We start from the raw sequence: 271,172 nt of genomic DNA, 5'->3' as shown, positions 1-271,172 counted from the left end.
GGTACTGGTTCCTTGAAATGCAAACCTGTTTAAACTTTGTAATTTCAAAGATCTGGAGGGCAGATATCTTGCAGATCTGTGTAAATATTCTGTTTTCAATACTGTGGTCTTGGACAAACAGTATTTTTCTCAATATTTCCACTCTGGCTTGAACAAAAAGAGTCACTGTGCTTGCATATGAATATGATTCTGTTGGTTTGTTTTTGTTAATATGCTATGCTGATGTCATAACATAAAGCTTACATATTTACTTTCAGAGACTTTATTATATAAACTGTGACCCTCAGTAACTATGATTTATTGATAGTATGAAAATCTATGTTGAATTTATAACTGTAGTTAATGAATTAGGAATCATAAACTAACTATAATCAAGCATTTATTTCTTCACTACTGTTCATAAGTTTGAGGTCTATAAGACTTTTGTTTTCTGAAGAAAATAATAGTTTTATTTAGCAAGCATGCAAAAAATGTGTTTTTTTCATGCTTTACCATTGCATAAATAAATGACATTTTAAAATATTTTTTAAAAAAAAACGTTATTTTAAATTGTAATAATATTTCACTATATTACTGTTTTTGCCATATTTTTGATCAAAGAAATGCTTGGTGAGAGCACTTACAAAATCATTTAAAAAATCGTACCAGCTCTAAACTTTTAAACAGTCGTATATTTGTGTATATATACAGCGAATTGAACCTTAACCCTCAAACCGTATTCACTTTATAGCCCTTAATCCTGGACAAATGTGGGCACAGAGGACTCAGGTGTGATCCTATTTTTTATTTATTATAAATGTTATATCACTGTCTTCGATAAAGTTTTGTCTATCCATTTATGGTGCTTTTTTTTTTTTTGAATTTATTTACCTCAAAAAGTACCATATTTTCTATGTAAATTATGCTTATTTTTATGTTTTATTTTTTAAATTTTTTTAACTACATTAAAATATCATTTCAATAAGTTCTTAGAGCTAAAACCTAAAGATGAAGTGACTTTGCTGTCACCTGGTGTCTCATTTTGGTATTAAATTAACAAAAAACAATAATATCAATAGCCACTAGATGGCTATAGTACTTAATGGCTGCATATATAGGCTGAACTCTATGAACCACTTTATAAAATGAATTTGACCTCTTAAGTTTTTGACTATCACAAGTTAAAATTGTAATTTAAAATAATATATATACGTGTTAGGTGAGACTATACAAAGTTGCCAAAATATGCTTAGATAAATATGACCATGCTATAAGGAAAAGACAAAGTAGTAGATCATTTATCATTTATTTCAAACACAAAACATCAAATTTAAATAACTAATTGGTACCAAACAGGTAAGAACATACATAAACTAAATAAGTGACAAGAACAAACAATAATAGTTATACCATGGTCTGGGTGAATACTCGATTCTGATTGGCTGCAGGGTGTCCATTAGGTAACATATGCTACATAAACGTTTTGTTTGGAAGTAACAACAAACCTTGCAGTAGCAGTTTGATCTGACTCTGAAGGTGTCAGGTGCCAGGTGGTTGATTGGATCATACCAAAAAACATGGTCAGACATTGGCTCATTAAATTCAGTTTTTATTTGAAAAAATAAAAATAAAAATAGCCCAGCTCTGTCATAGGCTCATTGAATGCATTGTTTGTTTGTGTGTGTGTGTGTGTGTGTGTGTGTGAGAGAGAGAGAGAGAGAGAGAGAGAGAGAGAGGGTGATGAGGCAGGTGGATGATTGGATCATACCAAAAAACATGGTCAGACATTAGCCCAGCTCTGTCATAGGCTCATTGAATGCATTGTGTGTGTGTGAGTGTGTGTCTGTGTGTGTGTGTGTGTGTGTGTGTGTGTGTGTGTGTGTGTGTGTGTGTGTGTGTGTGTGTGTGTGTGTGTGTGTGTGTGTGTGTGTGTGTGTGTGTGTGTGTGTGTGTGTGTGTGTGTGTGTGTGAGTGTGTGTGTGAGAGAGAGAGAGAGAGAGAGAGAGAGAGAGAGAAAGGGGGATGAGGCAGGTGGATGATTGGATCATACCAGAAAAAAACATGGTCAGACATTAGCCCAGCTCTGTCATAGGCTCATTGAATGCATTGTTTGTGTGTGTGTGTGAATGAGTGTGAGTTTTTGCCATGATGAGAATGTTGTACAGGATCAGCCCTTCATTTGTGTGTATGTTAGATATGCATTGTATTGGATCTATTAATTTATTTTTACAAAAAAACAAGAAGAATGCTCTAAATGACAGTTTTTCCCATTCATTTCTACGGGTGCCCATTTTTGACCCAAATACAAGATTAAGGAGTTTTTTTTTTCACCCACTTAACATTGTAGAATTGAGTCAAAAAAATTTGTGTGTGTTCGAGAGGCAAACTTAGGAAAAGAAACCAAGTCTTGTACCGCTCAGATCAAGGGAAGTATTTCTTAAAAATAAATCAAAATTATTTTGCCCACATTTGTCCAGAATACGGTTTTAGGGTTAAGGTAAAGTGTCACTTGTTGATATGTCTGTACGGAGGATTTAGGCGGAGTCGATTCCATAAGCGGGTTTGACCCCCCATTATGGGACTCACAGCTGAAAGTGCTCTACCTAACTTATAATTGTAACAGTTTCCTACTTCAGTGTGTTACAAACATATTGGTGTCTTTGGAAAGAAGACCCTTTGGGCTTTACTTTTCATCAATCATATTTGATAATGCTCACAAATTGTAAAAGTTATAGACACTGAAGTTCCTTGAATTTTTTTTTACCACACATACTTTATTTTATTTTATATAAAAGTACATGAAATCAGTCCTGGAGCAATCTAGAAAAGTAATGGGTTTCTATTTCAAATCTGAATAAGATATCATGAAAAATGAGGCTCCTACAAATATTTTTATGAGAGCATGTCTAGACCCCCCCACCCCACCAAATATAAAAAAAAATGTTACCAACTGTATTGAAGGCTTCTACAAACCATTTAGTCATTAAACATACCACTGCATAGTTTTTTTCAATTATAAAACACTAGACATAAACTTAGACATCATATAAGTGATTTATTTGAGCATTAGAAAAATACAATACGAATAATTTGAGTAAGAAAAATAAGAATAAGAAAAAAAAAAGATTTAACCTTAATCCTGAGATTGCTAGAAATGCAGCATATACAATGAATTACGATGCAAATAAGTGCTGATGTGCTGATGGTCACTTATACAGATGGTAATAACACAAATGCGCCATAAAGTAAATAATCCACTCTCTCTATTCATATAGACACGTTCACTTTGATAGCCGTGATCATATAGTAATAGCGAGCTGATTTGCGGTGATTTGCACTAAAACAGATGGTAATCATGCAGGTACTGTACATTCACATTCAACATAAAACACACTCTCACATACAGTATATAAAAACTGTTGAAAAATAAAATAAAAAAAAAACAAAGAAAAAGGCAATCGCTATAAGTTCCACCTTCATCAGCTGACAGGTGCAGAGAGCACCAGAATTGAAATATACTATCTTTCGCCTATCTTTCTTTTTTTTTTTTTGGTGGATCGTCTCATTCTGTTTGTGACACTGTACGCTGCAAAACCATGTCGTTTTTTTTCACTACCAAGACGCAGTTTCCAAGACGGACACAAACAGTTCTGTCGCTGAAGAACGTCTCAGGCTACAAATGTAACCTTTGTTCCCTGACAACAGGGAACGAGACAATACGTCATCGACATTATGGGCGTGATGGGTGTCTGAAATAAAAATATCAACACACAGCAATCATGCTGACCGGCGACAGCTGTGAATCATCAGCTTGAATTATGAGCACGCGACCTGGATATATAAAAAGGGCGCCTTAAAACCATGACAATATCCTTTCGTCTGAAGGGACTGTTTGGCAAGCAGACCCCGAGGCATGGCTGGGAGATGTATTGTCTCGTTCCCTGTTCTCAGGGAACAAAGGTTACATTTGTAACCTGAGACGTTCCCTTTCGAAGGGAACTTCGACAATACGTCATCGACGTTATGGGGAACGAAATACCCACGCCGCCATGCTAAAGGGAGTGCATGCCAAATGGCAGTGACAACTGTCAGAACCAGCAATTCAATGAACGCTACAACCACACACCCTCAGGTTACACTGGGCTGTCAGTGACAGCACTCCCTACGGTCATAGCCCAAGCTATATGATACCACAGAAAACCTCCATAAACATAGTTTAGTGAAAGGTCTACCTGGGCTTGCTCAAGGGCCTAGGACCACAACTTCAGCTTCTTAGAAGGGGTCCCTTCTAGGGAATGTGGCTAGGGAACCCGAGGGAACCGCAGCCAGTCACTATTCAGGGGAACATGCCACCTGAAATGCCACCAGGCAGGCCTGACCTGGTGTCACTACATAAGACACTACAGTCTGGCCACTTCCTGTCTGTCCAAAGACAGAGCCTCTGGACACTTGCCTTTAGGAAGGCATGCAACCCGAGGAACTGCAGAGCAGGCAGTGAACCACTCGGCCCAGATCTCAGAGACAGGATATCCTGGAGAGTATGACTCAGCATAGTGCTTTACAACCCTTGCCAGCGAGGGGAGTTTCTCTACTCGATCCATGGATCTACCCAGTGTTTGTGTTTCAAAACACTGAGGAGGCCTGTGAGGGCCTAATGACTGATCTAACTGGGAGGCCTCATGAGAGGCCTACGACCGACTGACCAGACTCAGGAGACCACATACTCATATTGACCCTCAGTGAGGGGAGCATAAGATCTACCTGGTAGGCAACCAGGCTGTAGCAGGATAAAGAGGGAACCAGTAGCAGAGAATAAAAACTTGAGTCAAGTCAGGGCGCAAGCTCACCTTCGGTAGCTGCCTGATAAGGACTGCTGAACAGAAAGTAAGCGGCCACTAGCTTACAAAACCCAGCACCACTGTGAAACTACTCTCAGGGAGACCTGGAGAGGCCTACTACCTGACAATCACAGTATGTTGGAGCTCACCTTCAGAGAGGCCTGGTGAAGCCTACTACCTGATAACCACAATATGTGGGAGTTCACCTACAGAGAGGCCTAGAGAGGCCTACTACCTGTTGCCAGATAACCACCTTAAGTGGAAACTCAAAGTATGAAAACAATGACATGAAGGAGCTTACTTTCAGGGAGGCCTGGAGAGGCCTACTACCTGAAAACCATAGCTGATAGTGAGCCAGACTGGCAGTCCAGTTGACTGTCTTTGGGGCTTTCCCTTTAGGGAGGCCTTATGAGGCCTACTACCTGACAACCACAAAACATGGGAGCTCACTTACAGAGAGGCCTGGAGGGGCCTACTACCTAAAAAACCATGCTATTTAGTGGAAACGAACAGTATGTGGGAGCTAAACCTCCAGGGAGGCCTGGTGAGGCCTACTAGCTGACAACCACAGTATGTGGGAGCTCAACTTCAGGGAGGCCTAGTGAGGCCTACTACCTGATAAACACGGTGCATGGGAGTTCACTTACAGAGAGGCCTAGAGAGGCCTACTACCTGTTACCAGAAAACCACCCTAAGTGGAAACTCAAAGTATGAAAACCATGACATGAAGGAGCTTACTTTCAGGGAGGCCTGGAGAGGCCTACTACCTGAAAACCATAGCTGATAGTGAGCCAGACTGGCAGTCCAGTTGACTGTCTCTGGGGCTTTCCCTTCAGGGAGGCCTTATGAGGCCTACTGCCTGATAGGTCAAAAAAGATGGCCTAACCCTGCCAGACTGATCCTACCTCAGCTACCACCCTGCATTACTCTATCACCCCTGAATGCAGAGAAAGGGACGGGCCTTGGCCAACAACTCCCATTTAAGGGAGGAGGCTGAAATCTAGGGGAGGAGCCTAACACATAATGAATGCGGCAGCTATACTTAGCAAAACGCCTCCAATATCCCTAGCATAGCCTAGGCCAGCTACAGAGGCGGCCCGGGTGAGGGCCGACCTACAAGCATAGATCTACCTGAGGGCTCGGAGGAGCCACAGCCTACTTGATTGAGAGGCTGTGAAACACTCAACCTACTGAAACTTTACAGAGCTCAGGGGAGCGAGTACTCAGGATACCAATGTCACAAACCGATAGGCAGGACATCTATCTGAAGATCTATCTGAAGCGCCAGCGTCAGTCTAAACCTAAAGCAAAAAAGCTCTCCTTTTTTCTTTTTTTTTTTTTTTAGGAAGAACAACTACTCTACCCCTGGGTGGCTAATAGCCCTGAGGCTAAACAGAAATGAGCGGTGGCCCACCACGTATATAAAATGTTATGAAATTTTGGGGGAGCCTTCAGGGCCCTAAAGTACAATACTTTAATTTCTCTTCTAAGAATGACCCCCTAGGTCTATACAGGGAACAAGGTCTGTAGAGAAATACAAATCAGTGTTAGTTATACACACAGAACTTTTAAAAAACCAATAAGTTCACCTGCGGCGTGCGAAGTGAAGACTCGCCAGAGAGTTCTCAATGAACCTGGGGTCCACCACTTTTACATGCCTAAAAGAGGCGCTTGTGCTGAATGACCTCCCTTAAGTCCCTCTTCTTGCGGGAGGCTCGCCTCCTCTGCGTCCTACTCCTCCATGAAGGGAGCGCAAGAGAGGCGACACTAGACCTCTGGTCCTGTCTACGGTCCTCAGACCAAGACGGACCAGGTCCTCCCGCCTGCCTGGGCTGGGGCCTGGATCTCAGTGGTATACAGGTCTTAAATGCGGCTGAGCGTGCCTTCGCCTCCCTAAACTTTCCAACCACCGCCTCAACGGAGGTGCCAAAAAGTTTAGCAGGCGAAGCTGGTGAATCAAGGAGAAGGGATTTTTCTTTCTCCCCGATATCAGCCAAGTTGAGTCACAGATGCCTCTCCATGGCCACCATCGCCGCCATCGATCGGCCGATCGCGGCAGCAGTCTGTTTAGTGGCCCGGAGAGACAAATCTGTGGTCCGGCGCAACTCAGCGGCAGCCTCAGGGGACAGCCCCGCCCCCTGGTCGAGATCCTGCAGCAGGTCAGCTTGATAGGCTTGGAGCACTGCCTGACCTGCTGCCGTGTACGCTCTGCCATTCAAGCGAGCCGTGGCTTTAAGGGGCTTGGATGGCAGAGTCGGAGCTTTTAGTGTCGACACCCGCCCAGATACGAGATAGTTCGCAAACGTCTCATCAATGGGTGGCATCGACACATAACCATACTCCCCGATCCCCTCAACATCAGCGAACTTACCCCGCTGATGTCGATGAATACGGGCAGAGTACAGTTTCTTCCATGCCCTCTCGATCTCTGAATGGAGATCAGGAAGGAATGGAAGGCTCTGCTGAGCTGGTAGTCTATGTTCAGGGAGAAACCGATCGTCCAAACGACCGCGAACGATCTCTCCCTGAGCGCACCGCCATGGCAACTGAAGTTTGTCAGTGGCGCACTCCATAACTTCCACCAACTCTGCGTACACGGGGCATGGTTGACGAGGTTGAGGATCTAAATCATCCTCCTCAGCCATCTCTTGCCCAGCCCGAAGAGCACTCGCTGCAGTATCAGTAGGAGAATCGTCTCCGTCATCCACCTGCAGCTCACTCTCGTCAGCCGATGACGCGTCCGAGAGGTTAACGCCCCTCTCGAGACTGTCAGCGAGCTCCATCTGGGAGCCCCATGAAGCGCGTTGCCGCTCTGCCTCGGCACGAGCGGGACCCGATCCACGAGGACCAGATGCTGAACTCTCTTCCCTCGAGAAGAGAGCCCGACGAGAGCGGTGCGTTCTCATAGGAAAACGCTCACAATTTGCACAGGACGCTCCCTCAAGAGCATCCTGTGCGTGCTCTTCACCCAAACAGTACACACACATCTCGTGAGTGTCACCCGGCGACAAATATCTTGGGCACGGGTCAACACATTTCACAAAATTTTTAGGACTTGCCTTAGATGTGTGTTTCATTTTGGCTGTAAGCAGACGTTTAAAACAGACAAAACAGTCTCCGAAGTCGAAAAGGATATTGTCCTGGTTTCAAGGCACCCTTTTTATATATCCAGGTCGCACGCTCATCATTCAAGCTGATGATTCACGGCTGTCACCGGTCAGCATGATTGCTGTGAGTTGATATTTGATTTCAGACACCTGTCACGCCTGAGGCGTTCCCCATAACGTCGATGACGTATTGTCGAAGTTCCCTTCGAAAGGGAACTGAAATGTAAACAAAGGAATTATGATCCATATTACAATGTTATTGCTTCGTTGGACCAAACGTGCTCCATGAGATTTCGTTCAGTGGACCAGTGAACTGGCAATACTTCACAATGTGGCAGAACAAACACATGACTTAAATACAGGGTGACAGGAAATGACAAGACAGGAACTGGTGTGGCAGGAACAGGAAGTGACAGAGTTCAATATTCAGGTGAAGGCTCCCTCTGGTGTACTGGAGCCTGATCAAATGTATCAATGTCATTGTCATGGCAAATGAATACGATTCATTTGAGATGAGCCCATTTAATGTTTAAATAGTTTGTCTCTCTCACATGGATGTAAATTATCATGCTACCATGCTTACACTTTGTTCCTATGTCCCCATGGCCATGGGATGCTATGCTCATTGTGAATTCTGGTGAACACTAGTTGACCAGCATGGAGTTTAATCTGACAGCCCAAAGGAGAAGAGCTAGTACGTCATCAAACAGATGACAGCAATTGCCCTTCCATGACCTTTGCCAACATTGATTCCTGCGTAACTTTCTTTGGACAGGTTTTTATCGCTCTGGCTTTGAGGCATGTGCTATCTCTCTGCTCTCACACAAGCTGATCAATACAGAGATATATATTTTTGGTTCACTGAGGAAAAAGTCTTCTGGGTACAAAGAATATATCAGGGAAAGTACCATTTGAATAACAGCAATGCTTGGTTGCGGTTATAACTTTCCAAATCCATGATTACACTTAAACATAGTATCTTAATTCCTTTGGTTGGAAATAAACAGTTATTTCACTTCTTCATAGTTCACAGCATCACAGCATGAAACTTTTGTTTAGATGCCAAGAAAAACAACAGCATCTTTTAGTTGAAAAAAGGGTAAGAGAAAATTACAGAAGAGATTAAGTAAAAGTGTGAACGTGTAGGACACATCTGACATAAACTTTTCTTCAGCGTAGGTCAAGCAATTATCTTAAGGTTTATAGCAATGCATATTTTGAAAGTATTCCAAATGTAAATGACGGTTAAGTTGCAAAGTTAATTGTTCATTGGCCTTAATTCAGTTTGCATAATGAAATATTATTGGAGTTTTTTTTTTACCAACCTCAAAATTTTAACAGCAGTTTAATTTTTTTTCTTTCAAAAGTTTGCATTTTCATCCATTTTTCATTTTTTTTAAATGTAATTTATTCTTGTAATGACATAGCTGAATTTTCTTTAGTGTCACATGATCCTTCTGAAATATTATCGATGTTAAAAACACTGCTGTACTGCTGAATAGTTTTGTAGAATTGTATGATACTTTTGAAATAAAAATATAGATATAGATTACTGTAAATAATCATTTGAAATGAATGAAAACATTTTTTTAGTATTAATTAGTATTCCTTTCTTTACAAAAATAATAAAAAATATCTTACTGACCACAAACATTTAAATGATAGTGTATATCACTGTGCATGTGGACACTTTTGAGATTCCATTTCAGCAAGGTAGCAGGCTTTGGAACAGAGCCATTGTCTTCATCACTGGAGTATTGCATGTCACTTCATATGAACTGTGTCAGCAAAATGCAAAACATAAATAAAGTAGTGGCTCTCTGGCAACAGACTTGCTTATGTACATCATGATAGAGTTAAATTATGAATGTATCCTATTACTTATGTTGCTGTATGACATTTTACCAGCATGTTTGTGTTTATTCCATATGTTCCAAACCAAATGTTTCTTAAGCTCTGCCTTTATTAAATGATCCCATATTAACAGTTTTGTTTCTGATTATATCACAACTCAGTTTTTGTATTTCGGAATAATAATTAAAAGCCTTGATGTATTGCATGTTTTAGTCCTAATTATATACTATTAGCCTGTCATCTTTATGACACAACACTGTAAATGTGGAACATAATTATGCTGTACATACATGCTAGCTGATAAAATTTTAAAATGTTTATTGTAATCAGTAAAGGTCATTTTTAATTGGATGAACTGCCACGAGAGACAGCAATGTATTGCCATGTTTGACACAACATGCTCTAATTAATTAGAACTAATGGCAAATCTTCATAAGTTGCCTCTTATTAGCAAATGCCATTCTAATATTACTCACATTAGTAAATGTTTATGTGGATGAGTTATACTCAAACTCATCAGCAGAAGAATCTGGCGTTCCTCAGGAGCCTAACTGAAGTGCTTGTCTAATCACATGTTTTAGAATATCCAGAAGACGCCCATGTATGGAAGGGTATCTTCACAATGTTTGGAATTAACATGCTTCACATAGTGCAGAATTTCTGGACCACCCAACCATTTGTATTAGTATTAAGCTTACAGATCATAAAAAATATGTTTCCTTTCTTAAAATATTTTAACAGACTTTAACAGACTTGAATTTGGTGCTGAGTTATGTTTGCTCTGCAGGAAAATACATTTACACTACTGTTCAAAATATATTTTTTCTTTCATGTTCACATTTTTGAAAAAAGTTCCTTATGACTTAATATGGTCTGTATTTATTTGATTCAAATACAGTAAAAAAAAAAAAAAAACATATTATCGTGAAAAACTAAATCGTGAAATACCTGTTTTCTATTTTTAGATTATTTTCAAATGTTACAAGTTCAATCCAGTCTTCAGTCTCACATGATGCTACAGTAATATGCTGTCTAATATGCAAATGTGAGTGTTAATGTTAAAAATTGTCCTGATTAATGTTTTTGTGGAATTTTTAAGGATTCTTTGAATATACAATAAGGTTCCATTAGTTAAGAATATATGAACTAACATGAACGAACAATGAACAATACATTTATTACAGCATTTATCAATCTTTGTTGATGTTAGTTAATGAAAATATAGTCATTCATTGTTAGTTCTTGTTAATTCACAATGCATTAACTAATGTTAACAAGCAAACTTTTGATTTTAGTCATCCATTAGTACTGTAAATGCTGAAATTAACATGAACTAAGATTAATAAATGCTGTAGAAGTATTGTTCATGCTTAGTTCATGTTAACTAAAATAGTTAACTACTGTTAACTAATGAACCTTATTATAAAGTGTTAACATTTATTTGTATATTTATTTGTGTGTGTGTGTTTGTATGTGTATATGTATGTATATATATATATATATATATTGACATATATCAATATATATATATATTTATTAAAATATAAAATCATAAAAAAAAAAACTTTTGAATGGTAGTATATAAATACAGTATTGTATCTTGAAACACAATGTGACTTCCCTAGTGAAAAATAAATAAACTTAAATGTGTTTAAAATAAAAACATTTCATGCAAAGTAAAACACAAATATATTGCATATTTATGTACTTCATAAGAATACCCTGAAATTGTACTTTTTACTAGGGTTTATTTCTCGCAAGGCAACTTTGTCTCACAATTTTCCCCAAAACACAACATGGTGACCAGAATGGGCTTCTTTTTTTTTTTTTTTTTCAGCAGGGACTATGTGTGTTGTGAAACAGGCTTTAAACATGTCAAGGTTTCTGCTCATCCTTGGATTGACAGAATGGCTGTCAGAGGCTGCATGAGCAGTAATCAAACAAACTGCTGCTCTAGCTTTATAATTCACAGCTTTTTACCATATCTCAATGGCACACCGTCCTTCCCAATCCTTAAACTGTGTCTGTGCCCTTAGGTAAAGAAGATATCAGCTCTTCTCCTCTATAACATTCTCATAGCCTGCTGTCACAAACACATGCACATACACATGCAACCTTCTACACGAGTCTTCACCCTCCTCCGCTCTCAGAGAGAGGCACTTGTTTACTGTGAGTTGCCAACTTGTCCGTGAAAGACTCTTTGGGGAGTTTGCTGTAAATATGGTGACAGGCAGGAAGCACATCTGAGGAGGGGGTAAGAGGTTGCAGATGGTGGGCGTGGATGGAAAACAAAGTGAAACCTACCTGACATTTTTTAAGGAGTTCATTGAGGCTGCCATTGGAGTTGCTATTCATGAATTTGTTTATTTATGCTTAGGAAAGCTTCATTATTGCTCAAACTGAGGTTATCCTTTGAAGTTGGAGCCAATAGCCTTGCGGTTGCACTTCGGGTGAGTTCTGACTTGTGGTACTTTCCATCCTGCATCCTTCTTTCTGTCCCCCATTGCTTCTTGAATAAGAAAATATCAGTTTTGTATGAACAAGAAACACTCACATTTTCTTCAGAATATTATATCAAATTGAGTAAATACCTGTTCATCTCTTGTGGCCTTAGCATTGCGTCTCGTAAGGCATTGTGTGTTCAATGATTAAAGGCAATGACTCTTTCAATCTCAGTTGAATCAGTTTTACTAAGCACTGAAAACAAATCTCAGCAGGGCTAGTTGGCAGACACAGGTTTACGAAGAAATGTCTAAAATATGTTTGTGAAATATGCAGTCTCTCAATAGCAATATTTCACTGACAGTGGATGAGACAGCAGGAGATGTTAATGGAATTTTCAAAGAAGAATGCACTATATATAGGAAACAGAGAAAAGATAAACACGTCACTGGGCAGGGGGTAGGGCTGAGCTTTATAGCTAGAATCTTTCTTTCTTTCTTTCTTACACATACTTGTGTTTGCTATGAAACTGTTTGATGCAAGGTGTGAAATACAGTAAAAATATAGTTTTAAATATCAAAAGCATGATTTTCATTACATTAACATAAGGATTAATGAATAATTTAATTATATGCAGCAATAAATTACAATATTTGCAAAATTTTAATTCATATTTCTTAGTGGTGACACCAATGAATTGTTGATTCAGATGTGTTTTGAATGATCTCATTGAACTGGTTCTTGAAAATGACTCAAACTCCCCCATTTTGATTGTACTCCTATCTTGGAGGTGTCTTGCAAACAAAATCAGACACTTGGCCATGGGAAATATTGCTCTGTATCTTATTTTTTTTTTTTTGCCTCTCAAGTTCACTCATGCATATGAATCCACACCTACATGGCTCCACAAGTTCTGTATGTCAGTTTAGAATTCATCATGGAATTTACAGTAAGTTGAAGGTCCTCATTAATGTCAAAGCCATTCTAAATAGAGATGGCACAGATCTTTTGAATATATTTTTCTGTGTGTATTACTTAGTTTAGCAATTCTAAGCACGTAGTTTCCCTAACAGTAAATTAGTATACAAAGTTTTCCTTATATTTGTTTACTTGCAGTTTCAGCAAACTGTCTGCACTGACCTGTGTCTGATTACTGCACATTTCTACTCCACTAATTTGAAAAATAATGACATTTTACAGCACATTCTGGCTACAGCTGATGAAATTCTAGCTGTATTATGCTATGCAATATTTAATAATATGTAATATTTCCTAACAAAAACACTGTTTCTTGGTAATTGTAAATTTAACATCACATCATATTTGTTATAATTCTAATTATATGCATATAATTGAGACTAAATATGTGCCTGGAAGTGATGCATAATCAAGGTGATTCAATTTGCTTTCAAATTTGCATTTCATCATGGGAGTTTGTGACAGCACAACATCGTCACTTTTTTCCTCTAGCGCGGCAGCTTGCGTTTAACCGGCTGTTGACGGTCAATGTTGCTCATTATATCAGAGTAAGCAATAACTGTAATGGAGTGGTAAAAACAAACAATTGGCCCAAGCGAAATTTATGTTGGCAGCGAGCATAGCATCCAAATCCTGTGCAGCTATCATGTTAACTGCATCATGCCAGACACTGAAAGCTCTGACTGGGCTCAAATCGTACAGTTTCAATTTAAAACATCCCAAATGCAGCCACCAGCTTTATGGAACAATTCCCCCAACTGTTTTGATCAACCAACCGTCTCTCTTCACATAAAACATCAACAGTCGTCAGCAGGTTTGGTAGAGCTTAAATTTTATATGCATCAGTGGACTGGTAAAGGCAGAAATAGGAATCTTAATGACTAACATTATCAGTTATTAATTCTGCTAATTGAGCTAGATTGAGTCGAAGATATTTATAGCCTGGTGCCCAAGGCCTGACCACTGAAAGTTTATCTCTGCTTTAATGTTAATGCGCCATCCCTTGAGATCTCCTCAGCTCGGCTTAGATTCATCACTCTGCAGGAGCACCACAGACCTGGAGTTAGTCCATGGAAACACTGCGCTCCATCTACCATGCGCTGCATTGGTTTTGAAGTCATTGCAGCAAACAAGGTATTTACGTAATTGCCTCAAATTATAGGCAATTTACCTGCCACCAGCTTTCCCCTATAAATTTCTCTGACTCTGCCTAGACTAACACCAGACTTTATTAAAAGTTCTGACCCAGTCAGTAAAAGGAAAAAACGCACTGCAGTGTTTAATTAAGTTTGTCGTTAAACGTTGAGCTCTTAACATAAATCACAATCTTGTTTCATCAGGGCAAATTTCTTGCTTCCTTTTGCTTGCAGCTAATAAATTTTGAAGTCAATGTCATCCTTTTCTTTTGTTTAAGCTAGACATATTTCCCATTGTATGTTAATAAATGCCATGGAGTGGCTATAATTCTTGAACCACAAAACTATTCAAACTTTGCATTAGTTTCATCATAACATGTTGAACAGCTTTTGGCATTGCATCAGATGTCGTGAGCAGATAAAACGGCTCATTAATCAAGCAATATAATGAAGATGCAACAGATGAGGCAATATGGAGGCCATGCAAACTCCAGCGATTGCTCTCCAGCTGAGTCACATTACAAAAACCCGCACGGTCTTATTGCAACCTGTTATTAGTTTTGGATGGGATTTCCCTCTAGCCTCACATTGAAATGAAATGGAAAACTATCCAGATGTCTATCTGAAAGTGCTGAGACTTCTTCTTTGCGTGCTTAAAGGTGCAGTGGATACTTTTTCAAGCCTAATATGGACACCAACAACAAAAAAATAACCATTTGTAGGTTGATTTCACTGAAAGTTTACCTTTTTAATTTCTGTGAAAGTCACTGTGACTTCTGTATTGTTTTTTTAGACAAAAGTGTGAGTTTGGGGATGGAGTCTTGGACTATCAAACCCCTATTGTTTCTGTAGAACTCAAAAGAAAATATGTTGAAGATTGTTTCGGTCCATATGAAAGTTGTTTTGGACCCCACTGACTTTAATTGTATGGGCAAAAACAGCTGAAACATTCTACAATCTTTTGTGTGTGTGTGTGTGTGTGTGTGTGTGTGTGTGTGTGTGTGCGTGTGTGTGTGTGCTCTCCACAGATGCCTGAATCCAGAAATCTTAAAAAATATTGGCCACACTTACAATCCTCAACAGCAAACATAATAAACCTTTGCTAATCTGTTTTCATGCTCATCTAAATAGTTGTATTTTGTCAAACATGTCTTGGTTCACATATTCTTTTACTAAAACAAGGACGTCTGTGATGAATTAGTTCATAAGTAACACAGTAACATAAGCAAACATGTAGTAATTTATTCTGAAGCGGCTGTATTGAAGAAGCCACACTTCACTGCTCTGTACTTCCAGACTATGTAGGGGGTTCCCTGGTGTTCCTGGATATGCTTCACGTTGAGGATGGGATTACACTCAAGTCTGATATACGGGCCCACTGGGACCAGGAACTTGAGACATCTGTCGGCGGGAGTGGGGTGGTCGTGTGGAGTTGCCCCCCCCCCCCACTCCCTCATCAGGCACCCTGACAGCCCACTGACAGATAACAGCTGCTGGGAAAGCCTCCCACCGCTTCAAGCTACTGTTCCATGAGTCTGCAGCTTGTGTCATTTATTCAGCACCAAACTTCATCTTTATCAGAAAGCTCTGGAATCCTGATGCAAGTATAGTCTTGGTACGAAAGGACATTTGCTCATTTCTGTAGGATTGCATTCATTATGCTGATGACATATGGGTCACCAACAATAAGGTCGCAGACAGTTTTAAAATGCATTTTTATTATTTATTGTGCATTCATTTTATCACAGTCTTTTTTTGTTGCTGGAGGAGGATATTTAGAGGTTAGTTAATGATTTTACATTCTATTACCTTCTCTTTTTTGCCTCAAATTCAATTTGCTGTGTTCCAAGGCTGTTAATACAGAGTATCAGCACTGTAATGCTTCACTGTTTGTATGACTCCGCTTGTTTGTTTACAGCTTTCCAGATCAGAGTATTTGGTCGGTGCAGAGTACATGCGGTCACAGGAATGTGACTTTGCCTTAAATGAGGAGCGAGTTTTTTGGAAGTCGGAGTGTCTGTGTTTTTTCTCTCTACAGAGTTTCTCTTACCAGAGAGGATGGAGCAAGCATGGAGTGGGTAATGGAAAACCTGTGGATCTGGATTGGTTACAGAACATTTAAGGATAGAAATTAAATTGTTGTTGACAGATACAAATATACAAACTAGCTAGCCATTTGTCTTTTTTATGTAAGCCTACACTACTGTTGAAATGTCTGGGGTCAGTAAGATAATTATTTTAAAGAAATGTATCCTTTTATTCAGCAAGGATGCATTAAGTTTATCAAAAGTGAAAGTAAAGACATTTTTTTTAATTTCAAATAAATGCTGTTTGTCTGAACATTTTTTCGCATTTTAAGCAGCACAACTGTTTTCAACACTGATCACTGATAAGAAATATTTCTTGAGAACCAAATCAGCCTATTAGAATTATTTCTGAAGGATTATGTTACTGGAGTAATAATACTGTGAAAGTTCACTTTGCCATCACAGGAATTTATAATAGAAAACAGTTATAACAGTTTCACATAATATTTCACATTATTGCAGTTTTTGCTATTTTTTATCATTTCAACAGATGCTGCCTTGGGAGGCATTAGAGACTTCTTTCAAGGACACACACACATACACACAAACCTTGTCGACCCTTTTGAACAGCAGTGCAAGTTACATGATAACTATTTAGTCAATTTATTAAACTGTTGTGTAAATCTGTTGTACAGTATAAAATCCAAATCATACTTTCAACTGGACTGTTTTACTTATTAATAGTGCAGCTGTTATTCAGTTTCAGGCCCAATGCTTCAAGCCGAGTGCTGTAGGTAATCGCAGACGTACTGATATTAAAGCTGTCTTTCTTGTGTGATATTGCTTAAATATATCACTTGTCATTCTATTTTAGACCTATGGGTGTGGTGTCTTTGGAGATATTGGAGATACAGCAATGACCTGTAGCTACCAGCTGTCTTTTTGAGTTTTGTTAAGTGTGTAACTAAAATCAACTCTGAAATCAATAAACTGGAAGAAACCCTGCCAGAAACTTGAAACACTATAGAGCAGTATAATCTCACATGGGGACCGGTCAGATGTAAATTGCATTCTAGCAAAACATTAATTGTGTAGATTAAACATAATATTCCACAATTGTTGTTGTTCAAAGGGAAGCCATAAATTTCGGTAACAATTTAGAATAGGGACCAACTGTCACTATTAAAGTGGTCATATGACGTTGCTAAAAATTATTTTGTGTATACGGTGTAATGCAATGTGTTCATGTGGTTTAAAGTAAAAAAATAAATATATATATTTTTCAAACTTATTTTCCAAATACTGTACATTGTTGTTGCTCCTCTACGCCCAGCCTTTCTGAAATGTATTGATTTTTACAAAACTCATCAGTCTGAAAAGCAAGGTGTGCTCTGATTGGCCAGCTATACAGGGCGTTGTGATTAGATGGATGCCTCAAGCGTGTGACAGATATGTTATGCCACTTGCCATACTGTGATGCTGTGTCCTGATGCAATGAGACAAAATTTTTTAAACCCATTACAAACAAGGCATTTGTTGTATCCAGTGGGGACATAAATAAGGTTTTATTAACAAAGTTCGGGAGGAGCACGTTCAGATAATTAACACAGGTGGAGAACACTCAGCAATCGATGGTAAGAGGTGTATATACAGCAGTCTCACCTCAATTCATTTGTCAGTCTTGCAGCATCACCCCACTACCCCTTCTCCAAACTTAAAGTGTCCTAAAACATTTACATAGCGGGGAGTACTCTGGGTTCAGGCCGAACTCCGAGCTCGGAGCCCTCTCTCCGGACAGCACGCCAAATACACATTAAACTTTACCCCCTCAATTGTATGTAAGTGTGACCTCTTGAATTACAGATTATAATGATTTATACTGTCTTTTTATGTGTTGCATTGCATATAGTGCCTGTAAACATAAAACCATGCCTGCATTAGTGATTTGAGAAAGGGCACGCTACTCTAAATTTCTCAGAACATTTGAATAGTCAGTGGCAAATTCATTAAATATGAAAATGTACTTAAAGGCTGTGAGTCAGAAGAGCCAGACTGTCCTTGCAAAGTTGGAGCTGCCCCACTTTATAGAAACAACCTTTGTGCACTGACGCCATTGTAGGCTACTCTCCCAGGAAACAGTCCTCTGTAAAATGTGCTGCACAGACTCAAATATTTGGGTCGAACTGTTCTGGAACAGTGTTGTAAATACAATTTAACCACTAATTTCTAGTTGTGTCCTCTTTAGGAAGGCCAAACAAAGTAGTTTCGCTTTCACAAGAAACACAGCATCTCCACGACATGGTGGCGGCGGCAACAGTACTACAACAAGAATGAAATGCCTTTTTTCTTTGCATGAATATTTGGGCGGTGCTGTGCAAATCCTCCCACACAGTGATGGAGACGTGGGGGAATGTTTAAACAAGGAATTTTAGGAGGGCGTGGACGAGGCTTAACTTTTATAAAGAATATCTCTTTGGGTCTGAGACTTTAGTCTTTGCAACTTTACGGGTCTTATCTATGCACAGCTTGTAACACTCCAAAGAGTTGTAACACACTCAAATACTTGAAATCGCATCATATGACCCCTTTAACACCCCTTTGACCCCTTTGCTTATTAGCATACCTTAACATATAGGCTATTTATTAGTACTCATAAAGCACATATGCTGCATGACCATATTCTACAGCCCTAATCCTACCCAATACCTAAATTTAACAACTATTTTACTAACTATTAATAAGCAGCCAATTAGGAGTTTGTTGAGGCAAAAGTCATAGTTTATGGTTTGTTAATCAGACCTTGATTTTTAATCAAGTTTTCTGACACAAATGGTAAGCACACATCTCTTTTATGGGATTTGATAAAAGAAACTTATTAAAAATTACCTCAGAAAATCTAAATGAGCTATTCTAATACTGCTTCTAGCCAGAAAGGGTTGTACATGGTGAGGTACTATGCCATATTAATGGTGAAGTTCACATCCAGTTTCAGACATATTCTGGCAATATATTTCCCTGAGATGAAGGCCAAACTCCTATCTGTCAGGATCCTCAAGCTTTAATTTCCTGCTTAGCGAGAGTAATGCACCAGATCCTAGACTGAACCAGCACCCTAAAGTTAATTTATGGATTATGTAAAACATTCTCTCAGCTCCTCCTTAAATTCACTTTGAAAGTCTCTGATTTATTCTTGTCAGACCCACAGAATGGCACTCGTGCGCTATGGCCATTGTACCTCTCCATCCATCTCTGGAGGGAGTCTATTCATTACCTCTGATGATTTGATGCCTTCCTCAATAAAACCAGCATCTGGATTTCCACAGAGGAGTCGTGGGTTCAGTGAAGAGTGAGTTGTTCCATCACACCTATGTTGTAAAAAGTACTCTAATTTTACATAATTTAAAGTTTATGGTCATTATAAAAAAATGAGAATGTTTCCCATTTGAGTTCTTCATAACTCCAGTCCATACTATGAAATCAACTATGGTGCTCTGGCAGATTATAAAGACCTCCATTTCCTCGGAAAGACAGGGGTGCTTCCATCAGTGATCAGCCATTTAATAAACATGCCATTCACATTATTTCAGTTAGCTTAACAAGAGGCACGCTCGGTCTGTATCTTTTTTGTAAAGCCTGGCGGATGTCCACAGAAGCAGAGCTTTATAGGAAACCCAAACTTGTGAACCGGAGTATTATGCCACAAAGCCAAACACAGTTCACTACGCCGAGCGGAAAATTTCAATGCTCAGTTGTACCAGATTACAACGAAGCAGATGCTACCAGCCATTCACGAACGAGATAAATGTGTTCATAATTACTGAAGTGACATACAAATGCCATGATGCTCAAGTGTGAGGATTACAGGGCAGAATCCCCGGCTGAGCATGCTGGGATACAGAACATTAGTGACAGAAAGGAATCGATGGGAATGGGATAGACACTCTGCAGCCTGGGAATGCAGTCAGATGGCTCTGATTTCACAGCCCAGTGAACAGGTTCACAACAAACACACACACAAAGTCAGTGTAAGCAGGCTGAGAGAAGCTGCTGTCCCCCCATAATTCATTCTAATTACCACCCTGTCAGGGATGGTTACTTATCAGTACAGTGAAAGCTTATTATTGCCTTTCTCTTTTATCCATTTCCCACTGGCATACTGATAGTCTCTAGAACATTTCTGGGAGTTTAGAAGCCTCGCTGGCTAACACCCTCTGCTGATTTCTGTGTGACAGGTAATTAGTATATAAAGCGCTTTATTTGAGGGACTGGGTTGTGCTGCATTTTTCATTTTAAATGGGTGTTAATTGGGAAAATTGCCAATGGTCGATTTGAGGCCTGATTAACAGGCTCTTGGTCTAATAGAACGTTTAACAAAGCTTATAGCAAGTCAGGCCAAGTTGCACCAACTGTCACAGTGTGGTGTAGGAGAGATGCACAAATAAGAAGATGATAAAGGTAAACAGTCATTAATAATCCACATAAGGGTAATCCATATTGGAGAAGCAGCATACACAAACACGGGTAACTCAGACAAGACTGGCCAAAGAAACACTGAATGGGATAGTGAAGGGTTGGCAGGAAAGTCGGCAGGCAGACGGTACAGGTGGAGGTTTGGGTGGAGGATGGACTACCGGGAAGAGGACGACAAAGAGAGTCCAAAGTGGTAATGATGGAGGAAGTATCCAGGGAGAAGCCAGGAGGAGCCACGGTGGACCAGAGGAGGTAGGAGCCATTTTGGAGGCAGAAGGGACCAGAGCAAATCAGGTGGAGGTACTGTAGGAGCCAAGGAGAAGACAGGAGGTAGCAGGAGGAGCCAGGAGCCATGATGGTGGCTGTTGAGCTGACAGAAGGAGGAGCCATGGTGGAGGATGGGCTGACGACTCCAGGGGGGGGTGACCGATGGTGGCGGAGCAGTTGGTGGGGGAGCACGAAACGGAGACAGAGAGCCGATGAGCCAGGGTGACACCGAGGATCCAGAGGGCCAAGGCAGAGCAGATGGCCCAGGTGATAGAGGCAGAGGCAGGGATCCAGAAGGCCAAGGTAGAGCCCCCCATACCTCTCTCAGGAGGAGCCTGACAGAGCCGGAGGTATGGAGGGATGAGGCGCAGCTGGAGGAGTGGAGTTTTGAGGTGACGGATGGTCAACAACAGAGAACGGCAGAGCCGGAGGGACAAGGGAGTCTGGCAGAGCTGGTGGACTGATGGGACTCAGTTCGGGGACTGGGATGGAGACTGGCAGACCCACAGCGAGTCCAGCACACAGATGGTGGGCTGAGGGTGAGCAGAGGGGCTGACAGCAATTAGCGGCGGGAGAGTAGAAGCAGCAGGGGTGACAGGAAGAGGCAGAAATGGGAGGTCGGGCGGGAATTTCTGAGCCACAGTTAATTTAAGGTATGGTGTGTGCTGCCCACACACACCAGATAACTAAACACCCAGCACCAGGAGCGTGGTGGACAGTGGTCGCTGTCCCATTGGCAGACAGTTCAGGGCAGGCAGAGAGTTCACAAACACCCCCATAGCCAAAACAGGACTAACAGAGGGTTCAGGGCAGACTGATGTTTCAGGGAAGGCAGAGAGTTTAGATGAAGGTGGGAGAAGAGTGGGCATGTCTGCATATACATCAGTATTGAAATCTATCAAATCCCATTCAAAATTCCAACAGTCCCAGTTTCAGCTCACTTTCAGCCATAATACAGCCATGATACAGTGCTTCCCTCGGCACTCTCGCTGCGGGCTCTGGCTGTTTTGGTTATGTTCGGTGGGTGGTTGGTTCAGGCTTGTGCTCCACACTACGGGGGGATGATGGGCTGGGCTCTGGGTCTGTCTGAGAGATGTCGGAGCAGTGTGGCTGGACAAGGCTGCTGTCATCCTCTGCGTCGCCCACTGTGAACGTGGATCCGTTCGTCCACAGCACGAAGTTGATGTAGCTTTACAGGGACCAGCAGGGATCTCCACGGGGCATAATGAACTGAAGATCATTGACCAGTCCACACCGAAATCCCTCTGTTAAACAGATGTCTTCACAGGTGGCTTTATTGCAGATGTTAAGGAACTCCTCCACATAATGCTCCAGGTCTTTGCCATGCTGGAACACAAATATAGCCATTCAACAGCTGATTAACCCTCATTGGGGCAACATTAATAGAAGCAAAGTCCATACTTCTCATTCTTTTTGTTCCAGTCTTCTGTCACGGTGCGGTGTAGGAGAGACGCACGTATAAGAAGAAGATAAAGCATAGACAGTAAAAGAAATGGACACAGCGACCCCATTGGATTCAACGGAGAAAAAGGAAGTCAATTAGAAGCACGCACTTCCTGGGGGTCGGGCCTACTGCGCAGACTCAAACTGAGCCTGATGACGTAGATGTCACGTGAGCAACCTGTAAGTTTTCTAATAGCTGTGCCAAGAGAAATCTGAATCACCCACTGAATCTTGCAGAGAAGGCGAGCGTGAACAGGAGCAAATTTTGGTAAGTATTATGATTAATTATCTCCCTTGACTTTATGCCTCTACGTCCCCCCGATTGCCTCATAGACAGTAAAAGATTGCCTACGAGCTTCTCCTCCTGTCCATACGGTAATTTCTCTACTGTGCGAAAGAGAGTCGCTGGTTATGACGCAATCGTTAGCCTATTTTTTACAAAAACTGCTTCTACAGGACCATAACGTAAGATACAAGGTAATGGAGACTTTTATACATTTTCGTGTTTCTTTAGAAATAATTAATGGACAAATGGAGTCTTTAAACGCCTCAGATGTAAAGTTATTCGCTGTCAAAGTGACGCCAAAATTAATGGGAGTCAATGGAATGCTAACAGTAGGTGGGGGTCCGCTAGCCAATGGCGGTTCCCAGGGGTGCTTCAAAAAAATATTAAACCCTGCCCCCCTAAGATAAAGGGAAACAGTCTTTAATAATCCACATAAGGGTAATCCATATCAGAAAAGAAACATATACACTCACATGGGTAACTCAGATGAGACCAGACAAAGAAACACTAAACTGAACCAATGGAGATGTGACACCAACATAGACTGTATTATGTTTTTTTCAGTGCTTGTGTGATTTCAGTGGGTATATTGATAACAAATGATACAATCAACTGATTTAAACCTATAAGGGAAAATATGGATGTGTTTTATTTTGGGAACAGTTGCTTTCAGATGGATGTAGGGATAGAGGCTAACATTTTATTTTGCAGTGTCCTTGTTACATATTACCTGCACTACTTACAACAGAAACTATGCATAAATTATATGCAACTGAACTAATCTTAAACTCTAACTCTGTAGTAAGATAGACAGACACAGATAGATAGATAGACAGACACAGTTACAAGCTGATGAGTGCTTTAAGAATTTTTGAACATTTTTCTCCTTCAAAATTGGTTTATGCATAATTAACAAGAGGAGCATGTATTGTGGGTATACAGCACAGGTGTGTTTTAGTACAAATGGCTCAATCCATACTGAAAAAATAAAATAAAATAAATCCTCTCAACCATCTTAACCTGGAGAAATGCACAGCTTAATTGCACAAGACAGAACAGGGTTAAAATTTTATACCAGTACAGTGGATTTTAGTCATTTTGAAGAGGTGCATGAATGCATGGACCTTGAGAATTTCTTTTATGTTTTAGTTGCTGAAAGGATGTTAATGACTTGCAAGTATAATTATCTTGTCACATGCTATATCTTATCTTATCTTTTACAAAGATGTGAAAGTATGCTCACTTTTATTTGAGCAAAAACAAAATGAGATGAGCTCATGGTTGTATGGATTGTTATATACTGTCGTGTTATGCATATGGATTTATGAATATGCATATAAAAGAAATAATAATAATTAAGAGAGAGCTGTTTTCCTGCAAATGGTTTGCACACTGTAAGCCTTCTTAAAGAAATATTCCCCCCACCAAAAAAATTAAGAAATCTGAAAATTTACCCTCAGGCCATCAAAGATGCAGATGAGCTTGTTTTCCTCATTAAAACAGATTTGGAGAAATTACATCACATGCTCAACAATGGATCCTCTGCAGTGAATGGGTGCCGTCAGAATGAGAACCCAAACAAGAGCTGATAAAAATATAATCATAATCAATAAGCAATCCACATGATTCCAGTCTATAAAATAATGTCTTATGAGGTGAAAAGCTGTTTGGAAGAAACAAATTTATCATTAATGCTTCCATTGCTTAAATACAAGTCTTTATCCATAGTATTGCTTTCTCCAGTATAAAAAATTCTCATTTGTATCAGGAAAGAAATATGTACAGCAAGCAAGTCAATACAGTCCAAAACACACATATGCATATGTGTATATACAGTATGTGTGTATTTATTTAATTCAATTCTGAATGGCACAGAACACTATACTTAGACATATACCCTTCTTAATCCATGAAGCTATTTATGTTCTCACTGTCAAAAAAATAAAGCTGTGTTTGCTCAGTGCCATTTGGCACAGCTGAAGCGTTTTAACATTAAGCATTTATGATCATATAGGGACTTACAGCTCATGCCACAATGGTTTAGCGCATTATTACATGTGTAATTTTGCAGTTCAGAGTAATTAGACGAGCCAGAATATAATGCTTTACCCCCATCTGCTCAAAAGCATTAAAACTTCAATGCTTAACTCATTTGTCTAAGAGTTGGAACTGAGGTATGCATATGTTTTCAAGAGAACTAAAATCTGTTACCAGCAACTTTCTGAACAACATCACGGTAACGAGGATTTTCATTGTTTGAGAATAAATTAATTTGTTTTATTGAATGAGAATTAGAAGGCTTGCAATGGAAGGCATGTTTAGAAGACAGGATAAAAGGTTAAACTCTGATTGTACTCAAGTCTATTCAGCTGGTGGAACGACTGCACTTAAGTCTCAAAGCCTCGTTAGCTTTGAGAAATGAGCAGAGATTGTGAGAAACAAAAGTAGGGTCATCATTTATTACCAGCCTCTCAGTAGCTCTCATCCTGAAACATCCCTGCAGGCTGTGCCTTCAAACACCATGCACCTTGTTTATTGAAAAAGGGACAAGTTTGAAACAACAAACACAGGGGAACAAATAGGATCTCAGCGAAGCGCAGAGATTAATCTTTACATCTGTGTTAGAGAACAAAATAAATTGAGCAATGACTTGGTGGAGGGAACACAAGGAAGTGCATCTGTCAGTCATCAGTCCTTAGTACAGTCGAATCAGTTTAAGGGATAAAATGTGCTATTAAGAGTTATCGTGAATACCCAGACTGCTTCATTGCCTGTCTTTACACTCTCTATTAGCTATAAATAAACTTGGGATACATAGTTCATGGCCTCTCTTAGTGAATGTGCTTAATGAGATTTTCCTTGGGCAGTGGTTTGTGAAATGTCACACGATAAGGAATAAGACACAAATGTACAAGGTGAACATATGTTTTTGTTCCTTATTTCAGTATCAGAGTTTAAAACAAGTAATTGTTCTTTGATCTTTCTATCCCTCCATCCATCCATCTTTCTATATATCTATTCTTCTATTGATCTGTCTATCCATCCATCATCCCTCTTTTTATCTGTTAATCCATCCATCCTATCAATCGATGGATCAATCCATCCATCCTTGTCTCTTTCAATAAATCTGTCTATCGTTTTATAGCTATCCATCTGTCCATCCATATTTCTATCTATCTATCTATCTATCTATCTATCTATCTATCTATCTATCTATCTATCTATCTATCTATCTATCTATCCATCCATCCATCCATCCATCCATCCATCCATCCATCCATCCATCCATCCATCCATCCATCCATCTATCTATCTATCTATCTATCTATCTATCTATCTATCTATCTATCTATCTGTCCATCCATCCATGCCTCTTGTATCAGCCCATCCATACATCACATCAATCTATTGATCAACTGATCAATCCATCCATCCATCCATCCATCCATCCATCCATCTATCTATATATCTATCTAGCTACAATCATCCATACTTTTATATATCTGTCTGTTAATCTGCCCATCCATCCATCCACCCATGCCTCTTTTATCTATCCATTCATACACCATACATCAATGATGTTTACAACTGAAATAAATATTGAAGCTGAATTTATTTGCTCAAAAACAAATGTGGTTAATTCTTGGGAAGGCAAAAAAGTTAATTTTCAGCAAGCATTACCCCAGTCTCCAGTGTCACATGATCCATCAGAAATCCTTCTTATATGCTGATTTAGTACTCAAGAAATATTTCACATTATTATCAATGTCAAAAACAGTTAAAGCTTAATGTTCCGAATCCATAAATGTAAACGCTTAAAGGCTCATCCCATAGACCTGCAAGTTCTGAAAATTATGATTCCCTGTCATTTATGCATACAGATTAAATCAAACGGAAATATATGTATGTTTATTTTCTTAAAACTGCCCTTAATAAGACATTTTGAAGTTTAAAACGTAAACAAACATTTCCACTAGAGTGCTGTGAACCCATGCTGCCATTTTCTACATCACTCTCTGTGATGAAAGAGGCTAACTATGTCTGAATTTTTCTCTTTTCTCCAGCATTCAGAGGGGCAATTTAAAGACTCTATCCTTAAAAGGCTCATCCCATAGAGCATGTCGATCTGCCATAGCAGTGTGTGGAAGAATTTGCAATGCTTTCACCTCACCGGGCGGAATTCTGATTGAAAACGGAGATGGAGGAGCTTTCTCCTCTCTAACCTCTGACAGTTCGTGGAATGCAGTTTCACACTCAGCAACAAATTACTGAGATAAGTGTGAAGCAATGCTCTCCTCATGCAACTCCTGTCTTGTCTGTAGGGAGTTATTGTTATTGACCTTTTTCACGGGACAAAACCAGGACTTTGGCAAATCACAAGCCATCTACTGTATATTCCCTTTTACCTCCATCACCAAAAGAGGATCTGAAGACTAAGTACATTGTTGAGTCTCTACGTCTCATATTCTAAAATTAAAACAAAGTAGACAAAAACAAAGTAAACATTAATAAAATAAATGAACATGAAACATTAAAAATAAATGAATAAAATAGATGTCATATTCTTTTGTGGATTGGAAAATATTTTATTAATTGTTTAAATACATCTTTTTTCTTAACATTTTTCAGCCAGGAAGCTATTTTGGATACATATTTTGGAATTTAAATATTTTGTGTTCCACAAAAGTATGAAAGAAAATCATGGGTGTGTTGAATAAATATTAGCAGAATTCTCAGAACTATCCCTGTACATTTGGCTCTGTTTTGCATTTGATACAGTTAAGCGCCTGCTATTTAGCAACTGTTTTTTGTGACAATTTTTGTAAAAATCTTCTATGCATTATTCTGTAGCCTAGCCTATTTTATGCCACCAAAACAACAACAACAACAACAACAACAACAGCATTATTCCATTGAAAAATAAATAAATAAATGCAGTACCGTTAATTAAATCCATTTTAATAGAGCAAAACAGGTTGCATTATATTTGTTTGACTCTTTATTTCCCCTTGTATTTGCGTGAAGATGTGCATTAGGTGAAAGGACTGTGTGATCACTGCGATGCTGCACACATCCCCTCCACACATCCGCTCTAGACTCGTGTAATGAGCCTGGTGGGGGAACCAAAACCCGCCATTGAGTACCGGTAACCATTGTCGAGTTTACAAGAATTTCTAATCCGAATAACCCCGGCAGTCCATGACGACATTTTCCGAGCGCACCATCTGCTGTTTGTGATTTGAAGCGGCACCAGACTGAATAAAGGGCGCGCACTAGTTTATGCCCGCGTATCCAGAGCGCTCCATATAGGCTAGCTCTGGCGGATGAACTTATGTTGTGCGTGCCGCGGCTCTTGTCACTCATTCGCTGCTGCTCGGAGCGCATTCTGTGTCAACGGCTGAGGACCAATTCATGATATCACATCAACCTGAAACAGGGACAAAGCGTCGTAGTCATTTAGATAATAACTGAACCAACTCTCTCTACCTATTCTACACGGAGCGTACCTTGGGAAGCGATTGCAATGCTTCAGATAAAGGATCTCATTTGGACATTGCTTTTCTTTGGTTATGCAGGTAAGACTCACTTGTATCAGTTGCACTGTGTTAGACTGTATCCTTTCGCATCCTTGTTTGTCCTGTCGCGTTGTCTCCAAAGCACAGAAGCAGGATGAGGTAGTTTGAGCTGGTTCTTTCAATGATACAGCTTTGCAAACTGTCTCGGTTTATATCTAGGCGTCCGTTTCATTTAAACAAACTCTGTTATTTTCATCCCTGCCAAACTGGCACATGTTACCAAACTGGCACCGGTTAGGTAGGATATGAAGTGTCACATCCCTGTATAAAGACAGTCTGCACTTCTTGGAGTGATATTGGACATTTTAAGAGCGCGAAATTGCGTTGTTTATGGTTGTGTGGACATTACTGCGCATTGGCTCCTTTGAGATTTGTGTTGGGGGACAGGAAAAACAACCATCTGGTGTGTTGTGTAAACATATCGCCAACTAAGCCGTCACAATAAACAGACAAAATTTATTGTGTGGTGTCTTTAATGTGTGTGTTTTCTTCCGTTGTGTTGTTCATATTCGGGATGTAACGGTGGTGCTGGCGCAGCTGAGAAGCGCTCGTGTCGAGCGACTGGAACATCTCTGCATTACACTTGATTTAGTTTATCCGTGTGCTTGTTTGAGTAATAGTTCAAAGAGAAATAATAATTAAATATATTGTTTCGAAGCGTTCTGTGACTTACTTTCTTCAAGAAGATGCTTTCTCAGAGTGACAGACTCAGTCACCGTTTACTCTCATTGTATGGAAATCGATGCAATGGAAGTGAACGGTGACTAAGGCTGTCTCTAACCTTATGCCTGTGCTTTTGTATCCCACTAAAGAACTAAGTCAGACGGGTTTAGAAAAAAAAAAAAAAAACATAAGTGCGAGTAAATGCCTGAACCGTCCCTTTAAAGACTGAAGTTACTCTTCTCAAGCATTTATAATGAATATCCACGCTGTTTACAAGCAGACCAGGCAGCCAATTAGAAAAAAATGAAATTGTGATTTATGAGTGCTGTGCATAAATAAGAATGGTAAATGGAACTGTTCCAAGAATGTTTCAGGTGATTGTTCGGTAATGATTTAAAAGCATGGATGATCATTTCCAGCCAATCAGAGAGTAAGACTTGGGCGGGAATGAATTATATTCTGTCACCCCTCCCCCTCCCTCCTCCCCCACCTCTCTTTCTCATGGCAAAACAGAAGCTTATATTGCCAAAGCATTAACATTATACTTGTGCACATATACACAGCATCAAATATATCTAGAATAAAAAAAATAAATTAATAAAAATAAATGATTAATAATGCAAGTAGTCATTAACCTTATAATATTTACCCAGATGTTAATGGGTTTTTAATGAGATCAACATATATGCAGTGGTTTAAACAAATATGTTATAGAGATATGTTTGCATGTGTATGTGTGTGTGTTTATAAATGTATGCATATTATGGATATATACTGGACTCAGATTGTATATTATATTTACACATAAATGCATGGTGAAATGGAGTTGGTGTTGTACAGTGATAGCAGTTAGTGGTTATGATTTGTATGCATGATGCAGAGGAATGATGTATTTTCCTGTCTGTGCTCCTGTCCCACCAGTTGCCCTTTTGTCGTGGCAGGGGTTTCACAAACCTCGCTGCTGGTTTGAGCAGGTTTCAGAGTTTGTCCTGCTGTGTTTGGCAGGTTATAGAAGGTGTTCTTAATTTGCGCGAAATTAGGGCAGGATGTTAAAAAGTGCAGTTCTGTGAGTTTGTGCATGTGTCCAGTTTAAAGAGTGATGGAGTTTGTGAGTTCATGTCTAGTGTGTTTGCTTTTATATATGGTACAGTTATTGTTAGATGAACTCTTTGGAAAATTGTCCAACTTAAAGTAGTCATGACTTATGTATGACCTTATATACTGTAGATAGGAAAATATAACTGTTAATTATAAGGTGTAAGTAAGATGTGCTTATGTATAATGTCTAGCTGTCTAATGTGTTATATCTAGGGGTGGTTTCAGTGTCTCACCCAACTATAGTGCTGTGTATGTGTGTAAAAGAGAAAGTACATGAAGTACTGTACATCCAGAGATAAAAGGACAGAGAGTGAAGCCTTGAAATAATATTAACAGTTTTAAAGCATGTGGTGGTTTATACAATGCTTTTGAGGTTTAACGGTATAGAACACCTGCACCTGTTATTCTCTTTTTTGCTTCCATCACTGCCGCTCCTTATCTCTATACATCACTAAAGTGACTGGTTTAGTGTATAGGCACACACTGCTGTATGGTGCTGACATGTTGATGCTGCCAGAGAGCTGTTTGTGTGTGCTGAATACAGATTAAATACCCATATCCTCACATCACAAATAACTGCTTTTCTTCAGGCTGTGTTCAATGTATTAAAAGTACAAAGAGCCAAATAGGGAGTCTTAAACATCGGTCTCTGAAGAAATGTAAAAAGATATAAAAGAGGTTAAGGGGGCTTTAAATACTGTACGTGTCCCTGACCTCAAGAGGAGGGCAAAGTAGTAGATTAATTAACACTTGAAGGAAAATAAAGAAACAATTGCTAGATGGTGAACATCTGGAACTCCTCTGTCTGTGGCAAGTTCAAAGCTAGTATGAAAGTATTGGAAGAGACTAAAATGACTTGGATTTGCATCTTTTGGCTGAGTTACAGTAACCATGTGATAAAAGAAAAAAAAGAAAGAAAAAAAATCTATATAAAATTTGGTGCTTTTATGTGCAGACATTCGTTTATATTTAAGATGCAGCTTTCTGTTTTACCATTATTAGTGTTTTTTGTTTTTGTTTTTAAAGATAATGTAATAAAGTTCAGTTCTCCGTTTTTTCAGATTATTTATTTTATCTTTTTTTTACAGACAAACCATAGCATAATTAAATCAACTGATTTTAACTCAAGGACGATTCTTTATGGCTCAAATGAATGGCAGGCTCTCTACTCTTTTTTTTCTCAGAGAATGTATGCCTGCTGAATAATTATGTGTTATAATAGAATGAATTTATCACTTCTCTTAAAAGTCTCATTAAATTTGACCAGCTATTTTATCTCTACTGGTAAAGGGCCCACCTCTGAACCTCTCCTCCTACAGAGTCCTTCTGTATGGTCATTAAAGAGTGAATTTTATAATGGTATTGCTTTACTAAGACTGATGCCAATGAAAACATAAGCGTCAGATCAGAGCTGAAAGGAATTGTGATCTGGTAAAGAGATTTGCCCCCATGCTGTAGGATCGCTGGATGTTTCTTCAGATAAAAACATTTCAATGCTTTCATGCTGTACTGTTCACACTGTGATTCCTTCTTGTAAAAATGTATTAATTTTATTTTGCGCAAGCTGACTGAAATCCAATCGTCCCAAATGTTCTCCAGTTGTTTTCCATTTTGTGCTGTTTGATAAAGATGGGCCGTCTATGCATATTAATCACTCTCTGAAAGGGGGCTCAGACTGATTTGCATTGTGTAAGCTCCGAAGGCGTCCTGTAGAGTGTTGGAGGGAAAAAAAAGGAGGGAAATGGGTTTGGTTTTGTCATGCTGAAAAGCCACCCCGTGATCCCTGCAACCCATCTCTGAAAGGATTTCTTTTCTAAAGTCACAGGCCGAGAGGCAACTTCGAGAAGTGTAAACATTGTCTTACATCCCCACATTTAAACCAGAAACACAACTTTCTGCCTCTCTTCATCTTCCTCTTTGCAGGCTCCTGGAAAATGAAAGTGTGTCATTTCTGCACCACTAATGGCACCAAACAGAACTGTAAAAATAATGACAACCTTGCTTATCTACTATTGCTCAGATAAATACATGTCCCAAACTCATGCCACTGGTTGAGTCAAGTACATGCACTGTTATAATCAAGGTCTTTGCATTGTTGAGACATGATGCAATTTTCAATTTAACCTTTTGATTTAGCCTATTAAATGCAGTATTGAATGAATTGAATGCATGAGAAAATATGAGAGATTTCAATTCACATACTTCCAGGGGAGCCTGCGCTATCCGGAAAACTGCCTATGAGATGAATGGGAATGCTAATGCACAGCTTTCACCAAGTATTATAGACCTCCTCTGGCTCAAACAAACAGATTGCAGTTACCTTTGGTGTCTCCAGGAGAGCAGAAATTACACCCTTCACCTCTTAAGGTGCAGCTTGATTAAGTCCCTTAATCCCATTGAATGACTCATCTGTTATGTTGCAATGTGTAGCAATGGTTGTGACATCATCCAATAGTTACTGCATATAGACTAAAGGGATTGAATGTATCAATGTTGGTCCTCTGCATCATGCATTATTTCTGATGTTTGTAATATAATAATGCATTTCGCTGAACTTTAAATGTTTTTCTAGCTATTCTGTAGGCTTTTGTTATGGTAATTACATTCAGATGCTGAAGTCCAGAGACGTTCTTCTCCATGATTCAACTTTATTGTACCCCACTTCAAGGAATTTGGAGTAGATTTCTGGGTAAAACCACCAAAAACAAAGTCTGCGCATATTCTGAGTTCCTTACCAAACTGTGTTCAAACAAGAGCAGCCCAAAGCACTTTCATAAGGTTACTGTTTCCTTCCACTTGCGGCAAGCAGAATAATTATAGGACTATTTTCACAGCTTTATTCATTCAGAGTCAACCATTTTAGTGAATGTCATGATGAAATGAGATAAAAGTGTTGTGCTAATTTTGTCATGCCAAATGACTGCCAAAAGCAGAGTTTCAGAAGGGAATATGTGATGGCAACCTGTCTTAATCGGCTTGATTTGAGCAGTTAGCAGCTCAAAATATTAGCATAAATGGCATAATAGTTTGTACGTGATCATATTGCATTTATGCAGTTTCTGCCAATAGTTTTTGTGTAAAGATGATGCAGAAGCAAGCGAACACACTGGTACTACTGTGTTGTAGTGAGATGTAATACTGTATAGCTAGCATGTGTGGGCACAATGAAGAGCACCAGCATATTGAAATGCAAAATTTTGACATTAAATTGAACTGTGTTTTATGTTATATCACGTTTCTGTTCTCTATACACTACTGTTCAAAAGTTTGGGTCAGTAAGTTTGTCTTTTTTGAAAGACATTAATGCTTTCATTCAGCAAGGACACATTAAATTGATGACAGTTACAGTAAAGACAACTTGAAAGAATCATGAAAAATTATCATGAAACAATCTGTTGCCTCTGTATTCAGAAAAATAGAAAACAGCACAAATGTTTTTTTTTTTTTTTACATTAATAATAATAATAAGTAATGTTTCTGAATAGTTATAAATTCAGCTTTGCCATTACAGGAAAAAAAATTACATTTCAAAATATATTCAAATGGAACACACATTATAAATTGTAATAATATTTCACATTATTATATTTATTTATGTATTTGTAATAGATTTCCTATTAAAAAGCCTACTTTTTCTTAAAAAAATAAACTGCTGGATGCTACAACATGTAATAATTTCATTCTTAGAGAGCTGTAGGATTTTACGTTTGGGAACTACACCTGAATGTTCTTTTCCAGTTTGACTTGAAAATACTATGCCTCAAAGATGTCTCTAAATCGAAACATTTAACCAATGTTGATGATGAAATGCTTGCCTGTGGAAGACAAAGTTCTTTTAGTTGGAGCCTGTGAGTTCATGTTCAAAAAGAACATTCTGGAATCCCTGCAAGCACTGGCCTAAATCTGAAGAATAATAACCTGAGAAAAGACAAAAGGATGAGTACGGAGGGTTTGATGGCCAAAGTACAAGAGCAAATACAAAGGCAGTAGCTTTGAATTAGAAGCATGGCTTAAAGTCCAAAAAAAGTGGCATGATATGAATATTTTTAGCACATTTATGTCTTAATTTTCATTGGAGATCTAAAAATATCTTTCAGCAGTCTATCTCGCTGTGTGCTTCCTGTCTGGTTGAGTGCTTTTAGTTTGGACAAGACTGCTTGTACTGTATGTCTCCCACTGCTTATTAATTCTGATGTAATCAGATCAGACAAACCTGATTCTAATTTAAACTGCAGAGATTTCCCAGCTTTCAGGCGTGTTTTACTCACAGACGACCATTCATTGCAAATACTACACCATCATAGTATTGCTGCGATCACTCTCATTACTGACAGCTCTAAAGGACACATCTGCATCTTTTCTCTCACAGGCATCAACACCATAAAAAAATGATGCCATAACTGATGAGTCCACATGGAAAGGAGTATTCTGGTCTCCTGGGCATTTTGCAATGAAGTATCACATTTCAAGCACACGTATTTACTGCCAAGATCCTTTTTGTTGAGTTGTGGACAGTTTATTGGCAATCCGTTGCATTGTTGCCCATGCTAGTTTTCTCACTAGGGGACAAATCTATGTTCTTTCAGTTCTGTCAAAAACCTCTGTGTGTTTTGACTGAATTCTCATAGCTTTTAATGTTCATATCAGTGAATCTGTTCCCAGATAGCAAATGTAGTAGTACATGCCCTTGACATTTGATTTGCTACTTGTATGAAAGAGACTCGGGCCATTCAGAGTGGATCCAGTGTGCGCTAATTCATTTCCCGCCAACAGTTTCCCAGCACAAAGCCATATGGCTGTTGACATAATCAATTGCTCCCATAGTAGGCAATTCAGCTGAATATGGAGAGTCTGATGTTCCCACTGTGATTGCCTCCTCACCTTTGATTGCTTTTCCTTGCTTTCATGTTCTCAACATTCACCTTTCCTTTCGCCTGAATCACAGCCAGACCCAAGTGTTTCTGCCTTTACACAATTGTTGGGGAAACTGCTTTAAAACTATAGCTGGCCAAGCAAGCTACACATATTTAAAATATTTAACTACAGCCAAGCCACCCTTTTTAAAAAAGTTAACTACATTATATGTTTATAACATTATACGTTTTCTGCTAAATAGTCAAATTACTCTGCAGTTCATTTGTTAAAGCAAGTTTTGTCTTAATGGATCAATGAATCACAATGAATCACAATTAATGAATTGAATGAATTCCAAACATGGCATGGGTAGGCTAATAGAAGACTGTTAAGGATAAGCATGCTTATTTATTGACTGTACTATTTACTTGCTATAGAGCAGTGTGACACATTAGCAAGAACATATATCTTGTTACTGGGAAAACTACTTTTTTTAAGTATTTGAGCTATTGTTGCATCACTGAAAAATGTAGCTTCACTGCTTTTTTGGTAGTTATTCCCCATCGATGTAAAATTAATAGGTTACTGAAAGAGGCAAGTTCAATCTAACAGTAGTTGCTGATTTTGAAATATGGTCAGTAGGTTTGTTTCTTTTATTTACGAGACCACTGAGGTGATGGTCTTGATGCGTGCTGCCAAACATCCATAATATTTGCTGTATTAATCTTAGCCCTGGGCTAAAAGCAAGCAGGGTGTTTTATTAGCCCATCCCTTCATCTGTCTTCTTATTTTGATAGCATGCAGGACTGAGGCCTGCTGGGAGACTAACTCCTGTAAAAGTCGCTGTCTTTTCCATGGAGTTTAGAGGTTTTGGGTGATAAAAAACACAACAGCGCTCTGAGCAACAAAGGTTAAGGATTTAGACAAAAAAAAGTGTCTGCAGTGTCATTTTTCTCACTCCCTTTGATCATGGATGTATGAAATTACTTTCGCTGTGTATGGAAACATTACTGTGGATTATGTATTCTGAAAAGATGTTTTGGTAACCAGGGTTTTCATTCCTGCATGTATCCTGTGGGTTACAGTAGTTGAAGGGGCATCTGTTAGATCTTTGGTGCAAACCCCTGGGTTTGAACATCTGTGTAGGTTTTAAGAACAAATGAACAAGAAGCCAGAGATAACCAATATATGTGCTCAGTTCTGGCAGCAGTGCATACCCCTTCTGAGGTGCCGACTTTTCAAGGATCTTTTCTGTCACTGTATTTTATCTCTTTAAAGAGATAGAAGATGAACTTTCACTCTAAAAGGAAAATTCTGTCATCATTTACTTCCTCATTAAACAACTTCTTGTCTGAATGAATCAGTGAATCACAATGAATCGGAGTTCAAACATGGCATGAGTTATAGAGGACCTTTGAGAAAAGCATGTATGAATTTTTATCCGGCGGAACACAAAAGATAATATTCTGAAGACTGTGGGTAAATGGTCACCAAAAAAAAAAAAAAAAACAAGGACATAAAGGACGTTTTAGGAATTAGGAGGATTTGAACATTGTGTATTAACCTGTAAAAAAAATTGATGTGTTTTTGTTAGAAAAATATCTATATTTAAAACATTATAAACACTTTCTATCACTTCCGCTAACTGTCGTACACGGAAGCCATCCCGGCTGTTGATGTAGGACTTAGGTTTAGCATAACACCGCTGATTAGTAATGAATGCGGAAGCGTGGATGAGAGTGTCACGCTGTCTGGTCTCTGTTTCCCTGAGTCTCCACTAGTGGTCTCACTTCCCTATAGGCACCTCAACGAAGGCACTATAATTCCCACAAAGCCTTGTCCCTTCATCACAGTAATTGCACTCCTGTTAATTGCACTCAGGTGTCTTCACTTGTTAGTCATTACCCTCCCTATATTAACCAGTCCTTTTCTGTTTGTCTTCATGGAGTCCTTTCATTCCATCACCCAGTTTCCTCGCCTTCCGAGTTTCCTTGTCCTTGTCCTGTTCCTTTCCCTTTTGTTTGTTCGTTTGGATTGATTTCTGGTTTTGACCCCTGCTTGTTGGATTCTGATTTGGATTTCCCAATAAATACCACACTGCGTTTGGATCTCTCATCTCCTGTGTTTTCCTGGGTTCCGATCGTAACAGAGAGATACAATACAAGACGCCGGTCACGAATCAAAAGCCCAAAAGATGATTTGTAAAGAAAAATGACAGAGAATTTAGATATAAGCCAAAAAAAGACATCATCCACCCAAAACGGCTTGTTAGTATGACAGTTAACGGAAGTGAGAGAAAAGTGTTTATAACATTTTTAAATATGGATATTTTTCTTACAAAAGGGCATCCATTTGCTACAGGAGGCATTTATTCACCCTCTGGAGCCATATGAGGCATGTTTTTTTATGGATGGTTGCACTTTGTTTGAATACTTTTTGACTGATGAATAAAAAAAAAACACTGCCATTCTAACACTTGCAAGAGCAAGGATAATTTTTTATGTAACTCTGAATGGATACGTCTGAAAGAAGAAAGTTATATACACCTAGGATGCCTTGAGGGTGAGTAAAACATGGGCTAACTTATATTTTTGGGTGAACTGACACTTTAATCTTATTGACCAAAATCCTTAGTTGTGTAACTGTATATTAATCACTACTTTCTCATAGGATGAGATGCACAGTTGCACAGTAGTATCAGTTACATTACGTTTATTTTTTGTGTTGCGGTAGTTTCAGCATAGATAGGCGAATTAATGTTGTTAAGAGTGTAAATGTTGATTCATTGGAAAGATTAATCATTACAAAAATAAACATTTATATATGATTAATATAGAAACTACATATTAATCTTCATTTAATATAATTTATTTGTTTTGGATGGAAACTAGACATGTCCTCTAACCATTCGTGACTTTTAAAATTGCATTTTTCTGTTTGTTTTTCACATATCAGCCTGAAATGTCAGATGTCAGTAGGTCCTTGCTATTACTTTAGGACTAGCATGATATTTCAGAAATAGACCACTTTAAAAACTACTTTCCACCCACAAATGACGTGTGCTATCTTAGCTTAGACAGCACAGAAGGCAGGTGGTCTTCGGAAGTATTGAGCTGATTATTTTTAAACTTGGTCCAGGTGGGGAAAATCTTTGACGATTGAAAAGCATTTAGTGCAGCATCAATGGATGTGCAGCAGATTGCTGTTAGAGCTGAAGGAGGTGATTGTTGATCTTTGTAGCCAGGAGACCTCCTCATTTGTTTGTCTGTCTCTGGCCGGGACAGATGGTGTGGAGTGTTTGTGATGTGAAGCCGTGTCAGTAGAGTAACAACTGTGAGTTTAGTGTTATTCACCTCATCTCTGAAGCACGCTGTTGAGAGGAAAGCACAGAGCAACATTCGTTTGAACCCTCCTATGGTGCTTAAATGAGGCCGTCACACAGGTGCTCGAGTCTAAAATGTATCACCCATTCAAATTTCTGCACTTTCACACCTGGTGTATCAGCATACAGACAGAATTAGAAAAGAGTTGTTTATTTTAATTTTTTTTGGTGGAATACAAAGGAATTCAAAAGGAACAAAATAAGTGTTAATTAATGAATTAATTTGTTCATTTATGAGTATTATGATTTATGAATATTATGTCATTATTTACTGACCCAGTTTTGTTTATGTTTTTTGTTGATTTGTTTGGTGAAATACAAAAGAATTCAGAAGGAAAAACATAAGCATGCGTTCATTCGTTCGTTCGTTCGTTCATTCATTCATTCATTCATTCACAAAAGGAACAAAATGAGAGCAAATAAATAATGACAATTTTGTAAGTAAAATATGTATGTGTTAATGAATATTTTTATTTACCATTTTTTAAAGTGCCCCGATTATGCCATTTCTAAGGTTGCATATTGTTTTATGAGTCTCCTAAAACAGGTTTACATGCATGCAAGGTCAAAAAACATGTTAGTTTTCTCAGAAGAAAGATGAACAACTCGTGTGAAGCAGTACCAAGAATCAGTCTCTCTAAACCCCTCCTTTCTGTGAGGCCTCGCTGCTGTGATTGGTCAGATGGCGCAGTCCTTTGTGATTGGTCCAAAGCCGTAGATCGATCTCACTACGGCTCTGGATTGGTCTACCGCGTACAGCGCATGTTGGAAACGAAACGCCAATTGCCATGACAGAATGAGAGCCCTGGAAACTTGTCAAAACATAGAAAAGATGGTATGGATTGTAGCTTACCAACTCAAGCTGGAGTCTGATAATGATAATGATTGAAATGGATGATCGACAAGAGACTGATTGACAAGCATGAGTGCAGCAGGACATTTCTCAGTGGTAACTGTCAGTTGTTGACAAGTTTGTGGTAATTATGAGATGTGATCAAACTAATTTACTCTCACAGCGTAGGACACAGCGTCTTCTCAACATGATGTTATCTACACAGAAATTTTTACTGTGTTTGTGGGCAGACAAGTTGGCAACTTAAAATGTGGGTGGACATTATGCAAATGTGTTACTTCGTGATGTGAGCCATAACAGAATAAGATTCAAATTCCCGACGACTCGTTTAGGCAATTGAGAGCCGACTCTTTTTTTTTTTTTTTTTTTTTTTTACATAGAATTAACTTTATTTGTAGTGCACTGTCCGCTTAACAACTTTGCAGATAGTTTATGTTCACATACAGCTACATGATACACTTCATGAAAGGTAGTAGTCGAAAAGACATTAAAAAAATTATTTTACTTTTAGTAGTATTTGTTTCTAAGGAACAACATGGAAATGAGTAACTATGACAATTTTTGTCTGACAATTTTGACAATTACTGTAATATATATATATATATATATATATATATATTAGAGCTGAAACAACGAATCGATTTAATCGATTAAAATCGATTATTAAAATAGTTGTCAACTAATTTAGTCATCGATTCGTTGCTAAATAACTTTTATTTGCCGTAAGCGGCTCATTTCGTGCATATTTCAAATCTGCGGTGACCAAAGTGTGGCAGTAATGAGCCACCGGAGGTTTTACTCAGCCAGTACAACAGGAGAAGTAGCGAATAGCCAATAGCTGGCCTTGTTTTATGTCACGTGCTTCCCGAACAGCGTCTCTGCAGCCATAGACATCATATGATGTCTATGTCTGCAGCATTCAGCGTGATGTGGGAGTACTTTACATTGAGCCTTTAAAAAAAAAAGAGTAACCTGCACTACTGCACTGTTTAAGGGGACGTTCACATATCGCGTCTTTTGCGCGCTCAAGTTCGTTATTTCCAACACCGCACCGCATCGAGTTAAAAACATCTCAACTTTTCAGAATGCAGCAACCGCACCGCGGGTCATGTGACAAGAACTAACCAATCAGCTTCATCCTTTCCCGTAACAACGTTAAAAGCTCAGTCAAGATGAAAGGAACAGCTGATCATAGTTGTATATGGATTTCCATTTTGAAATAAATTTAGTAGCAGAGCTACTGCAAGCGATTTTTTGAGCTGCAAATCCATTTATCCTTTGCTGAAATTTCCGCGTCTTCAAGGAGAGAGCACGTCATGGTTGCTTAGCAAAGGCAGACGCCTCAGGGGCGCTTCTGCGCGAGCGCTTTGGAAAGAAGGAGAAAGCGGTGCGCCTAGCGTTTTCCACGCGTTTTTAGGCGCGATTTGTGAACGGCCCCTAAGACTTTCATTTGTGCAGATTCTCCAGTACAATGTTGTTTGCAAATGTTTAGTCATAAAAGCTGATAACATTGCTTTTTAACAGTTAACATTTAAAGCTTTACAAACATGTTCTGTGATCAGTTTGTCGTTTAACAGTTCAAAATTCAGTCGTGCAGCCTAATTATGACTGAATGAGAGAGGTAAATGTAGATATTTGAAATGCACTTTTTTTCTAAGTATTATTCACTGCTCTTTTTCACACAGCAGGTTTTTTGTGTGTGTCCTATTTTTTTTTTCTGGACAACCTTCTGATGGATTTTACTTTAAATTGTGAGTTCCATTCAGGTTTCATGCCATTGGCACTTTTTTTGAAGGATTGTTTACAATATCACAGCAAAAGCTATAAAGCTTTTTCCCAGTAAATAATAAAATACAATGTACTGCAATTTTATTCTGTTTTATCCTTATTCTTCGTGAAAATATGTTCGGAAAGATTCCTTAATAAGCTTTGTTCAGGATGTTAAACTACTTTAGGAGGTCTAAGGACTGCCATGGTGAAAACATTATTTGAAATCTTGTGAAATTTGCTAGAGTATGGGTCAGTGTTCTGATTGCAGAAGAGTTCGACAAAGGATTACTAACACAATAAAACAACTCCAGGTATATTTTTGATGAGGATATGACAGTGCAAAATGGTTAAAATCTCTTAAATCTATGCTGAATGATAAAGGCCATTTATTAATAATTTACTTGGGGGAAAAATGAAAAAAACTAAAATATAAGTACATAAACCGATTAATCGATTAATCGTAAAAATAATCGACAGATTAATCGATTATCAAAATAATCGTTAGTTGCAGCCCTAATATATATATATATATATATATATATTATTCTGTCATTATATGTTCATTTATAATCATTTATTTATTAAACTCGTTATATATTATTTGTTTGGTTTATTTAGTCTATTTTATATTTTATATATTTTCATTTTTGAGTAAGACCTTTTTATGATGCAAATATTTTCATCCACTTTAAGTTACTTTACTTGTTACAATATATTGGTATATAATCTCTGTTTTTAGCAATCTCCATATCTAGAGGCCATGCAACCTTCATTAACATCACTGAAAAATTCTAGCATCCTTAAGAAGTAAAGGAAGTGAGTTTCTCAAAGAGCTTCCGCTGGTTTGATCACACCAGCCATAACCGGTGAGAATCAAATGCATGTTGGGTGCAGCGGCAGATGCGGCATGGCCGGCTTCCCATGGGCAGGCAGTTTTGAAGGCCTCTAATTAGAAGAGCTGCTCTTATTGTTTATGGATCCTAATGAGCATCACAGCGAGCAGTCAGCGGAACAAAGAGAAGATGCATGGAAAACACAGACCTCACCATCAGAACAGAGCATGTCTATTCTTCCAGAGGACCGATTACACAGCTTCACCCTGGCTTTTGTGAGAATGAAGACTCCTCATGGCTCCCTAGATCTCTCCATCTCATTACTGTTATTGGGAAAGACAGTCTCCGGACAGTATTTTTGCCCAAGATATGGAAAAGCCTTAATTAGTTATCGTACTAACGTGCTTATGCACCTTGGTGATGTCCAACAGTGACTTGAAAAGCATGTCTGATATACACAAATACAGTCAGGAGGCAGACACAGATTCTGCAGTAATTAGTCTGTTTTAAACACAACAAACAAGCGCTCATTTTGAGTTGAAATAAATGTTTAATGTCTTGTTCTTCTCTGGAGACAGATTTGGGGAGGCGGTGAGATATTATGGAACAGGCAAAGACAGATTCAATCAGATAGAATGCAAGTCATTTGGAGAACTGACTTTCTGCCAGCGATGTTAGAGGTTTGGTTGAGTTTTGTTAGTGGAACTTTATTGAGAATGCATAAAACACTGACCAGGTTAGTCATGCATTGTGATTGATGCTATCAAATATTCTCCAGCCTCTGTGGAATCAATGAATTGGAGAGTAGGCAATATATTCACAATGATATTGGTGACAGTTTAATAACAAACAACATTGTGAATATTGTTAGGATTTTAATGCGCTTATATTAGTCTATAAAATTTCCTAAAGAGCCTTTCATTAGATTTGCTTCATCATCCATCCTCGTCTTGTAATAAAAATGGTGTTAGTGTTGATCATTTCAAATCAGTTCCAACTATCCATTTCTAAATCAATTCTCTTTCTGATTCAGTGATTCATTTGAGGAAAAAAGTTCAAATGTATGCTGAAGACATGTAATAAATGTGTATTATATAAAATATCACTAGCTGAAAACAAGCCTTAATTTATTTTTAACATTTTTTTGCTATATCACTTTTGTATGTATAATGGCCATTAGGTCATAATGATTATTGGTTAAAATCAGAATTTAAGCTACACCAAAACATACTGATTAATACAAATATATAGTGAATGCTGTCAAAAAGCTAAATAACTACTTTTTTAATAATTAAAATAATATAACAAATCTTATGAATAAAATATTAATATAGCACCCAGCCTTACTGGAGAGGCTGTTCTTGTATTAGGTTTCATTGTGATTCATGATATGATCATCATTATTCTATTATTCATGACAGCATTTCATCCATAAGCCCTTTATTGTGCCAAACGAAATTAAGCCACTAACCAAATTGTTGATTTGGCTGCCTGGCTGAAATGCATCAGGGAAATCTGTCTTGTTCACAGACCAGATGACCTCATGGTCAAACCAACCCATCCACTCTGTGACTGAACAGCGTCTGCATAGGTATTATGTTTCTGGGCAACAAAGTGACAGCTGTGCATTTCTTTGTAATGGGGGGTATGCAGATAAAAGGCAAGTGTCCAGGGGCGAGTGAAAGAGGGACTGAGGGACCGAAGAGGGCTCAGGGTATGGATGCAGCTGTGTTTGAACACTCACTTTACTGTTTCATCATTGAGAAGACTGCACCAGAAGAAAAGTTCCATTTCCTCTCTAGTGTTCTTGGGCTCCTTTGAAATGGATTGTGATGTTTTCTAGAAATGTAGATACTGGATTTTGAAGATACAGATCACTAAGATGGTAGAAAAGATTTTTGATTAATTCCAGTTATGCAACCAAAAATCTCGGAAAAACACGCTCAGGACAGTTATAGCAGTTTGGACTTGATTAGTTTGTTTGTTTTTACAGTATATTAACCATATGATTTATGTTTTATTTAATTTATTTGTTTACCAGATGAAGTTGGAGATAGGACAAGTTTACATGTTACCCCCATTATTTAATCAAGGGGTGTCTAGTCCTGTTCCTGGAAGGTCACCATCCTGTTGAGTTTAGCTCCAACCTTGATTACCTGGTTCATCAGCGAAATTTTTGGCCCACCAGATTGGGCACACATGCTAATGAAAATAACTGGAGCTCCAAAAAACGTGAGGTTAAAAATGAATTGCCATCCATTACAGATTTAGACAAAACAAACTCTCATCAGGAATCTATGGCTATGTTTCTATCCAAAGCTATATACTTTTATTCACAAAATTGGAATATCGCATAAAACATTTGTGAATAAATCACCGTTTCCACCTAATGGGTTGAAGAGAACAAAATCATCACATCCTTATTAACTTGCACTAGATGTCACAGAAACATTTGATTTGCTGCAGTAGGAGAAGGCACTCATTTTTATATTAAAAGAATTCTGAGCTTCAAAGCACAAACGAAACCTGGTCATGTTATCTTATTTTGAAAGCCTGCTGTTTGGGAACGCAGTACTTGGAGTTATGACGAAGCACTTTGACGAGAATTAGCTAAAGCATTTTAGAATGGCAAAACTAGCATTTCAGATGCTGTGCAATGAGATCAGCAGTTGCATTCTGTCCCGTCGCAAAGTCACATGGATTTTTTGATTCGCGTTAAAGAATTTATTTGGTAAAAATGTTTCCATTGTAGTTTATGTGCATGTTTTCTCACTGGATAAGAAAACCATCTTTATGCAGCTCTCCCATGATTGATCACTGGCTCTTTGTCAATGCCACAGCATATTGACATCTCACATTTCATATAAAAAGACAGCATTCCCATTTCAGAGTGATAATAGATAGCTAGGAGATTAAGAATGACTGTCGTGTCCACCTAAGCTTATTACCTTTGAAAACAAACAGCGTCGTTTGTCTGTAATCTGTCATTAGAGAAGTCCAGCTCTAATGGACTTGGAGAGGGTTGGTCTGCAGAGCACACAGGCCTCTCACCACAAATAACCTCATTAATCGTTGACCCTCGATTTATACCTTGGCTGGCAGGGGGCTTTAAAGCTTCTCTAGAAGACTCCACGGTTGTACTTTATTCAATGGTGTCATTAGGCGCATTTGTGCTCCTGGTTTCTAATCGGTATCCAGTGATGCTCATTATCTGTTTGTGTGGAGGTGTGGCTGTGTGTGGGAGTGTGGATGCTGCTGTGTAGGTGTGACTCTAGGTAACTATAGTAACCATGTGGGCATGCTGGCTCCATGGACTTATGACATCATTCTTTAAGCAGAAGATGCTGTTGTAAATGTCACACCGTTACATTAGTTATTGTTTAGCTCTGACTTTGAAAGGCAAGATAAAACTGTTCGTAATGCATGTACATTCTGTGACATATATTTATATAGTTATGGGCTGGTGAGGTACAAACACATGAGGACAAAGGAGAGCAACAGAGAGGTATTTTAATTAGAAAATCCAGGAGACAGGTAAATAAATCCACATCAGATAAACAAACGAGAATGGACCAAATACCAAACAGGAAGGAGAATTTAAATAAGGCAGCTGACGAGGGGAAAACAGGTGGAGGGAGTTAATTAATAATGAATAATGAGAAAATTAATCAAAAACCATAGAAACATTCAAGGCAAGAGAAAGGGAATTACAGAAAACTAAACCAAAACAGATCATAACCATAACACACACACACACAAACACACACACACACACACACACACACACACACACACACACACACACACACACCCACACACACATATATATATTATATATATTATTTTATATTATTGATATAACATATACAATTCTATATATCTACAATTAATATATTATTAATATATTTATTTACTTGTGTGTGTGTGTGTGTGTGAAATATTTTTCCATGCAATTTTGAGCGTTTATTATAAAAATGACCTGAAACTGAACTTAATATATATCACAAAAACACACATCCAATTCATAGATATTTCTTTAATAGCAATCAAATCCTATGTTATCTGACTGAATATTCTATTTTAACTACCGGTATATAATATTCTGTATTCTATAATAACTGTTGTATTTTAACTTGTTGTTATTATAAAATATATAAAAATAATAATATATATATTTTTTTTAATAAAAACAATATATTAAATATTTTTTATATATTTTTATTTTTGTTATATGATATTTATTTTAAACGTTATTTTTTAAATATTTTTTAATATATGGTTTTATTTTAATATATTAAAGTCATCTGAAATTGCTGTATTTTAAATGCATTTATTCTTTTTTTTGTAATTTGAAGGTACATTGGTTCCTACACCTCTGTAATCTATACAGTATTAGACTTGTGCCGGTATTCGGTAATGCGATATATTGCGGTGATTAATATGCACGATATTGTTATCGTGGGCACTTCTAAATACCGTGAATAAATATACATTACAAATTATTCAGAATTTGGAATGCATTTTAAGAATATTATTCCCATCAGCTGCTTAAAATGCACAACACCTGTATGCTGTTTGAAAGAGCAATGCGCTCTGATGTAAACAAGCACGCATGAGAAGCACATGAAGGAACATGTGAGAGATGCGCTAAATGAAAGCACATTCACTCTCTGACAGCAGATGGCGCTAAATGCAGCCCTTACCCTGTAAACATAAAAATAATCTTAAATAACCATTTAGATTTGTGTTTTCCCTATGGTGTTTATTACAGAGCCAACTACTGAAATATTTAGACTTAATAGGCTATTTATCGTCAAACATTAAAAAAAAATGTTTTAATCTTGTCTAAATGCCCTAGATATTGTTGGAAAGTGTTTAACATAAACTGCCAATGAAAAAATTATTCTGAACATTCATTAATCTTAGGTATTCCAATATTTAATAACACATTGTTAAAATTGAAAGTTGCAACTGTGTTATTTAATGAGCTAACATGAACTAAGACTTGTATTTTTTAACAAAGATAAATAACATCTATAGCAAATGTAGCTATTGCTCATTGTTTAGCTGTGCATTTATTGAATGAGCACTATGCGATGTCCAAACTGATTACACCATATTTTATGTATTGCACTGTATTTTATGTAAAATCAAGTAAGGTTAACTAATGAGGTCTTAAAAGTGATACCTATTGGTTTTTATAGTTCTTTTGCACTTTAATGTGTAAAACATTTAACTTTTATATATTTTTCTGTATTGCTTTGTTTTAAATGTTTAGTTATTTTTGTTATAAGAAAAAAAGTTATTTAACCTGTTAAACTGTATTATGACCACTTTTTTAAAACAAAATTTCATTACCGTGATAATACCGTATACCGTGATAAAAGCATTAGATACCGGCATATCCCTATACAGTATATTTCTCCTTAAATCCCTGTTGCTCTGGAGATAAAATACACGAATATATGGAATGTGTGATTGGAGAATTCAGCTGTACAAGCAGTGGCAGTGCTTAATCTACCTGCTCAGTTTCAAACAAAAACATGCATCGCTGTTGACATTTTGCTGGAAAACATTGCACACTATAAAATATTGTAGACAGAATGCATTAAATAAGCAGAGAAATACCACTTCCCTCAAGAATCATGTTGCCGGCGCCAGCTAACCTGCACGATACGCAGAGGTGCTTCTGTGCCAGTGCCTGGAGAGTACACAGACTTTATGTGCGGATGAATAATTAACTGTTTTTTCAGAGCATCGACTGCGTCTTGGATGGCGTGTAGACAGGGACTCCTGCTGGGTCTAGGTGTGGCTTTGGGTAAAGGAAGGAACAGCTCTGTGGTTATGATAGTGGCAGGTGAGACTGTGGCATATGGCTTGGCGCCAGACTAGCTGGTGTCTGCCCTCGGAGAGATTAACTTTGGCTGCTCTGCAGGGAGCTAGTGCAGAGTGCGAGACTCGAGTCATGACCCCACAGGACTGAAAGCCTTTCACCAAACCTCACCTACGACACACTGTGCTTGGCAGGGCAGGGGGGACATGAACCAAACACTGGACTTTGACACAGTGAGCAATAATGCATGAACCTGCCAAATGCTGGGCTTTTTTATCCTTTTTTCTTTAAAAAATAAAAATTAAAAATATGTAATGAGATTTAAAAACACTGGGAATCAAAATTGACCCACTTTATTTACTACTACTATTAATAATAATAATAATTATTATTATTATTGTTAATATGATATTGTAATGTTATAATGTGAGGATAGTATGATAATGTGGTCATATTTTTATTTTTAAAGTCTGTCAATTTCAGTCCTTCCCTACATAATTTTCTTGAATATTTAATTTCCTTCTAAAATATGACTGTTTAATGCAGTTTAAATATTATTTTGTATATTGTTAACTTTATGTATGCTTGATTCCTCTTCATTCAAGATGGCTGCCTTTTGGGAGCATCTCTGGAGAGCGAGAAAGCTCAGTGGCGGCACAGTGGCTGTCTGGCGAAGGCTGCACATTCTGAGTGTGCGTGGAGTTGTCTCATAGGGACAGCACACTCTCTCGGGCATTAGTCAGTGGGCCTATTTGCCCTGGCTTCTCACGCTACCTGTTATTAGAAGATACAGTCAGCCCTCAGACATTTAGCTCTGGCTTTATCTTTCGCTCTCAAGTCCACTTCACAGCAGCAACCTTTCCAACTTTCTTTATTAAGCGCTGGAAAAAAGAAGAACAAAACTAAAGATTTGGAGCAGAGAGCAAGGAAGTCGGAGAGAGAGAGAGAGAGAGAAACTGAATTGTTTTTGGATCGGGGCATAGAAACAATTTTTAAGGCAGTTTAGAAATGTCATATTAGGGCATGGGTATTGATTATCTTCCAAAAAAGACGAACATTGACATTTCTGGGTTTTCAAGATATATAGGTAACTATGTCAGTATCCACCGCTTGGTTTGTCAGTATTGGTCTAATTTGGCTTCTGTTAGAAGCAGATAATATCAGGGCCTATGTATTTATTTGTTTATTTTTCAGGTTTAATAGAATCCCCTTTCTGTGGCAGGTTATAAAAATTAATAAACATAATATTGATACCCATATCAGGTAAAAATAAAATAGGTTTTTATTTCTAGTTTTTATAATAATACGTTAGAATATAGATAACAAATTTTTTGCTGGTTAGTCACTGAAAATCAAAAGTTGGCTGGTTAAGCTGGTTGAAGATCCTGATCTTTATCATGGGATGCTTCTGATCAGGAAAGTCTTAATGGTTAACCAAATTAGGAAGCCTGCTGGGTACAACAGCATCCTATGATAAAGACCAAGGGATGTATGTATTACAGAAACTTCACAAGTCTTCAGTTCTGAGACTAGAAATCAAAAAATAACCATGGTTACTAAATGAATAAGGTACGATTCTGAGATAGGATGTTTCTGTCTTTTGTGTTCCCCTAGAAATGTGCAAATCTGTTTGCTATTATGGTTGTTACGCCTCTGTGATGGATAAATGGTAAGACGGTTATTGAATTAGGACTGTGCCTGCCATCTCTTGGCGTGGAGATCTGGGGGTCTGAATCATCGTCTTATCAAATCTGAGGTTGATGAGTGGTTTATCCACAAACACTCTATGCGATCTGTGTCTAGACTAATTAAGTTTTCTGGCTTAATCAAATGACACCAATTTGGTGTCCTGTAAGGCTGATCAGAGTCTATCAGAAAAACTGAGCATATTAACACTGCTGGAAAATCAGAAGTACAACAGAGATACAGTTGCACAAATACATTTTTACAGAAAAACGTACTCAGCGGGTCACTGTTTACCTTTTGAAATGACTCACCGAATGTCTTGCAGCATCAGCATTCTGTGAGAGAATATCTGAGTGGCTAACAATATCTCCATTGACATATTTATGCAGCTTGCAAGAAAAGTTTTTTTTTTTTTTAATTCCGAATGCACGCAGAGTTGTAAATGTGAACCAGTGGATCAACGAAACAAATGTGCATTTTAAAAATCTGAATGATTAAGGTAATAAGATATATTTTCAATTAATTTTAATGTAACCTTTTATACTTTTGACTCACTCTTTTTAACAAAATAAATAAATAAATAAATACTGAAATGTGAGGTTTATTATTTTATAAAACTTGGATTTTGTGAAAGCATATACTGTATTTTAACTGTAGATTTGTTGGTTTTTACAGTCATTTTATAGTTTAGTATGTTTAGAATGTTACCATTGATATGGCCCTACCCTCATTCGATATCAATTTTATTTGTACAGTCTTAAATAATCTGTTAGTACAATAGATACACTGTTGGTGTTCAAGAAACATTTCGTATTATTATTATCAAAGTTGAAAACAGATTCTGTGATGAACAGAAAAATCCAAAGAACAGCATTTGTTTAAAATGTTTCAATTTTTGATCAGTTTATGGATCCTTGCTAAAAAATTTTGATTGGTACAGTAGTACAGTGGTACAGTTGCATCCAGTTTTGCTCCTAGAAGGCAACTTTCTTGAAGGGTTTAGCTCCAACCTTAATTAAGCACATCTCAACCAGCTAATCAAGGTCTTCAGGAATACTAGAGACTCCCAGGCAGGTGTGTCGGAGCAAGCTGGAGCTGAACCCTGCAGGAAAGTGGCCCTCCAGTGAGCTCAGGCCATCTCTGATGTTTAATTATGCATGCTCATTTTCATGACTTTTACATTTAGATCAATTAAATGAAATCTTTCAGAACCCCAATATTTGAATAATGTAAGATTTGACAAATTTCAAAATGAATATTTATTTTAATGTTGTACATTACAATGATGCTATGCATGTTAAATAATTGAAATAATTGATTTATTTGAGTTATATGCAACCAAATAGTATAGAATTTAACATTTGCAGCATGAAAATACTTACCGGCTAGAATTGAAATACTGATGCATCATGTGATCCATAACTAGTTGGTGTAAACCCAGCATGGCAGAACTAATCTAATTGGTGCAACCCCGTAGGATGTGATAGAGTAGGTGTGGCTCTGTTCTCTATCTTCTTTACCACCTTTTTTCATCTCTCCCAGGAGTGTTGTACTGCATCAGGTTCTGTCCTATCTTCTCGCTCCACTCCTAAAATAGCGACAAGGAGAAAACAGGAAAATGTGTCAAGGTTAGAGTGAAACAGCTCACCCCCCTCCCCTGCGAGATTAGCGAACGTGACTCTACTCCACTTTTAGAAGATGTGATGAAGCATTCACAGCAGAAACAGAGCAGAGAAATTAAATGCTTGAGCTCCAGATGAGATTTAACCTGGTTTCAGAGGAATAACAATAGGGAAAGGAGCTGTGAGTCATCAGCACTCACAGTCATCAGTAGTGTCTTTTTGTCAAACCATATTAGCAAAGGTTTAGGTGGTTAGCATGGTCCATTTAGCAACTGCTGGTGCTGTGGATGTAGATATAGTGTTATGACACAAATAACACCTCGCAAATGTTCTCCGTGAGATGAATAGATCGTATTCTGCTCAAGGTGTGCTGATAATGGAGTCCACAAACGTGTGATGCTAGCTCCTCGTGTGGTCTTGCGGCTCAAATTCCCGCCACAATTGTTTTGCTCTGGAAAGCGAGCCAAGGGAGCGTAGCTGTATTCCTGTGGCCAGCCTGTTTGGATTGTGTGGAAAAGTTAACAATTGTTAACCGGATTTATTTTTGATTTGCGCTTTTGTGTCGGCCTTGGGAATTACTAGCTGGTTTTGCCTCAATCGCAGCTACTTTTTTAACTTGACGACGCTTTGTTTTTGAGAGGTGACATTTATTCTCTGTTAGAAATATACAAAGAAACTAGAGAAGTCTGATTTCCCAGTGGTCCTGCTGTGTCTATCTCTCCCTGATCTCTCGCTTTCCTTCTCTGACAGTAGTTTTTGTGTTTGCGTGCCGTTGTTAACCGTGGTCTCCCTCTGGAAATGGCAGCCCATTGGTCCTCCGGGTCACAGTGGGTTGCCCCCACCAGTAATGACATTTTCATGGCTGTTGTTCCTTTATGACCACATGTATTTTGGAGTTCTGGTGCTTTGGGATTTGAACTTCTCCAGCAGATGATAGTCTACAATAGTCTCTGTTATCATGCTCTGAAAAGAACTCTACTATTTAACTTTTCATGCTTGGAGAGCAGAAATAATCGAGGACATTATTTATCTATTCTTTAAATGGGATAAAACGCACAGACAGTTTTAACCATGTACATAAGAAGACAGTGTGCTGTGTGCATAAGCAACAGTGGCTTACAGTAAAGACTTTCTTCTAAACTGCTTTCATGTGTAGCGAATGGGGTTGGCTGGATATCAAAATGTCGGCTTTGGTGCAAGACCAGCCCCTGGTATTGTAATAACAATAATAAATTGACATCATTGATTAAACATGATGGATTTTCAAATCAGGCAGGGGAAATTATATTATTTTATTATAATATTATGACTTTAAATTCTTAAAAGACTTCAAATTTAGCAGTGCCTTTTTACACCCCTGTATGTTTGTGTTTTTTAGCTGCTGAACTGCTAAATAGCAACGCATTGTATACTGAACTGAAATTTGCTTAATTTTAACCTTACTAGCAATCTTACTAATAACCTATTCAAAAGCATCTCTTAGATCTCTTAGATTAGAACCATGACTTCCTGTTTCTTTTCATACCTGTTTCATTATCTTTGTACGCTAATAAAGCACTTGATTCTGGCCATCTTTAAGCAATTATATATTTTAGACCGCTTGACTGGAGTCCCTCTACATGTAGATTACTTTCCTGAAGCGTCAATAAAGTTGTCGGGTCAGAGTTACTCACCCGGTTGAATTGGATGGCTTATTTGTCTAGACTTGTGTAAGCAGAGTCCATATTCTAAAGACGTCACTTAGCAACGTTAGTTCACCAAGATTGAATATGAGAGCAAATTTGTCTGTGGTTAAGGAACTGATTGTCGGCATGTGTTTATGGTCCCTGTGAATATATATACAGGGAGGGCAGTGCTCCCACAGTTGCGATGGAGGAGATTAAGTTGCATTTTGGAATGTTTTGAAGATTTTGGATTATTTGTGCTGCATGTTCAGACAGTTATTTTAATCACTTTGTCTCTATCTGTGTTACTTTTTTTGTGCAGATACAATTTTCCTCCTTGCAGAGGAATTAGGCACATGTACTGTATACTTACTTTTTTTGGACGCCATCCACATACCAAGGTGGGTTTTCGCTTGCTGTGCGAAAAATGCTGCCAAATGCAACATAGAAAATGTGTTAGTGTCCACTATCTTTACGATATGTTACTGTCTCTTAAATATATTTACGTGCAGCCACGGCAGACAGCAGATTTGCAGGAATGCTAATGTCAAATGCTTTTGTGGTCAGAGAAATAGTCAGCTTATCTGTCCTTACTATGCTTACAGAATTTAAATGCATTGTGTAAAAGCAGTAGTGATATTCTAAACCCCTTCTCAAATGTCTGTCCACTGCCTCAGCAGTTGTTGTGCTGCTAGAACACTACATAAGGATGCCTTTAAGGGCCTGGACAACAAGACGACTATTAAAAAGCAAGTGGAAAGGACGGTCTTCATGCAGCTGTTGGTGAGACTGCCGGTGGTAAACATGCCTCCCCTTGTGTTCACATTTTAGCCATTTTAGCTTTTCATTTCTGTTCCATGACATCGCTGTCACAACACTGTCACACATCGTCCATTATCAGTCTCACTGGAAGACACAGAGCGTACCTAAGGTCTCAAAAGGATAATTACTGAACTTGAAGTGAATGTTCTTTGCTGTCCTATTGTGTACTGGAGTGACATTAGTTAGGACCTAATCCCCTCAAACCCAGCAAACAGTAAGTGCACATGAAGAAAAATCTATGGAGTCTTAAAGGGATAGATCACCCAGAAATGGAAATTCTGTCAATAAATACTCATCCTTATGTCGTTCCGAACCCGTAGGACCTTCATTTTTATTTTTTCTTCAATTTTATGAATCTACAAGACAATTTTTTGTGTGCAAAGAAAACGTCTCAGGTTACGAATGTAACCATTTCCTACTGACACACTACAGCAAAAGATAGAAATAACTGACCTAAAACCATTTTTTGTTGGTGAAAATAATAGGGGCCATAAGACTTTTGCACAGTACTGTATATAAATATATATACAGAGTCGACATTTGAGCAATAAAATTCTCCTGTAGGTCAATATTCAAAGTTGCAGCACTGGCAGGTTTTGTTTGCTGCATCTGTCATTTTTTTCTACATAGATTGTTTTTGCTTTGCATTGCATTGCATTGCTTTACATTTACGCTCAGTGAATTTTATTGTTATTAGAACAATAATTCATCCTTTCTCCAGTCAGGCATGGCAGCCTTTTCATTTGCCAGAAATGTTATCTTCTATCTGAATTTTTCCCAGTGATGTATGGCACGCCAATGCATACATTTGTTTTCATATATTGTATATTTTTCAAACGCTTGAGGAGTTTTTTATAGTGTCAATACAAGATGTAAAGCTCACTGATAAAGACGCTGAGAGCTCTATTCAGCTTGCAGGGATTGTCTGTGCTCTTTCGAACAGAGTCAAAAGTTTAGGTTGGCTCTAGGTTTCAAGGTTTCCTGGGCTATAAAAAAAAATAGACCTAATACTCCAGATAGAGCCCTGCATTTCAGCCCGGGCCTGACAGGCCCAAACTTTTTTATACCCCTTGGGCTGGGCTTCAGGACAATTTTCACGTCATAGTTCAGACGCGGGCCGATAAATAGTAAGGAAATATTAGAATTATTTACTTAGGTGTTTTCTGATTCGGTGTCTCAAAGATAAAGAATACTCACCATCTCCTCAGATGCACCTTTAGAGAGAAGTGCATCTATTCGGTTTATGATTATAATGAAAGAGTTCTTGATTTGTTTCATTTCGTTAAGTGGTGATTTAAAGCTTTCTATATATGTATTTATCATGTCTATGAGGCATGTACTGACTGAGTTTTGGTTCATTTTTGTGAAGCGCTTCCTGTTCAAGACGAGACAACAGAAAATGCATTGTTTGTTTTCTTTGTTTTATTAAACAACAACGTTTTGTTGATATTGCGAGTGCACATAAATAAAAGTAGACCCTTTACAGTTATGAATGATGTATAACTCTTATCTTTATAATAAAAAATTATAGCCTATCCACTGAAAAAAATACAAGTGCATTTTAGCTTCCTCTCTCCGCACAAACTATTGGATATAGCGCACATTTATCTAGGTTAAACGTTTAAACATTATCATATGCTTAAACTATTTTATATTTATAGATTTTATTTTAGTCAAGGCGTGATGATTCGAGAATCCATTTGACGTTTTTCTAAATTAACTTAAGACAATTTAGGTAAATATAATCACTTTGCTATTACATGCAAAACTGAACTATTTGAATAGCTGAAACATTAGTTTAAGCTGTTTTGGGAGAAGAGAAAAAAAAAGACTCGGGTCAGTAATTCTGACAAGGGCATAAATTAAAGGTCCTTGCAGGGCTCTAGCTCCAGTTCCTGCTGCGTAACCCAAAAAGATGGACAGAGTTGATGTTTACCTTTCTAGGTGCTCTTGGTGAGATTGATGGCATCCTCCTGCTTGTGTCTCGGTAAGAATTCATTTATAAAGGCATCTGAACTTTCTTTGCACCACTGTTAATCAGCATGACTTCAGTCTGATAGGACATATGTGCAGCACTGTCTGGACACTAGTGCTCTGCTCGCCACAGGAAACTCAGTGGGAATGGTGTTGTGTAACCTGGAGGCCACAAAGGGTCACATTAGGGTCTTTCCTTGAAAGGTAATTTATTGCGGTAGTATTGTCATGGAAGGTACAGCTCTTCTTAGAAATTTACTGCGCAATTTAATATATTCACCTTTCTCGTTCTCCTTCCTCATTTTAAGCAGTTCATGTTATTATTTTGTTTCAAATATGTATTAACTGTTCTAGTAATTTGACTTGTCAACCTCTTGAAAGAAAGGTTTTCTGTGATTGCTTCCGTTTTAACATGGGGTTTCACTTTGTGCTGGAGGTCTGTGATATTAATGCTGTAGAATTCCTGGAGTTTAATCAGCACTTCAGAACTCCAGGGGCCGATCGGAGTCATCTGACCTCTGTCAGCCTTTTGCACCAGGCCCTCTGTCCCCGTGTGGTCTTCTCAGTCAGAATTGTCCTATAAAGTTCCAGAGGGATGCTTCAGGATCATATCATCATGACGGCCACACATACGGTCTATGAACACTGAGGTCCAGGGGATTCACAGTCTGACTGCTTTCTCCATTGCTGAATGCGTGACAGTCATGCTATGAGGAAAGTATGAGGATTTCTTTTCTGGGTGACTGAAGAGGTAGTTACTCCTTTGGCCTTCTCTTAAACACTGGTCCATTTTTGGTGTACTCAGCTCTTCTGTGCAGCCAGTTTACTGATAAGACTTACTTTGCACTTTTCAAGGGCAAGATCTGTAGAGTTACACTGGTTTGATTAGATGACAGGGGTCAAAGACCTCATTTGACAGCACTTTCTAAAGCCTTTGCTGTCTAAAGATGTATGTCAGCCTCAGTTTCCTCAGCATCCCTGTTTTAAAGGTGATGAGTGCAAATATAATAACTGTTTTCAAGCAGGTTTTCCCAGACACTCCCCCTGTATATCACTGATTAGGAAAACAGACTCCTGTCCCAAACTCATATCATAGCCAAATTAACCTGGTGTTTTTCTGTTTTTATGCAAAAATAAATATAGATGTATAGTAGTTTTTATAAATTCAAACAACATCAATTTGATATATATATATATATATATATATATATATATATACAGTTGAGATTTTCACAAAGTGCAGTGTTGATCTATTATTTTTGATAGTCCTAAAACTCTTAATAGAACTCGACATGTCGACCTGCCTACTCAGACAGCCACAGAGATGGTCCAATTACTTAAAACAATGAAAGCTCTATTATAGCTCCTCAATTTGATTGAGTCCAGTTGCCATCTCGCGCGTAGTAATAGGTTAGGAGTAGGGCTGCACGATATTGGGAAAAAATGACATTGCGATATTTTATTTTTCTGCGATATATATTGCGATATGAAATCTAATCTAATTTTTTCTTACAAACAAAAATGGGGTGAGCACACTTACATTCTCATGATTAAATGATTTAAACACCGACACCATCGTGTCAATTGATTAATATGGGCGAGGGAGAGAAAGCAAGACAGCGCTCGTGTTGTTTGAAGACGGGTGAGCGTGCGGCCGGGGCTTGCTCGCTCGCTATCTCTCTCTCTATCTCTCTTTTTCTCTCTCTCTCTCACGCGCTCTCTCTCACGCTCTCTCTCTCTGCCCTGTTAAACTGACAGGACTTAAAAACACCGTGCAATTAATCCGCGAATCACATTCGTCAAGGACCGGGGAGCAGCTGGCCCGTACAGTTAATGAATAACGGATTAACTACGACAGCCTACATCGCACATCCTGCGATGTGACTATCGTGGATTCGTACATTGCGATATCGATGCTTAAACGACACATCGTGCAGCCCTAGTTAGGAGGCTTTACCATTAGTTGCTGTAGGTCAATAGGTCCAGTGAACTACAGCTTTTGTTGCCACCCTCCTGGTATTGAGAGTGGCAGTGAAGTGTTCTACCTCATGCTAATCAGGAGTATATTTCTGTGCTTTGCTGTGTGACATGACTGCCCTTGTGCCACCCTTCCTCTCTACAAATCGTCACTTTGTCCGAGACTCTAGTTAGCAATTGCAGAGTGATTAATGGGCGAAAATCTTCATCCACTCAGGGGCACCTCATCATTTCAGGTGAGTATAGAAAGAAAAAAGCCAACATGAATTAGAAGTTTTCAGTTAGTTAGTCTAATTATTCCATAAAACCTCTGAGGTTTCAGGGTTGCATATTAAAGAGAGACGCTCAGAACTTATTAAAAATTTAAGCTTACTTATCTCAACAGGAGCAACTTGAGCGGAGTGCTTAATTTGGAGGCCTTAATGAGGAAATGATTTGACTCTTGTCACTTAAAGTGCCTGTCAACCTTCTTAATGGCCTTGTTTTCCGGAGGGCTTGAGAGGACTCAAATTAAATGATGGGACCATCATGGTTCTTTACCTTTTAATGAAATGGCGAAGGATTCCTTTGCATAACCAGCTTGTATTCTGGGGTTTATTTTCAATCCATGTGAAAACGTGCATTTGTCGTATTAAAGAAGTATCACAGAAGCAAAAGTGCTCATGTAATAAAGTCAAACCATGTTTGCAAGTGCGATATAATTAACTAATACTTTTTATACTAAGTTTGGATCAGAAAGACAAAAGTTCCCTTGATGGTCCTTAAACAAAAAATAAATAAAATTCACATGAACTAGCAATTTTTTAAAAAGTTTTCTTTGTCTTTGTTAGGGCTGAAACGATTAGTCGACATTATCGACAACGTCGACAATAAAATATTGTCAACAAATATTTTTGTTGTTGAGTAGTTGTTTTATTTCATATGACCTAATGTAAGAGCCTACAATAATGCCATTTGACCAGTGTGGTGCTGTAGCACAAGACTGTAATTCAGCTCTCCTGATGCACACCGAGAGAAGAAGATGCAGCAGCATCACTTCAGAGCAAAGGCAGCCAAACCTGAGGCTGCTGAGCGGTGTTTGGATGAATATGTAAATATATACTGCGCGCTTTCCTCTCAATAACAAAACATCAAAAACTGACAGCGGTGAGAAGGCAGCAGTTTAAAATGCATCTGATTACAGAGATGTGGATGCTTGCACAAGCTCTGTAGTTCAGTAACGTCACGTTTATTTATTTAGTACTTCATGCAATAGCGTTAAACAAGCACTTTTACAGTATTATTAAACACGAAAAAGCTAGTGTCGCTTTCAGTTAGATCTACAACTTGATTTTCTGTTATAAAGCTGCTCTCCAGTGTGGAGCTAGCAAATGATAAAATCTTTGTATTAGTGGGGAAAAAACATTTCATTAAAGTTATAGTTAATTTTGCAGAGATCAAAGCTTGATCTAGCTCAGGAGTATTTTGATTATCATAACCCTATAAGGTATTTTAAAAGAGAATATGTTGTGAATATTAGTTTATCCACAAACTAAAACGTATTATCACTTAACTTTTATTTTGTTTCTTATCCATATGACTTGCAAAAATATATTTTTGGTAATTAAATAATTAAATGGTGAATAAGAGAGTCTGCCATCTAATCTTGTGTGCCAAAGATATTTATTTGTATAAATGTATTGTATAACTGTAATTACATAATATAACTTTCAAAAGCTGAAGTGATTACCTTAATTTATTTATTAGAATATGTATAACTCAGTATTTTAAATAATTGCAAAAGCTGAATAATCAATAAATGATTACTGATTAATCAGCAAAATAATCGATGATTAGTCAATTAAAGGAGCATTGCGTAGGTTCTGAAATTTTTTAACCGTTACTGACACCAGTGGCCGTTAGAGGAACTGCAGCCAGTCTCATGCTCGTTCTCAGTGCGCACGCTCTTTTTTTTTTTTTTACTTACGAGGAGTGTCCGTGGGTGTCTGAATTGTGCTGGAGGCTGGTCGCTTCTTTCCATCCCCAGAGTCCATTTGAAAACACTATTGCCGCTGCTTACTATAATGGCTGGCGTGCCGTACGGTTGTAAGCCCAAGTAGACGAGAACGCGCATGACGTCACATTTTGTGAATTTTCGCGCCAATTCGGGCCCGACTCCTCCACACACAATTGAGCCTACAGGCTGATAGAGGCAACCGTGGTGGAGAGTCGAGGTGTCATTCTTTTTTTTACATCATGGTTGGCTCAAACATGTACAAATGAAAACTCTATCTTAAAGATTTTTTTTTTTAAGTAAAAACCTCCACATAGCTCCTTTAATCATTCTAATAATCTTTCGATTAACCGATTATCAAAATAATTGTTTGTTGCAGCCCTAGTCTTTGTCTTTACAAAGTAAATCAGTAGAGTTTGGTGTTGTTTCGGATCCCATTGACTTCTATTGTATCTATAAAAACAATTGAAACATTGTACAGAATATCTTCTATTAAGTTCCACTGAAGTTTACTGAAGAAAGGATTTTTTTTTTCACTTTAACATTATTAAACCCTCCAAGAGAGTATTATGGCTACTAAATCAACATTTCGCCATATTCTTTTCCTGCATGGTCAGGTTTACCCTTTGGTAAACAGCCATCAAAAACATTTTATCCTTCCTGACTGGTTATTATTAGTCTGAAACTTGTAACATGCCAACTCCTCTATAATGAAATATAGCAGGCAAACCCAAAAGGATATTAACTTGTATTGCAATTTTTTATTTGCCCCCCACCCCCAAACCACTGCTGCTTCAGATATGAATGTCTGACTTCAACATCTGGAATCTTTTATAAATCTTTTTTTTTTTTTCAATTCCTTTTTGTCTTGTTATTTAGATATTTTCTGAACTGTAAAAGTGTAAAAGATATCTGAATCGATGGCATTCTCCAGTGGCTCGCTGTAAAGCTGGTCGCATGCACAGAATCAAATGCAGTCATTTTTTTTCCTGTAGTCTCTTTGCATCTCTGAGGATATTGTAGGATCAGTAGTCTGTGTTTCAGTTTTACTGGCTTCTGCTCTGCAGGCCCTCATTTTTATCCTTAGAGTGGATCAGAGGAGAAAACATCTGTGAGTCATTGAGACAAAATCAAGAGAGCCCTTTAAGTCCTTCAGACATTACACACACCATAGCTTCTGCTTTACTGCAGGAGCACAGATTTAAATATAGGCTAGTTCGTCCGAAGCTGATGCTAATGACCCTGATATTTTTTTGAATGCTACAACCATTGTGGCATGGAAATTATTACCCTATTTTCTAAGGATTATTTCAGATTTTCTGAAACCAGAGCTTGTTGACAGGTGCTATTTAAGGGATTTTTGTAGCAATCATAAAAGAAAAAGTGGGCCACAAAAACAGCAGCTCACCACAAATTTAAAGTGTCATTATTAAGTCATCCTCATGGTGTTTCAAACATGAATGTCAATCTTTGCTTTGTTTTAATATGAATTTTGAAAAAATATCCTTGGGCTATTTTCCATAATGAAAGTGAATGGGGAATAATTCTGTCAAGCTAAAAAAGCAATATAAAAGTATAATAAAAGTCATCCATTTGAGTCATAAGCAAATGGACTTCTTAAGGAATGCATTAGCTTGACCAGTGACAAACAGGTTAAAAATTGAAGTCATTATAAGTGAAAATCGTTCTTTCTCCTGCAACTCACAAATAAAATATGAGACCAATGGCATTTAGCCACGAGACACACAAAAAGCCAATTAAATTATATGTTGATTGTGTCAGACAAACAGACAAACATCTGTTTATTATGGTTGTGGTCCATACAACTTTTGTTACTAATTTCAAAGCGTCAGCGAGAAAGCTGATCAATGAATAAACTGAATTGAAAACTGAATGAATTTCAGGTTGCTTTGTCATATCGACCACTTTTATGCCTTTGTTGTCATTTCTGAGCTTGACAGACCCAGTCCCAATTTACTTTCATTATACTGAAAAAAGCTCGGATATTCCTGGATATTCCACCTTTTGTGTTCCACAGAACAGAGCGAGTCATTCAGGTTTTCTAACAAATGAATTAATGTTGAGAATTTGCTGTGTGAGCAAATTTGGGGTCAAATAGTGTCTCAGCAGAAATTACTGGCCGACAAGTGACCTTACTGCTTTACTGAAGATTTCACAGATATGCCTCGAGAGGATAATAGACAACAGAAATATATAAAGTTTGCGTGGATTGCAAAAACAGGGTCTTTTGGATATCTAGGCACTTTTTATCCTCTGTATTTTCTGAGGGTCATCTGTGCCATTTGGGAGCACAAGTTTCAGCCCCAAAGTCCTTTTATAGACTTTCAAATGAGTTTTCTAACACTGTGATTGAAAACCTTTTATTGAAATATTGTCGGTCTTCAGGTCTGTTTTTGTTTCATACTACACAATGTTTTTTTGCCCTATTAGGACAAAGGGCATAAAGCTGTCTCTTTTTGGCAGTTTGAGGCGAAACTTGACAGGAGTTGAGGATGTTATCACATGAAAGCCCTGAAAACCGTTCCATAATACATGACAGCCGTCTGATGGCAATCACAACCATCCCTGTCTCAACACAGGCAGAGCATTTTATATTTTTTTTGTATGATAAAACACAATCAGCAAATCTTTCTCCTATGCTTACTGTGGGAAATTGATAAAAGCTCACTGAACGCAGTAAAATTTTTGGCACAATTTTGCCACCTTGCTCACCATTAACCAATTAATTGCCATTTGTCTCAGTCTCCAACGGATTTCTGACAGTGAATTTTGGACTGTCTGCCTTGGCTTTTAACCAAGGTCTCACTGGGATCATATCGTACAATCTGTTAAGCAACAGTCTTGAAGGACAGAAAAAAATCACATAGTGTACACCCGGCTAAATCCGGCGTGAACTCCCTCCCGTAGGCAAGCAGCAGGGTGTTGTGCATGTTTGTTCCATTACTTTGTAATACAGTCTTCTCTTTTCTGTTGACTTAAATTGCGTCAGTGTACACCAAGTTCTTCAACTAAATAAACTTTAGAAGAGCGGTGAGTATGTTGGCTTTCATCCATCAAAGAAACAAATGTTTCATATCACTCCTTCCAAATATAGCAAATTTGAAACTGCTGTTATTTGTGTTCTCAAATCTTGCACATGATTTACAGAACATGCTGACAATAGGATTTTTATATTTTGAAGAATATTTGGAATGTTTTGGTTCATACAATGAAAGCCAGTGGGGTCCGAAACAACACTAGATCCTAAAGACTTTAATTGCATGGATAAAATAGCCACAATATCCTTTGCTGTGTTCCACCGAAGAAACTAACAGGTTTGGAACAACAATAGGGTAAATAAATGATGACAGATATTTCAAAAAACGATGTATATTAGAATTAGCAGCACAAGTGAGAATTAAGTAGAATGTCACTTTAGAAAACGTCTGATTGGACTTTAATAAGTTCGATCGATGGTCTGTTTAGGTGCTTGATGTTGATGTGGAAAACTTTTTCAAGGATCATTGACCTCACATAGAGAATTTATCAATTGCAAACTGACCAGATCTACCCATATCTCCATAATACGAAGATAAACATTAATTATGACAGGGATATTGGAGTGTGAGAAGGATTTTAACTCAGATAAGTAAGACAGAGTGTGTCCATTAAGCTGCTGGCAGTCTGTTGAATATATTGTTTTGGGTAAGTAACTTGAAGAATAAAATTCATCGGCACAGGCCTGTTTAAAGAACCTCCATTACCCTTATCTAAGAGGAATAATTGCGATGTCTTTTCAAATTATTTAATAGCGCGATGCTTATTGGACGACAACAGAGAGATAATGATTAAAAGTTTCAGATTATGAATTTAAAAAAAAAAATCTTGAATTAACTTAATCAAAAAGAGGATAGTGTTGCCTTTATAAAGTTTGTCTTCAAACACCCCTTCATTTTCCCTGTCCAAGGGCAGGGTTAATAAAAATGCTCATATTTCATAAAATCCTTTATTTTTGCTTTGGCATTCATGAACTTTTTATTTTGGCACCCAGAGTTCATTAATTATTGAGATGCCGGAGCACCAGCATGACACAGTTCTATCAAAAGCACTCTGGACTGAAATCTGAAGAGCACCAACGATATCTCGCCGTCCCTTCGCCCTGTTCATTTACAGAGCTGATTATTAATCGTGGTAACTAATTAGCAACTCTCTCCCATCTCGTTTCTCTGAAATCTGGCTTCTTGTGTGGTGTCAGACCTCCAAATGAGGTCAGCTTAAGCAGAAGGGCTCGTTTAGCTCTTTATTGACCACTGATTTAAAAGAACAAGATTATCCACTACCGAGATTTGACTGCACAAACAGCGGACCCTGTGAAATCTGGGCAGAGTTTATCACAGCTAAAGGTTGGAGTCAAAAGAACAGGGTCTGTTTGTTCTCCCAATATAGAGTTGAGAATAATTAGATAATTAGAAACGGTTCTAAGTGCAAAATGTTGCTGTTTTGTACGTCTGGTCATTGTGAGAGCTGGCACTGCTTCAAAACAGCGTCTGATGCAAACAGAGGGGAAGTTTACAGAGTCTGGTGTGCGGGGACAGATCGCTTTTGTTGAGATCAAAAACTGTGTGTTTTATTCCAGATTTACAGGCTGCACATTCATGGAGCTCTCATAAAACACTACCTCTGTGGATTTCATTGTTTGCTGTTTCAATAAACCTTCTGGTACTGTGTGATATGAGTGTTGTGGTATTGCTATGGCACAGCAGCTATTCTGTTTATTCCTTGTAGATTGACTTAAATGGCATTAATGTTATATTTTTTTATAGTGATGTAAACGCTTTCTCGCCAGCTTTGGAGTCTAGCAGCTTTGAATCATATTTTTCATCGATGCTACACCTGTGAAGTATTTTTCTTCCTCCCTACTTAGATTTTTCTGCCGAAATCTCCCATTTTCCCAGGCTTTTCTTCTTAGAGACAAATAATCACCTAGACTCCTGACATGCACAATGATTCAGGCCCCACTCTTGGAGGAGCTACATTGAAACTAAGGTTTGCCAAGCTAAAAGCTCTAGTTATAATTCACAGCTTCTCTTTTGAAAAAGTGGTAACACTTCTCACTATTAACTATTTGCTTATTAGCATGTTTGTTACTAGCATATTGATTGGCTTTTTATTAGTACTTATACTACATGTCCATATTTTAGATTCCTTAATCCTACTCCATACCTAAATTTAACAACTATTAATATGAAGCAAATTAGGAGTTTGTTCATGGAACACTCTTAGTTAATAGTTAGTAGTGAATCTGTGTTTCCTATTCTAAAAATAATTTGCAACACTGTAAGGGTTCGGAGTTAGGGGTTTAAGAAAATATCGATACACATGAGTATCGGAATCCGATACTGGCGATACTGTATCGATTCTCAAAAACAGAATATCGATATAAAAAAATAAAGATTCATGGCATTTGTTTTGTTTTGAGTTCGTATCCCGACCACTTGATTAATCTCTGAACTTAAACAGTGACAGGAAATACTAGCATTACTACCACTATCGTTAGCGTTAATATAGTTCACTGCCAGTAATGGAGGATGAAAGAATTGTTCCATTTCCCGCCGCAGTGTTCAAAGTTGAAGCGTTAAGTCATTTGGGATTTTGTGGTAACGTCCATCCCGGGACCGCGGCACAGGTGGCACCTCGGTTCTGCCACTTGTTTATTTAGAGTTATCTTTTTAAAATAATTTTTCAGGTGAAAACATTGAAATCTTAAATGGGTGTTATAAATCTGAAGTGTATCTGTGATTCTTAGGATCTCAGAGCAGTGTTTTGTTAATTCACATGAACCCCCTGAACAAAGTGATTCACTAGAATTAATTAGATTTTTCCAACATGAGAGCATGTTTGATTAGTCCCTCAGCCTGCCCTGCTGTATAGCTGCACACACAAACAATGTGACATTTAAAACAGCAATGTAATGTTGTGCCACACAGCTTCTTATTGGCAGAACTAGCTTGTTACTGGAAAAGCTACATTTTGTTTTTTACAAACATCTGAGCTAATGTCAAAAATATACTTAGTTTAGTTGCATTGCTACTTTTTGCTTAGTTACTCCCCAGCACCATATTCATAGTTTTTGTTTGTTTTGCTAGTGGAAGTCCTAAATCCCAGCAGTCCCAGTGATGAATGCAGTCTTGATGTCACACTCCAGTTTGGGCTCAACATATGGTGGCCTATTTTGAGAAAAAAATATTCCAGCAGGCATCACGGATGGATACTTGTGGCCCAAGTCACGGCTGTGCAGCTGTCACGATGAACTATCAGAATCAAGCACATCTTGTGTCTCATGTCCAAAGATGCTACGGCACAGAGGTCTTCACAGACACCCGAGACCTGTCGACCTGGGTCTGTTTAACATTGTGTGTAATACCCGTGTGATCTGAATTTTCTGATCAAACACTGCTTGTGTTTTTTGTAACTTGCGACTTGTAAAATTAGGAAAAGAAAAGACTGAGCCAAAAAAAAAGCGATCATCCTGATTCAATGTCCTCATCTCACTCGGAAATGGAGAGTTTCTCTTAACTCCGATGGGACCACGCTCCTGAATTACAATTGAAATCTCTTAAAGCACTGTTTTTTAAGACCCTTTATCTGCATACTCCAGCACTGTCTAAAATGAAGAAAGGTGTGAAGTGTTATTTATTTCCATGATCCTCTTGCTGAGTGGATTTCTGAGTTGGTTCTCCATATGTCATACCAAATGACAGAACATTCTGCATTTCAAGTACAATGTTTAATTCAAAAGCTTTGCAGACATTTCTGCGTTTGCGGATTATGTTTTGTAATTAAAAAAAAAATCTCTAACACTTTTGAACTGCACCAGCACTTCCATTTTCCTGCTGTAGCTCTTGCTATGTACTTTGAGGATGTTGGTTTCTAGGGTTGTGTGTTAGACTGTAACTAAAAATTCAATGCTACCAAATGCCACAAATGTAGCTAATTTCTGTGTCTGAAGGCAGTCTGATTTTTATTCAACACATTTTGCCAGTTTAAGAAGGTTAATTAGGGTCATAAAAACATGCACTGATGCTTAATTTGAGAATAAATATTTAATTCATTGATCAAAGAAATAATATATATATATTATTTAATGAATTGTTTATGTTTTGAATATTTTAATTTACTACAAAATGAATGATTTAATTTTTTATTTCTATTTAATATGTAACATTTGTGATACAGATGCAAACTTAAATTACTTACACTTTATTGCAAATGATGCTCAGCAACCCTGTTGAAAAATCCAGCATATTCTGGTTAGATATGTTTTGAAGCATGACCAGCTAAGGACCAGCTTAAACCAACTCAAACCAGCAACCATGCTTCAAAACATACCAGCATATGCTATTTTTTTTCAACAGGGATGCTTTAGTTGTTCCCTGTTCTGTTGATATATATTATGTTTATATTCTGGAATATTTAGGGGATATTTCTTGGAACTGCTGTGTCATGATCATTTAACTTATATGCTGTTAGGCTGTTAGTAGTGTATTATATGGCAAGGTTTGATTAAAAGATGGGTGATGTCTCTTATTTTTAATTAACTTTACTGTAATGAACAATTATTTTGCATATTATGCATAACTGCCATCAGTTTGTATTTAAGTGCCAATTTAATATCTGTACCAATGCATCAATATGTTTTTGACTTATGGCAGCATTGTATAGCATGTTTTTTTTTTTTTTTTTTTTTTTACCTCTTTTGCATGAACTTTGTCCCCTGGGCTTTTGCAATGCACATATTCACTATCGCTGTACTAATTACAGCTTGTGCACATGCATGACATCTTCACACTGACATGTTCACCCCTCACGTTCATTATGACCTGCTGCTCTGAAATGTCCCTTGATGGACTAGCTGTGCTTTCTTTCCCACTTCTGTTTTCTGCCTGGTTACCCCCATCTCTTTTCCATTCATTCTGACTTCATTAGATGAATGAGGAAGTGTTTTTGTGTTTTGTCGGCTGGAATTCTCTGTGTGGTCACTGATGGGTTTGGGTTCTTGTGGCGTCCTCGACACGTACTTCTTCAGTTCAGCTGTGTGTTTGAGCCGTTTGATTGTTCAGCAGCACACAAATTGTCCAGCTAAGGGAATTAGTTTGGTAAAATATATAAAGAGATTTGGAGGGGCATTTTGGACATAACAAAAACAGAAAATTTCATCTGTTTCCGTGTCTACAGGCCTGATAATTGTGTGACCTCAGTGAAGAAAGGATGAGATGTAAGCTGAGATAATGGTAATCTTTTAAGCCAACACAAATTTAATTACTGACTGGCAAATATCCTGGTACTTCTCCTGACGAGGTTCTGAACGCCCGCTGACAATAAACCATAACGATACCCTTGAAACTTTTTAAAAAGACTTCACTTTTATTTTGTCAGTCATGGTTGATCAGGCCGTCCTTTTCATCAGGATGGCGATAAATGTGATTATATGATTACGTTGCTTGAAAGCTGTGTGTCTTGTTTTCACTTCTGTTCTTGTTGAGAGTGATTTATTGCCATGGATTATACATGAAAGATATCTCCTTGGGGTACCTCTGAGTGCAAGATCAAGACGACTGTTTAATTTCCTGTAGGCTATGGTTTTGTCTAGAGTCATTTCTGGTTTCATGTGAGGATTAGGGAACGTAGCATGTTATTTTAACTTTATAATGTTTCATGTGATGGCATATCAATTAATGTTTGCTTTCTTTGTGTCTTTCTTTTTCCGGCCTGGCCTCCATTTGTGAAACACCTCTTCTGTGACTTCCCTCTGTAAAGGTAAGGTATTCTATTTCTCAATAATTGCACTTAAACTTAATTAACACCATGTTGCTCTTGCTAATGGATAAAATATGTATGTATTAATCTTTAAAAAATTTGGTACATCTGAAAAAGTCCAGGGCATATTTGGCTCAACACTTAAAAGAAATAAAACAGTAACATATATTTTGAATGAGGAATATAAAGCCTGTTTTAGGATAATTAAAAGTGGGGTAAGCGATTTCTGGTAGCCATTGTTGACATTTAAAACCACCAAAACAAACCTTTTCACCCCTACCCCAAATGGGTCTCGCCCCTATTTTGATAGCTCCGCCCCACACATACGTAAACAACTCAGGCAACGATTAGTTCTGTGAAACAAAGCAAAACCAATGTTACTGCATATCTATACTGGACGTAAGTGACGTGGTGCGACAGAATACTATAGAACGCATTTTAATCAGTAATGCTGTCTACACCATAGATATATATATATATATCTATGGTCTACACTGGATGTGACGCGGCACGACACGACACGACACGACACGACAAATCGCAGACAGAAAACTGCTGCTGCAATCTAGTTATGATGTACTGACACAAATTTCAAATGATTTTCAACGGTCGCTTTGTCGCATCCATTGTAGAACACAGGCAAGGTGTTACTCATCTATAGAGAAGAAACAAAGCAACTTTGGTGTCCGATCGCAGGCCTACCGCTCCTTGAGTTCTCTTCAGCGCTGGAAAGCTGGGTCCTACTTCTTGCCTTATTGCCTTAAGCCTTCTTTTGTTCCGCAGATGTTTTCCTTTTTTTTTTTTTCCCCGCCATCTCGCTTGGCTCTGCTAATGTCCGTCCTGTGCACTGATCGCTCTCTCCTCCACATCATCAGCAGACACGCTGCTTACTGCTGATTGGCTAAAAGTTTGTTTTGCTACTTGGACCGAATCAGTTTTCTAAAGTGTTTTTGAGAAATTGCTTATCCCACCTTTAAGCTTCGACAAACACCACTATCATGTGTATATACTAATTTTAAATACATAATAAATATATATTTTTTGCATTATATTAAATAGAATGTTTTTATTATTGCTTTAATGAGAATTAGACTTTTATTACTATTATTTATTTATTAGTTTATTCTTGCATTACACTTATGTGATTTTAGTTTTATTAAATTGTATTTAATTTTCTTTTCTTTTTTTATTATTGGCGGGAAAATGGACTTAATTGTCATGAAAAAAGTCACAAAAAAATATGATAATTGTTTTTTTGGAATTGCTAATTTATACACACACAAATCTTATTCATGTGCCATTTTGGGATAAAAAGTGTGGCCTGAATGTGTGAGATTTATGTGTTGTTCCGTTTTTGAGTGCACATGATTGTAATTTTTTGGAACTAAACATTACAATTTGCCAGAGAGACATATTCTCTGTCTTTCTCTTACACAGACGTAAACAAATAGAGACAGACAGATCTGAGTAGCATAAAGTTTATGAACTCACAGTTTGGTTTCAGTTTTAATGTTGCAAATCTGGTTGTGATTAACCAGCTCAGTGAGTCTCTTTGGATGTTGTCCATTAGCTGCCTGTATTTCTAAACACAAGCATCTGCAAGTTGCACTGCCAGAGCCCTGCTCCCCAAGAGAGCGAGAACAGAGGCCCACCACGCTGTCTGCTGACCGGGGTCAAGGGCAGGCCTGGAAAACAGTGGCAGCTACCTGTCATCCCCCTGATATGTCACATTAGGCAGGAGCTCATGCATTAAAGTGAAGCAGCAGGCCTAATGAGAGAGAAACATGACCTTTCATACACTCCCTTTACTCTAGGGCTTTCAAAGGGGAGTCTTTTTTCAGCTCTGTATACCTTGAGGAAAATGCTAATTTGCTGTTGAAACCATTTATTTTTTGGTATGATTTCAGACACATTAGTTATATCTGAAACCTGGTTAAATAAAATAGACAGGAGACAAATTGGTTAATATATTTCAGTAATCCCCATAAGCTAGTTCCTGTCAGTGACGATAGGGGCATGTTATGTAGAATACTCCAGTAGACAGGCACGATTGTACATATAATGACAGTAATTAATGGTCTCTGATGGAGGATTGGTGATTATTGCTGTTATTCCCGAGTACTCATGCCCAGCCCTTCCTCGTTTCTGCTTTTCCCACTCCATCTCTCTTTGCTAACTGTCCCTTCCAGACTGTGATACACTGACTAGACTAGCGTTAGAAAGTAATGTATAGATAAATAATAATTTTTTACAAACATACATACACAGGCACAAATCTTTTTTTTTCAAAAGCATTTTGGGATGAAATGTGACTTGGACTGTGTAAGATTCACTCTTGTGTTTATTTGCTTATTTTGTCAGTGAAATGTGTGTGTGTGTGTGTGTGTGTGTGTATTTTGAAATATATACTGTATGTGTGTGTTATGTGATTAAGTGCAGTGCATTTAATCGTTGCACACACACACACACACACACACACAGACACATACTGTAGAAACTGTATATTCTGTCGCCCTTCACCAACCCTACCCCTAACCCTAACCCTCACAGGAAACTTTGTGCATTTTTACTTTCTCAAAAAAAAAAAACTCATTCTGTATGATTTATAAGTGTTTTGAAAAATGGGGACATGGGTTATGTCCTCATAAGTCACCGTCTCCTTGTAAAACCTGTGTCATACCCGTGTCATTATACAGAGTTGTGTCACAAAAACAAGAGCACAACAACACACACAAACACACACACACACACACACACATATATATATATAATGCATTTTGCTCAGTCTTTGTTGTTAATTCCATCTAGACTGTGCTGCCCTGCTCTGTAGCATCCTACTCACTATTAGACAGTAATGGATAGTTTGGACCACAGCCTTATATGTTGGACTTGGTCCAGAGATATAGAAGTGCTTGTTTTCGACTGTGTTTTTTTTTTTTACCACCGGTTGAAACACAGTGATGCAATCGCCCTCATTGTAAGACAGCACCTGAAAGCTCCTGCCAAGAGCAGGAACAAACAGCTGCACCAACGGCACTGAGTCAGACGAGCGCTGATGTGTCACGAACACAAGCCTGTCTGCGAGTCGCGCAGCCTGACGCTGCCTGTGCTGGATGTCACATTTGATAAAAATGTGTTTTAAGCCACTTGCTATCAGCTTCCTCTTTCAGCTGGCGACTAACCTCACAGAGAGGAGGAACAATGTTTTTATGAGAGTATCGATATTCATTCAAATGCACCTAAAAAGTAGTAGAATGCTGAGTGGCCCATGCAAAAGCTCTCTAAACTGCCTGAATTTATTTAATGAAACCTGATAACTGGCAAATCCTGTACACTGGCTGTTATTATTGTAGTCTAAAATGAGGGCCACATAAAATAAGTCTACACCATAAATGCAAGTGTTTCTTATCTTATCCCACACCGTAGAGAGAGTCATGGACTAAAAGCTAAAAAACAAAAACAAATCTGGATTTTACATTTTGTGTGCTTTTTTGGACCAAACGCCTAGTAGCACAGTGACATATTGATCTCACATTTTCACAAAGCTCACAGACACATTTCCCTGTGGCAGATGCCTGTGGGTGTCTGGCAGCCATGTTATCAAGCACTTTCAGTAGCGAGAGCTCTCTAATTGGTATGGACATTTTTAATTTGGCTCGTGACAGAACTATGTGCATGCTATGGCGTGGTCATTGGAGTTGTCACTGTCCGTCTGTACTGTGGTCTCTGCCAGTGGTGCACTTACGAAATGAACACTTGTGTACCATATAATATCACAAAGCAGTGAAGTCTGTAGGCCTGTGGGACAAATGAGGCTGATCAAGATCATTTGACAGAAGAGTGACTGTTTGAAACCAGGCGACTCTGCCGATGCACACACATCTGTTTACAGTGGACTCAAACCAAGTGTTATTTAATGAATTTAAAACATTTCAAAAAGATGTGTTTACGAATTGAGCAAGAGTTATAATTTTTTGAGACCAAGATCAACAAAAATTCAGTGGAATCATTATAAAGCATTGTGACTACTCAAGTTTTCTTACAATTTTGTATTTATTCATTTAATATTTAAAATATGTATGGATTACAGTTTTTCTCAGTTGCTTTGGTACATTTCTCAAATCATCCTTGAGATTTGCAAAACAGTAAGTACATTTCTCAAAATAAAAATTGTAAAAAAAGCAAAACACAATGGATTACCTGCAAAAGCCAGTCTCCTGCTCAAAATCCTTAGTTCGTCTCTCAAAAATAAATATTTGTGTCAATGAACATGTCAGTGACATCGAATGACAAGTCCTTGTGTCATAGTTTACGGATAAGACAGTCAAATTGCTTAGTCATGTTGTCAATATAACAGTGTACTCTGGAGAGATGTTCTGATGTATACTATGGCAACACTTTGGATGAAAGTTACTGTATTGAACAGTATGCCATATGCTTATGTATGCCATATATCCATTTCAAAAGTAGAAATTTACACATTACTGTATGTGGGATATTGATTGAAAGAGACTGGATAGAATTCCCAGTTACACTTTTACTAGTGGTCTGACCCAAAAAATAATACAGTTTTTCTCAGTCACTTTGGTACATTTCTCAGATCAGTTGCTAATGTCATGTTGCTCAAAATTTATTATACAGTTTTCTGTGCAATAGTCTTACCCCCCAAAACATCGGGTCTTTAGTTCATCGTATAAGTCATTAAATGCAAAATGGTTAATCTAGTTGTCATAAACTGCCAAGCACACTTTTTTTTTTACACATTATTATTAGACTTTTTGTCAATTTGGCATGAATTGTGCAAGTGAATCTTTACTAATGAAGAGAATGTAGATGATAAAACAATGATAAACCATTTCTCTGAAATAGCTCAAAGGTTCATCTCATGAATCTTCAGTTGGAAAGTTTATACTGTATAGACAGAGGACAACACAAGAGTTACACATTCTGACAATTGACTTATTTTCATCTATGTGCCCATATTTCTTTTTCCTTTTCTATATCACAATGACATTGTAAAGGTTTTTTTTTTTTTTTGGCCAGACCACTAGTAAAAGTGTAACTGGGAATTCTATCCAGTCTCTTTCAATCAATATCCCACATACAGTAATGTGTAAATTTCTACTTTTGAAATGGATATATGGCATACATAAGCATATGGCATACTGTTCAATACAGTAACTGTCATCCAAAATGTTGCCATAGTTTACATCATAACATCCCTCTAGAGTACACTGTTATATTGACAACATGACTAAGCAATTTGACTGTCTTATCCGTAAACTATGACACAAGGACTTGTCATTCGATGTCACTGACACAAATATTTATTTTTGAGCGATTAACTAAGGATTTTTAGCAGGAGACTGGCTTTTGCAGGTAATCCATTGTGTTTTGCTATTTGTACGAGTTGTTTTGAGAAATGCACTTACTGTTTTGCAAATTGTTCAAGAGTTTGATTCGAGAAAAGTAGCAAAGCGACTGAGAAAAACTGTAATAAAAAAACCCTTTACAATGCCATCGTGATATAGAAAAGGAAAAATAAATATGGGCACAAAGATGAAAATAAGTCAATTGTGTTGTCCTCTGTCTATACAGTATAAACTTTCTAGCTGAAGATTCATGAGATGAACCTTTGAGCTATTTCAGAGAAATGGTTTATCATTGTTTTATCATCTACATTCTCTTCATTAGTAAAGATTCACTTGCACAATTCATGCCAAATTGACAAAAAGTCTAATAATAATGTGTAAAAAAAAAGTGTGCTTGGCAGTTTATGACAACTAGATTAACCATTTTGCACTTAATGACTTATACGATGAACTAAAGACCCGATGTTTTGAGGGGTAAGACTGTTGCACAGAAAACTGTATAATAAATTTTGAGCAACATGACATTAGCAACTGATAATGTAGGAAACTGCAGATAAATGTGCGTAATCAATTGCATGAATGTACAAAAGCAATCGCAACTTGTTCAACAGAATGAGAAACTGGTTTTGTGATGTGTATAAATGACTAGATGATGTGGAGGTTGTACAAGTAGTTTTGAGAATTTCATTTCTGATTTGAGAAATGCACCAAAGTGACACATTATGTTTTAATTATATTTAATGAATGTTTATTCCCTTTTATATTACACTATATTTTATGGTTTTTCTTTTTCTTTTTTTAGTATACGTATATTTATTTAGTTATAGATTATAAATCAGATGAATGTGTTTAAAAATTGGGTACCATCTCATTTTTAGAGCATCTTTCAGCAAATATTAATATTTTTTATAACACATTGAGAACAAGATCAAAAAAGATTCAGTAAAATCATTATAAAGGATTGAAACTTCTCTAGTCCACATAAAAAAAGCTTTTATTTGTTTATTTATTTATTTTTACAGCCAATTAAACATTTTTACAGCCATCTAGCCATTTCTTTTTAAACCAGCATACTGTGCCATTTTTTCCACACATTTTTTCAGTCATTTGCCTTTAATTGTAAGAATGTCTCTTAATTAATACATTGCATTGAGGTAGATACATTGAATACATTATTATCAATACATTAACCATAGGAAATGATTCCAGTGAAGTCTAGGTAAACCCAAACCAGCTTAACTGGTTTGACAGATTAACCAACTAGTCGTTCAGGCAACCCAGCAAGTAGCTGGTTTTAAAAACATGCTGTTTTGCACGTTCCTGGTCAATTTTTTACACTTTCTACATTGACAAAGCAAAAAAATTAGAGGCTCTTCGGGTGGTTGTTGTCTGCCGTAGCCTACGCTCATCTCCTCTGATGACTATTATTTCACACCGTCCTCTGTGGAACTACCAAATTGTCTTGCTGAATACAAATAGAGAAATTTCGAAGAGAGCTACAAATAGTTGACTTAAATGTCAGCGCTGCCTGGTTCTCTAATTTAGCGTGTCAAAAGGATCGCGGTAGTTTGCGCAGAACGTCAGAGAGAGTGAAGGACGAGAATATTTAATGGCTCTGTCTGCTCGCCGAAACATCTGCAGTGCTGACATCCATCTATTTTTACAAGTTGTCCTCCAATTGGCCGCTGGGGGCCTGGTATCGGCTGGTTGTGACTTGTGCTAGTGTATGCCATATGTCGAGCAGCTTTTGAAAGCAGGGCGACCTCTTTATAGCAAGCAGAGCTAATGACTCTTCTCCCTTACGGCGTGACACTTTCAGACATTTATTGCGGCCCTTTTTCCGCCCTTATATAACCTGCCCTAGCTCAGCTGCCACTGAGATCCCAGAGCTGGAGGTCAGACATGTAAAGAGTCTGCGATGTGCACAAAACACAGCCTCACTGAGCTTTAGTTCAAAGACGACCTCACTCGTGTTCCCAAAAACAGGAACCATATAGTCCTACCCTCAAAATTACCCGACAGCCCACAATTATAACCCTGAGAAAGCCCGAGTTTTAAAAAGAATGATGGGCGGAGTACTGCGTGAGGGAAGGAGTTCAGTAAAGTCTGCTTGAGTCACGGATTTCACTAGTGTTGATATTGCTTTCATCTCCATGCCATTTTTAGATCATGTTATTACCCAGTCAGTTCATAAGTTGTGCTCGCAGAAGACTGGCTCGAAGAAAAATGTATATTCACCACAAGGTATTGTTGTATTTTACCACACAGGAATATAAACAGCTCACGCCTTTTCCGTACAGCTGCCATTGGTGTCTCAGAAATGAAATTAATTATAATAAAGATGTGATTTATCGGGCCATTTGATGTTGTGGCATCCATTTCATAACGTGGAACAGGATTCCTAAGTACAGAATGTGATTAAGTGGTGGGGGGATAAAAAGTAATTGTTTTACACATGGAGTATTAATATCTCCGCTTTAGCTCCGCCAGTGTTTTAATCTTCTTCCCTTTATAATATACTTAATGTAAGCCATGCACCACCGCTAACATAATGCACTGTACATTATTGTATAGCTTAAGATAGACCAGCATCCCAGACCTCCACAATATTTGACATTAGCATGTGTTTTTGGATTATTAATTGGATCAAATTTGACATACTGAAAACCAGATGTAAATGCACTCAAAAAGCATTGCACTGAAACCACATTCAATTACAAATTGGAAATAACTAGGCAATATGTAATACAGAAACTATTATCTGTGACTTTGATGGACTGGATAATAAGTTATACTTACTTTAATGTGAAATATATGAAAACTTTTTTAATTCACTAAAAAACAAGACATCAATACAGATTTCTCTCATGGTCTGTTTTCATGAGTTGCTTTTCTGCTTTTTCTATATTTTTATAGCATCTACAGTAGTATAATTTACTGTTTTAGAATAAAGTATAGAAACTTTTTTTTTTTTTTTCCTTGGGAAAGGCTTTTTTCTGGCTTAATAATTTAAAGGTTTACAATAATGGTGACTGCTTTGTTTTCCATTATTTTGGTGTTGATTACACACACACGCGCAAACATACAGTACAGACCAAAAGTTTGGACACACCTTCTAATTCAAAGAGTTTTCTTTATTTTCATGACTATGAAAATTGTAGATTCACACTGAAGGCATTAAAAGTATGAATTAACACATGTGGAATTATATATGGAATTATATACATAACAAAAAAGTGTGAAACAACAGAAAATATGTCATATTCTAGGTTCTTCAAAGTAGCCACCTTTTGCTTTGATTACTGCTTTGCACACTCTTGGCATTCTCTTGATGAGCTTAAAGAGGTAGTCACCTGAAATGGTCTTCCAACAGTCTTGAAGGAGTTCCCCGAGAGATGCTTAGCACTTGTTGACCCTTTTGCCTTCAGTCTGCTGTCCAGCTCACCCCTAAACCATCTCGATTGGGTTCAGGTCCGGTGACTGTGGAGGCCAGGTCATCTGGCACAGCACCCCATCACTCTCCTTCTTGGTCAAATAGCCCTTGATGCCTTCAGTGTGACTCTACAATTTTCATAGTCATGAAAATAAAGAAAACTCTTTGAATGAGAAGGTGTGTCCAAACTTTTGGTCTGTACTGTATATGTATATGCATGTATAGAGTCTCTATGTACAGTAAGTACAGTTTTTCATTTTGCATGAGGAAGTACAATCAGATCTTTATTCTTTATCCTGTTTGACTGTTTGAGCCGTTTATATCCAGACCGGAAACACTGAATTGTGTCACAGCCTTTAAATAGCTGCGGTTCAGCCTATTCCCAGCGTGTCTGAGGCTATAAGTTTAAGCCTTTAGCAAGACCTGTTCAACCAGCCTTTATATTGTAGCAGCATGTCAAATTATTCTCTCTCTAAACTCTCCACACTCTTAGTTTTATAATAAATGGTGTTTTTTTTCCTGCTATTATAATTTGTGGAAAATATTTTCCCTGCTTGCACACGTGGATATTTTTCAGTTCTAATAGGTTTAAACACTGACAGCAGACTTGATGACAGCACAGCACAGATGACTGATTTCACCGCCGCTGTTTTTTCAGTATAATCATACATGCCTGTTTAATGCGTTTTTAACTAGAGGCCAGCTCAATTCAAGAGGTGGAGAGAGTGGTTTTGAATGTATATGGTGGTGCACACCAAAGAGAGTGCAGCTTGGTTTAATTGCATCAAGGCTTTTATCGGACTAATAGAAAGCAGCTGCCTACAGGCTTAACAGGCAGAAAGCTGTTTGACATGAACTGCTTGGTTGCCTGACATCAAAAGCTCAGACTGCTAAGGGTTAGGTTATTCAGCAAAGGGGTTTGTCATTGCTCAGGCAAAGAGCAACATTCTGGAAAGATCTCCAGAACAGCATCCTAAGAAAGATGGAAGTTTTTTGTGCTTTATGTCCCAGTTCAACCAAAAAAATAACATTCTGTCATCATTTACTCAACTTCACGTTGTTTAAAACCTGTAGGACTTACTTTCCTTCTTTTTTTTAAAAATGTGTCAGTGTTTTTCTTGACCATGCAATGAATCGGTTCATTTTAGTTTTGGACCTCAATGACTTTTACTGTATGGACATAAACTTCCATACATGAAACTTCATTCTTCAACATTTTGGTTGAGCTATGCATTTAGGTACACCTACAAATAAAGGTAAATAAAGGGATGTTTTTGCAGAACAACTCTGGCTTCTCCAAAAGAACCTTTCAGTAAACTGTTCTTAACCATGAGCACCATATTTGTTTTTTTTTTTGTTTTTTTTAGTGTGAAGAACATTTGAATAATCTAAAGAACCTTTTTCCCCTATAAAGTAATTCACACCACACCGACAGACCAATGCCATCAAGTAAAGTAATTTTAATTATAAGACATTTAAAGACCCAACAAATTGATTCCACATTTTTAATTGTCCGGCCAACAGTAACAGACTTCACCAGGGTAATACCATGATCAGACAAAACTTTGGTTTGCTTGGATGACCAGGTTTACCAGCAAAAATGATTTCCCCCAGTGCATTTGCTTGAAGATTCATGGTCTCAGCTTGTTTTCAGCACTTGTGTAGTCTAGTGATGGTTGATGTAAACATATGGTTCCTCCGTACCAGCTCTTGAAAGTGACTGAGGTGTTTGGGATCTGTCATCAGAGATTAGCACTTTCAGTAATGGTTTGAGAGGCTTCCACTCCCCTCAATCAGAATACGACCTGTCAATGAATGGCTGGATGCCTCAGCAAACACCAGATAAAGCTACACACAAGAGTTAGACTGAAAGAGAAGGAGAAATCAAAGGAGAATGAGGTTGATGCTGGAGGTCCTGAGGGGTCTGCAGCCATATGGCTCGGGCTAGGTAATGGTAGAGATCAATGTGTTGAAGGAGAGTCTGTTCTGCTATTTTGCACAGTGCTGAGAGGAAGTGGGAAAGACTGCCTCATCCATCACAGCTCTCCCCTCCGCATCTAATCAGATCCCCCATCCCAGTCCTGCTGAAACTCAATTACACTTCTGACAAAGGCTTTTACTGGTTCTCTCACACTTCTCCGCTTTGCTTTTGTCTGCTCCTCAAACACTATCCTTTACCGTAATGTTTATTCATGCAGTTATTGTCGATACTTTGATCCATTAGGCCTTGCGTCTGCACCTTCACCCCCTCTTTTATGGTATTGTCATAAATATATTTGCCATTAGTGCCTTACAGACAGTACAGTGAGAAAGATAATGTTACAATATGTCCTATGCGACACATTAAAACAAGCAATAAAATCTAGCTCACTCATCAAAATATATCACTTTTGCCCTAAGCAACTGCAAATGAACATTTTGCCAGTAACTTGATTTCTATTTCTGTAATGTCACATAGGTTAGCTCCGCCCATTATTAAACCTCATTGGTCTAGAATTACGTTTTACGTAACTGTATATTAACCATCAATTATGTTTTGATGGGCTTTAATTTTCTATAATGTCTCATTCAGGGAAAGTGTTAAAAATGTAAGAACTATTATCAGCGTTACAGGACATTACTGACAAATAAAGGCAATTTTTTGTTTTGTCGGTATTTAACTTGCAATACTGAGCCACATTTATCTTATTTTTAAAGTCATTTTGTTTTGAAGGTCTTAAACCTCATTGAAGACATTGTTTTAGGGGACAAAGAAACAGAAGGTTGTGGTTACTAATTGTGTGTGTGACTGTGGCAGGCTATAAATTTTCATTTGAAGGCAAAACAAGACCTGGATTTAGCTTTTCATAGCCTCTCGCCAACAAACCACAACATAAAACTGAAGTGTGCAGAATCAGTGAAGTCAAACAATAGAGAATAGGGAGTAAACACAACTGAACACACAATATAATAAAATTAGTATACTGTAGATAGATTAAGGGTTGGTATTACCAAACTAATTGTTTGTATTTGTTAATGTGTTAGGGGATATTTAGTATCTTTTTAGTGGCTAACATGGTGCCAACTGTATTTCTCAGAGTAAGTAACAATGTTTTTATGTGGAAATGGAGTTATTGGATAAACAAGAAAAACTCCTACAAGTAGAAAATCATTCTCACTTTAATTTTCACCCTACATCAAGTTGCCTCATTCTAATAGTCTCAATTAATCTCTCGAAAGGTAATCCACCAACGATTGGCAGTGCTTGCCAAACCCGCTTATTCAAGAAGAACGTTTCGCATGACTTCCATTGACTTTGTTCCATTAATACTCACAGGGAGCAAATGCATTTTTAAAACAGCAGTTTATTTATTTCCAATACCATGAATAGAGCTGGAGCTCAGGGTGGGAAGGCATTTGCATGGAGCGAGATTAGGTTAAGCCACAGAATTGTGTTCATAAAGAAAGACTGAAAGCTGTTCGACTTCTGAGTGAGATTTCATTTGCGGGATTCACTCTCGCCATATCACAGGCTGAGAATCCAACAAAATAGAGAACTTTCAGAGGGTTCAGAAATACAGGTTCTCAAATAAGATGCCTGCAAACATGTAATTAGACTTTCAGCTTTCAAAAGGACAGAGTAAACCAGAATAATGTGAATAATGTTTCTGCACAGAGAAAATCCTAGAATAGACGATTACCTCATTCTGCTCTCTGTGGTTTCAGTGAGAATTTGCTAATGTGTAAAGCAGACATGCAGTAATGAAAGAATGACTATTTGAGGATGTATATTAGACGTTTTTCATATGCTTAGTACATTTCAGGGACATGGTTTTGGCAGGTGCAGCGATTTTAACAGTAGATTGTGCGTATCGAGCATGCAGATAATTTAAAGCACAAAACAGTAGAACATTCCTTCATCCTGAATCATTACGCTCCTCTGAGAACACATGGATAACTTTCCTGGATGTGGCTCAACAAATACACATCGGCCTATTTTAGCATCGAAGGTCCACTGACTGTGGTCATCTGCATTTTGTTTTTTTCCAGCTGTGGTCTTGACCGTGGCACTGCGTCAGTTTTCCTACTCTTGTGCACAGTTAAAACATTCTAGTGTTCTTTTTTTATTGTCTTTTTTTTTGACTATGTGAACAAAGCACAGAAATCTAGGATTACGGACCCAAGCGGTTACCTCAAGCGGGAAAACCTAAAGAAATTATACAAATACAGGCAACCTGTTATCTGGGAAAAAAATAATTTCTTTGGTTGACTGTGTGCTGCATGTACAGAGTTTTATAACAACAATAAATATGTAGACAGGTGTCAAAAATGACATTCGCTAAGCACCAGGTGTAAGTAAAATTTGGCTTTGGTGAGTAGAATGTTATTTGGGTTGTACCAACTACAAAATGTTAAGGTGCTGCAACAAGAATGATAGTCTGACACTTTAAGTTTTTACCTGATAATGAACAAATCAAATGAAGACATGTAAGAGCTTTACTGTCTAACAGTGATGGAACTTTTTGCATTTACATACAGAACTCTCCTTTTCTGATATTTAAGGATGTGAGAATTTTGTCGTTAAGAGGTGAGCCATCATGCAACTGTCAAGACGTATGCATTTTCTAAAAGCATTTAACTCTGAGGCAATTTTACCATCAGAAGTTTATCTAAGATAAGTAACTTTATTTGTAGTTGTGAACTAAACCACTATAGTAGGTGAATTATTTTTTTAGAGAGGTGATGTTTCACATAAATGCAAGTGACATGTGGATCTTTGTTACTAATTGTGGCGAGTGGGGCGGGGCCGAGGGACGTGGGAACAAGGAGTGAGGCCGGCAATGATTGGGCAAATCAGTGACACCTGCGACCCACTGCCGGTCTCGAGTCCCACGTAGGAGATGGAAGGATATAAAACTGGAGCAACGACAGTGAAGGACGAGAGAGGACCAGGCCTGGGATTTTAGTTGTGTTTTGGTTTTTATTTGAGCGCACCAGTCGTCCGTGACGGGCTGGTGCGCTGTTTTGTGTTTATTTGGTAATTAAAGTTTCATTTGCTTGTCCGCCGGTTCCCGCCTCCTTCTTGCCGATGACTAGTAAGGTTTAAATCATTACAGTGGTGCCGAAACCCGGGAGAAGGAGGGACGCGCTGCTGAAGATCCCTCGCCGCTGTGGTGAATCTGCGGTGTCATCGAGCAGGCGAGGAGGATGCCGCCATGGACGCTCGAGGCGGTGGACTGGAGCGAGTTGCCGGGGACGGGCGAGCTCGCTGCCGACTGCCCACGATAGGGAGGGGCGGCTGCCGTCCGTGAGGGAGCGGAGGAGTCGGCGCCGTTCGCCAGGGGGCCGGAGCCTGCTGCCTCCGTGAAGGTATCCGGAGGAGCAGGGAACGGGGGACTCCTGCCGGCTGCCCAAAACCGGAGGAGCCGTCGCCGTCCACCGAGCGGCGGAGGGGTGTCGTGCCGTCCGCCGAGGGCCGTCCAGTGCCACCACCAGGCACCGCGGAGGAGATCGCCCAGCCGGTGGAGGGCCGAGCAGCAGTGCGTCTGGGAACCGGAATTTTTTATTTTTTTTTTCTCTCTCCCCTCTCTCCCCTCTGTCGCTCCTCCTTCCATCTCCTTTTCTCTCGCCTCGTCTGTCCTACCCCCAGGTTCCCGTGAGCGGTCCCCCACGGAGGGAGGGGGGGGGGTTGAGTAGAGCGCAGTCTCGTGGGTACCCCCCGGCCTGCGAGGGGCGATGGGGGTATGTGGCGAGTGGGGCGGGGCCGAGGGACGTGGGAACAAGGAGTGAGGCCGGCAATGATTGGGCAAATCAGTGACACCTGCGACCCACTTCCGGTCTCGAGTCCCACGTAGGAGATGGAAGGATATAAAACTGGACGACAGTGAAGGACGAGAGAGGACCAGGCCTGGGATTTTAGTTGTGTTTTGGTTTTTATTTGAGCGCACCAGTCGTCCGTGATGGGCTGGTGCGCTGTTTTGTGTTTATTTGGTAATTAAAGTTTCATTTGCTTGTCCGCCGGTTCCCGCCTCCTTCTTGCCGATGACTAGTAAGGTTTAAATCATTACACTAATGTGCAAGAAAAAACAGCAAAATAAGGCTCTAGACTGTGACAAAAATGGTCAAATTTGCGACAAGTTTTGGAGAATGCGTGAGTTAAAATTTGACGTGGTTGCATTTGTGCAATTACATGGTCCGCGCTGCTTCTGCTCCATACAGTGCACCAAAGAGCCACGGCACATTGTACAACCCAAATTCTGGAAAAGTTGGAACGTTTTTTAAATTTAAATAAAATGAAAACTAAAGGAATTTCAAATCACATGAGCCAATATTTTATTCACAATAGAACATAGATAACGTAGCAAATGTTTAAACTGATAAATTTTACACTTTTATCCACTTAATTAGCTCATTTAAAATTTAATGCCTGCTACAGGTCTCAAAAAAGTTGGCACGGGGGCAACAAATGGCTAAAAAAGCAAGCAGTTTTGAAAAGATTCAGCTGGGAGAACATCTAGTGATTAATTAAGTTAACTGATATCAGGTCTGTAACATGATTAGCTATAAAAGCTTTGTCTTAGAGAAGCAGAGTCTCTCAGAAGTAAAGATGGGCAGAGGCTCTCCAATCTGTGAAAGACTGCGTAAAAAAATTGTGGAAAACTTTAAAAACAATGTTCCTCAACGTCAAATTGCAAAGGCTCATTTAAAATGGACTATTTCAAAGTGGAATTGTGTTTTATGGTCAGACGAGTCCAAATTTGACATTCTTGTTGGAAATCACGGACGCCGTGTCCTCCGGGCTAAAGAGGAGGGAGACCTTCCAGCATGTTATCAGCGTTCAGTTCAAAAGCCAGCATCTCTGATGGTATGGGGGTGCATAAGTGCATACGGTATGGGCAGCTTGCATGTTTTGGAAGGCTCTGTGAATGATGAAGGTATATAAAGGTTTTAGAGCAACATATGCTTCCCTCCAAACAACGTCTATTTCAGGGAAGGCCTTGTTTATTTCAGCAGGACAATGCAAAACCACATACTGCAGCTATAACAACAGCATGGCTTCGTCGTAGAAGAGTCCGGGTGCTAACCTGGCCTGCCTGCAGTCCAGATCTTTCACCTATAGAGAACATTTGGCGCATCATTAAACGAAAAATACGTCAAAGATGACCACGAACTCTTCAGCAGCTGGAAATCTATATAAGGCAAGAATGGGACCAAATTCCAACAGCAAAGCTCCAGCAACTCATAGCCTCAATGCCCAGACGTCTTCAAACTGTTTTGAAAAGAAAAGGAGATGCTACACCATGGTAAACATGCCCCGTCCCAACTATTTTGAGACCTGTAGCAGAAATCAAAATTGAAATGAGCTCATTTTGTGCATAAAATTGTAAACTTTCTCAGTTTAAACATTTGCTATGTTATCTATGTTCTATTGTGAATAAAATATTGGCTCATGTGATTTGAAAGTCTTTTAGTTTTCATTTTATTAAAATTTAAAAAACATCCCAACTTTTCCGGAATTCGGGTTGTAGTAGGAGTCCGATTTCACTTATCACATGAAGAGCGGCACTTTCAGTGTGAGTGGTTCGGATTATAGCCTGGTTTATACTCGCCGCGTCAGTACGTGCGCAAAAGGTGCACGCAGTGCGCGACATGAATGATGCGAATATTGGGGAAATGATGGCAGACTGGAGGATTTGGTTTTCAAGTATAAGTAAAGTAAAAGGCCGCTTCTTTAACCAGAGAAGGTGAACATGTTGGTATTCTTGTGGAAAAAAACATGCAAGTCCTGTTACCGACAGCCAGTTTAGTGTTACTTTTCTTTTTGTTTTCATTTTGAAAAGCTTGTTATCTTTGCTGTTTACCTCATGTTACGCTTTGGAGTCTTTCTTTAATTTTGATTTTGAACTTTAAAATTGATTTTGTTTGATTCTTCAGTGTTTGCTAAACATTCTGTCATTTATTAGTCGATATATAATACAGCATGTGGTGTATGCCATCTTATACATTTTTGTTAATAAACGTTTTGTAAGCTAGTTTGTCATTGTAGCCTACTGTTTTATTATTGTTGTGCTTTTTCATTTACTCTTTCCCCGCCAGCATTTTTGAAAAAAGTTGCCAGCCAACGAGCGCTTTTGATGATTTTCACTAAAATTTGATGGCCTCCAGTATACTTTGCTGTATGAATATTAGAATATACAATACACCAAAATAAAGATCAGACCCTTTTTCCTTAAAAAAAAAAACAACTCTGGAAAGCACAATATTTTTATTAAAACTTGAATATAGGCAGGTTTCATAAAAATGCATGATTCTGAGCACAAAGGTGAGAAAATCGCATTTTTATCAAAATCTACATCTGGATAATATTCAGTACGATTATCAAAGCATAAATCCAGTAAATCGCTTCCATCAATACCTCCAAAGCTTGCACAGACATATACCACTTCCTGGATCATCATTTTACTCCGTAACATTATGCAGTTTTTATTTATATGCTGTCTATTACTGATGATCGCATTATTTTCCATATGCATCTGTTTACATAAGAGCTCCATCCTGTTCATAAGAGCTCCATCCTGTTCACGAATGAGTTAAGAATAACAATAAATCCACCCTTTGTTTTAGTCTTAAAAAGTGAAAAGTGTATAGAAAAAAGCAAAACAGACAATTATCTTTTCTTCGAATCTGAAGTGTAACACAGCAGTTCACAAAACTCCCTTTCACAAAAATCAAATCACAAATAATACTGCTCAAAAAGAATTAGTTGAATGTTAACCTCTTTCATTTCAGTTTAACTATAAACTATGATAAAAGTTCATCACAATGCATTGATTGATGCCATGTTGCTGCAAAAAAGAAGAATGAGAAGAATGAGTCTAGAGCCCTGCAAAATATATGTAACTTGTAAAAATTTTCAGTTCACCCATTTTAGTAAAAAAATTATGAAAGACAATTCCTACCAGAAACTTGGGAGACATTACCTCAGTTGGATCACTCATCAATGACTTAAAACAGATGGTGGGTTTTAGTGCAGAACTAATCTAATAAAAAGTCATGTAAGTGCATTATTGACCCCTGACCATTTTGCCAATTTTTATTGTCTCTGACCAGAACACCACAGTTAATCTAATTATAGAGGAAGCATAATGGACTTGCATGCAGGGATTACCGTTTTTAACATGATCAGCAGTATGGATTGCCATTTCTACATCTGTGCATCTTTGAAACGTTATACTGAAAAGAACTGGATCTACCAGCGTTTAAATTAACACAGAATTGCGTCAAGGCATCCAGTCCTTCTAATGTGAGCCATATTTGTGGTAAAGAGGTTAATTCAATACTTCTCAGTGGCTCGCTGGCTGTACAATTGTCCAGTCACTTTTCTGAACAAGGCACGCATTGATCTGCCTTTGTTTGCACTTTTGAGGAATTTTTTGGCATTAGTTGGGTTTTAGTAGAGCGATGATTAAGCATGAGTACAAAACTATTTTCTTGTCCTCATTTGCTCTTCTCTTAGATGGGTCTCTCATATTTATTAACGTGAGGTTGAACTGTAACCCTTAAATGCACAGGCATCACCGATTAATCCCAGCCTCTGGCTGTTTTGCTGCACTGTGAAATACAGCCGAAGCCAAAATTAGTCAGACTCATGGAGACTATAACCAAACTCCCTTATTTTCACTCTTCTTTTTACCCATAAATCTGTAGGCTGAGATCATCTATAGTTTCCACTTTTCCCCCTTATGCCTCCCCCTCTTTTATTTCCTGCTTTTTTCTTCTCGTATCTGGACAGCTGTATGCAGCTGGTCTCTTTGTGCTTTTGCTAAGCCTAAAACGTTAGTCTACAGTGAGTTAGAGAGACCCTCATATCCGACCAGCTGTCAGGCACATTGCTCAGGCTATTGGGGGATATAAAGGCAGAAACTGAAGCCTTTGGAGAGTATAGCAGTCTCAGAAACCTTATGAAGCCAGACTGCAGAAAATTTGAGTAAAAAAATGTAAAAAAAAAAAATATATATATATATTTTTATCTGATGTTCATTTAAACTTTAGTACACAGCAGTTTTTTATACTTCATAGCTTTGACGATTCAGTTCCACCATTTATGATTACATACGACTATGTTTGTTGAACTTCACATTTGGGTTTGATTTTATAAATAAATTAGAGAATGAAATGTATCTAAAATGTCAAATTCTTTAAATCTGTTAAACACTTAATTGAATCTATCACATTATGCTTCACACAACACTGCCTCAGCAGCAACTGGAATTTTCTAAATGTTACGGTTCATTTTAGTGCTGGTATAATGCACAACATTTGAGTAAGGTTAATGGTTGTTTAATATATCTATTATATTTGACAGAATTAGATGCTCCCAAATGTTTGTGTAAAACGCTCTACAACGACTAACATATATTTCATTTAGAAACATTTAGAGCTTGCATCATAATTAGTGTCAGTGTTTGTGGCCCGTGCTTTCTGTCTATTCTTTCTCTCTTTAAATGCTTCTGTCTCTTTAGAAGCACAAAGACATCTTTATTTATGGGTCCTGGTGGGCTGTTTAACTGAGGCAGTGATTGGAGGTCTAACTAGAGAGGGGAGTTAACCATGACTGTCTCCCACTAGGCACATGCTGTCTGCTCTCTACAAACTTGAGAGCTGCTGAGTGCCTGGTCAGCCCAGCATGGCAGAGGAATCCATAGCAGACATTTTTCTGTCATTTATTGACCTCACTGCTTTTTCCCAGTTAGATTCGGTAGAGATTGAATTGCCCTGGTTTTCCCCTAAGTTTATTACCAAAATATATAAGACGGAAGATATAAGACGTAAGACAATCCCAATGTGCGTCTCATTGTCATGCTAATGTCTCACATTGTCCAGCTGTGACTCCGCCAATTTTGAGGCTGCCTTGGCAACAGGCTGGAATCCAAAAAACCGTTAGAGAGGATCAATGGAATTGCTGAATGTGCACATTGTCAAATGTTGCATCATTTAGTATGCCAGAGTAAACGTGGATTAGCATGAACTGCTTAAAGGGTAGTTCACCCAAAAATGAAAATGTTATGTTTATCTGCTTAGGGTTATTCAGTAGAACACAAATGAAAATTTTTAACACAAACCGTTGCAGTCTGTCAGTCTTATAATGGATGTGAATGGGAATCATAGCTAAAACATACAATAAAACAAACAAAAAAATATACACAAACAAAACCAAATTAAACCCACCAGTTCGTGACAATACATTGACGTGTAAAGACACAAAACGATCAGTCTGTGCAAGAAACTGAACAGTATTTATATGGTTTTTTTTTTTACCTCTGAGCAACCAATGCTGTTCAACCGATTATTAACCTTTAACCAACAAGATTATTTTAAATTAGAATTAAATTAAATTAGAAAGGATCAGTGTCTATGGCCTGTTAAAAATACTAACATTTGTTTCCTGGGGATTCATTTTTTATGTGCAAAAAGCAGCAAACAACAGAACATGAGGATATACATGGTCTTCATAACATATCACGCACCTGCAAGCGGAGAAAAACATAATAAAGTTAAGGTTATATATATATATATATATATATATATATATATATATATATATATATAATAAAAAGGCCTTTACGAGAAATATATTATGAAAAACGTGGTTTCGGTTCATTTTTGTGCAGTGCGAAAGGACACAGATGGCAGAAAGCGGCATCTTATTTTTCTTTTTAGGCTTATTTTGTGCACAAAGGTTTGTTTTTATTGTGAATGTACACAAATAAAGGCAAAACGTTTTCAATTCCGATTATCTTTATGACTAAAAGGAGTAGTTGCTTTCACTGTTAGAAGGAAAAACATATTGGATATTGAAACATGAGTGAAGTACATAATAAATAAAAATTTTTACATTCAAATACATTGCAAATATGGAAACATTTTAATTTGTGTCGAATGAAAGACCCAACATTGGTTTCAGTTTTCAGTACCTAAATTAATTCATTTTGGCTTGTTGTTTATATAACTTCTTAAAGGCCTATATTTTATTTTTTTTAAATACTGTTAATTGAAATTATTTGTTGTGGAGTGAAGGCAACTAAAATAGCCTATGTTTAAAGTTTATTATAATATTTGTAAACATTTTGCATCAGCATTAGGGCTATTTCTTAATGAAATAATAAAATGCAACTTATTATACGCGACTTATGTTTATATATATATATATATATATATATATAAACAATATTTTATTTTATGGTAGCATATTTTAACCATGCAGCAAACCTTTTTAAATATTTTGATAAATTACTGAAAATAAATAAATGAATTACCTTTTAAACTGTTTAACTGATTAACTGTATTAAACGGTTTGTGTTAAAAATCTCAATTTGTGTTCTATTGAAGAAAAAAGTCACCTACATCTTTGATGCCCTGGGGGCAAGCAGATAAACAAATTTTCATTTTTGGGTGAACCATCCCTTTAATGTGGATACAGTATGTTATGTTGAAACAGTAACAATAATGGTAGTCTTTCAAAGGTTTTTTAAAGAGAAAGATATTTTCTCTCTCCCACAGTGATTATGTCTGTAGAGAAACATTTGGAAGGTTTGCTAATGTTGATATGTTAGTAGACAAAGTGTATTTTTAAAAAAAAATTTTTAAAATATAAGAATAAGAAGAAATCACTCACCCAAAAAAATATAAATATTTCCCTTTGCCATAACTCTGAAATTGTATTCAATCTTGCACATATTGACACACACTGAATTAATTCTATCTGACTGAGATGTACCAAGTTTCAATATGTTAAACTTTGAATGTTACTGAATTATTTTTCAGTCTATTTATCACAAATAGTTTTTGTTTAGAAGACCTGGAATATAGTTCATATGGATTATTATAGTGAGACTTATATAGTTGTTATATTATTAACAGAGGTGGAAAGAGTACAAAAATATTCTACTCAAGTAAAAGTACCATTACATTAATGAAATTTTACTTAAGTACAGGTAAAAGTACCAGTCTAAAAATCTACTCAAGTAAAAGTAAAAAGTAGCTCATTTAAACTTTACTCAGAGTAAAAATTACTTAGTTACATTTTAACAGTTGGAGGGAGTCAAAATGGGACAGGCCAAGGGTGTCAAACTCAGTTCCTGGAGGGCCACAGTCCTGCACAGTTTAGATATAACCCTAATTAAACACACCTGATCCAGCTAATCTAATCATTTAGGTTTATTTGAAAACTACATGATATGTGTGCTGGAGCAGGGTTAGAACTAAACTCTGCAGGGCTACGGCCCTCCAGGAACTGAGTTTGACACCCCTGGTATAGGTCTATTAATCTCAAACTAGTTGTTTTTAATTAAAGGAATCAGTTATTTAGAATAATAAAACATTTGGGCTGTTACCAGGCAAATCAGTATCAACAAACTCATCTTTTAATGCAGAGGAAATGCAGAAGATTCATTGGAAGTGGCATTTAGATGTATTACACTGTTTAGTGCAGGACAAGAATGCATTTAACCTGCAGTTACCAATGCATGAATAATGTTTTGATATACAAGACATAAAATGTTGAATACTCATTTGAAATGATAAGAAATTAATTATTTAAAAAAATCAAAAGATACTTTAAATGTGAAATTAAAATGGCCAGTATGTGTCAGCAAGTCACTGTTAATAAGTGAGTCATTGCGATTGAACCGAATCATTTAAACGGTTGATTCATTCAGGAACAAAACACTGTCACGTTGCTCAGAGACACAAAACTGTGCTTTGGTGGCTGTGTTTGGAATTATTTTCTGTTGTAGAAATAGAGCTAAAAAGGCAATATGGTGTCTAAAACGCAAGTCTCTTAATTAACTTGTTTACTGAACTGTTATATATATATGTATGTATATATTCATGATGATTTTTGGAGGAAACGATGGCATTCTTTGTGTGATTTTGATTTAATATATGAAATTATATAAATATGTGAATTTTCTGCCCCTATATCTTCAATTTTGTGATCATTCTAAATGCATTTTAGGAGACTGAATCACACAGTGAAAGAACGCACTATAGATGCGCGCGCACATCATTAAAACAAAAATAGCACACTCCTCACCACGGTCTTTTTAGCTAATTTGTGCAAAACCTCTTGCTAAAATGTCAAAGCTTCATTTTAACCACCAATGCAACGATGCAATTATTTAGCTTACCTCTAAATTCTTGCGCAGGGTTGATGTTTTGTCGAGATTTTATAAGCTGCTAGTTTGGTCTTCCTAGGCAAGTACAGCTTACACTGCATAATAGAGCATACATATGGGCAGGGGTTCACTTCATTTCCTTCGAGTTCAACTTCAGAATATGACGGGGTTTCGTTTTCAGCGGTGTCTGCACCACTAACGCCTGTTTTGTCCGTCTGCATCTTTCTTGTGATTTTAGCGCCAGTTTGCCCTCCTGCCCATTATTTACTGCCGTAGTTTCCAGGGAGCGATTTTTTTTTTTTTTTTTTTTACTCAGTAATTAATGTGTTTCAAAATGTAGCGAAGTACAATACTTCAAACAAAATATACTTAAGTAAAAGTAAAATTACAGATTTAAAAAATTACTTTAAAAAGTATTAGTACACAAAAAAGCTACTCAATTACAGTAACGCGAGTAAATGTAATTCGTTACTTTCCACCTCTGATTATTAATTTAATTAAATTAAATTTAATTACATTTAATTTAATTTAATTTAATTAAAAAATGTTTATCTTTTTTTTTTTTTTTTTTTTACTGTTCCTTTAAATTACAAGAGCTTCTTGAAATAGTTTTTAGCGTTTCCAACTATTCAGACTTTTTCCAAATGTGAGAATTTGTTACCTTAGATTGTCCTATGTTTGACAGCTTCGCAGCCCACATCTACTTGGAAATGGATTTGATTCAAGCCGTCAGCCAACAGCAGACAGAATACTGAGACTGAGTCTATTTGATCTCTGACTGCGAGGATACTGTTGAGTTTTTTTTTTATGAGTTTCCGCTGTCGTTTCAACTTTACAGCTGTGTATAGTTACACATTTCGGCGTCACCCAGATGTGGGTTGTATCACGGAAGAATCCATCTGGAATATCTATGTCAGGACTAGAGTAGTGTGAGGATTTTAGCAGATGACACATGGAAATAAAATATGTGTCTGCTGCTGTGGCCTGAGAACTTGAAATGAGACGTTCCTAATCATTTCTCCAGAGCAGGAGCTGAGCGTCCAGCCACTGCGTGGGCCAATCTGAGTGCTCACCCCTTCGGGAACCCAGGCATATGAATGAAGTGGCATAAGACTGCAGGCTGGTAGTGAGGATTCATTGAGACAGGAAGATTTCTTAAGAGACTCTTAACATCTGTCTAGACTACATTAAAATTCCTGGGTGCTAGCCTGATATAAGAGTGTCATCTGGAATAATTGCACACTCCTTATTTAATTGGAATTTGAAGGTACTAGATCTAAATATAGACAATTTTTACTGCATAAAATGGAATAGTTCAGTCAGAAATGACAATTATGTGATGATTTACTTTGTGATGTTCCAAACCTGTATGAAATTATTTCAGCTCAGTGGAATACAAAAGGAGAAATGTTGTTTCCAAGCTCATTCAGTGCAGTTACAGTGGATTGTCCCCCAAATTACTCTTTTGAAATGATAAAATTGTTTTGTGTGAGAAACATGCAACATTTCTGTAATTGAATAAATTAGCTCTTCTGCTGGCTTTCATGTGAAAAGAAGCAATGGCTACTATTCCAAAAAATATTTTCTTTAGTCAGATCTTTTCAATTGATTAGAGTCTGATCTCTTTGATTAAGGCGTAATAAAAGTTGCCCACAGGTCATTAGAAGACTAAAACTGAAGTAATTAAAAAGTAGCAATATCTGAATTATGAAAAATCGATCTTATCGATCTCTTTTAATAGGTCTACAAAAAAAATCTGATGAACGATTTGTTCAAACATATTGATCTAGTTCTCGGGTTCAGAGAACACTTACAGAGTTTCAGTGCTCAGTGATTTATGTTAATAGTCTTTCACTCAAATTTTAGTCTGGAAGTTATCAGAAGACTTGGAATGTGGTGCATTGCAAGCTTTATTCCTTATTCATTGTAACTGCATAGAAAAGATCAAACAGTCTTCAAAATGTCCTTTTGTATTTTGAAACAACATAAGACTAAGTAAATGATGAACCAATTTGTGCTTGTACTGTTATTTTAAAACAGTTTCTTTGCCTTACATTCTGAACATTCTTTCTCTTGCTGCCTTCTAGTCTAGTCAGCTTGAGTTTGCATCACTTCTTATAGCCACTGCATTTGCAGTTTGCATTTTGTCGGTTGCAGTTTGATAGCTATGTTGTACTGATAGTATCATGGTTCATCATTTACGGCATGAAGGCAACGTGTCCTTCCTCCCACTGAAGGACCCAGAGTGCTTGATCCCTAAACCGAGGAATAATTTAGATATTTGCAACATACCTAGAGTGTAGCACATCGTTCATTTTCACTGAAGATAACAGCATGGAGGACTTAGATCGTTACATTCCTCCCCCTGAGTTTGAAGTGTCTCCTTCAGGAGGACTTTATCGTACGATAACAAATAAAGAGGTCAGACAGTTCCCAGAAGCACACAGCGTACAATTCTTGACCTTCAAGCCTCGCGGTTTGCCAGCTTGCTGTATTAAGTGAAAGTGTGTAGGTGAGTGTGTGTTTGTACGGCTGTGGGGGCTGCTTCTGCTCTCGGGCATTACTTTCTTTTGTTTGTGTGGTACAAAAAAGAGGCAGGCATCTTCAAAAGCTCTCAGAGAAACCGTTAGCTGGGTCATCTAAGGGTCAATAAACCCAGGCCGTCCAGGGACCCGCCTGAATAAGGCCGTCATACTTAAACGGGAGTAGCGACGGGAAAAAAAAACATCACAGCCATGAATTATTTTTGACCTGGCATGATTCAGTTTTACTTGCTGTTTTCGTTGGCCGTCACTCAAGCGGTTGGAGTAAACTGTTTTCATTCTCGAGCGGAGATATCATACAACACTCTTCTCGAATGGGCAATTTGGCGTCAGGAGCGTCTTTTGATTTTGAACTGCCATGCTTCCCGCAAAGGCTTTTGATGCATGACGTGCTTAGATGTGGGATGCAGCCCATTATACAAACTGAATAAAAAGCCTCATGAATTGTTAGTGCAGTTTGCAGGCAGCTTTATACCACTTCAGTGAACACACTGGGAACATCCAGTGTTGCTGACTCATAGATTATAATGTCCAGTATGAGAAACCCAAAGCTGGGTTAACTCCGATGGAGAGACTCTAGGCTGGAGTAACACGTTTGATCAGTTTGCTGCATGTCTGGTTACTTATGTTGCCATGGAATCATGGGACCATGGATTCTTCTTTGGCAATTCCACAGGCATGGCCTTGTCCTCTCTATGGCAGTTAAATCCAGAAAATCATTACAGCGCATACAGATTGGCACATGTGAATACAGATTCAGTACAGCAAGGCCAAATGACGAGTGGACAGCATGTTCAGCTTCAGAGCAGAAATGAGACACAAAGTTGGCCATTTCTCTTTGGAAAAGCTGTTTCTGTCTGAAACCTGGTGCTCTCCTTGCCATTTCATGTGTACTATGCAGACAAGAGTTAACATGAAGAAATATGCTAGCCCATCTGCTTTCCGCTTGTATTGCTGAGGTTATACCTGTTTGTCTATTACATGTCTATTGTGATTTTTTTTCCAATCAGAATTGAATTGAACTAAACTGTGTTTCTCACACCACTTGGAAAGCAAAATAAATTTTGCTCTCCAAGTGGTGTGATAAATACAGTTTCTATATATATACAGTACAGACCAAAAGTTTGGAAACATTACTGTTTTTTATGTTTTTGAAAAGAAGTTTCTTCTGCTCATCAAGCCTGCATTTATTTGATCAAAAATACAGAAAAAACAGTAATATTATTACAACTTAAAATAATAGTTTTCTATTTGAATATACTTAAAAAAAATAATTTATTCCTGTGATGAAAAGCTGAATTTTCAGCATCATTACTCCAGCCTTCAGTGTCACATGTAACATCCAGTCTATCACATGATCATTTAGAAATCATTCTAATATTCTGATTTATTATGAGTGTTGGAAACAGTTCTGCTGTCTAATATATTTGATGAATAAAAGGTTAAAAAGAACTGCATTTATTCAAAAATTACTGACCCCAAATTACTGACCAGTAGTGTATATTGTTATTACAAAATATTTATATTTTAAAAACATAGCTTCTTTTTTTTTTTTTTTTTTTTTTTTTTTTTACTTTTGTTTAACAATTAAAAACTACATTTAAAGGTAACATTTTACTATTATCATCTGAATGTTTACATTAAAGTAATTGCGAACAGCTATGCCTATGCCATTTATTAATCTAGTTTTTATCAGTTCTATTTTCAACTTATGCTAATACATTTTTAACGTTTGGTTGATTAATGTAATTATATTTACATTTATTTTGATATATGTAGCAATATTACTTATACTGTAACAATTTCTAATAGTTCATGATACTTAATGCATTCATGCTAGCAAATTGAACTTGAGGTTTTACCAACAAAACAAATCAGACATAATGCTCAAATATACTGTACTCATTTAAATGCCTGTAATTATATGCATACATAGCCTGCAATCAATCACATATATAAATCTTGTTTTAATAGGTTTCATTACACACACATTCAGAACAAATGATCTGCTATAACATCCACATCCAGACAATCCCTGAATTAGTATATGAAGCACATACGTCTTCTGTTAATAATTGTGACTGAAATGTACTGTAAGTTGGAAAAAATTAAATGTAGTCTTGTCCAAATAGTGTGTGCATATATTTTACAGAAATAGTTCACCCACTCTCAACAAAAAAGGAACAAAAGCTGTTCCTATAAGGTAGTACTCTTTTAAATTGTGTACCTTATTCACCCCTCGCGGTTGCATATGAGTACCTTACAGGTACATTTTATTACCTTTTGAAAGTAAAAGTGATACATTTTGTACTATTTTTCAAGTGAATAATGAAAATTCAGTCATTTACTCACATTTTTGATATTGCAGACCTTGAATTTCTTTTACTCTGGGGAACATAAAAGAAGAAGATATTTGGCAATTTTTTCTTTGGCTTTTTTTAATGGACAAAAACTTTTTTTTTTTCTTTTTTTTATGAATCATCTTTTGTGTTCTGGTGTCATACAAGTTTGGAACAACAGAGTGAGATGACAGAGAATCCTTACAGATTTTTAATTATTGGATGAACTAGCTTTTTAAATAAACTGTAAATATGAAAGGAAAGAGTGCTCACATTTTTTCTTGTTTTCTTTTTTGTAACGTTTGGACACTGACCCAGTCATAACAGCTTGTGGTGCACATTCCCTTGTGTTCGAGTGAACAGTTAAGCTCAACCAGATATCATTAGCACCTGCCTCTGAGGTTTCCATGGACATTTTAATCAACATGGAAAAAGAAATAGTCCCAGTAAGATATATCAGAAACCACAATGGGGAAAAACCAGCCCATAGAAGCAATCTGTAAAAAGTACAGCTCACAGCTATTGGCTATTTTCCAGGAAAGCTCAGACAACTGCTTGTGTCTTAGTCAGCATGTATCTATCCTACTCTGTGTCAGTATATTCAGAGACTGGATGGTTTAAGAGGTTTAAACAACATTTAAGGAAACGTCAAAATGAGGTCATGACAGTTGTCGAGATTGAGGACCTCGCCGTATGCTTTCCATGACATTCTGATCCATAAATGCGGATCAAATCTCAACTGTGTGCTCAAATGAACAATATGCTGATCACATAGATCCAGTTAAAATCCTGCATAGAGAATTCAAATAGGAAATGCCATTAGTAATTGGGTGAAGCGTGACCTTTTTTATCGGCGAGGTGTGCCTCGATTCTCTACTTTTGCTGCATCCCTAATTGCCTTCCGGGGGCTTTTGCTTCCTGAACACCCAGAATGAGACAGTTAGAGGTACCTGTTGAAGAAGCTGCTCAATGAAATTGGGTTTTCCCAGGCCTGTTGTTATTCATCGTATAGCCGCCTTCTCTGATTCTACAGGACTAGGGAATAGATGACACGCAGATGCTTTATAAATTATAACGTATGCTGGAGGAATGAGTAATGTTTGACACGGATGCTTGGTTTCAGCACACTGGTAGTGCATTATGGACTAGCACTGATGTTGAAAGGGAACTTGAAGACAGATCCATCTCTACTGACAGGTTGGATTCGGATGGGTGAACCGTGATGGAGGCTTTGTGCTCAAGCTCACAGTCCTGTCTGTCTTCTCTTCTTGTGGGGGGTTGATGGTGAGTGGGATGTTAGCCAGTTGATACATTTAAATTTAGAGAGAGTCTGAACCAATCTGAAGTAGAATGTATTGCCCTATTTTATCAATAATTGCAGGGGTTTTATTTTTATTTTTATAGTGCTGCTGTTATTATTTCACCCAATTCTGTTCTGTTTGGCAGTTTGCACCTGATGGAACATACTGATTTTTTTGTAAGTGCATTCAATAAAAAACAGATGTTTATTAGTCCTCAAAATGTGTGTGTCAAATACAATACATAATTCCTAACATCAACCAATAATAGAAACAGGAACCATAAAGGAAACAAGTAAAATGACTATATACATTGGCAAATATTTCCACGTTATTCACATATATTCTGTGTTTCTTGGATCTGCCTTTTTTTCATCCCAGGCCGTCTTGGAGTCACGATGCCCTTTCTGACATCCTGAACCGGTGACCTCTGCTAAACAGTGACCTCCATAAAACCTCATCTTTTCGATCTTACTCGCTGGCTTTCACAATATTTGTGTGTGTCCTCCCTACAAATTTGAAAGAAATCAATGTTTAGATACTTTAATATTCTTGCTGTATTCAACATTTTTGTTCTTGATAAACAAAGTCTGTTTCTGAGTTCAAGGAACCCCACTCATTTATGTTTAAAAGAAAAAAGATCACTTTTTATGCACATTCCTAAATCTAAAACGTCTGAGCATAAAAATCACCAGATTTAATCAGGAGCAGTAACCCTTGGACAGCCTTTTAAAATAACTGAAGTTGGAAACTTTAGCCAAGGAAAGCATTTATTTATATTTTTTTTTACTGAAACATTTAATCTCAGGAATGCATAAAAATAATAATAACTTCAACTTTCTTAAAATAATAGCGTAATCACAGTTGGTAATGAGGTGAGTCTAATTATAAAACCCCTGTTCTAACTCACTGAATTACAAACAATAGTATTAAAGTAGTCTAAATTATCTTGGTTTCCTTCCAAGCATTATTTAAGATCCTAATTGGCAAAAAAAAGGAAGCACGTTGCTCAAAGATATCTGCATTTTTTTCCTCTTTAAACTGTGTCAAGATTGATAACGAAAGGAATTTTACTGTACCCTAAAGTACCAACAACACCTCAAAGCCACTTCAAGGGCTGATAATCTATTTTGAATTAGAGCAGATTGGCCAATCACAGTTTGTGTCATTGTGTCCTGGATGTAATTATCCCTGACAGGTGAGAGGCAGACGTGGCAGCAGTTTCTCTCTTTCTTTCTCTCTTTGGCTGTGTCTTGAACCTGAAAAACGCTGGTTCCTCAGGTAATATCTTTAGAATTGAAGAGATCATATGATCATATCTAATGACTAAGTCTATCCTAGTATCCCTTACAGTCTCGTTTTCATCTGTGTTGAATTCAGTATGGCGTCTAACCCGATTAAAGCCTTCATTTCTACACCACTCCCTTTTTATATTGGTGGGCAGTACAGTTTTCTGTATTTCAGACAAGCACAGCAATTCCGGTCCAACCCTTAAATCTGTAAACACAGTTTACACAGTTCCTCTGAATTAAACTGGTTATATGTCCCTATAGATGAGCGTTTCCTTTCTGCATCCAGATTTATGAGGAGCTTCATAGCCAGACATTCTGTAGGCATCTGGCTTAATTCACCTACAGGTGCATCTTTATTCAGTGCATATCACTTAGAGCAGTGTTCCTTATTCATTTAAGCCAGTCAGTAGAGTAGTTGGCCTGTAATATAACACATGCCAGTGTTAATAAAGGTGCACGTTGGAGGCATGCTGTGGGAAGTTGTTTTGGTTGCCGACCGAGCGTCAGCAACAGAGCAGATGGAGCGTATCTGTAAAGAATGCACGAAAGCAAACACAAGTGCGCCATATCGACAGCAGTAGATGTGCCTTCATTACAGTATTTAAACATTGAAATGTCTTTAATTCACCAAAACAGGTGAGGGTGAAATGAGAGGTGATGATCGTGTCTGTTGCTGGTTGACCATTTTCAGTCAGCTGCTAAAATATGACTTCTTTATCATGCTTTTTGTTATTTTTAAAGCTTAAAGAAGGGATATTAAAATTACTTTCCATTAGTGGTCATTTTATCATAGGTTTTTTTTTTTTTTACTAAAAGACTAGGAAATATAGTCTAGTTTTAGTAAATGACAATTATTTTGACAACTATTAATATAGACATCACAATTAGTTTGCTCAAATTTATAATTGCAATTACTGAGGATTTTTGTAATTTGAGAAATTTCATCAGAATTTTTGCACTTTCACCTATAAGCATAGATAAAGACAATGTCAACTCTTTATTTTACTTCATGGTTTCCTGATTTTCAAATAAACACAATTTTTATAGAATGAAAACTGTTTGCTTTAGTGGATTCATATTTTTCTCCTTTTTTGTTGAAGAAACTATAAAGAGATTTTAGATAAGAGTTTTTCTTATATATATATATATATATATATTTGTCTTTTTTAGTCAGCAATATTGGATGTTGACATAGTTGAAGTCGATACAGTCTAATGATGTTGTTGTCCTAATTTAGTAAAAAAAAAAAAAAAGATCAAATTTTGTCAATTAATATTTTTCATCATAGTTTTTCTTAACAAAATTAACACTATGTACCATAAGCCATAATTACTTACATGTTATTGCCAATAACATATAAATCATGGTATTAAAGTACTATCTCGTCTGAATAATACAAAAAGCTATAAGAAATTGTTTTGGAAATTCATTTTGAAATGGATATTGAATTTGACATTTGTTGAAAACTAGCAAATGACAACAAACTGTTATGAAACAGAAAGAAAGAAAGAAAGAAAGAAAGAAAGAAAGAAAGAAAGAAAGAAAGAAAGAAAGGGAAAAAATGGTTTGGGCACATTTTGGGCACTTTTTAGGGTGACCTTTGTCTAAGCATCGTTCGGTTCTGTTCTTGTCACTTGGAGAGGCAGTATTTCAATCTGATCCATTAAAGCAAACAAACAAGAGAGCAGATGGTAATGAGAAGCAGAGGATAGAGACAAACATTCAGGACACATTTGTCTGTCCTTGATAGCCATTGTGTCGTTCTCAAACAGTCTGTACCTCTGAGAAAATGGCTGTTGAATTAAAGTGTAACCTGGAGAGCAGGCAGTGACCCTGGGGTCAAAGTAAAGGAAACACATAATGCTCTGTTCTCTTTCTGTTTCTAAACACAGAACATGTACTGGGCATTAGTAACCTAATGGTTTGCATTGACTTTTTGACTCTCAACTTTTGTGTTTAAGTGTTATTTGGAGTCTAGCACTTGCTGTTGAGCAGTGCAAGCTGTTCACGATGCATTGCAGTGGTACCTTATTAAAGTAATTGTATGCGAGCAAAAAGGACAGCTGGGCTTAGTTTAGCAAATCTGTGAGTATCCTGATGGTCTGCAGTTGTGAAAATGACTGCTAGGACAAAAAGCCTTTAACAGACTTTGTGAGACATTGAATATTACTTAACTCACTCCCTTTTGACTTTACTAATTTCACACTTGGTTGCCTGAAGTAAGAACATGTGGTCTAATCTTTAGACTCAGCTATATGTATCAATGACTGCCACAGTTAAAAACGTATTTTTTTCTGTGAAACTAAGGTAAAATGTTGAAGGTGTCCTGCATGAGAGAATACCCTTACCAGAAAAAAAAACTACAATAACTGTTGTTAATGCTTTTTGTTTTAAAAATACTCATTTCATTTTTCTTTTTCTTGGGTCATGCACTTGCTGTCATCTGCACCGTTCTTTGCAACACACAAAGGTAAGATCCACTTCCTTTCATATTGCAATACATTGGGGGTCATATCATTTTATTTTATTTTACATTAAAAAAAAATACATTTAAATAATAATTTAAAAGTATTAAGTAAATATTGGTAGTAGATACCATTTGACATTTTTTCCCAACTTTGAATAGTAATTTTTTCTGTACATTTTCTTTCCTTGAGAGCTGTAAACTGTTCATTTTTATGTATATTATTTAATTATTTGTTTATGTGTGTATGTATGTATGTATATATATTTATATTTATATATATATATATATATATATATTTATTTATATATATATATTTATTTATATATATATATTTATTTATATATATATTTATTTATATATATATATATTTATTTATATATATATATATATATATATATATATATATATATATATATATATATATATATATATATATATATATATATATATATATATATATATATACATATTTATAATCAGTACAGACCAAATGTTTGGACACACCTTCTCATTCAAAGAGTTTTCTTTATGTTCATGACTATGAAAATTGTAGATTCACACTGAAGGCATCAAAAGTATGAATTAACACATGTGGAAATATATATGGAATTATATACATAACAAAAAAGTGTGAAAAAACAGAAAATGTCATATTTCTAGGTTCTTCAAAGTAGCCACCTTTTGCTTTGATTACTGCTTTGCACACTCTTGGCATTCTCTTGATGAGCTTCAAGAGGTAGTCACCTGAAATGGTCTTCCAACAGTCTTGAAGGAGTTCCCCGAGAGATGCTTAGCACTTGTTGGCCCTTTTACCTTCTGTCTGCGGTCCAGCTCACCCCTAAACCATCTCGATTGGGTTCAGGTCCGGTGACTGTGGAGGCCAGGTCATCTGGCGCAGCACCCCATCACTCTCCTTCTTGGTCAAATAGCCCTTGATGCCTTCAGTGTGACTCTACAATTTTCATAGTCATGAAAATAAAGAAAACTCTTTGAATGAGAAGGTGTGTCCAAACTTTTGGTCTGTACTGTACATATATATATATATATATATATATATATATAGACTGCTTTCTGCTACAAATAGAGGTTTTTTTTTCTCCTAAAATAATCTCCAAAAATGTGAAAATGTTCATGCATTCCCTTGTCTAATACTCAGCTACAGGCTGGCAAAATGACAGTATTAGAGATATAATACACTGTAAATGTGAAGGACTAGAGCTCTTTTGATCATTAGGAGAAAAATTCCACAGAAATCCCACGGGAGCCTTTGATTTGAAGATCAGGTAGGTGTGAGGTATTGTTTGGGTTGGATTTTTCTTTTTATTCTTGAGGAAGTGCCAGGTAATGATAGAAGAATTCTTTTCTACAGCTCCCCTGGAGCTTGACAAGCTGGATATTGGGTGGGTGTTTGGTGTTCAAAACATCCATCACGCATTATATGGTTCTACTAATAATCTTCCTCTGTACTCTCTTCTGTGTCAGACACTGTTGTTTCAGTTTATCAGCGCCGTAAAAAAGAAATTTCTTTCGTTATTGCTTGCATCTGAGTGTGTGTAAATGTACGTGTGTTTGAAATATTTTTGAGCCGCTGATAGAACTGTTCCATCCAAACATCAGCTGCCGGGATCGTTTTTAATTAGGCCTGACGCTCATGTCGAAAAAACAATTATAATAACAAATCAGCTTTCACAAGCTTTCGCAACTGTCTTGTTGTAATAGGATTTCAACAGTTTTGTGTTATGGATTATGTCCAGAATGGAACAATCACGGTTTGCAAAGCTTGTCTATATTGAGTGATGATAATGCATAGTTATTGGTAGAATTAACCTTTGTGTGACCTTTGTTAACCCTGTCAGTATGATGCTAAATAAAATAGATTCGTTTTGGTATGTTTAAAATATAGATATTTAAAGGGACAATTCACACAAAAATGAAAATGACAATTCTGTCATATTTCTAAATCTGAATGAGTTACTTTCTAATGTTTGTCCATACAGTAAAAGTCAATGGGGTCCAAAACAACTCTTTCATTTTATGGACAAAACCACACATTTTTCAAAATAGCTTTTTTTCGTGCTTCATTCGTTCAGGTTTCGACGAACTTGAGGGCAAAAAAATGATCTGGATGCTCATTTCTGTGTGAACTATTCCTTTAGCATGAGCTATACATGACAGCTATATAGATGGATCTCACGAACATGCAACACGCTCCGAGCCAAGACTTAGCGATGCCGCTCACGTCCAGCAGGCCGATAGAGCAGAAAGCCGATGGAGTTTATTTATTTATTTCTGCAGCTTTTTAGTCTTGAAGATTTATGACAGAACATTTGCAACATTACTGAGGCTGTTTACACAGGCCAACACGAGTGCTGAGAAGATGATATTAGTGATGAAAGGCCTGGGGTTTCTCATTATAGCACTGTGGAACAGGTCTGTGCTCGTGGGAAGCTCTCTGATGAGTCTGCTGCCTACAACGTGCCTCTACAGGTGTCTGAGAGGGGGCGGGGCTTTGGCTGCTGGTGCTCTGTGATTGGTCAGAGCCAGAACAGATCACCATGTGATGTTTTCGAAGAGTCAGTATGCAAGAGTGTAGGTGTGATCAGGAGTGTGTAACAAAGCAAATGTTAAAAATGCACTCTCAAGGTCGGAAGGCTGTGTTCAGCTCTACAGTATGCATAATGCTCACCACGCATATTCTTCTTCAGGAGCCCTTATCTCAGAGCTGAACGGTTCATAGGGTACATTCACAAAGTCAGCATTTGGAATGACTGTATTTACGAAGCGGTATGACTCTCAAATTATTCTGTTTCTACATGAGTGAGCAACAAGTAACAAAGTCAAGCTCCTTTTCTTTTCTCTTGAATAATAACTGTAAACATAGTGACTGTGAGTTTGCTAAACGACTTCATGCTGTGTGCTGTATTTAGGTGTTACTTTTTAACATTAGGCATTTTTGTGTCTTAAAATGTGTTTGTTGGTTTTCTCTGCTAAGGCCCAGACTTCCAATCCTAAAATATGTAAAAAAAAAAAAAAAAAAACAATGTTTAAATAGTTTAAATTAATTATATTATTTTATTTTATACAGTCTTAAGTGTCCCATGATCCTTCAGAAATCATTCGAAGCTGATTTGGTGCTCAAGGTACATTTCTCATGATTACTATTAATACATAAAATTGTTTTTTTCAATATTTTTGAGGAAACTGTAATACATATTATTCCAGGATTTTTTAATGAGTAGAGCATTTATTTGAAATATATATTTTTTTACATTATAAATGTTTTTACAGATATTTTATTAATGTAATGTGTCCTTGCTGAACATAAATAATCAATTTATAAAAAAAAAAATCTTACTGATCGCAAACTTTTTAACAATGTGTATTTAGTGTGTATTGTAATATACACATACTATTATCCCATACTTGAGCTGTAATTGTCGAATTATATGCAAAAATAAATTACCAATTAAATAAATAAATAAAAAACTACATATTTCATGTTAAATTATGTATATTTAGAGATCTATGATGCATAAAATGAAGCCTTAGCAAGACCCAAATATTCAAATAGTAATTTCCATCACCATAATTGCATCACATAAACACAATGCATCTTTTGAGGTGTTTCAAGACCTTTTTCAAGAAAAAAAGGACAAAAAAGTTAGACATTTCATGTGACCTAAGTATCAGTTGGACATTTTTAGTGGTCAATTTAAATAAACTAGTGAGAGTGTGAAAAGAGTTTGAGAGATTACTTTCTAAAGATCCACAAGAAGTTGGAAGCTGCCCATAGCTACACTTGAACGTAGAAGACAGCATTTGGCTTTGGAGTTACAAGAAACCTCACATGAACACACAAGTCATATTGGTTATAGAATTAGGTGTTCAGTTTATAACTTATTGTTTATAAACAGACAACCATCTTAGAGAATTTCTATATTTTCCAATATAGAACTTTCTATTGCTCTAGTAGCTATAGTCCCTCCATTTATATTCCCTCCATTTGTGCAAGACAATGGGCCACTCAGTGCGTGACACGGCCGGGCTTTTGTCTTACGTAAAAAAAAAAAATGCTCCCCATGAGCGGTCTCAGTGCATTAAGGGCTCCCAGCACAGATGTTAGGAGTCTATTGTTGACCGTGATGTATTGCTTGCTGAAGAGAGAGAGGTGAAGACAAGCACCAGCCAGACGTGGGGGACGAGGGTGGGGGGCCCTGCTGGGATGATAGAGACAGCATTACCTCATCCCGACGCTGACCTCAGGGCATGAGGACATGGCTGTTCTAGGTACCAGCATAACACTCCAGGGGGTGCGGGTATGGAAAAATCCATTAGATGCTACAATGAGGAGGACTATAATAAAGACATCACTAATGTAATAATAACAAGTGAAAGACTTCTCTCTGTCTCCTACCTACACCCTAGCAGCAGCATGTCTGTTAAAGTCATTGTTGCATTGTGAAATAAAGGTGCTGTCACATTAGCAAAAACTCTGTGTTTGGGGCAATCTTTAAACCTCATGCAAAATTCCTGATCGTGTTTGAACAGTAAATGTGACCATGCCTTAAGTCAGACACGTTGCATTCTCATTATTGCCACTAGGTGTGCTATAGTACATAACGTTTTCTTCTTCGTTTACTTTTCTCGTTCACAGCCATTGTTATAGGGACGCGGCAGTTTGAAAAGACCTAACCTGTACTTTATCTAATTAATGTGTCTAATCTGTATTTATATAATGGAGATTTTTTTTGTAATACTCTTTTATATATATATATATATATATATATATATGTATGCAAATATCCAGGTCATCCAGCTCTCTTGTTGCAAAGAATACCATTATGATTTCAATGTGAGAAACTGCTGGAAATAATTCAGTGCTTAATTAAACTGAATCGTGTACAGTTTCACACCTTTTTGCAAACCCGCTGGACCAATTAGTTCAAAAGAGTGACTATTTATTCACGAATCTGGCATTGCAATTTCTGACTCTTAATAGCTAAGAGGGTATGTGGTGGCCACCATTGTCAGACAGAAATTTATTAAATATATTTTGCTGTGGCACAGCAGTATTTCAGGGCTCATATCCCAATATAAAGGGTCTAGAAAGAAAAGTTATAGTATCCTAGTATTCAATTTAATATGCAAAATTTTATTTTCTGTCTGTCTATGAACAGTATATATCTGTCTGCAAAGCTGTATTATTTTATTAAGATACAATGACAAGAACTTTTTAAACTTTTTCACCTATTTAAAAACTCTTCTAACTTTTAAACTAAGCTAAAAGCAGTCAGTAAGTCAATGACATTATATAAAAGTAACAGCTGTTGATGTACAGAGAACTATGGAAGGCCTGAAGCTATAAACTTTTTCTTAACTCATCGTTTTGAAGCTGAAACAGTGTTTGAGGAGACATTTCGAACTTTTCAGTTTTGCATCCAGTGATATTTCAAATTTCTCTTCAAAAAATGAAAACCTTGCAGATCCATTTCATTTATTTTAAAGTGTAAAATATTCCAATATTTCATCAAATGATGGTTCCATACGTATCCACAGAAAGCTTAAATCCACAGGTCCTAGAATATCCTGGGAAAGCACTGGCCAAGAATTCCCGTCTGTTTTTGTGTACTCGTGTAGGGTATGTCTCTGGAGTAAACATGTGGAACAGGCATACAACTATGTTTAAAGACCAAATTGCATCATCAGTGTAATGATGGGCCTGTGTCTTGACACACAAATGCTCCCCAGATACTGCTGTCTGGGTAATAATAGCACACCTATCTGAGTCTTGTCGTTTAGGGCTGGGCAACAGAAGTACATACTTGATATTCAGAGCACAAGTAGCTGGTTGTCTGTGATCGTCTTTGACTGAACAATTTATCCGCTACAACTGTCGATTATAATTACGAGTGGGGTGCTGTGGGATGCATCATAAGCACCTTGTCAAAAATGATTATGTTCATGAAATAAGTTACAACTCCAGGTGGCCGGGACTTTTTATTAAGTTTATAAATGCATTAATGGGACTTCCACATAGAAATATTATTTTATTAATTTAAGGTTAATAGACTTAATTAACCTCCAAACCACTAAAACTGATGTGTCTTTTTAATGCATGAAGGCACTATTATTATTTTATTTTTATTTAATTTTTTGCATCCCTGATGTATTAAAGCCCCTGAAGTGAGAGAAAAATGTTTTGCTGAGAGTAAAAGGGAAAAATCTATCGTTTTATGAGGACGGATGAACTGCACAGCGGAGATGGTGTGATAAACTCAACAGATATTGTGCCGAAGAGAACGGAATATAACGTCAAATGCTCCATTTGTCCTTTATCAGATAAACTGAACAATTTTTGATTTTGCAAGTGACATGTCTGTCTGTCGATCATTCTGTCTATCTATCTATCTATCTATCTATCTATCTGTCTGTCAATTGTTATACCATTATATCTATCATTCCATCATAAAATGCATCTATATATGTCTCTAACTATCCATCTTTCTGTTGGTCTATGCAATTTATATGTATCTGTTTGTCTATCTGTTAGGGTTAGGCTTCTAGTCTTCTATTTATAATTGCAGTTAAAGGAATTTAGTTGAATTTCAGTTTATTTTAACTCTATTTCTTTGCATTCAAATTCAAATTGCAGTTCTACATCCTGTTTGCTGCCACAGTTGAAATTCAGAAGGCATTCTTGATTCAATTCTGAATGGCAAACAACTCCATATATAAAGAGTCTTGCGCCGTAGACAGTAGGAGGGCTTTCGGGCATGGCTGTCCATCTCAATAGTCGTCAGTCCTCCATGATAGATCGTCTAGTAGACTCGAGTCTGGAATGTGCCCCAGATTAATGGCCACCTAAGTTTAGCTTGAACAAATGGAGGAGGCTGCGCTGTGTGAACTAAAAGTCTCTTACACTTCCTCACCTCCCAGACACAACACCGCCCTGTCATGGCATCCAGATTCACTCTCTTGTTTGGTGTTGAGCTGTGAGCAGCAGATTAAATTGTAAGCTGAGTGGAATCTTGCAGCATTTGAGTGGCCGCCGCAGCCTCTTAATAGACTGACGGCCTAATCTTTCCTTTAAAGCTTTCTCAGAGGAGACAGGAAGTTCGTTTGTCAGGTCATAAATGAAAACCCAAGCACACTGGATTCATTTCCAACACCAAGGCCAAGTTCTCTCCCTTTTCCCCCTCCTGCTGCCTGTGGCCATGGAGAGAAAGAAAGTATTTGTAAAAGTCTCTAAGCAGCTTTGATGGGCACAGTGGCGGCACCACGGAGGGAGAGAGAGATGAGCTGACATGTCTGTCTTTCTCTCTGGAGTTTTTTGAAGGGCTGTTGAATGGCCACACTGGTCCCATTTCTCATTGCGTAGGAGTGGTTTTGGGGGAAGAAAAAAGAGGGTGAAGTAGATTTGTCCTCACTAGGGCTGTCTTGTCCTCCCGTGGCCTGACACCTTGAAGTTCTGAGTAGGACGATGCCTAAAAAAAAACCCCAGCATTATCGGAGATTAGGCTATCCCATCGGCCACATTATTAAATTAAAATTAAATTTATGCATTTAGCAGACGCTTTTATCCAAAGCGACTTACAGTGCATTCAGACTAACAATTTTTACCTATCATGTGTTCCTGGGGAATCGAACCCCCAACCTTGCACTTGTTAACGCAGTGCTCTACCAGTTGAGCTACAGGAACACTATGTGACGCAATTCATTACTGTCACTGTGAGGACTTTTCAGCTTTGTTTATGTGCATTATAAATCAAAGATTTGTCTTAAAGGTATAGTTCAAACAAAAAAATTAATTCTGTCATCATTTACTGACTCGTTGCAAACCTTGCAAACACAAAAGAAGAAAATTTGAATATTGTATTGTTCACCCTTTCAATTATGATCAATAGAGACTGGAGCTTTAAGTCTTTTTTTAAGATTTAAAAGTTGTAAGATTATTTCAGATTTAATGTTGTAAGGTTTTTTTCAGATTTCATAAAAAATGAAAATTTTAATCTTTAAATAGTGTACATATTATTAAATCATCATAAAATGTAAATTTTTATATTTAATTCAAATTGATTAAAATGCTAAACGTTTAATGACAAAGCAACTAAATTTTTTTGCCATTAATTACACTGAATTTATGCTTTGTTATTTAAATAAGCTCTATGAATAAATCTTTATTTGATCATATTTAAATCAATCTAATTAAAAAAAAACAAAAAAAAACAAAAACAAATTATATATATATATATATATATAATATAAATATAAGGGGTGACCCCGAATTGTCGAAGATTCGATGCTTCGATGGGAGGAGCCTGATTTGACTACTCATGTCACAGTCGAATATTTGGGGGTGTTGTGATCATGCCATTTTTGCTATATGGGGAAGCTCAAATGTCTGATTTCACACACCAGTTTTCTGCCAAAGTTAATATACAGCCTATTAAGATGATGCTGTTAATAAGAATCTGAAAAAGAACGTGTGCAGGACTCGACAATAAGGACTCCCCGATGGCCTGGTGCCAGCTTCAAAGACGTTATAATCATTTAAATCCCACTGATTAAAAACCTGATATCAATTGCTTCATTCTACTGGTCATCTTAAGCGTGTGCAGCTCAAAACAAAAATGCAGAACATAATTAACTACTGTCATATACAGGTTTCGCTGATGTTTAATGTTAACTATCTTTTAATCAAAACATAACACATTATTTTTGTATCTGAGTGGCATCCTTTACACATTTTTCCTGTGTTAACATGAGTGTCTGACTTTACTCCCAAGCCCCACCCCCAAACATATGATTCGACTATCAGTCGACTATAGGCAAGATTAGAAAAATCAGATTTGACCATGTTAATATATATATATTTATATATAAATATATATATATATATTTTTTAAATATATACTTTTTGTATATATATTGTCATAATTTTGGCCATTTTAAAGACATTTTTCACTGGGATGTTCTTCAGAAATCCATACAAAAAAGAAAGTCAACTTGAGGATAAAGGACGACAGACCTACTCCCTTAAGATACCACACATTTCTGTAGGCATAGCCTCCACTTCCCACCATGCTTTACTTGTTTTATTACACTTCTTTACATTTATTTTAAAGCCCCATTGAACTCAAAACACTCCCAGTTTTCATCTCACCTCAATAACTGTGTAGAAAAATGAAGCCTGTTCCTCCCCCAGTGATGTGGGAAGGTGTTGAGAGGGGCAATGAATGTATGGGAAAAGTCTTAACCTTGTTAGTGTAAGGATAAAAGAGGCTGGAGTGGGAACTGGCGCTACACTCTTTCACAGGCCTCTCTGTTGATTCTTGACCCGTTGCCTCCTCGCTTAGTTTGGCAGGCACACTAGCCCCGCGCCACTTTCTGGGTAAATCATCTTGTCGACATCAACTCATCTCCCTATGGTAAGATCACAGGTTCACATCCAGTGCTGTTCCCCGGGAAAGGCCAGATAATTATTTTTGCTAGCGTTGTTGTTCATGAAAACAACTGGGTCTCATTCAGTAGTTATTGTATATGGTTGTGTACTCACACGTTTCTCACCTTTTTTTTTCCTCTCTCAGAAACTCTTCTAGATCCAGCTAAAACACAGCTCATTTGTTACTTGAGTCATGTATTCAGTCTCTGATAATAATAATTAACAATAATTTAATTATTAAAAATACTGAAATATTTTGCCTTATTTTAAAGGGATAGTTCACCCAAAAATGAAAATTCTGTCATTAACTACTCACCCTCATGTCGTCCCAAATCTGTAAGACCTTTGTTCATCTTCAGAACACAAATTAAGATATTTTTGATGAAAATTTCCGAGAGTCTTTTGACCGCCATTATTGAGAGTACCACAATGCAGCGCATGCATGTTCTACATCAGCAGCTTCACATGTATGCATTGTTTACGTGCAGAGGTACTCCAGATTATGGCGGAAGACATTTTTTGGAGGAGTAGTTGAATAAAGTTGTTATTTTAGTTTTCTTTGTTCACAAAAAGTATTCTCACAGCTTCGTAAAATTATGGTTGACCCACTGATGTCACATTGACTATTTTACCGGTGTCCTTTCTAGGGTTCTGCCGATAGACAATGGTATCATATATCGTCGATAGTAAGAGATATTACCTGTGGCTGATGCCTTGGACGATAATAAGATTATTATTATTATTATTATCAAGCCTAGTAATACTAATTAATATTAAGGCTTATTTGTTTATACATATTTCTTTTTTTACAGTGTTTCTGTAGCTACTTTTTGAATAACTGAGGAAATATAAGCATTATAATTAGTAACTTACAATGTTTCATCATTTATCACGTTAACGGGAAAGTTCACCCCTAAATGAAAATTATGTCATTAATTAATCACCCTCATGTCTTTCCAAACCCACAAGTTCTTTGTTCATCTTTCGGAACACAAATGAAGATATTTTTGATGAAATCTGAGAGCTCTCTGACACTCCATAGACTGAAATGTTCCCAGGTCCAGAAACGTAGTAAATACATCGGTTAAAACATTCCGTGTGACATCAGTGGTGCATCTTCAGTTTTGTGATTGTACGAGAATACTGTTTTTGTGCAAATAAAAAAAAAATAACATGATTTACTCAACTGTTCTTCCTCCCCGAGTTATGTCTTCCATCATTTAGGAAAGTACCCAAGAACGTATTGGATTTAATCAGCGTTGTTTGCATTTGAGGGGAAAGCGCGCACATGAATGTAATCTGCGTTGTTTACGGTTAAGGGAAAGCATTTGTATACATTGTAATACACTCTAAAATGGCAGAAGGCATAACTTGGGGAGAAGAATGATTGAGTAAATTATGTTATTCCACAAAAATAAACAAATTCTCGTAGCATATGACAATTAAGCATATCGCCCAGTTGTGTTGCTGTCTTTGCAGGTTCATAAAGGTTCAGGATTTCATTACATTATCTTAATTTGTGTTCTGAAGATGAGCTAAGGTCTTACGAGTAATTAATGACATAATTTTTATTTTTGAGTAAACAATCCCTTTTATTTTGGAAAGTGTGAACCTAATGAATTGCATTAAAAAAATATTTAGAAGTTAGATTTATCTAACCCTAAAATATAAATGTTTTAAATTGTTTATTAATAATATAACATAATTATTTATTAATAATAAATTAAGAAATTATTAGTTACAAATTAAATATTTATTTTAAAATGTGAAATCACACACACAGGTTTTTATGAAAACCTGTACACCTTTTTTTTTCTTTTTTACTTTTTCTTGAAACATTTTAAGATGAAAAGCCATAGAGGCTGTAAAATTACAATCATTAATTTTAACGAGAGCATGTTGGTTTTCAGGGTGGTGAAAGTGGCCTGTGGTTTATTAAGGGTAATTCTCATCTTGTTGAAACAAGACGTACCTGTTGTACCATCGAAGCAGCAGACCGGCAAAACAGATTCTCATTCTCAGCCTTGTGAGAAATCGTATTAACCTAAGTGCTACCTGCCGGTGCATCTCCCTGCGTCTGTGGTGATGTTAAGAACCTTTCAAGCCCAGCTCCTCCTAACGTCACAGTCCGACGCGTCTCCATTTGGCCCCGTGCACAAGATTCATTACAACGTCGTTCGCGTTTACACAGTCCGCGTTATTGCTACGTTCAGCAAAAGACAGGCACTGTCACATCATTTTTCTCCGCTGCTGCTAAAAACATTCAAGATATAGGAACTGCTACAAGCCATTTGATCACGTAACAACAGCTGAAACAAGAGAGCAATTTCCTCAAGTGTCTGTTTTTATGTTCTAGAAAATATTTACGCTAGCAGCAGCGGATTTTCTCGTTTCACTCTGACCTTTTCCAAAGCCTTGTGATTTTGTCAGAGGCCCGAGAGGTTCGCGGTGCCTAGTTTCATTTGATCTCTTTTTAATCACTATAATATAAATTGTGTCAACACGAACACTAATGGGGAGTGAGGGAGATCATATAAAAATGTCTATTTAAGAAACAAGTAACTCAAGAAACTCTTTTAAAGGAGTTAAGAAACGACGCTTTAAACTTTCCCTCAAAGTCTTATATATCTTTTTCTTTAAAGGCACATGTAAACTCTTATGATTTGCAGCCTGAGTTGTTAGTCTGTTGAAGAACGGCCAGCTATTTTTTTTTCAGTCAGTGGTGGGGCCATTGTTATTCAGTACGCGTGTTCCCACCACTCTCAGCTGCAGAATATGTTGTCATGACAACCGGTTGGCCTCCTGTTGCTGATGTTGATCAAGACCTATCTGTGTGTGTGTGTGTGTGTGTGTGTGTCTGAGGTGAGAGGAGAGAAGAGCTTTCATTTTGTTAAAGCAAGGCAAAGCCTGTGGGAGGGCCATCCGAACCGCTTTTATGGATGATGATCTGAGACAATTGAAGGCCTCAGATAAAGCTGGAGGATTTGCTTCCGTAACAAAAGTGATGACAGAGAGAGAAAAAGATCATTAACACTTTAAAGAGACGGATATGAGACTGTGAACTTTCACAAATCAGCTAAAGCAACTCATTTGAAACTCAGCTGAGAGTATTTCTTATCCAACACAAGGTTTTGGGGCATGTTGCAAGTGCAGGGTATGATATCCGTTGTAAATTATGTGCACAGATAAGGTTCTCTAATTTTTTTTTCCAGATCCGGAATCACAGATCAAGATACAACATACACAATTTTTGGTATTAAAACAATTTTTGTTTTTAGTAGGACCTATATTATGTCTGTGTAGAGTTACTTAGCTATTCAGTTCCCAATGTTAGAATTTGTTTATATTTTTTAAATATATTTTATTTTTAATTATTAGTTTCATTTTTTTTTATATATATATTTGAATTTACATTTACAGGATTAATAATAATAATAATAATTAGTAGCACAACTGTTTCCAACATTGATAATAAATCAGCATATTAATAATAAATCAGAATGATTTCTGAATGATTATGTGACTCTGAAGACTGGAGTAAAAATGGATGAAAATTCAGCTTTGCATCAGAGGAATAAATGATATTTTAAAGGATAATAAAATAGAAAATTATGTATTTTAACACTTAACTTTGAGTATTTCATATCCAGCTATATTGGATATTTTCCAGGGGATGATTTATCTGATTTGTTGGTACACTTCACCATTTACATTTGTTTATTTATTCATTTAGCAACCGCTTTTATCCACAGTTACTTGGAAATGAGGAATACTAGCACTAGCAATTCATCATACAGGCGTCAACAGTTTACAAAACTGAATGAAATTTTCTCCTTGTGGGTAATTTAGATCCTGAAAAGCCATTTTCAGAATTAATATCTGGTGTTTGTCCTCATTAGCAGTGACAAACAGATAGTCTTTTACAACAAGAGCTAAAGTGCATGATTTGTCACGTCAGTGGATTCAGATCAGTCCAGACCACAGAGTTATAGGAAAGCATTGCTTTCTGTTTCAGGAGGAAACTGCTAATAATTATTTCCATCTCTCTCTTAATGCCCAGTTGAAATGTTCTAGAAATTCTGAAAGTTGCTTCATGCAGGAACATGGTCAAATAATCCAAATCTAATCACCGGTACATGTTTGCTTTACCATCAGTGCAGCCAATTAATCAAATCCGCTCACTTTTCACACAATATATGCACAGGAATATCGAATGGAATGAGAGAATTTGATTTGCCTTCCAGTTCGCTGATGGCTTCCTTGGATCAGTATTCAGAATTCAGAATTGAGAAAGAGCTAAAAAAAAAGGTTAATATTGAAACATATATGGAGATTTTAAATAGACAATAAATGGGTCGGATGTGAATGTACAGGGGCTTGGGGGTATGATCAATGTGCAATACGCTAATGGATCAGGGGTGACTTGCTTCTCCTCTTCCATCACTGGTGCTACAGTTGGATGCTTTATTTATTCATTCTGTCAGAACGATCAATAAGATCTCATTCCACCGAAAGGCACAGAAGCGGATCATCTCTCCACCCTATCCTGAGCTCCTCATTTATATCAGAAAAGAACCAAATCTGATGGAAAACCCACTCAAACTAGCACCAGTGATGAGAAGAATGCTTCTAATAGAGTTCAAGTACAGTTTGTACACCACTTTCAGGAATTTCTCCCTCCTGAATAAAAGGACATGTATTATGCACAAAATAGTGTTTTGTTTGTTTTTTTAATTCAGTGAAATCTGACAATATTGGATATATATACTGACCGATATATTTGATATATATGTAATTTAAGGTTATTCTTTATTAAAACAGTTTCAATAAACCTGTTAAATGTACCCTTTAGCCAATTTCAAGATTAATGTAATTTTTAATATTGTATATTAGAATGTTTTGATGTCTAAATTCACTTGTGGTATTACTTAAATTTTAATAATTTTTAATAAAAATGTTAAATACAATTATAGCAAATCTCAAGATGAATATGAACTTGTATGATATTTAAAATGTTTTTATTTTATTTATTTATTGACAATTTATTTAGATAAATTAGTATATGCTTTTAATATCGGCCATTTTTAAGTTTACCATACTTGTTGACTTACTGGTATCAGCTACATTTTCTTTTATATTGTTTTAAGTAAAAACATCACTCTGAAAAGGTCAGTGCATCACTAAGTAACTGCTATAGTTCAAATACATGGCTGTTAAAAGAATTGTATCCTATTTGTTGGCCCCTGATGGAGAACAACAGCTGGCTTGAGGCTTCCATGTAATTTGAGACTCTTGATTTAAATACAGTATTTTGCCAACAGAGGGGTGTGAAGGTGAGTTAACAGCTTAGGGTTAAGGAATACTAATGGACACTTAAGACTGCAAGCTCTGCAGGATAAGGACAAGGTATGAATGTCAAAGAGACACAATATGCAATGACACAAATGAAATTGTCAATTAACGTTTTTGTAGAAGCCATTTATTGGACACCTACTGAAACAAGGGTAGCCGGTGGTGATGGGATGTGTGGGAAATAGTTAACTTGCCCTGAGCATTGCGATATTAAAGATTATTTTACCAGTTGAAAACCAACACAAAAGACATAGAACATACGTTTTTAAACCGAGCCTAAAGGTCCAGCAACTCTGTTCTTTCCATTACTGTGACAGTCGCTCAGGGTGGTTTTATAGCTCTCACTTGAGTTTCTCCTTCACGCTTGTGTGGAAAGTATATAATGTCTCTCCTTTGAGCTTTTGGCCTTTTTATCGATCTGTCCACTTCTCACGCATTTAGAGATACTTGTCAGGTAGGCTGTGGCAAACGCACCTCTAAAGGAAGGACCAGAGGGCGGTCAGAAACTACACGAGATCCTCTGAGATGTCAGAAGATGAGTTTATATGGAGTTCTAGTAAGTCTGCTCAAGGTTAAAGTTTGAAGATTAATGAAAGCAGCTGTTCGTTCTTCGTTTTGTCTCTGCTGTCTTCTTCTCAGAATGCGGTGGAGCAAAAGTAGAGGAGCTCATGGCAGCTCTTACAGAGCGTGACCAAATGTCCCCTAATCTCAGTGGAGAAACTCACATGGCTTTGAGAAGCGCTATAAAAATCTGTCATATAATGATGAATTCCCTGATTTTTCTTTTAGATATGCAAGTTCATTATACTATTAAAATACACCAGGGAGAATATTTGCCTTGAGGTCCCAGTTCTTTACAGTTTAAACGCCACATTTCAGCATGAATTGTTTCATGAATATGTCACAGTGAATTTCAGACTGTTAATAGTAAGTTACTACTTATATACTACTACAGTATATATACAGTCGTGGCCAAAAGTTTTGAGAATTACATAAATATTGGAAATTGGAAAAGTTGCTGCTTAAGTTTTTATAATAGCAATTTGCATATACTCCAGAATGTTGAAGAGTGATCAGATGAATTGCATAGTCCTTCTTTGCCATGAAAATTAACTTAATCCCAAAAAAACCTTTCCACTGCATTTCATTGCTGTCATTAAAGGACCTGCTGAGATCATTTCAGTAATCGTCTTGTTAACTCAGGTGAGAAGCACCAGGCTGGAGATCATTATGTCAGGCTGATTGGGTTAGAATGGCAGACTTGACATGTTAAAAGGAGGGTGATGCTTGAAATCATTGTTCCCATTGTTCTTGGGGCATCTGGAAAAAGGCTTGTCCGGAGAAGAAAAGGTGAGCGCTACCATCAGTCCTGTGTCATGCCAACAGTAAAGCATCCTGACACCATTCATGTGTGGGGTTGCTTCTCATCCAAGGGAGTGGGCTCACTCACAATTCTGCCCAAAAACACAGCCATGAATAAAGAATGGTACCAAAACACCCTCCAACAGCAACTTCTTCCAACAATCCAACAACAGTTTGGTGAAGAACAATGCATTTTCCAGCACGATGGAGCACCGTGCCATAAGGCAAAAGTGATAACTAAGTGGCTCGGGGACCAGAATGTTGAAATTTTGGGTCCATGGCCTGGAAACTCCCCAAATCTTAATCCCATTGAGAATTTGTGGTCAATCCTCAGGAGGCGGGTGGACAAACAAAAACCCGCTAATTCTGACAAACTCCAAGAAGTGATTATGAAAGAATGGGTTGCTATCAGTCAGGATTTGGCCCAGAAGTTGATTGAGAGCATGCCCAGTCGAATTGCAGAGGTCCTGAAAAAGAAGGGCCAACACTGCAAATACTGACTCTTTGCATAAATGTCATGTAATTGTCGATAAAAGCCTTTGAAACGTATTAAGTGCTTGTAATTATATTTCAGTACATCACGGAAACAACTGAAACAAAGATCTAAAAGCAGTTTAGCAGCAAACTTTTTGAAAACTAATATTTATGTAATTCTCAAAACTTTTGGCCACGACTGTACATACATGCTTCCACAATTTGAAGGAAGAGCCCTGAATGTTTCCCCTCTGTATAAGTGGGATTACAGTGCTTTGATAAAATTGGTTAACATTTATTATAATTACATTTAATTTATTTACTGGTTCCTTAATAGCTCAAAGTTAAAAGAGATGTTGAACACATCTTAAAACATCAGAGACCATAGTAGGTGATAGAAATTGTACTCTCATTTATTTCATTCGGCACAAACAGACCAACTATACAGAGAGGAACTCTTGACTTGTGTGACTGAAGCACGATTTATTATAAGTTTAATTTACAAAGAAAGCAGGTGTGTTTTCTTTGAAAAAAATGACAATGCAATGACAGTGCTATTTCTGTGCATCTAGTGGCTCCTTAAACTGGATTGCAGGTGCATGGTGAATAGGACACAAGTTTTTACACTGGAATACCATAGGCTAAATTGGCACAAATATTTCGTTAATTCGCCCCATGGTCTCTTTGAAAAGCTTGAAGGCTGTGCTAAATGAGATCTTCTATATCATTCTCCCTCTGTCTGCTCTTGCTTTTTATCTGTGTTTCTAATCTAATAATCATATCTTATTACAGAAGAGGAGGAAACCTTTGAAGTTCAATATTTTGCCACATTTTAAGCAGTCATGACAATTACTCAATAGCGGACCACATGTGGCCGCATTAGCAGTGAAACATCAGTGGTGGTATGTAGCACAACCACACAGAGCGAGTTCAGCAAGCACTTCTCCTCTGCCTGTTTTTCTTACTTCAAAAATAGGCCCAGTGGATCAATACTTTCCATTAGCAGCAATGTGATGATTGTGTGGATTGTGTAGGGTCAGTCCACAATGGCATTGGCTTTAGCCTCTTTAATAATTACGAAACAGTACGCTGCCGCCTCAACTGAGTGGTCCCTATGTTTTGTGCCACATTGATGTGTTGTGCACTCCCACAGAGCATTGCAGTGGGTCAATTGGTTTTGTTAGTTAGGATGGGGAAATATATAAATAAATATAGAAAATAAGAGTTTCTTTGCTCTCTTTTTCTCCACAGTAAAAACTCTCTGCTCTATTACATGCTCTCAGACTGACCTCTGGTTAGATAAGCAGGCCATTCCACGCCTGAGATTGTCTTTATAAGCAATAAGTTGTGGAGCTCCCTGCAGAGCAGGAGATGCCTTTGTCCTGATGCGCTTTCTTTCGGCACTGCATTCCTTTTAGAATTTACATCTCAGTTATGCCCATTTTACTTTTCTCTAATGCAGAACCACAGAAGGCGCTCTTAGAAAGTGCATAATGATCTTAATTAAACAACAGTCGCTCAAGGTTATAAAACTGCTGAGCAGCAAATGAACATTGGAAGCTTGCGATCAGCAAAACTTCCTGCAATATCACAATAAATTTACGGTTTACGGAAAGGGCAGAGTTAGTCTAAAGTGTAATTGTTGGTAGACAATGAGTCATCACATATGTTGGTGCTTTTCACATTCTTTTGAAAGTCACTGTTAACCTAGTGTTGTCAAAAGTACAGTTACTTTTTTACCAAGTCAATATTTAAATTTTAAAAGCATAACAGTACCAGCTTTTCCACAGGTTTGTTACCCTCTGATAGATGTTTGTTTCAAATGTTTCCCATATTTATGTAAGCAATCTGTGAAAAGCACCAAAGGTTTCTATTTACAATGTGTTTTTGCTGTTTTGAGCCTTGAAGAAAACCACAGACATGTTTGTTTAGCTTGTGAATGCAATGGCTGGTCAGAGGCTTTCGAGTCAGAATCCACTTAACACACCAGTTTGTTTGAGCGTAAGTTCTGTGCACTCATCTTCTCACTATAAAGAACAAAGTATAAACACAGTGCTATAAGTCACATGTTTTCTTCTATAGGATGTTGTTTTGCATAACTTCCATAGAAACTAAATTGTAAATCATTATATTGTTTCAGACGGTAGATTTCCCACCCCTACATTTCAAGATTAGTAGCCAGTTGGCCAGAGACTCTCCGAAGTCGAATCTCGCCCACTAGTCATCAATAAAGTAGTGTGCAATCCAACCCACTTGGAGAGCAAGCAACTTAAACTTTTATCTGACATAAAATCTCTGCACAGTGATGAAACACAGTGTGAATAAAGGAAGAACAACGATTTTACAATGATTTTACACCTGCCGAAAGGGTAATATGGACACTAAAGCAAAGGTTTTTTTTTTTAATTTATATTTTTTTCCCACAGCATCTCACTCATTCTGACTTTCCTTAATCACCACATCCAGAGCTGTCAGTACTTTGAGTTTCACTGCCTTGTGTCTGGAGGTTTTGTGTATATGCTGTCAAATTTGTGGGAAAGACAAGAACGTGCTGTTTTGTTTACCCAGCATTCCATTTCTTTTTGAATGTAGATTGAACAGTATTGTGTATGTAGGGACACCTGAAATCTGCTTGTTTAACTTTGGGGAAAATACAAGGTGGTTGCAGCACGATTCCTGTGGAATTTCGATGAGAGATAAAAGCTTGGATATGCAGCTTGAAACTTGTTTGTGTGCTCAGACCTGAAGTGGGAATCTATTCCAGCTCACTGTGAAGTGTGTTGCTTTGATCATTTGGTCTCTCATCCATGTAGTTCCTTGTGGTTGGGAATCACCTCTTAGGTAAGTCCATCAGACCTAACACTGTATTGAAAGATCTTCTGAGAAATGAAATGAGTTGAATGAATGAGTCCAGGGCCCTTTCAGAAGCACTCTGCTGATGCAAATGAATGATGACATCTGCTGACAATGGAAAAATCACCTCCTAATGTTGGCAAAATGGGCCGTCCTGGGAAAAGAGAGCAATTTGGAGACAACCGTGTGAGCGGTGACGGCAACTCCTGCTGAATAACACATTGTACGTCCCCATTCATTTGACCACTATTCATTTATTGTTGGCGACAGCAAAACCTGTCTCTTATTTGTCAAGGTTCTGCATGTTAGATTGCTTATTGAAGAATACAGTAGGTTTGAAAACAAGATATGGTCTTGTAGTTCTCACATTTCAGTGCCAATATGCCTGCGTTTGCCGCCACATTTTTAACACCTCCATCTGTTAAAATACAGTTCCCTGACTTATTTTGTTTTCACCGTACTCGTTTGTTGTCATAATTCCCACTTATTGAAAGCAGATGGGCATAATTAAAAACAAACCAGTGAAACTACTGAGGTATAGAGCTCTAATCCAGCAGACATATAAAACCATAATCCCGCGACAAAGAAAGTCTTTTATCACTTCAGGTAAGCAAGGGATAATAGCTCCTCATTGTTAATGTTTACCGTCCATATTCGTCTCTTACTCCCCACGTCCATTTATTTTTCATACTGAGCAGGTTTTGCATTCTTCTGCCTGCAGATCCACACTGAGCCTTTGCCGTGCACGCTATTTATTCATAACATCTGGAGACGCCAGATCTTCACTGGCTGCGCCCCTCATTCATTACCCAACAGTCACATTCCCTTTAGAAACTCCCTCAGAGCCCAGAGTTTCCCAAATATTGATTAAATGATGTTTAGGAGTCCCTCGACAAGGTCTGCTTGTTCACGGCCTACTGTGATTTGGATCGCTTTCTTGATCTTTAATCATAGGGGATTGAAGCAGGATTCTACTGAAGGTGACCATTAATCTAGCCAATTTAAATTCTTTACATGGGGAAATTCAGTTTTTTACAGAGAAACTGTGTCATGCTCTTTGCAAAAGGTTGTGTTTTTGAACAGACTGATTGTAAAACCACAACTAAAAATGTTTGGTTTTCCTCAAGTAGTGGCTTCAAAATGCAAAACTTCTTTTTTTAAGATGTCATCATTGATTTTCTTTTGTGGTGTGGAATGAATAACTTGAGATTGTAGAACCATTAGTTGTAGTCAAAACAATGTAAAACTATTTATGCAATGTTTGAATGTAAATCATTTTGCTTTATGAATGGGACGTGTGTTTGTACTTGTTTTTTCAAGACAGAAAATCATCTTGAGGGGAGAGCAGTCTAATGGCTTTAGGGGAAATATTTTTTCGGTTGCTAATGCTGAGTAGTTTTTTATTAGCAAAATGCAATAACCAGAAAATGATATCCGATATAAATCTGTAATTTGCAGAGTTAGTTTGCTTATTCATATTCTGTAAGATGATGTTGAAGAACTTTGCTTGTGTCCAAACCATTATGTGTCATAAAGACTGAATTTGATTGTCTCCCCAATTGGTCCATTTTTATTTTAGTGGAAAAGTCTTGAGAAATAACGAAATTGCTTTAACTGAGGGCTGAGGAAAAGCTGGTGCTTACAGTTTATTCATTCATTCTTTTTTTTCTTTTTTCTGCTGAACCCATAAAGTTTGTAGTTTAGATTTTTACTTGCCCTGGTGACATTTTCAATGGCCCTGAGGCATAAATGAAAAGAAAAAAAAAGTCTTTGTGTACAAGTACTGATTTGAAAATAGCCCAAGTCCTTGTTTCCATCTGCTAGATTTGTGAGCTGTAAGATCCAAAACTGTCATGGACTTCCTCTGTGTGGAGTCATTTGCTGTTGCATTGAATGAGGCCTAACATTTTTCACTGGACCATATCCTGCTCCTGTTTTATGTTTAGATTGAAAGCAGAGTCAGATTACCCGTTTTCCCCAGGAAAGACATTACCCACACCACTAGAGAGCGGAAGGAGATTGTTTGCCAATCTGGCTCTACAGTCTCATAGTATGAAGAGAATTCTCTTCACTGTATTCACGTCACCACACTGCTATTCGTGGTTCTTGCTTTGCCTCCCGTTTTTGCCAAAGACTTTAGCCATTTTTTCCTCTCTATCCTTTACAATTGTTGCTTGTCAGATAGTATGTTGGGACCCCCAGTGAAGAAACACTAAATAGTAAGGCATTTATGTTGCATATCATATACATTCTAACTATGCTTTTATAAGTTCCTTATTATACAGAATTTGCAGTTTCCACTGAGACTTTTATAGGATGCTAATAATCATTGTTAATTAGCCATTTGTTAGCATGTTACACTAGGCAATCCAGGATTTTGCCGTGTGGCGAAAGAAGCCTTAAAATCCCCCAAATTTGTCTCTGAGGCAAAATAGTGGTGCACAGCGTGTATCCAGCTTTAGTTGATCAATCAACACTGATCTCTAGGAGTAATCTGCTGAAAGACTGTTTGGATTGTACAGTGAGATAAATGACTCTGCCTCTGTTCAGTGATGATACAGGCCGGTACAGTGCCTGCAATATAATCAGACATGTTTGAAGATGTTTGCTCTTCTCTGACAGCACTTCAGGGCTGTCAAGATGCATACTGTGAGCTGTCTTCTAATTAGTTTTTCGCCTTAATTTATTCATAAACATATCTGCAATTTAAATGAGCTTAAAGTATAACCAATAACCGGTATGTGAGTGTGACTTTGAAAAGTCCTTCCTGTTTTGCCAAATTTATCGTATCTCACAGCCAAGGATGAATAAGTAATGCACTGTGTATTTACCTCAAGCGCTGCTTGTTTGAATGTGTCACAATAAAAAAAGCTTTATTTTGTTTCTAAGCTAAATGCATTGGATGGGCAGCACAGGAACAAAGATATATGACATCCTTCCTGAAAAATATTCAGAGCCATTTAGTTTTGTTGAACGTCACCTGGATTCTTACCATAACACTCTTAATCTTCATTCTTCGATTTCTGTTTCTATTCAAGTGGCTTGTTTTTCTTTGTACTGGTGGTTTTGAGTTTCCTTTTTCATCAGTCTAAATTCCAGGCTGAATTTAATTCGGTCTGTTTTGGTGTTTATCAGAAGAAATAATGTTAGATGAACTTATGTGAGTTATGTCAGAGATAAACCTGCTTTAACAACTGTTAATGCTCTTTTTATAATTAATAAATTTATTATTAATTATGAATACAGTATAAATTTATTTATTAATTTTATAAAAAGGAGCTATTGAGATCTCTCAGGAAATGTGTGGGGAGAGAGCAATTAACAACAGAAAGATTTGGCAAAGGTGGTAGTGCAATGTAATGGGCATTTAATAAGCACCGTGCCAACTGAAAGTAGGCTAATGCTGATTGAACGGTACTTCAAAACAGATATCACAAGCTTAAGTTGACAAAACATGACCATAACACTTCTTTTCTAACAACATGAGATAAAATGTGAGAAGAAAAGTCAACAGAGACACTGATTTTAACAGTTGAAATGGTGGTGAATAACACCATCCACAGTAAAATAGCCACTCTCAGCATTCAGGCCTGAACATATTGTGCGACTGTGCCATTTGTTTTCTCAGCAGGCATTTAACTTTGCAGTAAATGGCGTTGTGTAATGCCTGTACCACAGGAGTGCTGGGATTGTGGTACTTGTGTAAGGCGTCTTGAATTATTTTTGCATCCTGTCAGTGGTTAAGTTATAGCATGCTACTGTATACTAAGTATGTCCACATAGTGTATGTATATTTAATATTATTAAAAATTCAGGGAATGGTTTACTTTACAATGTTTACATTAAAAAAAAATTACAATATTAATATTACTGAATATATAAAACATAATCTATGCATTTATTTAAAAATCACAAAATCATATTTAATAAATATATGTATGTATAATGTATATATGTATAAATAAATAAATTGTGTATCAATATGTGAAGGTATAATTATTCTTAGTCTTTTCAAATATTTCACTGAAAGAACTGACTCATTTGTTATCAATTGGACTACACATTCAATTCAACCTGCACAATCACAACTATGTTTGTTTTTATGGTTTTGAGAATTCATTATCACAGGAAACCTGTCCTATAACTATAACATAATCCTAAATGTCAACAATACAAACAATTTTTTTTTTTGACAATTTGTTTTGACCACACTGCAAAATATCAAGACATTTTACACAAAATTGGATTAAAAATATGAAATTAATATTTTTATATAATTATATTAATTTGCTAGCTAGGAGGCAAAAAATGGACTAATGCATTCCTTTTTACATAAAATTACAAAAATAATAGACTGATACAGTATATACTGCTTAGTATTCTATGAGACTACTAGTCACAGTCAGATTTCAGTTTGGACACATACTGTAAGATGACCTACCATATGTCTGAAAAACATTAATGTCATGAATATAAGCATATGTGAGTCATATATGTCTTGGTTTAATTCTTCTCTTAATCTGCCTGTTCTTCAATAATCCCCTCATGAGATTGTGTAGTGCCTTAATAGTGTGCAAATTTCCAGACAAGCTGGCCCGTGGGGTCGTACTCCTCAAAATAGCATTATATTAAAGTGTTCACGGTGATACGGTAGGTCATCCTCGCAAGCACTCGGTTCCTCTATTAACCAGAGGCCATCCAAAAGATGGCTGGAGCATTTGTTTAAGAACCCTTCCCTGATTTCACACGAATAATTAGCTCTGTTGCCATGGTGCATTGTAGGGCCCTGTCGTTTTGTAACCGAATAAGCACAATGACATCAGCCATCCGTATCCCAGGGGAGCAGAGGTCCAAAGAAAGGCCTTTGTTTTCCCAGTGTTCATTAGTGCGGTGGGCGACACTTGAGGCCCCTGAAGGACTCGCTAAATTGTCTCTGACTCATCAGAAAGACGGAGGGGCCTTGTGTTTTCTAACCGCCAGCTCGTGCCACAGCGAAGAGTTTTTCTTCGTACGTTTGGGACAAGAGACAGCTGTCTACTTGTTATCTTTAAGATGTTGCAAATGTTTGCTTACGTTTCAAACACAAGATGGTGTATCAGTCCATATAAATAGCTCGCTGTGATTCATCACTTCATGTAAACATCAGACTGTCTACTGCTGATAAATTGCCTCATAAACAGAAATTGCAATAAACAGATTATTTTTAGATGTGCTGCATCCTTCTTTATCCTTACGCGCTGGACTTCAAATCTGTTTCATCTGCTCCGAGGGTTTTGATTTGTTAAATGATTACTGACTCAGACAAAAATATAGAAAATCTTTTTGTCAAATTGAATTTTTCCCTGCTGTGAAGCTTGATAAACAATCACCACCCTTATTCTGCACCTGTTTTGGAGGTTTGCTGAGAGAACAAGCATTCGGTGAGTATGATGGGGTAGGGGGGACGTCATGGACTTGCTGAGACAAAGGGATGTAAGTAATTGTCTGGGGCTTGGAATAGGAAATAGGGAATACAGATTCAGTAAGTCAGGGCTTGTGCCAGGCATATTGTCCCAGAGGATCACTTTCACAGCAGATGTGAGAGTTTGCCACGTGTCATCATGTAATAAGCGTGCACCAGCATGTTGTATTGAGAGTATATGATTGTATAATCATGTAAAGTATATTCTAGAGTAAGAGAGCTTTTGGGATAGGAATGTGGAAGGTATGTTTTCAGGTTGTGGAAAGGGAAAGTCGTGACAGTTTGAAATCTAGCTGGAAAATTCAGCGTGAAATAAACCTGGACAAAAAAGAGGTTCACTTAGTATTGTCTCTGCATATTAGGTATTGGATAGGAAAAAATTATTTGTGATAGGTAACTTTAGAAAAATGAGTTTAATATTCTTAAATTCAGGTTGTATGACAAAGAGTCACTTTGCAAATCTTTGTGTTTTTCTTCACCAGCTCATTTCAGCTTCTGTTTGAAATAAAACAGGTATAAGGAAGTCGAATTGTGAGATCATAAGACAAAATTGTGACTGTGTTCACAACTGTGATAAGCTCACTTGTGAGATGTAATATCACAACTGTCATGTTGTGAAATGTAAAGTCAAAAATGAGAGAAGTCACGTGAGAGCTTTTGTAACAATTATAAACTCACACTTGTGCAGTGTTGGGGAGTAACTAGTTACATGTAACGGCGTTACGTAATTTAATTACAAAATTATTGTAACTGTAATTAGTTACAGTTACTAAGAATAAATGAGTAATTAAATTACAGTTACTTATTAAATTTTTTAAGATTACAAAGGGGATTACATTTGAATATTTACACACATCCACATACAGATTTAACTGATTTCTTACCCAAATTGCACTGACTATTCTGAGACATACCGCCCTAATAATTTCCGGGATGCGGAAACACAGTCTGGTTCGTAGAATCCAGACAAAAAAAACGGAATGCCTAACGCGGACGGAATATGCCACATTTTGGATGACTAAATCAAAAGTAGGTCAGTACACTTGAATCAAAACATGACATGGACTAGTGTCTGTGAATATAAAGCCCCAAAAATGCAATATATGACTTGCACATTCTGCGTGTCTGTGGAAATCAGGCGTGGACTGGACACCGGGAGAACCGGGACAATTCCCGGTGGCCTGGCAGCCGCTTTTGCCCCACTATTTAATATCATTATTGTATAATTGCCTGCCGAATGTACTAAAGCGATCATTTGCGAATCCGCCATTTGATAATTAAATCTCTAATAAGTCATGAATTGTTAGTCATGACTCCTGCGCTCTCCGCGCCTCCGCCAAACGGTTTGGATCAGACTCTGAGTAATCAATGCGAGAGAGGGAGAGAGAGAGAGAGAGAGAGAGAATAGAGTGGACTGCTGGAGCAGAGAAGCAGAACTCCTGTTCAGGGTTTCAGGTCAGTTTCATCTGTAAAGATGCTTTTTTTGTCTTTGTTTTTTTATTTATTTAATCAAGCAGCAGCACGTTGCTCATCAGTCATCACTCAAAATACTATAAAGGACATCATTATTATCTGTTGTAATGTTACAGTAGTAATTTAGCTGAAAAAAATTTCATTTTTTTTTTATAGGTTTAGGGGGAGCTACGACAGACAACAACACAACCCTTACGAAAATTAACATTTTAATATTTAACTATAAATCCAGAGAAAATGGTTACTATTGTTTAACTGTGATAACCAAAAATGTAAAATTATTTTACAAATGTATTTATTTAAAAATAAATACAAATCCATTTGCAAAAAAACAAGGTTATTTTACTTTTATATAGGCTAATAAAAGCATGGTAATTTTTTGTAAGGGAAAAACATGACTTGTGTACAGTATTAGGATTTTTCTATAAAGATATTGTAGTATTGTAGAGTATAGTATTGTAAAGTATAGTTTTGCTTAATCTTGAGTATTAAAGTCATGAGAGAGATGGATAACAGGGCAAAATAAAGAGACTGAAGAGAAAAATGGTGAAGGTGCAGTTCAGGAGAGAACTTTTAATTATTTTGCATGTCCCCAAATTAAAGATTTAAACCTTTTTTATGTCAGGTCCATACAAAAAATAGTTTTGTCCATGAATTTGTTTGTATGAGTTTGAAATTTCCAGTCTGAATTTTTTTCCCAGTCCGCCCCTCCTGTAAATTAATGGCAAAGACATGGTTTCATTTACTACACATAGGCCTACTGAAGCTTGCAGTGTTTTCAACCTCTGCCGCCTCACTATAGGAGTACACGAGCACATAAACATAATTTCTAGAACTGCTCTGTGTCACTTAATGTGCATTTTACTTATTTTGAGAAAACTATCATCATATACAGAGACAGCAGTTTCAAAAAAGCACAAATGTTTCAGGAGTTTATTACACAGAATACGTCACATGCTTATTAGATAACTGTATTTAAGTTGATGTATATGCTTTTTTATTTTTTATTCTTTAATTTTCACAAATTTAGAAAAGTAATCAAAAAGTACTCAAAAGTAATTAGTTACATTACTTTAATAAAGTAATTGAAAAAGTTACACTACTATCACATTTTAAACAGGGTAACTTGTAATCTGTAACCTATTACATTTCCAAAGTAACCTTCCCAACACTGCACTTGTGAAATGTAATGTCACAAAGTCGCATTGTGAGATAAGTCAAAATTAAAATAAAAAAGTCTTATTGTGAGTTATCTCTCACAACTACGGTAAATAAACTCACACTTGCAAAATGTAATGTCACCATTAAGTTGCATTGTGTGAAATCAAGTCAAAATTGAGAGAGAAAAAAGTGGCATTATTAATTATGTCATGGCAACTCTGAGAATTGTGCATGATAATATACACATGCAAAAATTGTCCAAATACATCTGCTACGCTGCTTCTTAGGCAAAGGAAATACATCCAAAGACATGCTGATGTGAGGATGTAAGAAATATGGCTGCAGCACAGAACTATCGCTGGAATGGACCAATGACTGCTGCTTATGTACAGTCATAGCGGTTATTGACAAGACTGGATGATTAGGCTCCTCCCAAACCTGTGTTGGGAACTTCATAAAATAATCCCATAATATAACATACATGTAATCACCTCGTAGCAAATCTATACAGGTGGAGCTGGGGAAGCAGGAGGGTTTCTGAAGCACACTTCTAAAGTCACAATTACCTTTTTTATTATAATATTTTTGAATTTGAGGCAGAAACAGGCTTTCACACCATCCTCTATGAAATCAATGGATTAACAGCATTCTGTAACACCGCGTAACTCCAGAAAGTGTTAGTAGGTGCCTTAAGAAGGTATGTTTTAGAAAGAGAGAGAGAGAGGTTGGAGTCTGGCAAGAAAAGCTGATTTGTGTATTGTTAACAAATGAGGCGAAATTATGGGGGAAGGGAGGAGACTGTGTGTGTGTGTGTGTGTGTGTGTGTGTGTGTGTGTGTGTGTGAGTGTGTGTGTGTGTGTGTGCTAGTATACAATTCTTGTTTATAGTGTGTGGCAATCCCACTTCTGAGAAAATAGTGTCCTGGATACAGAAAGGCTAATGAGATGCAGATGAGGACGGCTTCAAACTCAGTGTCTGGGAATAAAGTAATTGTATCAGGAGCTGTGGAAGCTGGCTGACCACTGACTGACATTACTCGCTTCCCTTAGCAGTCATCAAGTGCGCTCTGGTGTACCATATTTCATAATATCATCTGTACTCAAATGCCAGTACAGCCCACATGACTGAGACAGTGTTGACAAAACCAATCATGTGATCTTTGTCCTGCATTTTGTCATTGTAAATAATTTATAAGTTTTCATTGCAGTGTAGGTTCTTAATTAAAAATCAGATAAATGAGCATTAGGTTTACATTTACATAGGTTTTTAATTTTTTCTTTTGGTGAGTCAGACTGCCTCGACCAGACTTTGAATAAGCTATCTTAAGAACAAAATGACGAAGCTTGTTATTTTTCCATTGATTTGGGCTTATAATCTTATCTTGAATAAAGCTGACTGCGAAGAGGGTTTAGCTTTATTGTGAGGATAATCAGGCCGCTTACTCCAAATCTGCTCTCTTAACACTGCCGGGTAAAAAAAAAAGGTCCTCATATCTGCTTTCCTAGATTTACTTAGGGTTTAGGGCTATATTAAGTTGCTGTTAAGAGTGTATTTTTATCTATTTATTTATTTCATTTTAAGTACATGCACTTATAAGTCCCAGGGGTTAGTTTATATTAAAACATTAAAACAAGGCTTTTGTATATGTAATTATTATTATTATTATTTTTCACATTTATATAGTCACATTAAAACTCTTGGATTTTTCTTTTAAACCACAACTTCTTGATAAATTTTACTACTGTTATGTATAGTTTTTTTTTTTTTCTGCTTAATACTTTTATGGAAACCTTATACATTTTTTCTGGATTTTAACAGAAAGTTCAAATAAGCAGCATCTATTAAAATTATAAATCTTTTGTAACATTATTAATTCCTTTACGCTCACTTCTATCAATGTAATATTCAGTTTCCCCAAAAATATTATATATAGTGTATATATAGAGTGTACTAGACCCCATTGGTATTACTGCTCCTTTTTTTAATGAGTTAACAGTTTCATTTCAGAGTTTATTGTGAATTATTTTGTTATCAATTTATTTTAATTTATTCATTTTATTAGATTTTTAATTTAATTTATTTATTTTTTGCTGTAAGAATTTCCCTGACAGACAGATATATATAAACTGCTGAACATACTATTGCACATATTGCATTACTGAGAGTGTAAACAATGTGTTAAGAGCTATAGAAAAATAATATCAACATGTTACTTCTTCTACTGCAGAAATCTATAAACTCCATCTATAAACTTAAAACAGCAAGTTTAGGCCATCCCAGGTTGAAATGAACTTTTACTAGCAGTGGGACACAAAGGTTTGTACCCTATTTTAGTGGCGTTTTGATGAATTCTCTTGGACTTTCTATTGTTACTCACAGTGGGGTTGTTCCCTCTTCATGACAATTGAAGGAGCACAAATGGAGAAGAATGGGAATTAGACATAATGAAAGAGTGGCGCCCCATTCTGCCACCCATTATAACGGTTCAAGAAGGGCTGCCCTCGTCCTATTCACGCTGTCTGTAAAACAGCTGCCACTGCGTGTCTAGTTTGCTTTTCTTTTTTTCTACCAAGCATCCTCCATCCTTCTTGATAAGCACCCAATACCCCACCCCCATCATCCCCTCTCTGCTCCATCCTAAAAGACCTATTTAGAAATGGAATGATCTGCATGTGCCAGATAGAGCAGGCCATAGGCATTGTCACATGCAAAACTCAATTTGTCGCAGTGGTGCAGAGAGCTGTACCTTTCACTCAACAGATAGTCAGAGAATTGAAGCTTATCAGAAGAGATCACCTTCTGTGCTCTTCTATCTTCATAGTGAGAACAGCATGATCAAATTATTTTTATAGTCATTCCAGTTCTATTGTGAACACTACTTTATTATGATTCCTAAAACAATTTTCAGCATGAGGTTCCTACTAATTCCAATATCAATGACTTGAAATTAAAGTTACTTTTATATTTCATACCTTATTTAGGATTGTAATCATACAAGGCTAATTCAATAAAATCAAGATTTGATCTAATTCACTTGCACTGAGCTTTTAAAAGCATAAAACTTCAGATACTGTAAATACAAATAAACTGATGAAAAATCATATGATTCATTAATTAAAAGCTGTTTTTTTCTCTGAAACGAGAAACCCCCAAGCAGCACTATAAGACACTGGGATATAGTAAATGGTAAATAAAATCTAAACTGACTTGCAGAAATGTACAAGATTGCAGATTTGTAAGGAATCATAACATATCAAATCCCCATTAGTTTTTATGAAGAATTACAGCATATAGCATAGCTTAACCCATCTTTATGTAAGAAGGATGAAATGTGGTGTTTAACGAGACAGGCTAGTATATGGTTCTCTTATTAAAATGATTGCTGCAAATATGCAAAGGAAAAACAGCTAAATAATATTAGATCTTTTTTTCTGTAATGTAATAATGTTTCATATCTAGTAACATTTATTTTATTTCAATAAATGTATGTTTATTGTATTGGCAGGTAGAGAGGTCCAAAAGTCTGATACTTTCTGATTAATTAATGTATATATATATATATATACACACACACACATTTTTCTTTTTTTTCTTAATGCCTTAGTATTTCAGCTGGCAAGCATGGTAGACCTGACTGTCCTACAGCTTAGATCTTCAATCTCATTTTCAGTGTGCACTGTTTTGGACCCCCTGTGTGTTTTAATTGCATTCTGCCTCATGCATTTCATATGATTAGAGCTTTTAAATGAGGAGAAACCATTAAAAGCTGCTTCTGTATTTCTTGAAATGCATCAGCTTGAACAAAGAGGACTGTGCTTCTCAACCGCATTTAAAGCAAATGCCACCAAAAGGTGACACCTGAGAACAAATCTTTTACACAAGACTGTAACCATGGCATTGAAAGCTAAGCTCCACACAGCTGGTGAGCAACAGAGATGAGATACAGGATAGATGAAGCAGTTACACAGTAGGAGATGTTATTCAGTGTAAGGGTTCGACTGAAGTGGAGGTTTTATATACCCACGGCAAAGCAGCTGTGTCACACTGATGCTTCTATCCAGTACCTCAGTGAAATGTCCTCCACCGTTTGCTATGGTAGTGTTGCTGTGGCAGACTAGTCCACATTATCTTCTGTTGCTTCCAGGATGGAAATGTTGTCAGATAGCACAATACCTCCGGAAGCCAGCTACGCCAGATTGGCATGAAGGGCTTAGGTAGCTAATGCAGTCTGTTACCTGTAGTTGATTAAATGTGTTCAGGAGACTGAAAATTAATTGCAAGGATGCAAAGCGAACCTGCTGTTTCTAATCTTGCTGATTAATTAATTATTGCCCCGAAAGAGGTACTTAGCAATGGAGGACCAGGAAGCACAGTGTAATAATAATAATAAGAATAAAAAAACATGGAACAAGGAGAGTCTAATTAACTCTAAGCACATCTACCATCTTTTCTAGATCAAACGCACTGGAGCTTTCAACTCACCACAGACAGGTTAGCTCCAGATGCATTTCTTGCTCATAAAAAAAAGTAAATAAATAAATATATAAGTATGTTCCTAAATTAAATAACACTTAAATCCTTTTAATTTTAATATTTGGCCACGTGCAAACTCAGAAACTTTTATTTTGAATTTGCGATGGACAATAAATTGCATATTTAGAAATAGGTTGATGTATCTCCTGTGTTGGCAAAGGTTTATAAATGATTTACGTTGCAAATCTAGTGAGATAATGCACACTGCTTTCCCAGAGATGAAGTGATAACTGGGGTCTTCTGATGTTGTAGTGCAATCCGCCTCAAGGTTGTGCGTGTTGTGGCTTCACAAATGCTTTGCTGAATACCTCGGTTGTAACGAATGGTTATTTCTGTCAAAGTTGCTTTTCTATCAGCTTGAATCAGTCGGCCCATTTTTCTCTGACCTCTAGCATCAACAAGGCATTTTCACCCACAGGACTGCCGCATACTGGATGTTTTTCCCTTTTCACACCATTCTTTGTAAACCCTAGAAATGGTTGTGCATGAAAATCCCAGTAACTGAGCAGATTGTGAAATACTCAGACTGGCCCATCTGGCACCAACAACCATGCCACGCTCAAAATTGCTTAAATCACCTTTCTTTCCCATTCTGACATTCAGTTTGGAGTTCATGAGATTGTCTTGACCAGGACCACACCCCTAAATGCATTGAAGCAACTCTCATGTGATTGGTTGATTAGATAATTGCATTAATGAGAAATTGAACAGGTGTTCCTAATAATCCTTTAGGTGAGTGTATATATATATAGCTTGTTTTAAATTCTAAATTCAGCTATTTTACGATATCAGTGTTCTTACTGTATTTTTATCGAATACTTGCAGCTTTGGTGTGCTTACCAACTCCAAACTTTTGAATGGAGTTATACATTGTATGTAATATACTGTAAAATATTATTTACTTGGAAATATTATATGTATAATATTTATTACTCACAAGCCTCTGTGCACACCTTTGTGATATACTCGCGATTGGCTAGTGAAAATTAAACTTAGTAAAAAAAAAGCTGTGCTGATTTAAATCTAGCGGTTCTTTTGTGTTTGTGTCTCAAGTTCGGTGACTCAGGTGATGACTCAGGTTCTCTCCAGCCAATCCGTGATCAGCAGAGTTTACACATCACGTTTTGGTAACAGTACGGTTCACTTGGAACCTCAACGGAGGTGGTACAAAAAAAAAGTACCAGGTACTGTACCCAGTGGAAAACCCCCCAAAAGTGAACCATACCATTTACATTTAGCTGACACTTTTATCCAAAGCGACTTACAATGGCTAATTATGTCAGAGGTCACATGCCTCTGGAGCAACTAGGGGTTAAGTGTCTTGCTCAGAGACACATTGGTGTAGCACAGTGGATTCGAACCCGGGTCTCTCACTCCAAAGGCATGTGTCTTATCCACTGCGCAAACACCACCCCACATGCCATACCATGCAGTGGAAAAATACCATTGCATGCTGAAAGTATGACTGGACTAACCTAATTTTCACATGTAGAGGTGATTTTTAGATTAGAGCTGCAACTAACGATAATTTTTTCTGTCGACTAATCTAACGATTATTTTTTCGATTAGTCGACTACTCTGACGATTATTTTTATTACAATAAATAATTAATCTAATGTTCTTTTTCTGATTAGCTAATGAATCCTATGGATAACTTTACAAAAAAATATAAGTACAACTTCTAATTAGGGCTGGGCGATATATCGAATATTAGCGATAATATCGGAATAATTTTGACGACGATGTACAATTTGAATATATCGGGAATATCGAATATTTTAAATTCAAGCATACTTTCCCAAAAGAACGCGCCGAATGTCCAAAAAAGGAACCTGTAACTGCTGACTGCTCTACGCCCCTCTACTACGAGAGCTGTAATGATAGCGGTTGCCAGATAACAAGAGTTTAAATCTCCGAATCAGTAGAGTTGTTCCGATTCCGATACCAGTGAATTTCCGATACCGGAAATGCGTCCGATACTGCCGAAAATGCTGGCATCGGTATCGGCGAGTACTGGAGTCCAGGCACCGATCCGATACCACGCAATTTATTAGAAATAGGAATCTATTTACTGGTTAGCTCCGTTAGCTCTAACGCAGTTCTTCTTCGCTGCTCTTAAAACAGTTGCGCCGTGCAGCCACCGGCAGCTGCTGTTTTAGAGGGGCGAAGAAGAATTGATCACGTGACACCTCCTTAAAAGAAGCTAACATTAGCGCATCATGTCGGCGGTTTGGCAGTATTTTACAGTGGATGCTCCCAACAGTAAGACGGCGACATGCAACATATGCAAGGAATCAATTTCGAGGGGTGGCACAAATGTTGCAAATTTCAACACCAGCAACTTAATTAAACATTTGAAGACGCGTCACGCTAAAGAGCACGACGAATTTAAAGCTAAGGGGAAAAAGAAGGACGAACTGCAGCAGCAAACTCTGGAAGCTGCCTTCCTGCGACGAGATAAATTCCCCAAAGACAGCCAAAAAGCAACAAAGATAACAGACAAAATTTTGGAATTTATTGTCCTGGATGACCAACCCCTGTCTGTCATCGAAAATGTGGGATTTCGCCGCTTAATTGAGCATTTGGAGCCAAGGTACTGTTTGCCAGGTCGTAAATATATCTCAGAAACTGCGCTACCCAAATTATATGAGACAGTTAGGGAACACATTTCGTGTATGCTGAAAGACGTGCATGCAATCAGCTTTACCACGGACATTTGGAGCTCCGACGTGTGCCCCATGTCTTTGCTAAGTTTAACATCACACTGGGTGGACAGAGAGTCAACATTTACCCCTCGAAGTGCGGTGCTGCACGCCAACGAGTTCCGAGGGTCACATACTGGCACATTAATTGCCAAAGCAATTGAGGGGATGCTAGTAAAGTGGAAAATCCCCAAGTCCAAAGTTCATGTTGTTTTGCGCGACAACGCTAGCAACATGAAGAAAGCCATGGACGAGATGGATGTACCGAGTTTGGGATGCTTCGCCCACACTCTCCAGCTAGTGGTGCATGAAGGGTTACTGTCACAGAGAAGTGTGAGTGATGCACTGGCGAATGGTAGGAAGTTAGTAGGGCATTTCAAACACTCGCCACTGGCTACTACACGCCTGGAAGATATTCAAAAAGATCTCCAAATGCCCACCAAACGTCTGCACCAAGACATAGCAACGAGGTGGAACAGTACCTACTATATGGTTGAGAGTTTACTGGAGCAGAAGCGGTCAATTTCAGCATATGGAGCTGACCACGACCTGCCAGTGACCCTTACAGCTAACCAGTGGGCTTTACTGGAGAAAATAATCATTGTTCTGGCACCATTTGAAGAACTGACCAGACAGATTAGCTCCTCTACCTCTTCTGCAGCTGAAGTCATCCCCTCAGTTACAGTGCTGAAACGCCTGCTTGCTCGGGAGAACGAGGGGGACACGGGTATAAAAACCATGAAAACAACCCTTCTTGAGGCTGTCCAGAAAAGATTCAGAACCACTGAGAATGAGCCCTTGTATGCAGTTGCCACTCTTTTAGACCCACGATTCAAAGACAGGTATGTCTAATATTTTTATTAAGTTTCTATATTATAAACAAAATTTTTAAATGGTGTTTTGGATAACTAGATATTGCATTATTATTGATTTACTATTGCATTAATAATGTTACCACTAAAAGCTACTATGGAGGAGGTTGTTTATTTGTTTATTTTACACATAAAGACATTTATTTATTTTTTATTTTTTCATTTTTTTTAGATACTTCACAGGAGCAGACAGCATCAAGCAAGCCAAGGATGCTCTGACCCAAGAGGTGGAGAAGATGGAGGCGTTACTGAGCAGGACCACACCTGAGGGAGCAGAGACAGTGCCAGAAAACCCCCATAAAGCTCCACGTATGGAAGCACAGCCAGACAGCAGCAGCAGCAGAAAGAGCAGCTTGAAAGGCCTGTTTGAGGAAATCCTGCAGGAGCATGATGAGGAACGTGGGGCAAGTAGCACAAGCACACAAGTTCAAAATCAAATACAGACATATTTGACAGAGCAAACAGTCCCACGCTCAGACAGCCCATTCCAGTACTGGGGAGTCAACCAAATTCGGTTTCCCACCCTGGCTGCCACAGCTGCAAAGTTTCTCTGTGCTCCTTGTACCAGTGTTGACAGCGAGAGACTGTTCAGTGCAGCGTCCAACATTGTTGATGCAAGAAGGAACAGGCTAGGAGGAGAGAGGGCAGAAATGCTTATCTTCTTGAAGAAGAATCTGCCTTTGCTCTTGAAATTATGAGCAATACTAAATTGCTAAAATACTGCAATGTGTAGCCTACTTGTTTTAAAGTATTTTTTTGTTTACTGTGTAGCTGCTGCTCTTTTGATTTGTATTTTTTTATGTTTACTTTATAGGTTGGTGTTGCACTAATTGTTAAATACTGCATTTTTTAAAGATTTAAATGCCTTTTTATTTTAGTACATAATGGCATAAGTTGTTTTGTTTTTTAAAGGAATCTTTAAAGTTACTGTTGCAATACTGTTTTATACTGTTCTATTTAAAAATTTAAATGCCTTTTATTTTAAAATATTGTGGCTGCACTTTAAAATTTGTTTTTATTTATAAAATTATTCCTATATTTAGTTAAGTTGTTGTTGCACTACTGTTTTATACTGTTCTATTTAAAAATTTAAATGCCTTTATTTTACAATATTGTGGGTGCACTTTATTTCTTTTTTTAAATAATTATTCCTATATTTATTTAAGTTGCTGTTGCACTACTGTTTTATACTGTTCTATTTAAAAATAAATTTTAAAATAAATGGCTTCCATTTGCTGTATTCATTTATGTTTTACAAAGGGTTTAACCTGAGCCAGGCCTTACCAGAATGATAATCATATCAAAGTCATGCAGGTAGTATGATCTTTTTCTTTTTTTTTTAACACACTGGTATCGGTACTCGGTATCGGCAGATACCCTTAGCACGAGTATCGGAATCGGTATCGGGAGGGAAAAAATGGTATCGGAACATCTCTACGAATCAGAGCTCCACTGTTACAAGGATACATTTTCTGCCTGGTGTTTGCTTATTTTAAGCAATCTGGCAACCATGCGCACATGCTCACTCCTCATTGCGGAAGAGCCGCCGACGATAATCTGAAAACACTAACAATCTGGAATTGAGCGATCTAATGAAAGCGTCGTTCAGCCGGTCTGTGTTCTGTCGTGAGATCTCAACTGTATTGTTTGCGTTTGTGATCGCAAAATAAATGCACTTACTCGACAGCTGATGTTTGAATAGAGAAACATAGGCTATGGCCATTTGGAATTACTATTGGGGAATTTCACTGATATGTTTACCAGTTTCCATAATATAGACAGAGAAAATGCAAAAGTCTTTGGTATTCATTTATATATATTTATATATAAGAAATAGCTATGTAGCTATTATGTAGCTAATAGCTATTCAGCAACTAGCTCCCCATCTAAGAGGGTTTTTAGTGTCAGTAGGAACATAGTTTCATGCCACAGAGCTTCTCTTAAAACCACAGACTTGTTAAAAACTTGTTAAAAACAACTTGTTAAAAAATTAAAATAAAATACTTATCCCAGTTGCATAGTTTAAATTGTGAATTGCATGCACTAAAAAGTTGACAGAATGCACTTTCTGTAACTGTTACTTAATTTGCACTGCTTCAGTTACATATAGGCCTATGTATTCATTTAATAAAAACCAGTAAGTGATCTCTTGGTCTAGATTTTTAACTGCTTAAAATAGCTGTTTAATCTAAATGTTTTTTTTTGTTTGTTTGTTTTTAATGGGCAAAAGAAAATCATGTTTTATTTTTTATTATTTAAATGCAAATGCAAACATATCGAGATATATATTGAATATCGTAAAAAATTTGACAATATCGAGATATAATTTTTTTTTGTATATCGCCCAGCCCTACTTCTAATATAATATTTCAACCTTTATTCATTTTCAACCAATGTGGCGTTTATAATTAAACCACAGTAGCCACAAATTTACAGTTGTCTGAAACGTCATGAAATGTTCTTTAGCATCACAAACCATAAAATGTGGTCAGGGTTCTGCTATTGTTTAGCATGGTTTCCAGAGATCTGGAGCTGATTTGGGGTAGCTCGGTGGTTTGTGACTGTTGTCTCGTGGCGCGCTGTCTTTTAAGAGGCAGTTTATCTATTTTAGATAAACTCATTAGCTACCTTATTTGTGTAACTTACTCATCAAATATATTTATTTATTATTCGTATTCAGAATCCACTCAGCTCAAATATCTGAGTGGGTATGCTCAGTATGAACAACCATTATGCTTCTGGTCATGAATGTAGATTTAAGAAGCTGTATTCCTATTTGTGGGGCACCGCTGTGCTATAGCTTGTGTCTTCACTCTTTGCACTCACCTTGTTGTCAGAGCCAATTCTGCTGGCCACTCTCTCAACAAAATGACTGATTTGTGTCAGGACTTATAGGTTTCATGCAGGCATCGGTGCTACACTAGAACGGCGGGATGAGAGTGAGGATAGAGATTAGTAAAAGAATTCATCCACTTTTCTGAGTCAGTGGGGTGAGGATTTTCACAGTAGCCACCATAGACAGTTTTTTCAGCCTGACTTTCTCACAGGTTTGAAGTGAATGGTGGATAATTTAGGGCTTGATGAGGCCATATCCCCCAGTTGTGAGTTATTTCATCAAGAACTAAAATGTTTTCTACTGATCCAATGTGTTCGAAACTCTTGAAGTTATATTTCATCCAAGAAAGGAAAAAATTCTGTCATTAATTACTCACCCTCATTTTGTTCCAAACCCATACAACCTTCGTAAAACTTCATAACACAAATTAAGATATTTTCAATGAAACCCGAGATCTTTCTGACCCTGCATAGACAGCAACACAGCTACCATGTTTAAGGCACAGAAACATTGGAAGGGTACCATTAAAATAATCCATGTGACATCAGTGGTTTAAACTTAATTTTCTGAAGGTACGAGAATACTTTCTGTGTGCAAAGAAAACAAAAATAACAACTTTGTTCAACAATTTCTTCAAAAAAAGTGTTCTCATAGCTTCATAACATTACAATTCAACCACTGATGTTACATGGGCTATTTTAATGATGTCCAAACTACCTTTCTGGGTCTTGACTGTGGTAGTTGCATTGCTGTTTATGCAGGGTCAGAAAACTCTAGGATTTCATCAAAAATATCTGAAGTTGTTAGGGCTTACAGGATTGAAACAACATGAGGGAGAGTAATTCATAACAGAATATTCATTTTCGGGTGAACTATCCCTTTAAGTGGCGCAAAAGTGGAGAGACACACTATAGACTGAATAATAATTAACTGATCATGTTCGGCCAATAGTGGTAAAGATGTTAATGATCACTGAAGTAGTTACCCGAAGTGAGCCATTTCTAGTAGTGATTAATCATTGAAGCATCTGTCACTGAAGCAAATTTCTGATGTTTATGCAGTGAAATAATATCCTCCTTTTCCTTCCTGGAATGACTCAGTCTAGATGAAAATGCCTTTAGATTTCGAGGTGGCTTGAAATCCCTTACACTGAAAGAGGCAGGAAACATCAAAGAAGGCCCGGGTAGAGTTAAAAGACCAATCAGCCAGTCAATCTCTGAATTGCAAATTCAATAATTCACAGGGAAATTACTCCAGCAGAGGGAATGTGAATAATTTAGGATATTATGACTTAAAAGTTCCTCCATGCCAGTGGTAAGGATGAGTAATTCAACATCTGGACTAATAGAAATTCAGTTGGAGCTTGATTTACGCGGTGCAGTGCTTCTGCTCTCACACGGTGTCTTTGTGTCGTACATTCTTAGTCAGACGCCTCACTGTAGGCTATGAGCCATTGAATATGTTTCAGTGCCGGTTTAAAGAAAACAGTGGGTAATCTCCGCTACTCTGCATTCACACACCATTCAGGGCTTTAAAATGCAATACAAGTCACTCTGCTTAGCTTAATGCTGTATGACGGAATGATCTGATCCTATGATAATTATAGGGAGCATATGCTGTCCTATGGTTGCTGAATGATGAGATGCTAGCAAAGCATGCTAATTATATTTGCTGGAATGGCTTTAGATTCTTAAGCTCATTAAGTGATTGTCTATAGCCATGGTTCTCGACTGGTTTTCAATCAGGAACCAGATTTTTGTCATGACTAAAACATAGTATTGAATATGTTTATTGTGCAGAAATCAAGAAAATGGCTTCTAAATCACAATGAAATTGATTTATCTGAATAAAATTAACATAATATTAAATAATTGTTATATATAGCATATATTATTACTGTTTTTCATGAATTTATATGTAATTATTTACATATACTCCTATTTTATATACATTCATGTTTTATTTAATATGGTATTGATAATATATAATATTAAATCAAATAATAATAATGTTTAGGATTTTTTTATATTTAGTTAATTATATTAATATATTGTAATATGTATTTATATTTTAATGTTAGTATTAGTAATAATAATAATAATAATTATTATTTTTTATTTTTATTATGGATGCATAATATTTCCATGTATAATAATAATAATTATAATAATAGTAATAGTAATAATATACAGTGAACAATTATGCCACCAGTTAATACTGTAATCCTTGTAGTCTGGATCATGTTTTATTTTACCTTGCATCATTTCGTTTATGGCTTTCAAAAATGAGGGGATTTGTGTGCAAGCTGTCAACATGTTAATTTCTGCCTAACTTGACGGATTTCTACAAAGTGACAGATGAAATTTCAACAAAATGACACATTTGATAGAATGCATTTAACATCAACAGCAAAAGACATGAGAAGCGTTTCTCCTTCATTTTAAGAGTTGACAAGAATGTTCATTTTGATTATACTGTATAGTTAGTTCTGCTAGTATTATATTATTTTTGCAGCTAACATGTTGGAAAGAAATGATCAAAGGGTGAAATAGTACTGCATTAGTGCTGCATTCCCTCGGGTTTTACTTTTACAGCTACAGGTTTTATATTCAACATTTTATCTCCCACTTCATGACAGCTCCAGCTTTGAAATGGGTGTCTTTTCTCAATAACATTGATGTCTGACCTCGGGCCTACAGTACCGTAATAGTGCCACGTTTTATTCAGACATGGCTGATTCCATCAATATCCTGCTGAAAATAATTCTTATGCAGGATGTAGGCAAAAGCGATCAGAGAAATCAAGACATTTTCATGCAAAACATGTATCGATTTGACTTCATTTAGAGGATATTACAGAGCAGCAGTGAAAGGAATGAAGGTTACAGTTGGCCAGACACACATTATGGCTTCGATTGATGTTTTTTTTTTCACGACTAAAGAAATCGATGGCTCAATCGTCCTAGAGTGAATGTGCGATCTGTCATGTAGAGAGAATGCAGCACTGACGTAATGCTTTCCCACGCTCTATACGGACCAGTCGCCCACCTTATAGAAGCCAAGGTCATTTTATGACAGCTGTCTGCTTATACTAAGTCCAAAGTGCACTTTAGAAAGTTCAAATGTGCAGCTTTAAGACGTTGCTAGAACCGGAAGCATTGAAATGTTCTTTTCAGGTTTTGGCCTTCACTCTAAGAATAATAATGTCCACTTTGATCCCTTTAGATGCCAGTTTCACATTACAATATGTCGTGCCACCCCGTGTGCAGAATTCGAAAACACAATTTACTGAAAAAGTAATGCTAGACACAGAACCCTAACAGAGACTTATAGCTTGATCTGAAAGAAGAAACAACAGCAGTTCAGAACATTTCAGAAGTGTACTACCATCAGGAAAACTCTCTAATGTGTGTGCGCCATTACAGCCGCCAGCCACTTTTAGAGGTGAGTGGGTGTACAGTGTGTTGACTGGACCCTGTTAGGGCACCGACACAAAGAAACAAGTGCGCATGGAGCCCGAGGCGTCCGCTCTAAAGTGAACCGGCATGCTTTCTGTCTCCGGCGTTCTGCGCAGTGCCGGGAGATGCTCCAGATAAGGAAATGAATGAGTTTGTCTTGCCCCGTGTTTCATCAGTATGTTGCCTATTGTTCCTGGTAGATCAGTCATCATGCTATCGGTTTCCCTGGAGACTTTCTCTTTATTCCAGTCTCAGACCAGATTTTCTCTTAGCCGAGGCTGTGTCTTTCAAGATGTTTGCAGGTCTGTACTGAAGTCAGAGATGGGATGGGACTCTGAAGTTGATTGTTGCCTTTTGTGAAGGATGTTGCTGACTCTTAATTGTTCCTGGATTACATAAAAAGAGATTGGATTCTAGGTATTGCTTTTCCCTGGCATGACTGAATTATTTATAGTAGATCTCATTGGTCAGATTTGATGAAGCAGGTGAGAACTGTGCTGTCCAGTTTCATGTGCACTCTTACACCTGATATTAACAAGTTTAGGTGTAAATGTGAGTCATTACGATCGCTCAAGCACATTTTGAAGGTGAAAAGGCATGTGACCACATTGCTTTTTTATTGCAAGTGCTAATCTATGCTAATGTGCCTCTGGATAGCAGCAAAAGACCGCTTACTCATCTGTCAATCAGCCATTAATCAACCACAGCTGCTCGTCCTAAAATAACAATGAGCGTTCTACTTGAAACATTAAGTTTTATTTTATGTTATTTTAGTTATTTTTTGTTTTATTCTATTAGTTTTTTTTGTTTGTTTGTTTGTTTATTTTTGTGTTATTGTTATATTTTTGTTTTCCCTTGGCTTTGTTTTTTTGTTTTTGTTATATTTAGATTCTTGTGTTTTTGGTTTCTGATTTTTTGTTTTATTATTATTATAATTATTATTATTATTATGTTGCTGTTATTTTTTTCTGCCTTATTGTTAAACATGCAGTAATACACTGATGTAATGATTGACGTATCTAGACATGTAATCAGAGTCTGTCTCCTCGAAATCCGATCACAGGTCACAGGAGGCACATTTGATATGCATGTACCAGGGTGATGTGTCTCGTCTGGCCACTTGTGCTGGAATCCCCTGAGACGAATCTTGATAGCAGGAGTAACAGGGCCTTGGGTCAATTATTTGAAAGCAGTATGAGGTCAGCTGCTCTGTACTGGAGATGTACAGGCAACACTTGATTCTGCTCACATGGTCCCAGACAACCAAAAACCTGAACAACATCTGCTGACCACATGGGAATTCATTGTCTGGTTATAATTCTTTGAATACGAGTAAACAGTTATTCTACCATCTCTAACAAACAGCTTTTTTCCCCTCATTGCATTAATTATGTAGCCCGAGGGCGGGAAGATGCTGAAATGAACAGGGTGGAATTGTAAACCTAAAGTTCCTCAGAGAGTCAAAACAAACATCTTTAGCGCTTTAGCTGATTTTGTAGTCTTAACTGGATGTTTATCACTATTCTTAATGTAAAGTCACGAAATGTGTCTGTTTGGAAAACACTGAGTGTGTTTGTGTGCACACTTTTTTCTTTATAGAAACGTCCTCTGTCAATTTAAGTTGTGAAAAAAAAATCACTCTTTAAAATACTTCATTGTAATTGGTCGGTTATGTGGTTAAATATTTGTATAATAACTGCTAAACCGTATAATTGACTGTTGTCCAGGCAACTGATTTCCTACATAGCTGTGCTAGTTTCATGCCTCTCATATTACTCTGTGGTCTTTTTCTTCCCACAGAATGAAATAATTTCACTCAAATCAATATTTCATATCTCTATATTTATTTATTTGATAAGTAGCTGGATAATAAGGGGATAATGTACAGTCAGCAGGACATTTTCACACAATAACACATAAGGTAAAACAAGTCTTATTATCCTGTCGGGATTTATTTTGCGGTAATGACCGAGTAACTCCTAATATATATTCATATATAGTCTTTCAGAAAGAGGAGACAAATATGAAGAGATCAATTGCGACAGTCAGAATAAGGGAAAGATTTACAGTAACTTCCTCAGCAGCTCTGTTAAAATCAGTGTTTAATTATATATAAATATATAAATATATATATATATATATATATATATATATATATATATATATATATATATATATATATGTAGTATTTTGAAATATAATATATGGACATACATCATCATGACTGGAAAAACTTCCATTAGATTTTCAAGATTTTTCATTCTTTCTGCAAATTCTGCAAAAAATTGTTCTACCAGTAGGTGCGATAAGTGGCTTTTTTACTTTGTATCACTATGACGTCACTGATTCAACCGATTTTTTTAAAAACTGCTGATTTATTCAGAAACAAAACATCTGACGTCTTCATAAGTGAGTCACTAATCACTTATTCAGCTGCTATGAATGAGTCATTGAATCTTTCATTCATTTTTTATTTTTTTTATTTCATGAACTAAACTGTGAGTTGCTCTGAGATGTGCAGTGTTGTGGGGATTATTTAGAAATGTTTTCCTTGACAGAGCAAAAAGTAACTGTCAGTCCAGTGTGTCTATAATGTAAGTTTCATAATAAAGATATAGACTTATTGTTCAAAAATAATACTAAAGGTATTCATCCTGTCCGAAGTTACGGCGCACTGATGAACTACATTGAGTTAGTCTGCTAGAACATTTGTTGATTCCACTGTGATATATTTAAGCTGAAAACGAACCTTGCAACAGCACAGATTTATGATTTGGTGTTAAATGTACAGACAGTACAAGAGCTGTTTGAGCTCCAGCACTCATCTCTGTGTATGTGCTGCTGTGGCTCACTGACCTTGAGTTCAACTCCTGCAAACCACATTGATCAGTTATGCATTTTTACTCGCCTCTTATTCTGACATAGTCAAGAGGGCTGTAATGTTTTATATGAGGAGGAATCTTATTCTGTACCTAAAAGACCTTTGTTAGAGTGATTTTATGCTCTCACAAACTAATTATTCTCTCTTTCTCTCTTTCCTAATGGATCCTGAACCTGATTTATATCTTCCCCCTTTGGCTGGTTAAAGGTAAGTCTCAGTTTCACCTCGCAATCTTTTACTTAAGCGAATAAGTGTCATATTCAAAAGCTGTGCTGATCACACAAGGGAAGATGAACTAAACGCTGCATTAGACACCAGCGCTTTGGAAATAAATATCAATTACAGTATACATTACATGCACTACATTTCCTTTATATGTTTTTCCCCCTTAACATAGTATCAAATAATGCAGTTATTTCCCTTAGAAAAATAGGCTTTTTCTTAAGTAAAGGAAAAGCATACTTGCTCCTATTGACTGTATTATTGGATATTCAGTGGCATTCGTCTACATGCTGCATACAGAGTAATGAATTCATAAATAAACATCAATCCAGTCATCTAAAAACAATTGTCTGCTGCGTTTGCCAAACAGGCCACTATTGGCTATGCAAGTGCTAAAGCTTTGCCACAAAAACGACACAGCAACTTCATTTCCAGCTCTGGCTCTGTTTGTTCACATGCTTGTCAGGTCTTCCCGCTCTCATCAGACAAAAAATAAACAATATTATACTGACACAAAGGCAGGACTCAATTAATTCTGATGCAAGAGAACAGAAAAGATGAGAGGAGAATGTGAGAAGGGAAATGTGGCTCATGCTTTGTTCCTTATCTCCCAAATGCTTGCCATAGTGGCCCTGTTTCTAATCTCCTCTTTGTTTCTCCCGTTTTGTTTCTCTGTTCATATTCTCTTTTTATCTACAGTTTAGGAAAATCTGTGCAAAAAGAGAGCACATTGCAACTGTGAAATTCTAACAAAAAATGCCCACAGGGATATTCCAGTCTCTATAGGGATTTTTTTTAGCTTTTTTCATGGGTCAGCTCACGATGGAGTAGGTGTCTGTTTTTGAAGCAGGTAAAGAGAAAGTCGTAGCCAAAGAAATGCTCCCCTCCCCAAGCCTTTTGTTTCTCCGTCATGACTTGCTATGATGAGCACTTTGTTCGCCCACAGTCTGTGAAGCAGAATGCCGTTGTAGTAATTAGACCACGTCAGCCTTTACTTTACTGGCTGCGAAACCCAAGACATTCTCCAAGCTTTTCCTAGTGTTGTGCCATCAGTCTTGGCATCAGTTTCCAGTTTCCAGCATTAAAGGTACAGTTCACCCAAACATGAAAATTCTGTTACTTACTTTCTGATATGGAACACAAAATAAGATATTAAGATTTTTTTGGGATGGGATCAGACCATATATATATACACAATTTTGAATAAGACTTTCAAAAATCAAGCACAAGTTCCTAATATCAAATGAAGATCCATTTATATGCTTTTCATGTCAAAAGTCTGGTTTTCCCTAAAAATAGTTTACTTTATTTGTGCTGGTTTAATTATATATATATATATATATATATATATATATATATATATATATATTAATGTTTCAGTTATTACTTGCCATGAAAATAGCCAATAAAGCTGGTATGCTGTTAAACCACTATCCAAGCCAACTAATTCTACAAACCTTGCAAACTTGAATAACATGCAGTATTAAAATACATGTGCTGTTTGCCATGTCATCTGTGGTTGTGTTATTTACTATCTTTATATTAAAAGGTGTGATATCATACCATGGTCATCAGCCAGCACACTGCTCTCTGAAGATATCGTCTTCAGCCATCAAAATACCTATATTGCTCAACCACGTGTCCATTGTTGTTTTGGACTCCATTTATATTCATTGTATAGACAGAAACTTCAAAATATCATTTTTTATGTTCCGCAAAGAAAGTAATACTGGGTCTTATGTTTGAATGTCCTTTACCTTTTAGCATCAATTGGACGACATCAGATTGGGCCCAGCTTTAAATCGTACTACCATTAAACTTTCAAGAAATCAACTTGAATTTTCCATTTTAGACTAAGGGCACTATTTTAATGATCTAAGCGCACAGTCTAAGCATGTCTGAATCCACTTTTGCTATTTTAACAACGGGAAAATAGTCAGCGCGCCCGGGCGCATGGTCTAAATGGGTTGTCCCTATTCTTTTAATGAGTACAATAATAATCTATTACATTTTCATCTTTTATTGTTTCATATTTACAATATTTACAACAGGTTTGAGTTGGTCTATGGTGCAGTCTATTTTCAGTTCCTCAAAATAGCAACGCGCCAGCAATGCGCCTGAACATACCCCCTTTTTTTTATACCAGCACACCCATGAGTGCACAAATGGACGCAAATGCATTTGCTATTTAAACAACATGGTGCAGGACAGGAAAATGAGAACTGCATTGGGCTTAAATTATCAAAAACACTTGCGCTGTGCCTTGCGCCGCATTGCGCAGATTGTATGATAGGGCCCTAAGAGTGTTTTCACAGCGTAATGAAAGGTTCATTTGTACATGTCCATTTAAAAACTCGAGACGCTGATGGTGCTTGGCCGAATAAGCAGATATGGACCACAGCAGGCATGTTACTGCGGAGCATTTGAAGTTTATTGAATGCCTGGATCGCCTTTGATGTGTAGGCTTTGAACACAATTCCAGTCTGTATTACATAAATGGTTATTTGGTGAAAGATATTGCAGTAGCAGCTGGAGCGATAGTAACTCTTGACCCAGATGTGACCCCTGTGGGTATCAGTATTGCCTTTGTGTGGCAGAAATCATCAGATATCATTAAGCAATTCCCCCAGTTGTGTTTTTGCCTTTTTTCTTATTGGTGCCAATTATTCGCTTGACGCCCATAACTTCAAAGGATGATTGTTAGATGATGAAATTGAGGTATATACTACAAGCGAGAAATGCAATAAATATTTTAAAAACAGTATTTTGTAAAAAAAATACAACTAGTCTCCTCCTCCTCCACATTCCTAGAGTTTATGATACAGTGGGAGAATAAATACAAAGCTGTAAAGTATCGTAATAATGAGACGCCGAACAGAATATGACATCCCTCAGCTGGTTGCCGTTAAGCTGTTTTTCCCAAAGCTCTGCTCTCGCATCCTATTATAGTAGGATTACAGGCGTGCAGAAGGGACGGCACAGGAGGGAGTAGGATGGGGGGGCAGATGTTGCTATAGAAACTGTCCAGCAGGGAGGGATGAGGATGGGTGGGGGGAGGCAGTGGGCGTGACCGTCGCGGCAGCCACTCAGTCATCGAGCTGACAGAGTGAGGCCCTTTTTTAAGCTAACCGCTGCATGTGGAGCAGAGCTTCTCTCGGTTCATTCCGACTCCAGCTCCTCACAATCTGGCCCTTACATTTCACCCAAGGGCAATACGACCTCTGAGCAGTGAAGAATAGAATAGAAAATAGGGTAGAGATATTAACAGACGGCGGGCATGTTGTTGCGCACATGATGATTGACAGCTTTTCATGCTAGGTTGTGCCATGTGTGTGTGTGTGGTTTGTCAGGATAATCTGTTTAGGATTGTACAGGCCTCGTGTGCCATGTTAGGTGTCTCCCAGATCAGCCTACGTATAGAAGAAGCAATTTCCAAAACTGCCTCTATGGCAACTGAGGAATTAGCCTTCGTAGAGAATTGCTCAGAGAAAATCAATTAGGATTTTTAGGCTCCTGGCAACACTAAAAGACGGTTTGGAGACCAAACCACCCCAGTACAGTTAATGCACCGCCTTCCATCGCTCTGAGATATTTGATTGGAAATGGCCTGCCTGAATTGACAGTCGCTCAATATGCAACGAAAGTTTTAAGTGCGCATGAGAGGGATTTTGGCAGCTATAGCGGCTTCTGTTTTCTACTCATCAGACCATAATCATAAAAAATAAAAGCCTGCGGGCTTGTAGCTCATCACAGAGTAGACAAACTGTTCTCTGTGAGACAGATGAGATGCCTGTTTTGCAATATCAGAGAGCATCTCTCCAACTGGTAGGCAGACTTTATTTTACATTCTCTGATATTGCAAGGAGAGTAAATAGAGCCAAAATGGTTTCTGATAGGAGACCGGATAGGAAAGAGAATTGGGGATATTTGAATGATTTGGAGACTTTTGGATGGGTAAATGCAGGTATGCCTTCAATCCTGCCAAATTAAAATTATTGTTCTTAGGTTTTCATTTTGAGCTTTCAGTTAGTGGTATTTATTGACAGTACAAAAAACTTAACTATGATTGCACCAGTCCTTTGTTAAAAAATACAACTTATCCATTATCGGCTGTGCTGTTGATGTGAGTTTGGCAAAGCGTGTATTGACAGTTGGGTTCTTTGGCTGTCTCATTTATTGACAGGATGAAAACCGTGACAAATCAACTACAGATTTGAGGTTAGATACAGGTCACAAGAAATTTTTAGCCCTCTTCTGCAAATGGAAGATATATTGCTAAGAAATGACATTCGTTCTAATGCTTCAGTTTACAACCTTGTAATGGTAAAGATGTATAACTGTAGGTTTAACCATTCGTAATCTGCCATGCATTTGACTCTTAACCCTCAGAGACCCACAACAGTAAAATGCAACACTTGTTAGAAGTTAAATTAAAAAGTAGACATTTTTGCAACAAATGTGGGTTAAAATTGCATTTAACTGATAAGATATGAGCCGATATGTAGCACAACTGTGCCTCCAGTGACCCGAGTTCAATGCCGACTTGTGGTCCTTTGTCAATCCTGCTCCCCACTCTCTGCTTTAAAAAAAGAAAAAAAAAGTTTCCAAATTTTGCAGAAAAAAATGCAGTTTTATGGTCCAGTCATTTTTATTATTTATGTTACAGATCTCAAAAATAAACTTTTCACAAAATTTAAAAGCAAAACAAATCTACATATCCTAATGGAACTGAGTGTCCAAAGAAACCTTTGAGATGAACAAACTGAAGTTTCAACCTTCCACCCGAAATAAAACAAGCATAAACATCATGGTTTTTATAACCAATGACTTCCTAAAAAAACATTCAATAGGGCAAAAAATAACACATCAGCAATATCAGTGCATGTGTCTCTGAGGGTAAAGATGTTTTATGTCTCTCTCTTTTACAGCTTTCTCTTTTCATATAGCTCTTTGAGTAAACAGACCCCACTTCTTTGTGGATCAAAGAGAGAAGAGCCGCTTGGCACAAGTGCAAAGTTCTTGAAATATGGAAAAAGAATGAAAGAAACTCAAAAACAAAAACAAAGAAGTGAATCTTTTTTTATTTATTTTTTCTTTTCTTTTTTTTACAGTAGTGGGGAATATTTCATCTTGAGGGAATTTAAAAACAAACCCTACACCACTTTCCCACGTTTTTTTAATATGCAGATTTATCTAATTGGTGTAGAGGGTTGTCAAGGCAACAGTTCTGACCCGAAGTAATTCCTGACAGGCAGAGAGTTGAATAAATGGCTTTGGGGAATTGGGGAGTGCTCCACATATCCATGAAAACGGGTTAAATTTAGCATGTATGAAGAAGAGAGAGTGCAGGCTGTGCAATATCTTAATGTAAATGGCACAAGCTCTAATGCACACCACAAGGTACTGTATGCTCTTTAAACCTGCTCCTTTATAGTTAAACGCAATCGGAAAGAAGAGAATAAGACATCCCGCTCATAAAAGATGACCTTACTTCAGCTCGTCTCAAACGGCCTTCTAGAAGAGCCTCTCTGACACTCAAGGCTCCTTGAATCTCATGGACCTTGTAATTTGACACACTCACACACTGCCTGCAAAGAAACCAAAGACACCAGAGTGTCCAGCATGAATCCAGAACAATAAAAATTTTATTTTGTGAGCTTGTGGTCTGAATGTAATGCAATTTTAAAAAGACTGCAGACGATTTCACACCAGATGACTCGTGATGGATCGCTTCTTTCTTCAAACTCAAACCAAGCCCTCCTGTCAGCATTGCACTTTTTCTGAATGTCATATCAGCACAATGCTTTAGTCTAGAAGTGGCAAATCATCCAGCCACATACAGTAGCAATTGCCATTTCCATCATCTTTTGTTTATTTCGAATAGAAATGGGAAACACAATTTTGGACTGCAAAATCTGTCTGGGACAGATGAAAGAAAGATGGAGGGGTTTGATCTAGGTGGATTCAGTGACTCGGATTGGGATGGATGAAGAGTTTAAGTCCCAGAGAGACTGAAGTGTTTGATGAAAGTTTGTAGGATATGTGCGCTTGGTTTCATATGCATGTCTATAGGATAGCTGTCCCCCCACTGTTCCCTAGCCTGCAGGAGAGCTGCCCCGTGGGCTCTTTGTTACCATGACAATGCCGAGGGCAAGGAGAAGTCACAGTAGATGCCTGCCAGCGAGAAACCTCTTTACAACAAATTACACTGAAAGTCCTGGATTCAGCAACCACAAACATTCCGCACAATAAAGGATTTGGAGAAACGGCTTGTTTTTGGAGCTCACTTCATATTAGCAAGAGATGCTAGTTGACAAATTCACTTACATAAACAAGAGGAAATAGAAAATCTTGTATACAAACTTTTTTCTGAACTCTTAAAAGTGTCATGTTGTTTTTTAGCATTCGATCGGAGACTTTCGGCAACAATTGAGTTTGATTTCTTTGAGAAGTTTAGTTTTTTGATCCCGATTCTTTAAATTGTTTTGCAATGGCTTGTACTGTATGTATAGATTTACTATTAAGCATGTGTCTTGAATCCTCAATTTTTTTTCATAGATGTTTTTTTTTGTGTGTGTGTGTGTGTGTGTGTGTGTTATTTGTAGTGTTAGTGCTTGATTAAGCATCCTGTGGGTATTTAAATTCATCCTCTTTAAAACCACTGTTGCTTTTTGAGCTTCCTATTTTATGAGTGTTTTGTTTTGATGGTGTGTAAGTATGCTTATAGAAATGTATATCGAGATCCCTCTATAGTTTATCATTCCATTGTGCATCGTCAAGCTGTTTTTTAAGAACACATCCTATCTGAGCGCCCTCTACACAGGGTTCCTTCCTGGAAAATATAGGGAGTGTTAAAATTGTGATAATATTTAAGCCTGACAAGTTGAAATGTAAAAAAATTGATTGATTGGATTAATTAATTAATTAATTAATTGAAATTATTTATATATTATTTATATTTATATATATTTTTTATTATTATTTAGATCCAAGTTGTGAAGTAATCATTTATTTAAAAAAAAACATTAAATATTTATTTAATATTTATTTTAGTTATTACAATAACTAAATTCCCTATAGAAATTTTCATGACATTTGACATTTTATCCATGTGAATAGAGACCCAGTAGTCTTTGTAAAATGGTTTTAAAAAATGAATATGCAGGAATCATGAATGATTGGAAATTTTAGGGCTTTTTAAGACTGATTAATTGACAAGCCATTCAGCCCACCGCTTAGTCCCTGTTGGTGACTGATGCTGTCTCTTGCATTCAGCTAGAAAAATAAATGAAGAAAATAGTCCTCCTGCCATTTAGAGAACTGTTCATGCTTTTTTTATTCCACTCAAGCTCTTTGGATCTTAAATCCGCCATGTCTTCATGGAGACTAACTTGTCTCATTTGTCTCTTTTGGAGTGCGGCATTGAAACACTCATTTCAAAGACTAGCACACATAAATGAGATGAATGCCTTTATACATGTATTTCCTTCTTTCTCTACCCATTCCTTCTGTATTCTCTCCTCTTCCTCTCTTTCTTCTGCATCCACTCCCTCTCATCTCATCCTGCTCCTGCTCCCGAATTTCCACTTCACTATACAGGGAGGTTAACAGCATGAGGAATTCAACATAGTCAGTCCATATCTCTAAACACATAAATCAGAAGTCTTCACTCTTAAATGGATTACTGAATCCAGAGACAATTTTAGCTGATGGGCTCCCTTCCTTCTAGACTCAAACCCCGTTCCCTTTGAGGCAGAGACATTTGACTGACAGAATCAATCTGGACCGGCACATTTTTTCACCTCTGCTCCCAGCCCATGTTCTTCTGAATAAGCTTTCTGCTGCCCCAATTTCTAAAGCTCTCTATTAAAATGCTCCAAACCCAGTCTCAAGCCCAGAGATGATAATCATGGCGTCTTGTTTACATGGGTCTCTGCCCTTGGATGACATCCATGACTGCACAGAGACGTCTCAGGACTTGCCAGACAATCGGTGAGTGTGAGATCTGATGGCCTTTTCTCTCTAAATGATGCCATCTGTTCTTATCATCAGTGTGCTATTGTTTGATAAATTATCCTCCCTTAGGGGCTCCTCTGTGGTAATGAAGTAATCTTGCTGGAGGACGGAGTTAACTGGTTAAGTGGCCAATGTAGAGCAACAATTTTGTTGGGAGGAGGATATTGTGCTGTTTTTCTTAGAAAGTGTGATCAGTCTGCATGTCATGGGTGATGTTTTAGTGTTCGCTCCTTGTGCTGCAACAGTGAGACTTGCATTAACACAGGTTGAAGTGAACACAAATTAGGCCAGGAACTGAAATATCTAACTTCGCAGCTCAGCTTTTCAAGTTCAGATATATCTTCCAGAGTCTGAGGATGGGATTAGCTCATATGCGGCCAAATAATCATTTGTCTCTGGAAAGTGGAGGCGGGGTTTAGACCAAGTCATGTGACCATGATGACATTGAACACCTATTATTTCTAAGCTTTTAGCCCGTAGGAGGAAGGTTCTGTGGTTTGTTCCTGATAAGTCAAGTCCAATTTTGATTTGTAGCAAGATATATAAAATGGGATACCATAGTTAAATGCATAAAAAGATCTAAATGATGGCATTAACTTGATTACAACCACAAATGTACTACGCATTTTAGTACCGTAATTGAAATGGAGACAAAGGAATAGATGTGTGTGAAATGAGATCAAAACCACTTTCTGTCTGTCCTCAAGATTCAGTATCATAACTGCTGTGGAAATCAAAGAGTTGCCTGATCTTTCAGTTCACGGTTCACTGCTGTAAAACGCCTTCCAGAGGACATCAATTCAAACGGGTGGCTGGGGAAGAGATGATGCCGCTGGTCTTCCTGAGGACAAGCCTCTCAAAAAGGAACTCATACTCTGTACAGGTTATTATAACCAGATCTACAAGCCTGTGGCAAAGATGTGAAAAATAGATTTAGTAAAATTTCCATTACTTATTTGTGACCATTTTTGTTTTGCTCTCTCTTGTGTACTTCTGTGTTCATCACTATGTTCACATTTGGAAATCAACTGGCTGATGACAGTTTTACTGAATCTTTTTTCAAATTTTAGCAACAGGCTTGAAGAACTGGTTAGTTTTCTACATGAATATGTTGTTGCCTACTTGAGGACAGAAAGGAAGGAATAACGTAAATATTCATTAAATCAGTAAAACTGCCATCAGCCAATTAGTTGATTTCCAAATCCGGTACTTTTAAATTTCTTAATTGGAACATTTTTTATTTTTTTTCAGCTGAGGATTCCTCTTCTGACATATTTCTTTCAGTTCTTCTGTGTATTTGTTTTATACAATTTTTACTAATTGTTTCATTTTATTAAGTTACAGACTCCAATTAGAGAAACTTGCATTTTATTATAGCAGACATTTTACCAATTATTTTACCAAGTTTTTTGGAGACTCTTGGAATAAAGTTTTGAATGACAGCTTTCATAGATCGTTTCTCGCTGTGCCATTAACCATTCAGAATTATTACATGTTCATATGACCTCCTTGGCCAAACTCTCATGAGTCTGTAAGGCTGATCTGCCTGTCATGCACTAAGAAGGGTTTGTATGTTAGTACGCCCCCTACAGATGTGCACTGGTAATTTTTCTACAGTATCAATGTGTTCTTTCAGCTAAGCTCTCATTATAAGACATACATCAGCGATATTTACGCACAGAGCCAGTCTTGGCTGCAGCTTCCTCTGTCGTCCTGTGATTTCAAGGGCAAGACACCACGTAAACAGTTTTGTGTGTTCTGCAGCTGCTGACAGGAGCCCCTGTCTCTCCTTCTACCTACTGTCTTCTTTCCTCACAGCCAGAGGCCTTCTTATGCCATCCATTATTTAACAAGCACAAATCCTGCACCCCACTAACAAGCATTTCTGTTCTCACTGTATGCAGAGATTCTCTCATTACTCACCCCTGCCTGTCGTCAACACGCCATCATTAGACGCATTTATTCCAGAGCAGGGGTGGAACATGCATAACGCTGACAAACGTATGTGTGTATAGAATTTAGAAGTGTGTAATGTCTTCTGAGAGGAGATTAGGAAATGTCGGCGAGGATTTTTTGACATCTGCTCACTGAGCGCTCTGGCACCCTCTCCTCTCCGCTTGTCATGTGACAGTCGTGACTGATGGCATCCTGTAGGTCCCTCCGGAGAGACACAGGAGTTGGGATGACTAATACAAACAGAAGTGTCACACCTATTTAAAATGATGTGCCCCCGCTGGTTTTTAAATGCACTTCCCCCCCAAAAATTTGATGGGTTTTTTTTCTGTATAATAACTTAATGTTTAATAGTAATGAGTAAAGTTTCTTTTTTTCTTTTTTCTGTTGAAATCAAATACTTTTCATACATAAAAATACAAGGTCACTTGTTGTCAAATTCATTTGCAATTTAAAAACAAATAATTTAAATATTTATTTAAACTTTTTTTATCCTTATATATCATTTTTATTTTAATGATATACTTTAATGTGTTTTTGTTTCAAAAGCAACTTAACTATATTATGCATATTATTATTTATTTTTTTATCCAAGTTAAATTGCAGCTTCACTTCAGCAAGCATTAGTTTTATATTTTTACCTATTTATAAATATGTATCATGTAATTTTATTTATATTGTTAACATATCTATCTATCTATCTATCTATCTATATCTATCTATATATATATACATATATATGTAAGAAATGCAAACATTAAACTGCAGGTTGTTTATTACTATAAACTTTTTTTTACAATTTGTTTACACTTTTTTAAAATACTTTTTAATAAAATATATATAAAATAAAAAAAGAATAAGAAATAAAATACTGCTGCAAAGTTCTCCACTAAATAAAATACTCTGTCTCAAACCAATATCATATAATAAAATATAATGAAAAATATAAATAAATAACTATGATTACAGTGCAGCATTACCAATCCCAGCTTGTAGGCCTGCTCATATTTAAAAAATATATATCACTTTTCCACCATCAACAGTTTCAGTTTTTAGACCTGCTCAAATTTCGTTATTGCGTTGGACCAATCGGAATTAAGAGCAAAGGTCTGTTTAAATGCCGACGGGAGCTGCGTTTGAATTACAATGGTTTTTCTCCTAGTTGTAGTGATGTTCACACTCGCATGATGCCTTTTGAAAACGTTAGGCCGGTGACACACTGGCATATTGCACCTGTCAAACATAGTCTATTTTGCCGTCAATACTGTTGACGGTGTCCTTTATCAGTAGGCTTTATATTTATGCTCAACATGAAGTATAGATATTGTTGTCGTGAAGACAAGATCCTGGTCTGTCGGCGCCTCGGCGGTCTCCATCTATGTCACCTACAGCAGCAGCAGCGCGCCAGCGCCGCTTCAGGCACAATTCTGGTGTGTAAAGACACTGAAAACTCGAAGCAGTCGTCACGCAACTGACACGCAGCAGAAATGCCACGCTCGTCGCTCACGCCATGCAGCCAGTGTGTCGCCGGTCTTAGAATCAGCTGCAGGGCGGGATTTGCACTGAACGCAGAGACTTCCGCCACTTAATATGTTCGTTTGGAAACACGAAAATGTACCTACATTCCGCGTACAAAATATTGCATTCGGTTATTCGGTACACACGTGGACCGTACCGAAAGCCCTGTACCGAAACGGTCCGGTACGAATACATGTACCGTTACACCCCTAATATATATATATATATATATATATATATATATATATACAGTACAGACCAAAAGTTTGGACACACCTTCTCATTCAAAGAGTTTTCTTTATTTTCATGACTATGAAAATTGTAGAGTCACACTGAAGGCACCAAGGGCTATTTGACCAAGAAGGAGAGTGATGGGGTGCTGCGCCAGATGACCTGGCCTCCACAGTCACCGGACCTGAACCCAATCGAGATGGTTTAGGGGTGAGCTGGACCGCAGACAGAAGGCAAAAGGGCCAACAAGTGCTAAGCATCTCTCGGGGAACTCCTTCAAGACTGTTGGAAGACCATTTCAGGTGACTACCTCTTGAAGCTCATCAAGAGAATGCCAAGAGTGTGCAAAGCAGTAATCAAAGCAAAAGGTGGCTACTTTGAAGAACCTAGAATATGACATATTTTCAGTTGTTTCACACTTTTCAGCAAACTGCTGATGTGTTAATTCATAGTTTTGATGCCTTCAGTGTGAATTTACAATTTTCATAGTCATGAAAATAAAGAAAACTCCTTGAATGAGAAGGTGTGTCCAAACGTTTGGTCTGTACTGTATATTACATTAAACATTGTGGGTTTTTTTTTTTTCAAAATACAGCTTAACTATTTGTTTGTTTGTTTATTTTATTAATTCATTCGGTTATTGAGCAAAGCTATTTACACCTGCATTTGACTGCACATACTGTAGTTATGTATTTTATTGTTTTCTTAACCATTAACACATACTACAGTATGTATACTGTACACATAGATACATACATACATATATATATACACTTTGTAGTTAGTAACAGAATCCATTACATTACACATTTTAGGTAATATGTCATGTCATGTGACCATGACCATTAACCAACATCAGAGAACCAATCAACATGCAGATGTGATACTTCATTTATCTTTATTTTGAAAATTTATTTTTAAATGTCAGAGGTACTTTAGGTAAATATTTTATGGTGAAAGAGGATCATATGACACACACACACACACACACATACACACACACATATATATATATACAGTGTCACATGTAACATCCAGTCTATCACATGATCATTTAGAAATCATTCTAATATTCTGATTTATTATGAGTGTTGGAAACAGTTCTGCTGTCTAATATATTTGATGAATAAAAGTTTAAAAAGAACTGCATTTATTCAAAATAAAATAAAAAATTCTAATAATATATATTCTAATAATATATTTTCTTTACTATCACTTTTTATCAATTTAACACATCCTTGCTGAATAAAAGTATTGATTTTATTTAAAAAAAAAAGAAAGAAAGAAAAATTACTGACCCCAAATTACTGACCAGTAGTGTATATTGTTATTACAAAATATATTTTAAAAACATAGCTTCTTTTTTTTTTTTTTTTTTACTTTTTATTCATCAAAGTATCCTAAAAAAGTATCACATGCTCTGAAAAAATATTAAGCAGCAGAACTGTTTCCAACTTTGATAATGAATCATCATATTAGAATGATTTCTAAAGGATCATGTGATAATGATCCTAAAAATTCAGATTTGCATCAAAGAAATAAATGATAATTTAAAGTATAATAAATTTAAAAACAATTAATTTAAATTGTAATAATATATCACAATATTACATTTTTTTCTGTATTTTTGATCAAATAGATGCAGGCTTGATGAGCAGAAGAAACTTCTTTCAAAAACATTAAAAATAGTAATGTTCCCAAACTTTTGGTCTGTACTGTATATATATATATATATATATATATATATATATATATATATATATATACTTGCACACATATAAACCAAACAATATATTGGTTTACCTTTTTCTATGTGTCTTTGGTTCTGCTACCTTGGAGCCATTTATGGAGACATATACTGAATTCATGGAAGCAGCTTCCCTCCTTGACATGATAAATCAGATCATGATTACACTCCTTCACAAGGAAAGATAAGCTTTCGGATAGGGCTTGGTGGCACAAATAGCTGCAGTAAATGCCGATGCAATAATCTGCCATGGTAATAGCGAGAAAATCATAAGGTCATCGCAAATGGCAGATTCCCCCAGTACCCAGTTATTCTGCGGTAATCTGTGAATGCAGATGGTCAGGCACAAACAGGTCAGGCACGAACATACAGGTACCGTTTGATGCATTTATATGGAGATGGCTGCCCCAGCCAGAACAAAAATAGTAAAAAAAAAAATGATGAATCAAACCAGAACAGACATTTTAGCTCAGTTATATGGCTCCCCGACTCCTTTCTGTCAACCCACTTTATGATACAGTGTAAAAGACAGTCTGTAGCAGCATTTTCTATTGATAGTAATGAGGCTGGGTACAATTTACAGCTTGCACATTTTCAATACTTTTAGAGCCTCATTAAGTTTAAGAATGTGAGAAATGTTACATCTCAGCTGTCTCAGACCCAATTGCCGCTCCTGACGGGACTGATGGTGGTTTGTTGTCACACAGGTGATTAGATGGTTTGTTATCAGTGGAGTGCGCTCTCTCAATCTTATCTATGATTCAATGCTGGAAAGATTATGCTCGTGGGGAGAAATTCTCAGGACGTAGATCCGCCCATTAACATGTTGTTTGTCACACGTGGCGGGTAAACCAACTGGAGTGATGACTCCATTGTCTTTGGGTTGTTGTCATTTTAATGACCATGATGGGAAATCAAGCCAAATGTACTATAACTGTGAGTGCAATCAACGCAATTATCCATTTTGATTGTCACCAGTCACCCTCAAATTAAATTAGAAAATATGCAAGTTGCTCGCAGTGGTCGCCGGAGTTAATTTACGAGCAATTTAAAAGTCTTACCATTTTAGTGCTCTGATCATTACTGTAACTTAACTGACACGACCTCTAGCTATGCGGAGAAGCTTGAAAGCCATAGGAATAATCATGCAGCGTGCAGCAGCCATCACTCGTGAACTATTAGTCAAATATAATTTGCTCTGCTCTTTTTTATCATTTATGCTGGCATGCGTTTTTCCACAGTGGCATTAAATGCTCTCCAAAAGTCCTCGATTTTATCAGTTCTCTAACGTGTCACACAAAGGCCACCACTCTGTTCAGTTTGGTTCGAAAGAGAGATGAAAAATCTCTTTCTTGGAGATCAGTGACATAATTAAATATGGAGGGATCTCTTCTTGACTTGTTGGCTGACTACCATATCCATGGTAATGCCTCACAGACAGACCATCTATTTCAATTCAGCCCAGCTCAAACGCTTTCAGTCACTGAGCTGTCTGAAATAGACAGGGGTTGAATAAAAAGTACTGCAGCCATCTCAGTAACTAAGTTAGTGCAGAGGCAAATGAAAACCTACTAGTGTGAAGACTACATAGTGTTCAGGCCTAAAAAAAAATTTTTTTTAATTAATTATCAGATTATCATAATTTAAAAACTGTAGTTAGTGTTTTTTTGTTGTTGTTTTTTTCAAAATGCAGCTCAACTCCATAATGTTCATTCATTCGTTCATTGAGCAAACCACTGAAGCTTTTCTAGATAAAATAAATTCAGTCATCCATCCATCCATTCATTTATTAATTTAGCAAACTGCTGATGCTAGAGATTTTCTCAAAACTAACTTAACACTCAGAACCATTTTGGCTGGTTTCATTGACATTTTTTGTTTCAATATCAGTTTCAGCTGCAGTTTTATATAATTTGAGATATTCTGTATATTAATCCTAGAGAATTTATCAGAACTAACTTCAATTTCAGAGTCATTTGAACCATTTTCTTTGACATCTGGCATTTCAATAACAAACCACTATGCTGTGGAGTATAGTTGCAATTTTGTTGGACATTATTATTGTTAACAGTGTGCTTTAATGTGGAGACCGAGGATATCATAGTTTGTTACTAAAACCTCTTTGTGCTCATGTTTCCTTTAACTCTACTGTACCTGTTTTACGGTGGCAGTCTCAGGGCTGCCTTCTTCCCAAATCAGCGGAGGTCTACAGGTTTATGTGTCCTTATCAGCCGGAGAAAAGCTTTGGGGCTGCGGCTGGCATGTCTGCCGCAAATAAACAGCTCTCAAATCCATTTTACGCAGAACAACAAAAGCCTGTGGCGCCTGTTTCCTAGTCCAAGAATAAACTGCTCAATGTGTTTGCAGTGAGATAGTAATTAAGCAGCTTCATTTGGAAAAGTCGAACAGTGAAAAAATGCAAAGGCAACAAGACACATTCGACATTTTCTTTTTGTTTCTGTCCACACAATCCCATCTCTATATATCAGATAACCGTCGATTCAGAAAACCATTTTCATTTGTGCATAAACAAACACCTTACAAAATTGAAGGCAGCGTGAACAGTGTAACAGTCCTGAGATCAATACTGTTAATATTTTCTCATTTCCATGACCAATTTGAGAGTGTTTCATACTGACATGGCCTTCGGTGATGGTTTTATCTGTTTACAGCAATTCGTTCAGAAATTGCAACACAACAGTCTCACGCTTAATGAAAAGCAAAGAACCTGCAGGGGCTCATCACCGCTTAGTTTAGTTAGTATTGTTCCATTCTGAAGAACAGTATGCATTTATTTGAGAACTGTAAACAAACTCCCATTTCATTTGTTTAGAACAATTCTACCTGACTTTTTAAATGGATAGTTCACCTGAAAATGAAAATGGTCATTGTTTACCCAACATCATGTTGTTCTAAACCAGTATGAATTCTTAGTTTTTTTTTTTTGTTTGTTTTTTATCTCTTTAAGACTACTAAAACAAGTTCAAATCTAGTGGATAATAGTCTTCCTTGGATAACAAAGTTCAAACAAGTGGCCCATTCTTTCTCCACTATGATTTGAAACCCAACGGGGAAGTACTCAGTGGAGACCTTTCAGGCCTGAAAGAATGTAGCAGAAGCGTTGACCTAAAAGCAAAAGTTTCCGGGGGCCAAAATGTAAATACTGAGCACACCTACAATCACCTTTTGCTTGACGCAGAAGCGCTGCTCTCTTCACCTTTTAATGACATGGACATCTGCCAAAATACTCTCTCTCCACATTCACTACCGCTGATTGATGACATCTGGGCTAAACCGGCGGAAGCAATCATTCTGAGGAGCGACCCCACAAATCATGAAGTGGAGTGCTACAGAGGAAGTTTGAGATGCTCCTCGGCCGACCACTAACAGAGCTCTACAAATCTCCAGCACAAAAGAAAATAGAAAGTGAGGAGGCAGACTTTTTAATACTTCCCTTAAATGTCAGCAGTAATCCTATGGTGCAGAAGAAATATAATGGTGCTTGATCAATATATTGCTGTTGTTCTCTGTGGTGTTCTAGACACACAATGACTTGCCGGATGTCTGCCCGGGTAAACATAAGGTTGTGGGTTTGAACCAACAATGGGTGATCTTGAAGTTATTACATGTTCTGCGAAAAATAAAAAAGTGCATCACTTTGTGTCAGAATTCAAGCTGTCTTGATATATTGACATTCGCTGCTTATGTTGCTTGTATCTGCAATTGAAGTATGAAAGGGAATCATAGTAGGAAACTGGTCTGGATGGTATGACATTAAGATATTATTAATAAGAATAAATGTAATAAAAATGAATAAATATTAATTTTGAAATTGGCTATGAAAATATACAGTTTGAAAAAGAAATGAAGAGAGACCTCTGGGACCCTGGTTAGATAGTCCTTGAAAAAAAAAGAGCTAAAACAGCTCAGAGAGTTATAACCAATAGGTCTGAATAGTTTTGTATTATTAAAGAGTTTAGTGCACATTCCAAAGAAGCATTAATAATGGTTTCTTTCATTATTGGTACTGTACTTTGAATCCCGACTTGAACTTCTATAGGGAATAAATAGACATATAAATATTTTTATATGTCTATAATTTTTGCTATTATTTATAACTTTATAGACATACAAATCATCAATCATCAATATTGTATTTAAATTACTTAACTAAATACTCTCAGAAAAGTAACTTAGTTACTCAATAAGTAACTTAATTATTCAAATCGTTGATTAGGCTACGTCTTAAAAAACCTTGATAGGAATTAAACTCTTTTTTTCTTTCAATTTGAGTCAAACATAGAATACTTTACCCTTTTATAAATGTAACCTTCTATGGTTAACAAATAGAAATACTCTGAATAACAAGAAGTTAAGTACAAAATACATTTCAGTTTGGCAAGATGTTCAGGAAAAGCCCAACTAGTAAAATTTGTACAGGTTTATGTAAAAATAACACGTTAATGTAGGTAAGAATAAATTACATAAATTATCTTCTCTGCTGAATAAAGCGGTGTCAGATTCCGCTGTTCTTCTGAAGTAAATTCTTCGTAGCAGGAGTTCTTTCAAAAACTATGAGAATTAGACTAATCTTAAATTATTTTTTTTCTAATCTATTATTTATTTATTAATTTTTTATTTTTAATAAGAGAATATTCATTTCCGATTTGAATTTGTTTATTTAAAAATAGACACTTCAAGCTCAGATACGGGAAAGACTGTATAGCTTTAGTTTCATATGGATTACATAATCAGAGAATATTCGTTTTTGATTTGAATTAGTTTATTTAAAAGTAGACAATATTTCTCATGTCTCTGTGTCAAATATTCGCTGAATTTGTGACGTGTAGAGAGTTGCTCACGGAGTCCTAGATGGCAGAAAGTGCACCTTGTTTGTTTAGTTTATTTTGCAAAAGCACAATGTTTTGTTGTTATGGTCAGTGTACACAAATAAAAGTAGGCCCTTTTTAGGTGTTTGAGTATTTAAGGTTTCTCTGTGAATCAGGAAATTAGGCACGCTGCATTCAATTTTATATTTAGAAATTTAAATTCCAAGTTCAATATTGATTTTAGAACTGTTGAAATTATTTACTGTATGTAACGCAAGTACTTTATAAGTATCTTTAATTAAATTACCTCAAAATGAGCAGTAATTCCCATACTTTACTTTTACAATGGTAATTACTTAATGCTTAGTACTTAACGCTAAGTAAAGCTTTACACCCAACACTGGATATATCTAATATACACTGTTAGCTTGAAATAAAAGTCTTATTATGATTTTTGTTATACCATCCAGTCCCAGTAGTTTCAAAAGCAGAGAATTTGATTGGAATAATGACATCAATCTTTTTCTTTAACATTATCAGTGGGGAATCTGTTGTGTTTAGCTGGAAGTGTCACTGTTGCGAGACTGTGACACATGACTGAATCATAATAGACTGAAGAAGGGAAATCAGTGATTGTATTTGTATTTGTGATATGCAACGTTCTGATGAATTTTGTTTAGTCTTGTGTGGAAGAAGTGCTGAACTGTGTGACTGATATTCTGAAGCCCAGCAGCTGTCGAAAGTCACTCATGCAGTAGCTTCCATTCTCAGCCATTCCAGTTGGATACGGCCCAAAATCTTTCAGTCTTAGAATAGAGCAGAATCTCACTGCCTGCGGTATCCCGGAATGCCAGGAAAACCCTTGACTGAGAACTTCAACGCCCATATGTTGAGTGCCGCCATTAGTCAATCCCTGAATGACATCCCCTCTCTCATTAGCTGAACAGAAGTCTTTGAAGCTATTAGGAAAATGTAGAGGCTTACTTCGTTACATTTTTTGTGCTGAAAGGATTCCTTGAGGTTTAGGATATATTAGTGGAATTTCACTACCAGAACGTTTTAAAGCAGACACGACTTTTATTGAGGGTCTTTCTTCAACAATGCTCTGGACTATTAACACACTCTGTGCTAACAAGTTTAATGTCCAACAAAAATATACATAAAAAGTTGAAATTGCAGGTAAATTCTGTCATGTTTTCCTATCACCATGTCATGTTATGTGAAATTATGTATTTTGTTCAGTAGCATTCTGATGGAAATAACATTTTATGTTTGTGTTGCATTTTATGCATCCTGAATACACAGTTAAATAAATATGATGGGAAATTTAAATATTGCTTCTTCTTTTTTCTTCTTCTTTTTTCCTACTTCTTTAATTGTTGTTAAACATAGGATTCATAAAACAACAAGGTTAACAGTTTAAAATACATATTTATAATTGGCATTTGAAAAATAAATTTAAAAGAGGGCATGACACAAAGACGTTTTAATATGACCTTCATATAACAAAATAAAAAGTAATGTCAGCTTTTAATTTAAATTGAAGCCTGGTAATTTACTTGAGCTAGATTTCATTGTCTATTGGTCTTGTATAGATTTAGCAGACTTTTATTTTTGTATGAAGATACAACTTCTCATTGATATATGCATGTTCTGTGAAGTTACTTTGACGTAATGTATTTTGAATAGTGCCATACAATACTGAATTGAATTGTACTAATTGTCAAAGTAATAACAAGCCTGCCAAAATTTTTCTATTTTACTCAGGGTAATGTCAAAGACATTTGTAATTAGTAGAGGTTCCTTCTCTCTTAAGTGGTCTTATTTGTAATTCTAGGTCTTAAAGGCCGTGTTGCAGAGTTAATTTTTTAACGAATTTGTGCAATTTGCTTGTTGGTAATAAACATTTAAACTGTTATCCAGTGTATTTTATGTTGTTGGGTATCACAAAACGGAATATAATACGAAAAAGTAGGTACTATCTTACAGCGGTCTCCTTTCCCCCACAATGCATTGCAACACGTCACGTTGGGGAGAGAATTTACCAAAGCCGCCTTGAGAGCATTGAGAGCGACTAGAAGTAGATGAGAGTATTCAGATAGCGCAGATTATAGATAAATATATAGATATATATAGATAGATAGACTAGATATATAGATAGAAAGACAGACAGATAGAGAGTTATCGACCAACAGCGACCCAAACGCACTCACTTCCCTACAGCACAAGCTTTTCAGCGCAGTTTCGACGCCCACACAAGCACCTGCCAAACACAGCGACAGACACGCGGCTATGTTTGCAACAACATTTTCACCGGAGGAAGAGATAAACGCTTAGAAACGTCCATATAGCTAGCATGATGCCTTCTATTTCTAGATGACAAAGACAAAGTTTACCAGTTCTACGACACTATGACAAAGGTTACCGGTACTTATTTGAACTAACGTCATGATCACTGCCACTAGATATAAAGAAAACGTTGATTTTTTTTCACTCGGTGCTACTCAATGACACATATAAATATATGTATGTGTGTGTGTCGTTATTGTGCACTGCTGCTTGTAGACTAGCTCCAGTGCTCATTGCTGAGATGCTAAATGATAGCAACTCACCAGGACACTTCACCAACTCTCCACTCATTCTCCTCGGACCATGCATTTAATTAGCTTTGACGGACATCAGTTCTTGGCAATTCCTCATTTGTCCTCTCACGTCTGGCTGGTTCGAAATTACACGGCTGCGGGCCATGATACATGTTGGCTCTTGCCACCTCTTCCTCATCCCAGTCAGTCGCTATAGTTCTGATGCTGTGTTCCAGGCACGTTTTTGAGTTCGTAATCAATATTTCATACCACGACTAACGACTTTGTACCGTTCCAGGCAAGTTACGCCAAACTTTCTGAGCGCAAGGAATTGTAACTAGATTATTTATTTTATTGCAACGTTACATTGACCTAAAATCGTTTTTTCAACGTGTGCCACTTGCATAAACACTGCATCCGTAAAGGGCTGCCATCGTTGTTTCGCGTGCTGTGACCTCGGAACTCGGAATACATCGATCTAATACGAGACACAAGTTCACGGGTGGGAAGTCACAGGTTTGATTGCCGTTCCAGTGCACTTTCACGGGTTTAAGGTTGGAAAAACATGGGTTACGGGTTGCCTGGAACGCGGCATCATACTAGGCTGAGGCTACCTTTCCTCGACTTCTCCCCAACGTGACGTCATCACCGAGTTGCGTAAAAAAAACGTTAATACCAAAAACTTAAAAAATAGGTCCTTAAGACAATTTTTGAGACATTTTAAACATGATATTCATATCTTGAGTTATTTATGTACCCATTAATTGAAAGTGGTGGTTAACCTGCAACATGGCCTTTAAGTTCTTACATGTACTTCTGTGAACAAATATCAACGTGAAATCTTGTTTATTGGTCTCATCTCTTTCCTCTCTGGGAATAAAGCTTCTCTTTTCATCTCTGCACGGTAACTTTTGTGCACATAAATGCACATCTGACTGCAGTGCTTTTGGATGATACAGGCGATTACACATTTGCTCGGTTCGTTTTGTCTCTAAAGCTTTTTGAATTGTTGAGTGACACAAGTATTATTTTTTTGTTTAATGTAATAATAGACTATTTACCTTATGGATTCTTCTTGGCCGGCAATCTGTTAGTCCAGATATGGAGAGCTTCCTCTCTTTGTAGCTTCCAAGAGTTTTTGTAGCTTATGGTTAATGGATGGAGACTGAGTTAAGAGCACCAGAAACAAGGTTTCCAGGGGATTTTTGCTATCTTGGTTGTTCAGAATGGACTGTGTAAATAATGATACAGCAGTATGAATTCACTGGGTCCCAGTGGCAGTGTTTCATTTCTCATTTGATCTTTGAAGGAACTAGTGATGCACCGAAATGAAAATTCTGTGCCGAAACCGAAACCGAAAATTTAGGATGCACTTGGCCGAAAACCGAAACTAAAGCCGAAAATGGCTTCTTTTAAAAACGTATATATATATTGCTTGGATTTAATGGATCTGAATTGAAAAATCACAATATAATAATCAAACTTTTATTAACAGTTACATAACAAAACATAAAATATCTTTTACAATAAATATAAATAATAATTATTCTTCAAGTTTTATGTTCCATCAAATAAAACAGTTTTTTAAAAATTGTGCAAAAAAAATCAACAATTTTGGAGATTTTTGCAGAACAAATGTTACATATTGCAACTTTGGTGTCCTCTCGTATAGGGCTGTCACTTTTGTGAAAATAAAATCCTGTTCGATTTTTGAGACATAGGCAAAGTGTTCATTGAATCGTTAGTAAATTGCCTATATTTGGCGTTGATCCGTTTTTCAACGCCAAATATAGGCAAATCCACGACAACTAAACAGGCATTAGGGCGAACGTAAAGAGGGCGCTTGAGACGCGCACAAGTCAGCAATGTGGACTGCCATAACATCAATGAAAAACATTACTGAAGGCTACATTGATGTGTGTGTGTGTGTGTGTCAGAACCTGCAGTTGCTGTGTGACGCGCGTTCGCTGCGAGCGTATAGTGACGAGCTGGACGCGCTCCGAGAGAAGGCCGTTAAAATCGATTCCCTGTTTTCGTTTTCGAAACTTGTGTTGGTTGGTCCGATCGATTGTGCAGCTTTTGTGAAATTTTTTTTTTAATTTTGACAGCCCTTTGACATGCTTAATCTTTGATAGGCAGACGCGTGATAACAGCTCGACCGTGAGTGAAACCTAAGCGCTTGCTCACGGATGGGAGGGGCAAGTGACATTCATTTTGGGTTTACGTTTTCGGCTGTTTTTTTTTATTTCGTCCCGAAACCGATAATGCCATTTCGGCCGAAAATTTTCGGCGGCCGAAATTTCGGTGCACCCCTAGAAGGAACGTATCCTTAGAGAGCCGACGTGACACGTGATGTAGTGATTCCTGAAACTCAATCACTCTTCGAAGTATTCAAAATGTATTCGAGATGTTCAGAAGTCTTTAACTTGGAGTCTGAGTCAAGTCTCAAGTCTTTTGTCAAATTTAATGGCTTGCTAAAAAAAAAAAGTCTCATTCAGACTCCTCATGTATTAAAATCTTCCTATTTGTAAAGCTGTTTATGGGCTGTATAAACAAAATATATACTCTATGATCTGTTTTGTAAAAATGCATATATCCTCACAGAAACTGATATATGATGTTACGGTCTCTGTGAGTTCATCTAGATCGGTGGCAGCTGCTTCAAAAATACTCCAGTCAGTGAGGTCAAAACAAGATTGTAAATCCTGCTCTGCTTCATTAGTCCATCTATTTAACAACATGCATGCTAGGGCTGCACAATGTGTCGTTTAAGCATCGATATCGCGATGTACAAATCCACGATAGTCACATCGCAGGATGTGCGATGTAGGCTGTCGTAGTTGATCTGTTATTCATTAACTGTACGGGCCAGCTGCTCCCCGGCCCTTTACGAATGTGATTCGCAGATTAATTGCACAGCTTAACCATCATAGAGTGAAAGTTTTTTCATTGACAGGACTGAAAAACACATGCAAGTTTAACAGGGCAGAGAGAGAGAGATCGCGAGAGAGACACAGGGAGAGAGAGCGCGCGAGAGAGACCGAGAGAGAGAGAGCGCGCGCGAGAGAGAGACAGAGAGAGAGAGAGAGCGCGCGCGAGAGAGAGAAAGAGAGAGAGAGAGTGTGTGCGCGAGAGAGACAGAGAGAGAGAGAGAGAGCGCGCGTGAGGGGAAAAAGAGAGAGCGCGCGAGAGAGACAGAGAGAGCGCGCGCGAGAGAGACAGAGAGAGAGAGAGCGCGCGAGAGAAAGAGAGAGAGAGAGCGCGCGAGAGACAGAGAGAGAGAGAGACAGACAGAGAGTAGTCTGGTATTGGCTTATTTGAGTTAAGTTTCCTGACTAGTCTGACAAAGCCTCATTGGCACAACTGAAGAAGTGAGTTTGGGGGCCGAGCTATCTGTTATTTTGCACTCCCTTTTGGAGATGCTAGTTGTTCAGAACAGTTGTTGGTGCTGTTGTTAGCTTCTGATTCTAACCTGAGGGAACAGACGCAGTCCAGCCAAATAGGAAACAAAAGCCAGCCATTGCCTCAGGCAGCAGGCTAGTTGGCAGAATGGCTTTCATAACACTGCTTTTGCAGATCAGGAGCATTTATCAAAATGTCAATATGCAAAGTGAGGGCCTTTTGCCGCAGCTAATGAATACAGCAGAGGTGGGTCTGAGCCTCCGCTTCCCTCGAGAGAGCCCAGATCTACAATTAAAGCCCTATCGGCCTCGTCTCTTCCTCCATCAATACATGCTTTTACTGGCCCTGCACATGCACCAACCACGGTACTTTATGGCCTGTTGCCAGGCAACAGAAGAGAGGAAATGGGCTCCTCGACCCGATAGGTCACTCTTAGAGAGGAGGCCATCCAAAGCAAGGATCTATCTACTTGATAATGGACCAATCTCTCAATCCTTGATACTCCAGGTAAGAAAGATAAATTGTGCATAGCTTACGTTATTTAATATCATGTATGGAAGTATGGATTTATATATTAAAATTATTTTTTTTACTGTAATGATTTAACAGCAATTTAGTGCAGGTATTTAATGAAAAAATAATGCAGCAAAATAGTTTTCTATCTATCAATCATCTATCTATCTATCTATCTATCTATCTATCTGTCGTCTGTCTATATATCTATCTGAAGAAGTGTTGACGAGTTCTTTCTTTCTTTCCTTTTTGTTTATTTTATTTTATTTTTGAGCCAGCAATTATTTTGCATTAAAAATAATGATGGAACGCTTTATCTTGCTTTTCCTAATTCAGTCAAATGGCTGCAGTTTACCCTCAAACTTAAAAAAATCACTATCACCATGATATGAGAAACTATTTACCCAATAATTCATTACAAACATTCCCAGGGCTTTGAACCATCTAAACTTCCCTGACCGGCTCCTATGATTTTTCAGGCACACAAAGAGCATGAGGAGTTAGTTCACATGGAATGAAATAGATGAGGGAAGAAGTGCTTCTCTTGTGCTTAATTGTACTTTAGTACTGTAGCAAAGAGATTGGTCTAAGTTCAAGTACTCTCAACTACAGTTAAAACACACTGGGATGTTGTTAGCAGTGTTCAGAGAGGTGAGAATAACTGTTAGCAGTAACCTGCTCTAACACAAACTCATCGAGCCTAATGACAATATATTACTCACTCATTCTGTCACACACATCATTTAGCAAAAATTAGCATTAATATTAGAGGCCTGGACCATAAAAAGAACAATGTCTCTGTGTTTCTTTATCCATTTATCTCTCAGGAAAAATTTATTTTAGTTATGTGCATGCATACTGTTAAAGGTAAGGTTGCACTGTTCACATTGGCCTGTTGCATTTTGTTTATGCATTTCCTTTGAGATAAGACTCACTTGAATTGCTTATTAGAGCCTGACTAAGCCAATAAAAAATGATGCTCTGTGCTTACCTGCGTAACTTCTTTATTTATGCATGTGGCGATGAAAGTTTTTTTTTTTTCATTAGCCTCATCAATTCAAAATTGGTAATGATGAACCGTGCTTGTTGCCTAGAAACATATGGATCTCTACCAAGAAAAAAGAACACACGTGGGGTTGCAGTATGTTGTGAATAAGATGCAGTGCAGTGCGTGCTGTCAGATTGCAGCAAGGAAAAGTTAACAGGTTCGGTCACTGGGGACGTGAAAAGCCAAACACATAAATCTTATCAGACAAGTACATGACCCAAAAAATGCCACCACTGCTTGAGTTGATCAATGCCAAGCTTTATATCTTGCAGTAAAATGGTTTGACTATTCAGAGAGTTTTGTGTCGTTTTAGCTGAAAGGGAGCATCTCAGGCTAAAGAGGGCAGCTCTTTTTGTGCACTTCATTAGTTGCTTAGAATACAGGCACACTGGCTCTATTGTGCGCATCGTCCAGAGGGACAGACAGACAGAAAGAGAGAGTGAGATTGAGTGAACTGCAATTCATAATGCAACACAAGGATACTGGACTCTCTGGACATTCACTTTTCATGGTATTGGAATGCAATTAAGCTTGATGTATATCAACTTTTTTTGTAGCAATTTCTTGGTTGCTGAAAAATTGGTATGGTTCGAATTTCTGAATTGTGAATTGGTTCGGTTTGAATTTCCTAGTGTGTGGATATCAGTATATCAGTCTATGTACAGTACGCACACATACACATTTTCTTTATTTTCATGACTATGAAAATTGTAGATTCACACTGAAGGCATCAAAACTATGAATTAACACATGTGGAATTATATACATAACAAAAAAGTGTGAAACAACTGAAAATATGTCATATTCTAGGTTCTTCAAAGAAGCCACCTTTTGCGCTGATTACTGCTTTGCACACTCTTGGCATTCTCTTGATGAGCTTCAAGAGGTAGTCACCTGAAATGGTCTTCCAACAGTCTTGAAGGAGTTCCCCGAGAGATGCTTAGCACTTGTTGGCCCTTTTGCCTTCTGTCTGCATTCCAGCTCACCCCTAAACCATCTCGATTGGGTTCAGGTCCGGTGACTGTGGAGGCCAGGTCATCTGGCGCAGCACCCCATCACTCTCCTTCTTGGTCAAATAGCCCTTGATGCCTTCAGTGTGACTCTACAATTTTCATAGTCATGAAAATAAAGAAAACTCTTTGAATGAGAAGGTGTGTCCAAACATTTGGTCTGTACTGTATGAATTGTGTAAATAGTTATTGCTAGCAATTATATTGCTAGATATATGTAGATAGTTATAAGATTAATTGCTAAAAAAAATGCTACACAATGAATATTAAGGTACAAAAAGTGTTTGTTTTATTTTATTTCTGATTTTCTAATTTATCAGCCCATATTGCAAATATGGATGCATACATATGCCAACACTTAAAGTGAAAAATTACACTGTTGTATGTCATTTTTAGCAAATCTAAAAACATTTTTTTTATATTGTACATTATAATGTTGCCTAAAGTCGCTTCTATCACTTAAATTAATTTATTTGGACAAAAAAGTAATCTCATTTCCATCTCATTTTCATTTATGCCATTTAGGTACATATCTGGCTTTCATATACATATTTACTGTATTGCCAAATAAAGAAATACTTCCTTAATTATGATTTTAGAATTCCACCTTAATAAATTTTTCAACAATGATGATTTAAATCTTTAATGGTGCACATTTTCTAGCTCAGCTGATGCCTCAGGCAGATTGCCAGATAGAGAATGATGCTGTTGAAAGCTGGAGTAACTGGCAAACATAATGAAAGCCTTTGAAAATGACCCAAGTGCTCTTCAGTGATGAAGCATCTGACAGACTGCTCTGCATGCATGAACCTGGCTACGGCTCCGCAGCTCGTGTCAGATGTGTGTTTTCACCCAGAGGCAGCCAGAGGTTCTTTACACGCCTTTTATCTGTTCTGAACCTTTTTAGGCTCTCTAAACACCACCTTGTGCTGAGGCTCTGTAAACTGTGCCCTGTAAACCCAGCATCAGTAAACCTAGCTCTGTGCTGTGCCTCATTAGTAAACCATTAGAAGGACACTCTCAGGTCAAGGGATTTATGGGGTATTTTCCATAAGTGAAATTGCAGCCGTATGCGTCAGCGATGAGTGCAGACATGGTGGTGGAATGTCTGAGTTCGATCCGCACATCCTGACAAAGGAGAAGGGCATCAGTATTCCAGGTGTCTGCCCACTTCAAAGGGAATTCAGCAGAGCAGGGAGCTGTTTGATTAGCTGGCATCGATACAGCTTAAGATTTTAGCCTGCTTAAGACAGCTGACAGCAAAACAGGATTTCTTGTCTCCTTCTAAGTGTTTTACCAGTCTTCTCATGTCTGAGTTTGCAACGGTTTGTGCCTGCTGAAATTTCTACTGATAGGAAGAGTGCTCCCAATAGTGCGTAGGGCTCACCAGTTTAGCTCTTGAAATTATAAATCCAGCTTTTGTTGGGAACACCATAAATCCTTTGTTATATATTAGGAATGCCACCTAAAAAAGGAATCGGTTACCAATTTATTTATTAAAAATAGTGAATCACGTTCAATATTGACAAATAAACAAGCATACTTAATATTTAAGGAATACTTTACCCAAAATTTAAAATTTGCTGAAAATGTCTTCACCCTCAGGCTGTACAAGATGTAGATGAGTTTGTTTCTTCATCAGAACAGCTTTGGAGATACTTGATATTACATCACTTGCTCACCAATGGATCCTCTGCAGTGAATGGGTGCCGTCAGAATAAGAGTCCAAACAGCTGATAAAAAATCACAGTAAATATAGTTTATTATAAACACATAGATTTTCACTTCACAAGGCTTTAACTGATGGACCGGAGTTGTGTGGATTACTTGTGTATTATTGTGATGTTTTATCAGCTTTTTGGACTCTCATTCTGACAGCACCTATTTGGATCCACTGGTGAACAAGTGATGTAATGCTAAATATCTCCAAATCTGTTCTGATGGAGAAACAAACATGTTGGATGGCCGGAGGTTATGTAAATTTTCATCAAAATCTAATTTCTCATTTTTGAATGAACTATGCCTTTACATGTAGCAGAAAAATAATACATCAATGGATATATTTAAAACTATATTTTATTTGTTTAAAATGTTATTTAAATGTAACAATAGAATAATACATTACATATTTAATGTAACTTATAAAATGCATTTTAAAATCCATTGGCTAGCTGCTTTTAAATTCTTAAAATTAGTTCATTTATTGCCCCCATGTTTTAACTGTCCAATGGTATTTTTGAAGTTATTTGGCAAATGGATAAAGACAAGCAATGAACCTGAATTTGGCTTGAGATCCTTTGCCTGTGCTGTTTTGCCTTATTGTTTCTTGTTTTATCCACACAGAAAAACATTTATTTTTACATTATTAAATATGAATTAAATTATTTTTTAATATTTATTTATTTGTCAATTTGAAAAGTGATTAATGCATTCTTTTAAGTTTTAAGTGGCACTCCTACTATGGAGCATCAGCGTTGTTAAAGGAGAAGCAATGTGATGTTCCTGGCCCTCATAACCCTCAGAGGAAATCAAACTGGGGCAGGTTTGCTGGAATCAGACACGGTTGCCCCCAGACAGCCATGAGAATAAAACTCAACTAGCATTCTCTTCCACTCGCAGCAGCAATCATAAAGAATAAAGCTCAAATCTGGTTCCCTGGCTCATCATTAAGAGACCTGAGCAGGGCTGTGGACAGAATGGGAGCTACAGATTCTTATGTCTAGTAGTGGTCTAACCCCTAGTAGAGACCCTCAGGAGGGTTTGGTATTTTAAAAACAGACATTTCTGTCCAGACCTTTATGAGGTCCTTAATCTGTACTGTTCCTCCATTAGCGAGATGAAGACCGGTAGCCACATAATTGCTTCCACATTTTAATGAGAGTTATTTATTTTTGTATTATTCTTGAAAAATAAACTGCTGCCTTACTGGAGCACTTCAACCAAAATTGAATTTTTAGATCCAAATCCAAAGCTGGGTCACTGTTGTAGTAAAGCAAAATGACTTCACAACATACAGTACTTGTATCAATACAGATTTCCTGATTCTTATTCACAAGCTCTTGATTGTTTGGTGACTTTTTTGAATGATTCTATAAAAGGTCCTGCAAAAAAAATAATGTGGTAATGAATCTAAATAAACTGGTTGCACTAAATGTTTTTTAATCACTAAAAAGAACCAGCTCAAATGAGTCATTTCTTCATGATTCTTACTACTCTGATTGTGCTATATGTTTGTGATTTAGTAAAAAGAACCAGTTCAAAAGAGTCATTTGTTTCTGATTCTGATTACACTGGTTGTACTGTATGTATTTAATTCACTTTAAAAAAAAATAACTATCTCAAAAGAGTCATTTGTTTCTGTTTTTGACAACACTGGATGTGCTGTATGTTTTTTGATTCACTAAACAGAATCAAATCAAAAGAGTCATTTGTTTGTGATTGTGACTACACTGGTTGCACTGTATGTTTTTGATTCACTAAAACTAACCAGCTGAAAAGAGTAATTTGTTTAGAATTTTTTGAATTTAACACTGGATATGCTGTATGTTTTTGATTCACTTAAAAGGATCAACTCAAAAGAGTCTTTGTCTGATTGTCAAAGCACTGGATGTGCTATATGTTTTTTGATTTACTAAAAAGAATAATCTCAAAAGAGTCATTTGTTTCTCATTGTAACAACACTGGTTGCACTGTATTTTTTAATTCACTGAAAAGAACCAGCAGAAAAGAGTGTGTTTGTGATTTTAGCTAAGCTATGCTTTTTTGTATGTTCAAAAAAAAAGCTAAAAGTAAATCATTTGTTTGTAGACTACACTGTATGTCATCGCATTCACCAGCACAGCTTAATAGAAATACATGTTTCTTGCCATTATGTTACTATACAAGCCTTTATCTCATTACATTCACTTTGGACTGCAATTTCATTTTTTTATGACTCAATATAGAGATCCCTGAAATGCAGGTCACGATTAATAGGAAAGTCGATATTTTTACACAGCCTATTTTCTGTTCTATACTACTATCTATAAGCAGAGTGTGCTTATGGGGGTCACAGTGGGTCGGTGGTGTGTTTACAGTAGTTGGTCATTTCCATATAGCAAGCCTGGACGGTAATTAGCCCGGGACAGGCACAGCTGACAGACATCCCAACACCCTTCAGTCCCCCACCACACGGCTTAGTGAGGATTACCGGACATACCATCACTCTGCCCCGCTCTCCTCTGTCTTCATCGGCACTGAGGGACATGGAGAGACCACGGTCCACAGAGCAAACAAATTACACGCTTAGCTAAATGGCATGCTGGGTATTTATTTGCAGTAGAGACACTCTCAACAGGGTTTACTAGGAATTTAGTTTGGAGGGACCGTTGGATTCTCAATCCAAACAGGCGGCCGTTATGTTGGTTAGAGTTGTAGTTAGCTTGTGGAACTGACGCTGTGAGACCAGACGTGTGCTTCTGGTTATTGAAGTGGTACTGAAAGCTGGGAATCATCCTACACGGACTGATATCCAGAGGAGGAGTTTTCTGCCTCAACTGGCTCGATGTGATGAGCTCGCTCGGTACATTGAAATTGTCTTTGTGCAGATCAAACGGCTTTTCAAGCTGACAGGGCCATTTTCTATCTATCCCAGTCCATCGGTATGATTCCTTTTTGAATTAAATTTGAGAATAAGAAGCAAAGCCTTGTTAATGGGGACCTACAGTACAGGAAGAGCAGGTTTGGGAGGGGGATTCATAAGGATGGCTAATCTTCCTCCAGTGCTGCACCAGAGCACCTGCTCTCAGTGACTTTCAATGGTAAATCAATTAACTCTAATTACAGATTGTGGCTCAAGGCCTCGCAGTGAGGGGCAAGACATCAGGACGATCTACAGCCCCACATTCAACCCTGAGACATTGTCTACTCCCCAGTAACCTGCATTCAACCACCAATCTCATAAACATCATCCTCTTCTGTTTAATTAAGACTTCTCCTACTGATATCACACCTCGAGCACACTGTGTCTTACTTGCTTATTCACTGACTGAAGTGTGCTGTTCATTTGTTACACTGGAAGAGCAAAATACTTCATTGTGAATCTGCTCTGTTTTCTTCTTTCTTGAAGGAATATTTCACCCAAAATGTCACTGAATTACTATTTATTTTTTAAAATGTAGGCTGATACTGACAAGCAGGGATATAATATAATCCAAAAAATAAAATACAACACTGAAAATTGTAATCTTTAGCATCTAAAAATATGTATCTATTTTTTCATACTTTACATTGTCAACACTTAAATGTAAATAGTTTAAAACGATTCATTGTAATTACTCAGTGTTTTGTTTTTATTTTAGACGTACAATTATTATTAAATTTTTGTAGAATTATATTGATTGAAATTGAAAAATGTTATGATCCACAGAAAAATATTATCATGAAGGATTGTATTTTTTAAAATAACATTAAACGTGAAAAATAAGCATAAATTATCAACATAATAATAATAATAGTAATAATTAAAATATATATTTCTGTCATTATCATTTTGTTATTTTTTATTCATATAAACAAAAAATAAACAATTCTTTTTTATCTCTCTCTCAAGCAACATCAAAGTTACAAAATAACAAATAAACATAAAAATAGAATAAGATTATTATTATTAATGTTATGATTATTATTATATAGTAAAATAATATTTGTTTATTTTCATTTATAAAATATTTATTTTTATCAATGAATAATAAACATAGGTCACGCTTTATTTTAAGGTCCAATTCTCGCTATTAACAAACCATTTACTACGACTTTTGCCTCAATAAATGCCTAATTTGCTGCTTATTAATAGTTAGTAAGGTAATTGAGGTTTTGGATAGGATTAGGGATTTAGAATATCAGAAAGTACTTATATGTGCTTTTTAAGTATTAATAGGCTAGTGCTAATAAGCAACTAGTTAAAAGTTAGAATTGGTCCCTATGCTAAAGCGTTAGCCAGATCTACTACATTTAGATATCTATTAATTTATACATCTATATTTATGTATACCTCTCTTCTTCATCTTTTTCGAGTAAATTGCTGCTTTAAAGAAGAATATAGAGAGTAAGAGAGATGAGATATCTGCCTTGTCATTATCATTGTTATGTGCGATCACCAATCAGAGAGCGAGTTCTATCTCTCTGATGTTTAGTCACCCATATCTGCATTGAGCACAATTAGTATCCTGCAGGCAGTGCTCAGTCTCTGCGTGGTGGGTGGTTGCCCCTCCAGTTTCGAGCTGACACTGCAGACCGCTGGGCATCTGCACCATTAAAGGTAATAACATATGTAAATTAAATGAACTTGTTTTTGGCCAGGGACATTCAAGTAATTTGAATTTGTCTTAGTCACACATCGTGGCAGCCTCTGAGCAAGTGGTCTAATTTATCTTCCCCAAGACGTGCCATGATTAAAGAACACATTTCACTTCACAGTTATTAAGATGGTGGCAGTGGCCACTCATTGCAGTGGTATATGTTTGCTGAGGCTAAATTATAACTGCTAACTGACAAACACTAACAAATAAGTGCTGATAGTTTTGTCAAAACTTTTAAAACGATTGAATCAGACCAGCATAAACAACTACTAGCTAAGTTGCTAACCACTTTAGGTTGATTTAAAGTTAGGGTTAGCTTTCACACTGGAAGATACAAACAAATGGAAATATCATCCGTTTTGCGCTACACGCACATGTGACCTTGCTGTGCTACGTGGTCACGAAAATTTATCATTTGCACGTTTTTAAGCATTGTGGTTAAAAAACAAGTGACTTTAAGCCATTGAACCACAATCATCAGCAAAAGAAAACTCATTCCGCTTTCGGAAGTCTTCATAGAGCATGGGAGTACTGAACTAAGTTATTTTTGCCGCTTTATAGGCCTTGAACGGTTAAATACACACACTTTTATGTGTCAAAATGTCAGTTTTTCAAGTATCCTCATAAACAGTAATTTAGGTCTTAAGTGAAAGCAAACAGCAGAGAAAGAAAACACGTGTAACAGTATATTGGATCAGGAAGCTCTTAAAGTGATTAGCTCTTCCTGCTGTCTGTTATTCATGTTAATCAAACAACAAAAGAGAGAAAACGTCTTAGTGTGCTTGACTAAATCACTTTTTAACTTTAGTAAGAAGATGTGATATATATCGTTAACGTGAAATAAAATTATTCATATCATGATTTAAGATTTTGGTCATATCACCCACGACTACAGGTACATGGAGTATCATGTAATCCTAACCCAATAAATCACAGAAAACTGGAAAAGTAATGCAGACTCTGAATATTGTTGTGAATGATATGGTATGTGGAGTAAAAAAGGTTGTGAATCACCACTCTAAAGCCAAATGTTATCATTCCCACCATCACAACTATACCATTCCTTGCACTGTCAGTGTTTTAAACCCAAGCATCCACTCTGTTTATCTGTGTACAGCTCAAATGTATCAAAGTCAATCTTTAAGTGGGAGCATGAGGTCAGTAGCACAGGGGGCTTTATCTTGCTTCATGGTTCTTGAGATGGATGCATTGCTCTTGTTCTTCAGTCACTCACTTTGGTTGCTGCTTTGTAGTCTGCCATCACCTCTGGCATGTGTTTACATGTACTTCTGAGGCAAAGGTTGGTAAATACTAATTTTTCTAGATCACAGCTGTTTTATTTATGCTGCCCTCTGGTATAGTCACATTTTAATCCTGGAATAAATGCAGAAAATCTCTTCAAAAGAAGACATCTGATATGTATCATGTAGTCTTCTTAGACATAAATAAAGCATCCTTAGGTGTGGATTATACGTCGCCTTCCTTTGTCATCATCCATAGACTTGTACTTCTGTCTGCTTGGGTTCATGTGTGAATGTCTCTAATCCTATTAGCTTTATGAATTGTGGCATTAGATATAAGCTTTCCCATCAACACTTGTGAACTTCTCAAAGTGAAGCATAACATCTCAAATAATTAGTTTAATGTCCAAAACTTTGTTTATTCAATTGTCTGTCTCACACTTTTCTTTAATCAGCGTTAATGCCCAACTGTTGGTTCTGTGTAGTGTGGACCTTTCTAACAGATTGTAAATTCTGTCCATGGTTTCCTTTACGTTTGGGTCTCCTGCTTTGATTTAGGGATTAGTTATTCAGGATGAGCTTCTAAAAATAGTTTGGATGGTGCCAACGTACATTGTGGGCGTTCGTAATTGTTATTTGAATGAAGCTGCTGTTGTTGTTCATTGTTTTTGCTATTAGTAAGTTGGTGTTTGGAGGAGGAAACTGGTGTTTTTTTTAATCAAAACTTTGAGGGACGTAGCTGCCCTAAATATCAGAAAAGTGGGAGGTTAATGCTAGTCACTTCGTTCCTGAATTTCTCCGGATCACAGCGTGTTAAAATAGAACCTCAGAGCTATTCTACCATCTGTTCTTACAATATGGTGCCTTGTAACCTTGAGAAAATCGCAAAACAGTTGGCCATGCCTCTTTTCCCTAAGCTGTTATTACTTTTTGTAATTGCCTTCAAGTGAGTTCTGCTTTAAAATATTAAAATAGTACAAGCTCTTCAGTTAATAGGAGTTTTCGCAATGTGTTTTTTTGGTCCGTGTGAAACAGTATGTCTACTACCAAATCATTACCACAGCTTGTTAGTCTTTTTTCTTGCCTAAAGACATAATGTTATTGCTGCATCCTCTGCACATCATGCATGCATAGACTGAGACAAATACTGGAACTGGAATAGTCGGCTCAATTGGACCAGATGATTAGCGTGGTAATGAGGCCATCCAATAACTTTCTCTCACCCCGAACGCCCTCTGTGTTGGCATATGCTTGAAAAGTTTCACGTAGAGGGTATCCCAGGCCCTCCAGTTTCCATAGTAACTCGCCAAGGGTAGTGCATGAAGTTTTTGGAGTTCAAAGTTGACATGAGACCCCAGAGATGCTGGTTCTCTTCATTGGCTTGGTTGGTGAATGAAATATTAAGCTGAAGCAGCTGTTCTCCGTGGAGTTCCTATGTCTCATTTACTGCCAACCTCAAATTAACCACGCATGCTTTACAGTATCAGAAGAAATAACATTCCTTGCTCACAAACGTAGTACACAGAAAATAGTGAAGTGACATTCAGCCAAGTATGGTGACCCATACTCAGAATTCGTGCTCTGCATTTAACCCATCTGAAGTGCACACACACAGAGCAGTGAACACACACAGACACTGTGAGCACACACCCGGAGCAGTGGGCAGCCATTTATGCTGCGGCGCCCGGGGAGCAGTTGGGGGTTCGATGCCTTGCTCAAGGGCACCTAAGTCGTGGTATAGAGGGTGGAGAGAGAACTGTACATGCACTCCCCCCACCCACAATTCCTGCCGGCTCGAGACTCGAACTCACAACCCTTCGATTGGGAGTCCGACTCTCTAACCATTAGGCCACGACTTCCCCACAAATTCTCAGAAATGGATAAGCACAGGAAGTAGACAACATATTCGAAAAAGTTCATAAGAGATATGCATTTACATTTATTTTAACACAATATTATAGGATAAATTACTGTACAAAAGTTAGGGGCAGTGAATTTTTTTAATGAAAACTCAAAAATCTTCACGTGAGGGTGAGTAAATGACAAACTTTTTTAATTTTTTCACTGTGGGAGTTAACTTTTCCTTTAAGCAGTGAGTTTTTTCAACATTATAATAAAAAATATTTCATGAGCACCAAATCAGCATTTTAAAATTACTTTTAAGGATCATGTGACACTTAAGTAATCTAATTAATTAAATTATGTTTTGATTACTTAATATAATTAACTGTGAAGATACCCACACAAGGTTATCTAAAGCTTTTTTTGTGTTAAATGAGAAAGTATCAAGTAGACATTACAAATTGTAGCTTTAGAAAGAAATATTTTACTTGATTCAACATAAAATGTATTACGCACATAAACATTTAGGCTGCAATGGCCTAACATAAACTATGGAACATAAAAGAAGATAATCTGAGAAATATATCAGTAACCTCTATTTTTTGTTCATACAGTGAAAGTCACTGATAACTAAAACAGCTTTTTGTTCCACAAAAGAAAGGTTTGAAAGGATGAGGGTGAGTAAATTATGACAGAGTTTAAAAACATTTGGGTGAACTATCGCTTTAATGTTTTTATTTTTATTATTATTATTATTATTTTATTTATTTAATACTACTCTAAATAAAAAACTAAATATGCCAGCAGGTGGCATAAATGTCTTTATGAGTCATTCATTCATATGAAATAACTGATAACTGACTAAACACCACTGTGTTGCTTGGAGACAAGCAACAATTCTGATATGGCTTTAAAGGTAATGTTCTCTGCAAAATTTAGCAAAAACATAATATTGTGTTTAAAATATAACACAATATTAACTTCTCATTTACTTATCTGTTGTCAGCACTACTGTGATATTGCTCTTGCTGCTAGTGTGATATAATGTGATATGTGATATATAATATGATACAAAACTCATACATGGCATTTTTTTGCACCAATATCTTGAATTTTATGGCATAACCGCATTTATGAAGTTGTTGCCCTGCATCATATTTGTCAGCAGTCAACTGTATGAAATTTAAGATGATGTACAGGTCTGGGGGCGGGGCTAGTGCGTTAACTGCCTTAAAATATTTTAATTGTGTAATTTTTTTTTTCATAACTAATTAATTAAGGCGATAAAACTGACAATCATGCTTAAAACATATTAAAATAGAAAACAGTTGTTTTAATTTGTAATAATATATATTTTTTAAAAAATTGATCAAATAAATGCAGCATTGGTGACTTTTAAAAAATATTAAAGACCACAAACTTTTGTATTTGATGTTATTGTTTTCCTTAATGAAATTTATTGCAGCAAAAATACTTTCAAATATGTATCTGTTATTTGAAAGAAACAAACCATATATTTTTTGTTAGCACTTTGATTGATTTAGCAAGTTAAACCAGGTGTGTGTCTTTTTGAATGATTCATTAAAATAATCAGTTCATAAGAGTAATTAGTTTGTGGCTAGGCTGAACCAGAATCACATTACAGATGGCATTTGATATGATTAAATGGTTAATTTTGATTATGTAGCTGTCACATCGATCAGCCTGTTAAACTAAACATAAGCTTAGGGATGTTTTGAGGTTGAAAAAGACACTTAAAAGTTTCTACCCATAATTTATGAAGATTACCAAATCATTAATCACTGACAACCTGAGAACAAACCTGATGGGAGAAGTAGATTTACGTTTAGAATCTCAGGTGCACCTCAGCTAGAGGCCTGTCAGATAAAATCATGTCTTGAAATACGTGTCGAGGTGGAGTTCAGCAACTCTATGCTTTGTACCATGTCTGTGTGTGTGTGTGTGTGTGTGTGTGTGTGTGTGTGTGTGTGTGAATGTGTTTGAGTTAGCCTTGAATCTGCTCTGAAGGTATGACATTGTACATATAGGAGTTAGCCCATGCTCTTTCATCTTCCCTTCATAGCCCGTCTAACACTGCATTTCAAAGCACCTTATTCCTGCCACAGAATGGTAAAAATAAACTTGCCGTCAGGAAAGTTTGTCAGTGGGAGAATCTCTTTAATCTGGCCCACAAAAATTTAAGCTCTCTCTGAGTTGACACCCAACGTCAGGCACACGTCAACGGGCAGACAGCTCATCTCCTCGAAGCCTTTGCGAACCATTGGTGATTAATAGTCATGTGTTTTGCCAACATCAGTGTCTCTGCCTCCGTTACACAAGGATTAATACACCATCACACCGGTCTGATGGCATATTTCACCAGAGTACGGAGATGAATTGCCGCAGCTGTGTATTTGCATGAATACAGTGATTTAATGTAGAGGATGTAGCTTTGTGTCAGACGTAAACACATGGATTGGTAACACATCAATGAACTTGGGAAAATACAGAGCTGTTTTCATTAGCCGTCAAAGACAAATACATCAAATACATACATTTCATAGAACACTTGACATCCAATATATGCAGGATTTTACTAGCAAAAATATATGACCGTAAGTCAATGGGAAATAGGATTGGATGTATCTTCCTCATTTGAAAGATAGCATTGTGAGCGTGGTAGTCCTTATTCAAGAAGCTACATTTAATGTATTTAGGCTCACTACATGTAGACGTTGAAAATTCAAGCTCTTTGTGCCTTGTCATTGCATTAAATTTCCCTGTGCTTGACTCATAATACATATAGAAGCTATTCATTAGCATTCCCATTCATCTCAATGGCAGGACCAAGCTAACTAGCCAAACCTTTACACCAGAGAAAAACCCTGGCAGTTTTAGCAGCATATTAACTCTCTTTTCCTCATTTTCATGGTTTTGTATTGTTATTGTGCTATATGCTATCCATCATACAATATGCTGGTTTGCTAAGTACCTTGCAGTTAGCTGTTCAGTAGGAATGAAGATTAAGGGTAAAAGCGTATGAGGCATTCTAGAGGATCGTGCTGGCAGCACAGCGAGTTGCCACCTATAAGGCTGAGCTGTTTCAGATTTATTTTGTAATTAGGTATATCGATTTGCCATCCTATTGTGTTTTACGTGTTCATTTGCCTCGCTTGTGCTCTCAGCAAGGACACAGCGCTGCACTTTTGCTCTATTGACATTCGCTAAGCATGGAGTCCAAACATTTGGCTTCATTCAATATACAGCCTCAAGACTGCATTACCAAGTCAAAGAAGTTAAAATAACAATATCATCGCCGGCCCGGAAATTCTCATGGTCTGAGTTTATTTTGTTCAATTGTTCAAGGCACTCTGGTGTTTTCAAGTGGAAATTGACTATTTCTTAGGCATAATGCTTTCAGTGAACAAACAACCTAAGTCATATGCAAATTTAATATGTTGGCCCTTTCGGTGGTGTTTTTTTTTTTTTTTTTTTTAAAGCTGTTTTTTTTACACAATACATGTATCAGGATATTGGATTACAATATTTTACACAGATTTAGTATATACGGAGGCTTTTCAAGCTCAGGGACCGAGTAATATAGCTGGTTGGCTGGATGAGCGCACTTAAGACTTGATTTGGTTTTGAATATATTTTTCCTTTTTCGATTTGTGCTGAAAGTGTAAGAGTGTTGTCTTGAAATTCCTTTTGAGCAAACAAAACATTACCGCTGTTTCCTCCCACAGTACTTTAACGTCAGCAAATATCTCTTGTTGCACTTCACTCTCAGACACAAACAAATAGGGATGTTCTTTGCTTGACTGCAAATACTAGAGCAAAAACCTTTTTTGTGTGTGTACTTCTTCACACCACAACACATGAGACTTTGTATCTTGAAACATGATGATGGAGTACTGGGCAGTAGGGCTGTTCTCAGTGTTGTCGAGGTTAGCGGATGTTTGTCGTTGATATTGTAGTGCGTTGTCCTTGTTCTACTACTGAACTACCATATTAAAGGGATAGTTCACCCAAAAATGAAAATTCTGTCATTAATTACTCACTTTCATGTTGTTTCAAACCCGTAAGACCTTCGTTCATCTTCAGAACACATTAAGATGTTTTTAATAAAATCAGAGCGCTTTCTGATCCTGCATAGACACTACCAAGTTCAAGGCCCAGAAAGGTAGTTGGGACATTGTTAATATAGTCCATGTGACTTCAGTGGTTCAGCTGTAATTTTAAGAAGCTAAGAGAATGCGTTTTGTGCTAAAAAAAATAAATAAATATATATATATATATAAAACAATAACGACTTTATTTAACAATACTTCTCTTCCGTGTCAGTCCCTGTTGCACATTCACAAGAATACCACAACACATAAGATAATAGAGATGATGGAAATACATAAATGAAGGTTTATCCATTCCAACTGTCGTAGTATTATCATGCATTGTGAATTCAAAAGCTTTTCTACCCATAACAACTGCTGTTAATAATGTTCATCGTCTGGTTGACTACGTCTTGTATTAATTTTTCTGAAAAATCCTGTCATATGCGCACAAACTGACAGTCACCACTTATAAGCTACTACTTAATATTGTAGAAACGTAATTTTCTGTAAAGTTGCTTTGTAATGATTTGTATTGTAAAAAGCGCTATACAAATAAACTTGAATTGAATTGAAATGAATTGTATTGAATTGAATAGAATTGAATAAAAATTTTACGACTTTTACAGGGAAAAGAATCAACCGTTGAGAACTGAATCTAATTTATTGAATGAATCGTTTTTCTAATTAGCCATGATTGCAGTGTGTATAAACGAGCTCTGAGTTGCAGAATGCTGCTGTGTATAGATCTGTCTCACGTGGTTTGGTTCTAGGTCAATTCCTCTCTTGTCACAAACATTAGGATACAAAGCATTCCTGTAATTTCTTGACACATTATGTTGTTTATGATTGACAAGCTCAATAACACTGTCCACGGTGATTCTTTTGACAAGAACCAATCAGATGTTGTTTTCCAGCAGGTACAGTTTCACCTTTGAGATAGATGGGTTTGCCTTCATATCTTTTTCTTGCGCTGTGATGGTATCCATCGCTCGTGGAGCTAACAGCCGTTTGCTGCCTTGGCTCATCTCATTCACTGCAGTTGATGCAGGAAGATGAAATGTATTAGCCTCATATCGGGAAACTAATATGCTATCATTTACAGCATTACGCTCCCCTACTGCACACGAAAGAAAATGTTCAGGGAGCTCCATCAGGTGCCTTCCATTAAACTGGAAAATTGAAGCTTAAGGTACCATTATGAAATATCAGTGTAGTTCAGAACCCCCAGGTAATTGTGGGTGGAAAATAAGTTTGCGAGAGGCCTATAATTCACCATATTTCTGATAGTGCCGAGCCCTAATTGTCATGTTTAGTCCGAGAATCAGCCTGCCTAACACTGGGCCTTTTCAATAAGAGCTTGTGACAGTACTTGGGGTTACCATGGCAACGGTTTGCTGCACATTGCTCTTGTATGCCAACAACCTGCGCAGCCGTTTCTGTACCGCTGTAAATACTCATCTCCGCCTGCCACACGGAACTGGAAAAGAGCCAGCGCTATTGACGTGTTGTTATCTTGAGGTCCACGAATGCACGGCCTTGTGCTCCTCGTACACCCACTGACAACATCCTTCCCAGGAGTGCGTTTTAATTGGTTGGCAGACCCAGTCACTGGGGATGTACAGCATATGCTTCTCTTTTTTGCTTTAAGACAGACACTGTGATTTTATGTAAACTACCTTAGTAATTAGACAACAAAGAAAGCTTTCTGCTAAAATGTTTCGGTTAGGATGTGTAGGAGGAACATGTAGCCTACTTGTGTGTATGGGAATAATTTAAGAATGGGTCATGATGGATGATAACCAATTACAGTAGTTGAGGATTCCCACAGACATGGACCAAATATCAGGGGATTTTAAACATGTCATCTCCGGGCCTATTTTGATAGTGAATGTACACTACTGTTTCAAAAGTTTGGTAAATTAATACTTTCATTCAGAAAGAATGCATTAAATTAGTCAAAAGTTCAATTCAATCCAAGTGTATTTGAATAGTGCTTTTGACGATACAAATCACTGCAAAGCAACTTTACAGAAAATTAAGTTTCTGCGATATTTAGTAGCAGCTTATAAGTGGTGACTGTCAGTTTATGTGCATATTTTCAGAAAAATTTATATTAGACGTAGTCAACCAGACGATGAACACTATTAACAGCAATTATTATGTGATTGCATAGTAAGTAGCAATATTTGTTAGTTCTGTGTGTTGTTTCAGGGTTAGCATCATCTGGGGTCCTCTGAGGGTTAGCATCATCTCTTCTCAGGTGTTCTGGATTCAGACTGGAGCTTGTGTAAATCCTAGTTACAAATAGAGAAACAAATAGAGACATCATTATCGTAGCTGCTGTTCCAACAAAGTAAAATTAATTAGTTTAACCCAAGCTAAAGAATAATAATGCGCATTTGATCAGAAACAACTGAAGCCACAAATTATGAGATGCATTTTTCAAATGCTTGGTGAAAGAGATGTGTTTTTAATCTAGATTTAAACAGAGAAAGTGTGTCTGAACCCCGAACATTATCTGGAAGGCTATTCCAGAGTTTGGGAGCCAAATGCGAAAAAGCTCTCCTACTTTAGTGGACTTTGCTATCCTAGAAACTACCAAAAGTCCAGTGTTTTGTGACCTTAGGGAGCATGATGGATTGTAGCGTGGTATAAGGCTAGTTAGGTATGCAGGAGCTAAACCATTTAGGGCCTTATAGGTAAGTAATAATAATTTGTAACTGATATGGAACTTAATAGGTAGCCTGTGCAGAGACTGTAAAATTGGGGCAATATGATCATATTTTCTTGACCTGGTAAGGACTCTAGCCGCCGCATTTTGGACTACCTGTAGCTTGTTTATTGAAGAAGCAGGACAACAACCTAGAAGTGCATTACAATAGTCCAGTCTAGAGGTCATGAATGCATGAAGTAGCTTTTCTGCATCAGAAACAGATAACATGTTTCGTAGCTTGGCAATGTTTGTAAGATGGAAGGATGCAGTTTTTGTAACATGGGAAATATGGTTTTCAAAAGACAAGTTGCTTTTCTAATATAACACCCAGATTTTTGACTGTAGAGGAAGTAACAGTACATCCGTCTAGTTGCAAACTGTAATCTACTAGATTCTGTGTACTCTTTTTTGGTCCAATAGTTAATATCTCTGTCTTATCCGAATTTAATAGGAGAATTTTATTTGTCATCCAATCTTTTACATTTTTAACAAACTCTGTTAGTTTAGATAATTTAGAAGTTTCATCTGGTCTCGTTGAGATATATAGCTGAGTATCATCAGCATAACAGTGGGAACTAATCACGTATTTTCTAATAATATTTCCAAGGGGCAACATGTATATTGAAAATATTGTAATGGTGATAAATGAGATGACTCCCCATTTAAATAAACAAAATGTTAGCGATCGGACAGGTAGGATCTAAACCATCTTAGAGCCTGGCCTTGAATACCTGTATAGTTTTGTAACCGATCTATGAGTATGTGATGATCTGTGGTGTCGAACGCAGCATTAAGATCAAGTTAAACTAGCAATGAGATGCAGCCTTGATCTGACGCAAGAAGCAAGTCATTTGTCATTTTAACAAGTGCAGTTTCTGTGCCATGGTGGGGCCTAAAATTCTTCACACAGATCTCTTTTTTTTGCAGGAAGGAGCTCAATTGAGCAGACACAACTTTTTCTAAAATTTTAGACATAAATGGAAGATTTGAAAGGGGCCTATAATTTGCCAGTTCACTAGGATCTAGTTGATCTAGTTTAAAAGTGACAGAAAATACATATATAGTGGTACAAAATGTTTATATTTCAAGTAAATGCTGTTCTTCTGCACTTTATATTCATTATTTATATTCATTAGTACATTTTTCAGTTTCTCCTTTAAAATTTTGCATCAGCTAGATATTATTTATAGATATTGTAGGCTACTATTTCTTTTTTTAAGACACTTGTAAATGTAATGCATTTTTGAATTTACATCTATACATTCCACAGATAGAAATGGAAAACTTCTCCAGAAACACATAAAGGAAATTATAACAATTGATTTTTGATCAATCATTCAGCCAATCAACTAACAAGTAGATTTTGAAAACGCATAGTTTTGCACTTCCCTTGTTTGATTTGTGTATTGTATCAATATAGGTTATTTCTGAAATATGGATTTTTCTCTGTCCCTCTCTTTTCCAGCTGCCTTGCAAGTGGAAATCACTCCGTCCCAGGGAGAGGTCAGCGTGGGAGAGTCCAAATTCTTTTTGTGTGAAGGTAGGAAGATGACCCTCCTGTGATGAAACAAATTTTGGGATAGGGGGGTCATGTCATTTAACCTTCACGAAGTGCTTTTGATTTCAGTCCTGCTGTCACCAATGTTCATTGCATTTAAACAAGCCCTTTCATTCTGATGGGAGGGCAAGGTTGACTAAAGCTTTGATGTGCTTATTTACAGCCAGTAAATTCATTGACCTGCCTGAACTTTTTCAGGAAATTCAGTGTGTGAAGTTTAGTCCTTGATTTTTGATCCAGAGGAGTTAAATGTAATGTTAAAGAATGATGGTGGGTGAAAAGCAAAAACAGCTTGTATTATAAATGAAGAACACCTGAAATATTTAGAGGAGTCATCACATAGTGAGGAAAGGAAATCTGACTATATTCAGAGACTTTTTTTTTTTACTTTTTTTTTTTTAATGTGTGAATATATTTTATTGCACATTAACCACCTTGAATGTGTCCCTGAGTAGCACTGAAGAAAACATCAAACACTTTGAATATATTATGAATATCTTTGCTGCAGACATATTAGAGAATTATAAGAGAATTGTTGAGTTTGATTCATTTTCCCTGAATCCGTTCAAACTGTGTCAGTGAACAGATTCAAAATTCCGATTCAGTGAATCACCTCTAATTACAGTATGTGATTCAATCATACATGTAAATGTTACATTCATAATAAACTCATGTCAAAATCGATCAAAAATTCAAATCAATGTAAAAAATATATGAAAGTGATTTAGTAGATAAAAATCTGTTTTAGGAAATGTGTATTGCTATGTTTTGTTATATTTGTTATGTTCTGCTGAGCTGATGGTCTGTCACATCTATCTGTCTGTCTGTCTGTCAGTTACTGGAGATGCTAAGGAAATAGACTGGTTTGCACCCAGTGGGGAGAAGCTCCAGCCAGGCAGACCAGACATCAGCATCAGCAAGAATGATGAGTCCTCGTCGACACTCACAATCTACAATGCCAACGTCGACCATGCAGGCATGTACAAGTGTGTGGCGAAAAGCGGCGATGAGGAATCTGAGGGCACTGTCATCGTAAAAATATTCCGTAAGTAAAAAAATGTCCTTTTAAGAGCTTATTTAGAAATCATTAGAAATGAGGAATCAAATTATACTGGACCCAACAGTAACCCCCAAGCACAATAAATCATCTGACAGTTACCACAACATTTAATAACAAAACAACTGTACACTAATAATGAAAGCATAAAGTTGATACACATCAGTTTTAAACATCAACCATGCATGTCATGACAGTTGTTAATGGAATACACTTTATATATATATATATATATATATATATATATATATATATATATATATATATATATATATATATATATATATTTATTTATTTATTTATTTATGTGTGTGTGGGTGTATATATATATATATGTATATATATATATATATATATATATATATATATATATATATAAATGCTGACCAGCATGCCACTTTTTTCAAGGATACTTTCTAAAAAAAAAAAAAAAAAACATATTTCAGATCTTGAAGTTTATTATTCAAACCAGAAATAAACTGTTTACCAATGGGGGAATTTCTTAAATCTTTCTCAGAAATATATTCATTTTAGTGTGTTTACATATTTTCTTTTTTCAAATCATCCCTTAATATCTTGTGCAACATTGCTTCTCACACGTTTACTGGAATAGCAGACCAAAATGCAGATTAAGAAAAGGATTTTTTGCAGCAGTGGTACAACTGACGTGCATTTCAAATGTCTTTTTCAGAGAAACTCACTTTCCAAAATGCTCCAACGCCTCAAGAGTTCAACGAGGGCGATGAGGCTGACATCGTCTGTGACGTCATCAGCTCGCCGCCCCCAACAATCATCTGGAAGTTTAAAAAGACCAGAATCCAGCCTGAGACTGATGGTACAATACCACAACCAGATCTCTTTCAGTCTGTCATTTTCTTTTATTCCCTCTATGCCACACTCTTATTTCTGTTCTACATATCTTCTCTTATTTTCAAATATCTCCCATACTTTTCTCCCATATTTCCTGTCAAAATCATCCCCTCTTTCAGTTAGTAAGCTCTCTTGTGCAGTGCCTATGTAAACAGCTACAATAAGGACCTGACATTTTATTGTGAGAACTCAAAGTTTCATGCTGTTTTCATCTGCACTGTTTTTGTTTGTCAGTTCAAGCCTCATTTGGATGAAACTGTTTTAACCTCAGAGGGCTCCTCCCTCAGAGACCGCTGGAAGAAACGGTGACCGCAGCTCTCTGCTGTGAGACGTGAACTCAAAGGCTGCTGCTAGATGAAATTTTCACTGCAAAACCACTAATTGTAGCGAAGCTTGAAAACCATACTGCTCTATGTAAATAACACATTTTCCACATTTCTCTCGTTAACCTGTTCTGTGCTCTTTTTGGATGAGTTCGGATGAAGCACAACACAAAACACTCTGTCAATGTTACATACTACTCTTATTATTGCTGCAGGATTCCTTTTTTTTTTTTTAAGTAGGCAGTATCCACACTGTGTAGTGTGCACTAAGTAGTAAGCAAGCACTGCATTACCAACACAGCTGGAAAGCTGTGCTTTATCTAGCTGAATTTGCCTTTTTCATAATTTTTAATATATTTCAGTACTGCTTTACTGTCTCCACGGAGTTGAAATATTATATGCACCTTTACTGTTGGTCTTGAATACCGATCGCACTGCAGAAAAGCCCATAAAGATGATTTTATACCAGGAGAAGATGTGCAGCGAGTCATTTTGCTGCCCAGCATGTAATGAGAGGCTCGTTAACATGGTCTCCTTATCTTACTCAAGAGTAATTACTGTCTCATTTTGGTTTCGTTTTTTTCCCCCCTCTCTCGGTTTCTATCTCACACTACAGTCCGTTTCAAGGTCTTAAGCAACAACCACCTCCAGATCCGCGGCATCAAAAAGACAGATGAGGGTGACTACACCTGCGAGGGCCGCATCATGGCCCGGGGAGAAATCGACCTCAGGGTCATCAAGGTCATTGTCAATGGTGAGGACTCAATCTCAGAGCCTCCTGTGTTGTTACCTCACAGAGACACGGGAGCAGAGAGTTTATACATATTTACACCAGTGTCTCGCTACAGAATTAAACAGTCTGGCTTTAAAAGCAGTGCATATTATATTTAAAAAAAAGTATTCAGTGTTTTTTTTTTCAAGGTAAATTGCATGTTATTAATTCATTAATTCGACTAAATAATAATACAACTTTTTATTTACCTATATAACCTTTTTAAATGACATTTTAAACATAAACCAAAGATTTTGGTGAGATTTATGTAGATAAATGTAGATTTGTTACATATTTTATTATTATTTAGAAAATTTTAGATATACTAGAAAACAATATGTAAATTCTAGAGAACAAAAAATGTTTGGCCCTGTATTTTAGCTACAGTATGTAATAAAATATTTTCTCTCAAAAAGAATATTCTGTAATTATTAAAGTCTTTCCAAACCCTTATGTTGTTATTTTGTCTAGGGAACTTGAAAGAAGAATGTTTCAGAAATATTTAAAGCGTTTTTTTGTTTTTTTTCATACTACATTCAATAACTTTATGCGAGGAACAGACCAAACTTTTGCAATGTTATTCAGTGATGGCTGGATTCAAAAACTACTTTTATAATGTTTTTATGTGCTTCTTTTATGGAGCGCATGCTTACTATGAACTGGCATTAAATGAAAATGAGTTCCACAGAATAAAATAATAGCATACAGATTTCGGAACGAAATAAGAAAGAGTTGTTCTGTCATTTTTGGGTCGCCTGTCTCCTAAAGAATCAATGTTCTTCTTTCTCTTCTTCTCCCAGTTCTGCCAAGTATCAGGACCCGCTACACTGAACTCAATGCCACTGCAGACATCAAACAGTCCGTGACGCTGGCCTGTTACGCAGATGGCTACCCAGAACCCACCGTCACGTGGGCACGGTACGTGTCATTCATTACCCGCTCTTTTTTAGCAGCCCTTTATCTGTCTGTGCCAAAACAGCACCGAAAAAGTTCAGCCAAATCTCTGTGGGGAGTGCTAAGCTTTTCCCCGAATCCAGGGAAGGAGAGGGATCAGAGTTATTGAAGCTTGTAAACTAAAAGTGCTGTGAATGGCAGAGGCGCTGTTTCACCCTTTCAGCTGCAGTTAGCCGTGCTTTCAGCATGGCTTTACCTCAAACTCCAGTGACTTCTTTAACCAAGTCGTGACTGGCAGACGAATGAGAGGATGAGATCGCGTTGCCTCAGGAGAAGAAGGGATAAGAGCGCTCACCACAACCTCATTTATTTCCCTCCTTCACTGACAGTGCTGTCACTCGGGGGGCATTTGAAAATGTCTCTCAATTGCTGCTGTTACAAGCAAAAAGAGCAGGTATTTGGATCCAAACTCTGCATGACTGATTTACTGTCACAGGGAAACACAGCACACAGCATTCTTCCAAATAAAAAAGCCCATCAGCTTGATGTTTATGGCCTTCAGACATTATTTACAGATTTTATATTGGCTCTGAGACAGGAACACGTCAAGAAGCCGAAGATGACAAAGCAGATCCGCTTTCATTTTTCTCCAGCTTCTTCCTAGACCATCAGCATCATGAGAAGCTGTGCACTGCAGGATGAAGAATCCATTTCATGGGCAGGCACACTTTCTCTCTGTATTGTCTGGTGTATGTGGAGATGAGGCATCATGTATTCATGACTTTGCCGAGCAAGTAACAGCTCCAAGGCCAAACAGTAAACCTATAATTTCTTGCGTTCTGTCTCTCACTCTCTATCTGCCCCGCAGAGGTAATATCGTGCTGGAATCAGATGGCAAGTACAGTCTGAATGAAGATGGGTCGGAGTTGACCATCAAGGACGTCACTAAGCTTGATGACGGAGATTACCAGTGCATCGCTAGAAATAAGGCCGGAGAGAGGAGCAAGGAAGTCTCACTCAATGTGTTTGGTAAGCTGAAGAATTCTGTCACTGGAGCTGAACTGAAAACAAGTGTTTACATACGAGTTACCAGGAAAATGGCCTTTCCATGAGGACCATACAATTTATCAGCTTAAAATCAAAATCGTGTTATTGCCTTGTGCGATTATTAAGCCGTGAAATGTTGCAATTTTATTAAATGAGTATGAACTCCACGCACTGCTTGTTTCAAAGTCGTGTCGTCCATTATGTCATCTCCTAAACTCTGCATGCAAAGGGCTCGTGGTGAACTCATTCACTCGACTCTAATTTGTATTCCTAAATAACAACAACAAAAACAGATATAAAATTGTTTACCAAAAAAAGTAAATGAAATATATAATGAAATATATAAATGAGAGGGGGGCTATGACCCTATCACGACTAAAGAGGAAAATCTTTCATTTTTCGGGAATAATGTAAATACAAAAGCCAAACAGAAATTGTTTCTTATGTGGACGTCTGTAAAAATACATTTATATGACACCTCGAATGGTGATTTATTACACTTACAGTACAGCCCCATGATACATCCTGCATTTTATTGAATCAAATGTTTTATTTACAAATGTATTCGTATTATTGTGTAAAATGTATTTTTGTAAATATTATTATGTAAAATGTATTTGTATCATTCCAAGCATATTTTATTATCCTATTTATTATTTTATTAATAAAAATCTCCTGTTTAAAAACAAGAAAATAGACATGATATATAGTTCTATCTAACTATACTCTAAATATAATCCATATAATTGTATATAATACATATTTTGAAATTATACTGCACACCTGTTGCACAATAATGACCAATTTCAAATATTTACATGCTTTTCTTCTCTTTCGCCTGTTTGTTCTTAACAGCTGCACTCGCTGTGGTGGAGCAGTTCTGAAATATTGTTCTTGTAAATACTTTCCAGGATCTCAGCAATAAATATGCATGCAAATTACAGCAAAGTGCAACAGTTACCATACGGTATTCGGCAGTGGTCAAAAAGGATTTAAATTGTGAATTTTTAATAGTTTTGCCTTGTAAACTCAGACACCTATTAAATTACTACACGACTTTGGAGTTTGTCAAAAAACAGTAGGTAATTCATCTGGGGATTCCACTGACTAACCCCTTTAAATGCTGAAAATACATGTAGCTTACATCCCTATGAGAAATAATTTCCATTCATATTGGGCTAAAGAGAACATAGCTTTTCTTAATTTTTGATCAAATGAAAGTGATCTAAATTGTTCTTTTTTATAAGAACAAATGTGAATACTCCTAAAGAGTAACTGTCACTATTGGTAAGAGAGCATGGGAAAAGTAACGAGAACACAAAAAGCGTTGGTTCCTAGTTTATAGTTTAAATACACAATTTATCCTGAGAGCTGCTGTGTCAGTGCCATTCTATGCTTTTGTTCTTTATCATTGTTATTAAGTTTGCATGAATATTTTAAATGTTTGTCGCCGAGGCAAGGCAAATAAAAGTGAATCAAAGTACTACTCCATTTCATCCATTAAACAAAGTTCCTCTTTTGAATTATAAAATATAACAATGTGTTGATTAAATATTGAATGCACCCAGGCAGTGAGGCACTCTCATCTCATCAACTTAAGAGCACGGTTTTGGTTTTTCGACCACTGTAAAGGCTCAGTAATTGCATAGAGGAAAATCATTATTTCATTTCTCAGAGGAGTGTTTGTAGGCTGTTTTTTGAGTACTTGTGTGTTTATGTGTCAACAGTACAACCCAAGATCACATTTCTAGAAAACCAGACAGCGTCAGAATTGGAGGAGCAGATCACACTAACTTGCGAGGCCACAGGTGACCCCACGCCCAACATCATCTGGAGCTTCGGTCGCCGGGTCTTCACCGAGAATGAGCAGGTGCTGAGGTTGAGGGATCAAGGGTCAATGGGCAAAACCATTAGTACTAAACTTTGGAATATACTGGTTTGATTGATATACCGTGAGAAATTTGTACACAATCATTTTTATCATGGCTATATAAAACATAACCACGTGTTATTAAGTTGGTTACAGTCATTTTACAATCAAAAAAAAAAGAGAATGTCCTTTGTGTTGTTTAACCGACCTCTTTAGTTTTTATTGTTGCTAATGCTGTGAACATTCATTTTGCACCTGTTCTGCAGCTTCTTCTTTTTTTTAACAACGATAGGGAAACAGTTGATTTACCTTTAGAATTATTAAGTAACACCTGGATCAACTGTGCATTTATATCTGGTAATTAAATATGGTTGGCAAAAGGTTTCTAGTAAGCCATTGAAGCTGTACTGGAATGACTGATGAGAGGCTTGTTTCAAAATCAAAGCAAACGTTTATCATGTTCAATTAAAAAGAGAGAGTGGATTTTTGGTCGGATTTAAAAAAGAGATTCTGAGCCGATAAAAGGTCTGATGAATATCATTTTCAGTAATTAGCTATATTGATATTCACTACCGTTCAAAACTGTCAAGACTGCTGAAAATTCAGCTTTGCTGAATGCATAAATGACATTTTAAAATATATTTAAATAGAAAATAAATATTTTAAATTGTATTTGTGATTAAATTGTGAGACTTCTTTCAAAAGCATAAAACATTTGTCAGTGTTACTTCATTTAAAGCTTTCAGTATTAAACATTTTCATAAAAAACAATCAGTATATCACGTGTAAGTTAATATGAAAAGGCTAGTGAGCTTTTCCAGAAGAGGTGTGTTGTCAGATCCACTAAAGGACAGATAGTGCTTGGATATTGTTATTGACCAGATTTGTTTTTATGTTTAATTAATGCATACTTTCTGATTTAATCACCTACCTGATCAAGAAATACAGCAATTGATCTAAAGTAGTCAAAATCAGAGTACAATAGACATTTCAAGGAGTTCTCCTGATTGCTGGAGGCCTATGCTAGTTAGTAAAAGTGAGTATTTTTATATCTCCTAAGCAGCAAGCTCGCAATCTGCTCTGCTGGAGTCTGAACCTCTCTGATTTAGTCAAGCGCCTACCTAGTTAACAGTCTCAATTCATATTTCATCTTAGTACAGCCATCAGAATCCATCGACAGCTGCTAAAAGCTCTTACTGCTTTTCAGCCTGATGAGGAGCCCCCAACCACTTCAAACTTTGTTTCCTCTTCCCCTCTCTCAGGTAAACCCTAAAAAAGAATAGCTAGGAAAATATAAGTTTATTTTTAGGGGGATTTGGGCCTGCCATAGATCTCAGTAGGCAGGTGTGAAGTCTAGGCATGTTAACAAGTCTCTGAAGCCTCAAATCATTTTTGGTAATACTTTAATTATATGCATCAAATCCCCAAGGCATCATGGGAATTAATCCTTGTATAAAACCCTCATGTATTATTAGAATATGCCACTGGTCACCCTGTTTTTATGCCAGCAGTTGGTAAGTGACCAGTTTGCCCTCTTCCTGCTGGGGGGCTATGTTGTGTAGGTGGGCTGTGAAAAAGCACCATATGTTTACTTGTACATCTGGCTTGCTATGAAGATGATATTTGCGTGACAATACCCTACCAGATTGGATCCTTCCCCGTGTTTGCATTGTATTATCTCTGGCTAGTCAAGCCTGTATTCATAGCTGTCAAAGGGAAAAAAACGTATTTCCAGCTGTACAGTGAAAGATTTCTTCGTTTATGATCATTTTTATCGTTGGTTCTCAGCTCAGAATGACAGACGGATATGCTTTGTTAAGAATGATCACAGTCTTGGATATTCATGCTGCTCTGAATTGATGTCTGACTCTTGAATTCTCTTCCTGCACTTATTGTATCGTGGTGAAAAAAGGGATTACTTGGGGAAAAAAAGCTAAAAGTTGCTTGTTCCATTAATGTAAGCCCACTTAAAAGCATAATCTAGTTGTAAACAGTGTTAGATTAAATGATTTTGTTCATTTTGCTGTTAGGATATAGACCTAGAACTGGATTTAAACAACCAGATACACTTAATACAGAGAGGCCAATCTTATGTTTGGTCACACTATATTTTAAGGTCCGAATCTCACTATTAACAAACCATTAACTACGACTTGTCTCATAAGCTTCTAATGTGAATATTAGTTATTATAAGTGAGTCAAAACTGCTGATAAAATCATCACAATAATCCACAAGTAATAAATATGACTCCAGTCCATCTTCCTGCAGCGTTGTAGGAGTTCATTAGCACTAATATTGTTGATCTGCACTTATCTCTCACATCATCTCATCACCTCTACGGGATGTACTGATGCTTTTATGTTCACCTTCTTCATTTTCCTCATGTTCATTTTCATGTTTCACAATGATTAAAAGTGTCAACAACAAAATCAGTGTTGATTAGGTAATAGCGAAGCAGCTTACATCAGAAAAAATCCTGTAAAATATTACAGCTTATACACAGGTTCCAAAATGAACCATGAGTGACTGAAGAAAATTTTAAAGGTCCCGTTTTTCGCGCTTTTTTGAAGCTTTGATTGTGTTTACAGTGTGCAATATAACGTGTTCATGTTTCGCGTGTGAAAAAACAGTATTTTTCACACAATTCACCTATCTGTATACCGCTGTTTTCACTGTCATAAAAACGTGCTGATAACTTCCTTGTTCTATAAAGTCCCTCCTTCAGAAATACGTAACGAGTTCTGATTGTGCCAGCGGTTCCTGTGTTGTGATTCGACACCAGCTTAGAGCACGCGCCCCTCCTGTAAACGCGATTGGGCTAGAACACACGTTCTGGAGATGTACTTATAATCACAGGAGCGTTTTTACTGACGAGATGCACATGAAAATCGCATTCGTTTTTTTGCACAGCCCGAACATCTAGTTAACAAAGCTAAACAGCGTTGCCCTTTGTGTATTAAGTTACAGAAACTTTTAAACGCACCAACTTAAATAATAAAATACACTTACCGTTGTGGTCCATAAACAAAGCCTTCTCCAGACAAAGAGGGAACTGCTCCATCTTTCAAGAATACTCTTTGTGCGAATCCGGCATTAAACTGATTGAGATTGAGGAATCTGTCCTCAGCAAAATGTGCTGCACATAGTTTTACATGTGGATTATAATTTTCGGGAACCGAGTTAAACATAAATTGTAACCATTAATCTCCAAGTACAGCGTCCCTGGGAAGACCAAACAAAGATGTTTGGACTCCGAGATGAAAATCGTTTCAACGACATGGCGACAAACACAAACGCAGCTCTTTCTCTTCTCCGTCTGAGCGCAACAAGATCACGCCCCCCTTTTTGTGAATTCATGTGGGTGGAGGTTAGTCAAAAAACTGTTTTAGTGACGTCATTACTGCAGGAACTAGAGGGATGTAGTCCAAACGGGTCGTTTTTTGTAGGCAAATTCTGTTAAATAAAATATCTCGCTTGGCATTGAACTTTGAGCTTTAGAATTGTACAGATATTATTTATACTCTAACAAGAACATTACACACTAACTAAAGTTTAAAACATGGAATCACGGAGAAGGGGACCTTTAAAACTAAAAAGAAAAAAAAAGACAAATACATTTGCTAAAAAATATAATGCAGCTTTTTAGTAGCGATGCTATTTTATTGATTAAGTTACAGTACAGCAATGACAACAGATTTTTGTGCTTCTTTATGTTTCTGTGTCTTCACTTACTGGAATGACCTGTACATTCAAGGATTCCAGCCAATCAGAATCAAGAATTCAGACTATAAGTATATGTGTAAGTATCTTTCGATGGTTGTCCGAGGACTGCCTTAAGTGAAAAGAGCTGGCAGGTTGTAATGAGGCATACCTTAAGTCAATGGGGCCTCATCACTGCTGCCATTAAATGAAGTGCATGGTATTTAATAGTAACAATGGTCTGTGGTTATTTCTAGGTCATGTAAAGTGTGGCCAGAACAGCTATTATAGCAGGAACTCCAGCGGTGTAAAATAATTTCCATTATGTTTTTTATATATCTAAAAAGAAATGTGGATAGGCAAATAACATGAGGCTTCAACAGTCTGTAATCAAACCAGGGATTTTAGTGGGTGAGCTGGCATATTAAAACGGATATGATGAGTCAAGAGCTTTTCTAAAGTCTCCTTAAATTCTGTCCCTCGTACGTATTCTGTATTCCCAACCACAAATTTCCAACGTCTGAATAAGTCAGAAATGCACAAAAACCTCAGAGAAGGCAGAGACCTGTGACTACCAAGTGAGCAGTTTCTGAACCGGACTGGAACAAACTGATCTCCCTTGAACTCTCCAAGCAAAAGCATTATGACAATGACAATTTATTTATAAAGCACAATTAATTACAACTTCCGTCGACCAAAGTGCTTTCCTGTAAGTCATCAAAAACAGAAAAACACACAATAAACAAACAGAAACAGTTATAAAATCATACAAATATCCCATCAGCAATACAGTTTAGAAAATAGAAATGTCTTTAGCTTGGACTTAAAAATATTAAGAGAAGAAGCATGTCTAATGGATAGTGGCAATGCGTTCCAAAACCCGGGGCAGCAATACAGAAAGCACGATCTCCCCTGCACTAAAACTTCGACTTAGGGATAAACAATAGATCCTGGTTGGAAGACTTGAAGGGATCTAGTGTATTAATACTCAGTCAATAACTCACAGAGATAAGTAGGGGCCAAACCATTTAGAGATTTATAAACTTTTAAAGTTTTAAAATCCACTCTAAAACAAACAGGCAACCAATGTAGTGAGCATAAAATAGGAGTAATATGCTCCCTCTTTTTAACCCCACTCAAGAATCGAGCTGCAGTATTTTGAACAAGCTTTAAATGGCATAAAGGTGTCTGACTAATGCCAAAATAAAGTGAGTTACAGTAGACCAGTATGAATTCCTTTTTCAAAATCTTTAAAAGACAGAAAAGGCTTACAGTAGCTTTAGATAGCAAACGCAGCTGAAAAAAGAAAGCTTTGACAGCTGAATTAATTTGACGATCAAATTTTAAGCCATCATCAAAAATGAATCCATGGTTCCTCTTCAGGAACTCGAGCTGTGTCGAAGCGCTTTGGGGAACGCGTTCAGCGTACGCGACTCTGAATATCGTGTGTAATCAGTCCAATGGAAGGGCGTGACGTCACCGACGTGGTGATGTAAGCGACCAGGAAGCTATAAAAGCACGTGCCACGCAGCTGGCGTCAGCTTCGCGTCTTTCAGCAAGCGCTCTGTGTGTGAATGTCATTTGTCCGTCTTGTGAGTCTTATTTACTGTTGTCTGTCCAGTTAAAAGAGCTCCTAGACATGCCAAAAAGCAAGGCGAAAGTTAAGCACTCAGATGGCGATTCCAAATCGCGTTATAGGCTGTGTGTTCCTCCCTGCCCGAGATATATAACGGGTGGGGATACACACAACCTGTGCGTGGTTTGCCTGGGCTCTCGAGGGGGCCGACTGCCCGCACTGTGAGCGAATGTCGGTGCGGCTGCCTCGTTCCCGGAGGGCCCTCTTCGAGGAGGGGGCCTTCGCCAGCGTTCCCCGCGGTGCTGGTCCCGCTTCTGCCGAGGCAGAACGGCGGCTGCACTCGTGGGGTTCGCAAGTCGATCTGGTAGAGGGAATGGAGACGGGCCAGTCCCTATCTCCTTCCACTTCTGCCAGATCCGGCACCCAATCCCTAGAGTCGGAAGCACGCACAGCGGTTCCTTCCACTCAGGGTGAGGGATCGACGCTCCGCCTCTCTTCCTCCGAGGAGGTCGATGTGGAGTCGCTCGATAGGGATTCGCCACCCCCCTCGCTACAGTATGAGGAGCTCTTAGAGGTGGTTACTCGCGCGGTGGCCAAATTAAGTATCGATTGGCCCGCCGAAAAGTCTACCGAACCGCAGAGAAGCAAGCTGGATGAACGCTTCCTGCGCGCGAGTCAGCCACCTCCCAGCCGGGGCCTTCCATTCTTTCCCGACCTGCATGATGAGATCGCCAGGTCGTGGAAACGTCCATTCTCGGCCCGCCTCTACATCCCCTCGTCTGATTACTACGGAAATGTAGTGGGGATGGGAGAGCACGGTTATAGAGCGATGCCCCGGGTGGAACAGACGCTTGCGAGCTATCTGTCCCCTGGCGCGGCATCGTCTCTGAAGGCCCCGGCATTGCCCTCAAAGCCACTAAGAACATCTTCGGCTTTGGTGGGCAAAGGGTATGCGGCTGCAGGTCAGGCTGGTGCGTGTCTGCACACCATGGCGGTGTTACAGGCGTACCAGGCCGACCTGCTTAAGGAGCTGGACGAGGGAGAGGAGATCAAGTCCCATGATATTTCTGAGTTAAGAAGGACCGCTGATCTCTCCCTCCGCGCCACCAAGGAGACCGCCCGAGCGATTGGGCGGTCCATGGCAGCTATGGTGGCCGCGGAGAGGCACTTATGGTTGACCCTGTCCGATATGAAAGAACGGGACAGGGTCTGCCTCATGGACGCCCCGATCCAGCCGACTGGCCTGTTCGGCGACGCAGTTAATTCTGTCGTCGACAGGTTCCAGGAGGCCCGCAAACAGGCGGTGGCGTTCCATAAGTTCCTCCCTCGTCGCTCCCTCGGGGCATCTGGGAAGGAGATGCCCCAGCCGCACCCTAGCTCCTCACACCGCGAGGCCCAGAAACTCTAGGCCGAGGTCTTCTAAGCCCAAATTAGATTTAAGGGCGGTTATCTAAGCTAAGAAGTTCTCGGCCAAGAAACCCTGACGCCAATGGCCCGGGGTTTCAGAGGGCAGCCTCCGCTGGGGTAGAACGGTACACACCGCAGTCCACGGTGCCCGTCCCACCTCAGTGCCCTCTAGGGGTCGTTCTGCCAACCCTGCCAGTGCTCCAGGGCGCAGCGGCCCCGGGCGAGCATCGTTCTCAGTATCCTCCGCCCATGCGCGTAGCGGGGCTGGGACGCTCGCCGCCCCTGCGGGGGTCTCTTACACCAGAGGTCAGTCTCGAGAGACTGATTCCCTTAGTAGATTATTTAGCAGCGTGGAAACTGCTGCCAAATGTATCTCGTTGGGTCCTGCATATAGTAGAAAAAGGCTACCGCATTCAGTTCGGCTCCGTGCCGCCTATATTCAACGGGGTCGTTCACACGATAGTGGGCCCCAGGCAGGGTCTGGTTATGGAACAGGAAGTGAAAACCCTATTATAGAAGGGGGCCATCGAGGGGGTCCCTCCTCAGGACAGGGAGTCCGGATTTTACAGCCGGTATTTCATAGTTCCAAAGAAGGATGGGGGGCTGCGTCCGATTATAGACTTGAGGGTCTTAAATCGTTCAGTTATGAGACTGAAGTTCAGAATGCTCACAATCAAGCATGTTGTAGCTCAGATCAGGTCCAAGGACTGGTTTGTCACGATAGATCTCAAAGACGCATATTTTCATATCTCCATCCTTCCTCAACACAGGAAGTTTCTGAGGTTCGCTTTCGGGGGCGAAGCCTACCAATATCGAGTACTTCCCTTTGGCCTCGCACTCTCACCCCGCATGTTCACAAAGTGTGTAGATGCGGCTCTGGCCCCCCTGCGCATGCAGGGCATCCGCATTCTCAATTATATCGACGATTGGTTGATTTTAGCTCAGTCAGAGCAGATTGGGGATTGACATATGGGGGAGCTGGGTTTGAGACTGAACGCCAAGAAGAGTGTACTTTCTCCGGTTCAGAGAACCACCTATCTAGGCGTAGTATGGGATTCGACCGCGATGCAGGCACGATTGTCCCCTGCTCGTATCGAGTCGATCCTCATCTCAGTCAAGAGAGTCAGAGAAGGCCAGTCACTCACTGTCAAACAATTTCAGAGATTGTTGGGTCTGATGGCAGCTGCGTCCAACGTGATACCTCTTGGCCTGCTGTACATGAGACCCCTACAGTGGTGGCTCAAGACCAAGGGATTTTCCCCGAGGGGCAATCCACTTCGCACTATCAAGGTCACGCAGCGCTGCCTCCATGCCTTAGACATGTGGAAGAAACCTTGGTTCTTGAATCAGGGCCCGGTGCTGGGAGCTCCTTGTCGCCGTGTGACACTAGCGACGGACGCGTCCCTCACCGGCTGGGGTGCGGTCATGAGTGGCCACCCTGCCCGTGGTCTGTGGAGCGATCGCCATCTAACGTGGCATATCAATTGTCTAGAAATGCTAGCAGTTTATCGTGCACTGAAGCACTTCCTCCCAGACCTGAGAGGTCACCATGTGTTGGTGCGCACCGACAACACATCAGTGGTCTCTTACATCAACCACCAGGGCGGTCTGCGTTCGCGCCCTTTGTACAAGCTGGCGCACCAGATCCTGTTGTGGTCCCAGAACAAACTCCTCTCATTAAGAGCAGTATATATTCCTGGGAAGTTAAATATGGGAGCAGACATACTGTCGAGGCAGGGGCCGAGGCCCGGGGAATGGAGACTTCACCCACGGGTGGTAGATCAGATATGGAGAGTGTTTGGCAGGGCTCAAGTAGACCTTTTTGCGACTCAGGAGACGTCACAATGTCCCCTCTGGTTCTCTTTAGTTCATCCAGCTCCTCTGGGACTGGACGCTATGGTACAGACCTGGCCGAGGCTTCGTCTGTACGCTTTCCTCCCTATCGCTCTGCTTCCGGGAGTTCTGGCGAGAGTACGCCGGGAAGGGGTCCGTCTGTTATTAGTAGCCCCGTTCTGGCCGGGCCGAGTATGGTTCTCAGATCTAATCTCGCTCCTCGACGGCTCTCCGTGGGAGATACCGATCAGGACAGACCTACTCTCACAGGTGCAGGGCACGATAATTCACCCTCGCCCGGAGTTGTGGAAGCTGTGGGTGTGGCCCCTGAGGGGGCACAACTGGTAGCAGCTGGTCTCTCAACTGAGGTTGTGGAGACCCTACTCCAATCCAGAGCTCCCTCTACGAGGAAACTGTACGCCCTGAAGTGGAAGCTTTTCACTTCATGGTGCAGAGACCGCCAGCTAGACCCAGCAAACTGCCCAGTTGGTACAGTTCTGGAGTTTCTACAGGCTAGGCTCTCTGCATTGTTAACCCACTCTACTCTGAAGGTCTACGTGGCGGCCATTGCGGCCTACCACACCCTTCTCGACGGTCAGTCTCTGGGAAGACACCCCCTAGTTACACGTTTCCTCCGCGGTGCACTGAGGCTGAGACCTCCAGTACGGTCCCGTATTCCCCCGCTGGACTTGGTTGTGGTGTTAGAGGCTATGTGCAAACCCCCCTTTGAAACTATTCAAGATATCTCAGACAGACATCTCACACTTAAAACCTCTTTTCTGTTGGCTATTACCTCTCTGCGGAGAGTAGGAGATCTTCAGGCCCTCTCGGTGGCCCCTTCTTATCTTGAGTTTGCACCAGGCATGACTAAAGCGTTCATATACCCTCGAGCGGGATATGTTCCCAAGGTTCCCTCTGTTACACCTCGACCTGTAGTGCTGCAGGCCTTCTGTCCTCCTCCTTTTCGGGAGCCCGACCAGGCGAAGCTAAACTGTATGTGTCCGGTTCGAGCACTGGACGCATACGTCCACAGAGCTGCCCTGTGGAGAAAAACTGACCAATTGCTTGTGTGCTACGGTCCCCCCAAGAGGGGTTCTCCTGCTTCTAAGCAGTCTATTAGTCGTTGGATAGTCGAGGCTATCAACGTCACCTATGAGTCCTCTGGTCGTCCCCCGCTGTCGGGAGCCAAGGCTCACTCTACTCGGGGTATGGCGGCCTCTAAGGCCTTCTTAGCAGGTGTATCCATCCTGGACATCTGCAACGCTGCGGGGTGGTCCACGCCCTCTACATTTGTTAGGTTCTATGGCCTAGATATGCCAGTCACTCCAGGCGCTTCTGTCCTCCTGTCCTGAGCTGTGCTCTTCGGATACACACCAGGCAGGGGTTTGGTAGTCTGGCGGCGTTAGGACTCGTTCCCCAAAGCGCTTCGACGCAGCTCGAGTTCCTGAAGAGGAACGTCTCTAGGTTACGTATGTAACCCTAGTTCCTCGAGGGAACGAGACGCTGCGTCTCGGAGCCATACCCCCGGCACCCCTGCCGGCGCTTGCTGGTACTCGAAGATGACGCCAGCTGCGTGGCACGTGCTTTTATAGCTTCCTGGTCGCTTACGTCACCACGTCGGTGACGTCACGCCCTTCCATTGGACTGATTACACACGATATTCAGAGTCGCGTACGCTGAACGCGTTCCCCAAAGCGCTTCGACGCAGCGTCTCGTTCCCTCGAGGAACTAGGGTTACATACGTAACCTAGAGACGTTTTTTACCCATGATTTCAAACACAGAGACATCCCACCCAAATTCAGTTTCAGGAAATTTGAAAATTCATACAGACTAAAAACAGTTTTCTTTTCATTGAAGACTAAAATGTTTAATGAAAGCCAAGTTTTCACATCTGCCAAACATGCCATAAGAGACTCAAGATCCACAGAATTGCGTTTGACAGGCAAATAAACCTGGGTGTCATCCGCATAACAGTGAAATGACAAACCATGTTTTCTAAAAATCAAGCCAAGGTGGAGAGAGAAAAGAGCAAAGAAGCCAAATAGAACCCTGGGGAACCACACAGGTTACTTAAGTAATGTTCACCCATCTTGACTGAAAAACTCCTATTTGCAAAAGAGCAACACCTCTTAAATCAACGCAATGTTCTAAACGATCAATAAGAACAGCGTAATCGACTGTATTGAAAGAGGCCATCAAATCTAAGAGCACAAGTACAACAAAATCACCGGAATCACATGATAATAACATATCATTAAGTACCTTCAAAAGTGCAGTCTTGGTAGAATGGCATTTACGAAACCTGACTGAAATATTTCAAACATTAAATTATCCGCTTTTTTCCTGAATCTTGGAGATAAAAGGCAGATTAGAAATGGTCCTAAAGTTTGTTAAAACTGATGAGTCCTGATTCAGTTTTTTGAACAGTGCGTAAACCCTAACCATGCTTTAAACATTCTGGCATAATGCCAGATTCTAAACTGCTATTAATGATTGAAGATTCTCTGTCTGTTTTCCGTTCTGCCTGTTGGATGAATGGTTATGGCATGAGAGTTTACAGAGACAGCATGTTCTGACATAGGAGGCATGTTTTTGATCGTTCATCCAGAAGTAAAGGCCATTAAAGGAAATTAAAGTTCTGTAATCATCTGCGCACCCTCATGTTGCTTCAAACCTCTTTGTTGTTGTTTTTTATAGTGGGACACAAAATGAGATTTTTTTTTTAATTTGATACAATGAGAGTTTACAATTACATCTACCTAGTCCAAAATGGACCAAAACATGTTAAAATAAAGCCATACGATCCATATGATTCACTATATCCCGACTTTTTAGGCCTTACAATTGCTATGGATGTAAGTAGCAAGCCATTACTTACCTTCATATCCACTTCACATCAAGATTCACTTTCAAATCAAATATGGCAAAAAAACAACAAATAAATAAATACGTAAAATTTGCTTTGGGTGGTTACATCTACATGAACTGTCATTCAAGTCAAAATATATTTACGTCATTGTATATTGTATATATTTTGTATATATATATAAGGTTATTCAAAATTATTTGCAACAGAATATGGGTTGAGAATGATATTGAGTATAGAGTAAAAATGATAGAATCTTAGAATTTTGTGTGAACTGTCCCTTTAAAAACAATAGCTACTCATTGTGAGTGTTACACACTGAAAATCACATTCCCAAGTACTGAGTCAAGGGACTTAACATTAAGTGAAGATGAGAACGTTTCTGTGGAGTCACTGCCCCTTCATTTATCATTTAAGCCGCTCTCACTGGGACCTAGTGAGCTGTCCTTGACACCGCTACTGTATGAATCACACAATCAAAAAAGGCATTTCAGGGCTGCTAACTTATAGTGGAGTCCAGATCCAATCTGCTTTCTCTAATGATAGTCTCTTAATGGCACCCCTGCTGATCTGAGGTCAATACAGTCCTTTCTATGACGCTTCTAATTTTTAGGCAGACTGTGTCTGTGCACTCAGAATCATTATAACACACCCTGCCAGGATAACCATGTTCACCTTGAGGGAGGGGGGAACTTTTAAGATTAGATTTTTTTTTTTATATGTGACCCTTAATTTTTATTCTTGGATTTAACAATGGACAGATAATCTTGCTGCTCTTTACAGATCAGTGTCATCCCGAAGCTGTTTATATGCATGCAGAGTGCAATAAGCCAGAGGTTTCGTTTTAAAGGTCAACAAGAGAGTCCGTGACCAGGATTGTTTTTAAGAGAAGAGGGTTGAGCTGCCAAGATAGCTGAAGCAGGTGGCAAACACAAGGTTTTAACCCCCTGTAACCTTTTGACAAGCTGTCAGTGGGCGAGTAATTAAATCAATAGTGGAAGAAAGGATGTCAAGCCACTTTAATACAAGTGTGGCCTGTAAATTCAGATGGACTCTTTGCAGGACGGCTAAGGTTTTGGTATCTAACACTGTGCTTGATGGTCTTTTTCTGTAGATTCTGCCCACAGTCTAATGCAAATCGAACAGAAAAGGGAAAACTAATGGGCTTTTGAGAGATACTGTAATCAATAATCAAAGTTAACCAGGTTTGGTTTGAGATGCATAGTAAAGATGCATTGTTTATACAGTGCTTATAAGTAACAAAATAACCCATAATTATTGTGCTATTAAATATTTTAAATATACCTGCTCCTAATTGGCAGACAAAAAGTAAACAAAGTGTGATTTATCACTTTATATATAGTCAAACAATCTCCTCCTCTCTAATTGGACAGTTCTTGTCACAGTGTCTGGGTTGTGTTCCCTGGGTTTCCACTAGGTGGTGTCTTCGTGTTTTGTTTATGTTTGGATTTGTTGGATATCGACCCCTGCCTGGACTGTTTATTCTTTGGATTGCCCCTTTAATAAATACATACCCGCAATTGGTTCTCTCTCCTGTGTTTTCCATAACACCGAACGTGACAGTTCTTTGTTAGAATAAACTGCAAAGTAGACCAGACAGATGTAGTTAGTCAAAACTTTGGCTCCATCAGACTGCTTTTAGCTGTTATCCGACAAACAGCTCAATTGATTTGCTTAGACAAACGCTTGAGCCGTTTTAAAAATCATGTCCTTTGTTCATGAGAGCCAAATGGGTTTAAATATTTAGCTGGAACTCAGCAGACTACAAGTAGTTTCTTTAATCACAAATGTCATTATTCTGCTTGATCAGTGTCAGATTTGATAATGCATCCTGAAATCCCACTTGTCTGCGGCAGATTCGCTTTTAACCAAATTGTGTGATTAGCAGTCAAAATAATAGAATGCTGCTTTCGTGAAGAGCAAGCTTTCATTGAATCGCTGTCGCTGTGTCATAAGTCAAATAGGTAGGTTGACTGCTATTCACGTCTGTTTGATTTATCAGCGGTTCGAGTCACGTCTTCAACAGCCTCTATTGTGAGTCATGCAAATTCTCGGCGATGCAATTCCAGCTGGCAATGTCATTGATTGATTTTAGATTAACAAATGAGTGGAAGGTATAAAAACCTTCACTGAAAACTACTCATCACTGTCCCATTCAAAGAATAAAGGGATCTGTGTTGTCAAATGGAAGAATGGCTCTCGTTATGGCTCAAAGCTGCTGCCTGTGACTTATGGGACATAGGCAAAATGAATGTGGTGATCACAGTTAGCATCACAGGTAGTAGATCTCGGCCGACTGATGCACTCTTCAACACAGTTTCAAGGTGTGCATCATTTCATGTGTATACCTATTGTGTTCTTAATTATTGATGTAGTGTGGCATTTAGATGGCTTGTCAGCATGTGGGGTGGGGGGCTGACTTTTCACATCATTTGCAAAATCATATGCATGTGTCACCTGGAGCATTGCACCTGGGTGTCTGAGCATCCACTCATGTTGTAGTCATTTGATTTCCCAGCCTGCAGCTAAATGTGTCCTTTTCCGTGCAGTTTGATTGTTGTTCATGTTAAAAAATGATTTGTCACACTTGATAACGTTGTGATTATGTGCCTCTGAACTAGTATCACGCTCTGGTCATAGCAAGGTCAGTTCAAGGTCATATATAGTGTTTATTTTATAATGACATATATACATTAATAAACACAAACACACACACACACACACACAAATATATATATATATATATATATATATATATATATATACACACACACAAATAATTATATTTTATTAACTACAAATAAAATGATAAAATACATAACAAAAACATAAAATAAGTAATCATTCAGAAATCTGTTCCCTGTGAGTCTGGTTCAATTAATAAAAATATTTGTCTTTAATTTGTCTTAATAAAAACAAGTTGTCAACTTGGAGCTTTACAAGCTGTCTTCTCTAAATAACGTAACGTGAGTGAATGATCTAACTGACCGCCTGCTGGTTTTTTTTATTTATTTATTTTTATTTCTGCCATGTTTTGCTTTATGGGTTTGTCCTTCCAGGCTTCATGGACTCGACCTGAGAAACACAAGGTAGGGCTGCTCCACATGTAGCCAGGATGTTCACTAATCCTAGAGAAGCTCTTTATCACGGCAGAACATCAAGTGTTGGCTCTCTTCTTCCCTTAAAATCCTGTAGACACACACACACACACATTTCTTCATTTCTTTACAGCATATTGCTCATTATTTTTCTGGATAGCTTCTGTCAACAGAAATGGGGAAGATCCTATTTAGTCTTTTTAACCTATGAAGTTGTTGTAGTTTTTTTTCACCTTTCTCAGCTGACCTGTTTTCCTTTACGAATTATCCTCAGAAAAACTTTCTCAAGGGATTGAGGAAGAATATAAAGACAGGGTGTTCAGGGGTTGAAACATCCCAGGTACTTCTTTAGAGCATGAGCCAACACTCAGTGTTCTCCCATAGACTCAGACAGGGGAATGTAGCAGCACTAAAGGAGACACTAACACATATAACCAACTCCAGATTCAGACAACACAAGCCTCTGTTAACATAAATATACTAACCCTTACTGAATAAACTCAAACGCCACATGTCAGAGATGATTGCAGTAACTTTAAAGTCAACGTAAAACCCATTTTACTTCTATAATGTTGCACATTTGTGTTAAATAGGACATTTAATGATGAAAATGTAGGATGGGTCTGTTTTTTATCCATCGGGAGTTGACTGGATTGGAAAAAGCAGGCCAAATGTTTGTGAAAATGTCGCCTGTCGGTTAACATTATAGTGATGTCAATGGAAAAAAAAAGTACATTGTGATTACAGATTACAAAGAAGAAAGCAAATAGGTTAATGGTGATTTCATGTTGACTTTAGCTGTAGATGCTCAATATGAGCAAGTGATTCCATGCTTGACTCTGAAATGTAAGACTCTCGCTTTATTCATCTGTCAGAGAGAGAATTCATCAGTGACTGCATTGCTGATTAAGAATGATTCAGTTGCATATGGATTGTGTGGGAAGGTCTGTTTATCTGATCTGCTGAGATGAAAGGCCACAGTTATGGGATTGCCCACACATCACTTCATGTTTTTAATCCTCAGGAGTACAGATAAAAAGCACCATGGTTCTTTACACGTGCGCTTTTTTTCCAGAGTCAAAGGCATGGAAATTACTTTATTATAAGTTTTGGAATAATTAAGAGTCTGCAGTACTGTGTTGATACTTTAAACTAAAAATTCATGATTACAGTACTGACTCAAGTGTTGTGTGACTGACAGGCGGCTGCTTTTCAATGCTCTCACGTACTGTGCGTGTGCTCTGTGAAGTGCACTCGTGCCTGGCAGTAACGCTACAGGCGCGAACGGTCAAATGCTTGTCTTATTTGAAATGCTCATCATGCCTAGGTGTTAATGTAAACACAATCGGTTATGTCTTTAGTGAATGCATACAGGTAGAACAAAAAGAAAATGGATGTGTGATGTGTATCAGATACTTGAAATGTAAACGGACCTGCCGCTGTCTATTATGTTGCTACTACTAATCAGTTATGAATTTTAATAGGAAAAAGAGAAAACCACTCGATGCACACAGCTGGAAACTTTAATAGCTTTAATATGCCCTCTACAATCAAACATAAGCACAAAGTTCAGCCTAAAAAAACCATCTACAGCTCAATTTAATTACAGGCCTGCTTTTCAGACATGCACATACAAAATTAAATCAGTTTTAATGGGTTGTATCTAATAATCATGCAAGATTAGGCCAGTCATTTATATTTTTCAGATATTTAAAAAAATAACTTTTTTCTTTCTTTTTTTTTTTAAATGAGTGTGTACTGCCACCAAGATTTCAGTATTATTTTATAAATTTTTCTACTTACATATATCTACCATGTGGTATTTTTGGGTCAGTAAGGTTTGTTTGTTTTTTAAGAAGTCGCTTATTCTCATTCATGCCTGATGCTGCATTTATTTGATCAAAAGTACAGTAAAAACATTAATATTCTATATATATATAAAAAATGCCATTACAATTTAAAAATAACTATTTTCTATTTTAATATGTTTTAAAATATCATTTATTCCTTATTATTTTACTTGTCTTTCTTAATATATGTGAATATTTTTTGGATAGTTGTGATATTTTTTTTTTAATTGATGAATGGAACATTTAAAAGAACAGCATTTCTTTTTATTAAATTAGTCTTTACTGTTAGTTTTGATCATTTTAATGTTATTGCTGAATAACAGTTCATTTCAATAAAATGCAGAATAATGCAACGCAGAACCTCTTTTAAGATGTACTACTACATCAACTTTTGAAATGTACAAATATGGTTTTCATGGAATCTATTTTATTTTATGGAACTGATTTTATTGTGATTAAAACAATTGTGTATGTGCACACAAATCAGTGAGTGAAACATTATTTTCACACTGTGGAATCAATAGTGCTTCTCCTTATATAATTCAGTTCAGCCATAGAACGAGTACAAACAACTTTTTGGTTATTTAATTTATAAATAAATTCACCATTTTAGATTTTAGACTTTCTGTCTTCTAAGCGATCATTAAAAGATTTGTAAAGATCTGTACTTCTCAAGTTGTTTATTCATAAATGTGTTGAATTATAGATGCTGTTTTTTAATCGATGATACATCGTACATGCGTACATATACATAGGTATGCATGTACAGTATGTGACCTTGACCAAATTCAATCTTGGATCGTCTCGAATGTAACTGCCGCAGTCCACCTCAGGGCAACTATTTCTCAACACGTCTATCCAAGATAGGCCATTTTTATCAAAAGTTCAGATTTATTCCCTTCCGCATTTAGACACACTGTGATCCATCTTGTCTGTGCTAAAGTGCTCTTCCAGTTCTTGTTAGCGTGAAATTTGAAGTGCAGGACACCGTTTGACTCGCTTTTCCCAGCAACAGCTTTTTTACTGACATTGTCTCTTTGTCAGTGCAGTCATACAATATGATATCCGTCACCTACTATTTTCTCCCGAGGGAAAAGAAGAAATACATTTCGTTCACACATAAGACCTTGAATGTGAGCTCTGATTCTGTTCCGCCGTTGGTTGTCTGCTCTTTCAGGAGAAACGGATGGGCAGAATGTGGCTTCCTACGTTCTCTATTAGGAGATAAGATGCGCAAAGGCCAGTGATTGCATTTCAGTGCTGAAACCTAAGCCGAAATGTTCTCTGTCTCTTCCTCCCTACTGTTTTCTACTAAATTTGACAACAGATGAGGAGGTAGAGGCGCAAAGTGATTTGCCGGAAGCTTTCAAGGTTAACGTTCAAAGAAATTGTGAGGGTTTATATGCGACCGACCCTACGTACGCACATAAAAAAGGAGACATTCTGCATATGCGGCTTACTGTCAATTACTATGCAACGGGAGGTGACTCGCTCGACAGCCCTGCATACTAACAGCCCTCTGAACGTGAGGCACAAGCAGGATGGAATTTATGGTCGAGACCCTGGTTGTTACTTAAAGCACTCAATACCTCAGATCGTGACTAAGCCACCACACCTTAAATCAAGTTTGTGAATTGATTGGATTTCAGCGCCGCGTACACTCCATTCCGCTCCGCAGTCATATTTTCTCACTGACCATTGAACAGGCACTTTATAAATGAAGTGCCACTGCAGGTTTCAGAAACATCTTATTTGCCCAGCTGTCTTCACTCGCTGTCTGGGGACCGTCTGTGGCACTGATGAAAGGTGCACGCTAATGTTCACGTTTTGCAGTCCCTTCACTAAAAGAAAAATGTGAAACATATACTGAGCAGTTTGCGGTGAGTTATTCGATGCTCAAAACAGCAGCCCATATTTCATTCAGAATGCATGTACATGCATTAGCATCATTGTCGTGCAGGTAAAACAAAGTACGCTTGGCTAAGCACGAAAAATGTAGAGCACATCTAGCTCTCCTGGGCTTATTTCATTCATTCTGCTGCACTGAATACTGCTTGTGAATGTCAGCAGTGCTTATTGTTGATATCAGGCTGTGACAGCTACACTTTTTCTCTCTAAATGACCGTTCGTGTTGAATGGGAATGGGTATCCTTGTGAATATTGTGGCCGTTAGCCTCAGCGCAGGAGTTGTATTTGTTCACTGAGTAATACGGTGTCAGCTGGCCTGACTAATAAATCTATTTAAACGTGTCACGGAAGAGGCTGCACTCTCTGATTAACATGGGTCACATTATGCAAGTCAGATTCGCTCAGTCTATTAATTTTCTTGTAAATTACATGGGTGTCATTAATCTGTGGATTTCCGTTTGATTTCTTCTTTTGAAGATAACGAAGTCGAACCCGCAAGTGTCAGTCACTAATGTATGGGTAACATATGAGAGTTTCATTCTCAAGGTGCTTGATTGTAAATGTGTAGCCAATTAAGTGTAACCAAATAAATATTGTATGGGTGTACTATATATGAAATAATAAATAAAGAATATGTTTAAATATATAAAATATTTTGTCTCAAGGTGAAAAAGAAAAAACATAATGTTAAAATCTATTAATTCGCAATAAGATATGGTGAAGGACAAATTTCTTGATTAAATTAATACCTCTTGAGAGATCTCCATTTTAACCTTGTGGTTCAAAATAAAAAAACAAAAAGTTCAGGATTTAAAAAAATGGCTCTTGGAAAAACAAGCTTTCGTGGATTTTTTAATGACAAAACAAGAATTTTATTTGTATCATCTTACAGCTTCAGTAGGTTCTTTAATAATTACCTTTTTAAACTTCCCCTTCACTTAATTCTAAATGGTCATGTGATATTCGAAAAGTACAAATATTCCATGTGGTTTCTCAATTAGCATGAGCTAATAAAAGCTGCATGTTTAAGAAGTCAGGAAGAATTAGCAAAATGCTGTAGAAAATAGTTTTAGCGCGTCTCAGCACAGTATTTGAACTTTTCCAAAAGTATTTCATGTCAGATAGGCATGTGTAATCACGGGTTAATGATGTGAATTTGCTCCTTTTGGAAGCTGATCTGAAGGGCCTTTTATTTGCTTTTGAAAACTAATGAAACAACCAAGAAAACTAGCAAGTAATGCTTTGAAATGCAAACAGCACAGAGCAGGGATGAAAAACGTGCCAGCTTTTCATTGTAACAGCTGGAACTAGCAGTGATTGCTGAATTCAAAGCCCCTCCAACCATAGGATCTCAGATCACTATAGTTACCAGTGATGGGCAGCAGAGTAAACGCAGTACAAGCTAAAGAGCGGGATGGAGCCAGGGAGTAAAACTGTTAGCAGATTGTCCCAGCTGTGCTGTTTAAACAGGCTTTGAGGAGAAAAGGCTTTAAAGTGGCCCCTGCTGTGTGGTCCACTTCATTATTGATCCCTGCCTCACTGTCTCCTAAAATACCCCCCTGAGCCCCAGACAGAGTCTGAAACACAAAGACGTGCAGTCTCTTCGACTGGCATCTGTAGTTGTGTGCAGGAATGACATAAACAAAAAAAATGGATTGTTTTTCAATGAAAAAAATAATAAAAATGTCATCATCTAGTCTCTCTCGTGTCTTTCCAAACCTGTATGACTAACCTAAAATTGTTTTTCACAAGAAAACCTTGACTTGGTTTGATTGAATCATTCTTTTGATTCAGATCTCTTTGGTGAATCAGTTGATTCAGATTCACAAATGGACCTATGGATCCGGATGTCAAGATTTTCTTTGAGAATATTACATTTCTGTTACATATAAAAGTCGTCAGAATGTAGTCTTTTGTTTTTTATACTCTATATGAAGGTCATACAGGTTTGCAACAGCAAGAGGGTGAGTCAATATTGATAATATGTTAGTTTTTGTGTAAACTTTCATGAGGACCACCTTTTTCCCCTAGCACTAGCATTTAGGTTTAACTTTGACTAATATACACTGTCGTTCAAAATTTTGGGATCTGTAAGATTTTAATGTTTTTAAAGATGTTTCTTCTGCCCATCAAGGCTACATGATCAAAAATACAGGGGATAAAACCCAGTAATGTTATTACAATTTAATTTTTATATATATATATATATATATATATATATATATATATAATAATTTATTTATGTGGTGCAATTTTGAATTTTCATTGTCAATTACTCCAGTCTTCAGTATCATATGGTCTTTCAAAAATTATTCTAATATGCTGATTTATTATCAATGTCAGTTTTTGCTGCTTAATATTTATTTTGGAATCTGTGATACTTTTTTCAGGATTCTTTGATGAATTAAAAGTTAAAAAGAACAGCATTCATTCAGAATATAAATATTTTCTTTAGCACTTTTTACTCATTTAACAAATCATTGCTAAAAATATATATTAATTTCTTTATTAAAAAAAGGGGGGGGGGATTTACAGGTTCCAAAAAAATAATAAGCAGCAAAAAAGTTTTTCTGAAATTTCTAAGATGAATAAATTATGCTTTAATGTATATCAAAATAGTAAAACATCGTTTTAAATTGTAATAATATTTCATACTATTACAGTTTTTTTCTGTATTTTTGATAAAATAAATGCAACTTTGATGAGTATAAAAAACACACATACTTGCATTTTACATACTTTATGTTTTTCTTACTCTCTTTCTCTTTTTCTAGAGTCTGGATGGTAACGTGATCGTTCGCAGTGATGCCCGTGTGTCCTCTCTGACTCTGAAATACGTGCAGTTCACCGATGCCGGCCAGTACCTCTGCACTGCACGCAACTCCATTGGTCAGGACATCCAGAGCATGTACCTGGAAGTGCGCTGTAAGCTAATCCACTAACTTCTCTCTTTGTCCTTTGTAGGTTATTTGTCTTATTGTGTTCAAGGCAAGTGTGTCAAAGCTCAATGAAGTGGACAGACTGTAATTTTTTCAATGTTCCTTTTGATCTTTGTCAGCTACTAGCTTTTGTTGGCTACTAAAACAGCAGGAAATGGATGCTGGACCCAAAAATAAGACCACCAGGGTTTTAGCTAACTTAATCATTAAGACTTTATTGTTTGTCAGAAACAAAAGCAGCTCATTTTTCCAAATGAACAGTAAATCCACCAATTAAACCCAGCAGACCTGCATGAACCAGGGTAAAGAATTGACATATGTCATTCATGTTTTTTATGAAACAATCAGTATTTTTTCTTATTTTCTTGAGTATATAGCAAAAGATTGATTTAACAACAGAAATTATTTTTGAAGGAGTTGATGGTTTGAGGGCTTTTTTATCTGTCTGTTTCAAACAAATTAAACTTGCTTTCCACCAAAAGCTCAGTTCAAATCACAGTGCCATATACTCAAATGTGTTTTATAGCTTTTGGGCTTATTTCTTACATTCAGAGCTCTTCATATGAAATGAAATACTGCCATCTTCACATTTTTACAACTCAATTTTGAGAGCAAATGCTTATTTGATCAGATTATGTTTACTGCAGTTGGCTGAGTGCACTTTTGTGCCATTTGCCAGGTAGAGAATTACAGTAAAGCTAGCTTTAAAGTTATTTTCATCTGCTTGTGCATTTTTAAGCATTCCCACAATCTAATTCAGAAAAGTGGGAGGGAGTGAAGCTTGGAGTACAATGAAAGTCTAATTAGATTAATTTTTTCTTGCCCTAAAAATCTTCTCCTGTTCCTGAGATAGCATCACAATGTGCAATTGATAGAAATTGTGTGGAAAAGCAGTTTGCCACAGCCCGGCTTGTGAGTAATCAGCTTCTTGGTTGAGTGCACGGAGCATTTCGCAGTAATTAGCGATAAGAAAAGGTGCTTTGTCTGCTTCAAATGATCCTAGATGAAATTGTTCACTCCCATGCTCAGACACTTACAGTTTGGGTTAGAGTATCCCATTCTGTTTTGCATGACTGTACATTGCTTTTATTTCCTACCTTTTACTTCAAGTTTACATTTAAATTCATCTTTTCTTTCGCTTGGTTGTTTATGTGTTGTTTTATTGAAATTGAGCTCAGCCTCATAGTAAAAATTAAGTCTCAGGCTGGCAGCCAGTTAGAAATAGTTTATTCTTACATTTGCCAACATTCATTTCAGACACTGCTGTGGATAAGATTTCATTGGCCGTTTCGTCCAGAAGACAGACATTATGTTTTGGGGTGCCGACATTATCTCGGCAGCAGTGTTGCAGTCTGTGGTCCTGAGATAGCGATAAGATTTGAGTGGATATGTGTCTTATCAGAACAGCTTCATGGGAAATGTGATGACTCAACTGCATGTATCAATCCTGGAGTGGACAGTCTAGTTAGCCGAAGTGAACATCAGGGGGGCAACAATCACAGCAGATAAAAGAGCAGATATCAGAAATTGCAATTCTGAAAGGTGGTTGAGGGGATGATAGTTAATGTATGCCAGCTGGAAGCCGTCATATTTTTTGCCCCAAGGTCTTTCTCTGGAACAGTCCATGTGTTGGTTGCACTGACACTGTGTATAATTACAGATGCTCCAAAGATCCAAGGCCCTGCGGCGGTGTTCACCTGGGAGGGTAATCCGGCTAACATCACCTGCGAGGCCCTCGCTCACCCAGGCGCCTCCGTTTCGTGGTTCCGTGACGGCCAGCTGTTGCCTAGTGCTAATACCACCAACATCAAGATCTACAACACTCCTGCTGCCAGCTTTCTAGAGGTACGGCATCACTGCTCAAACCCATCAGCCTTTAGATGCCCCCTCATTAAAGTTTCAACACTAAAGCCGTGTTTGACACTAATAATTGCCTTCTGAGCTCATTTTCAGTATACTCCAGCACGCTGTAGCATTTGATATTAAATCATGGCTGTCAATACTGCATTGAGAAAACACAGTAATTATTGTTTTTTCTTTCCAGTAACCTATGTTCTTCAGTTCTGATACACACATACCCACCCTTATCAGCCCACAAGTACTGAGAATATAATGACTTGTTTTTATTGTGTAGCAGAACAATTCATGTCATTTTACTTCTCCACTCGCTTGACTTTTTGATTTTGTTTTCGTATAACTGGCCGATAACATTTATTACGATAATTAAGTTGCTTTCTGGAAAATGATGCATTGTGAATGACCCGCATGGAGCATATTGTTTTTGGAGTCTTGCAAAAACACAGATTATGATGTTTAATTTCTTGCGTCTAAGTACAGAAACAAATATTACGTTTTGTGAGATTTTGGTTCATTTGAAACCAAACCATAGAAACCATTTGAGATCAGCATTATGAGCTTTCTATATAATAGGACATTAGCATCTGAGCAACTTGACTTTTTAATTCCACACAAAGTCTGCATGAAATTAGAGTCGCGAGAAATTGATTATTGATGATTATTCAGCACAGCTAATCAAATACAATATGCACAGATTTACATGATGTAGCAGAGCTAAGGCAAAGATGCTCCAGGAGCCTTTTGATGGCAATTTTCTTTTACAATAAGACAAGAGGCAGAAAGTCTTTTGGATATTTGTGACCATGGACCACAAAAGTAACCATAAGGATACATTTTTTGAAATTGAGATTTATACATTATATAAAAGCTTTTTGATACATTTACATAAAGCCCATTTCATACATTACCTGTTGCTCTTTTAGCACATTAAAATAACTCCAGCATACCGATGAAGCATTCAGAGAGTTTAAAGAACACTCTTTAGTAGAGTAATAACACAATTTTCCTAACAGTGTGTTTTTAGAACATTGTAGGAATGCTTTTTAGATCAGTACCCCATTCTAGAAATGCTATCCTTTGTCACAATCAAATATTTACACATTTTCAGCAATATTCTTGAACATGATGTCACCACTTGTGGGCAGGGCTTCGTTTTGTGGTTCTCAGTGAGGGGGCTTTAAATATGTGGTTCAGCACCGCATGAGAGGTTGTTTTTGACTGTTCTGTGAAGCTTGAAATGTTCTCTGTCACTGTCCCTGTTCCCGTGGCACATTTTACTAAGCAGTTGGAGCTAATGGAGACAGTACGCTTCCATTCTTTCTTACTCTCTCTGTCATTCAATAATTATCGAGCGAGGTGACTGCCAGCGGTGCAGAATAGGAGGTCACTGTCATTGCCATGGCAATGAGCTGCCCTTATCCAGCTAATGTCTATGTCATGGTAGCTAGGTCCAAAGAGAGGCGGTGCCTTGACATGGCTTCTTTTTTTCTCTCACAGGTCACTCCGGAGTCCCAGAACGACTTTGGCAGTTACAACTGTACGGCTACCAATGTCATTGGCACAGAGTCAAAGGAATTCATTTTGGTTCAAGCAGGTTTGTGAATGTTTACAGAATGATGTACCAAAATAGCAACTACTTTACATCTATGGTGAACATGAATCAAGCACAAATTGTCATTTAAAGGTTCTAATTAGCGATTCACACATCCTTTCTCACAAATGGTGTTTTAACACAGAAAAACCTCTTCTAAAATCCCCCTTGGTACCAATTCGTAATCCACCAGGTATGCAAAAGGTAAATCTCCCCCAGACAGAGATGTTTTAGCTCCAGATCAGAGCCTGCGCTTGTATTTTTTAGGCTGAGACTCTTGGGTAATAAAAACAGCAGGGTATAATTTTCAGGCTGCAGATTTGACGTTTAAATGCGACGCTGCCTCTGATATTTTTGGTGCTCTGTAAAGTGGGGCAGATGTGAAATGGTGTGGAAGGCAGTGAGGTGATTATTTAGTCTCAATGCGATGAGGCGGTGCAGGAGTGCACGCCTCTTTTCTACCTCACAGGCTTTATAGCCACCACACTTTTCATTATATGATAAAGTCTCATTTCTTTAAAAGTGAGTTTTACTGAGAAAAATGTGTTCTGTGAGGGAAGGCGGGTAATTTTATATATATATTATATATAAGTATTTAAATAAGTATTTCCCCCCCGAGGATAAATTATGTTGTTGTAAACCTTTTAGTAATAAAAAGCAATTTTTATCACAGTTCTGACTTGTAGCATTAAACAGAAGGTTTTTTTTTTTTTTGCTACTGTGCCTTTAAGACTTTTATAAAAACACACATATTGTATTGGAAATGAGAAGACGTGTGGGGTTTGCTGTTTACATTCAATACAGTCTACAGATGACTCATCCTTCGAAAACAGCTTCTTTGCAAAGCCTTCATTACATTCTAACAGGATTATGAAACAATCCACACTGAAATTCAACGTTAAGATCTTAATAAGGACTTAAATGATCAGGACGCTGGTCTCAAATAAATATGAGATTCTTGCTTCTAATTTTGGGGTCCCTCAGGAGGATGTACAATTGAAAGATACACTCAGGGCCAGTTCAAGTTTTGGCAAACATTCCCGTATTTAAAGGAGAATGTGGCATTTTGGTGCCTCTAGTGGCACCAAACAAGAGAGTGTTTGAAACTTGTTTGAAAACAGTAATTTTCCTAATGATGTATCTGTCTGATATCCGAAGGTTGGAGAAGGTTAGAACAAGCAATTTTTGCAGCTTTGTTCCTAGAGATTGCTTTTTTTTCCTGAAAGTTACAGTATGTTTTCATAGTACATCAAATTCTTTCAACTCGGAAGTTCAAGGAAAATTTGATTCCTCATGATATGACCACTTTAAACAATATCTTGGTTTGTCTGAAAGATATTTTACTCGTGCTTCAGGGAAAAACTGTACTGGCCACTGTAATAACAGTTCCCTTGGTGAACCATTCCCCAAGCCCATAACAATTTTTCATTGTTTCAGTTTGTCTATTGCCTCACTCACATTTTTGTGGTGCCCTGCATGTGTGTGCGGAGCAGTACTGCAGTTATCCTCCAAGTGTGTGCCTATAAGAACGTGTGTGTGTTCTCTAGATGTGCCTTCGGCCCCCTCTATCGAGCGTGTGCAGCCTTATTCCAGCACAGCAATGGTGGAGTTTGATGAGCCTGCCTCCAGTGGAGGAGTGCCTATCCTCAAGTACAAGGCTGAATGGAGGATAGCAGGCCAAGACTGGACTGACAGAGAGTATGAAGTTGGGGATGGTAAGTATCCAACACACACATACTGTAATAACATTTATTCAGAACTAGAAGCAATGGCGAGAGAAAACAAGATAAATGAGGGTTTTGGGAGGCTATAAAAGCTTTTCCTCATTTGTGTGAAGGTCAGGCTCTTGTTTTTATAGCACTGTTTTATACTGAAATGACCACAGATTCTCAGATGATTGTATTAGAGCAAGGATTTTAACAGTTATATTGTTTTAATGCAACTGTTTTTAAAAACACTGTCCTAAAGCAGACGTGATGCGGCAAGATTCCAGCGACAAGCAATTTTTCTGTCTTTGCTGAAAGCAAAAATATAAAAACACAGCCAATCAGAACAGTGTGTGTTTGCACACTTTCTCGCACTTGCAACACACTGCGTAGTGTATTCCAGATGGCCCTTTTATGGTTTTCCTTGAGGAACTTCAGGAAATTGTACCGAAGCTTGTTTCCGTGACAGAGTTAAAAAAGAAAAAAGAAAGTTATAAATAGGAAATAGGCACATTGTGAGATATGAAGTCACACTGCACAATATAAATTCTCAATTCCGATGTATAAAGTCATAATTATGAGTAGTAAAGTCACATTTGTGAGATATAAAGTCATACTATAGTATATAAAGTCGCAATTACGAGTAACAAAAATGCAATTGCGAGATGTAAAGTCATTTTATGGCATATAAAGTCAGAATTATGAGTAACAAAGTTGGAATTGTTAAATCAAGTCACATTATAAGATACACATTTACAATTATATTTACAATTACAGTTATGAGTAACAAAGATGCAGCTGTGAGATGTAAATTTGTATTGCAAAGACAAAGACACATTTCAGTTATGAGCAACAAACTCAATTGCAAATGTTAGATACAGAATCACACTGCTAAATATTACAAGAAAAAGTTGCAATGGCCAAGTTTTGTGTGACATATTGGGATAAAGTGACATTTAAGGTATAAGGGCACACTTATGATAAAGCTGCAATAACATCAAATTTGTAATCAAGAAAGTGTCACAACTGTGAGATAAAGTTACTAATTAACTGCACTCTCGGGCAGAAATGGGCTTCCACAGTTTTGTCATTTGAAAGCAGATGTTTCTTAAATGCCACAGTCAGCCTCTCTGCGGTTTGTCCATGTTTGAGGCTTAGCATACATGAGGAGCTGAATTTTGGTGCAGAGAGGTTTCATTGTGTGCAACTGACAGCATGTAGTGTTGCTTGTCACCGTTGCAGCTGGTTAGGACAGGAATTTTGATTAACATGGAAGAGCTTTTATTGCTTGTCACTTTGTTGCTTCTTGCTTAGTTAAGATGCTGTATTACACTTTAAGAAGTAAACAGCAGTGTCTGATGCACATAGAGCCACCCTCCCGTAGTCAACATAACAACTAAACACTTTCCACAGCTGCTAGCCATTTCAAATTGTGGCAAAATAACCCTCCCCGCTGCCATAAAAACTCTTTCATTGGCGATATTGCATGGCAAGCATGAAAGGCAATAAAGAGTTGACCAAAAATAGAATTCACAAATGTAGGAAAGGGACAGGGTTCACTTGAATGCTAAATAAGAGTGCTCAGAGCAGTTGTCACAGGCTGACATGTGCTCTGTTTGTCTGTGGGTAGTGTCTGTCTCACGGGGAGGTGGGGGGAGAGATGTCAGTTTGCTCACTGCTGACAGTCTGCTCTCTCTGCCAGACCTCCTTGGGACATACGTCAGAACAAAACTCACAGACACAAACACAGCCTTTCACGAAGCAGTCTACCAGACACCTAACACTCAAACCCCTGCTCAGCCAATGGCTTTTTGATCACTCAACCTTTTGTCAGTCGGTCTCTAATGCATTAGACTGGCGTATGATAGTCGTGCAGCAGACTCGAACACAAGGAACCAGATTGAACGTGTACAAAAAAATCACGAACAGCACAAATTTGAAAACATTTGGAATTAAATTGTAAGGTAGTTTGATATGATGGAAAACAGCATTTCATATTTATAACCTAAATGAAAACATAGTTATAAACAGTAAATTAATATTGAGCTAAAGTGTATTTGACTAAAGCAATATAATGCGAGAAAGAGTGCTGTTTTTTTCTGAACAGTTCTGTATATATATATATATATATATATATATATATATATATATGTATGTGAAAATATATTTCTTTTAAGAAATTAATTATTTGATTCAGCAAGGATGCATTAAATTAATCAAAAGTTGCTGTAAAGACATTTCTGTGTTACACAAGATTTAGAGATTATTTTGCACTTTATATTTATTAAAGAATAATGAAAAAATATACTGTTTTCAACTGTTAATATTTTTTTATATGCACCAAATCACCATAATTAGAATGATTTCTGAAGGATCATATGATGTACAAACACTGCATACACATACATGGGTATCTGGAATGACACAAAGAAATATCAGGACTCCAATGAAATAAGATGACACATACTAATGGTTGTATAATACAAATGTTGCATAGAGACCTCTGGGAAAACCTCTGAGTGATGACTCTAATTGGAGGATCGTTTCTGGATCAAACTAAAATGTATTTTACTACAAACTCAAAATTCTTTGCAGGGTCTTCCGGGAAATGACTAGGCTCGCACAAAATCTGTGCCCACAGTACTTCCCACAAAAAATCCTGCAGACTTTCTCAGAATTGGAAACCCATTACTCATACAGTTTCACTCACCGCTTTTCCCTTTTTGTATTTGTTTGTTTGTGTAGTATTTTAACAAATCGGTTGTGCCTTATTTCTCACTATATCTAAAATAATTCTGCACATTTTCCCTTAAAACCAGGATTCTCTTTTTTTTTTTTTTTTGGTGTTCTTTGATTTTTATTTGTATAGGAACAGTGTAGAAGTGACAGGAAGGGAAGTGGTAGAGAGAAAAAAAGCCTAGTTTGTTAATCAAATTGTTAAAAAAAACAGTTCTCTATAATGCCAAAGGTAATGTGTTGTTATAATATGTGCAATTTGATTATATGCATGTATATGCATGTCTATAAAAACCTTTCAAAAGCTGATAAGCTTTGTTAAAACCAGACATATTATTTTATCATCTAATTCCTTGTTTTTACATCAGATATTTTATTGGAGCTCTAAATCTGTCTAAACCAGGTCTCAGCTCGATCACCATTGTTGGACTGAAGCCAGAGACCACGTATGAGGTCAAGATGTCTGCCATCAACGGCAAGGGTGCAGGAGAAAGCAGCCCCCCTGAGAGCTTTAAAACCCAACCTGTCCGTAAGTGCCTCTCTCTTTCTGTCAGCTTCTTTCTTTTTTAGTCCCTCTTTATCATATGACCCTATAGCGCTCTCTTTACGCATCAACACCCCACCCCCCTCCTCCTCAGTGCAGCAGCAGACCTCACTACCCACAATGCATCCCTGCTTTGGACCCTGCTGGATCTCTCTCCCAGGAGATGCATTGCTTGTCCTCTGCGTGTGCTTCTGTATTTATATGTGGATGTGTGTGTGTTCATTTAAGTCTGTGTCCATGTTTTTAAACAATTTCCTGAAGGCCATTGTGTCACTGCAGCCTCTCACCTCAGCAGTGCTTCCCAGTGATGTGGCGCTCCTCCCCGTCCTTACGGCTCTTCTGCCGGTGCCAGCATGTGCCAGGCAACAGCTGTGTCTCGTGTCTACTGAGAGCTGTGTGCTCTGTTAAGTGTTGTCTGTGTTGATTGGGCTCTCTTCTGTAGAGTAGATGATGAAACCCTCTTTAACCTCATATCCACGATCAGATCAGGATTAGACTCTCAGAAATTGTAATATCAATAATAAGATCTAATCTTCATGAAGCTGGAATATTCTGAATAGATACTTTCACATTTGTACAGCAGTATCATTTGAAGATTCTAGATGGTATTTCTCATGTTTTACTAGAACTAATTTTATTAATTTCCGAATATACACTAGATGTACGATGGATGTAAGCGCGTTTGTGCCTTAAAATAAAATAATAATTACTTTATTTCTACATTTTTATTATTATTGCCATTTTATATCTTATACTGTAAATGTGAATTTTTTTAGAATTGTAAATTTATAATCTCATAGTTACTACTATTTATCATAATTGCAACATTAAATCTCAATTTTGGCTTTAAAGCTCACAATTTTAATGCGTAAGTGTGGCCTTGTATCTCACAATTCAGACTTTTTAATTAATGTTTTAATTGCAATGTTATAAACTTTATACCCCAGTAATTGCTATGTTATAGCTAAAAGTTATGACTTAGTTTTCATAATTGAATCATTAAATCTCAATCTTACAATTGCCAGTTTGTCATAATTGCTACTTTAAAAAGGTATATCATACGTATATCAATTGTGACTTTGTATTTCATAATTAGGACTAATTACCTTGGGTTTATTATTATATATTAAAAAATGCTATTTTATAACTCATAATCTGAACTTTATATGTCACTTTTTTAGTACTTTAAGCTAATTTTTGGCTCTCAAGTAGAAACAGGTGAAATTTGAGTTTGGTTTGGTTTGCAGTGTTTGATTAACTCTGCGTTGTGGAGCCCACAATAATTCCACATTACTAAAACCTCATTCATATTTAGACTTCAAAATGTAGTTTTCAAAATTCCTACAAATCTACTGGTTTAATTACTGCATGTCACACGAAGCCGTTGGCTCAGAATGTTCCACTTAGAAAGCTGATTATAAAAGTCAGTTTGCAAGAAATGTAGGATGAGCAGAAACACAGTTCTAGTTTGATTATTCAATTTCCTTCTGCACTCGCAGGGATTAAGTGACTAAAGTTTCAAGTTCCTTGTCGCTTTATTAATCCAATTTATTGATCCAATTCAGTTGATTCAAAAACACTTTGTAATAACATAATAAAAAATAAAAAAAGGAGTCGCACGCCAATAAGCTTGATTTCCATTTGAATACCCCGAAGCTTTGGGGGAATCTTAGAGAAATGGGTAAAAAGCTAAAATAACACAAAACAAGAATTGTTTATTCTTCTTTTAGATATACAATAGCTCATGGCAGGAGTGAATTGCTCCATTGACATAGGTCAGAGACAGGCTGGCATGAATTTTTATCTTACTTTTCTTATCATGTTTCATCTTAGCTTCAGCACCCTGTGTTTCCACAGTCCCCACATTTGCTCTCTCGCCTGCACTCATTTCATAACAGCTAATTGGGTCACCCAGTTTTGCCATTTTGGGACTTAACAAGCCATTCACATAGTATATTCTGGCCAAATGTGAGTCAGCCAGGTGATTTTCTCCCTGCTTTATAAGATGAACCCCCAAATGGCAAGTTGGGATTGGCCTCCATTTTATTCATTCCTGTTCTCATTCACTGCTTTTTATGATTCTCATCATGTTTCCATTTTGTTTTGTTCCACTGGACATCAGGCCCCCCTTTCAAAAGTAAGTGTTCCATCTCTCTGCTCTCTTTCTTTTGCATTCCTGTTTGTTTTTCCATTTGCTTCCATTTCAGCCATTGCAACACTCCTGCCAAATCTACTAGTAAGCCTTCAGAGAAGATACTAAAAGCTTGAATAGAAAGTTAAAGACTCCATGAAATGGGTTATAGAGTGCAGTTTTCTTTCCTGCGTTTGATGGAAGTTGAAAGGACCCCTCCTTTTTGGAATTGCCAATAGGCTGTTACAGTACTAAACAGTCATGAACATTGATTGGACTTTGAGAGAAATTGCATTTATAATTCTCTGAGAGGGCACAGTTTCTTACTAGAGAGCATTTGTCTGGACAAAAAAAGATGAGGCGTATAGATATGGACATGGATTTAATGGGGCCTTTAAATCAAAAATGTATTGAGAATAAGTATTTTTGCTTGAAGAGGACTCTCATATCTCTGCGAAAATTAAGTGAAACTTTCTGGGGGGTTTTCACTGAATTTAAAACTCTTCGCAATAGCCTGTGCAACTGTGGCGACCCACATTACTGTATATCTGTTGTTGTACTGTACTTTCCAAATGGAATTCCATTATATTACTCAAACAAGGATCGAGGTTTGCTATAAGATCATTTAGGCCGGTACATTTTAGACCTGGAGGCTCAATTGAGAAAATTGCTTTATATCCAAAACCTACAGGAAATACGCACCTGGTTCAACTCAATTATGCTACATGGCGCAATTAACACTTGATTAATTGAATCAGGTGTGTTAGGTCGTGGCTTGAAATGAAAATTTGTCTATGCTCCCTGGGGACTGTTGATGTAAAGCCACTGTTTAAACGTATATGCTCTCTTCTTAGTATAAAAGATGGTTGTTGGTATGTTTGCAGTTATCTCTCCGTTTTCATTCTCAGTTCTACACATTAAAACCATAGAAGTCTCAAAACAAACTATTTATTTCACACTCGTAGAATAGTCACAACCTTGTTGGCTAATGTTGGTGTTTAATTCATAGATTGTGTGAGGGTGATTGCTTTGCAAAAAGCAATTTTAAAACAGTCTAACTGTAGAATGACTATTGTTTGTTTATGCAACAAAAAGCAAATAAGGTTGTGATGAAGCTGTTGCTAATTTAATTGACGTATTTTCTTGTTGTGGCTCTCTATTGTTCTCATTATCCCTGACAGGGATCATTTGGCTGCGGAAGCTTTCTCATGATCATTACACAGCAGAATAAAAAACAGGAGATGGTCGAGGCAGAGACCATATCTCGTAATGGTAGTGTGATGTGGTCGTGTTCAGATGAGATTGATGGCGTTGTCCGCTCTTTCTGTGGAACTATATCTGTGTGAATTGAAGAGGTGATTGGAGGGACAATGAACCAGGCACTTCAAACACTTACTGATCATTTATCAATTTGTACATGACAAAGCAAGACCGCCGGCAGCATCGACACTTGTCAAATTATAGCTTCGCAAATCTAGTGACAGTTTATTTGTTTTCGAGCTTCCAAACCAAAGCGAAAATTACTTCTGTTACAATTCTTCAGAAACTTCAGAAGTGATCCTAACAAAAGTGGAATGTTTTTGCAAGCTTTATTTTCTCTCTTTTAATACGAACAGTCATAATCAAGTTGTTTTGTTATCTCAGAAACAATGAGTCTTACTATATCTAGGGCAGAAAATGGCTTGTTAAGGCAATATTTCACCCAAAAATTAAAATTCTGTCATTTCTCAATTTACAACCTCAGGTCATTCCAAACCTCTTTGCTGTTATTTTCTCAATGTCCCTGCTTAAAAGCTTTCACTAGCCTAAACTGGTTTGCGTGTCTTTAGATGGTCTTATAGGCTGGTCTCTTGACTGATTTTAGATGGGTTTTAGGGATTTTTTTTGGAGCTTAGACTGGTTTTTGGTGTTTTCTTTTCAGTATGTAGAACATAAAAGGAAGGTTTTTCCCATACTTAGATGATTTACAGTGTCCACTGGTGGAAAAAAATAAAATAAATCTTTTAATACAGTATCTGACAAGTTGGTTTTAACATCTTGTGACCATATATTGTAAACCAGACATCATATTTAATTTGAGACAAGTTATACAATTTGTCTTGAAAGTCAGTAATGACATAATTCCATTCTGTTCCTCATATAAAAAGCCATCATATGACAGATGTCAGATGACTTGAAACATAGTTTATGAGTCATATGGACCACTTTTGTGGTGCCTTTGTAGCTTGATATACTGGTCACTATGTACTTCCATAGAAAACATGAGGTCAGAAATGATTTTAATTGGTTCCACAGACAAAAATAAAAGCATACAGCTTTGGAGAAACATGAAGTTGAGAAAATAATGGTCAAATTTTCACTTTTGAGTGAACTATTTTTTTTACAGTTAGGAAAGTATGACAGATTGACTCCATCCATTAAAAAGCAACAGCATGTCTGCAGTGAATGGTGTAGTTTGACGTAGATGGAGCTTCAAGTAAGATATACGGTAGCGCTCTCAGGTGCATGTCAGAGATTTATCACCACAGGCCATCCCGCAGTCTCATCCAATAGAGTGCCCAGAGTGCTGGAAGAAGAGGAAGACAATGACACAAAAGACATTGTTGCCAGTAGCGAGACTGAGACTTTCTCTCCTTAAGAGCAAGGATCCATGCCTCTGGCCTCCACAGCCTGTGGTAATTGTAAAAGAGCACTATATAATTCGCATTACTGCGGTATGTGCTGCAGGGACCAGTGATTTAAAGTGTGAGAGCTCCCTCTTCATTTTATGTGCTATGAGCATGAATGAAGAGGCTGGGATTGTGTATGGAGATGGAGTAATGACAAAGCTGGCTCGGTCTGTCATGTAAGCGTTAGAGGCTGGAGTGATGGGTACCTCTGGGAGTTTTATGGATAATGCCACCTCTGCAGCTCACTGCAGTAAGGTCATCTCGGGTGACAGCTAAAATATTCACAGCGACAAATAGGGACTCTTTCCATGACTGTGAGCCAGGCTTTCTGATTGCTAGCCTGTGTGCGGGACGCCCTGTTCCCAGAGGGCACGTTGACTCCACTGACAGAGCCTTTCTTTGATATGAATGCGATCACCATGGACTGCGGAGAATCAGAGAGCACAGCGGCAGGCACTGCACCTATGGAGACCCGTGGAAATGGCCTCTGATCTGAAAATAGCAGTTTACATGAAAATAAAGGAAGTCAACTCAGACCCCAATGCTAAAGTCAAAGAAAAAAATCAGGCATTTAACCTGATGTGTTAAAAAAAAGAAAGAAAGGAAAGTGTACCACTGAGATAACCTCTTTGATATTCTTCTGAATATGTTTATTTTTTATTTTTTTGTTATTCCTTTACCAGACATTTTTATCTAAAGCAAGTTAAGCAACTTACAAATGATGAATAAACAATTCATATTTTGTTTTATTTTTGTCAGGTGGTGATGTTTAGAGATTCGCTTTTTTTAATCATTATTGATATTGTTTTACATATTAACTTTAATTTAATATTTTATAAAGTAATTTATTCAGTGTATTTATTCAATAATAATTCAACTTGTACAACTATAATTTACCATAACAGTGCAAAACAAAGATATTATATATATATATATAATTAACCATTACACTACAACAATAGTACTACATTTGTATTTAATTCATTCTGAATGTATTGTAAACATAAAAAATAAATCATAGTTCTGTTATTTCTGAAAAAATTGCATTTTGCATACCTACATGATTGACAGCAGTTATGCAGTTGCCATTTTAGATCGACAAACTGTACTGAATAAGATTTCTTTTCAAACTGAAAGCATAAATCTACGCTATCCCATGCAGTTTTCGAAGCACAATGCAAAACTGTGGCATTCATCTAAAACTGGAAGCGTGTATGCTTACTTTCCCACAACCCGCCAAATGTTTATATAAAAATGTAGTAGTAAATATTAGACATTTATTATTACGTTTACTATAAAATAATTGTATTTGTATTTAATACTACCTTTTCATTTTAAATAGTATTTTATATATATATATATATTATCACTATTAATCATATATTTTTTATAGTTATATTTCATGAGTCCACACTATATGCAGTGAGGACCAAACCAAATCTCCAGGTTCCCTTATGAGAACCGGGGTGAAAAAAAAAATAATGTGCACCCCTGAATATATCAATTAAAATCGGTTCTGCATTTCAGTTTTCAGACACTTAAACAATTAAATAATTTGTACTGTATTGACTCAAATACAGCCCAAATCTCTTTAATAACACTTAATGCAATCATCCTGGGGCACAGAAAGTAGACTGTAAGGCAGTTTACGTGGCACTTCATTAGATTGTGCTCAGTTATTTAGTACCCCTGAGAGATGGTTTAAACTAGGTCTATTTCCTAGCACATCTGGTGGTTCTCAGTGGTTTCTCTGCTTCATTGCTGGTGAATACATCTCTCAGAGATAGAGACACAGGCCAGCGACCTAGCAGATGGTCCATATCATCAGGTAGAGTTCTGGAGTGCTTTAATTGTGATCATCGCTGCAACGGCATTAACACCCCCTTCATTCACCCTGACATGAAACACTTACGATATGATAATCCTTATTATTCTGCAGAGCAATTTTCTTGTCTGTCTGAGACGCTCTGTGTGCTTTGAACCTCAGCCTCTGCTCTGTGATATCTACAAAGCACTACACAATGTAACTGCCCCACATCGTTTCATCAGACCACAGCCGATAATACCATTCCATTTTAGCATGTACTTTTTCACCTGCAGAACAGTAGACCAAATTGAAGAACAGAGCAGTATTTTGTGAGATCATTAAGCCTGCAGTGACTAGTTGTGGATAAGTTAAAACACTGGAAATATTTAAGCTTGTTAATATTGTCTTGAAGCTAAAATAAATCTGCATTTTTTTTATCAATGTGGTTCCAAAAAAGCTCCAAACGCCTCTTCATATGTGGTATGACAAGCTCTTTGACCAGCTCCTTGATGTATAACTGTCATGCATTGGTCACACCACACAGGTATGGTCACCATCAGTCCTAGAGAGCCACAGTCCTGCAGAGTTTTGCTCCAACTTTGATAAAAACTTACTTGCCCCTAACTTTCTAGTAACCCCTAGACCTTGATTAGCTTGTTCGGGTGTGTTTGATTAGGGTTGGAGCTGAACTCTGCAGGACTGTGGTTCTCCAGGACCAACAATGGCTGGCCCTGGTGTAGGCACTGAGGGTGGCAACATCCAGCACAATGCACCACAGCACCACAGATCTCTTCAGAGAACTCATCAGACAATTCAACAGTATCATCACAGAGTGTTCTTCATCTAGGAGAGCTGGATTTACTCCAGCAATTCTCAAATCCAGTCCTCGCACCCTCTGCTCTGCACACTTTGTATGTCTCCCTTTGTTAACACACCTGATTCAGATAATCAGCTCGTTAGAAGTGAGCTCTGTGCATGAACTGTGTTCCGATTGACATGTTCTCTACACAGTGTTCATTGCTTCCTACTCCCTGAGCAGGGGAAATCTGTTGAAGTTTACTTTACTTCGGAACATTGATTCATGGATTTGTGCTGCGCAAAGTCTACACACACAGAAGTGTAACATCATATACCTCGGTAAATAAATACAATTTAAATTCATGTCTTGCACACTTCAATGGACTTTGAATGGAGCATATACGTTCGCTTCGAACTGGAATCATGGCGGAATATCATGTGATATTCACTTCGCAAGGCACTTACGTTTGAATAGATCAAACGTCTGAAGCGCTAAGAGGAACATACAAAATGTGCCGAGCAGGGGGCATGAGGACTGGAATTGAGAACTGCTGATTTACTCCCAGATTGACCCTGTGACTTATAGTCTAGGACATCAGAATCAGATATTTCAGACTCTGGATCAGGAATTAGAATTAGAATTAGAATTTCTCATCAAGCAGCGTCTCTTCAAACTTTCCGTTGTTAATCTAGAATGTTTTGGATCAGTCATACTAACACTCTAGATGAAGAGTGCACAAAAAGCATTTGATCATAAATATACTAATTATATATTGTCACTGTCAGACAGAAACCTTGTATGTGCACAACCATGAAATTTCAGGAACACCGATAGACATAAAGGCGAACAATAGTATTAATTTATGACAAACAAAAAAAATGATGAAATGTGGAGATACGATGTTTCTGCCTGACAGCAAGGATATATACTTGTTATAACATATTATTTTGACTTTGATTTTGTTGACCTAGAATAAGTCAACAGAAAGCTTATTAATAGTATTGGGCATGTTTCTTTTATCTCACTAGTAAGTTAACCTTAGCCTAACATTCAAATATTGTATCTAGCTATCTTTCACAAAATATCAAATATTTTCTGTTGTAATAAATTATAAAAATAAGACTAAATGCATCAATTATACAAAAGCAGCCATGCTGAGTTGTGAAATGTGGGGCAGGTTAATAGTTTTCTGCAGTAAATATGTTCCTACTTGCAAAAAATGTGCAAATATCAAAGGTTTCTATATGGGTCATTTTTCAGCAAAGAAACACTCATCCATAACTGAAATAACAGGAAATGAATGCAGGTCATTTAGACCCATGCATTATAAAGCTAGAAACACAAAAACAATTTTTATTCAAAAGTAAGAAAGTAAAAATAAGGATTTGTGATGATCAAAAACAAGTTAATTGAGGAATTCTGAATGATAAAATTAATTTCTTGCAAAGAATTGTCTCTTTAGACCCATGTTGTGCATCAAAGGGTTAATAAATCAAATATTAATTATTATTAAAGGTAATAACTAAGCATTTATTAATGAAAAACTATCCTTAACTTCAAATGGATTCACACATGATTAACAGCAGCAGTGGATGTTAAATAGTTAATGCATTAATTATCATTTATGGGTAAACTAAACCAAACAGCCTCTTTAAGAAATAATAAGAAATACTCTGGCTTTGAAATAAAGTAAAATAATTTAATATCATAATTTGACCTTTAGACATCTTCAGTTTTATGGTTGATCTTGTCTGTTTTGTGTTGTTCTCTTTCCCATTAAACTCATCCTGCAGTGACTTATAAACAGCTAAATAAAAATAAAACCTCAGAATTCACAAAGAACATTAAAGGAATATAAAGAAAAAAGGATGACACTCTTACGGCATGTTTAAGGTTTTTTGTTTGTTTGTTTGTTTTTTTGATGAGTAGTTAATGCATCATTGTGTCATGGGTTTACACTGAACGGCCTATCATAAATAACTCATTATTAATTATCCATACACTAGCATCAACTCATGGTTTGTTAATGCATTATTTTCTCATGACTACTTGAGAGGGCCCACAATAATAAACTCATTATTAACTACCCATACACTAACATTAACTCATGGCTTGTTAATTAATTGTTTTGACATGACTTTACTTAAGGGGGCCCAGTCATAATTAATTAACTGTTAACTACATACTAAACTCAGCTCATGATTTATTTCATACTTACCATCAAATACACATGTACTAACACAGCGAGTATTTAGCCCGGTTAAGAGATGTGGTGTGGATTTTCAAGAAGTCAGAGAGTGCAGGTACAGCATCATCCCGACAGTGAACTGTTTCCAGGCATTTCTTTAGGATTGTTCTACAATTGTTTTTTGTGGATTTTGAGGTTTTATTTTTTTTTTTGTCACTGCTGGGGTAGATTAAAGGGAAAAAGAACAACTCAAAACAAGATCAGTTATTAGTCTTTTTAGTATTTTCTACGCTTGAAGAGGAAGATCAGCTAATCTTTTTCCACCCAGTGATGTTTATGGCAATGATGATGATGTAGAAACCTTACATTTTTTTAACAACAGTGTTTTATTTCAAACTTGGAGTATTTCTTATTATTTCTTAAAGAGGGTGATTGATTTAGTTTACCATAAATGTTAATTAATGCCTTAACTATCAAACATCTACTAACATGTAATTAAGGCTGCCGTTATTCATGTATGAATCCATATGACTCCAGTTGTAGTTAAGGATAGCTCTTCATTAATTCATAATTTGTTAACACCTTTAATAATCATTAGTATTTGATGAATTAAGTATTAATTTAGGCATTAGTAAATGATTATTCATGTAGGCCAAAATGTAGTATTTCATTCACATTCACAGCTTAGCTTTTCTTTGCCTGTTTATTAGAGAAGTGACTGGTGAATGAATCATTTGAATTTTGAGTGGGACCTTTGCATTAAATCATGCTGATCCAGTTCTCAAATTCAGCACACTGAATCATTGATTCGGTTAACAACTCACTTGATTTCCAGGGAATAAATTTCATCACAAAGTACTGAATGACTTTTTCTGATTCTTTTATAATGCTTTTATTGCTTTTGACAACTTCAAAGCTCCAGTCTCCATCTGAAAAGCACAACCTGAACGTTATTAAAATCTCCTTTAGTGTTCCACGGAAGAAAGAAAGGGTTCATACGGGTTTGAATCAACACATGGGCGAGTATATGATGATAGAATCATATCATTACCTTCCACTCAAAGCGCTTATCGTTTAAGTTTAAGGCTCTGAGGTACAGCTCAGTGAAAGCCAGCCTTCTCTCAGATTAGATAGATGAGGGTATATTGACGGTGATGATGTCTGAGTCACAAGCACTAATGCACTTCCAGAAAAATACTGCACTTTGAATCGAGTGGTGTCCTTGCGGCTCGAGACGTCTGTGCTGTCACGCTCAGCTTGGTCAGCATTGACATTTAAATACAGGTTATTATGTGCGTCTCGGAGCCCCGTATAGTCGTCATAAGCATTAAATAGTTTTTGTATGATCCAGAAGAGGCTGTTCTTTGAAATGTTGTTGCTGTTTTACTTGGAATGATGGTGTCATTTAAATGTTCTTTGTACTTTGTACTCAAGAAAAGTAAAATGTGGTGAAGTTCATTTTATTAATTATTAAGTTTAATATAGATGTCTCCTTGGTTCAGTAGCACAGACTCGAGCAGTTTAACTGTTAATCCAATACACTGAATATATTTTTACAACTAGTTCACACAGAATAATTTTTTCCTTCCTCTTCTCTGCTTTTTATTGATTATTTTGTATGCTAAATAAAGCATTCAGAAATTTGGTGTCAGTAAATTTTTTAAAAATGTTTTAAATGCTCAACAATAAAAGTGATATTGTGAAATATTATTGTGGTTTAAAATAATTGTTTTCAGTTTTAATATATTTTAAAATCTAATTTATTCCTGTAATGGCGAAGTTGAATTTTTAGTACCTATTACTGCTCTTTAGTGTCAACTGATCTTTCAATTTAATTTCATTTAGTGTTTAATAAGAGTTTCTTATTATTATCAGTGTTAAAAACAGTTGTGCTGCTTAATACTTTTATGGAAACCACAATAGATAGTTTTTTTTTTTCAATATTCTTCCATGAATAGAAAGTTCAAAATAACATTTATAGATTTTAGCTTTGTATATAATATAGTATGAACCGTATAAATAAATCCCACACAAAATATATACATTTTTTTTTTTCCTTTTTAAATCTTACTACTGACCATAAACTTTAGAATAGTCATGTTTATTACAGGGGATTCACTGAAAAAGTACTGACTTCTAAACCAACAGAGAATTCTTTAAACTCTTTTTGAAACTAAACATGTTAAATGAAGTTTTTAGTATTGTGATGTCTGTTTCGTACACTTAAAATAGCATTCTGTTTGGCATAATTTTAATTTATTTCTTCTCATTAGACAACAGTTGCCTATGCCACACATCCAGTTGGACGACTAAAGTCTAATAAGATTAAACCATTTATTAAATAAATAATAAATTATTCAATCTATTTTGCAGTGCAAATGAATTTTGTCATTGCAATGTTTCAAATGGTATCCCTTTAGCGCCATTCGATTTCACTTTTGGCTATATAGTACAAACAGAGCCTGTCCTCCAACAAAAATCGACCATATAGGTCATTTGTGCAAGCACCTTATTACGACCTATATTTACATTTTAAAGTTAAGCGGCCTCTAGCGGGCGTAAAAAATAATGACAGTATCACGTTGCATCTGTCGTCATGAAATGACGTATAACATCATTACCAATCAAAACGCACATTTATTTAAACGCAATGTGTGGACTTTTTACACCGATCTCACAGTAATTCGCACATATTTTACTAGGTGGCTTATTCATTCGAATGAACGCACCTAACCCCACCCCTAAACCTAACCCTCACAGAAATCATGCTAAATTATGATTTATTGAGCATATACTTTTTACGTGCACGTCCCTTCTCTGGGATCGAACCCATGATAGCATGATTACATTTCAAGGTATAACGCATTAACCTACCAAATGAGCTACACGAAACGCAAGAGTGCAAATAAAAGAGTACAAAACATTAATATGAAAACGACCTTTTGCCGATAGGGGCGCAATTGTAGTATATGCTCTGATGGGTTGTATTTCAGGGATTTGGACAAACGACCTATATGAGCGTATTGGTTGAAGGACAGGTTGTACAAACAGTATGTCTGTGTTGCTACACTGAGGTAATTTTTATTTGGGTTGCATGCACTTCTGCCTGGACTGGTTGAAATGTAGTTAGTTGCTATGAAACTGTTGCAGCAGTGGCTCTACAATCAGTACAGCACAATGGAAGCACATCTCACCATGTTCTCACCATCTTCCAGTGTCTTCAGAGACTCCAACTTCCATTCCTCCAACCACTGCCGACCTTAGTGAGTATGCCGACTGTGTGCAGTGTCAATTGCCACTCTTTATCCGCCTGCTACACGTTTGTTCACCTCACCTAGACCATTGTTCTGAAGTCAACACGTTTCCAGTAGACCGACAACACACGTCTGTGATAGAGAAGAGAGGCCGTGTAGATGTTAGTGAGAAACTGGCATCAAGCCTTCATAGAGAACCATCACTAACATCCGCTTGTAGACCAGCTCACCTGTCTAACGTGTCACTGCATGGTAGACATACAGGAATATGACTTGATTTTTTGTGCTAATGGTTTATGAACTCATGATGGGTGCTGAGTTTTTATGCCTTTGGATGTGCCTAGAAGTTGTAGAAGCCACACGACACTTGCAGTTCTCCTATTGTGCACTCTGAGATATTAATGAGACGTGTTACATACTGTCACAAATGTGGAAACTAATGGAGCTGTCTTCACAACATTAAGCAAAATTGTCAACATTAGCATTCATAGGAATGGATGATATCCGACAGAGATGCAAGCACAGATGCTTTTATCCAAAGAGAATGGCAGCAGAGGAGCCATCATCATATAACAACCTGTGTTTAAGTGCACAAGGGCTAATGGTTAAAATCTACAAACTTGTACAATCACCAAAGTAACAAGAGGTCTTTTAACAGTGTGTGTTTCGTCTGTTCCTATACAAGCGAATTTTGATCCTAAACACTAAAACATGCTCTCTCACTTCCTTCTATCCTGCGAGAGATGCCACCAAGCGTTCGTATGAAAATAGAGTTACCATGACAGCACGGATTACACCTGATCTCTCAACAAACAGACCGCAAATTGGGAGGGTCTGAAAAGGTTTTGCGCTGAAAGATAGTTCCTTTCGGGAGACAGCTATTCTGTCTCATTCAGTCAGAGAAATGACAGGGTCTTTATCTTAGAAGTAGGCAGTTGTTTGGTTATTGTCTGCTTAGTTGACATTGACTGGCAGGTTTAAGACAGCACCAAACTAAAACTTCCTCAGATGTCAAAGAAATTAAAATATAATAGTGCTTTTTTAAAAGCTTAGGTTTTTAGGGTTGTATGAGTAGATAAGCAAACAAAAGATCTGTTCTTTTGTATGATAATGAGTCATAATCAGCATGAAGATTTTAGACTTTATAAATTGCTTGACAGCTAAGAACCCTGGTGGTTTACAGACACTCATTTCAAATGACTTCAAAGTGAATGTGCATGTTAGTGCTTATTTGTATGTGTAATGTGCCTATTTGTTCTTTTTTAATTAGTACAGTTGTCTGTCTCATATTGCAAACTTATTAAGCCAGAAGGTCTTTATGAACTCTTTAGAAAGCTATACTACATATAGAATGATTCTTGAAAGTATATATTAAAAGAAAGATAAACTTAGATGATAAATTTATGTTTTTTTTACATGTAACTTAAGTATCTGAAGGTGTCCATTTGGCATCACATCTATGGCCAGATTTACTAATAACTTGTTCCAGCGCAAACCGTCTTTTGGCATTAAAATAGTACTATCAAGATTTCCTAAAGACGCACAGTGAAGACGTGGACACAGACAGTTTTTTTTGTGCCTGACCTTATTGAATATGCATTAGAAGGAGTTTCCCTTTCAGATTTTTAAATTTATTGGAGGAGAGTATTAAAATAAACCACGTAATGGGATTTACTAACATTTCTTCTTGTCAAATTACTGGTATTTGCGCCATTATTTAACGCCCAAAAAAACCATGCCTTAAAGCAGGCGGTCATTTTGTGCTGCTCTTGGTAGATTACGCTGGTCATTATGGAAATGATCTGGCTGCATCTGTGTTTTTCATTGGGCGTATAAGTTTCCCCTTCCATCAGCACTTTTATGGAATTGCGCTATAATGCTAATTTGCCCAGTTTAGTAAATCTGGCCCTTAGTATTTGACTTGTAGACTGCAGACCTTTATTTGTGATGGAAAACGCTGCTCTCCGTCTTTATCCTACTCCACCCTTCTCAGCTACAGTCCTGGCCTCATATATGTAAACATCTCAGGCTGAAAATGCTGATCTAGAATCAGTTTTTGTTTTCCATCCTGATGAATAATCCTAGATCAACATTTCATAGCATTGTCTTGGGACTTTGTACACATGGGCATTCTGTTCTGTAGCGTCCAGCTTCATGTCAAGTAGATGAGACAGGTTTCTATCTGTACGGTCAACATCACTGCGTTTCCTCTGCCTTTGGATTACCTGCTCTGTTTCAGTTGGTTTTTCAGCCCTATTGATGCTATTCAATCTGCACACGCATTTATAATTCAATGTACAGTGCAAGAGTGCTGTATTTGAATCCTCTTATCAAAAGAACCACTCGCAGTCAGAGGAAATACTGCTGGTAAAGTGGATTCATAAAGAAATTTGGACCCTATTCTTACCCTGCATAGTTTAAATGGGTTTCATGAGAGCTGATATAGTTACGATTTTTTTGTAAGTGCTTTGATTTGTATTTGTGTTTCAAAAAAAAAAAAAGAAATGTTCCAGAATTGCTTTATGGACCTATACATACTGTATCTAATGCTACAGAGAAGTATTTATGTTTATAATTTGTTTTCTTTTTGTTGTTTGTGTTTCTGTTTGTACTTTTTGGTCTTAACACGTTCCATGTTTGTATAATTTTTTTCAATGTTTTGTATTTTCCATGTGACCCCTCCCCCACCTTCCACTTTCCTTTCCACCAATTATGTGCGTGCGTATCATGTGACTTTGTCATATGGCTCTTGCATGGTGCTGATGATGTCGTCTTCGCTGGTGAACAGAAGGTAATTTTTGTTGATTTTATTTTGTTTCTTTTCTTTTTTCTTTTGGTCTGATTCCCATTAACAGTGAGAAGTTAATGAGGGGAAGATAGACGAAACACCCACCTAGTACCATCAGGATTTATGAGCCATTTCACTTTTGAGTCATTCATCCTTTAGAAATCTCACACCACCTACTTTATTGGGCTTTTTGAAAACCATCAGCCACTCTGCCTAGACAGTAATCCCAAAGCTTAGTCTCCTACACATGCTGCTAGGTGCTCTGCAGGTTGAACTTCTTATTGATTTTCAATAAATATTTTACTCTACTGACATAAAAAGCATTTCTACCCTCCCACTCCAACTCTACTTTTAATAAATGATGCAACTTTTTGAGACAATGTCTGAATATGTTAAAGCAATTGTTCACCCTAAAAAGAACATTTGCTGAAATGTTACTCACTTTGTAGATGAGTTTGCTTATTCATCAAAACTAGCTTTACTTGCTCACCAATGGATCCTCTGCAGTGAATGGGTGCCGTCAGAGAGAGCAATATTATGGATTAGGGCTGCACGATGTGTCGTTTAAGCATCGATATCGCGATGTACGAATCCACGATAGTCACATCGCAGGATGTGCGATGTAGGCTGTCGTAGTTGATCTGTTATTCATTAACTGTATGGGCCAGCTGCTCCCCGGTCCTTGACGAATGTGATTTGCGGATTAATTGCACAGCTTAACCATCATAGAGTGAAAGTTTATCATTTGCATGTGTTTTTAAGTCCTGTCAGTTTAACAGGGCGCATATAAGAACGAGCAGAGAGAGCGAGAGAGCCCAGGCCGCGCGCGCACGCTCACCTTCACCATCTTCAAACAACACGAGCGCTGTCTTGCTCTCTCTCCCTCATGCATATTAATTAAAATCAATTGACACGATGGTGTAAAAAAAAAAAAAATCCAGATGAAATGTTTTCTGTGTTGTCAAATCTTGTACGATATCCTAAACTGCAGAGATAATTACACAACACGTGCCGTACACGTCTGATTCGCGAACTAATGATTCCTTTGAACCGATTCAATTTAATGAAAGGTTTAAACAACTGACCTGTCCAACACTGAACTCACGAGACGTCTGAATTGGTGTATAAAAAAAAGTCTGTAACACTTTACAATAATGTTCTATTTATTAAACTATTTAACTACATTATTTAACATTTACTATTACTAAACTACACTTCTACAACATTGTTAATTTCAACATTTAGGCTATAGCCTTCATTGTTGAAATCAAAATATGTAAAGTGTTTGTTAACATAGTTAATGCACTGTGAAGTAACATTACCAAACAATGAACAGCTGTGTTTTTATAAACTAAGATAAACAAAGATTAATAAATATAGTAACAAAAGTATTGCTCGTGGTAAGTTCATGTTAGTCAATATGTTAACAATTCAAACCATATCTTAAAGTTACAAACAAATAATTTACTTTAATTTAAATAATACTCTGATGTTTAAATCATTTAAAATTAGAATGTAAGTGTGCTCACCCCATTTTTGTTTGTAAGAAAAAATTTGATTAGATTTCATATCGCAATATATATCGCAGAAAAATAAAATATCGCAATGTCATTTTTTCCCAATATCGTGCAGCCCTATTATGGATATAGGACTAGTTTTTAGCAAGAATTGACAGTTTGAAGTCAAAAACATCTTGATGGTTTTATTACAAACATGCAGCTTTTAATTTCTTTATGGATTAGAGTTTTCTTGATTACTTGTGGATTGTTTTAATGTTTTTAATCAGCTGTTTAAACTTTTTAAACATTTTTTTTTAAATGGGACCCATTTGTTGCAGAGGATCCCCAGGTGAGCTAGTGATCTAATGCAAATCTATTCAGATAAAGAAACAAACACATCTTCATCTTGGTTGAGTACATTTTCAACAAATTTTTGGGTAAACTATTGCTTTAAGAGAGTTGCTCAAAAACTAATGAGATGTTTATGATTACTCAAAAACTCATTTGTTAAAAAGAGACACATCTTTGACATTTGTTTTTGTACAAATCAGTATGAGGACATCAATTATCATCCCCTCATTCATTTGCACATCATAAATGTGCTTTACATGATAAATTGTCTTATACTTGCAGTATGTGCCAAATATGTTCATATCACAAAGACTAACAGTTGTACTGACATTATCTTATAGCATGAACACATTCACACACCCTTCTGTTCTCTTTCAGTCTCAGTCTGCATACTCAAAGCCTCTCATGCATGTCCTAATTGTACGTCTTTGTCTCACGAATGTACCTGCTCACTGTCCCAGTCTGCTGCTCCTATGTGGAAATGCGAAAGAGGAAGAGCTTCACTTCCTTGTATTTTAAGAAAATGCTTCTACTCTCTCTTTTCCTACCCAAACATTTTTAACGACACACTTGGTTTGAGATGAGATACCTTCTCTGTCATTTTTCATCTCTCAGCTGCTATTCCTGAAATATGTCAAGTTAGGATAGCAGCTATTATTAGTCATGATCGAGTGGCACAATAATCCATGACCCTTGAATCTAATCCTCCTTCTGCATGGTAGCGCATGTTTGCCCTCCTTCTCTCTGTAACCCTAATCTATCTTTGTCTTCTTAGCATCTGGAAATCCTTCAGCTAACTGGAATTGATGGCTGGATCTCAGAAAACCTGTTTAACTGCCACCACTCCTGCACTGCTTGTCTTAAATTAACTTGTCTTCATTTGAATTGCAGCATCCAATTACAAACTTTAATCAAGCTTCAATTCATCATGAAGGAACCACCTTAGGCCTCTATTTTCATGCATGCTCAAACTAACTGCCTGTTGGCCTGAAATAAATAAAAAATGCCTCTAACTATTAGAATATGAGATCATAAACATATACATATACAGGATTACGGTTTCAAGCTTACGTACTTTGCATACCCTTTGCAGAATATTAAAAAGTTTCACAGTCATCTCAGAAGCTTAAAAGAAGTCATTGACTATATTATCATTGATTATATTATATTTTATAAGAAAAAAAATATATAGATATACAGTATATATAAATCCATGTTACTTTGCCAAATAAAATGATAAATGTCTTGCGGATTCTGACAGGTGCCAGAAGAATGTGAACTTAAGAGCAGAACTGAATTCCAAACATCTAATCTAAATTGTTCATTATATTTCTTAGGTCAAATATTCAGATATCCTATTGTCTTGACCTGAAATTCATCTCATTTGTCATGTTTTGAATATGTGGTAGCATATATACACAGTGTCACATCAGTTCCTAATTAGGGGCACTTGTCTAGCAGCTATTTATGATGATGAATGGGAGCAGAGCACTGTGGCCTCCTCCCAGTCTCCTCTAGTGACACAGGTAGACAGCTAACATCCCAAACAAGTGCCCACACATGCGCATATCCCTTCCCCTTCGGCCTGCTGATATTATTAAATGTAGTGGCTGAGAATCTCGAAAATCAAAGCATGGAGGATAATTAAGGGAGTTCTGTCATTAAGTAGTGGGCAAGTCAAGATAATGAGCTCCCCCAGAGACTGCATAACAGCGCCGCTCTCTTCCTCCATCACTGCCACCAACACAGGTCCAGCTCTCATTACAGCCCTCCACATGCCCAAGCGACTCAACTCCATTTTTACAAGAGCCAAGCGCTTTCATTAATGTTCCACATTTGGAAGGATGGGAGGCAGAAGTCATCATTATGCTGCCAGAAAGCCTCTGAGATGAGATGTCTCGACAGTTTAGCCAAAAACGAGAACATAGGAATTTAGACTTTGCTAAGTGACTCAACTATAAAGTGTTACATCAGATCCTTTGATAGTTAATTTTACCATTTTTGTGCATAGTTGAGAGACCATGCACTGCTATATAACTTCCTTTTAAATTCTCCCAGCTGGGTCAACACTGTAAATTAATTATAAGCTAAAATTAGCCGGGAGTTTAATTAGCTAACCTATTTCTGCAGTTCATATTCAGAGATAAAGAATACCTTGTGGATTACATATCAGCTGTTAAAGGATGAGGGGACATTCACCTGTGGAAATGTGCCTGTGTTAGGGCACATCTTGAATCTTTGCTGGGGTCTTCTAACAGATTTTTCTTTTCTTTTTCTTTTTTTTCTGGTCGTTTTCTCCTCAGGGGAACCTACTCCTCCTAAACTGGAGGTTAAGCCACTGTCCACAGGCAACGAGATGAAGGTCCAATGGATCAACCAAGACGATGGGGGCTCTCCCATCAAACAATATCTAGTGCGCTTCAGAGCTGTGAATATGATTGGACATGAGGTAACACATTTAACTCATCCTGACATCTGAATTAATTATACAACCGTTGCAAGAGTTACATGCCTTTGGAGAGGTGATGAAGTTCACGGGTCATTGACATATAAAAGGAAAAAAACTTAGTTTAAAACATGGGTAGTGTTCTTAGAAATCGAATCTCTTTGTGTTCATGTTACACTTTCAAGAAATAATAAATGACATGGTCTAACAATTTATATATATATATATATATATTTTTTTTTTTTTTTTTTTTTCATAAATCCATTCAGAATTATATTTGGAAAAGACAGATGCAACATCTAATTTACATATCGACCAACGCAATATACCAAGCACAGCAAAAATTAGCGTAGACGCGAATAAACAGAGCTGGTGCTCATCAGGTGTGGGTGTTCTACTTATGACACAGGCGCAAAAAAAGTTTAAGACATGCTTTTTTGGGAAAGAAATAATGGCATACCAGTAAATCAATACCAGTAATTTGTTGAGCGCAAACGTTAGTAAATTGCATTCTGTGATTCATTTGAATACTCTCCTCCCATAAATTTTGTATCTGAATGGGCGCAGAAATAACTGTTTCCATGCCTTTTCAGCGCTAATTCTTCACGCCCTGTCTTTAGTCCTATTATAGTATTATTTTTTAAATAGTTATTATTATGTATATTTAAATATTTTTGTATAAAATCCGGAGAATTCTATAAACCTGATATGTTCATGCCCCCCTCCCCCAAAATATCAAATTATTATTATTATTATTATTTTCCAAAATAAAAACATCCATAGAAGAGGTGTGTATTGATTCAATGAGAATTTATATATTTTTCATGAAAAGATAATACATTAATAGCATGGAAATGAGCATTGTGTCATTGACCCTTATATACCATCCTTACTTAAAGAGTGTCCACATGTGTCCGTAGAAGAATCGCCAGGACTGGAAGCCGGAGATCTGTCTGCCCAACAGCAGTGAGTATGTTGTTCTGCGAAGTCTGGACTGGAACACGGAGTACGAGGTCTACGTCATTGCCGAAAACCAGCGAGGGCGATCTGACCCCGGCAAAGTCTACTTCAGGACCTTGCCAGAACCCACCGCCATCCCAGGTACGGCCCACCCCCTAACCCTGAAGCACAGCCACTGCCAGCCAGAGCAGCCAACAGCCCGTCCGCCTAAACCCAAACCCTGTTAACCCCATCCTACTAGCAGGTCTTGTTGTGGATTACACTGGCCACCCCCTGTGTCAATTCAGATTGTGGCCTGGCCTCCCTCTAGAGAGTAATTTGACACAATCTAAGAGTACTAAGAGTGCAGAGTGATAAAGGTGGCCACAGGTGAAGCCTGGAGACCTTCAGCTTCTCTCCAGAGCCCTGACCCCTCTGGCAGCCTCCCCCTGACTCTTGCAGCCAGCTTTATTGCTCGTCTCGGAGCGATTGCAGATGATATCAGCAGAGATGAAATTTCCTATTTGGCACTCGGGAGGCAAAAAGCCACAGCAGGTCCGTTAAACCATCCACCCCCTCCAACATGGGCTCGTTTGGTCTGTGCTCCATTGGCAGTGCTGTGTTTTTGTTTTCTTGTGAGCTGCTTCCCCACTGATAAAAATTGGCCCTTAAATCAGCCCTCTCTCTATTTCCTATGTCTCTTTCTTGAGGCTGAACTGAGGCTCAGTTCAGGCTCATTGCGGCAGACCGATTGAATTGGGCTGACTATCTGCCCGCTCTCAGTGGGGATGTATCCTCTGGTTTTGCATGATGACGCCTCAACAGGATTAATGGTTTAATGCTTTACTGAGGACCTAACAGGCATCTGCCGGTGCATGGCCAAGAGACCTGCTTTTTCTCATCCGCTTAGTGGGAAGCAGCCATATAGCAGTGGGAGCTTTGGATCTCGGAGCACTTGTGCAAGACAGGTTCAGATGGATAGAAAAGCCTTCCTTTGTCCCTTTTCCCATCTCGCCACACTTACACATTGCAGAGTTGTTAACCTCAATGTGTAACATGTGGGAGTTAAAAAAGCGCCTTTATTTTTAGCCCAACATCTGCAGTGCATCAGATGGAGCAGCTGCTGTTAGAAACGATGGCCCAAAAACAGCTGCTCAGACAGCGATTCATGCTTCGGACCAGCATGCGGGAGACGGGTTAGAAACCCTCAAAACTGTCAGGACACTATTATCATCATAAGACATATTCCTTCAGCTTGCAGATGGTCAACACGTTGAGAGTTTGGCAGGAATTAAAATAGGGAGCCAGTGGATTTCCGTGTGTGGTATGGGTAACGGTTCGAGCTTGGCCCTTGCCGCGCGACAAATGCTAAAGCTCTACTTCCTGTAATCCAAATCTCCCCGGCTACAGTTGACATGGAATAAAAGCTGTTCTAATACAATGCCGATTAACGTTTGTGCAGTTTAAGTAACATCGGAAAACTCATTCAGTCACCCAGCTCATTATTACACCCTGTTGCATCATAACCTGTTTGTTTCGCCTTGTCTTCTGACTGGGCAACATTTTCCCTGGTGTTTGCGACTTAGAAAGATGAAAGCCGGTTTGTTTCCTTATTTCCTGTTTTTCTCAATCTGAATTAATTATAATTAATTTAAATGCAATCTTCTGGAAGCACTTGTTTAAAGGTGAAGTGTGTATTTTTTTATTTTTAATAATATTTAATTTTAAAAAACCTTCTCTATTGCTGCGTAGTAGAGACAATTATAAATAAGCCACTTATAGATGAAATTCTCCAAAAGTCTCTGTGATGCTATTAATTGGCTTTGGGGTGAGACTATCTATTTGAAAGTTAGTTCAATTACACTTTTTGTTATTAATGTTGCAATACAGTTTGGAGACGCTAGTAGAGAGGACATTGCACACTTCACCTTTAAACAGAGGGGAGATATGTAAGATTTATCAAAACTGCCTGCAAAGTGTATACGCAATGTAAAATACCAGGAAAGTAGCCTGATCCGTGTTTCTTGATTGTCCGTGTCTTCGTGTCCCTTATCATTCCATGTTTCCCATCGTTTGACTATCGTTGTCCTTTCATTCTCGACTTGCTGTCATTGCTGGGCTTTTAACATGCTACCGCCTTCTTACTTTGGTTTTTACTAACTTGCTTGAATTTTCCTTTGATATTCTTTTCTAATCTTGATTAACCTTTTAAACTTAATTTTCTGTATTTGACCTATTCTCTGTCTTTCTCTCTTTTTTCTCTCTCCCTTTCTCCCAATTTCTTTCCCCGTTTTTTCCCTTTTTCTGTCTCCATGTGTAAAATCGGACATCACCGGATCACCGCATTTTCAAACACGCACTCAAAATGTTATTTTTTCCTCATTTTTTTTTCTGTGCACTGTCCGTGTGGTCTGCGGGTGTCTGTTTTTTGGTGTGGTGGTGTTGGATGTGTGGTCTCAGCTACCCTCGGCTGCTCCTCTGTGACGTATGCTCTCGTCACTCTCATGTTCTCCATGCTGACTGTGCTAGTGCTCTCATAAACTGGGGCTCGCCAGAGGAGAGGAGCCCCGTCCACCCTTCAACCACACCCTTCAGTTTTCTACACCTTTCTGATCCTCTCGCAGGCTAAACAAACAAACAAAAAAGAATATCAGTTACATGTATTGTAATTAAGCAGAGTGTTCGGTGCTTGTATCATTCTGTTTTCTTTTTTGTTTCTTGTCATTTTTAGTTCCTTATTCATTTTATGTTTAAGCACGGCTACGTTGATGTGTTTGAAAAGATGTTTTTCAAACCATGGGCTTTTTGGGAGTGTTGTAGAAAATCTTTCCCTATCAAGATGCCTAGTCTCTTGATATTAATCTCAATATAATTATTCTAGGGCCCATTTAGGAGATAAACAGTCCTTATTTTCATTATCTTCATAAATTTTTGTTGTTGTTATTATTATTAAGATATGAACTAATTTGGAAGGGTGTTTTTAAGGAAAAGGCACCAAGTCTGTGTGTTGATATGGAAAACGTGGTTTTTGTGACAAAATGTACATAATTTTAGACGATTCAGAAAATATATACTTTCTGTAATGGACTTTTATTTTCATTTTCTTTTCTCTGCTTCTTACTTGAAAAGACCGTTCAAAACTAATGCTACTGCTGTTAAACTCATTCACATCAATAAGTGTCATTTTCAACACTGTAATTTAATTATGTTCTGTAATACATTTTTTGTATACACGTACCAGTATGGTGTCATGCAGTAATCATTGTAGGTTTTAAGAAAATACAGTAAGCTAGATGGAGTTTTTTGTTTACTTTGTGTTGTTAACAAACGCAACATGGATTCGAGATGAAACCTCGCGGCAGCGAGCTGCATGGGACTGTAATGCGTGGCCGTTTCGTGTTTGTCCCATGATTACATGGTGCTCAGTGTCTGTTTAGAGGGACCCATGGAGCCTTTTACTTATAAAGGGCAGGAGTGTTCTGCACCTCTTCTGATTGACCATCTCTGAGATGCTAAATTCCTTAAGGCTGTTTTTTTCCTGCTTAGACAGGATTTAACATAAACACCCCCAGAATGAATTTTAATGCGAAACCCACAAGCGTTTTTGTGTGCATGGCACCCCCTCCGTTGTAACCGTATAAATCAATTTTGAACAATATCGATGGATGGATACAGGTATGGATGACAACTGACCTCCAGCCAGCTGTCCGTATTAAAGAAGACGGTGGTCAGGTTACATGTCCAAGGCTGCCGTATGCCATCAAGAACGGAGATACGAGTGTCATTATTATGCAAGACCTATGCAGGCATTTCCTGGGAGGGTGTCGAGTAAAGTGCAACTAATGTAATTAAGTGTCTTACAGTATAAAAGCTCATATTTATGGCAGGGTTATGGAAATAAATGTGGGAGGGAATGGGGGTCGTTTGTTCAATAAAATGGAGTAGCATTTGTTTCCCATTTTGGAATGGATTCTCACGGTAATAAAGTGATGCGCCCTGGAGTTTTGCCTCCTGGAAACGCATGTGCCAATCAGTTTGTCGTGCTCATCATTCATATGCAGGTGCTTCTCTGTCCTTAATTATTGTGTGTTGGTGCTCGGTGACATTTCATCATTAAAGCACCACCCCGTTTGGTCCGCCTGGGATGTTTAATGCCACTCCGGATGGATCATCAGCTTCATTCAGACAAACAGAACCAGAGGCACAATGATTTGAGAATCCAAACTTTGCACCGGCAGAAGTGCCACTTGTTCACACTTATCACTGAGAGTGACTGGAGACGGAGACAAGAGCCGAGTCTGGAGGTGTCTCAGTAACGTGAGAGTCTTCAGAACAGACGGAACATTTGTAATGATCGTGCCATGAAGGTTAAAATGGGCTGTTAGCAAAAAGTCACAGTCAGCAGATGCATCTGGAAATGCTTTAAAAAGCATTCTGGTGATCTTTTGTAGATTTTTAAAAATTATTATAACACCTGCAGTTCAATTTCGATCCTGCAGTAGCTTTATTTAATACATTTATATGTAATATTCCACCCAGGGGTTAAAGTTTGACTAGTATGTCTGTTATATAGAGTGCTGCAGCTATAACGACAAAACTGGGAAGACTGATTCACCAAGAGTTTTTCCTATGGTAACTTGACAATACTCGGATGATTTGTGGTACAACATGATTTAAAAATAAATAAAAAATAAAGTGTTGTCAGTTTGCATTCACCACGGACCTTGTTTTACGCATAAATTGAAAGAAAGAAATAATAATTCTCTAGAGAACACATAATAAATTAGTCTTCTGAGTTTTGACATCACTGCTGCAGCACTCTAAATGTACATGCTGTTATTTATAACTCAAGGTATTTGCTTGAAAAGTGTGTACAGAACTGAATACCTACTGTACGAGCAAAGACGGCAGTATACAGATACTTCCAGGTGCATTGTCATGGGAATGCTAACAGCTAACTCGGTCTATGTATTCCCAACTGCCTTGTTTCATCCTAACACTCAAATATAACATGTACCACATTGTAAGCTTTTTCACACCAATTTTCAGTATTCAGAACATGTGAAGTTTGTCAAATTTGGAGACGGCTCGAGTGTCTTTCAAGCACACTGCTGAGTCAGCAGATCAAGGTGTTTTTGGCCGGTGAAGGAGCTCAGTGAGAGCCTTTGTGCTCAGATGTGTGCCGTGATTTATTGCACTTGTTAAAATGCAGGCTGAAGCTCAGGAAAACAAGTGCGGCCCAGTCTGTGCCCCGAGCTAGGAGAAGCACTCTTGGCCCTCTCCTGGCTGGCCGCTAGATTAAATCTGTCAGCTCTACCTCCTGTTACCCAGCCTCTTATACACATCCACGGAGTGTGTTGACTGCTACGATGGCTAGATTTTATCACAAAGTCCACAGCGCCAGATTACCTATCATACCGGTTTCTTGGTTTAAATTCATAATATATTTGGTATTATTGTAAGTCTATTGCAAGTTTTGAGCACAGTATTCTGAGAGCAGTAAGACTCATGTGGAGCTGCAGGCTGAGATGAGGTGTTTTTTTTTCTTCTTCTTCTTAGAATAGGTTTGACTAATGCATTTTTCCTCCAGGTTTCTGTTGAGTACATCCATAATTCATTATCTCCTTAATACACGTAGATGTGTTTTAGGTCTTTATGTGGCTCCATCAATGATTTAGAAGGACGTTTCATTAGAGACACTTCATGTGAAGTTGCCTAGAACTCGATATAAGCCTAATTGCAAATTCAGTCATCTTGTTCATCTTAATTCACGGTATAATCTATGCTGTGTACTCACAAGAATACTTGAATGAACTACCAATTGAGTGTTAGACTAACAATAAACTATGTTAGCATAATGTTTTGAAGCCAACATGTTATATCATCAAAGCTGTGCTGTGATGTTTCAGTCTCCGTATACTGTGTGTGTGTGTGTGTGTGTGTGTGTGTGTGTGTGTGTGTGTGTGTGTGTGTGTGTGTGTGTATATATATATATATATATATATATATACACACACACACACACACACACAGTATACTGAGACTGAAACATCATATTCTGCTTTGATGATATAACATGTTGGCTTCAAAAAAATATATATAAGAAAGAAAGTGATTTTGCTTACAATGAAGAAGTTTTAAGGATAAAACGACCTATTACAGAACAACTGCTTTATGATAGTAGGTATTAGCTTTTTACCTGTCTCAATTTTATTTTTTGTTTAATTTTTTTTGTTTTTAATCAGAATTTGTCACAAATAAGTTTTTGCTTTTAGCCACATCAGATCTCCCTTTGTTAGTCATAAAGCATGCTGGTCATCCACATGGTTTAACTATTATAATGACAAAAAAAATCATCTTCCCTAACCTGAATCAAATATTTCAGCATAGATTCATATGAGTTAATATAAATTGTCATGTTCACTGATGCAGTATTAAGATCCATATAGTTAATGTTTATTAAACCACATTTTAATTGTGCATTATGTTCACTGATCCAGACCATACCCATCCGTCTTAGTAGATCCTGTAGTTATTTAGCATTTTCGTGGTATAGCTTGTCATTCCTGGTAAGTAGTCTGTGTTTTCAAGAGCTGAAAACACAGTTCTGCTTGTGTTTCTCCATCTTGCCTAATCCTTGTTCCTTTAACATGGTGTTTTCTTTTATTTTCATCTGTATTGCTTCCGTTTGTGTGTTTTATGTGCATGTCTATGCAGGAGTTACCCCATAAGTGAATGCATTAAGAGCTGAATATTGAGATTATCTTCACCTTTCCATGCCAGTGCAATTTCTCTATTAAAATATGTGCATGAATACGAACAGAACAAGCCTTGTAGTTAACGTTCTGAGCAAGACTGCTGAAGTTCTGTACAAAGAGAGTTAATTATGTCTCTGAATAAGCATGCTGGGTTCAATTCCATGTGAGTGATGAATGCCCTGTATGTGATGCTATGTTAAATACTGTGTGTGGATAACATATGAAAGGCATCCCATTTTGGCAATCTGTGTGGTGAACCTAAACATTATGGGGGTGAATTCACTAAGAATCAACTGATGGCACTGTTCATTTGCACATGATTGTTGTTTTAATAATCCTGATGATGCAAATAATTAATTATTCTGCGTAACTCCTGATCAAGCTATGTTGTAAAGGATATATCAGGCAACCATAATCTGGCATACTTTGCTGGAAGTGTACAGCATGGTTTTAACTCTGTGATTCAGGCACCTCTTTATATTGTGAAAAATGGACTCATCTACACCACACATTTGGATGTACGCCCGGTTATAACGTTCTTCTCCATCGCTCGATTATCATTTGATGAATTACTGCTGCCATGATTAATAGAAAATGTACACAAACAAATAAAATTCTGTTAACCGCTCTTGAAAGGCTTGACGTTATGTTTTGTGAGGTTCAGTTCCTAATTAACAGAGAGAGTAACATTTCACCAAATGCAGTATAGTAACTTAAAGGGACAGTTCATTCAAAAAATAAAATCTGTCATCATTTACTCAACCTCATGTAATTTGAAACCAGTATGACTTTTTTAATTCAAGAACAAGCAAAATAAATGTCTATTTTTTCCATAGAATGAATGTAAATGAGATCCAGTGTTGTTTTGCAACTTGTTTACTACTTATTTTATAGAGAAAAAACTATTGAAACATTCCTCTTTTGTGTTCCACAGAAGAAAGTAAGTCGCACACAGGTTTGAAACAACATGAAGGTGAGTAAATTATGACAGAATATTCATTTTTGGGTGAACTGTCCCTTTAATTTATATACAAAGCAGTGCAATTCAGCGCATTTAGTTCCTGGATTGCTAGTGGTTAGTGAATAAGACGTAGTATGTAAAAGTGCAGTTGTTTAGTGAATTCACCTGTATGTGTTTCTATGAGTGTGTTGGCTTTAAACCTAACTGCCTTCAACGAGCCAATCCTTTCTGCTCACTTCAAATTAGTACAACATGCAAAATAGACTGATATTTTTTCTAGACTGCATAGATCATGGCACTGTGGAAAAGCCTCACACTTTAAGGCCTGGTGTGCAGTGACATCATCTTGTTTTGACTTTCTCCCGTTCCTCCTTCCTAAAGAAACCAGCTCAGGGTTGAGCACCGGGGCTATCGTGGGCATCCTTATCGTGGTCTTCATCCTGCTCCTCTTCGGCGTTGACGTCACATGCTACTTCCTCAACAAGTGTGGGCTTCTCATGTGCATCGCCGTCAACTTCTGTGGCAAGTCTGGGCCCTCTGCCAAAGGGAAGGATATCGAGGAGGGAAAAGCCGCTTTCACGTGAGCCTGTCTTTTCCTTTCCCTCTCATCTGTGTGTGTTCCCTTGTCCGATAACGCCATCCATCATGGCTCTACCATCATTATCGCTCCCATCAGCTCTGCAGGAGGGCTTGAGGCAGGGCTGATTGTGAATATCTGACTCTGTGAATGAGAACGATGTGAATATTGGCTCATGGCGGCAGTGTTAAGATAAGCGGAGAGGAGGAGAGGTGCATGCTTGGTTAGGAATGAAAAGGCAGTGCATTTGCATCTGTTTTAGTAGCCTTTGAAAATGTTATGCAACTATTTTTAACTAGCAAGTTATCCAGATTTTGATGTCATTTTATTGCACTGAAGGGCTCAACTATATAGTTTTTGATTATGATAAATAGTTATTTACAGCACCATATTATCATGAATTTCAGAAAATAGTGTATTCTAAATATATTTATATTTTGTCATGCAGAAATGTACAAATATTTGTACTTGATCTGACAACAGTTTTACAAAAAAGCAATTTTGACTTCATATTTGTCAGATTAAAATACTTATATTTTATGAAAACTGTCAAAGATTTCAGTTCACAAATATGATGCTAAAGCACAAATATAGTGCTAAAAACAGCTATTATCATATGTCTCAAGAAAATAAACTTAAAGTTATAAAATTATTTTTTTCTTTCTTGCCCTGCTAATAGTTTTACATCCATTTAAAATAAAGATGACATTAACCTTATTTAGCATTATATTCAAAATATGTATTCTATTGTTTCAGTTTTTTTTTGTCATGCAGAATATGAGCTTTATAAATATTAAACATCCAATACATTAATAATAGGCATGCTGATAAGCAACTAGTAAATAGTCAAAATTGGTCCCTTACTAAAGTGTTACCTTTTTTTTGAACTGCCAACAGTTTCACAAATATAATAAATTAAAAAAATTGCTGTCAGAATATATATCACAGAATTAAATAAATGTACCTTTTTCTGTTACCTTACCTTTGTTTTACAAAAATTATACATTTTAAATAAATCTGACAGTAGCCTTTTTTTCACCATATATTTTTCTTTAAAAACAAAAGCAGATTTCCCCTTACATTTCTTACTTTAATACCATGACAGCTATAAATGAATATAAACACACTTTTGCCAGAAAAGTATGCCATATGGTGCAAGACATACCTATTTGTTTATAATCGTCAACCCATTTTATCAGTGCTGCTATTTTGAACAAATCCTAATCTATGTTAGCCAACAATGTTCACTACATGTTTGCAAGCTATTAATCTACATCCCTTGTGACATTTGTTAATGTCGGTAACTCTGGTGTGACATGTTTTACAGTAAGGATGACTCTAAGGAGCCCATTGTGGAGGTAAGGACTGAGGAGGAACACACACCAAACCATGAAGGAGGAGGACACACCGAACCCAATGAGACCACCCCTCTGACCGACCCTGAGTGAGTCCCTAAAACACACACCTGGTCCAAAACCCTGGTCTGTTCTTTCTTTAGGTTATTAACATCTACTTGTGTTTAACAGTCTCTCTGTTGTAGTTTAATGGTGTAGATACCACACACCCCTCACTTTTTGTGATTACTGTACCTAACATGGTATGTTTAATTTTGAAATGCATGTTGGACTTACTGATGTATGTGTATGTTTTGCCTTGGCCTTCCCTCCCTCCCCCTCCTTTTTCTTTGTGTGGATCACCTTCCCCCCGTCTCTCTCTCTCTCTCTCTCTCTCTCTCTCTCTCTCTCTCTCTCTCGTTCTCTCTCTCTCTCTCTCTCTCTCTCTCTCTCGCTCTCTCTCTTCCCACTGTCCTCACAGGCACGCTGCTGACACCACAGCAACAGTAGTGGACTTGCTTCCCTCTGTAACCACTAACTCAGACCCTGGCACTGACAGTCCTGCTAGCGATAGCACCACCCTTACCTCAAGCACCGCCCCTGTGGCCGACCCTAAAATGGCCCCAAAAGTCACCCCCCAATCCAGCACCCCCAAACCTAGCGTCACCTCTCCCACCTCCCCACAAGCTGCTCCTGCAGCCGTGGCCCCTCTGGTGGACCTGAGCGATACGCCCTCAAACCAGACCTCAAAGTCCTTAGATGCCCCCCAACCGTCTGATTCAATCCCTGCAAATCTAGCCAAAGCCGATTGCCAGAGCCCGGCTGAACCGGCCAGTGTGCCCCAAAGTAAGGACTCTCAGGTACAGGGAGGAGCTCACCAGACCACAGATAGTGACCTTGCCAAGGATGCGCTGGCCAAGCCCTCCAGCGACTCCTCCAGCGCACCGTCCGCACCCAACCAGGACGAGTATGGCCACCTCTAGATGTTTAGTTGTGTTTGTGTACATAACCATCTCCAATTTCTCACTATCTGTTTTCTTCGTCACCCCCCTTCCTCTTCAGTTTCTTCTCACTTCTTAATGTAAAATCTGAATTTGCATCTTCAATCCTAGCGTATTCCCTTCGGTATTCAAATGAGAGATGACTTGGTGCGCTGAGACATCTTGTGCGGGTTAATATGCACCTCTGTAAAAACCAGTTCAGTGACGGCGCTGCAAAGCACACCGGCATTATAAATGTGTAAAATTGTTCTCTTGGTTTTGTTTTTCGGAGCAAGCTAATTGATTCCTCCATTATCGCTTGCAGAGCCTCACAATGACTGGTTGTCACGAATGGCACAATTCCACAGCTGATGATTTTAAATGATGGCTTTCAAAGCTGAAAAGGACAGTGAGAAATAAATTAGCAGCCTTAATGGTGCTATTGAAAAAAAGAGCGTCTTAGAGAAGGCTAATGTATGATCGTTGTAATTACATTAACACAGCGGATGAGGTACGTTGTCATTTGTGCCCCGTGGGTGAAATGGCCAACTTCAAATGGCCAGCTGATGGAATGAAAAACTTGGAAAAAACTGCAGTGAAAAAAAAAATTATTCATTAGTCGTTACAGTCATTAAAGATGTGCTACGGACGTAAAATAGTTCACTTGTATGATGTTTAGGAGCAGATACACTGCTAAATAAATAATTGTGTCATTATAAATGATACAAATTCTAGCATTGATAATAATAAGAAATGTTTCTTAAGCAGCATATCAGCATATTAGTATGATTTCTAAAGGATCATGTGACACTGAAATCCAGCTTTGCGATCACAGTAATCAATTATATTTAAAATATATATTCAAATAGAAAACAGTTATATTAAACTGTAATAATATTTCACAACATTACTGTTTTTACAATAGTTTTATCAAATAAATCCAAGCTTTATGAAAAGAAGAGACTTTCAAAAACATCATATTGACCCCAAACTTTACAGAACTTTAACAAACATTGTTACTGAAAATAACGTCTCTGTTAAGCATTGTGAAGACAAAACAAATTCAATTATAAAGTATGTACAATAATTACAGAAAGGTACGCTGTAAATTCGGTGTACTTACGCAGTACTTTCCGGGCTGTAATCATGATTTACTGCATAAATTATTTGTAATTTTCCATGTTTTTTAGCATAATAGGTCATAAGCTACATACCATGTAATATTAAAATAATTAGCCCTTAGTTGGGTAGCTTAGTTATGAAATACTGCATTTTATTTGTATTTTTCATGGTTGTTACTCCTTTATTCACCAAATATTATAAATTGTTCCCCTATAATTACATGTACACACTCTATAATTACCAAAAGGTATACTGTAAATTATGTGTACTTGCGCAGTATTATCTTAAGCGTTACCAGATTGGCCATTTGATATAGATACCCAAAATGAATTATTAATGTTTCAACACCATCTACATAAGAGGCAGCGGCAAAAATATTTCACAAAATATGAAGAGGCAGGGTAAAAGTAAAAAGGATTTATTCATGTCCATAAAATCAAAACTTAGCGTTTACACAGGTGTGCCTTTGCTATCTGTACAACAGATTTAACTGTTCAAATAACGCATCAGACCCTCGCGTACATCCCTGCCCTCCTCCTCTGCACCCTGTGCCAGTGGCACCACAGGCTCTGCAGCAACAGGTGTATCCCATTCGTGCTGGTAATCCTCTCCATGCCTTTCACAAAGATTGTGCAGAGCACAACAAGTCAACACCATGGACTTCACCAGTTCGATGTCACTGTCATTCCTCTTCATAAGGCACCGCCACCTTCCTTTGAGTCTCCCAAAAGCATTTTCTACCACCACCCGAGCCCTGCACACTTTTTTGTTGTAGGTCAGTTGTTCTGCTGTCAGCCGGCCATTGTCAGGGAATGGTTTTAGGAGCCAATTCTGCAAAGGGTAGGCAGAGTCTCCTAGCACATAAAAGCCAGCATTCACCCCACTGATGTTCCTGGTGCAAGCTGGGTAGAGGCTTCCACGCTCGACGCTCGACCAACTCCCACAATGTAGATAGTCTCAGAACCCGAGCATCATGCAAACTTCCAGCCATTCCTGCATATGCACTCCAAAATAGTCCTTTTCCGTCAACTACTCCTTGCAGGATGATGGAATGCCAGCCTTTTCTATTAAAGTAATCGCAGTGGTACTCCTTTGGGGCTATTATGGGTATGTGTGACCCATCAATGGCACCAACACACTGTGGAAGCCCCCACCGGTTCTCAAAGTAGGCTGCCATCTCTTTGAACTTCTGCTGGTCAGGGAAACATATCTGTTCTGGAACTAACAACATGCTAGCGGCCTTGCAGAATTCCTGGACGCACCGACACACTGTTGTTCTGCCGACACCAAAAAGATGGCCAATACTTCTGTAGTCGCTGTTGGTTGCAAGCTTCCATAGTGCAATGGCAACTCTTTTCTTAAGGGGAACACACTCTCTGTAGTTTGTGTCCTGCTTTTCCATTGCTGGATGCACCATGGCACAAAGGAATATAAATGTTTCTTCAGACATCCTGAAGTTGTTCAACCACTGTGTGTGTGTGAATCCTGGAACGATCACATCCCACCAGTCATTTGAGCGGCTGAAAGTCCAAACGGTTGGTCTGCGGCGCTGATTTTGCACCAGATTGAGTATCTAGAAAACAAACAAACAAAAAAGTTAAGATTAATACAATGTCGCAGTGATGGTGGGTCATTTAATTAAAAGTGCAACTATCATACGCCGGATGAAAAAATACATAAAGTATTATATAAAGTATTATAAACATTGTAAGAGTTACCCTTGGACACGATAGAATATATAAATTTGTTAAAATATCTAATATACTGCACCAGAGAGGGAACTTTGGTGTCATTAAAGCACAAAGAAAAAATAACTTACAGATATAACTATTTTCTCAAAATTATACTTCCAATCTATCATTAACCACAACTAGTATTGCACTTGTAATAATATAGGCATCAACAGATTCATGTAAAAGTTTAATGATCTTAAAAAGTAACCTTCATAGTGCTTAATGAATAGACTGTAGTTTACAGTTGGCACAGTTAAAATCTGGTTTCACAGGCAGGGCTTATTGTACTTATTTATTCAGTGTAGGGTTATTTAATCTATAACAATATTGCTTAGTTAGCACATAAGACGAAATACATTAATACATGACATAAAAAAGTTAGCTTAGCTCAAGCTTACCCGCCTGCGCCGTCGTGTTTGTCTTGCCTTGTCTTTACTCGCGCGGTTGTCTGTCTCATCCCAGCTCCTTAAAATTTCCCAAATTCCCCTGTATTTTTCCGCTGTGTTTTTCCTTGCAGCATGTAGCCTTTGCTCAAACAAATATTGTCTCTTCCTTGAGATAAATAGCCACACACCGAGAAGCAAGAATAGGATCTGCTGTATGTCCTCCATTGTTGTTTGCGGTGAACTTTCCTCTTCCCGCGCGATCGAATGACGTCAAGCTACTTTCCGTCATACACCACGCCTATCAAGTGGCGTTATCACTACTTTCTGGAATACACCACGCCTATCAAGTAAGGGTACTGTTGGCGGTGGAAACGCTAGCCAAATCATGGTTAACAGACCCGACCCGTACCGTACCGTACCACTCGGTGGAAACGCGCCATTAGAGTCCTTTTAATTGATCCAAATGGCCTCAAAGAGATTATATTCCAGAAAATCTCTGCCACGAACTTTAGAAACTTTAGCAAAACCAGCCAGGACTTGTTCTCCATCTGACAAAAGATTTGAGTGGATTTGGTCCATGGCTCTGAATCATAAATGTGCCAGAGATGCCAGAATGTTAGTAGCTACAATTGTTTTACAGCACATTTTATTGTTCGCAAGCACTATGCAAATGTTGTTGTGAAACTGAACTAAAACTAGTGAAAATTTCAGCTAGAATGTGCAGAATATACATAAATTAAATAAGCCTGTTTCTTAGTTGCTAGAGCCGTGCTGAGAGCACCAGAGCAGTGTCTCAGAATAGCAGAGGTTTTTATTCATTCAAGAGCGCATATTACAAAATTAAACGTACATTTCACATCTGACAGATTCAGTCCTGCTAGCTTTGCGGAGCTGCCTAATGGAGCCAGAAGTAGCTGCATCTCCAGACTCGTGTGAATCAGGCTCCTCAGTAGCACACTCTCTCTCGCTCTGTTGTGAAGTACAGAGAAAATCGGCTGTTAAACAGTCAGCCAAGACTTCCAGCAGGGAATTAGCGGGAGCATGGCGTTTGCTAAATATTTACCAGAGACTTCCATTTGTGCTCTGTAGTTTGCGCTTTCTATGTTCAGCCCAGTCAGCACACGTCAGGCTTATTCTCTCTCTCTCAATTCGGCTCAGTTGTCTAATTTGAGCAGGAACGCTCCAGGGAAGTTGCCCTCATTGGTTGCCACCTGGGCTTATTGGCTCCGTCTGTAGATTTTCGACTACCTGAGTAACTTCCCTGGTCTTCACAGAACCAGCAGAATATCAATGGAAACTCACTCTGCCATCTTTAGACTCTCAAGATGCCTAAAGTCAAGAGTTTTTCCCCTTCAAGAAGGAGAGTTTGTACTTTTAAAGACATCTCACCAAGGATGCGAAATATAACAAAAGATGGAAGGTTGTCTTGCTGGAGCCTCAGCTTGTTCAGAAGGAATAATGAGGCTTTGTGTCCAGTGGTGGAGCTAGAGTTTTATACATGGAGTGGCCAGGGCTAGAACATGGAAGAAAACCAGTGTGTAACTCTGAACTTGCTTAAAAAATGCCTATGATTGCTGATTAATTCACGTTAGTTAAACATACCATAACTTCAAATGTTTGTCTATTGAAATAAGTCTATTGGTTAGTCTTATATCTCTCATTTCTATCATCTCAATAACCAGTGGTTTGGAGTAAAAGATCTAACATTAACTACAGTGAATTTTGTAAATGTTGCTCAGGAAACCTAAAACTTCAACATGCTTCAGACAGGGCTGCCAACTTTTGAGTTCCGCCTGGAGTGAGAATTATTCAGGAATAATGAACAAGCTTGCAATTGGAATCTCAGTTTTTCTGAACTAAAGTATACAGGGATAGTAAGTAACAACTGACTTGTGTACAATTTTTTTTTTTATAATAACCATATATCTATACATTTTAATAATTACAATTAAAAGAGCAATTATGAGTAAATATAAAGCTAATAAATGTTCATTTGTTGCTAAATTCGCCTCTCTAGTGTGCATTTTTCTCACTAGTTTATGGACACAGAATGGATTTTCTGCTGTTATGTGACAATGTATTCTAGCTGTGGTCTTTCCACGATTTAAATGTTAATTGGATGATTACATGAGACACTATACATTCAATAAGTTGAAGTGTATATTTCAGTATGGATCAGATGTTCATTCAATGTTTATTTCATGCTAATTAGAATGCACTCTTCCTGCTTCGCTTGTGCGCATGAACTGTCACGCCACTAAAGAGCTCCAAATTTGTATTTATCGTTTGAAATTCTTAATAAGCTAACAGAAGTTGAATGCTGAGACTTTGTTTCCTGTTATCAAAAGTGAGCTACTCTGTCTTGTCAGTCAACTAATTGTCTGTGTTCTCTCCACTCTGCAATGTTTTTCACTCTGTAAGAAAATGAACATGTGGCGCGAATCTGCGTACATGAGATTCTGGAAACAGACAAGATGCAGCTCATTGTGCAACACCAGATTTGTCGCATCCTTGAGGTTGGGGCTAAATTAAACGCTTCTTTCAGTACGATTAATCAAAGAAAATGAAATAGTAGCATGTGCCAACCTGGACACCCCTTTGGCTCGGCAACTGTTTGTGTCTTGGCTGCTTGGCTGCTCTTCATAAGAGCCCAGAATGTGATCAGATAGCTTTATTGCGATGAGCATAATGACATTCGGCCGGGGAACAAACAGCTCAGACCTCGGACCCCGACAAAGCAGCTTGCTCTTGTGTCATACCACTGAGATCGTGTAGATTGTAACACGAGACGCCCTCACTCCACTACTCCCATTCTCTTCCCTACAAAGCCTCTCTGTGGATCTGCCGAATGCAAGAGCGCTCAACACTGCCACCGGTGGTCCTGCATCACGGTGTAGAAGCCGTTGCTGTCTGGGCATGTTTGATGAATATAATGAACAGCCATTCACAGCTGATATCTACCTGGCAGTAAAGCAGGTGTGCCAAAAATATGACAGAAGGGAACGTGTCAGAAATGCGACAGGGACTGTCCCTCTCGATTCCCTGCCAGCAAAGCTCATCTTTAATTTTCGTGGTTCATTATGCATTTATGAATGATTTGGCACACCAGTACAGTCAATTCCATTACAGGAATTATCAGCGCTCCGGAAGAATCAGCCTACTGCGAAATAATTTTAGTAAACTTCCTTTTTTCTAGGCCCACTATGTGCTCTGTCAGCTCCCTTTAGAACAAATGTCTATGTGCCCTGTAAAATATTCAGTAATAGGCAGTTTGCAGTGGATGATTTTCATTTATTCATGATTTATTATTTATTATTATGCTTTTTGCTCCAGCCTGACCCCAAGAGACAAGCGCTCTGTCTATCAACAAACTATTACACAGCCAGTAATTGCAGATGGAGAGGTTAACATTGACGTAGCTTTATGAGGATTGTGTCTGCAGCAGACAGGCTCTGTGCACCAGTGCCATGGATTTACTGTTCACAGCAAGCTTTATCTTAAAGATTATAAATCATATGAATCATACCTGCATGCACTGTTCCTCTGTCCTCATACATGCTCATGCTCATGAATAATCTTTGATGTAACCATGAGAAAACCAAACAGATCCTGTTAGCTGTGAAATTTATTGGCTACAGGGAAATCTCTTCCTTTCGAAAATTAAAGGGACAGTTCACCCAAAAATGTGTTATCATAATTTCTGCCTCATTCCATTACAAACTTATATTGCTTTATTTATTTAATTATTATTATTTTTTTTATTTTTTTTGTGGAAACATGAGACATTTTTAATAATGTACTCACTGCTCCTTTCTGTATGTGTGTGTATATACATATATATATATATATATGCACACACAGACATTCTTTTGTTAATTATTTAATACTTAAAGCCATTAATACTGTAAAAAAAAAGAAATTCTAATAAAAGTTGAGAAATCTGGGGGGCTGGGAATGTGTTACGGTTTCTACAAAATATTTCAGCATTAATAATTAGAAATGTTTCTTTAGCATCGGTTCAGTATATTAAAACAATTTCTGAAGGATCATGGACATTAAAGACATGATGGACATTATTTTTTTAAACATTCAATTAGAAAACAGATATTTTAAATTGTAACTTAATTTTTCATAAAATTAACTGTATTAAAATATTTTTTATCAAATAAATTCTTTGTCTGCAACAAGATTTAACTCGAGTCATACCCTCGCAAATCCAGACATTGTTACTTCCCTCATGAACATATCAAAGAAGTCTAGGCCTGATGTCAAGGTTTTTGTCATGTATGAAGACTTTGACCATGACTCATGTGAACCACTTATGATCATTATATGGTGTTTCTTTGTCAACTATGAAGCATTGAGCACCAGTCTTCATTCACTTTCATTATATTAAAATTCATTCCTAGCATATTCTTCAGTTTCATCAAACCCCGTCTTTTCAAAGAAACTCGCACAGGTTTGACAAAATATGAGGGTGAATAAATCATAACAGAACAGTCATTTTTGGGTGAGCCGATCCTTGGAAATAATATAAAGAGCGAAAGCAGCCAAACAGAGGACTGAAAGACTCTGCTAATAAACTTTTCTTTTCTCTTTCCCCCAGTGGAAAAATCGTTGTAGATGACAAAAGTAAAGCCCCGGAGACGGAGGTAAACAAAACCCCGGCGGAGGTGAAGACAGTCCCTAATGAAGCCCCCCAGGCGAACGGCAACGAGAGCAAAGCATGATCTGGAACCGACGAGCGCTCCACAGTCGCAGACCACCACCATCACATCTGAAACACAAGGCTTTCTTTCTTCAGTGTCTTTGAGTTCGTAGAGCAAAACACGTCTGTAGATGTATAGAGCACCTAATGAGCTCGCGCACATGCCTTTTATTTTTTTATAAATGTTTCATTTCTTTCACCAACGCACGAAAGAAAGATTCTTTACCTCTAGCGCAGTCTCCTTGACCTCTGTAAGATCGGTGTCTTTCAAACACACTCAACGTTTTTCGAGGAAGTTCAGTATGAGAAATACAGTAGATTATGCCTTCACACATTCAGCTGTTTCAATTATGTCCCATTTTATTACATTCAGTATTGCCATTATATTATTGTCTACCACATATGAACTTTTGGGGAACATTTTTGATGTTTTGTGTTTTTTATTTTAGTTTTCACATTATTTTATGAGAGTTAGCGATAGATTTTTAGCATGCTTGCTTTGCAGAATTATTTTTCTATGTCTAATTATTATTTTTATTCTTATTTTATCCCAGCCCTAAAGTGTTTACAGCATTTTACAAGGATATCCCTCATTAACATGCCAATTGCTTCAAACCCGACACAAACGATCACGCAGGGTAGAGGTCGGAACTAGCGGTTAGAGTTATATTATACAAAACACCACTACTACTTTTTCCCGTTTTATATTTTCTTTTATATTACAACACATCCGATACCTTAAGAGTTTCTTCTTTACTTCAGTTCTTTAACAGAAGATTGAGAGTCAAAGAGGTCTCCCGCAGTGATCCTCACTTAAAAACCTCCCGCAAATCCTCATTGAGAGAAAACAGTTCAAGCGTCGCTGTTGTGGCCTAACGAAAACATCAGGTGCACGTGTGCGAAACGCTCGTGGGACGTCCCATATGATGTCTGCCTGTTGTACCATTGGCCTTTGCCCATATAATTTATAGATGTTGCATTAGAATGAAGCCCTGCATCTTTGCTACTGATAAAAATGCAAATGTTTGGCGGTTTTTCATGTCTTCGATGGCCAAATTATTGTTTGATTTTTTATTTAAGCCATAGTACACCGGTGTGGATCGTAGCATAAAGAATATTCAGCCTGACTTTTTTTTTTTTTTTGTACAGTGTTTCTCAATCTTTAGACTGCAAGCTTGTGCACTGTGAATGCGTGAAAATCCTAGTGTGTGAATACAGTGTGTTCTTTGTACTAGAATCCAAAAAAAAAAGTTTCCATAGGTTGTGAAAGCCGTAGCTGTTAGTTTAAACGATGTTCATCATGATAAGAATAAAAAAGATGTTAAAAAAACAAAACAATGATGGCAGCAGAAGTGAAATACGGACACAAAAGGAGTTGGTGCCTTCAATATAACCATCCCCTCGTATGCAGGCCCCATGCTCTGTGACAACATGCCCCGACGCTGTCAGATGGTCCAGATCTGTAAACTGTGAAAATAATAGTTTTGTTTCTTGATCAAATGTGTCGTCACTTGGTCTTTTGGGTCTGAGGGTGTAAATGGATCGTGGTTTTCTTAAAACTCGAGTTCTTAAAATCTCAACAACATGCCTCTATTTGACTGATGCAAAATAATACATATATATATATATATACATATATAAATATATTCACACAGAAAACTGTCTCGATGCATTTCATCTCACAGGTGCCTGAGGGTTGCCTGCTCACCCGCCATTTAATTACAAAATCTCTTGTTCATCCCGTTTGGTCAAATGCCCTGTCAGTGACATCTATTTTTTAAACCTGAAATAAGCATGCGATGTATTCTAAACTAGATGTCATTGGTGTTAAGGTTACGAATTGAACTGTCAAAGGCTTGTACATTTATCTGAATGTCGGTGAACTTTTGTCATTCATACGTTCACTGTTCTCACTTTTGCTTTTACAAGACGAACATGAAGTGCTTTCGTGGAGATAACTTTCATTATTGAGTCTTTAAACATTATGCTACTTGAATGTACGTTTTGGGTTCTGTTAAGCATTCGGTATGTAGTAATATTAATAATGAAAGTTGTTTTAAAGTGTTTCCAGCAGGATTCTGGTCTAATAAGCATCTGAGAGGCTTGTAGAAACTGTACCGGGAGGCACACAAGCTCTGAAAAACAAGCTTTTTGATTCATACTTCCATTTAATGTGGGACCAATTTGTTTGTACACAGATTACCACGCGACCGTGCCATCTTGCCACTTTTTAAAGACAAAAGTCTGTTCAAACGATTGTTTCCAAAGCATATAAGGCTTGTCATCTGTGCAGATTAAAGGGATAGTTCACCCAAAAATGAAAATTCTGTCATTAATCACTCTCCCTCGCGTCGTTCCAAACCCGTAACACCTTCTTTCATCATCAGAACGCAAATTAAGATATTTTTGATTAAATCTGAGAGCTCTCTGACCCTACCATAGACAGCGAGGGAACTACCATGGTCAAGGCACAGAAAAAAAAGTGGAGTTAGTTATTTTTTGTTTTTTGCATAAAAAAGTATTCTTGTAGCTTCATAAGATTACAGTTAAACCACTGATGTCACATGGACTACTTTTGTATTTTGGTATTTTTCTGTGCCTTGACCGTGGTAGTTACCTTGCTGTCTATGGGAGGGTCAGAAAGGCCTTAGATTTCATCAAAAAGATCTTAAATTGTGTTGTGAAGATGAAAGAAGGTCTTACGGGTTTGGAACACCACGAGGGTGAGTGATTAATGACAGAATTTTTGGGTGAACTGTCCCTTTAAGACTGTGTGGGGTTTAATGGTTTCTCTCATCATTTCATTTTCATCTCAGACCTTTATAAGACATCTGTCACTTCATACCATAGTGGGAGGCCCTTCTCACAGTTGTATACAGATTTTAACAGATCAAATGTCACTTCCACCCCCCTGCCACTGCTGTAAATACTAACCGACAACAAAATCTGAGAAAAAATTCTTGTGTTCAATAAAATGAGAAAAATATTTTCTGTCTCCTATGTATCTTTTCATAATGCACATCTGTTCTATACAAGATCTTAGCTGTTGAAACTTCAAGACATAATAAGACATCTGCAAGACAGTATTTAAGCTAGTTTTTCAATTAAAGAAAAAAAAACATTTTTACAAATACTTGTAACTTGCCTGAAGAGGCACTTATAATTTGAAGTTTATGTGAACACTTTAGTCATGCAGTATAATTATTTTAGTATTTAAATGATTATAGCATTCAATAATATTGCGAATTAGCTTTTATTTGTATATTTTCAGTTTTGAGTTTTAGTAATTGTATGAGCTTTATCTTTTTTCAGTTTTTTTCCTAGTTATTTCTAGTAATTCTGCTTCAACCTTTTATGAAATATTATACATCTTTATTTAATTTAATGAATGCAATTTTAATATAATTTGTTTTAGTTAACAATAGCAACACTGCCATGAATTTATATGTGTGTGTAAATAGATCTGTGTTTAATGAACTTTTTCCTTGGCAACAGTGAAAATGTTTTTTAATGCAAGTGTCTATACACGTATCGACCATCTGTGCTGTGCCTTGGGATAGAACTTATTAAATATTACTACTGTAGTCATGTATACCACAAAAATTAGCTATAAAATAAGTTATAGAAATAAGTCACCCCCAGAGTGCAAACACAAACAAGAGAGACGCGTGCTGCGGACGCGCACCATCACCACCAGATGGCGCACAAGATCACAATCTATATTACGTCGAGTTTGCTACGTTTAAAGACGCTACGGATTAATTACTGACTTGAAACCTTGACTGTAAATTACCTGCTGCCAAAGTAACTCATCAGCTGCATTGTGAATTTGGGATGCAAAATTAAATGTGCCGTATTTCTCAGTCAGGACGGTGGTATAACCAAAGAGGTATATCTAGTTTTCGCTGTTAAACTGCACTTACAAGTTTTTGTCCACTGGGTGGCAGTAAAGCACCGCCCTAAATGATATGTCGCTGACAGCGGTTGTTGACTCACAACAAGCCAATGTAGACTAATTAAAAACATACAAAGGCAATGTTTTGATACATATTTTTCTTTTTACCATAGTGGTATTGTTACCATATTTGAACGACAGATCTTTTTCAACCTTGTAGCCAGAGAAAATGTGACAGCAGAATAATAGGCTTTGAATGCAACAGCCGTTTCCTCTGCAGTTAATCCACAGAATCTTATTCAGGTGCTTCCAATTTAAAATGGCTTTGATTAGTGGCCTGTTTATATAACAGAGAAAGTTGAGACAAGATTCACAAGAGTTTGTCACAAACTTTTTGCATTTATCATGATGTATACTTCACTATATCAAACATATCAGCTTTTATATGTCACAAACAGTTTTTACTACTTGGTTTTTCGTTC

General features: G+C 37.6%; 2 protein-coding genes and 1 long non-coding RNA gene across 15 annotated transcripts; 2 read left to right on the top strand and 1 right to left on the bottom strand.

Moving 5' to 3' along the window:
- Window positions 1-28,111: 28,111 nt before the first annotated feature.
- LOC132117226 (neural cell adhesion molecule 1-like) lies at window positions 28,112-267,234 on the top strand. 13 transcript variants are annotated; one of them, XM_059526364.1, is made up of 21 exons: window positions 28,112-28,424; window positions 190,807-190,881; window positions 191,735-191,944; window positions 192,648-192,791; window positions 193,766-193,903; window positions 194,722-194,839; window positions 195,684-195,844; window positions 197,590-197,732; window positions 212,196-212,225; window positions 218,767-218,917; window positions 220,592-220,776; window positions 222,286-222,382; window positions 223,927-224,094; window positions 227,225-227,350; window positions 247,155-247,279; window positions 248,218-248,398; window positions 255,929-255,967; window positions 256,337-256,535; window positions 257,860-257,976; window positions 258,348-258,833; window positions 266,694-267,234. In XM_059526364.1, the coding sequence occupies exons 1-21, from the start codon at window positions 28,373-28,375 to the stop codon at window positions 266,815-266,817; spliced, it is 3,069 nt and encodes a 1,022-aa protein (XP_059382347.1). In that variant the 5' UTR covers window positions 28,112-28,372; the 3' UTR covers window positions 266,818-267,234. The 13 variants fall into 13 exon arrangements, with proteins under 13 accessions (XP_059382347.1, XP_059382350.1, XP_059382351.1 ...); XM_059526363.1 differs by having other exon boundaries at window positions 28,116-28,424; window positions 247,155-247,300; XM_059526367.1 differs by lacking the exon at window positions 212,196-212,225 and having other exon boundaries at window positions 28,115-28,424.
- On the top strand, window positions 135,831-137,548 carry LOC132116516 (zinc finger BED domain-containing protein 4-like). Its single transcript, XM_059525402.1, has 2 exons — window positions 135,831-136,820; window positions 137,023-137,548. The coding sequence occupies exons 1-2, from the start codon at window positions 135,952-135,954 to the stop codon at window positions 137,546-137,548; spliced, it is 1,395 nt and encodes a 464-aa protein (XP_059381385.1). The 5' UTR covers window positions 135,831-135,951.
- Window positions 227,229-247,287, bottom strand: LOC132117227 (uncharacterized). Its single transcript, XR_009425738.1, has 3 exons — window positions 247,165-247,287; window positions 240,154-240,235; window positions 227,229-227,344 (listed from the first exon to the last, which is right to left on the bottom strand). It is a non-coding gene; the product is annotated as an uncharacterized LOC132117227 (long non-coding RNA).
- Window positions 267,235-271,172: the final 3,938 nt, after the last annotated feature.

Source organism: Carassius carassius, chromosome 36 (assembly GCF_963082965.1).
Source record: "Carassius carassius chromosome 36, fCarCar2.1, whole genome shotgun sequence".
Classification (NCBI taxonomy): Eukaryota; Metazoa; Chordata; class Actinopteri; order Cypriniformes; family Cyprinidae; genus Carassius; species Carassius carassius.
Note: the sequence above shows the minus strand (reverse complement) of the source record. Positions and strands in the feature narration are given on the sequence as shown.

What these genes read in the sequence shown, in the direction of transcription:
- LOC132117226 (XM_059526363.1), top strand. Translation starts at nt 28,373, where the DNA reads ATGCTTCAGATAAAGGATCTCATTTGGACATTGCTTTTCTTTGGTTAT. An exon ending in CTTTAAAACCCAACCTGTCC is followed by an intron (nt 227,351 to 247,154) that starts GTAAGTGCCTCT and finishes TTTTCTCCTCAG; the next exon opens with GGGAACCTACTCCTCCTAAA. An exon ending in ACCCCTCTGACCGACCCTGA is followed by an intron (nt 257,977 to 258,347) that starts GTGAGTCCCTAA and finishes CTGTCCTCACAG; the next exon opens with GCACGCTGCTGACACCACAG.
- LOC132116516 (XM_059525402.1), top strand. Translation starts at nt 135,952, where the DNA reads ATGCTGAAAGACGTGCATGCAATCAGCTTTACCACGGACATTTGGAGC. An exon ending in GACCCACGATTCAAAGACAG is followed by an intron (nt 136,821 to 137,022) that starts GTATGTCTAATA and finishes CATTTTTTTTAG; the next exon opens with ATACTTCACAGGAGCAGACA.